Genomic DNA, 250,519 nt, shown 5'->3' on the forward strand with positions numbered 1-250,519 from the left:
CGGAGACCAAAGACAAATCAAAGACCATCCCCATTCCCCTCCACCGGTCGGTGGGATTCTCCCCGATTTTGAAAGTTCACAGAAGCTGTGTGTTGATGGTGCGCCTGCCTGGCGGAAAGAGACGGTGCGCTCTTGCCAGTGGAGTTGGCCGGTTGGCATTTTATCGTGGAAGCAGGATGGCGTGTGATGGTAATACGACGTACAACAACGATGACTATACACACACATGATTCGGGGGTGCACATACAACGAGAGACACATTTACACACACACACATACAAACACGCAGATACGAACGTTTGAACAGGACTTTGAAGAGGAAAAGGTAACTCAACCATCACACGTTTTGGAATCTAAAAGATCTTTGAATGTTGTTGGAGCGATCCTAAACCCTAAGAGATCTTCACGAAGAATGATCCGATCTCTGTTATTTCTTCTGGAGAGGTTTTTCCCAGGTGTCCTCAACCTACTCCCACACATCACCTCCCAGCTGGAAGTTTGGATCTTCATGAACTTCGTAGCTGGGGTTTCCGAACTCCACAAGCACTGTATTCATAACTAAACTCGTAAGATCGGCTTTTTTTCAGTTCCAATAAAGCACAGAGTGCCAATTGTCTTTGAAGCACATATTCACACCACACTTACACTGCACACTGGACGCTGGCACGGGATCGGACGGTGAAGGAACTACCGTACACTCGGAAAACCTCTGGATCGGATCGCTATGTTGTAGTGTTTTGGTTTGGGTTCGTTCGGAGGTATGTTTTTTTAAGTTGTTGTGGTTGTTCGGGCTGCGGGCCCCTAGTCTGCACTGGGGAACGTGTCTTTGCAAAATGGTATCGAACGCTACCAGCGCCACTGTATTTTATAACATTCACCCGCCCCGAAGCCCTCGCAGCGGACGCGCGAATCCGCTGCAGGAGGGGAATAAAGCCACCGCACCTGGGGTGGATCAGTGGGTTGTGAGGGGAGGGGGGAGGGTATACCCCTTGATGATCGAGACGGACGGACGGCCGAACGGGGTGGGGGATGGAGAAACGACGCTTAAACCACCCTTCCACACCGAGGGGTGTGAGAGCAAATGGGGCCCAAGCGAGAGCGAGAAGTGGAGAAGAAAGAGCGTGCGAAACAGAGAGACCCGTGCGGACAAAATGTCGTGATCCCAGGGTGCAGTAAGACCAAGGGAGTAAGAATGGGGGTGAGGGTGAGGGGACGGTTTGAACTGTACGGTACCCAGCTGTGGCTTTTGTAGCAAGTGGGCGAAACACTGGGAGGAGAACGAACCGTTTCGGGAGGCAACACTCTTGGAGTTGACAGATGAAAGAAGCGGATCGCGGCGGTACCCACACAGCCCATATGCGCCGCAAAACTCCACACGCACACACACACACACACCGTGGCACTGTCGTGCCATTGGGGTGGGTGCTGCAAAAAGTTTCCCTGCGACCCTGCGCTCTTGGTGTGCTTTTTGCTTTTCTTTTCGGGTCTCGCGGGATGCACTTCTAGGGTCTCACGTTTGGAGGTTTCTGCGATCTGCGATCTCAGATGATCTGCTGGCGGGAAATCGTATCTTCACACCGCACACAACGACCTAGAGTGTCTAGAGTGTACAGAGAGAGAAGGAGGCGTGCAAAATTTCTTGCAAACCGGTTCCAGAACCTACCGATACTCCACGAGACGGCAAGATCTAGACTGGTAAATTAAAGGCCGTGCGCGTTTGCAGAGCGATCCGGTGGTGACTTTTCGCAACACCCAAGCTAAGCGAGATCGCTCATCTCGCAGAGTGCGGCTAAGCTGGGCACGAATATTCTGTACGAGATGTTCGGGAATTCAACAGCGGGCAAGTAATACGTTAGCCCCAACCAGATTTGCTAGTAAGGGTGAGAGCCTAGACAGTTCGGTGCGGGCTCGAGCCGACGACACCAATCGAACCTTCCCGAGAGCGGACGCGGGCAAGGTTCGCTAAATCTTCGGCCTCGGACAGGAAAGGAAGGATAGGAAAGGGTCGTACCCAACATATACATACTGGAGCGAAAATCTGCTCGCCGTTAGGTATGGGATGACACCTAACCGTACTAGCGCAACGAAAGTGTTTGAGCCTAACCTATTTAGGACCTCTAGAGCCTCCCAATATCCCACAAACACTCGGATCATTCGTGTCCTCCACCGAGACTGAGACACAGCCGTTCGCTTTATGTTGGGGGATATTTTTATCTCTCATTATAAGCCGATTTCGAGCCCCTCGCCACTAAGCAGCCTCGAGTGACCTCGACAGTGACATTTCAATTCTACCCCAAAATGGATCCGGCACCACCGGTCCGGCCCTTCCCCAAAACTGCCCCTATCAGAGGAGGCCCCAACTTCACAACATCCTGCTTCAATGGCTCTTCCTCACTGTGCGCCGTGTGCGCACACACCTCGACATCAGTTTACTACGCCGTCCATTAATTAGTCAAAGTCAAGCTCAAGCGCAGAGATCGGGCGAGATCTGCGAGCGCGCTAAGCCTTTTGCACCTCTTTCGGCTCCTGAGTGCAGAGTGTGTCTTTCCTCTGGCTATGGTCATGCGAAGCTCCTCTGAGATGTTCGTCTTGGGGTTCACGCTCGGAGGTGGGATTGTAATTATGTCCGGATCGGTTCAAACAAAAGCGCATGTTTTTTTTTATTGCATACAACCATCCTCCGTTGGACACTGTCCCGCGTCGGATCTTTGTTTACTTTTATCGCTTTGATGGAGGTGCTTACGATTAGTGTGGCTTTTTTTATTGATTTCCAATCAATCATGATAGCATGATGGATGGTACACGCGTTACACAGCGGGGCTGGGAAGCGCTTACGGAATTAATGCACTCACCCTTACAATGGACTGTTGTGGAGTTTGTAGTTTCGAGAAGGAAGAAAAATAATTTACAGCAAATTCCACCAGTCATTCAAGCCCCAACCGGGGTCCACCGTTTCCGTTCATCATCATTAGAAGCATTTTGCGTTTTTTCGCATCGCTGAGCATTTGATTGGGCAAAGATACGCAGGCCACCCTCCCGATTCTGCGATTCTAGACGGGCGTTACCGGACCACTACTCCATCTAGAATGGTTTCGATGGGGGCAGACAGTCTCCACGCTTCCTTCACTTTGTTCGTGCAACCTTGAGAGCGTGTCTCGACCACAATCGCACGCTCGCTTCCTCGTTCGACCGTTCCGTGGAAATCACTTTCCACGAGCCAACGAACAACGCACGCGTAAGGCGATGAGCTAACGCTAACCAGCACGCGCCAGCAAACATTTCACTTTCATTCCCAACCCCATCAAAGCCTTCGAAATGGTCGAACGCTTCCAGCGACATATGACGACGACGCCGTTAACCGTTTACAAGCCCGTGACTTCCTCCGCGCGTTTGCTTTCGCGAAAGATGTATTCATTTTTTTTTTTGTTGCGCTTCCACCGAGCGAGTTTTCCCAAAAAGGTCGTCGCACAGCGCCGGGTTCGGTATGGCCGGGCGTTGGAAAGAGGCGGTGGATAATTTCTGACGATTTTCTTTGTCGTAAAGCCCAGCACTGTCAAGCGCCTTTACCGCTTCGCTAATCTATTCGTCGATGTTTTTAGTTTGGGCTTTCATTTTTCTTCATTCATGAGCTCATGTGTTCATGAATCGGTAAGCTGGTGGCTTAATGGTCGCATTCATCCCCGCATCGCGACACTCAACTGCCTGGAACGGAAAACGATGAAAGCTTCAAATTTCGATATCGTACAGGTCCATTTGGGGAGGTTTTTTTTTGCTGCCTTTTGTTGTTTTCGGCAATTGTTTATGAAACGGTTCGATCGTTAGGCAGACCGACCGCTTGCTGGGGATGCATAACACACATGCCTTTCCAGCTTTGCCGTACGGCCTAGGACAGGGCTCTGTTTTTCTTAGCTTCCCGCACTGTGTCGAGAGAGAGAGAGAGTTTTCCTTTTCGGTTGTTAGCATTTTACACGCCCGCCATTATCTGCACAATTTATGAGCTTTCCTCCGATTGGGCTGCTCAGCCATGGTGGACATATCGGCTTTTTGGCATGGCCCCGGTGTTTTACCAGGAGTTGCTTTTCTGTGTTTTGTTTTTTTTTTTTTGTTTTTTGCTTTGCGGATGCCTTCCTCGTGGGTGTGTATGTCGCTGTAACACCGCCAGTTAGGTGAGAGGTAATCAGGAGGAGCGGCTAAACACGGTCCACACGCGATGTGGACAGGACCACGGTTGACTGACTGCACTGGTTCCGGTTGCAATTCACCAGCCGCAAAACTGGGCGACGATCGCACCAAACGAACCGTGGTGAACGCCTTTCGCTCGGGAGGCCTTCCAAACGTCTCCCCTCCGCTCGGTAAGCGGAAATGACAACGTTAACATCTTCGGGGAAGTACAGCCACAAGAGGTGAAATAAGGGGAAGAAATCAGCCAGCTAAAGGTGGTGGAATGTGAGCTAGATTTTATCTTCCATATCCTCTTTTTTTCGTTATGGTTTATACATGGAGGATAGATTACAGCGTTTAAACCGCTTCTTGCTGAACCACAGCTCATTAAAGATTTCAAACTGCTCAAGGTTTGTTTAATTCGTTTACTTTTACAAGTTCAATCTCATTCTTGAATTTCATCAGAGTCTACCGTGTCGATCACTGAGCTAGACCATTTTCAGAGATTATTTATAATAATCTTCAATAACATCCACACATATTCGAAATCCTCTTTCATAAACTTTTTTGGAACTCAAATAAATTGGTGAAGTCAGCAATCTATCCTATATTGCCTTTTTTTTGCTTTTGTGATATCTGCAAACATTCGAAGTCAACAGAAATGTTTGCTTTTACGAAATTCCTAGCGAACTTTTCCCATTCGAATTTCTAGAGAAATAATTGTTACTTTAACTAGATACTTCCAGATATTGGTTAATCGCAAACCATCCTCTCTAAGATACTCTAAGCGCTGTTATGGCACGTCCGCCAATTTCTGGAGATATCAGTCTACGTTACATTATTTTTTGGTGTTTATGAAACATCCACACATTTGAAATCAACAGAATATTCTACCCCCACATGATAAGGATTCCAAATATTTGAAGACAATAGAAGATTCTACTACTCCGGAACTCCTACCAACCTTTTTCGATATCAATTTTCAGAAAATAAAAGCTTCTTTAGCTAAACACTCTTTGGTAATCTTCAATATCATGCAGAGATACTCTATAATCTCAAACTATCTGAAATATTCTTGTGCGATTCCTCGGATGACCCCATCTTCTGGAACTCCAAAACATTCGTGAAGTCATCAGTCTATGCTGCATTTGTATACTTCTGAAACATTCACAAATATTTAAAGTCAACTAAACATTCCACTGCAATTGAGCTCCTAGGACTCTTTCAAGGTACACTGATGCTCCAACAGCTATTCGTTGACTTCCAATTATTGGAGTTATCTTCCCTCATACTCCTCTGGAACTCCAATTAACTCTGCAGCAACCATTATTGAATTGTGCCACCTCTTTTTACACCTCTCACCGACAACTTCAAAACATTCTTCATCCTATATTTCTACAACTCAATTTCTCCGGACTAGATGAAGAGTTCCATACTGAACAGTTGTTGTCCACAAATTTGGTTAGTCTATTGAAAGATATTGAAGCTGCAGTGAAGTCTACAATATCCCAAAGTCATCTATTCTTATAATAGCTTGTATTGTTGGACTTTGTTGTGTTTCTAGTAGTGTAATTCAATGTAAATCTTCTCTTTAACGTTTTTCTCTCCAACATCAACCGCTTTTCTTAGTCATCGACATACCTAACACTCAGGTCCCTGTACGTCTTTGCCTAACGCCGCCAAGAAAACACATATTATGTAAAGAGCAACAGCACTTGTGTTGACGCTGCCATCCTCCTCTGCGGGTATCACCTGGCAAAGTGCCGCAATCATCGTCCTCGTGCACACACATATCGTGCCACGCGATTACGCACGCTCCGGTTCGTCCAAACCATCGGGTGTACCACCCAGCCGCCGATCGACTTCGACTAATCGCAATGAATTTGGTTGACGTACGCATTCCGCACCTTCCCCTCGGGCCTGGGTGTTCGCGGAGGGCACCAGCGCTATTGCGCAAAAGCTTTGCGGTGGATACAAACATTGGAGCGATAGTCAAGCAAAGAGCCCCCACAAGAACCCACGAACGAGAGTATCCAAGCTGGTAGATTGGATTGTGTTTCGGCTCGTGTAATGTCACCCCCCCGTGAAATGCACCGCTGTGACTGATTTGACACCTGTCAAGCGGTGGCCACACCAGAACATGGTTCCAAAAAAATTTCGACCAAGTAAGCGAAAAAAAAAAACAAAAACAATCGTGTGTAAAATCGGGGAAGACCCTCGGAAGAAATCAGGTGGGAAACTATGCCGCCGTCTTCGTTAACCGCCTCGCAACGGCATGCGTGCGCCGGTTTCAACATCGGGCGAACCGATTTTTCCAGACCTTCAGGCTTCCCCGCGTAGGCCGCACGTACGGCCGCAAGGGTAGCCAATCTCGGTGGGGCTCGGTGGCTCACTCCGCAGGTCGGCTTAGGCCAACTCGGAACTCGTTTGATAACGCACTTTGAACCAATTTCGGCCCCGGCCGTGTAAATTGAAGCAGAAAAACGGATTGTTGCGCGCAAGCCATCGCTCATCTGGGCCCAATCCGAGGCTGTGATTTGTAATGTGATGTGTCCCAAAAAGGGGGTGAAAGAGGAGAAGGCAGGGGGGACAAAAACTACACAGTCACACAGCAGCGTGTCAGGGGTGAGGTACGCTTTGCCCCGGGGGCTAGTACACGGGCATTTGGTGCTGATGGTTTATTTGATTTGCCTTACGGGCGGGTTTCATTGCCATCTTTAGCAAACCGTCGCATCGTTGTGCCGCTCCCCCACTCACCCTCCCATATTTGTTAACACCACAAGGGTGTGCATGTGTGTGTGCATGAATTCAAGACAAGCGAAATATTGCGATCGGAACGCAGATCGCAAGCGATACGGAGCGTGCGCGGCGGGTCGTTGATAGGCCCGACCGACATCCGTGCCCAGCCTCAGCAAGCAGGCCGAGCACTTTCGATTTCGAATGGATTTGCCTGCCTGCCCCCTGCGCAACCACACACACACACATGCACGCACGCGAGACGCACTTATAACGCGGCAATGTAGAGCACGTGCACCAGGCCGCACGCAGCAATACGCAATCGGACTTTTAAAGTTGCGCAAACGTGACCCGTACGCGCGCGAGCTGCAACAAACGAAATAAAAAAAAACCCACACACACACACACACACCGTTGTCACCGTCCAACTTTCTCCACCCTCACTCCTGAAAGGTCTTTGCGCGCGCGTTTGTGTTTATGTGAATCCTTTATTGCCCCTCTGCGTTCTGCGTACCTCACGCCTGACATCCTTTCTGGCCTGCTGAAGGCCACACGACGCACGGGTCGATTGCTGCGGCTGCCCAATGCACTTTGCCAGCGGTGCATCGTCTGTTGCGCACCGATCTGGAGCGTTTCGGCGTGTTTCGGCCCCGATTTATTTTCGAAGCTGGCTGTCGTTTGTGTGACCCACACACGCCACATGGCACGCGCGATTGGAGCAAAAGGCGATCTTTCAATGTACGCGCCTAGGCCTAGAAAGGAAAGAATTTTAAAAAAAAATGAGGCCTCTCACAACCGCCGTACCGTGTGCGTATGATTACGTTGCGCATGATGCAATGCTGCATGGCTTTCTGCACTCTCTCTCTCTCTCTCTCTCTCCCTCGGCCTCACATCGAAAAAAAGCGCCCCAACATGGAGAAATGATTCGGCTGCATTGGAATGCGATTGATTGCGGACAGGCTGGTGCGAAACATTGTAGGGAAATTAGTGTTATTTTGTGCTGTTTTCTTTCTTGGTGTGCTGGTTTTGCTTGCAGTTGGATAAACAATCCTCATTTTGTGCCCCAGTCCCCGATCACGCGTGTGTGTGTGTGTGTGTGTGGTTTTGGCTCCCCGGCAGCGATAAGTGTAACAACAGCCGCACACAATGTCCGCGGGTGAAAGAGACCCCAAAAAAAAAACAAGCAGAAAGAAGTGATGGATTTTTTGCATAAGTCTCCACCTTAAACAGCTGATTATTTCCGTAATTGCACAAATCACGCCCGAACGAAAGTAGTTCATCGGCAATGGGCGAGCGAAAAACAACAAACAAACAAGCAAACCCACTTTTACCAAAAAAAAAAAGGCACACACCCACACCCTGAAGCTACCTGTTAGGGAAATACAATAAGTTTGCGCGAGCGTCCTGTTTGCGCGAGCGGGCCAGCCCTTGTTGTTAATTGCTGCCGTGAAGCCATGCAACCGATGCGTTAGACGCCTGTGGGGCCATGTGTGATGCCATCGGACACCGATGCACTCCGCCAGGTCAGTCTGGCTGCGAGGCGTTCGAATGATGTAAAACCAGCGAGAGGGTAAGAGACTGAAATGGGTACCGATAACGACAACGGGTTACCAACTCGTTACCGTCCTCCCTCCCTTGTCCAATTAGTTCCACCTGGGAGGTGTTGTTGTCTGCTAAAATGCTGTTACCCTTCCCGCTTAAATCGTTTCTTTCGCATGTTTGTTTTGTTTCGGTACCGATGATGATAGTGAAAGGAAGATCGGTTTTGTTTCTTTTTCGCGTTTTTTTTTTCATTCCTTGACGTTTCAATGTGCCGTTCCAATCGTGAAGCGATTTGCTAAATGCGCCTGGCGAGTATGCAATCAGTACGCATCGAGGGAATTGGCTTTCGAGTGGTGTGTGGTATGGTGAATGTCCTCATCAATTTCTGTTTTTTTTTTTTTGTTAAAAACTTTTTACGCTTGGATTCCACCTTTCATCCAAAATCGATTTGATTGAAAAGCTGTAAAGGCTCATATATAAATAAATATCAATAGCGATTGTGAGTATTTTTGTACAGATTTAATATTTCAAGAAAACATTTGATGAATTGGTTTAGCAGCCCTGTCATATGCACAAACATATTTTAACCTTTAAGTTGGCAACCGTATACCCGGGTATTTTTTTAAACTTTAAACTGCAATAACTTCTGATTCACTGCTTTTATTGACCTGAAATTTTCTGTAGCCCATCAACTTTTAATTTATGATTTTTTGGTGCATAAGTTGTAATTTTAAACAGCCTGTAAGTATTTTATTTTGATTTTATTTACTTTACCACGTAAGTTGGCAACCAGCATACCCGGGTATTCCATACATTTTGTATGGAGAATGACGTTTCTCTTCTTCCTCTTTTCGTATTGTGCTTATTTTCGAGCCAAATTCAAGCGATTCCAAATTTCAATTTGACCGTTATTTTTATAATAAAATGAAAAAACTTAATGAATAAATGAAATAGAAGAGAATATATGGTCGGCATTACTTGCTTACAGCATTAAAATATAGAAAGCATTGTTTACCTATGAAAATCGTAAATTTTTTGCATTAAAACGTGTGGAATACCCGGGTATGCCGGTTGCCAACTTACGTGTGTAAATCTGCTTACCAACTCTACGGTTAATGACAAAGCAGTTTACCAGACGTTAAGATAAACATTTTGTTGGGTATTAATAAAATATTTTAAATTTAACTGTGTAATATTCGCTCTATCTAGTTAATTCTAGTAATTCAATTTATCGACTGTGACAGAAAAAAATCTACTCCGGAGCAAATTAGTGATGGGTTTCATAAATCTTTTGTGGAGATTCATTCATATGAATTTTCATGGATGATTGATTCGAATCTCAAATCGAATCTACAACGATTCATGAATCTCAAAAGATACATGAATCTCCAAGGATTCATGAATCTCGAAAGATAATTAAATCTTCGAAGATTCATGAATCTAAAAGATTCACAAATCCATTCATATTCATATATCTCAAGGGATTTATGAATCTTTACAAATGTTTGATTTTCAAAATGTTGAATTTGAGAGATTCTACCTAAAAACATGCCCGTCGTGGATTCAAGCCTCGCATGGACCGTCTCCCCATATTAAAACAAACTATCCGGCTGCGTGGTACTTCCCTAGAAATCTCAAAAGCCTGTATAGACTGGCATGACCACGTAGGTTGTTACATCAAGCAGAAGAATAATGATGAGCTCTTGAATCATTGGAGATGTATGAATCCTCTGAGATTCTCTAGAGATTCGTGAATCGAGTTATATGAATCTTTTGAAATTCATGAGACTTTCGAGATTCTTATGTCTTTCGAGATTAATTAATCTTTACAATCGAGATTCAGATTCATTGAATCATTTTCAAAGATTCATTTATGTTCATGAATCTGCATCAGATTTGCCAAATAATATAAATGAATAAATAAATAATTTTAGAGGCCACCATAAAATGCAATGGGGTGCATTGTAAGGTGAGAGTATCGAACTTGAAGTTGGAATCGCCCCAGAACCAAGAAGGTGTTCGACAGCGATCCCCAGTTCGGCATAAGGCGCAGGGGAGCACAGCGAACTCGATGGCTGGACCAGGTGAAGCGAGATCTGACGGATATCGGGTGTCTGTATGGATGGGAGTCTGCAGCCAGGGACCGAGCATCCTGAAGAATTATTGTTGACCGGACCATGTCATGTCGATTTGCTCCATCGAGTAGACCAACAGGAGAGAGAGAGACAGAGAGAGAGACAGAATTATATCACAAAAATAATGTATTGGCTAAAACCTATGACGTGAAGCAAAATTATACAAAAAAAAAATGATGCAGCCTCTTTCGTTATTAAATAAGAATAAACTATTATTAGTGCCAGCCATCAGTGCCAGGCTTTAGAGAATTATTCAGTCCTACCCAGCCGGGGACGGTTCACCCACGGGAACGGATTCAGAGGATAATATCTCTGATCGCTATCCCACCAACAGATGGCGCCACTAGCTTTTTTTCTATATTTAAAATGCGCCGGTCGTTTACCATCTGCTAAACAGAGTCATTTGGGATTCCTTTTCGTCCGCGAGCTTGAATCGTTTAGATCCCATTTAAGAATCGTTTAGTGGATTTTTGGAACTTAGCAAGACTGTAATCGGTTGAAGGTAGGAAATAAATACAATGCAAGAAAAGGATAGCAATATAACGATGAATAACAAGCGGCAGCTAATGAACATTCCAATGAACCCTCGAAGCATTACTTTTGTTTTCTTTCTTTTTGTTGTGGACATTTAATTTTCCAGTCGTTTAAGCTTAATCTACCGTCCTTGAGCATTCTGTCCCAAGTGCCACAAATCCACTAAATGACCGCTAAACGGATTTTAAACCACTCAAACTCTCAACCTAAACGGAATATAGAAAGACTTCGTTTAGCAGACCGCAAACGCCTCATGCATTTTAAAAATAGCAAAAGGCTGGTGGCGCCAGCTGTTGGTGGGATCTCCAACCAATGGAACTTCCTCGCTTGGAGGAGAACTTTCTCATTTGCTCTGTACTGTTATATGGTTTCGCATCGAAGTTATGCATCGCTAGAACTATAACGGCGAAACGATTGTTTAAATACTAACCTCCAATGTAAGCCACCAGCACTGAGGCAAGTGAGATTTGAGTAATAGTCGTTTATGTTCATACTCATGTATCTGACCACACGACCATTAATGTAGTTTCTTGCTCGGAAAGTTAGAAGGCTATATACCTCATGATTAGATAAAGCTTGTCGAAACACATCGTAAGAAAAGGATAGCAATATAATGATGAGTTTTAATTAAAATATTAAAAGTATTAATAGTATTAATTAGTCTAATAGTAAATATTAGAGTATTAATACTCCATCTAATTGAGCTAACCCATGAAGCTATGGAGTTTTCGTTTTTTTTCTATGAAAATACGATTTTTCAGTCGTTTAAGCCTAATCTGTGGCGCTTGGAAGACTTGAACGTCCGTCAAAGATGTTGTTAAGTTTTGCGAGCTAACAACATTACTATGAGACCGCCGTTTTTATTTAGAATCACAACACAGTACAGTCTTTCCCCGAGTTACGCGAATAATGCGTTCCGGAGACATTCGCGTAACTCGGATTTTCGCGTAAGTCGAATATCACATGTTACAGCAAAAATATACTTTATTTATCATAATTTTTGATTGAATTTAGTTCATTTCTGTAATTTAATACTTATTTGATGCAATTGGTGTAGAAAGTTTGGTTATTTATCGGTAATTATTTTTCATTTGACAATTGATGGAGAAAATTGTACTGATTTGACATCTGAACTGTCAAAAATAAAAATTCGCGTAACTCGAATTCGCGTAACTCGAGTGTCGCGTAACTCGGGGAAAGACTGTAGAGATTAGCAAATATGTATTTTTTTATGGCATATCGAGTTTGTGCTTTTAGCAATCCTTCTATTTTAATATTTTCTTTACAACATGAATATTTGAAATAAAGTAAATAATATTTTAGAAAAAAAAATATTTTAAATGTTATCCTCTTGCACCGATTGACCATCCCTGGTGTGCGTTTGCTGCCCCATCGCGGCGAATTTAGATATCAACCATGCGTACTAAACACATCACTGACAGCTTCACGTGGGTCTAGAAACAGACATCCCCCTTTTAGGTGGTAAACATTCCAACCCACACAGTGTGCAAGCAAGAGACAGTTGCCGTATGCCACAATCGAGCGAGAAAGAGACGGAACCTTGGCACACGCGAAGCAAAATAGTGAAATACCTTCCCACCGCAGCCAGTGGACGGCACATTCAACCCTGCCGGAAGGTGTCTGGCATTTTAGTTTTCAATTAAACAGGCACACATATTGCGTAATTGTGGGTGAAAAATTGCGAGTAAAATAGAAAAAAATATTGCAACGCAAAAAAAATCACCCACAACAGCACGTTACTCCACACTCCCCCGGTGCAAGGTTGTTGAGCCCTGCCCACCGAGCCGAGCTAATCTCGCACGCGGAACTAGAAAAAGAGGAAGCGGGAAAAGACGATGCGGCCTCTCGCGGTGTGTGTTGTGTCGCGCGCGCGTACCCTAAAGTTGTGTGTTTTAAATTGCGTTTAATACGAACTTCTACGCCGTTTGGTTTTGCGGGCACCAACCAAACCCGAGTGGACAATTGATTGGTAAGCTTGTGTTTTTTTTTGTTGGTGTGTGCTGCATTTACCCGCCCACTCTACAAGTGTGTGTTTGCGTGTGTGTTTGTGTGTGGGGTTGCGCGTGTTTCGATTATGAAGTGAGACAAGATCACGTCCAAGTAAGGTGCAGCGCGCTGGGACGGGCGACGCGCCGATTCTCTCCCACGACCAGATCTCGAGATCAATCTGTGTGTGCTGATCATTAGTTTTACACAAATCCAGCTCATGTGTGTGCCCTTGTTGGTATGTGTGTGTTTGTTTGGATGAGACTTTCAGTGTGTGTGTGGGGGGTTGTTGTGTGAAAATCTCTAGCAAAGTAATTAAAATCTAGTGCTGTGCTCCCTCACAAATCGCTCCCTCCGTTTCGAGGGAAGGGGGCCGTCATCTCAATTTCCGCTCCGCTCGCCACACACCGGAGACACGCTGTGAAACGGGCGACCTTGGGGCGCTACTTTACGTCACCGTAGCGGACGGCCACACACTGCAATCAAAATGAAGCAAATCGCCCTTCTTGAACTGCCCGTTCCCATCGTAACCGTTCGGTTCCGCCGCGCGTCATCGTCTGCCCTTCCCTTGGCTCACAGGGACACAGCAAACCCACCCAAACCCCCCCGAACGGGAGGTAGGGGTTGGCGATTTCATTCTTCCCCCTTTTGGTGCATCACGATCCGTGCGAAAGGGACGGCGAGCGCGCTAGAGATGATCCGTGTGACATAATGCAATGTTTTTGCGCCCCTTTCCCTAACCTTTTGCGGTGAAGCGTCTACCAGGCAGGGGCTGCCCAACTGTTTTACACGTGGAAATGAAAAAAAATGTCTTGCAGCTGTTTCCAGTGTTTGTAAAGCGTGTATTATTTTTTTTGGTTAATCTCTGCACACACAAATAAACCTTGCTAGGTGCCTGCGAATGTTTGTGTGTGTGTGTATGTGTGTATGTCAGTGCATGTTTGTAATTGCGCGCCATTCGTACCGTTTCGAGCCTGCCTCGTGGAGCACGAAACGAAATTTAAAAGTAAAAAAGCACACACATAAACATAGAAACAACAACACAAAAAGCGAAACAACTGCCCGCGTAGAGCTGACACACTAAACGCACGAGCGCGACAATGTGACGCCGTCTTTTTTTTCATTCTGTTGTTGCTGCTGCTACGGTGGAACCACTAAAGGTCTCTGTGGTCTGCCTCACCCACGCCTGACGCCCCTCCCCCTCCCTCCCTCTCTGCCAGCCTGTTGGAAACGCGAATGCAACAAGTTCATCATATCCTGGCCGTTCGACTTGGACAAGCTCTGCCCCAGCTTGAAGTGTTTCTATATATTTTTTTCTTCTTATTTTTTATTTTTGGGTGGATGACGGAGAATATTAGCCTAAACAAACGTTTGCAATGGGATGGAAAGGGAACTCCATGCGAGACGTTTCTGAGCTTCAATGTTTTGGAATTGGAGCTCTAAACAAGGTTCGAAGTGTTTATGTCATGCCACATAAATTCTTTAGGTCGTATTGCTCTTTTTTTTGTTGTTGGGGTGTTTTGAGCTCCAATATCGTGAACTGGTTGAGGACCATATTTTCCAAATGGGAAGATTAGACCAAACAAGGTTTTAGCTTTATTCGTCTCATGTACAATTCCTTTAGTCTCACTCCACTGAATACATTCCAGAACTCCAATGTCTCGAATAGAGCATACGTTCTTCAACTCTTTGGTGCGTGGTGATCAAATTTCGTTGCTTCCGTTTCTATTTCTCTTGTTTGTGCCTTCCCTCAAACTACTAGAATCCAATTGGATCGGTATTTGATGGTTCAAGCGAACTCCAAACAACGTTTGATGATCATTCCAATGGTTTTACATTTATTTATTTTTAAAAGTATCGAGCCTCCTTCGCCTACATACTCTACTACAGCTAAGCTCTTGTATTTTGTCTAACTCAGCAACCCGTATTAGTTTACAAGCTCTAATGACAGTATTAAACGTTTTAACACTTGGACCTTGAATTCTTGGACTTAAATAATAACGGCTCTCTAGGACAAAAAAAAAACAGTCACCAAAAGTTGACGGGATGTTAAGGGCTTAATAGGGACGTAAAAAATAACATTATTCATTTGTCAATTTTTATTCGTTTGTTTTGGCTTCAAGTTTTCAAGTTTTGGCTACAGTCTTTCCCCGAGAATAATGCGTTCCAGGAACATTGGCGTAACTCGGGATTTTCGCGCAAGTCGAATATTACGGTTTTCAGCCAAAATATGAATGATAAAAGGTTTGATAATATGAAGTGTCACTCCAATTCGTGTAACTCGAGTGTCGCTGCATGCGGCAAGAAAAACAATTTCTCAATTTTCTAGCCTGTTAAGGTATTATTATGACATTTTATTACTTCTTCTATAAAGATATATAAAAATTATATATCTTTATATTAATATCGGCAGATTCGCAGGTGCTGTCATTGACGTCAAATCCCATGCTAAAACCTTGCGGCAAAATCGCACGCAGCGAAAATCTGATCGTTCCCTAACTCGGTGAAAGACTGCACTTCCTGGCGCTCCCGGGGAGGGGAACTCCAGGGGTATCCTTTGGAATTTGTTGAACTCATCTACAGTATCTTTCCGTAATCGCTCCTCTTGGATGCACTTTAGGACCTCAATTCCACCAAATCATCGGAGCACAACGTATATGCACCCAACCAACCAGTTGAATCCGGTCTGCTGGCAAGCATTGTTGCAAGATTATTCAATTTTATAAGTTACTTGGCTTCGGGTTGAACATAGTTAGCACACCCCCTCCCACCCTCCTCGCCCTGCATTCCCTTTTTTGTTTCATTCCTGTTTTTTTTTCTTCCTGCTGCTCAGTGACGTTAACCTCAAGAGCTTGTTCTACGATTTGCATTCCTCTCCGCCCCACCTCAACCTCCTTCTTCCTCTCTCTCTCTCTCTCGGAATATCACACAATAAAATACAAACTTGAGATGCCTAGGTTATTTTTGTTTATACCACAGCGTGCATGCGCCCTCCACCACACCGCGCGCTACCCTGGATCGAAGACGGTCGAACCGAGTAGGGCAGACCGGGCACAAAGTGTCCGTATACGTGTCGTGGCCGTTAGAGCACTCCCACACACACACACACACACATACACAAACAAACGGGGTAGCGCGCGCACGCAACTGACGGAACATATGCGCATGTACTTGGGGCGCTAGATTTGTTGCTTCGATTTTGCTCTCGCGCCTCTACGTGTTGCTTCTTACAGTGCTTTTCTTTTTACGTTTTGCTCTTTTTTTCTCTTTCTTTCCATCTGTCTGCCCGCAGGATGGGATTCTGCGACGTTGATCGGTACGCACACACGTACACCCACGACGACGACGACGACGACGACGGTTTCGCCTGTGTGCGGCGGTCGGGTTTCTGCTCTCCCGCCCGCACTAGACGCAGTTACGCAGCGACAGTCGGTGGTGGTGGCAGTAGTATTAGTAGTAGTAATAGCAGTAGAGCACGGCTAGCGGCTCCCTAATCTCATCGCTCGCCATCATCAACGCGGGCACACAAACCGGGCCCAGTACTACCATAGCCAGTGCGTGCGCGTGTCACGACCGACGACCACTGGCACCAGTCAGATCCACTGCAGCTACTCTTCCATCAAATCACGCAACCCACCCGGGTCCCGCTATCAGCCACGCTATCAAACACGCGTCGTGCCTGACGCCTGATCCCGGGGACGGGCGCTCCAGAAATTACCGACTCCCACCAGGCACCCACCCGACCCGCACGTTCTCTACGATGGCGTCGAGGAATATTAGCGGCACCGTCGGCAGGACTGATCGTGCCCGCTGCATCGTCTAGTGCACGTGCAAGTGTATGTGTGTGTGTGAAGGTGTGTGATGTTAGGGCAATTTTGCCTAGGCAGCTCTCTGACTCTCTAGCGCAGCATCTCAACCGCGCTCCCCCGGTGGGGGGAACACCACCCCAAAACACAGAACAGTACCACCTCCCCCCCCCCCCCCCGCCACTCCTCAACAACGCGCAATCCAACCTCGTTTTGGTCCGGAAGAGGAGCATTATCAATTAGCAACTAGTAAGAAACGAAGGAAAAGCAACAGAAAACCTGACGACGCTCTCGACACGCGCTGCCCGATCGACATGGAAGAAACAGGTGAGTGTTGCTTGGGTACGGTTTGTGATATTTTTTTTTTTTTTTTTTGGGAGGATGGGGGGAGAGCTTTGTTTTAGTTGGAATGCGTCGGAAGGGTTGGCAAATGTTTCGAGGTCCGATGGGCTTATCGAACTCACTACTGTCTTGAATTTGAGATGGTTTAGCTAAGCACATTTATTGCGTTGCTGGACTCTGAAGTGGCGATCGGTAGGCCTACGTCATCCCCGCACTCGAGCGCAAGCCGACCAAGCATGTTTAGGCACACTCGTAGCATGGAAAATTCGAAAATCCTAGAACAAGCACGTGCTGCTGTTTAATAGCATTTGTGTAATGTGATGTGCTTTTTTTGTCTGATATTATTACAACACCAGCTTAAACTTAGCAAGCGAGAGTTTAAGAGATGCATACGATTCTAGGTATATTGACGAATTGATTTCATTCGCAGGCTATTTTTTTCTATTACAACAATGCAAATTCAATTTACATAATTCTACCTATCGTCTGTTTAGCCGTAATTCTGTTTATTGAATTGTTTTCAACTAATTTAATGTTATTGATGAAAAACCTCATACGTTTAGTGTCATTTTTCTGTGTATGCCTTTTAGTTCTGGTCTGATGGGTTCTTTCAATGAGGGACGGTTTACATCGTAGTTTCACAGCCTTGTTTTAAATTTACTGTGCTTATTACATACCCATCGGGAAGCCTTTTACGATCGCAGAATCGTAAAAAATGCTTGAAAACTCAATAAAAGATCGCTGTGAAACTTTCCCCCTACGGTCGGAAAGAAAAAGAAACTAAAATTTATGGAATAGGGAATAGCCGTGATGCACAACCTGCTATTCGGAACGCGCTTTCAATCGGAAACGTTTCCGACCAGCTCAAGGCTAGCGTAAAGTCACATCGAATGCAATTACAGGGCAATCCCTCATAACGAGTTTATTCCGTTCCAGTGACTATTCCGTATGAGAAAAACTGCGTTATGCGGGAGGCTCTTTCCCCTATAGTTTGCATGAAAAGAAACATATCTAGTTCTAGTCTAGCTGATAGAAAGTGCCTCACAAAATTATACGACACCTTTCCACCTGGCAATAGTATTATTTTAAACAATTGCTTATGATCGAAGCTCTTATTGGTCAGAGCAATAAACGTAATTAAAGAAATATTCAATTCAACAGATCGATGAGAGGTATTTGTTGACCCTTTAGATTGGACTTGGGCATTAAGATTCGGTTCATTTCAATGAATGTGAACTTACTTCGTGCATTTAAGTAGATGAACTGAACGGGAAAAGCAATTCTTTCATTCATTAAAATTTATGCATCACGACAATTATTTGGCAGATCAGGACCTTTTGAATTTCGACGAGCAGAACGTTCTTTTATGAACAACTAAGTACATTATGATTTATAAATAACCGATATACGACTATTAGATGAACGCGTGTCGTTCTTTAGAATGAATTGAATCACGATTGGGACTCGGACGATTTTGGTTATTGAGGCACACCTCTAATTTAGATCTGCTCGTTATGCGAAAAACTCGTATTAAGGGATACTCGTTATGAGTGCTATTCTCATTTCTATCGAATTTCTTGTGTGCATAGGTAAATTTATGTGTACAGAACTTCATAAAACACTATTTCGATGAACTCAAAAAAGCAAAAGATCAAATCCGAAAAAAATAAATATGGGGTAAAAATAGAGGAAAAGCATTATAAGCATAGAACTGGACAACAGAACTCCCAAAGAGCATTAATATCGTTCACATGGGACGAGCGGGCGATGTAGGCCCATATTGTGTCAGCAAGATGGAGCGTGGATGCGTCCTCCATTAAGACCGGAATAACAGATTGGCAGACAAAGGCACGAGACTGTGAGTGGTCGTCGGGTACTCCGCAGAGCAGGCCAAGACCGCAAAGCGGTTGTAGCGCCCAATAAATAAGCAGGTGGAAATACAATTGCTGTTTTAATAATTAAAGAGGTTTTGGACCTCTTGGGCCTCTGTCGCCTCTGTTAAGTTGTTTAGGTAACTTAAAACTTTCTACCACAGGTGCGTCAGACTATACTGGTTCGTCAAATCTGGCCTGCGGTAACTCGGCCCTTTTTATCAAGTGGTGTCAGACTATTCTAAAATAGTCGAATCTACAACATGATTATCTTAATTGATTATTATTATTAGGTTGTATAATTTTTTTTTAAGGTTATTAGTTTTTTAAATTCTTTTTGGTTCTTGGATAGAATTTCATCAATATTAATGTTCAGATTACAGGATTCCCTTAACTTTTTGTATCCGTTGCGCTCTGTTAGTATATGTCGGACTGAGATGTGTGTTTGCAGAGTGCTGGGGATTCTTTTGAAATCCTGTGACTGTGTGTTAGTTTGCTAAGACCAATTCACAGTCTTGATATTACTTGCTGATATTTATTGTTATGAAGATCTGGCCATGGCTTGATGATTAATTTGATGGAACGTAATTTGTTAGATAATTCTTGTTGCCTTGTTTTTTGCCAAGATTGTTCAATATCGTTTTTGCATTTTTTTTTCTTGTATCCTGTCTGGATATTATATCTGTATTTTTTATCGTTTGTGCTTCTAGCATCGTTTGAAAGTTTATCAGCTCGTTCGTTTCCTGAGATTCCTATATGGCTTGGAATCCAGCATAATTCGTCATTGGACCTATTGCAGATTTCTTTTCTATTGAAATAATGTGTGGATCTTTTGTACGTCCATGTTCAAACGCTGCCAGAACGCTTACACTACCAGTAGAGATTATGTTTGAATTCTATTCAGTACAGTCCTCTTCGGCTGCTATGCTTATTGCAATGGCTTCTGCTGAGAAAATGGAGGTGTGATCAGGAAGTTTTATAGCGCATTTTGTGTTTTTCTAGTATATCCCACAACCAGCATACTTGGAATCAATCGAGCCGTCAGTGAATATTTGGTTATAATTGGAGTAGTTTTGATTAATATGGTCTATTGCGAGTTGATATGCTTGTGTAGGGATTGCTCTCGAGTGGTTTTGAATGGTCCTGCCTATTTTTGGAGAGTTTTGGTTCCATGGAGGTGGAAATAAAAGATTCATGCCACTACTATTCTTCTTTTTGGCTTGATGACCTACGAGGTCATACCAGCCTATAAGGCTTCCGAGACGCGGTCATGTCCGTTGTGTACGGAATAGGGTTTTTGAAGTATTTCTTCGTTTCGTGGCTTTTGCGGTGGTACGATCGTAAATGTTATAAGCACTTATGTTCTAGTGTTAAATTTATTACATGCATACAGCGCAAATTATTTGAAAACTGATTTATAATTACAGTCGGTGAAGCTAAATTTTTGCTCTAACTCACCTATTTTTGTCTCCAAGGCACCAATTTTTGACAGTGTGCATCTTTTTTTTGTCTGTAAGGCAACAGTTTTTGACTGCAAATCAATTGTTTTCACCTGATGTCTGAAACTGTCTGTTCCCAAAGTATTCAGTAAAACTCTTATACCAATCATGCAAGTTTTAATGTAGTGAAAAAAAATGTCGTTATTTGACAAGTGTAAACAACGTTTTGAGAATGTATTGAATGTCATTAGTTTTTCCACTAACAAACACAATCAAATTAGCAATACGGCCTTTTTGTACGGCCGTTCCTCCTGAATAAAAAAAAAAGCAAAAACAAAATATTATTAAATCGGTAATCGGCACGTTTTTTTGTAGTCTTGGCATAAATCTGCTAAAATACCTTGTATATTTATCATGATTCCTACGAGTGTCAAGCATTGTTCACTTACTTACAGACAAAAATAAGTGCGTTGAGTGAAAAACTGTTGCGCACTGTTAAAAGTTGATCCCTTAAGCCCGCGTTGAAAGCCCCAGTGAAAATGAACGTGAAATTTTGAGTTTTTCTGCTATATTTTAATCAATTTTTACCAGCATATGGCTTATTGTACACCAAAAGAAAGGATATTCAATTCCCCAACTATCTAGACTTTACAAAAATTTTAGTTAATAAATTAAATGCATTTCCCAGCAAGGCCCCAGTGATTCCCAGCATTGTTCACGGTGAAAAAAATAGTGGTTAGCGGGGAATTACAAGGAAATTTATCCATATATTCATAGTAATAGTATGGTTGTTCATAGTAAACCATATATTCCAGTAAATCATAACATTAATTTTGTTACTAATGCAATAACCACAGCAAATTGTACCGAATCTGACAATTATGCAATCGAAGATGACAATTGTGACAATTAAATTGGACAGAGTAGCTTCGAGGTGTATTAAAAAGATCCATAGGTGGTATTCTTAATCCACCTTGGATACCTTACACCATCTGACGTGTTATCAAGTGGTAGACAGTGGAGTCTAAAAAGACGATTGTTTTAAACAAGCGGAAAGTTGTTTATTGGACCTGCAAACTCTGTAACACGGACCTATCTGTTACAAGATATTAAGATTTAAAGTCAGTAATCCCTGGTTTCACCATGCGATTCATCTTGAAGAAGATGGCATAATACAGAACACGACACGTACCATCTCTTCATTCACTTCAAAGCCGCATGTGATAGCATAGCCAGGGTAAAACTCAACGACGCTATGAGCTCTTTTGGAATCCCGGCCAAATTGATAAGGCTATTTAGAATGACTATGACTTTCCAGGCGAAGGTGGATGGAAAACTCTCAGGGCTCAGGGTGGAGACTACGGGAACCATCTTTCATAGGTCAACCCAGATCCTGGCATACGCCGATGAAATTGACATCATTGGTCTGTGGCTCTCCTATGTAGCAGAAACCTACCAAGGGATCGAGCAGGCGGCAGAGAGCCTCGGATTGTAGATAAACAAGACAAAGACCAAACTGAGGGTGGCAACATCAGCGGACCTACCAATAAATAATCAGAACCTACGTAGGCGTGACGTACAGACAGGAACTTTTAAAGATGTCCCAGAATTCACCTATCTTGGCACAAAGGTCAGCAACGACAATAGCATAGTAGCTGAGTTGCGGGCAAGGATGCTGGCTGCCAAGCGGTCATTCTACAGCCTGAGAAATGAGTTCACTTCAAAGAACCTGTCGCGACGGACGAAGCTGGGACTATATAGTACCTATATAGTACCGGTACTCACATACACCTCTGAGACACGGGCACTGTCCAAATCTGACGAAACTCTCTTTGTTGCGTTCGAGAGGAAGATGCTCAGAAAGATACTTTGCCCCGTATGTGTGGAAGGACAATGGAGGAGCCGTTATAACAGCGAGCTATATGAGATGTACGGCGACCTCACTGTGGTGCAGCGTATCAAGCTCGCCAGGCTCCGGTGGGCTGGCCATGTTGTACGCATGGAAACGGACGACCCAGCCCTTTAAGTCTTTTTAGACCGTCAACAAGGACAGAGGAGGAGTGGTAGACCCAAATTGAGATTGGCAAGATGACGTGGAGGTGTCAAAGTCAGTAATCCCTGACTATCAGCATATTGATATTGAGGCATTGGCACTCAAGATGTTAATAATTGTTTGGGGAAGTTAGAACATTCATCATTACCTTACGCATTTATTTTACTATCTGCTTTTCTCGTGATGAAATGTGTAAGATATGTTTATTTCTTTGTTGTAATTAAAGCTACGGGAATTATTTGGGGACTGATGGAATATTCGGTACATTGTTTGTTTTGGGCAAAATGTTGGATGTCCCGCCTTGATCTGTAATCTTGCAAGGCCATGTAATGTTGTTCTTTGATGAATATTTGGTTTGATTATGAAGGGGAACTTTAAGTCCAGCCCTTTAGCTCCCATGAATTTATCTAACAGAGAAATGATACAGTTTGGTGGCTTTGCGCCTTCACCTTTGCTGCCAACTCCCGGTGTCAATGACGTCCCCTGCACTCTAGAGGGTCAAGTGCATCCATTTCGAAATCGGCCTAATTAAATCGTAACCTCCCCAACACCGGAGATCATATGACCGTACCGGTAGTCCGTGCGGCACCTCCAACCTCGATTTAATTGCCTGTCAGTAATTAGACTAAATTAGAGGTGTCTCATTGGTAGCCGTTCGGCAAGCAAGACGACCACAACAAGCGCAACGACAAACAAACATTACTCAAATACACGGCAAAGGGACATTATCATGGGGAGCTTTGATACATTACGAAGCACCTGTTTGTTCGGTTTATATCTAATGCTAATTACTTTCCACACACACGCACATACACTCCCCGGCTAGGCGTTCCGGAACTATCGCGGTGCATTTTCTCCCGATAAGATGTCCACTTTTGATTATGTATCTCGTGCTAAATGGGCAAGATAACGAGCCGGCCCGGGCTTGTAAACTGAGCCAAGCGCACTCACGAGAAGCGCCACAGTGTTCTGCGGGCCGTTTGTGCGATAGAAAGGTTCGTTTCTTGGAGCGTGATTCTCGTGAACCTCTGTGGTTTTTTTTCGGGTAAGCTCTTTGCAAAATAAAAACATCCGGTTTTGCCTGTGTCGGCAGGTGTCAGAAGGCACACCTCTCCCCGGGCCATTATCCTTCGATCTAACCTCCGCCAAGGCCCACCAGACCTGGGCCTGCGCTGATCTTTCCGCAGTGTGCACTGTACCGTCGCGTGGCCATAATGAGCCCCCTCTCGGCGCACATCGCTTATCGGCAACAGCATAAGAACAAGTCTTGATTGGGTGTTGGTCAGTGGGTCGATCTGTGCGCCATTGCATTGAGAGGCTTGAGAGTGTTTGATCGTTCGAAAGCAAATTGCACCCACAGGCGGTGGCGCATTCTAGCCGTGGCTTGCGCAACCGTTTACTACCCTTGCGGATGGCCGCGTGCGAGTGTGTGTTGGTGTGTGTCATTTGTTGGCGGTTAGACAGGAAGCGAAGTTGCAAGATAAAGGGAGCCGTCTTTGCACCTTTTTGCTGCGGTCAGTGGCTACGTTATCTACTTCCTTGCTCCCACACACACAAATACGTAGACACGGACACACCATTACCTTGAGACGGAGACGACGGTTTCTTCATCCTGCCGCTGCTCAGCATTGATACGGCTGTCTCACTTGCGCGCCCAGTAAAGTGGTAATAATTGCGAATTACCTCGCCCCACCAGACACACCAGACAACGCACGGAGATCAGTGGTTCGATGTTTCTTCGCCACGGGACACACAGACGCTCACAGACTCTCTCCCTGCAAACAGTTTGAAGTACAGCTTGGAAGCATTAGTGCTGAATGTCCGTAGAAGACCGAAACCGACGAGTACAATATTCAGATGTCCACTTTTACTAACGCTCTTCTCTCTCTCTCTCGCTCTTTCCTCCCACACAGAAACTCATGCAGTGGCAGCGGGCGTCAAGCACAGCGGCAGCATGTCCAACCTGAGCGACATATCGGGCAACACGGCGGTACCGGCCGGTGCGCATGCCGGGCCCGGCCGCCCCCGCATGGACATTGCGGCCGTGATTGACTGCGAGAAGAGCGCGTGCCTGAGCCACCGGAAGGCGGCCCTCGAGGAGGTGCAGCAGGCGTGCGCCGCGGTCGGTGCGAACCTGCAGCTGCTGCCGTTCGATGTGCTCGACTACCACAACGAGAACAACAACAAGCTCGAGTACTTCTACAACGCGGACGTGGTCGTGGTCGACCTGAGCGTCCAGACGCAGCAGAGCACGCTGTGCTACCTGCTCGGCGTGCGCGAAAGCTTCAAGATGAAGGAAAACATCGTCATCTACAACGACACGCAGACGGAGGCGACGCTGCGCATGAAGATCTCGTGCGGCAACTATCAGTTCCTCTCGTACCGGCTGCACGAGAATGGTGGCGCGATCGTCACCAGCCCGCTCAAGCTGGAGGAGACGGCAGGGACGGTGGCCGCCGCGTCCCAGCTCGCCCAGCAGCCGACGACGCTGGCGGTGGCCCTGCGCCGCCTCTTCCAGGACGTCGAGATCCAGTCGAAGACGCACCTGCGCGAAAAGTTCCTCGCCGATCTGCGCAGCCTGCGCGACCAGCACGCGGGCAACGTGGAGGAGCTGCAGCGCATGCTGCGCAACCTGCGCAAGCGGCTGGACGATCCGCAGGTCCTGTCCAAAGACATCCTGCAGACGTACATGCTCGCGCTGCGCGACGTGCAGGATTACGACGCGATGGTGCAGCTGGTGGACGATCTGCAAACGATACCGAACAAGCAGAGCTACATCAACACCGGCCACATGCACTACCTGTACGCGTTTGCGCTGAACCGGCGCAACCACGAGGGTGACCGGGAGCGGGCGCTGCGCACCTGCACCAAGGCGCTGGAGAAGAAGGAGAACCACTTCCCGGACATGCTGTGCCTGTACGGGCGCATCTACAAGGACATCTTCGTCGAGTCGAACCACACCGACCGGGAGAGCCTGAAGAACGCGATCATCTGGTACCGGAAGTCGTTCGAGGTGCAGCCGAACGAGTTCGCCGGCATCAATCTCGCCACGCTGCTCGTGATCGACGGGAAGGACTTTACCGACAGCGAGCTGCAGCACATCGGCATGAAGCTGAACAATCTGATCGGGAAGAAGGGTTCGCTCGCGCAGATCAAGGACTACTGGAACGTGGCGACGTACTTCGAGATCTCGGTGCTGGCAGAGAACTACGCGAAAGCGATCCAGGCGGCGGAGTGCATGTTCAAGCTGCGGCCGCCGAAATGGTACCTGAAGTCGACCATCGGCAACATCACGCTGATCGATCGGGCCCGTAAGCGCACGGAGGAGCCGGCGGGCATCAGCATCGAGCAGCAGATCTTCCAGTTCTGGATGGAGTTTTTCCTCGAGGCGACGGCGCGCGAACCGTCCAGCATGGTGCGCTTCCCGATACTGATCCTCGAGCCGCAGAAGATCTACATGCCGAGCTACGTGTCGATCCACATGGACGCGGAGCAGAAGTCGATCGACATCAGCAACGTTTGCCAGCAGCACGCGAAGGGCACCTGCCTGAAGCTGCACGATTTCAACTTTCTCGCGAGCCAAATCAAATCGGTCAGCCTGTACAAGCGGGACGAGCGGTGCGCCTACCTGTACGTACACCACAACTCGGACGACTTCCAGATGTTCTTCCCGTCGGTCCAGTGCCGGCAGACGTTCTACGACCTGATCCTGCAGATGACCGCCGACCAGGGCTCGGGCTTTATCGATCTGTCCGCGGCCGAGACGACGGCGGACGAGCTGAAGTACGAGTACGACCTGGACGACGAGGGCCAGCGCATCCTGCTCGGCAAGGGCACGTACGGCGCGGTGTACGCGGCCCGCGACCTCACCACGCAGGTCAAGATTGCGGTGAAGGAGGTGTACGAGCGCAACACGCACGACGTCCAGCCGCTGCACGAGGAGATCAAGCTGCACTCGCAGCTGCGCCACCGGAACATCGTCCAGTACTGGGGCTCCAAGTCGGAGAACCAGTACTTCAAAATTTTCATGGAACAGGTGCCGGGCGGCTCGCTGTCCGCCCTGCTCAGCTCCAAGTGGGGCCCGCTCAAGGACAGCGAGACGACGATCGCGTTCTACTCGCGCCAAATACTGGAGGGGCTCAAGTACCTGCACGACCAGAAGATCGTGCACCGCGACATCAAGGGCGGCAACGTGCTGGTCAACACGTACAGCGGCGTGGTGAAGATATCCGACTTCGGCACGTCCAAGCGGCTGGCCGGCATCAACCCGGCGACGGAAACGTTCACCGGCACGCTCCAGTACATGGCGCCGGAGGTGATCGACCAAGGCGTGCGGGGGTACGGCCCGGCCGCCGACATCTGGTCGTTCGGGTGCACCGTGGTCGAGATGGCCACCGGCAAGCCGCCATTCGTCGAGCTCGGCTGCCCGCAGGCGGCCATGTTTAAGGTCGGCTTCTACAAGACGCACCCGACCATCCCGGAGGAGCTGTCCAGCATGGCGAAAAACTTCATCCTGCGCTGCTTCGAGGTGAACGTGGACAAACGGGCGACCGCCACCGAGCTGCTGGAGGATCCGTTCCTCTGCGAGTGAGTGACCAGTGGCATAGAGGGGGGGTTTTCTATTAATATTATTATTTGAAATAACGTCACTGATGTGCTTTTCCCCAACAGGAAACACAAAAAGATGCGCCCCTCGTTCAGCAGCAGCAGCACGATCAGCGGACTGCCCCATCCGGGCGCTAGCGAGTTCTCCCGCAGCGTCAGCATGCCCGCCGACCGGCACAACTCGAAAACGCTCACCACGCAGGAAAGCTCGGCCAGCTGCAACACACCCACCTTCAGCTCCGAAACCGAGTAAGTGACGCAGACATTCGTTTTTTTTTCTCTCTCTTTACCCTCCCAGCAAGCTTGCTCCCCTTTTGCTTGTAGTAGTGTAGCGCTCCTTGCTTTCGTCTTTCTTTCTAAATTAGTTGTTTCATCTTGTTTTTTTTCTGTTGTATCACTTTGCTTTCTGTTATTTACTATTCCATATTCTCTAGTTTTCCCATCGCTTTAAATTATTTGATTACTCTTTACTATGCCATTTCCCCCTTGGTTGGTTCATTTAGAAATGGGACACTTTGGCAATTTGTGGCGAATAAGAACATGAATTAAGATTTGTATAAGAAAGAATGCCTTAAGAAACGAATTTTGCCATCTATTAGGTCTCATGATGGTCCAATCATGTTTTGGCCTGATCTAGCAAGCTGCTATTACAGCAAAGACGTGCTGCAATGGAACAACGATACAGGGATTTCCAGGGGTTCTCATAGTTGTGGGACACTTTCTCGATTCTTTCTTATAGGAAGTGAACTTGATGTGTTGGGAATTGGACTCTATGGCACCCTCTTTGGACAGGCTTCTTGGAATTTGCTATTGGATTTGTCCAAAAAGGATGCTATCGAGTCCAATTCCTGTTACATTAAGCTCATTTCACTTCAGAAAGAGTCAATAAAGTGTCCCACTGCTATGAGAACTCCTGGAAAACCCTGTAATGGTGTGAAATTCATATCAGAAAACCTGAATGAATCCACCCACAGATTGCCCAAAGTTTCGCCAAACAGAGCGATATTGGGCAATAATGAAACAATTATTAGATAAAAAGGGAGCAGTAACTAAGGACGTCATACAAATGTAGAATTGGTGGAATTTACTGGCCAGATCTGTGACTGAAGCAGCAGTGCGCCGGTTGATAGACAGTATCAAAATAAAAGTTAGGGAATTTAAAAAAAAAGGCAAAGTATATATTTCATATATATATTTTTTTAAATTTATTGCAACAAAAGCTATCATCAGTGCTGCTAAATGTCACGAGCAGCACGAGATATTCGAAAACGAAAGCAATGAACATATCCGTGGTAGCTTGATGCTCATTGCTGATACTCAATGAAAGTGTGTCATGACATGGCCAAACATTGTTTCAGCTACCAACACTTGGAACGAACGCTTGGACTGGAACGAAGCTCAAATCAGTTGACGTACACAACTAAGATGATCAGGGGTGAGACTCAAACAGTCAGAGGACCAATCACATGCTTAGTGACATTTTGTTTAGCACCCAACTCTTGATTACTCACTTGGTCACGATATTTTGTGTCGGTGATAATCACGGCATTCTTGGAATATACTTGGCGTGTGGTTCCAAGCAGTAAAATAAGCACCAGAGCGTGAAACGATGCTCATTTTGTTTCTTGGAACCACTCGCTTGCACCGCATATCTCCCATGACTATCGGGATGTTCACCGACTGGACATGCCGCGACAAAGTGCAGCTCATGACGCTGACATTTTTTTTTCATCCGGAATTTGTCATGACACAGTAAAAAAAAAAAGTCATGACATAGTGACTGACCAAGCGTTGGTCGCTAAAATGTCACGAAGCATTCATTAATCATACCAATAGTGTTGATTATCACCTCTGTTTATCACAATTGAGTACGTGAAACTGACATGGGTGTTTTTTTCAGGTTTTTTATGACAGTGACAGTGACATTTTGCAACACTGCCTATGATTCATCCAAACCAACATTTTTCAGTTGGATCAATGCAAAGTGACCCATTTCTAAATGATATAAGCCTCAACTCACACCCGTTTGTGTGTTTGTATTTTACCTTTTTGTTCGTCCTTAATAATCTGTGCTTTTCTTGTTTTTTTTTCTTTCTCTTTTTTTTCTTTCATTCTCACGCGGCCTGTACACGTGTTTTTTTGTCTTCTTCTTCTTCGTGCTGTACTCTTATCAAAAAATGTTTATTTACAAATTATACATTTACCACGCGATACTACTTTCGTGTTGATGTTGTTCCATGTTTAATTGGTTTAATTTTTGCTCATGCACACAACAACTACACATACAACAACAATTTCATTGTTTTCTTTGTTTTGCCTAAACATCGTTCCCTTTTCGTACAAATATTTACCGTTTCATGTATGTGTGTTTTTCCGCGTGTTTGGTATTTGCCTTTTGCTATTATTTTTCTCCCACCTTTTTGTATTTGTCGCTTGCTCAAAATTCATCCTACGGGGTTTAAAAAAACGCGTTCAATATCGAACATGGCCTTCCGCCTGGTCGCATAACAAAAAAAAAAATAAACAAATTTGTCGATAACGTGTTTCGAAAACGTGTTCTCGCGCGTGTTATCGGGCTCTCCCATGCGGGTGCACTTTGTCAGAGCGTCATCGATACCGCCGCTGAACGCTACGATCGGCGTCCAGACGGCAAGCCGGTCGGTGACCGAGCGGAAAAACAAACATTCGTTCCAGCTGACGCCGATCAAGATGCCCAAGCACGGCATCAGCAGCATCGGGTAAGTCGAGGAGGAGGGGGGGCGGGAGTGGCGAGATCCCGGACCGCACGCGGACAAAGTTGGACTGACTAGTGGACATTTATTCGGTAGCTGTGTGGGACGTCGTGGGCACTCATAAGCTAATCGTGTGGTTCGCCGTTTGCATTTGCAGAAATCTCGCGGAAACGCCCTCACTGGAGATGGATTCCGCCGAACAGACGTCGACCGTGTTTCAGCTCAATCGGCGCAGCTCCTCCGGAGGTTTGCTGTCACCGGAGGTGAGAGGCATTTTCCTCCTTTAGTTTGCTTTTTTTTTGTGAATTTTGTTTAAAAAAATATATATATATATTAATTCCTAATTCACCAGATTGATATTACGACGTCGACCGCGAGCAAGCTGCCGCTGGCGGGCGACGCGAACGAGAGCGACGGCTTCTACCTGCTGAAGAAGGACTCGCAGCGGCGCCAAACGCTCGACAAGGTGCTGTGCCACGACGTCACCAAGATCTGCGAGCTGTGGCTGACCAAGATCGAGCCGGACGCGAACCAGGAGCTAGCGATCACGCGCGACCACCTCGTGATGCTGCTGAACGGGCTGCGCAAGTACATTGCGGAGCAACGCACCGACACGCTCGAGCAGGCGATCGCGCAGCTGAAGGAGCAGCCGAACTTCAACGACATCGCGATCGTGCAGCTGCATCTCGCGCTGTACGCGTTCCAGAACACGGTCATCACGGTGCTGCGCTCGCACAACATCAAGCCGCATTGGATGTTCGCGCTGGAGAATCTGGTGAAGAGTGCGGTGCACGCGGGCATCACCATCCTGTCGCCGAAGCTCGGCGCCAACCTGGCCGGCAACGCACCGAACGACGACGAGTACGACGAGGAAAGCAACGAGCTGGGCGGACAGGCGGGCCCAGCGCCGCCGGCCGCCCGTGCGCCGCTGGTGAACGGGCGGTTTGCGCCAGCAGCGGCACAGGACGAGCGGGACGGCTCGGCGTACGACTGCGAGTACGATATGTACGATCTCATGGCGGAGGGCGGGGGCGCCGGCGACGAGGACCCAATGGACGAGCTGGACGATCCGCTCACCGGCACGTCCAGCGGGCACGGTACGCTGCGGGGCATGAAGCCGCGGGCCCGCAGCCACGGCACGGACGTCGGGCCGGGCACGCCGCTGCAGAAGAAAACGCGCTGGAAAACGTGGCGCGAACAGGTCGAGGCACTGAGGGCGGAAAATCAAAGACTGAAGGAGTACCTGCTGGAATCTCAACAATCCTACCACGGTGCGTTCCGCGCGGTGCTGCAGAGCGGGGCGTTCGCCCGCTGCCTTACCGACCAGCTGGTCGCACTGATGGAGCGCTGCCTGCACGAGCACGGCACCGGCCCCGAGCTTGGCGATGGGGAGGAGACGTTCGGGGATGGTGCTGCTGCTGCTGGTGGTGGTGGTAGGGTACGGCGTACGGCGCAACCCTGGAACCGGATGCCACCGGTCGGGCAGACGGCGACGGATCGACCGACACAGTGCGCATCGGACCGGGTCGTTGCAACGGAGGATGGCCAGAACGTGGAGGAGGCAGATGAGGACGAGGAGATGGGTGATCTGCGGCTGGCAGAGTGGCTGCAGGCGCAGGGCATCAAGCGCCCGGAGTGCCAGCGGCGGATACTGCGCGAGGGCTTCCTGTGCGACGACTTCCTCTACGATCTGGAGCGGGACGATCTGCGCCGGTTGGGACTGAAGTAAGTAACGGCAGGCTTAATCGATTTGTTTAGTCAACTGGAAAACAAAAATAGATTAAACTGAGCCTGAGTTCTCAGAGTTGTGGGACACCTCCTTGACTCTTTCTTATGGGACTCTATGCCACCCTTTTTGTACAGGCTCGCTGAAAATTCGTGTTGGATTTGTCCAACAAGGATGCTATAGAGTCCAATTCCCAATAACATTAAGTTAATTTCTTGCAAGAAAGAGTCAATAAAGTGTCCCACAGCTATGAGAACTCCTGAAAAACTCTGTAAATGAACGTAAAATTTAACCGCTAATCAATCCGTGGTTTTAAAATTATGCGATTTTTGAGCCCTTTGACACTTAGTATTAAGTAATCGTATTGAACATTCACTAGCTTCACATTGACGATGGAGTTGAGATTACATTTAGTTCTGTTGTATGACTCGGGAGCCCTCATCATATGAGAAATAGTCAATTTCGAGGAGCAGAATATAAATTAGGAACATATTCCAAGCAGGCAGTTCGTTGCTTGTCGTGTCGATAGTGCCTTTAAACTTGTTTGAACGTGTGATATAATCCATAATATGTATGTCTTCCCATTTGCTAATGCAAGTCTTTGCTCGCCTTCCCATTGCAGGATCGGGGAAGAGCTACGAATCTGGAACGCGCTCAAGCGTCACCGCCGACTGCATCCACCAAAGCGACCGTCCGCCGACTGCGATTCGGTCCACAACATCAACAACAACTGCTTGAATGACCATCATACCGCCGGCCTCGATACGCGATAGACAAACGCGCGCACCGAATTTGCCTTTTGCACACACCCACACACACCTCCCTCCAACCGACGTGTGTGCAGCTCCGGCAGGAGCAAACTCAAGTGTCAAGTGTCCTTGAAAGTCGATCCACTCGGTCGCAGAGCAGGAGAGACCACTCCTCTTTACACCATGCAAACAACCTGTGATGCAAAACACGCTGCTCGAAACAATCACGCGATCGAACGCTGCTCCTAGCCAGCAGCAACAGCAGCAGCAGACGAATCCGTCGTGCCGAGTCGCAGCCATATCGATTTGGAAGCCATCGAAAGCCAACCGAAGCTTACAAAACAATCATAACACATTTATTAGAGAATAATCAGTCACAGCAAAGCAACCACTCAGTGGCGGTCCGTTTCGGGGGCCAATAAAACGCGCGCACAAAGAAGAAGAAGACGAAAACACACACACAACTATCTCCCCTAGAAGCATTAATGCCAATAGCGCGCGGGGTTCTAGGGACATTGCGCATAAGGAATATCCGCCTGGTGTGTGTATTTGTATGTGTGTTGCAAAACACATTTTTCCCCTCCCCACAATGTTCTTTTCCCGCTTGGTGTGATAGTTCCGCACACGTGCGTATGTTGATTAAAGTAAAAAAAAAAAAACACAAAGAAGAAATTGCTGATATTGTAAGTAACATTGATTCGATAAATAAAGGCACGAAAAAAATCTGAAAATCGTTGTGTGATATAAGCGCATTCGGGGCAAGGAAAAAAGTCGTCACGTGCTTCTTTTTTTGAAAGGCAATATATTGTACTTTATTGTTTTGGTCAGAAAAAAAAATTAACAAGAAACAACATCGATAAAGCAAAAACCCCCATTTTGTCCAGATTTGTTTGAAAGTAGTCGAGAGAAAAGCATGTGGGGGAGTAGTAATACTTATTCTGGCGTAAGATCAAAATAGATTAGATATTTTTTCTAAAACTCACACACGCACATTACTTAGTTAGTGGTGTTAGTATAGTGTATAAATTGTGCCATGTTGGCGGTGTGTTCTTGATTTTTTGGAAATGTTCTACGCGCCGAAAGAAGCCTACCCAAAATTTGTTTTGAACTTTGTCCCTGGTCCTCTCCATACACCTTTCTTGTGTTTTCTCTTGTGCATTAATACTTGCGACATCCGCGGGGGTATTATTTATGTTATCGTGATCTTATAAAATGCCCAGAGCAAGAGCCAAACGCTTCTCTTTTCAATAAATAAGTTAATAATTTAAGTTGATGTTGTGTGATGCGATTGCTTGCTTACTCCCCATTGACGGACAAAAACAAAAACAAAGAAAAACGTACCGAAGGCTTGAGGGACAAATAGCATATTTGTAAATACAATACAGTTAGAATTTTAGTGTGCAGCATGAGCCGTGATAAAAGAAAAAAATGTCACGCCTTTCAGCAAGCGACGAACTGCTCGCGGCGGAAAAGCTAGCTCTCCGGGGCAACTCCTCTTTTCATTGTTTGTTTGTTTGTTTGTTGCTATGTTTTTCCTCCCCCGTCTGCTCCGTCTACTGCACCTTCGTCGTGGCCCTACTTGCCGAGCAGGATCTTCCTGGTGGCGCCAAAGTTGAGCCCGGCCTGGGTAGCGCCCTTGTTCGATCCGGCCTGCAGCCCGATCAGGCCCTCGCCGGCCCGCAGCTGCTCCTCGGTGAACTCGCGCCGATTCTCCTCGGCCGGCCGGGGTCCCAGGTACGGGCCGCGGAACTCCGGATGCTTGTAGCACTGGCGATGGAACGAAAAGAAGAAGAAGAAGAAGAAGAAAAAGCAGAGCGTCATTCTAGTGTCTATACTAAGCGACGGTAAACACTTACCGCTCGGCCCACGGCAAAGATGGTCGTCGTGACGAGGGCAACGTTTTTGCGATCCCACAGATCGGTCGTCTGGAAGAGGTCGACGTCGGCCACGCCGTACTTGATGCACGCCTTCTGGAACCTGCGAAGCAGCAGTAGACAGTTTTAGGGACATGATTGTTTTGTTGATGGACTTAAATTAGTATGTCTACTGGTACATTTTTGCAAAGACCTTGAAAGTGGTTGCAATAGACAGCTAAGCCTGTCCGGAAGTGCAGGCGCAAGATGATTGGATTTAATGAAAGATTCATAAAAAGAAATGATCGAAGCAATTCAGTTCAAACACATTCATTTTGCACCTGCACAAACGTTCCGTAAATTGCGCTTTCAATAATAGTATACCATGAATCAACGGACACAATGTGACACCTCCATCAGTCGATCTTCAACCGTGATGGCCAAAAAAGTGAAGCCCGTTCCGGCATCTACAGCATCCTGGAGCTATTAGACAACAATCAGAGCATCGAAAGAAAACCTGATTCGGAATGACCGATGACCCTGAGCGACTTCAGGCTCCAAAGTAAGCTGAAAATGAAAACCTACTGACAAGTACCTGTGCAATATGAACAAACATATCAGGGAGCAGAAATCGCGTCCACTGGCTACGCAGTGTCAGGCAATGTCCGACATCGCCCAGTTGCGTCCTATGGCTTTTTTTTCTGGACCAACATGATGCAAAACCTATACTCGAACAATTTTGTCGCGAAAGTGAAAAGGAATTGCTAAAAATTTAAGTCAGATGTTCAAAACATGCCTGCACGTATGTCTTCATCCGACATGAATTTCGAATAACTGATGACAGGCAGCTCGTAAGGTCCTAGGTTTATTTTTGGACGTAAGTTTAAATAATTACCTTTAGAAGGATGTTAATGGAAATAAATTATCGCGCATAGTTTTTATTTTCTTCTACAGGCAAACGAAAAAAGTCATTTGTTTAATACAAACGTTAATCCCCCTTAATGTATGCTATGTAATTTTTTGCAGAATTAGTTTGATGGCGATAATTAAATCATTCGATTACAACCTAAAGTGAAAAAAACGAAAGCAAATACAAAATATTGATTCCATCAATGCCCTTCCCCCTCCTAAATCCGACCAAGACTTCACTAGCGCCACCTAAACGATGTAAAATCGATGTAAATCGTACTGCAAACGCAGCAAAAACCCGTTTTGTTTGCCTTTTTTGTTGCACACAGCAACCCCGGGAGGATCTCGCACACGTTCTCGCCACAATCATCGGTGAGAGCAATCGATAAGCAATGGAACGGGAGCGCATGCACGCTTGTCGGGGGCTGCACATCTCTCAGCGCAAGGATTGGCGGCGATAACGGGGCGATCTCGGACACCGGTACACCCCTTGGGGAAGGGGGAGGGGTTGACATAAACACGGTACACACACATAAGGGAACCTGGGGCAAAATGGTTAGGTGGGGCGAAATGGTCACCTGCATTATTGGCAAATGAACACGTATACAATAACTTCTAATGATTGAAAAACATCAAATACAATTTTTAAATCTCACCATCAACCTAAGATCAACCCGAGAGCAACCATCAACCTCACCTTTCATAACCTAAGATTCCAAAATAAGTGCATAAAATAGCAAATGAACAAAACACTTAAATACTAAACTTAAATATCTACTCTTACAATTCTGCCAAGATGCAAGTGCTTAAACCAAGCCTAAAGTCCAATGTTGTGGTCCATTTTGCCCCTTTGTATTGGTTTGTTTTGACATTTCGTGTAAGATCATTTTGCCCCAAGGACTGTGTAGGAACGAAGTCAAGTGATATAGAACGATTGGACAAGTAGCCAAAAGTTCGTTACAGGCAGTTTTACATTTAAGAGCCCTTTCGATTCAAATTTGAATTTTGATAAAAATGATAAATAGGTCTGATAAATCACAGGAAAATTGTAAATTTGTTTTTGAATGTTTCACCAAATGTATTAATGTCTCTTTTAATAATAACGCTTTAAGAATTTGATTAGCTTCCCAAGGCTTTCTGCTGTCAAATGGCATCCAAGATGACCAAACCGATTTTGGATAATATTTGACCTCGTTCCTACACTGTCCTTGATTTTGCCCTATAGCAAGACCATTTTACCCCGCACAATACATTTTCCCGACGTATGACGTTGACTTTTAATATTCATATTAAACAAATTGGGCCGGTCTGGTGGTACAGTCATCAACCCGTACGACGTAACAACATGCCCGTCGGGTTCAAGTCCCGAATAGACCGCGCCCCCATACGTAGGACTGACTATCCTGCTATGGTAACAATAAGGCCCGTGGCAACGCTCATCGGATGCGATTTTATCGGACGAGATTTATATGGGTTTTGACAGATAACGTCGGACGTGCGATTTCGTCGTCCGACGTTATCTGTCAAATCCCATATAAATCGCGTCCGATAAAATCGCATCCGATGAGCGATGCCACCGCCCTAAGTCACTGAAAGCCAAGCTCACTTCACTAGTGGGTACTGGCAGGCCTTGACCGACAGCGGTTGTTGTGCCAAAGAAGAAGAAGAAGAAGATTAAACAAATATATTTGTATTCTACGTATATGTTTCTGATTGTTTTTCATGAATAAAACGTTGAAATATCAATTGCCGTCAAAATAGCAGTGTAAAGTGGTTATCCAATAAGATACAGACCAAAATCCTTAACTGGTCCATTTTGCCCCGCTTTCCCTACACACAAACACACGCACACCGAACAGCATCTTCTTGGTAGCGCGTGCGAGCAAACTCCTGAAAAGCGCATGCTTCATCGAAGAAATACTAACAACTAATTATTCGTAATAATTAACGAACAAATTAGGAACAAAAAACATGAAATCATGGACACATTAAATATGGAAAAGATGGCTTTTTTGCTATCAGCAATTTGCTATGTTTATGGGACAACAATAACTAAAGAAATCTCGTTAGGGAAGGCGGGGAAAAATGGACATGTTAAGCAGTTTAATGAATATGCATTCCAATTTTCTAGGAAACACAATTTGCTTACATGTATCTATGCATCTACGATTTGTATAAGGATACAAATTACCACATGGTCTTACGAACCCGAACCTGAACATGTTGAAAAACACCACGTGATACGCCAAAACACTAGGGAAATATGGACCAAAGCAACGGCGCTTAGGCAATGGTCAAACTTGTGTGCACGCGTCTTGAAATATTTTCTCTTTCTATCTTTCGATTGGCTGTTGAGGAAAGCCCTTCAAGTTAAAAAAAAAAATATTTCTAAAATCAAAACACCTTTTACACGTTTCAATCGACGAAAATGGAACTTATGAAGCTGTGTCCGTTAGTTATATTGTGAGGGCAAATACAACACCATAACCTCATCCAATCGCCACTTGTCAAAAGAGGCCCATTTTGTCCCATACGAAGCATTTTTTGTTTTGTTATAATAACAAAAATACACGTTGAAATGTTCTGCTTTACTCAGACAAATTGTTTAAAATTGCATATCTTAAAAAAAACGAAAAATGCAAAAAAAAACGGGATAAACACTTACATGATGTTCTTAAAACACTCGAACGAGTTCATTTTGAGTTATGAAATCTTTCCTGTGAAAAGGGTGCTTGAATAAAGGGTACCCTTTTTGCCCCGCTTTCCCGCTTTCTTTCCAGTTGCCCAAACGCGCAGTGGCGCTGCCTCGAATGCGACTAGCGCGAACAGCGGCCACCTCTCGCGCAGCATGCGCTCCTGGTACGGATGCTACTCAGCGCGACCTGTTTCAATTTCAACACCGAGGGGCGCACTTTCAAAAATAGTCGCATTTGACGTTGCGAACGGGCGAGCACCGCAAACTGGCAGGGTCCGGCCGGCTGCAGGAAGCGATTTCACTAAACCGAGCGTGTCTTTAAGTGCACGACTTTCCGCAACCCCAGTGCGCACTCGTGCAAAGGCGGTGTGAAAAGCTCACATTTGTAGCAAGTCGTGTAGGAAAACTGCAACCGGTTGGCATCGGTGGTGTTGTTACCGTCGCCTAACCAGAACGACGATGCTGCCGGACAGAGAGTGCTCGAGCGCGAACGCGCAAAGCGGCCGGGTAGAGCAGTCGCACTGCCGGCGTGCCTGCGCGCCCGGTACAAGTGGTACCTTATTCGGCTGAATTGTTGCAATCCGGACCCGGGTCGAGCGTCGAAACGGTTCCTGCACTGCCGGCCGGTACGCTTCCGGGTCGCATGCGGCCCGGGTCAAAATGGTACTCGTTTCGACCGGATTTCTCGAAACGCTCGCGCTGGTTGTTCCCGTGCGCTAAAGGGCCCGCACACCCCGGCACACACGGAGAGCACACAACTCGCGTGTGTGCTGCTGCCGAACCGGCCCGGGATCACCTCGCACTGCAGCAGCAGTAAGGAAAGTGTGTATTGTGGGCAACACCCGTCCACGTCGAGCGCTTTTTGGCGCACTGCCGACGCGCGTAGCAAGTTGTAGTTTTACCACGGTTTTTGCCAGGGCCGCAGCAGCGCCAGCAGTCAGCAACGGTTGGTCTAAACACACGCGCGCCCGGTTCGTCCAACGCAGACCGACGGTTCGCGCCCACGGCCAAACAACGACGCTGCTGTGTTTGTACCAAAAACCGGTTCTGTTGCGACACGTTTGAACAAGTTGTAGCACGCAATCGCTGAATTCTACCAAGAGCGCATGGGCGGCAGCGGGCTGCCCCAATAGGGGCGGAGCTACGGTGAAGCAAAGGCGACGGCAAACTGCTGGTACCAGGCGCACAGCGTACAGTGCGTGACAAAAAAAACGGCGGCGGATATGTACGAATATTTAAAAACTATAACTAACCTAAAGACTTTGGATGTGGAATTTTTTGGTGCGAGAAATCGTTCAAAATTCAATGCAACCTCAAGAAGATTTTGCGAGAAGAGATTTTTACCATTCTTGAGCCTAATTGTATAAAATTTAAAATAATATTTTTTTAAATTTAGGTTAGAAACTGAAATTAAAGCCTATCAGTGAAAAAATATGCCTCATCCGGGTTATATTTGAAAATTAATAGAACTGTCAATTGGGTATGGCAAAGATATAAAATAGACTAAAATGGCTATAAAAATAAACGAGCATGTACACAAAACAAATAATAACGATAATATTAAAACCTTTCTCAGATAGGTCATCTGATACATCTAGGCTTGATTGTTTCTAGCAATTAGCAAATCACCAACCGTCTGCGGTAAAAAAAACAATGGTTGTCGATTATCATACATGCGTACTGTTTAGCAAAAAAAGTCTATTGCAACCAAATTAACCAATTCATCCTTATCTGAGAAAGGAAATTAAAAAAGGATCACACATTCCACAGCAATTTGCAAACTTCATTTTGACGTGCCCGCACGTTCTTCCTTGGGGGTGTAACCGATACACCAACGTTACGACCAGACGTAATGTCAACGTTACGACCAGAATGCATCAATTTTCTTCTCACCGTAGAACGTTAAGCCAATGGTATATAAACTATATTTGTAGATACGAATAAATATTTACAATTTTCAAGCGAACCAGTGCAGTCGAACCTCACGTTTTTATTTTAGCTTAACACATCCTTTGACACATGTTCGTGGAAGTTCCAGTGGAATTTGTTCTCATTATATCATTTAATTTTTTGTGCCAAACGAGATACAACTCTTTCAGATTAATTCAATGCTTTCTAGACGAAATATTTATACTTCAGCAAAATATATTAACCATGAATGAGCAAATATGCGATTGTTTACATTTTGTTCAGACCAGTGCTGCAAAATGTCATGAGTATCACGAGATTTTCACCAACGAAAACAATGAACATATCCGTGGTAGCTTGATGCTCATTGCTGATAGTCAATAAAAGTGCGCCATGACATGCTGAACACGACATCTGAATTCTTGAGTCCAACGCGATACTCTGACTGACAAACTTAGCTTAATGCCGGTGCAAGCATTATCATGATTTTTTTCTGGCTGTGAACAGTGCTGCCAAATGCAACTTTTTCAATCATCAACACTCATGACTGAAACGAAGCTCATATAAGATCACGTACACAACTGAGATGATCAGTGACTATACTCAAACAGTTGGAAAATCAATCACATGCTTGGTGACATTTAGTTTAGCACCCAACTTTTGATCACTCACTTGGTCACGACATTGTTGTCGGCGATAATCGCGACATTCTTGGAATATACTTGGCGCGTAGGCTCTAGCAACAAAATGAGCATGCTTTCTCCCTCTATCTGTTTTGATTATCTGTCGGGTCAAACAGAGCGAGAAAACATGCTCATTTTGTTTCTTGGAACCACTCGCACGCACCGCATATCTCCCGTGACCATTGCGATGATCACCGACTGAAAATGTCGCGACTAAGTGATTGACCAAGAGTTGGTTGCACACAATGTCACCAAGCATGTGATGGTCGCACCAACTGTTTGAGGCTCGCCTCTGATCTTCGCAGTAGAGCTCGTGACGCTGACATGATTTTTATTTCAGCCGTAATTTGTCATGACTATGTAAGTGACATTTTGCAAAATTGATCACAGCAAAAAAAGTCGTGATATAGTGACTGACCAAGCGATGGTCGCAAACATGTCATGAGCATGTATTGGTCACACCAATCGTTCTGAGTATCACCTCTGATTGTCACAATTGAGTACGTGACGCTGATATGGATTTTGTTTCAGTCAGATTTTTTTATGACATTGATAGTGACATTTTGCAGCACTGGTTCAGACTGTAACAATATAGGCTGATATCTGAGTTTGGCGCGTGGTTTACTATGGAGCGTTGAGATAATTTGAGCCCCAACTGACAAACTCAATATACAAAATAAAACTACTTTCACAAAAGCTCCCATTTGAGAAGATAATCTGGAAATACGATAAATTTTTCCCTGCGTCTACAACTCTGTCACGCACTGTACCAGGCAACCCCGAGCCAGCCGTCCGCGGCGAGAGCAGCTCCCGCATCGCATGCTGCCCGCGTACAAATGCGCACCATGTCGGCTATTTCCTGTTTCCAGAGCCGGTTTGTTGTTGTTGTTTTTTCGCACATGCGCTCCCGCCTCCTCCTTTCTTTGCATCGTTCGATGTAAAAACCGACCAGTTTCGCCGAACGCAGCCCGCCGCCACCTGTCAAACGCTCTTTTCAGCGGAAACGGATCGGCGGTGTTCTTCAAATATTCCCGCCATCGACGACGCCGCTGCTGGGCGAAGCGACAGCCTCCGCTCGGCATGCGCTCCCGGCACAAATGTTACCGCGATTCAACCGGATCCATGTAGCAAAATCACCCGCGGGTACCCAGATTTTACCGATTGGTGCAAAATGACAGCTGACAAGCGCGAGTCTGCGTGGTCACGCTGGGTTTGTTTTGTGTGACTTTTTTCCAACTGTCTACAGTAGGAAAGCACCGCATATAGGGAAACTCTACTCACTGATTAATGTTGTCCATCATCTTGTAGTCGCCCCCGGTGGTGTTGATTTTCGGCACAATGCCCGGCGACAGCCGGTTCATCAGCCGGCAGAGCAGGATGCCATCCCGCAGGCAGTCCTCGTAGACGTGGCCGGCCGGAAACTTTTCCCCGATCACCGTTTCGATCCAGTGCTGCGCTTCGCGCTCCTGGTCGCGATCCCGCTTGCCGGCGACCTGGGAAGGAAATATGCAGCAAATTCAAAAATTAGCGTGTGTCCGTTGGGAGGGCGCAGTAATTGGGAATTTGAAATGTCGGGTAAGAATAGAAAAATATAAATAATGAACAATATTTGTGCTATGGAAATATCAAGGATCGCAAATATGTTTGAGTAAGATTTGTTTCAAAGTAATCGGTGCTGTTGGCAACCAAATTAAGTAAACAATAATTGATTTAAAAGGGCATTCATTTTTGATGTTGTTTGTCGACAGCAGACAATTCGCAAAAAATATTATTTCTATAAATAAAACATGCATCAAACTTCAAACGTGGGAAATGAATAAAACTAATGCTATCTACTGTAGTGCTGACGTATAATAATAGTAGCAAATTTATGGAAAATTAATAACCCCATCTAAGTGCAATAATTCCCAATTAATTCCCTGCGCGCTACCTTCTCGCACGCCTGTTACCCGGGTTCCAAATGTACTCAGCTCAGGTTCGTGCCATGGAGACACGACGACGGCCATCACCGGTATTCTCGGTAAGCGCCGTTTACATTGTCCGAGAAACAACAGTGATATTTTTTTTTAAATAATATAATAATTTTATACAATTTTACACCAAATTTCTACTGCCATGGATACAAACAATGCGCAAACAATGTTTTTATTTATTTACATTTTGTTGCAAAATGCATGTTTTTGTTTCTCAAAAGCCTGCCATCCCTGCCACTTCCTTAGTAGACCTGCTTGGAAGTGGGCCGAACATCGGTGCGCGCATGCGACCCTGGTTAAAATGCATCCAGCGTGATTGGCAATTGTTTGACTACACGCGGAACCGGTTCGTAGTTCGTAGAAATGTGTTGCGGTTTGCGGTTCACATCGAGATTCGTTGCTGGACCACCCGCTTCCCAATTTGCGCATTTACACACCAAAATGAATACAAAAAAAATTAATTCATTTCTGTTTTTATTTTAGCACAAAAATGCGCACAGTTTTGCGAAATAAAAAGAAATGCACGATAAATGCTGTGCCGCTTCATTTTCGTAGATCCGGGCCTTTAGCCGTTTCCCGTGTGGCACGTTTACACGTTTGGCCGAGCGGCTGTTGGGGTGAACATTGCACGACTTCCAACAGCCCAATCGTGCGATTGAGAGATTAATTGCGAGAAAGGAACTAACTAATATTCAAATTGCTGCAAATTGAAAATTGATTCCACCACAAATTACAGCAAGAACCCTCATGAGCTACCGGCAGAGGCGTGCACTGTTTACACCACCGGCCGGCCAGCAGCGCCACTCGGGATTTATACCAGTGCTAGCTCTTCGTTTGCATGCCGTCCCGGTACAGCTGGTGGCGGCTTGGGACTGACACGCAGCTTTAGCAGTTTGACACTAGGGTCCCCCGGCGGCCGTCGACGATCGTTTTCAAAATTTGTGTGCGCCAAAATAAATCGTTAGCTTCGAATAATGTTCCGTTCTGTTGCGAGAAGAGGCATTTTTCTCCATTTTCTTTAACGAGCAGTAACTGTGTTTTTTTTTGCTTCTGGAGAGCGGCAACCATGCGTGGTTTTTCCCGCACACGCTCTTGTGATGAGTTCAGCGGCCGCCCCCGGGTAGTGACCGGGGTTCGCTGGACCGCGGGGTTTTCGCGCTCATTTTCGTTAATTTCGCCCAAACGAACCGGGGTGGGAATGGGGCAGTGCAAAGTGTTTTCTATTAAATATGGGTTCCATTTGAATCCTTCCCAAAACTACAAAAAAACACACACACACACACACAAATACACCGTGTTGTGATCACTTTTGTAGTACGCCTTGAGTGTGTGTGTGTGCTTGTGTGAGTGGGAGTGGAAGAAAAATAGCACGTAAATAAATAATAATACAAAGCAGCTCGCTAGTACTACGCCCGAACACGTTCCATGTTCACGGTTCGTTATTTTAAGATCCATCACGGGCGGTGGTGTACGGTTCCAATCGTTTCCCAACCAGGCAACGCCCGTGCGGTTGGACAGCATAATGGGAGGCCGGGGGCAGAGGGTGGTCGATGGGTTCCGTTTTGTTCTTCACATCCCACGCGCAACTTTCACCGCACACCCCCAGCCGGAGGTTATGCCCTTACGGCTTACAACCCACCTCAATCCCCCCCAGCAATACAGCACTAATCCTCTGAAGGCTAACGATCTTCCGACGGTTAACCGTTGCGTCTTTCGTGGCAGAAGGGAAATTAAGGTGACAGGCGTGGGACGCTCGGTTCAATCGATTTTATTTTCACGTCATCGTGCGTGGACGGCTTATTTGTAAAACTGTGCCTCATTTTTACGCTACTTGTCTGGGGCAAGAATACTCCTACGTAACCTAACGCGCGAAGACCTCTCTGGGAAAACCTATATAAATAAAAATCAAATTATAGTTAACTATTTTCAAAAGAAAAACTTTCGACCGATACGACGTTCACCATTCTAAATATCCTTTTAAATATAATTGCTATGAGCTGAACACATGGGTGTTTCTGCAAGGCAGAAGTATCTAGTTGGGAAACCATTCTAAACTTCCTTGCATGAACCTGCACATCCATGCCGTAGAACAGAGGTCTCCAAACTGTTCAGTTCGCGGGTCGTACTGATATACAAATAATTTTGTTGAGGGCCATTTTGACACTACCTTTAGAATGAATGAAAATTCAAATCTCATTCTGATGAGAAAATACTAACTGAACTATATCAAATTTCTACATTTTTATTTTATAGTATCTTGATTTTGTCTTACAAAAGTAAAACATAAGTGTTACTCTATTTTCTAGCCTTTACAAAGTCATCGTGGGCCGCATTACAGGCTCTTGAGGACCGCATGCGGCCCGCGGGTCCTAGTTGTATTAAAGACCCCAGGTGGTGGAAAAGGGCCTCTATATGTGAGGGACCTTACGTAATTTTAAAACAGTTAACCATTGGTTTCCGCACACAAAACATTGACAATTCTTGGTTATTAAGTACATTTTTGAATGTTTATTGATGTAGGAATTGAAAAATGAGTCATATTGACGAAAGAGGTATTGACTTTTTTAGTCTGATACTCTAACTAACTTATTTTTAGATTTCTTCTTCCTGTTTAATCGCCCACGCGCCTCATAGCTATTGAAGAATTCATGTGAAACAAAGTTAAATAAAAAATCTAAATTGTTATCCTTAAACAAGACGAAAACACAATGAATTGTACAAGAAAAAACTCTTGAATTATCATGCAATATTTGAGCTCTATCTATGGATTAATGTTAAATAAGAACTCAAAAAGCCCGAGATATGTTTGCTAAGTAATTTAACTGAAGAAATGTTATAGAGAAAATAGATGAACAAGTAGATGAACACCACCTGATATCTTTAATTCACCTTGCACGGGCCGTAGTTTGAAGAACCATGCAGTAGACTACAAGGACGGTTCGTAGAATCAATGTTATGAAGGGGTGTATCTGCTCAACATCTGCAATCTAACTCAATTTTAGTTGGTGGGACTAACATTTCTGCCAACTAGAAGAAGTTTTACTATAGCCATTAAGAACATTAGCACTAGAAAATCTCTGGAACAATGTATATAAAAAATAAAATTCAATGTTTTAAATCGCAACGCTTGCGAAAAGACACCCCCCTTGGACAACGCAATGCTTCACAATGCTCCAAAAATTGTTTACTTATGCCAGTGTTGTTTTGCTGTTCTGCTTGCGCTCGAACAGCGTTACAGCGGGCGTAACATTGCTTCAAATTAATCAAAATTTCTAGGACATACCGAAACCTCACGGTCCCCGCGCCAAGGGGACCTAGAGGAACCAGATTGATGCATTGATGTCACACCTCAGCATCCGTTAGAAGCATGCATGGGAAACTGCTAGCATTGGCAAATGAACAGCCAACGGATATAAACAAATATGCAAGCTGGGAAATTAACTTGTTGCAACATCTCCGTCCCTGTCCTGAGTGGATAGGGGGCATGTTGCCGCCAATTCTGGATGATGTCATTGAGGATAATATCGTGCACACACACGAGCGTGACAGATAGTTCCGATTAGCGCCGAGATGGACCACCACCACACAGGATCTCGTGCGTGTGTGCTGACGATTAAATTTAGTATACGATCGCGGTTCATCATCATCATCCACATGCGGCCGGGTGGCAGCTCCAATAAGGTCAATCGTGCAGGTCCAGGCGTGTTGACGTCACTCGCTGAGTGATCGTTGGGAAAATCCGCTATCCATTTCCTTCCGTCTGCTTTAGTTGATTTTTTTTTTGTTGGTTTTGGAGATGTTTGGCAGTGTTCAGATTTTTACGAGCTCAGAACACATCAATGTCAGATCAATTTTTACGGGTTGTTGTTTTTTTTGTTTTGAAGATTCAAATGCAAAGTGATCACGAGCGATCAAGTTGTTCCTTCAACACCAAGGGATTACAAAATATGAACTCATGTGAGCTCGTACGGAAAATCAAAATCCCTAAAACCAGTGCCGAACATCAGAAGTGTCATAAATTTGTGAAAAATTGTTTATATGGTTGGCTTTTGACTTTTGAAAATTTTTGGGCCTTTTTTCCCATTCCATCCAGTTTCCACGCACACCGCGAACGCATTCTCCGCAAGGCACTGCAATGGTTTCCAATTCCATCCACTCTACTGCTTTTCCCCACATCCGATCTCTGGGCCCCTTTCCGCTTTCCAGGTGGGTGTTGTTTTTCCGTTTTGGAATTATGGATGGTAGAAACAACTGTCCGCCGGGGAGATCGCGGTCCATGCCCGCTTACCACCGAGGAAAACCACCTTGCGCAAGCGCGGCCGCGCGCGACGCATCCATGCTTTGCGAGAATAATCCGCGCGCGATCTCTTGCGATCTTGCTGTTTGCTGTTTTTTTATTGTTGTTTTCCCCCTCCCATTTACTATACCGTATCTTCGCCCGTCCGTGTTCGAGTACTTCCAATACGCCACTCCCCAACGAAACCTCACAACCGTGAAGCCCGCACGATGGTGAATGTGTGTGTCTGTGGGGAAGATGGGGTGCGAGGATGCGCACAACAACATACTCGAACTGGCCTAAATGATCGTTTGGGCATGAGTCGCGCGCGACGAGGGTCCGGGTGTGTAAAAACACATCCCGAAACGACACGCGCCCTGGATCACACGCTCTCAACCTTCCCCACGGGGCCCACCCCGTCGACCCGGGCGCCGAAAATTCTGCCAGCCCGACACAAAATTCGCCCACCCTCGGACGATCCGGCACAGTCTAGCGCAAGTCGGCGTACGGCAAACATCTTGTTCGGACTAATTCGGTGCACAGTTTTCCACGAGTTTTTCGGCACGACTGTCTCTGTGTGTGCTTGTGTTAGTTTGCGCGTGTGTTGTTGGTAGTGCTTTGTTCGAGCAAAGCGCGATTTGTTTGCGTAGTCCGGTGTGTTTTCCGGTACCTAACATCTTTAGTTGTTTACCTGCGAGCAATCAACCGTATCAATCAAATCTTCAAAAATGGCGGTACGTGCACTGGGCGGTGTTTTGGAAGATATTGGGTGAAGATTTGAGATCCTCTCGCGGTTTTGTGATCTGTGGAAAAGATCATTGCTTTCTTCAACCACCTCCTAGAACCTCATGCCGAACCCCTTAACACCCAATTCTCCAAAACTCTATGCCCTAGTCAACGCATTTTGTGAAGTCTTCTCGGGATATCTAATTTTCTTGGAAGGAACAACATCAGAGAACGGTTGTCATGTGGTTTTCTGCAGATAGATGTATGTCTAAACAGACGACTAGTTTTTTGTAGATTTTTTTCTTCGCTTTTCAAGCGTAAGTTTTTCCGATGCCAAATCCCCTTCTCCAACGGCCAACAACTTTGAATGCCAATAGCTTGGTGCGCATGCGAATTTGCAATCCAAGTTTCAGCTAATGGCTTCTGTCGAAACAAATGCATTGGACAGGTTTGGCCCCACTCGTCCCACGCTTGCGGGAGGGATGTCACGTTTCCCTTTGCTGTCCCCATCAGGTAGTATCGGTCAATGGTCCGAGAAGGAATAAAATTAGCCGACCGAGGCTGTTTTTTTTTCGTTTTCAGCCCCGACGGAAGTCGTAGGCGTTCATTTGGTGTCCGCGCGTTGTTGCGCCTTTTGCAACAGCCGCTCGAGCAGGATTTTAATAACAATACGATGACGTCAGTGCGACCAGGCAAAGCGTACGCTGGCGATTTGCCGTTGGAAATCAAAGTACCGTTGCGAGGATATCAAAATGGCGCTGGTTGTTGTAGATGCCAGCGGTAATGCGTACCACTTTTAGAAATGATTTTTCACCCCCAAGAGCAACGTGGAAGGGGGGAGGGCAAAGCTTTCTCCAAACGCTCCAGGTCCGGAAAGAGCGATTTGCGACGAACCGCCATCACATGGATGCGGGCGAATTCTGAGGAAATCTCTCCGTTCCGTCCGGTAGTGCAAACACATCCGTTCCGCGAACGGTTGTGCGGTTCTATTTTTGGAAACCCGGCACATCCATAAACTCTCCGTGTGATGGAGAATAACATTGCCATCAAGCTGTTGGAAAATTCCCATTCACCGATCGGAGGGTGGGCATACAAAAAAAAACACACAGACACACACTGCACTGCGGTTGGAAATTTGCGAATGGATTCGCGTGTTTATAGCATTCTGGGTTTTATGACCTTTTTTCGTCTGCTTTCTGTGCTCCTCCCGTACTTCACAGCCCCGCAACAAGGAACAGGAAGCCGAGGTGCTGCAATGGATCAGCGACGTGCTCGGTGAGAAGCTGCCGCCCGGCCCGTACGAGGACGTCCTCAAGGACGGTGTCGTGCTGTGCAAGTTGATCAACAAGATGGCCCCCGGCTCGGTGAAGAAGATCCAGGAGCGTGGCACCAACTTCCAGCTGATGGAGAACATCCAGCGCTTCCAGGCGGCGATCAAGAAGTACGGCGTGCCGGAGGAGGAAATCTTCCAGACGGCGGATCTGTTCGAGCGGCGCAACATCCCGCAAGTGACGCTCTGCCTGTACTCGCTGGGACGAATCGTAAGTGTGCTTGTTGGTAACGTTCTGCAGGCGTTTCCCAGTTTGTACTGATCCTTCGCCTCCGCCCCAACAGACCCAGAAGCACCCAGAATACAACGGACCTACCCTTGGGCCGAAGATGGCGGACAAGAACGAGCGCAACTTCAGCGAGGAGCAGCTGCGTGCCCATCACGGCGAGCTGAACCTGCAGATGGGCTTCAACAAGGGTGCCTCCCAGGCCGGCCAGGGCTCGTTCGGCAACACCCGCCACATGTAAAGGCTGCCGCCCAGTTTCCAGGGCACGGTCCTTTATTGCCTATCTATTAGCTGTATTCCCGCGGGAAGTGTGTTTGGTGTTTTCTTTATGTACAAAAACAACTCGAACCAAAACAACAACAATACCCTCATCGTACTCTTCTATTTCCATCACTCATCGCTTCAAAGAGAGTCCATTTTTTTTTAAATATCGTTTTGCTCATCGGGCAATCTCCGACCCAACCACATCTTCGGAGGATCCGTCATCGTTTGTGCATCATTGGCTATTTTTAGGAGTTTACAGAAAACCGACAACCCTCACCATCACCCATACATACGTACGCCCTCGCCCTTCGCCCGTCGGTGTGTTGTTCCCGATTGCGGTGCGACCCCAGCCTACGACACCTACGCGGCCTACGCGAGAGCACCACAGAAACCTTCATCGCTAAGGACGCGGCCGCGGCGAGGATGTCTATCGCGGTCTTGGAGGGCGAATCCATTATTTATTCTTTACGAAAAACAAACGATCCCGCGGTCATATTTCATCGCGCCACTCACGCCCAACACTTCACTTCACTCCCGACGAAGCGGGCCATGCGAGAATGCATCGGTAGCCAGCTGAACGTGACTGATCGGCTGACGTTGACAGTACGTTGAAGATTCGTGGGAGATATTCGGTGAAGGGTTTGGGCGCGCGTGTGTTGTAAATGTGTTTTATCTTGTGCGCTTTCTTTTTTACGGTAAAGCATCTCGTACGTTCCCTTGCTTGCTGGTAGCTCTATTTTGCATTCGTATTATAAATGGACGTACGGACTATAAACAAATAAATTATACTCTGTGACAACTAAGTCGCCGGTCTTGTTTCGCGTTCTATCACTCCTCCGACATGATTCCGGCAGAGCTCAAATAGGAAGAAATCTTTTCAGCATCGGCAATAACATTGAGCAGTCTCAGGGTCCGGTTGCATCACCAGATGGTGGTTGAAGTTACCAGCATCATTAGTACTCCCACCTCCACGACCTGTGTTAACTGTACGCATCCGACGTAGATGGGTGTTGCCGCTGAACTCTTTACAAACTACCGTCACTTAATTATCAGTTATCAGTCCTAGCAGATAGTTAAACTCCCTTCTCGCGCCGCACTATTATCACCTGTCGTTCGCCAACCCGTGTGCCTGCATTGGAATTGCGCGAACTCATGACCTCCTCCCTTATGGAGGGGCAGAGTAGTTGCTTCCGCCAGCTCTCGGCTCTCCTCTGACCGCTCTCCTTTGCTAATCGTGGGTTCAGTTTTCTGATTGGAAAAAAGTACTAATTGCAACTTGTGCGTGTGAGTGTGTGTCCATGCATGTGTGTACTTGACAATATAAAGCCTGATTACCGAACTGCCCGGTGGGAGCAGGGTGGAGTATTACGCACGTCGGAGTACAACGTATCAAGCGGTAGAAATCTCTAGAAACCGATTCCGATTGGTGGAGCCAGCACTGGTGGAGCCAGCCGGGGTAAGGTCACTCCAAACAAACAGATCTATAAATCCGGACGACCGAAACGATCATCGTGATGAGATATGTGTACAGCTGCCGATGTGTGATGTGCCGTATACTAGGCCGGGTGGTCCTACGGTTGCCCCGCTCTCCATGTCAAGGTTGAGCGTGCGGCCTTTCGGAAAGATAAACATAGCACGAACACATCCCGGGGTCCCGAATTTCTTCACCACCGTTGGCCAAGGTTGCTCGCCAAGGTTCGGGTTCGTACCGTGTCTGAGCCAGCTGCTTCGAATGCTTCATATTTTAATCGATAGCGGGTTAGCGCGTTGCGCTCCAATAAACGCGAGAATTATTATGGTGCGCGCGCTTCTTCAACCTGAATGGTGTGCCAATTAGCGCACCATGAAGCAGTATGGATACCTTTTAAAGGGCTCCATAGATCGAATTATCTATCATTTTGGGTGTTGGTTAATCGATTATAAAAAAGCCCATACGCTTTATAAGATTTAATTATTACAAAAGTTATAATAATAAACATCTATCTATTTACGGGATAGATAGGATAGTATTTTAGCCGGTCTCGTAGTACAGTCGTCAACTCGTACGACTTAACAACATGCTCGTCATGGGTTCAATCCCCAAATAGACCGCGCCGCCATACGTAGGATTGGCTATCCTGCTATGGGGGGGGGGGGGGGGGAGGGGGGGAAACAATTAGTTACTGAAAGCCAAGCCCACAAGTGGGTACAGACAGGCCTTGACCGACATCGGTTGTTGAGCCAAAGAAAAATAAGAGATTTACAGGATGCGAGAGTGTGTTTAAAAATAATTTTCAAATAGGTTTAGCATCTAGGAAAGTAGTTCTAGCTGTTTAATATCCTCATAATGATCCTCAAAATGGCTCTAGAAACTAAACACACAAATTTTAATCAAAGCTCCTCGCATTTCCTCGGCTTAACCACACATGTGATGTTCATGCACAGGAATATTTCCCGAATGCGGTGTATATTATACTAATTTATTCTTAAAAATGTGATCAAATCGAATAAAAGTCTTAATTAATCTTAAATCTTAAAATCTTGTTATACGTTTAACATTTCATGTTTTCGATGAGTAATTAGAGTCGATTAGACTTGTCACATGATTGTGGGTTTCTGCAATGTGACAGCCGTTCACCACAACCTTAGGAAATCAGTTGGACCTGAGGTATACGGAAATTGCATGCAGAACGTCTATTATCATGACAGGTGGTTCTAATTGTCGGATCAAGAGGAGGATCTCTAACCGTCTCACAAAATAAACGCAGAGAAGATGTACCAATACCAAAAACTATGTCCAATGTTAATCGATACTAGTTCTCATTAAAAATTTCTTCAATGATAACGCTACGTATGTCTTTATCTAACCTTTTTCTTGGGAAATTTATCTATATTTGTTTAAATATCTTTACACTTATCAACCTTTGAAATTAAAAATAGCTCAACTAAGTATTTAAACATTTACAACTTCTAAGAGTGTATCAAATTTCAGTACTCAGTGCGATGAAGTTGGTTTCTTGTACCAGATGATATTTGACCATACCTGAAATGTCTAGGTGATTTATGTTTAATTTTCAGCATAAAACCCCATTATCGAGAAATTTTGTAATAGTTTTAAATGAAACATTCCCACGATAAAAAAAATCATATCTTCTCGTTATAGTATGTTTGATTGTACGTAAGACAGAGTAAGAATGCTTAACTTTGACTATTTTCCACAAAGTCAACAGCATGTTTGATGACTATGAAAATAACACATACATTTACGTGCTCTGGGATAGTTTTAGTTCATTGTTGTTGCAAGCGTAATCTTGCTGAGTCAGGTTGGCAAATTTTTGGTGGGAATTTGGATAGAATCTGGAAATGAACTCGAGAATGAATTGTGTTAAGATGAACTTCGGTAAGGATTGAAAGCTGTGAAATGATTTAGTTATAATTTAAGCAATACGGCAAAGCCCTGAATAAAAAAAAAAGAACTAGTTATAATAAGAGCTATCGAAACAATTGTTGTACATTCAAGATCAATAGTGATAAAAACATATGTTTGCAATTAAAAGCAAAAAAGCACTTGATTTTTTTTTTTCAAACCGCCTTATTGATACAGTTTTTTCGATTTTCCAAGAATATTTTGTGATGTATTTCCTTGTTCATTGGTGCATATTTCTTGTAGCGACCGTATTGATCTATTCTTAGATCAGTGTTTCTACGAAGATAGATAGATTAAAAAGAAGATGTTTAACTCTAAGGTTATCCAAAAGACATACGGATGATTACCAATTATTTTGAAATATTCTAAATTAATGTCCCTTGCATGCCCGCATTGCTTCAAGTTTCCATAGAACCAATTCTGAGACTAAAAGAAACAACATAAAATAGCCTTAGAGCAGCCAACACACAGCATCGGTTCTCAGCAGAACGAACCACTTGAACACACTGACCAACCCCACTTGTCACGCACTATTGATCGCCCCGTTAGCGATCTAATCCCCGCCAGGCAGCCGATGCCTGGCAACCCCTCGTGGCACGAAGTGCACCTAACCCTGGCGGCGACAGTAACAACAGCAACATGCTCCCCAACATTGTCATAAGATGCGAACATCATGTGTTGCATAATTGTTTCGCGCATCACTACGAGTAATAACCTTCGCCGGTACGGTGCTACTCACCATGATCAGCAGTAGCCGAGCGGTTTGCCCGCTTTCCGCTGGCGCACCCCCTCGGTGGTGCATGATGAAATCAAAATTTAGCAAATCCCTGCCCCTTTGTGCCCCCCTTCTTCACTCCAACCAGTAGGCGGGTAGCAACGGAAATTGGAAACTTCTTGCAAGCCCACCTCCCGACTCCCTTCGGCCATCAATGACATCTCTATGCTGGTTGGAAGTTTGGCACCGGTACGAAAGCCGTTGACCTTTCGGGCCGGCATGCCGTCCGAGTCATACGATCCGGATGCCGAATGTGCAATCGATGGCTGCTGACCCCAAACACCGAGCACTCCGGGGAGAAGCAGGAAAAAAAACGCGGCCAATTAAACGCGGCAGGCATGATGATATGCGGATTAGCACCCCCGCCCTCTACCTCGGGACGGAGCGAGCTTGGGAGATCTGGGTGGGATATTTCACAAACATTGACACGGTTAAGATTACGCGCAAAACGCGACATCATCGTAGCATCCAACTTCCAGCAGCAGCGGTAAACGGTTCTAACGGATCGGAGTGGAGTGGCAACCGCTACCGTTGGTAACTAACCACACATGAGGCACAGCTCAGGTCGGACCGTCACCGCAAACACCAGCGCGAAGGGAAGGGATGGATTTCTAATGACGGGCAGGTTGTTCTGACCAGCCTGCCCGGGCGGTGGGATGGCGCGGGAAGGTGTGTGTTTATATGTGGAGACTTGCATGAGCAGTGCCGTTCGGGCCTGATTGCAGTGTTTCCACGCTCACACCGGATCGCTCACCCCAAGGTATATATATATGTGCACGCTTCTATAAATCGTGCCTCCAATGGTGCTGGGCTTTCAGACGTCGCTAGTGCCCGCGGTTTAGGTTGCTGCTCTAAGCTGTATCTAAGAAGACGTGCCTTCAGTGCAGTAGAACGATTCTGTGTGCGGTACACGACAGTGCACGTGCAGTGTCTTTAGGCTACAAAGTGAAACAGTGACTTCCTCGTAAGTGTTTTTACAAGAAATTTGTGATTTTTGCATTAAGTTCTAGTACGGTTACATGAGCTTTTGTATGTCTGTGTGTGTATGTGAGTTGCCCTATAATAAACGGGCATTGCGTCTTTGCAGCACCAACTACAACCCTCTCAACTCTCAACCGTGTGTGGAACCTACCCTGTATCAGAGATATTCTTCATCCCGAATTCGTCCTCAACCAACACACCGATGTCTGCTGCGTGCTGGAATGTCTGGAGCACCGTCCCGCAGTTGGTGCGCCTGTTCTGGGTGGTCAGCCTGCTCGCGCTCTCTCTACCAGCCGCCTCGGCCAGCTTCGAAACGAAACGTACTCATCGCTTGGTACCAAACCATCCGGCATTGCCATTTCTAACCGCGAACCATTGTTTTTTTTTTTGTATTTCTTCTTCCTACGGCACCGATCCACAGCGGAGTTCATCAAGACATGCCGGTTCGATCAGCCAGACTTTGTCGACTGTTCCACCGAGTCCGTCCAGGGACTGTTTGACAAGCTCGTTACCGGTAAATGATTTTGATCTAGCATTATGCCTACAACCAGTGTTTGTACTTGCATGGGAGTGTGTGTGTGTGTGTGTGAGACAGTGTAATTAAATTAATTTCCCTCCACGAGTCGGAGCTGGACAGCGCGCGTAACGCGGCAAACCAGTACTGAGAAATAGGGCCAGCGATTCTTTTCTCGACCTTCGAGCGCTATTTTCCCGCGGCCGAGATCGCGGCTCTATACGTGCGGCTCACTGCATTTGCGATGCGATTCAGTGCACACACAATGGAGGGGGTGGTGATGGTGAGACACGTTTTCCTTTGCTCCGGCAGGGCCTTGAACCAAAACTTTTGCCACTTTTAGCCGATCGTAGGAATTTCGCAAGCATCCATTTGCCGAACACCACCTGCAACCGATCCCGTTCGCTCGGGTCGTGTTCGACAACAGCAAACCCACCCACCCGCTTACGCTCCCTCTTTTAATTTAAATTTAAATCTCACCACATGCGCGCAAAGGGTCAGATATGTTTTTTTTTCCAAAAGCCAAACACAAAAACCAACTACCCACACACGGGAATTGCATTGCGTGGCGTGAAACCGGTTGGCTTGCTGCCCAGCACGAAAATCGAAAGACCGAATTTTCCTGTTCCACGGGCGTTGGAAGATAAAGTTTGACAGCACGTTAACTTATCGTCCGGTTAGCGTGACGGGCCGTAAAGCCGTTTCTGTGGAGTTCGCGAAAAACTGGTCGCGCCTGCAAGACGCCGCCATGATCGAGCGCCAAAATAGTGCAAAACGGCTGTCCACCTGCGTTCGGAGCGTTGGCAGCCGTAATGGAGGTCAATGCAAAGGTGCACCCCACTTGGCCGGCTTGTTGAACGGTAGGGGTAAACGGTGCGCGTGACACGGTGACCACAACATACCGCACATGTACCGTATGCAGTGAAACTTGTGGTCCATGTTTGGGACTGTCGAACGAGCCCAAGAACCTCGGCCACTGACCCTATTCACAGTAACTACTTTAAGAAGCAAAAAGGCAATACGCTCAGGCCACACTAATCGCTCTAAACGCTTCTAACTCGCGCTAGGCATCGAAGGGCTCGAGCATGTCGGCACGATCGACCCGATGAAGATCAGCAAAATAAGGATCCTGCAAGGTGATGGACCGGTCAGTGTCAACGCGTCACTTTCCAAGGTGGTGGTCACCGGTTTCGCCAGCACCAAAGTCCTCCGCAATGTGTAAGATAGGCGATCACTGGCCTGATTTGCAATCCGTTTGTGCCAATGCTAACGAATCCCCTCCATTCTTGAGCACAGCGTCAGCAGTAAGAACTTTGGCTGGGAAACGCACATCCGTCTGCCGAAGATGCGGCTCGAGGGCAACTATCACATGCAGGGCCGCATACTGGTGATACCGCTGAACGGGCACGGCAAGTGCTGGTTTGAGCCGAGTAAGTACAGGGTACCAACGAACTTCACCAATGTGGCGAACACGCTCAATGTAAACATTTACTTTTTCCTCCTTTTCTTCAGGCGGCATGGACATCATTATGCGCACCAGCACCGACCTGTACCAGAAGAATGGGCACGTGTTCTACAACGTGACCGGCACGAAGGTGGACTACACCATCTCCGGCCTGCGCCTGCACATGGGCAACCTGTTCGAGGGCGTGAAGGTGCTGGAGGACAGCACCAACCAGTACCTGAACGACAACTGGCGCCCGGTTTCGGAAGCGCTCAAGCCGATCATCGCGAAAACGATCGAGGACATCCTGCTGGCGATCATGCAGAACATCTTCCACCAGCTGCCGGCCGACTACTTTGTGGCGGATCTGCCGCGGAGCGGCGGCTCGTAGGGGATCGGACGCGGCCCGGTTGCTACCGCCTGTACATACAGCAATGGTGACACAGAAAATTGTACTTGTAGGCTTTTAGGGGCAGGATTGAACAAAATAGTTGTATTAAATGTTAGCTAAACGCGACCGTACGCCATCGTTTCGCTGGGTTTTGATCTTCATTCCGATAACTACAGCACAAGAAACAAAGAAGGTACGTCAAAGAAGGTTGATTAGTCAACACTTGAATCGATACAGTTTAATGGAGCTGATTTCTTTCAACCACATATTGTCGTTGGTCTGCTTAGAGAAAGATAAGTATATTGCACTATTATGTTAACTACGAAGCTATCGTAGTAATCTAATTTCGGTACCTTTCTTATTGGAAATCTGCTTGCTTCTGCTACCAAGAAAGAATTGTTCATGGAATGGAAGGAATAATTGACAAATGAGAAGCCATACAATCAGATAACATTTGGTACCAATATAGCTACTAATTGGCAACTAATATTCCCTTTGAAATCCTAGACTTTTTCAGTCCAGTCACTCGACTTGTTTTTATATAATTACGCCGCTAGACTTGTAATTAATGAATGTGCACACGGTAACAAAACCTTATCAATTTTTCTTTTAACTCGCAGTTGCAACAGTTGAAAATGCTTTCAAACGGTTTAAGGAGTCTCAAAGCATCGCCAGTTGCAACAGTTGAAGATGTTTTCAAAAGATTTAAGGAGCCCTCAAAGCATCGCCAGAAAGAAGAATGGAAGTTGTATTCTAATGGATCACAAAATGAACTCTATTGGATCACACCAACAAAACATGAATAACACACAGATTCCTAGTCACAAATTGATTTTGTCCGCAGCCGCAGAAAATGAAAACAAAAAAGGATTAAAATTATTGTATATTTTTGCTGAGAACTTTACCCGCAAACTGATGAAAGGGTAAGCCATTTGCGGTAGTACCCAACACACCGGTTTTCATAACAAATCAAACTATGATAAAGAACATAGTTTGGAGAGGTACGTTATGCCTTTTTAACCATGATTATAATGAACTTGAGTAAAGTTCAGCAAAAAGTAACAGCACTACAGTCGAGTTGTGTCAAAATGATACAGCAATATTGAAGAAGATTTCAAGGGCAAGAATATGAACCCACATAACTATCTAGAATTCTCGAAGCTAGAACGAAATTTGGTTTAGTCCAATGTAGATTTCGTCTACAAGAACAATTCCACTGTAAAAGTGTGAAATGGTTGTTTATTGCGAAAGAAATACATAAAATAGATCTGAGAATGTCGTCACAGAACAACTTCTTCAACATAATCTGTTTTTTTTTTTCAATTTACATGAAGAGATGTTTTATAGAACATTTCGTTCCATTTCAAATTCCTGTCATGCTATTACCATTTCCGAGCCTTTTATTTCTGTAGATGGATAACAAATTCCGGAATTATACCTATTTTGTACTGAACGCTTTAGCGTAAAGAAAGCTTCTTAAAACGATACATCGGTTGTGGGAAAGCTGACGGCATAACCAAATCAAAAACAAAAACTCGTTCATACTTCAACATTTTGATTTGTTTCATATGCTTTATTGAAACAACATTAACATAATTTGCGTTTCTTGCTTAGATCATTTGTATACTTATACTTATAAAATTGGAAGTTGTATATTGAGTGTTGTGTGACTGGATTCTGAATGAACAGGACTTGTGCACAATTATTCGGTACTTCTCCTCGAGGTAATAGTGTTATATTAAACAAATTACTCATTTATCTGAGCGATACTCAGAATAAACAAATCTCTTAACATTTGTTATTTGGTATTTGGTATTTGTTCAGTATTTAGATTTGTTGAAGGGGTACTCTATATTAGGTGGCTCCACTTTATTTTAGGACTGATTAACATGCTGTTCAAGAAACCGTTATAAATCTACCTCATTGATATATTATCTTAAGTGAGACAGAGCAGCCAGGCCAATTGCCAATTATCTTTATAGTGATATTTGAATAAATAAAAATCATAATAATGAAATTTGCTCAATTTGCTTAGCGTGCGGAAAGTTCTCCCAGAATGTTTATACTGTACTAGCAGGTCGCTTGAATCGTACCGTGCAGTGAATAGCGAAAAAAAAATTGGTTCGACACAATTTTTGAAATTTATGAAATATTATTAATGAAATTTGTGTCGAACCATTTTTTTTTTCGCTATTCACTGCACGGTACGATTCAAGCGACCTGCTAGTACAGTATAAACATTCTGGGAGAACTTTCCGCACGCTAAGCAAATTGAGTGACTAATCCGATTTTTCAAACAACCAAGCGCTCGAAAGATTTCACGTTTGAAACGGCCGAAACCGTTTACGTCGACACGGGATGGATTCAAATGTTTATAATTGTTTCGTTACCTCATTTTTCACTTGTTGAATGGAATGATTTTAGACTGATTTGTAACAAATCAAAACTCTGTTCAGTTTGTTGCGTACGAGTGTTTGCCATTTGCTCGCCACTAACGGAACCGAAGCTCGTCCCATTTAAACGCTTCTTCTCTGCCCGTAACGCTTCTTCGGTACGCATGCGATTCGATCGAAGCACCGATGCGATTGAGATCGATGCACGGGCATGTCGGATCTAGAGTTTTTCAGGTTGAATTTCAGGTTCCAGGAGAAATTGCTTCTTACTTCATATCCGCACCAGCGCATGCATTATCGATCGTGCAATCATTGCTATCATGCACCGCGGTGCATCACCGTGACCCATCGATCGAGTCTCCTCCCATCCCCCCCCCCCTCCCCCCCCCCCCCCCCCACTATCTGCATGCGAATTGCCATCAAAGTGCCATCATTTTCGCATTTCCCTTCAGCAGCAGGCCCGCAAAACGGTATCGTTGTAATTATTCAGCGCAGATTGCACGATTGCTCTCGGCATTCAGTCGGTGGAAACGCCACCCAACCGAAACGACGCACCGGGGTTGGTACGGAGGGCGACAGGCAGGCAGGCAGGCAGAGAAATGATGTTTAGAGTGAAATTTATTTCTCACATCCGTTCCAAGGCAATGCGCTGCACGGTACGGGGTGCCGATTTTATGCGAAGCATATGTGCGCCGCGTACTACCTGTACGACGCGCCCTCGCCAAGCCGGTTAACGATCGAGCACATAACCATTTCTCACTCACGTAAGAAATATCCGGTAGACTTACAAGTACCCAGCATCCTTTCTCGATCATAAAAGCGAGTAACTGGGGTTACAGTTCTAAAAATAACATCAATAGTTTCAACTCCCCCCCCCCTCAACGCCCAACACCTACAACACGACCGTGAGAAGGCAACCCTATTCGGGCGGGCGAGAGTAAACCAAAAATTTCACACCCATCAGCACCCCCGTTCCCCCGGTTGGAAAATGCTGGAAATCTTGGTTTGTCTGCGGTTAAATTTAGAACGGGCAAACAAGCGAGCACGCTTCCCTTTCGAAAGCACGCACGCGAATTCAGTGCGCGCCAAGCTTGTGTGGGTGAGGACGAAGAAATTGGTTATCATTTGAAACCCATGCTCCATACGTTCGCACACCATCCAAGTCGAGCGTGTCACGGTGAATGGTTAGATTGTGAATAATTCATTCCGTCTCTTCCCGTGCGTGCATCTTAATTAGCAAACGCTCGTCTTTTTTTTGCGCGGGCGCGTAAGTGTGCCTGCCGTGGGCAGCGACCGTTTGATGCGAGTTTGAACTGTTCTGGTGTGAACGAGGAATGGGAATGAGGGAACGATGCACGATGCCGCTCGTTACGCATCTGTAAGCTGCTCCTGTTTTGTCATTGTAAATGGAAAAAAGAAATAATAGCACGAACGGCACGAATAATGACAGTAGCGGTACCACAGAGATGAGCGGAACGTGCATGAAATAAATTGATCATAGTGCCTGCAGGAAGTTTGGCTGGCTGGTGCCAACGTTTTGAAAAGTGCAAACAAAATATAAATGCATCTGAAATTGTGGTGTGTAAATTCTAATCTCACGCATGTTGCCTGCATTTCCTGCCAACGCAACAAGCTCAAGATGAAGTTTACACTGGAAGAAGAATAAACAGGGTAACTGTACCAGTTTTCGGCAGGTTACCATTTTTATTAAATATTCGTAAAAATACAAACGTTGAATTTGCTCCTATTTTCGGCAGTTTGTTCCTATTTTCGGCAGGCTGTGTTTCTATTTTCGGCAACGCGAATTCGGGTAAGAAATTGTGTTTATTAATGAAAATAGGAAGAAAATAATGTTTATAACAGCTAAACGCTGTTACTATCCTAAGATTGGTGTTAAAAAGCACTTAAATTATCAATTTTATGTTGCCCATTTGGCTATCGTGCTGCCCGTTTTGACAGCCTTTTTGATTTGACTACAAACAAAGCAGCCATTAAAGAAAAGTGACAGTTTGACGGTTATAGCTTACAGCGCCGTATAGCTTACATCGTATTCGATAGAAGAAATGTCGTAGTAAATTACGACATACGCATTGTAGTATTCTGAACAAGTTTTAAAGGAGTATTCAGCCAAATCCAAGGTATGTTGTTGCTACGAGTTTCATCAGGAACCCACAACATTGAACTGTCAAAAATGAACATTTACTGTGCACCTATTTTCGGCAGCATTTAAAGTGAAAAATAACTGGTTTGACGTAATTTTAAAATTCCGAACATGTAAGAATAAATCAACCAAGCATAACATTAATGTACACCACACTTTCATTGTTTTACTGTTCTAGTTCTCTTCATCACAAAACATACCGAAGTATTGACTGACAGCAAATCTGCCGAAAATTTTTGAGCTGGGTACAATTTATTTGATATTTTGAAAAATAACCAAGGAAATGGTGTGAAATTTCGTATATGAATAGCAAATGAGTGTACTTTCACTACAAAATTGTGTTTTGTGACATTTTTTTCTCGTTTTTAGTTACACTGCCGAAAATAGGTACACTGCCGAACACTGGTACAGTTACCCTAGGATCAAATTATGAACCTATGTGCATTTCTGCCGAACTAGTCAATAAGATTTGATTCAAACAATTGGTTCGGTGCTGAACCTGGTTCTCTTGTAACATTCGTTCAAGCGACTGATGGATTAGCTCAGCGCGTAAGCCGACCGGTTGACACATCACTAATACAGCGTTCAGTTCCCAAACATACACATCGTAATGCCGCGCGCGCTTGGGCGAATACGTACATGTCTCTGCTCAATTAAGATATCTATTGCCATCTGATAGAAGAGCATTTTAAATAAAAATGCGTTATTTAAACCCGGCAAACACCTATTTCCTTTGCGCCAGTGTAACGCAAATCAAAAGCTCATTCGCTTGTGTTCCTTTTTTCCATTACATTGCTTGGAGCGTGCTTGCATGTATGCTTGTGTACACAGCAACTTTTCTTCCCTTTTCTCACTGAATGACTCATACGTGTTGCTACCGAACCTCTATCCTATCTCCTCCCACCTTCCGCTTAATGAATGAATGCAATCCTTCCAGCAGCCACTTTAAAACGAACCCAATGCTTTAATTATGATGTGCGCACGGATGATACTTTGCAACAAAAGAAGTATGTATGAATATGCACAACACCATCTTAAGTGCACCGTGACACACTCAACCACACATAAGGGTATGGAGGAAGCTTTCCCATTTGTCGCCCTCCATTGCACCGTTGCGTCTGTGCGCTTTTGCTTTTCTTATGCTTCCCCCATTATATGCAGATCCCCGTCATCTTATTCGATGATGCGCAAACAGGGATGCATTCGCGAGTGTGTGTGTGTGTGTGTGTGTGTGTGTGTGTGTGTGTGTGTGTGTGTTTGTAAGCCGGAAAACTAGCGAAAGGTGTGAGCTGCGATGATTGCCCCGAGGGCGCGTTTTACTTTTTGCCGAGTGAGTTTGCCGATAGTTTTTCACGTGTTAAAAATACACACACACACACATGAGGCTAGGGGAGTGGGGGGGGGGAAGCAAGATATTCACACTCTTCATTTTGTTGCAGGTAAAGGCTCTGGGCTGGGGAAGAGTGGCAGAAAAGACGGATGTAATTGTTTTCAAAACAATCAGTGCATCCCAACTGAGAGCGATTTCCCAATGCGTTTCGTGTACGACCGAGTGGAAACCCCCCTCTAGAGGGTTGGCAGTGGCCTAGGGGAGGGTAGGGGAAGGGCCCACGGCACAGCACGAAATCGTGCGGAACTGCGGGTGCGCTTTGCATAGGGCCGCGGGCATGCGAGCGAACCGGCGGGCAGTAAGCCGTAGTAAGACCATCTCCAGCCCGGGGTAGGTGTGAAAAACGATGTGAAATGAGATGCGTTGCGGGATGAGATGGAAAGGTCCGTTAGTTAAATGGCTATCAACTATTCTTTTCCCTCGCGTTTTCCCTCGCTTTGCCGTTTTGGCTGGTGCGTCTCTTTCATCGAGCCGTATCTCGCATCCGATTTTCATCACGGGCGTGCAATAATTCATCAAAAAATTTGCCGACGCACGAAAGGTGGGGATCACGGCTTGGGAAACTGTTTGCATCGTTTAAATTTAGCAACCACGGCCAACAAGGGGATCGTTTGAAGGGGATGGGGAGGGTAGTTGGGAGCGCTAAAACATGTGCTTTGGCACTGCGGCATGACTCACGGCGGTGCGTCGATTTTTCCAAACCGCACCGGACTGAGCCGGATGGGTAAACGGCTGGCGGTTGGGCCGCAGCCATCATTCCACAAGCTCATCAGTTTTGCCACCGGCCATACGACCAGTGACGGCGACTAGGACACGGGCGGGACCGGTGGTTTTGAGGGGACGCATAAACAAAGCGGCTTGGCCAAAAGGGATCGGAGACGCTTGCGATGCTGATGAGTCAGCTCGGGGCGTGCTTGGAATGGCACAAGGCCAGAACGAGAGCGCGCGCGCGCGCGCAATCATTCGCACAGACACGTGGAGGAATGTGCGGGAGTGTTGACGTGGCCGAAGGTAACCAAATCGTTCAATTTTTAGGTCGAGCGAGCGTCCTAAGTATCCATTTCCCGACACGGTGGGGGGAGGTTTACCTTTCCGTGTATAAACCGAGACCTAAACTATTAATTACAGCTGACCCGAACTCGCTACGCGGGGATATTTTTAGCTTCCCAAGACCTTCACTACCTGTCCTAGGGGTTAAAATAGCAGACTCCTTAAACCGTTCGCATTGTCCAGCGTTTGGAGGTGTAAATGCTTCGGCGCCCCTCAATGTTAAACCAATTTAGCTCCCCCAGTCCACCGCTGACTAAAGCTGACTGCACTGTCACCTGCCTAACGGGTGACCAAATATGGTGAAACTAGCATCGGAGGGCGGAGTTTTAATCAGCACGCGTTCGATTGGACCAGTTTCGCTAGTGCACCTACCTGCCACAGTGGACGTCCAGGCATGATGGTGATTAGGCTGGTCGGTAGTAGTGTGAGTCTGCCGCAAAAGGGTGCGATGTGATTCTGCGTAACGCTTCAGACTCGGTGGCTGAGCTGTTTGCCGCACGGGTTGATTGATGGAGCAGCAGCGGCGCGCTACCTGGTTGGAGCTGGAGCTGGGAATTTGTGCCGCACGTGGTCGGCGTCTTCACACGATCACACAAATGCTTTGCTCGCTTTCACAGGCAACACTCTGGATAGGCACTACGACACTGTTGTGAGGGATGAAAATTGGGGAAGGTAAAGGGTAAGCAGGTGCGACGCGGTTTGATTTTTTTTTTTGGTTTAAGCCAGATCGCCTTAAAAGGACTGGATCTGATTCTGATGCGTGCGTGACGCGATCTCGTACACTGTCCTTTCTGGATGTCTCTACGCACGGATCACGCACACCTGTAACGTCAAAATCACTGTACACACAACAGCGCAACTACGGACACACTCTTGCAAAAAAAATCTTATTGGAGCATTCACACAAACAGCGAAGATAAACAAAATGGTAGAAATTAGTACACCGTGGGTAGTGACGCCACTGGAGCACGCAGAGTAAAATACAAACAAAACTTCGGGAAATAAACAACAACAACAACAACCAAATGCGAATTACTACGGGCAGTGATTGCAGGCAGCGGCAAATACTGAGACTACTGAGTGTGTTTGTTGTTTACGGCCGGCGTGGTTTTGCGAACTGCTCAAGGCAACGGCTGAGAACTGAATACGCGCAAACGGTGGAACGCGTGCCGTGTTATATATATAGACAATCAGGCCGGCGCGCGGGGAACCATCCGAAGATCCGAAGCATCTGCCTGCAATCGCACCCGGAACGCACTCCACCGTCCACACCCCACCCATGCGTAGTTTATGGGTCATCTACGCTTCAACACGCCGCGGAGCAGGAGAGGATGGACGCGCTAACTATCCACTACCCGGCGGGATTTCACTAGGCAGCACCACACTCTCCTCAGCTGACGCTGGCTGCTTCCAGGCTGCACTAGCACGGTCTCGCACTCACTCTCGCACTTTTGGAGCACTTTGCGCAAGTAGCTGATAATGGGTATGCATCAGCAGCAGCAGCAACAGCAGCAGCAAGAGATTTTGAATTTGGATTCGATCCGGCCTGGGGCTATGCATAAACCTGTATGGTTCCGGCCGGGTAGGCGCGGAAGGGCGAGTGATGATAAAACGGATTGCACCGAAGGCATCCAATTCCTGCACGTATCTGGCTGAAGCGCTTGCAACATGATCCACGCATCGTACGCGGTTTGGTATTTATTAGTTTGTTGTTTTGTTTTTTTGCTTCCTCTCTCGCAATGTTAGCGTGGAGAAGCTCGCCACTCCGGGAGACTACGGGGTTGCACACTGAGATGGGATAGTACATATGGAGAGGTGCCAGAGGGGCAGTACAGAAATCAGAACGTTCGTTGCGGACACCTTTGTCATGCTAGGTCGGCTGGAATAAATGCTCCACAGCCCCCAGGAGCATTGGGACATAAGCTGTACAGCTAAAGCCGTTTGGAACAGACATCTTGGAGTCTCAGCCACTGGGCTCTTCTGTGATCTAGGAAGCTCGCGGGAAGGCATGGTGCAGCGCGCTAATTGATTGCACACTTCAATGTCCTCCAACTTCTTACATTTGCGTGCTGGCTCAAGCGTTGTGGAATGAGAGTGTGGATTAGTAATATGTTTTTATGCACAACGGCCAATTTACCAACGAAAGCCTCTTGAGCAGCTAATCTGTTGTTGAAGGGGTAAAAAAACAATGCTCCCAAATTGAAAACTGATTGCAATTTTTATTCAACTCATACGAACAAAGTTATTACTGCACTATTGAAGGTACTCCTCTGCATGTTGGAATGCGCATCCGATTAATGGTGCAATGAACAGACTTAGCTACGAACAAAAAAAATCAAACCAGACAGAAAACAATACAATAAACTCCAATTGTAATGCTAAAATGCCATACTCAACATAAGCTCATAAGCTGGTTGATCAACTTATCAACATTGCGATTGCGGCTCCGATATCACGATCATTGAGAAATTAAGAAAGTAAAACTGCTGCCGCTGCTGCTGCTGCTGCTGCTGCTCCGCACGAACGGCCATCAATTTCATACGCACGATATCGCTATCAATCAACGGTGGCGCGTGAACAGCGTGTGCGTTACACGCGAGCGAGCGAGAAAAAGAGAGCGAGCAGGAGAGAAAAAAAATGCACCACTCGACGATAGCGTTAATCGATGGTTTATAAAAATGAATAACGCACAAATCAAACCCGCTGGTGCATATCAGAAGTTCAATGTTATGCGTGTTGGGCGATAAAAAGGGGCATTTTGCTTTTGCCGGAGGCTTTACAGTGCCGGTCCAGTGCTGCTGGTTGTTGAGTACAATTTGTTCCTGGTCGTGCTTTTCTTGGGCACACTTACGGTCACAGCACATCGTGCTGAAAATATTAGTTTGTCAACCGTATATCTGGGTTTTTGGCTGAAGAGATGCAGCTCAGCAACGTGTTCGTCTTGCTAATGCTCTGTGAGTCAGAGACGACGCATTCGCCTGTTTGAAGTATCGATTGTGCAATCAAGCGCTTTTTTAGAAAACAAAATACTACTTTTCAGCTCCGACACTCAATTTAACAGCTCGATGTTCTAATATATACTTCTAGCTTTCTGCATCATTTTTAATGCACATCGATCAATACTGATTGTAAACCATTCAGGGAAGTGAAACTGCTCTTAAATCTATTCAGATACTGGGACTTTTTCTGAGCCCATAGCGGTATTGGAACTTAGCTTGAACACATTCCAGTCCTGGATTTCAATTCCAACCCGTACCGTTACTAGAACTGGCTCGGAATCCATATTGGCCCTGGAACTAACCCTAAGACTATATTGGTCCTGGAAATGATTCAGCACCAGTATCGCTCCAGTAACTGATCCTGAACGCTTACTGATCTGAGAGCTGATCCTGAACCTATTTTTATCCCTGATCTAATCCCCAACCCACACTGACCCTAGAACTGATCGGGAACTTGAATCCATACCTTTCACTACGGGAACTGATACGTCCTCCTGTATCTTTATCGATCCTGCGATTGATCTCAAATCCATGCTGTCTTGGAACTAATGCAGTAACCATACCCTTCCTGGAAGTAATTCCTAACTCATACTTGCCCTAGAAATGGTATAGAACACATACCCATTATTGGAACTCATCCTGTCCGGAAAACGCTACCTTTTATTATTCCGAACAAATTAAAGTAGGGGAAAGCGGGGCAAAATGGGCATGTTAAGCAGTTTACTGAATATTCCTTTGAATATGCCACAAAACACAATTTTTCTTTCATTATTGTATGCCTCCACCATTTATCTATGGATTAAAATTGCCACATAGAATGAAAACAACTTAAAAACAATAAAATAATGTAAAATAAAAGTTGATGTTTTACGAGAAGCTATTTTGACACACGGGGTAAAATGGGCATAGCCCTGGGGCAAAATGGGCATATGTAAACAAACTGTGAAACGTCAAAACACTGGGGCAATATGGGCCACAACAACTGCGCTTAGGTAATGGTCTATGCTTTTGCGTACGTTTCGTGAAATGTATTTTTCGTTCTTTCTTTTGATTTGCTGGTCAGAAAAGCCCTTAAAATTCTTCCAAAAATATGTTATCAAAATTATAACAGTTTTTACACGTTTAAATCTACAAAATCGAATGTTTTGAAGCTGTGCCTGTTATCATTATTGAGGCGACAAATACAACACCATAGCCTCACCAAGCGCCGTATGTCAAAAGCATCTGCCCATTTTGCCCCAAGAGTAACTGCCCATTTTGCCCCACGTGTAGCATTTTTGTATTTTTTGTTATATTAGTAAAAATACGAATTCAATCGCCTTGATTGCTTCAGACAAATTGTAAAGAAATATCATATCTTTAAAAATATATCATTAAAAACTTCAACGCATCCCTGTGACACACGTTTAAGCTTATTTTCGAAGTGGCAAAAATTACATCAATATGCTGCTAAACCTTATTTTGCATTTTTCTTAGTTATTTGTTATGTAAGGGTTATGAAACTTACATGGTGTTCATAGAACACTCTAATGAATACATTTTGAGCATTGGAAAGTATCTTTGTAGTCAAATAATGCTTAAATAGAGGGTGCCCATTTTGCCCCACATGCCCATTTTGCCCCGCTTTCCCCTAGTTGTATTTGTCGCATACATCGGAGGCGCGGAAGATTTGACAGCCCAACTTTTCTACAACTGTTATAAACAAGGCGCGAATTTCGCGGTACCGTGACGATCTCGATTCGTCTATTTCCAGCCAAATGGATCACGAATCCATGCCATACCAGGATCTGATACTATACAGTCTGCTCCCGAGTTATGCGGTTTGTGCATTCCCGAGGAATCTGCGTAAGGGAACGGTCAGATGATACGATTGATATGATTTTAGACATTTGACATCTGAAATAAAATTGCATGCGGCGATGCAGCAATATAAAATGAGATTTGTATAGACCAAATGATCATAGATTTGCCGCATCGCCGCATGCGGCAGATTCACAAGTGCTGTCATTAACGTCAAATCCTATACAAAAGCTTACGGCAAAATGCGGCGAGGTTCTGACCGTTCCCTAACTCGAATATCAGCGTATGTCGAATTTCGCGTTTTTCATCTAAAATTAATTTGATTACTAGGTATTTTTGATGAAATTAGGTACTTTTAAGCATTTTATTATTTATTTGATACGATTTGTACATAAAATACTCATATTTCTGGCTTTTAAACGGATTAATTTGTTTTAAATTAAAATGCAATTTATACTGCATTGGACAAATCTTCAAGCAAATAGTTCTGATTTGACATTTGATCAGTCAAATTTAGAAAACCGCGTATCTTTGAATCCGCATAAGTCGAGAACCGCGTAACTCGGGAACAGACTGTACCTACTATAAGGGCGGTGGCAACGCTTTTTCGCATGCGATTTTATCGGACGGCCTGTCAAATTTTTATATGGGATTTGACAGATAACGTCGGACGACGAAATCGCACGTTCGACGTTATCTGTCAAATCCCATATAAATCGCGTCCGATAAAATCGCATCCGATGAGCGTTGCCACCGCCTTAAGGGCGGTCCGATAAAATCGCATGCGAAAAAGCGTTGCCACCGCTCTAATCCAGAGACTGATTCCAACGCCATACTCGCCATGAACCATTAACACCGCCATGAACCATTAACACCAGTTTTTCGACAAATTGGCCGTAAACATTCAGTGTAAAAATGCAGCAATCAAAGAAAGTATGAGTATCCAGATTATCGTGCATTACCCCATAACTATAATTTGTTTACGCTGCTAGTTTTATGTTAAATTTTGATTATTTATATGATGATGCGATACGATTTATTTTATTTTGTTTAATTAAATTTTGAATAAAGAAAACTTCTCAGCGGCTGTCATTTGATTGGCCGTTATTTCAATGTGTTTTAAATTGCAACGACCTTTTCAAACGAATTGTTACAAAATTTTCAGTTGTTGTCAAATAGTGAAACATTTCGACACTGCATTGTGAACGTTGACACTGAAATGTTTCCCATAGCACACGCACACACGCAACCATACATGCAAACACCATTTGACAGCACTTGAGCGCGTACAAAAATTCATCTTACCCAAACGGTCGGACGTTTCGAGCTGTGTACACAAAAGGCGGCACGGTTTTTTTGAGCCGAGAAAGTAGAACCGCTCTGTAATATTTACGTGTGAAAGCCCCGTCTGCAGCACAGCAAGTCAAAATGGCTACATCACAGGATCACTGCATTACGCTGCAAGGTTCCGCGGCCATCATCCACGAGTATCTGAGTAAGTTGCGTTAAGCCGGCGGATTTCGGCGCAGAATGTGAATGATCATCTGCCATATTTTTCCCTTCTCCCCCCTCACACACTCCGAGCAGAGTATAGCTCGCACTCGATCATCTTTCAGCGGGGCATCTATCCGGCCAGCGACTTCCAGCCGATAGATTACAACGGTGTGCCGATGATGGTTTCGCGCGACCCGCGCATCAAAGAGTACATCGACTTGATCATGGAGCAGGTCCACGGTAAGTCATCGTCGCTTTGTTTTGTTTGCTGTCGCTGGTTGCTCATTCCTACCTCCCCCCCCGTAATGGGATCGTTTGCAGATTTGATCATGAAGCGGATGATTACCAAGGTGACGATGTGCATCGTGACGGTGGAGAGCAAGGAGGTGGTGGAGCGCTGGGACTTTAACATCCAGCCGACGTACGACGGGGAGCAGGGCGAGGAGCCGGCCGTACCGAAGGAACTGAAGAAGATCCAGTCGGAGATACGGGACGTGATGCGGCAGATCGTGGCCACGATCAGCTTTCTGCCCTGTCTCGACCAACGCTGCACCTTCGACATCATGCTGCACACGGTCGGCGAGGTGTTCGAGGCCAACCCGACCATGATCAAGCAGTTCCGTGAGGAAGATATGGCCAGCATCGAGATCGAGGGTGCGCAAACGATCGCGCTGAAGCAGTTCAGCACCGGGCTGCAGACGGTTGACACGAAGGTGGTGTACCGGGTGACCGATCCCTAGTGGACAGGCGACCAACCGACCTTTGGCCTTTGTTTTATTACCAGTTTAAGTATTTTTTTAATCTTTTTTGCATGCATAAATATTGACATAAAGTGGCTGTGATGGGTGGGAGACAGCGAGCATTTGTTAATAAGACGATGATATCGAGCTGAAAACGGAAGGGCTTTCTTTCATTCCATTGGTTAGTTCTTAGTGATTGGCAATGTGCGTGTTGACGGTGGAACTCGGGCTAGTTCACGCGGAAAGAAAAAGTCTTCAGTGTCCTAAGTCCCAACCGAAAACGGGTTCATAGGATAAGATTCCATTCTGCCCGAAAAGAGGTATTACAACAAATTGTGTATTATACTTTCCGCTAGCATTCTCGGTTCGTAGTAATCTATGCAGCGAAAGTGGCACAATTGATACCACAACTTTTCGGATGTGGCAGAGTGACCCGGATGAGACCTTAAGCAAATCCTAGGAAAGGCCAAGACGTTCAAAAGAAAATCGTGACGTTCTCCGTTAAGGTACTGAATTAAATCTCACGTTTATTCAACAAAATCGGTTCTTATATATAGTGGAACCCCTCATAACGAGTTAAATCCGTTCCAATGACTCACTTGTTATGCAAAAAGCTCGTTCTGTGGGATGATGATGATGGTGAGTCCCACCTCTTGCCCCGACAATGGATTGAGGGGAACGAATTTATCACTAGGATATTACATTTACAATACAATACAATACGGCCTGTTTGGACCGTTCCTCATACTTCTGTTCTGAATCTTCTGAAGTCGCGATAATTTAGTTTCAGAAGCCAGAAATCAATGTACGACCTTTTTTTATTTCAGGCTTTGCATCTAATAGTATATTGGAAATAATCAACATTTTGGATTTACTCTTATTCAATTTTAATTTCTTGTACATCAGGCATCTACTGAAGAGGGAGTCTCTTTTTCCATAGAATTCGTATGAAAAGTGAAATAATTGGTTCCAGGTCAAGAAAAGTGCAGATATATAGGGATTAAATACATCACAACCATACGGAACACCTCCAAGTAGCAACAGTAATCCATTGACCAGTTCTTAGTATCGTCAAAATATTGTTAAAAAGGAAATTATGTAGCAATTAAGCTGAAGACACTACCTCACTTACTCCACCTGTCGATAAGCACAGCAAAAATGTCAGCTCGTAGTTATCAGTTATCTAGACGTAGAGTGAACGCGCCCACGGCCCGCTCCGAATTTTTTTTTTAAATTTTTGAATAACTTCGTGAGCACTGTATGACTTTTGAACTAGCAAGTGGGAGTTTATGTGTCACCTCCCCTACACTTTTCCTCCACACTCCTTCACACCTAGCTGCCTCTTTTGGAAATAGTTTGATTTTTAACGCTTCTTACTATTGAATCTCTCGAAACTCGTTATGCGTAAAATAATCGTTATAAGGGGTACTCGTTATGAGAGGTTCCGATATTTGATGGCGAGAAACTTGTGAAAATATTGTGCCTTTTTTCGGAACTCTATCTACTTCAGAGAAAATTCGGTCATTTTTGTGCTTTATCAATTTGGCATCGAGAACACTTCGAGAATTTTTACATAATTGCACAGGCTCCTACGGTATCAAAGTTTACCTTCCACCGGAAGAGCAACAACGCAAATGATGTAGTGTGAATTTTGTGATATTTTTGCGTGAATGTGAACTGCTGAAGTAAAATTGTATTTTTCCTCCCATTGTTTGTCATAAATCGTTGCAACGATGATGTGTTGCTTGGGCGAATAATCAAAACTAAATATCTTATTTTCCAACGACTAAATTCCCTCGCCAAACCCAATCTCCATCTCTAGCGGAAATTAAAGAAACGCGTACACCAGCTTAGAATTACACCTTCCAAAAACCTCACGCGAGGCAAGCCTTTATTGCCTGATTGTAAGCAACGTCGCTACACGTTTCGCCCTCCTCATCCCTAATCGTGCGGTCCGCGCCGTGCTGCAGCAGCAGCTGCAGGCACTCCACATTGCCACAGCTGGACGCGTAATGCAGCGCGGTCTGGCCGTCCGCCCCGCGCAGATTGATATCGATCCCGTCGACGGCCAGCAGACGGGTCAGAATCTCTACGTTCCCCCGGTCCGCCGCCCAGTGTATGGCAGCCATGCCTTCGTCGTCCAGCCCGTTCACTAGCGCCGCCGGCTCGCCACTGTCCCCGAGCATGGCCCGCACACCGTCCAGGTCGTTCGCCTTGATCCTGTCGACCAGCGACCGGGCCGTCCCGTCATCCGGCAGGCTGCACTCCGACAGTCGCTTCGGCCGCGACACCGACACCCAGGCCGGTTCCGGTGCGCCGGGCGAGCCGTGGCGTTCGCACCAGCTCGGCGCCAGCTCGTCCAGCAGCCGCACGTACTGCTGCCTGGCGTCGGCCGGATCGAGCTGCCGCACCTTGTCCCAAGCGTACCACTTGGCCCGTGCCGTCATGCTGTAGATCGCCGGCTTCGGCGTGTTGCACGGCCCAACCGTCGCCTGCTTGTACAGACCGTAGAACTGTAGCAGCTGCTCCTGCTTGAACTGGTCCGTGCTGTGCTCGATGTATTTGGTCGCCCGGGCAAAGCTCTCCTCCAGCGGGCTGGCGGTCGTCTCCTCCAGCTCGTCACTCATGTCCGCCATCGCGAGCAAGTGGGCCGCCTCCCTTACCACATATCCTACAAAATGCTACCTAGCCCACTACCGCCGCCACTACTACTACTGCTACTATCTACTACTACCGCGTCCGCCCCCCTAGTCCGTTTGCTGGAAGAAGATGGGCGTGTTGTCGAGCACGTGCTTCTGGTTGCGCTCCAGGTTCTCGATCGACGCCCGCTTCTGGAACGACACGAACCCGTACCCCTTGGACAGGCCCGTCTTCCGGTCGAACACTACCTGGGCCCAGGAAACCTTGCCGAACTGGCTGAAGTAGTTGCGCAACTCCCGGTGCCCCACGGTCCAGGCGACGTTGCCGACGAAGATTTTCAGCGAGCGGGCAGCACTACCGGCCCCAGACATAACGCCGGAAGAAATGCCTGCCGGAAGAAGGGAAAAGGGCCGAACGTTATAGCAACGTGTCCTTTGCGGTATCGCACAGAGAAAAAAAAGTGGCGCTAATATTTATATACCGACGTAAAGAAGGTACGACTGGAGGAAAATGCTGCCTGGTGGGGAACAAAAAAAAAGTATGCACACACGTTGGGCAATATCTCACTTTGATCGTGTGTTTTTTTACTGCTCTGCGAGAATGCGAGCCGTGTATATGTGTGTGTGTGCGTAGAGAAATTGTCAACTGTATGACAGCCGAAACAACAATTGCGTTTAGGCGCACGAGTTTGTGGACTGTAAATATTGTTTTTGTTAAAAATGAAATGTTTTTATTCCAATCAAATGGTCATCAGACATGTCGTCAAAAAAATGCAAAATGATTACATTTTTTGTACAATTGACCAACAACACAACATTCTAGAGGGGTGTAACCACCTCAATGCTGACGTTACAGGGGTTGCACACGTCTATTCCCAAATAGACAGAGCTCTTACTTAATAATAGCTGATTTGGGGCTGTTTAACGAAAAATCGTTCCCATGTCGTACTTTGTGTGGGTGATGAAGAGATACACGGTACTTTGCAGAACACTATGAGACTTGTTTGTTTAAACAAGCACTTGGTACTCACTGGAACCTTACAGCCGTTTATACATTTATAATATGATGTGTATATGGTTCACGATGGAAACTTGAAGGATTGTTATAAGAAGGTGGTACCGAACTTGATGGAACTTCATATCTTTTTAAAGCATGGCATCGGTACAAAGTGGCTCTTGTTAAATATATATCTATAAGCCTTCTAACTTTCCAGACAAATCTATGTATGATTGGTCGTGTGGTCACACGGGTATCAACACCATTGACCATTACTCTCACTTGCTTCAGTTTTCATAAGAGTTTAGTATTTTAACAATCGTATCGCCACTCTAGTTCTAGCGATGCATAACTTCAATGCAAATCCATACAACAGTACAGAATGAATGAGAACGCTCTCCAAGCGAGGAAGCTCCACTGGTGGTTGGGTATCCCACCAACAGATGGTGCCACCAGCTTTTTGCTATTTTTAGAATGCATGAGTCGTTTGCCGTCTGCTAAACGAAGTCTTTCTATATTCCGTTTAGGTAGAGAACTTGAGTCGTTTAGAAGGCGTTTAGTGGTCGTTTAGTGGATTTGTAGCAGTTGGGACGCGCATATCCGTCCGGCTTACCCAACACACACTTCTTCTCCGGCAACTCTAGGAGCGTTTCTACATACACCGAGACTGCAGCTGAGAGATGGCTGTGAGAGAATTGACAACCGGTTTCTCACGCTGGTGTGTGTAGAAGCTCTGAAAAGCGCCGAGATGAGACTTTTAAAATGATGTTAAAAAAAACCATTTTAATCGCTAAAATGAAGTCAAAAAAGTTTCTTTTACTTTTTAATAATATATCTACGATTATTAGACAGCAAAAATGCAAACTATAATTGATCGATCGCTATAAACTGCCAATTCAATCTTTTCTCAGCTCCATCGTTCTTTGCATGCCGAGGAGAATTCTCTCACCGAAAATGCTGTCAGTCGCTGTCAAAGCATGCTGTCAGTTATTTTCTCAGCTGCATTCTCGGTGTATGTAGAAACGCTCTAGAACGAACAACAATCAGCCGTACCGGCGAATTCGTTCGACGAGAAACATTCGTCGCTCATGAGTGGACAGGATTGTACCACTAGGTGGGCCAGTACAAAATCTATACGGTTTTCTGATTTTTGATCTAGAGGGCTATGAAATGAGTGAAAATGAGCGTCGCGGCGAACGTTCCCAGGAACGAACGAGTTCGCCGGTATGGCTGAATAATTTTCGCGTCTCTCCCGATCTCACCGTTCCGCGGCTTAAAAGAAAAAGGAATAAATCGAACTCTACCAAAACGTAGTTCGCAAAGCGTGTTGCGTATCCTTCTTTAAAAAATTAGGGACCACATTTGTGGCGCCCCTAAAAGTGGATTTGTTGCACTTGGAAATCTGGATTGAGTTTGACAGTTCTTTTTGATGTGTCGAAAATCATGTGTAAAAACTTATGTTTTATATTGAAGCAAATTCAACATTTGAAAGTGGTTGAAAAACATCTTGGAGGCGGTGAATAATTATGTGCACATTCGCAAGTGACTTGGCAAATCCTGTAACGAAGTCCAAATTTCTCTCCATAACCCTGTAAATAGCTCAATCGTACCAGTGGAACATTCAATTGCATAAAACTATCATTTTTATTAAAATAAATAAACTGGTAGGACCTTAAAATATGTCTAAAATCAAAAATAAACTTACATAAAACGTTTTATTATTGTCTGCGCTTGTCTTCGCAGCAAATGGTCGAGTGTTGCAGCGAGTACTATATACACGCGCTCCTGCGTTAAGCTGCCATGCGCAATAGCGATGTGCAGGTGTGCGTGTGTCTGTGTGTGTATGCGAATCTGTGTATCGAGTGTGTGTCTACGGCTTTTCCATTAGTTTCGCAGGATCGGCGTCCGTTTGTGTAGGCACTGTGAAGATGTTCAGGTTTGTGCAGCATTTGTTGTGAATCGCTTTTACATGACTTTTCCTATTTTGTGACCCGCTCGCCGCGCTTGCGATTGTGACATTTTATTAATTGAAGTGGATGGGTATTCCTGTTTCCTCGTCCGATTCTAGGTAAGCGTGTCCCCCCGGCTACACGCAACTTCGAAGAGCCCCCCTTCTCCCCCGTAGTGCGTCGACAGATCAACACACACATTCGCACACACGTTCAGTCTCAAGAGCACACAAAGCACACACACAACAATCAAAAAGCATAACACGCCAGTCTGCCCGGAGATGAGAAACAATGTCAAGCGCCGGAGGGCGAGCAGCGGCGGCGGCGGCCTCACCACTCAAACACTGCTCGACTTTGATTTGGGCGAATCGTCGTCGGATTCGGACTTCCGGATCGAGGACCATGATGAGAGCGACGACTGTTCGCTCGGCTCGAAGGACGACGGCGACGACGACGGGGACGATGACGACGACGATGAGGATGAGGATGACGACGACGACGATGAGAGCGGCGACGACAGCGGTGACGACAGTGAGGATAATGGGGAGGCCGGCGCCGGCAGCAATCCACTGTTGCAGCTGCTGCACGGCGCCCAGAACGGTGGCGGCAACGAGGAGGAGGAGGACGAGAGCACGACCGAGGGCGGCGGCGGGCAGGCGAAGGGGCGACCCCCGGTCCCGGCAGCGAAGCAGACGAGCGAGCGGGACGCCGCGCTGCAGAAGCTACTGATGAAGTCGATCTGCTGCGCGTGCCTGGGCGACCGGAGCGACGACCAGAACGAGATCGTCGAGTGCGACGGGTGCGGCGTGACAGTGCACGAGGGCTGCTACGGGGTGAGCGAGTGCACGAGCGTGACCAGCACGATCTCCTCCTGCTCGACCGAGCCGTGGTTCTGCGACGCGTGCAAGGCGGGCGTGGAAAACCCGGACTGCGAGCTGTGCCCGAACAAGGGCGGCATCTTCAAGGAGACGGACGTCGGCCGGTGGGTGCACCTGGTGTGCGCGCTGTACGTGCCGGGCGTCGCGTTCGGCGAGGTCGATCAGCTGTCGTCGGTGACGCTGTTCGAGATGCCGTACAACAAGTGGGGCGCGAAGACGTGCTGCCTGTGCGAGGACGCGCAGCTCGCCCGGACCGGCGTCTGCATCGGGTGCGACGCGGGCATGTGCAAGACGTACTTCCACGTGACCTGCGCCCAGTACTACGGGCTGCTGTCCGAGGCGCACTCGGAGGAGGCGGACCAGGCCGACCCGTTCTACGCGCACTGCAAGATCCACTCGGACAAGTCGCTGATCAAGCACCGGAAGCGCAACTACAACACGATCCGGATGCGGGCGGTCCAGCGGCAGGTAGAGGAGGAGGGCCGCCGGCAGCAGAAACCGACCGCCGAGCAGGTGCGGATCGAGCGCAAGCTGACCAAGCACCGGCGCCGGTACGTCGCGAACAAGGAGACGAAGAACCCGCCCTGGGTGCCGACGCAGAAGATGCCCCGGCTGCTCATCACCAGTGCGACCGCGTGCAAGAAGCTGCTCTACAAGGCGGAGCTGATGGGGCTGGACCGGGCGGCGATCGAGTTTCAGGAGGCGCAGGTGGCCTCGCTGGCGGACGTGCGCAAGAAGTGGCACATACCGCCCGCGTTCAGCGTCGAGTTCATCGGCTACTACCTGGACCGGGCGCTCCGGCTCGAGGACATGAAGAAAAACCTGCAGGAGCAGATGGCGCTCAACCAGCGGCTGCTCGGGAAGCAGCAGCACCTGCGCAACCGGTACGACCAGGCGGTGGCCCAGAGCCAGGCCGCGCAGAAGGCGAACGATGCGGTGCGGGCCAGCATCGCCCGGCTGTACGAGCATATTGGCGCACTCTGCCCAAGCAAAGCGCTCGTGCCGGTGGAGCAGATTGGTAAACCGCCGGCGCCGGTGCCAGCAGCGATGACAGCACCACCGCCACCACCACCACCTCCACCAATAGCACAACCAGCACAACCACCAGCGCCTCCTCCTGAAGCAGCAACAGCAGCAGCATCGGCACCACCGGCACCACCGCCGCCGTACGTGAAGCCGCACCAAAGCGTGGTGATCAATACGGGGCCGCTCGGGGCGACGCCGCCCGCCCGCACCATGTCCGTGCCGACGGCGGCCGCCCTCAAGATGGGGGTCGGTTTCCCGCTCCAGAATCTCATGGTGCCTGGCAAGCGGGACGACACCGGGCGCATACTCAGCACGCAGTGCAAGCAGAACAGCGAGGAGCTGCTGAACGAGTGCGGCATCTGCAAGCGGTGCCACGATCAGCACCTGCTCGCCAAGTGCGACACCTGCCACCTGCATTACCATCTCGGCTGTCTCAATCCGCCCCTGACGCGCCATCCGAAAAAGTCCAAGCTGTACGGCTGGCAGTGCTCGGAGTGTGACCAGTCGGACGACTCCAACCCGGAAAGCATCATCATACCGAAGGCGCCGCGCAAGTCGCGCACCCGCTACTCGAAGGACGGCACGATCGTGCCGTACGACTACGCCTTCCCGCCCGACACCCAGCCGCAGGCGGTCGAGGCGGTGGGGCGCCGTGCGAGCCGGGCCGGGCCGGTGGCCGTCGAGGTGAAGGATGAGCCGGTGGCGGAAAGTACAAACGAGGCGGTCGATCCGTTGCCGGTCAAGACGCCCGGCAAGCGGGGCCGGAAGAAAAAGTCACTCGAGGGCGTTGCGGTTGGCGAGACGACGACGGCGGCGGCGGCGGCGGCAATTACTGCGGCGACAAACCTGGCCACCGCTGTACAGTCCAAAGAGGTGAAGCAGCAGAAGAAGAAGAGCGATCCCAAGCTTCCGGATGGAAAGGACGCAGCGGACGAGGAGCTAGGGGAGGAAGAGGAGGAGGAGGCGCGACAAAGTGACGAGCACAGCGGTAAGCACTCGCTGCTCAACACGACCCCCTCCGAGCTGGACACGTCGGACGAGCAGCGAGCGTCGGAAGGCGGGAGCAGCAAGATGGCGAAGGTAGAGTCAACCACGCACCATCACCACCACCATCACCACCAGCACCACCATCCGGGGCCACCGCATGCTCCGACGGCCGGCTCGTCCGAGGCAACGGCGGCGCACACAAACGCCCAACTGCCCGCCCCGGAAGGTTCCTCGGAAGCACTAGCAGCAGACGGTGGTGGCGATGGTGGTAGAGAGCCACCGGGAGCGATGGGAGGACTGCCGGCGTCGGTGGAGGACGGTGCCGCCACCAGTACGCACCACAAGCACAGCAAGCGGCGAAAGGAAAAGCACCGGAACCGGTCGCCGAACGCGGACCGCCCCATCTCGAAGGACCACAAGCGCAAGCGGAAGCGAAAGAACCACGACTACGAAACGGTCGACCAGACCGAGCTCGTCGAATATCCGCTGCCGGAGTACGGTGACAGTCGGCCGAGGATTAAAATTAAGGTACGCAAACTTAACTAGTAGTGGAAGCTTGGTATCAGAACCTACCCGAACCTGATTCCGTGTTCGGAATCAATTCGGAACCGATTCCGATGCTCCAAATCAAATTCGATTCCGATTCCGAAGCCGATTCCAATCCCGGAACCGATTCCAGAGCCGATTCCGTTTCAACTCCGGATTCGGGTCCGGAAATATCTACGGAATCTGCTCCGGATTCAATTCCGGAATCGGCTCCGAATTCAACTCCGGTAACGGCTCCGGGGTCCACTCCGGAATCGGATCCGGAATCGGTGTCGTCTCCGGAATCGGAGTCGTCCTGGAAATCGCAATTTGATTCCGCTGGAAACGGAATCAGAATTGACTCCAGAATTGGAATTAGGTCAGGATCCCTCAGTTCTTCAGTTCTTGAATTGAAATAAGAAGTTTCAGAAGCGAATTCAGTCTGGGAAATCTCCAAGAAAATTGATCGTTTACATTGGTGGCTATCAATACCTAGCATCATCGGACCCAAACGCCTATTCTTATGGAGATGCCTAAACTGACTACGATTTCGAAGCCGATTCCGATTTCGGAGCCAATTCTGATTCTGGAGTCGATTTTGATTCCGGAACCGATTCCAATTCCGGTACCGATTCCAATTCCGGAACTGTTTCAGAGCCGATTCCGGATCCGATTCCGAAATCGATCAACCTACTATCCTGAATCGATTCCATAAAACTTCGGAGTTAGCCGATTCCGAAGAAAACTTGTTCCCATCATTGCACCAACCTCGCGACTTACACTGGCAGTGTGCGTTTGGCCAACGTTTTATTATGTTTTTCGTTTTTGCTTCAGATCAAATCCGTGCTGGACGGTTCCAACACGCACACGACGCAGATATACTACGTGCGAACGGAACCGCAGGAGGAAGAACCGGCCGAGCCACAGCTTACGTCCGGTGCCGCCGACAGCTCATCGCAAGCGGTAAGACACGCATTTAATTAAGGTCGCTACCTAGACCTTGCGAAAAGTGAATGTGATTTTTTTTGTTATATAAAATATAGCTAAATATTCATCAGAATATGGTTTGTCGTACACCAAAACAAAAGAAATTCACCAAAACCGTACACCAAAACATATAGAAATAATACATTAAATGCGTTTCCTTCTGATTGCCCGCTGAGCATTATTTTTACACCGTGAACAAACAGGGGAATCACAAGGCAATGCATTTAATTTATTAATTTCATATATTTTATAGCCTAAATACTGGGGGAATGGAGTATTCTTTCTTTTGGCGTACGATAAGCCATAATTTGATTAATTAATTAATTTATTTATTTAATATTTAGTATGTTTAGTATTAATCTCTCTAAGGCGAATATCCAAGGGACCGTCAGCTTAAACGGAAAAGCATGGCATCCTTTGACTAACATTTTTGTGAACTCTAACCCAAAAAATCATCTTAGAGAATTTTGGACGGAAAATCACATATGCAGCTTGAAGGATATTCCCCTTAGAGAGACATTCATCTTGAAGAATCAAAAAATGTATGAAATCTGGCGGGACCGTCAAAATGTTTATCTTAAAGAAACAATTCATCTTGAAGAGACTACAACTTAGAGAGATTTAGAGAGATTAAGGAGACGTAGATTGGAACATACGAAACTCATGCAGCTTTTAATCTTGACAGAAGGCGACTCCCATCATGTTTATCGGTTCTGACTGACCGATAATGTGATGCGCGTATTATTTGATTTTGCCTGAAAGTTCTGAACGGAGCAAAGATATTTACAGCACAGAGTATGTTGGGCGCATTGGGACGTACGTCACCATGTCTCCATGGGAGGAGCCTTACGGCATAACGCGTTGCTTTCCTTTGAATAGCCTCAATACGCTGAATCCAACACGGAGCTGTAGGACACCAAACAATACTAGCGTATTCTAAACCTGACCGCACTATTCAACAAAAAATCCTTATAATGCTGGTTGGGTCACGAAATTCCCTAGCTACCCCGATAACAGTCCCTTTGCCATATGAACAAAAGAACTGCCTGAGAAGCTGGGAGTTTTGTCGAGCAGTATTCCTATATAATTTACACAATCGGTACGTTGCAGCACGTCATTGTTGATTTTATAGTTGAATTGTCCTGCCATTTGTCAACTGATAGTGAGAGTATGGTTCGATCACACCAGGAACTAAACACGTTCAGAACTTGCATACAAAGGTAGAACGTCATGAAATATAGCAAAAAACCCCAAAATTTTACGTTCACTTTCGCTTCTTCTTGTTCACCAGGACCCGATGGTATTTTCTCCATTATCTTAAAAAAATGCAATCCCATCTTTGCACCTCTTCTGCAACGCCTCGATGTAAGAGCCTTTGACGCAATATACACTGATTTCAAAGCGGGTTTTGACAGTCTGTCTCACAGTTTGTTAATAGCAAAATTGGAAAAATTGGGATTTGGCAACCCATTATCATCCTGGTTGAGTTAACGATAGAATTTCGTTTCGTTGGCCTGTCGGCCGCTCCACAGGGCAGTGGACTTAGCTATTTATTTTATGTATAAATGAATGTACTAATATTTTACCACATAATGGACAACTATTATTTGCTGACGATTTACAAAATATTTCTACCTGTGTCCTCACCAGCTGACTGCGAATCGCTACAATTTTACTTAAATCAATTTTCTACTTGGTACTCGTCTAATGGCTTGATGCTTTGTCACCCTAAATGTTGTGCCGTTTCTTTTGGTCGTCCGTCTAATCGTATTCTGTGTGATTACTGTTTAAAAGGTACCAAATTGGCTAAAGAATCCTCTAATAAAAGACCTGGCAGTTTGGCTTGACGATTGTCGCTCATTTTAAACCCAGATAGATCATGTAGTCTGCAAAGCGAATAAGCATTTGGGTCTCAGTTCTCGGATGGGCTCCGAGATTCGTGACCTGCTTTGTCTGAAGGCATTGTACTGTTGCTGGGTTCGCTCCATTCTGGATTATGCTAGTGCTGTATCGACTCTAGATGGAGGTACTGCTATGCAGCGATTAGAGAAGGGTCAGTGGAAATTTACGCGTATTGCAATCCGTAGATATCTTCTCGGTTTTAATACTACTGTGCCCTCCTATCCTCTCCGCTGCCGAATGCTGGGATTGATTGATATTAAAATCGCATGCGCAGTCTTACTTCATCGCCGGCGTCCTCTCTTCCGATATTAATGATCCCCCGCTCCTCAGTTCCATTCCATTGTACGCCTCATCCCGTCGTCTCCGTGACACACCTCCCATATACATCCCGATCGATCGGTTTCGATCGGTTTTTGGCCAGAATAATCCCTTCTTAAGAGCCCGCGCTTCATGTAATCGAGTCCACGAGTTGCTTGACTATCACGTTCCTTTGTCCCGCTTCTGGTCTAATCTTTCCGAAGCCTCCTCCCTATCTGCTTTCTCCCATCCTTATTTTTTTCTTCTTGCTTCCCTAGCTATGAATTATTATATATTGTATAACCAAGGGTGGCAGAAAATACAAATTTTCAAATATACAAATAAACGGACTGTATTCCGGGCTTTAGGACAAACGCATTACTCGCCTCCGGAATGCTTTCAAAAGCAAACACACCATAAAAATAGGAAGAAACCGGTTTTTTCAAAGCCATTATTTCGCTTCTTTTCCACCCCATCCATCCAAAGGGTCCGCTGATGAGCCATCCACTGCTGCCGCAGTTGCAACCGGCGGCCCAATTTAACGGCAGCACGGAGCAAACCATCACCATCACGCAGGGCCGGGCCCGGGTGAAGCGGGACGTCGGCAGCCGGCACAACGCGTCCAGCACCACCTCGATCGGTTCGTCCGTGGGCAGCAGCGGCAGCGACGAATGCATCTGCGACGTCTGCCAGGGTGTAGGCACGTCCGCCAACATTGTGCAGTAAGTATAGTTGGCACCGGCGATCAACAAGAGCGCTAAAAAAAGTATTAAAACTCTCTCTCTCTCCTCTTTCTTCTTCAGGTGTGATGAGTGTCAGAAAAGCTATCACTTCGGCTGCCTGGAACCACCGCTGAAGAAGACGCCCAAACGGCGCGGCTACTCCTGGCACTGTGCCGATTGCGACCCAACGGTAAGGCTCGGAGCGTTAACGGCTCCATCCCGGTCGCTAATTGCTAATTGGCTCCCTGTTTGTTTCCATTCCGGTTCTAGGATGTGGAAAACTGAACGCCGCGCGTCGCCGCAGCTATAGTCTCGAGGCAGCTTGCACATTATCTATTCGGCGAGAGGGGCATGCCTGCGGCCTGGACTGCAAGGACGGTTTCTATTTTACGGGTCGTTTTAAACATGCCATCCATTGGTTCACTTCTTCGCATTAAGCCATTAACCGTCGGAAACGTAGCGTAGCGCGTTCTTTTTTTCTATTTCTTTTATTTTGTACGTGGCATACACAGCTGCTCACAGCATTGGAAGGAAACCCCTCCATTTTTACTTCTTCTTTTGATTAACCATGATCTCATTGAAAGTATGATGAACAACACGCTTAGACGCTTCAAACAAAACAAAAAAAGCATGCTCGTTAATTTGTTGCGCGGTGAAATCGAATTGCAGCGAAACTTTGGCAAAAAAAAAATTAATTCAAACGAACGCAGAAACACACATCGATGCGTTGAATGGTACGATGCAATTCCCCTAATGGAAGCACGGCTGGCCTAGATTGCGTGACAAACCACATCACGTCCCCTTATTTGCAGTATGGAATTTGATTTAAGAAGAATTGTAATATTAAAGCGTCTCATTGCCGAAATAAATGTCAGTCAGTTAAACTCAAAGTCAGTCACCATCTTTTCACACAGCGAGAGAAATGTTGTGGTTGTTGTTGCCCACTGCAACGGTGTTATTCGGTGTTAATGAAACCGCCTTTGCCTCCCTTTGCTTTACGAGCTAGAATCGGTTGGAAGCAATTCGTTCACACTGTTTTCTTCTCAAAACCACACTAACAGCACGTGCCCCTCCTGCGTCTATTTTGAGATTTATTATCGACCCGCATTAGGTGGTAATTATAACGCGCGCCCTCCCCCATTTTCTCAACTCTTGGTCTCTCTCGCTCTCTCACCATTTCCCTCTAGCGACTGGATGGAAATATTTTGTCACACGTTTTTGTGTAAATCGAGTGTTCCCGGTGGCGGCAGGTGGGAGGCCAACACACTAGCGCACACACACACACATTTCACAGTAAGGGTAACGATCCGGAACGTCACGGTGCCAGCACCGTGTCCTCGAGACGGAAAGAAATGAACACACAGCTGGCGGTTGCACGATTTGCACACGTATCAACCGCTGGGTGACACCCACATACGACGACGGGACGGGTGGTGGGGATTTAAATACCCCACGCAATTAAAACTGCACCAGGCAAGGGTGAAGGACAAGCGAAGGGCATGCGATTACTATTAATATTTTCCTTCACTTCCTACATTCCAGGCAATTGGTGTCCAGCTCGACTAGTCCAGCAGAAAAAGGGTTCACGGTGGAACAGAAAGCAGAACCTGTCACTATCATGTCTCGGAACCCTCCTCCTCAGCTGCGTCATAAATTATGGCCGCACCGTGCAAGAGCGACTCGCTGCAGGTCGGACAATTTCGGCACGTATGTGAGCAACGTTGCCCCCCGCTTTTTCCTACCATTGACCATCTGTGTCCCATACACCGCGCGGGGGCATTTTCCGAACCGAACCACCCACACTCACATCCACGCTACGTTCAAATAGGGGCGAGGAGTGGGGGGTTTGAGTGGATTTCCGCGCGCGAAACTGCGGCGCACGCTTACCTGATAGTGTCGTGTGCACGTGCGCTTTGTGTTTGTTTTTGCGCTGTGGCAGGCCCTATGCCGGCCCCCAAGTGGTCACAGACCAGTTGCAGTCAGATCTCCGTGCGAAGTGGGTTAAGATTTCAGTGCGAAGAAAGTTCGTCCCGAGCGCGTGGCTACCGAGGAATTATTTGCACCAGCGTGCTTGCCACTAACCCGTTCTACGCCAACTGTTTTAGCTTTCCACGAAAAGTATTAACAAAATGGTGCGTGTTTTTTTATTTGTTGGTGGTAAAGTTGTGTGAAGGACAGTAGGAGTTTGGATCTGTGAAATCGTTCTTTGAACCCATTCAAATTCAAATCAAAAGACCTCTGATCGGAACTGTATTCCTTTTTTTTATTTCAATACAACAATCAATTTTTGAGCTGTGTTTCAATCAAACCGTACCATCATGCAACAGTTCTGTGTTGTTATAGTTGCCTAACTTCCCCAAAGTCTAGTGTTTTTATTTCCGTTATTGTGTCTCCAATCATGCAAGAGTTTCTATCAATACTTACATTGTTCCTATATTTCATGTAACCATAGATTGTTGGTTTCAAAATTTGAAAACTTCGTGTAACTAACGTCCCAAAATGCAAACAACATATTTTGAATCATTCAATTTGTTTAAAAACTAATGATGCGTCGAAGATTTAAAATAACAATGAAGACCTTTTTTGGGAATATTTCTGATGTTTTATATTGTTGCACTAGACACTTAAGGAGTATTTTGAATCTTTTTTTTCAATGCCATATAGCAGTATAGGCTTAAGTGTGGCTTAAGGAACTAAAGATCCTGATGAATATGGAAATATAACTGGAATTGGTGGACATGCAACACATACATCGATGCCGGAAGTTGGTCAGTAGTGATTCAAAACTCTGAAGTCTAATAGTTTTGGAGTTCCCGGCAATCTCAGTACACGATGTCCTCGACTTTGAATGCCAAGATCAGGGACCAAGATCTTTTAAAAGTACGCCTTCTTATTGGCATGCCGGCCTATACAGGCTTTTAAGACTTATAGAGTATCTCACGACGAACATGTTGCTAAGTCGTGCGAGTTGACGAGTGTAGCACAGGACTGCAACTATTCGTTAAATCAAGCAACTATTGCATATCCTACACATCCAAATGCATCTTCACACTGAACTCTTTTCAAAGCACCCCGATAAGGTATCTAAACATCCCTGTAAGTTTCTAAACCTTCCCCTATCTTCCTCTCTTTCCCGCTCTCGTCACTCGTATCCAGGCCGCTGTCTGTTTCGGTTGCAAGGAGGAGATCAAGGACAAGATGCTGGAAGCGCTGGACAAGAGCTGGCACCCGGAGCACTTCGCCTGCAAGGAGTGCAAGAAGCGCATCGCGGAAAACAAGTTCCACGAAAGCGAGGGCCTCCCGGTGTGCTCCAAGTGCTTCGAGTCGAAGGTGCAGGCGATCTGTGCCGCCTGCCGCAAGCTGGTGACCGAGGTACGCATACACGTCTAAGGTTTTTTTTTATCTGGACGGAGACGATCGTCCGGTGGCGTCATCGCGTCCCTGGAGGTTGCACACCGTGCGCTACTGTATCGAATCTAATAGGAAGCACAGTTGCACACGGTTACAATTTCCGACATCTCCCCTCTCTCTCTCTGGGACCATTTACCAAGAATCAGGGGCGGAAGGGGACGGAGGTTTATTTTTTGGAGATCATTCTCGGAGTAGCTATATTTAGCGCACCACAGAGCGTCAGAGGAGTCAAAGGTAAACAAAGATCACACGCGCCTGACCTAGGCGCGGGGCAAATCGGAAATAGACCCTGGAATGGTTCAGGGCGGGGCAGGAATAATAACCATTTTTGTGGCAATGCATGTGCCATCGCAATGGCATGTGGATGGATTCTAACAGTTGGAATCGATTAAGAAAACACGCGCACGACCTCCCCTGCTTTGCAGCTGACGCATCTTTACTAGCAAACCGCACAAGACGTTCTCTGCTCTGGAAATAGGTTCATTCTGACAATGTTTTCTTTTGCCTTCCGTACCGTATCGTTCCCCCCGGCCATCTTGACCAAGTCCAGAAGGTGGTAAAGGCAATGGGCAAGACATGGCATCTGGAGCACTTCATCTGCGGCGGACCCTGCAAGCAGCAGCTGTCCGGCAAGACGTTCTTCGAGCGCAACGGCAAGCCGTACTGCACCGCCGACTACGAGCGGCTGTACGCACCGAAATGTGGCGGCTGCAAGAAACCGATCGCCGAGAAGGCACTGTCCGCGCTGGAGAGCAAATGGCACAAGGAGTGCTTCAAGTGCAAGGTAAGTTGTCCAATCATATGTACCACGCCGTCCCTCAACATCCTACCGGACAGCGGGGAATGCGAGTGTTTCGGGTTTCAGGCACCGGACCGTTTTGCGGCCGACCTGTTCGGTTGGCTGTGCGTTATTAAATTCTATTCATAGCTTCCGTGCAAGATTTATCTCACATGATGCTTTATAAATAGGACACCACCAATTTGGGAGTGAGTGTGGAAGCGAATGTCGGCCGCGCTTCTCCAATAGCGCTGCTAACGAGCGTCCCAAGAGCTATGCCACGCGTTCCGCGTCTTCCAAACATTAATCTCGACCGTTCCATCTTCCCACTCTCGCTTGCCTCGTTCCAGCTCTGCAAGGAACCGATCGGAGCGGATGCCAAATTCCGGGCCGACAAGGAGAAGCAACCGATCTGCGAAAAGTGTGGCGTGTGAAGATACCCCGTGCAGCGCCCCCGCTCGCGACCAAAACCACCCGGGAGCGTCCATCTGTTTTGCAGTTGACTTGAGAGCTTCAGGCCTGCTTGTTCGATGTTAAATGTTTAATGTATCGCGTGTACCCCGTTCGTTTGTTTGGGAGATGACTTCCAGCCGCGCCTAGATGCGCATATTGATGGCGCAGGAGGTTTAGGTTTAGAAGTTGGCTAAGTATTGGTGAAGTGCTCCCTGTTTGCTGTATGAGTGAGATTGCTAGTATTTTGTATCGTCCTACCAACAACCTACCCTTTCCCAGTCCATGTACATACGGAAACTAACTCCCATTAAAATTCACTCGCCATGGCACATTGAGATCCTGAGTACGTTCTGAAGTTCAAACACCATTTATCACACACACATACAAACACAACACTTGTTTTTTGCTATTAAATAAATAGATAATTTATTGTTGCATCTTGCAGACAGAACATTGTACCATTTGTTTGACATTGTTTTCCGTTTCTTTCTCCCGTTGTTGGTTCGACGTACGCTCGATTTTCCAACTATTTCCCACCTCTACTATGTCCTGCTCCCTTCCTCCCTCCCTGCTCTCCTCCTCCTCCGCAGGTGAAGGGCGGCTGTTTGCAGGTCTCTTCCTTCCCGCGTGGTTTTGAATATGTTGTGTGCAGCTAAAAACGACAAACGGGCAAGAAGCCTAAATAGATAAAACTACCGGGAAGCAGGGATGGAAGACCACAGTCTGGAGTGTTTGTTTAGCTACTGCTTTCTGTTTACTGTTTCTTCTTGGGAGTTAGGAAATCCGCTCTCCATTTCCGCTCTTCTTTCCGCTCTTTCTATCACACAAACCGATAAACGGGTCTTAGCCGAAAATGTTATTCACTAAGCTGTTGAAGCCGCTGCTCAGCGTCGACAGGATGCCCTCGTCGGAGCCGGAACCTTGGGCCGAGCCCGGCGGTAGCTGCTGCTGCGGGCGGTACTGGGTCGAGGCCGCAGCCGGTCGATAGTGCTGTGACCCATCGTTGCGCTGTGCGTGTGTGCGTTTTGTGCAATGGGAAGGGAAGATACTGGGATGTATTACTAGGATCGAGAGCATGTGTATATGATGCGAGGAGCAACGAACAACAATACTCCCATTAGTTCTATAAAAAAAAACAAACAAACAAACCAAAAACCCTCTCCGAAGTGTTGAACAGTTTATGGGAAGTAGAGAAAGTGCGGTTAGGTCATCCCGGAACACCTCCATAGATACATATACGCCATATTCCTCTTATCGTAACCGTATGTACATGTTCACGCTTCACGACACGACGAGCTGTCCCGACACGATCACTCGCCACGTTGGCTGAAGAACCGTTGAGCAGCTTTGCAAACTTCAACAGGAACGAACGAGTGTGGTTTTAGTGTCGCAGATTTAACCAGTAAGTGGAAAGTGAAGAAAACACCAGACGTTAAATTCATTAAAGGATGAAAAAAAAAACAAGAAAGATAAAAGTATTGCACAAGCCTTCACACTTATCCCCAATCGGTGAGGGGTTTAAGTAGCCACCGCCTTCCGTCAGAGCACGCGTGCCCATTAGCAGTTAGCCTGATCTGGACTGGCCGCCATCTTGAACCGTCGTTTGACTGCCTTTTGCGTAACTGCCTCCATACGACTAACTTAGATTAGATTGGCGGAGGATGGTAAGCGGAGGAAACTTCTATTCTATGTACAAAACAAATCGCTTCGCGTGCTGCGCTCAGGAGGTAAAAATGAGCCGATCCTGGTTTGCCGCATTCGGTCGGGCAGGCTCACGGTTGGCAATGGGTGTGGTTGGCGTTAGCGGCCGGTCGTAAGACGCACCGGGCAGCTGACTGGCGCTGTATTCCGCGGCTTCCTTTACGGTGGAAGAGAAAGAGCCAGTAGTAGTGCCAGCGGTAGTAGTAGTGGTACCAACAGTAGGGCTAATGTTAGTAGTGGTAGGTGAAGCGGTGGTAGCAGTGTTAGTAGTAGTAGCAGTAGGGATAATAGTAGTGGTGGCGGTGGTCATCGCCACCTTAGTACGCGCATTATTCATTCGAGGTCGTTTGTTAGTGTTGGCAGCGCGTTGCTTGGCAAGGGCAAGGTGCACTGTACGCTGTTACAGGTAAGATAGAGGTTAGGTTATGGTTAGTGATGGGGGTCCATTTTGTACACGATGTTAGCGTTAGATTTTTGTTATGTAAGCCAATCTGCCAACTATGAGTTACTCTTACGCAAGCCATTTTGCGACTCTTACGCGAGTCACTCTTAACCGTCTTCATAAGTACACATCGAAAACAACATGATCCACGAGTAAGCCATAGCAGGCAGATTAGCCGGACGATCTTCGCAAATATGCCCTGCCCGAATGAACTGATATGCTGCTTGAGGCACACGCTGCGCATGCCTCTCTACGACTCCCACAGGAAGCTACTCGATATACGCACCTTGGCCGGCTGTAGCGTCACGTTCAGCAGCGTCGGATGCTGCTCGACGATCATGAAGTCCACATCCTTCGGCACGAACCCGTCCGCGTACACCTCCAGCTTGTAGACGCCGGGCAGCAGGATGCGCCAGAACTCGCCGTACTTGGTGGTGGTGAAGCCGATGTCGCGCCCCTTAATCTTGAGCTGCGCCCGCTCGACCGGATTGCCGGTCGGGTCCATGATGAAGCCCTGGACACCCCGGTGCGCCTCCGCCAGGAACTTGATCATCGACATCTGGTTGTCGTCCCAGTACTTGCGCAGCTCGTACGCGGGCGGAAACTTGCAGCAGGACACCTCGAGCGTCACCTCCATGCAGCCGTGCCAGACGTAGTTGAAGTCCTGCATGCCGCCGGTCAGCGGGTACCAGGCGGCCCCGTTCGTGATGCCGTTCTCGAACGAGGGTGACGCAGTTTTGCAGGCGACACCGCGCGACATCTTACCGTGGTTGTTCGCGTATATTAGCGACAGATGCTTGAACACGTCGTCGTCCGGTGTCAACGACGGTTGCGACAGGTAGCTGTGGAAGACTGAGCTTAACGGGAGTCATGTAGATGAAAGAGGCAGAGAGGAAAATTAGAATATTTGCTGTTTTTGCTGTGTATGTGTGTGAAAGGTAAGATTATAGAGACGGCTAAAGTAACCTCAAACAAATCCCCTGTCCCATCATCTACGAGTATTATCTCACCGGCACAGGTTGACGATGACCGACAGATTTCTGATGTTAGTAGTTGGTTAGTATGTGCCGAAGATATCCAAAAGATTTGGCAAAAAAATGAAACGTATTTGTTAGCATATTAGCATATTAAGTAAGATCAAGGTTTACACAGGCTGGTGACCCGATGGAAAGATTCAAAAGACTCAGCAAGGATACCTACTAGCATTCGGCGTGTTGTCGTACGGGTAGCTCACCACCAGTGCGCCACCGTGCAGCGACCCGCTCAGCACGAACTGTATCTTCGAGATCCAGTCCTTGACCGCTTCCGTTTCCGGCTGGGACCGCTTGTTGTTCTGCTTGAAGTAGTCCGGGAAGTTGCGGTTCAGATCGAAGCCGCGCGAATTGTACCGCCCCTGGCCACCGTCGCAGGTGCCCTCCTTCGATGCCGCGTACCCGTCCGGGTTGAGCGAGGGCAGTATGTGGATGCGCGTGTTGTCCAGCAGCCACTTGATGTACGGATCGGACCCGTAGCTCGACACCAGATACTGGATCAGATGCAGGAGCAGCTCCCGTCCGACCGCCTCGTTGCCGTGGATGTTGCCAATGTACTTGACGTCCGGCTTGCCGAGCATGTGCTCGTACGGGGAGGCCGACACGACCAGCACCCACAGGTCCCGGCCCTGGGCCGATTTGCCGATCGAGTACAGGGCGGTCAGGTTCGGGTAGCGCGCGGTCGTCGCCCGCAGGTAGCGCGTCATCTCCTCATGGTTGTGGTACACGAAGTCGAGCGCACCGACGTCCGGGCGGTAGGCGCGCGGGTCCTGCGCGACCGACAGGTTGTCGAACGTGTACAGGCCACCGTCGCCGGCACCACGGTCGAACGCGAACAGGGCCGGATCGGTGCTCGGCTCAAAGTTGCGCTGCTCGGGCTGGACGTCGGCGATGGCAGGCACGGCGTGGCACCACACCGCCATCAGCAGTACTGCCAGACCTGCAGGCTGCATTCTGACGCGCGCGGGTAAAACGATCGCAACGTTACAAAGCTAATTTGCTGTTGTTATTGGCCGATTGATCGAGCATGAAATTGGAAAGCAAAACAAAAATGATGATTAAACTTTGGCCGAAATAGCTACCAAAAATGATTTGCAGAGTGTGGAGGTTGTTTATGGGAATTGGAAATGCCGTTAACTCCATCACACAGCTCTAAACTGAACACTACGACAAATCCAAAATTCATATCATTTCGATATCAAAAGCATCCAATAGTTTATAAAATTTTTGTTTAAAGCTGCCAGATCAAAAATACAAACATTTGTACCAAATCTTATTGTTTTACGGGGATAAGAGGGCTTCCACGAATTACGTAACAATCCAGTATGATTATAACTTCCCGACTGATATCTTCCAGCATGATTGTATGGTAACATTGGGGAAAACGCTACTTTTATATTTTTGAGGTACGTAACATATGGATGTCTGCTTCCGAGTTGCGTGGTTTGTGCGTTCTCGAGAAATCCGCGAAACTCGAATATCAGCGTAAGTCGAATTTCGCGGTTTTCGACCAAAATACAATTGAGAACCCGGTAATTTTAATTTAATTTAGTACTTTTATATACTTTATCACACATTTGATACGATTCGTGCCGAACATTCTGATAATTTTGGCTTTAAAGTGGATTAAATTTATTAACAAAAATTCAAGTTATACTGCATTGGACAGTTCTTGAAGTAAATTATATTGATTTGACGTTTGATCTGTCAAATTAAGAAAACCGCGTATCTCCGAATCAACGTAAGTCGAGAACAACGTAACTCGGGAACAGACTGTACCGTAGGGTTTGTATGATGAAAAAGGCAGTCGAAATCGCATCAGCTTTTGGATAAATTATCAAGCAAACCCATGGCAATAAAAAAAGATCGTCTCCGGAATTCCCATATAGTAAAAGGATGAAGAATTAACCAAGGTCCGAGAGCACTGGGAAAGATCGAGAAGGTCAATGGTAAACAAGAAACCCGTTTGTTTTTGCATAAAATTGAGGCTATTGACAAAAACTGAGTCCATTACGAAAACCCAAAACATTGAGCTGCGTATTGGACATGCCTCATCAACGACAGCCAATCCGAATGGCGCCGAGATTATGCTGCAATGTACTAAGCGGTGCTAACACTTAACGATCGTAGCGAAGTCGTTTACTGACGATATTTAGGTGCGTTTGAGCCGAGCATTATGAATAGCAGCAAGGGAAGGGAACAGTTGATGTTAAAAGGTATGAATAAGTAATGATTCAAAAGCGACAAACGTTGACTTCACAAAAAAGGGTCATCAAACATTTTTATGCTCCTAATAATAATTGACGCCCACTTTTTTCCGTGAAACTCACAATTGGAGTAACCACCGAGGGCACAAGTTTGGGGTAGGATTCAAATCACACCCAAAGCACACAAGCGCTAGAAAATACGTTACGGTAGAGCAAACCGATTGATATGCCTGACATGGTGCTGGGCGCCCAGCAGGTTCGCTACCGTGCGCGTGTTGGCGAGTGAGAAAAGCGAAGAGAAAGAAAAAGGAAATTGCGTACTCCAGTGTAATAACAGAGTGTCTGATCAGCAAAAGGCATTGGCAACAGCTCAGACAAAACCGTCCGTACAGTTTCGTCCCCATTTTAGCGGCCACTGGCCACTGCCGCTAAAGGATAAAGGAGGACGCCTTGAGCAGCCGTGGCACGCACTGCGGCAAGATTACTGTTACCTGAAGAGTGGTGAACCCGTTCAAGCAACCTCATCAACTATACCCACAACAACACACAGACAAACGACAAACTTCTCCCTTGTCCCGCAACCGCCCCAGACACTCCCGGGGAAAGGAAGATGGCGGCTAAAGATTGCAGCCCGGGTAACGGTTTGCACCTTCCTTCCTTTATCTTTCTACCAGAACCAAACCGCCTTTCCTCCAGCCGACGAGGGTGCGATCAGAAGACAAGATCAAAGAAGCAAACAAGAAACGCATTCCCATTCCACCATCCTCTCCCCGCCTCTCGTCGCTTTCCATTCAACCTTTCCCAATGAACCGTCCAGTGTGAGGGTAGAAGCGGCGAAGTTGAGTTGGAAGTTGAAGGAGGAAGTTTAGCCACTGTGTGTATAACTGTTGTTTGCTGAAGGCACACCACTGGTTTTTCTTCTTCTGCCTCCATTTGTTGTGGTGTTGTTCTTGTTGTTGCCTTTCGTTCCATCGAACTCAACGCGGGGGGTTTGGGGTGGGCGCAAAGGGCACCACCCCTGGGGTGGCAATTTGGCACGCATTTCATTCAACCAGAAAATCCCACCATACCGATGGGGCCCTGTGAATCACACCACGTAGTAAACAGGTCGCGGCCAGACCAGACCAGTGTGTTTTGTTTGTGTGCCAGTATGCTTTGTTTCAGCTGAAAGTACCCAATGCTTAGCGTTGTTGGAATGTATCTATACCAGGGACGAGCAACCTTGCGAACGCCATGAGGGATATTGAATAATCTTGGTATAGTTCACACTACGACCTGATACAATTTTTTATGCATTTGTTTAGCATTAGAAAGCGTCTGGATGTATGTTAGGCTCCACAAACCACAGAAGAATTTCTTTACACGACAAACTGGATCCAGCTTCAGAGTTCCTCAACGCGTGACATCAAACCCTGTCCAAGTTTGAAGAAATGCTCCTAGCGATAATCACGAGGGTTGAAGAAGTAGTCAAATCCCAATCGTTACAATTACTGCTACTTAGGGCTACTACTTGCGTCCATTACTTGTAATTGGCTTATTCTGTACTGTGGTTTGCTCGAAGGACCATTCATCTTGTATGATTACGTTGTATAATGTATTAGGGAATCGGACTGTCTTCTATATGGACTTAAAAGATGCCTCACTATTGTGCAGTATAGGTCCAGACTATCCAGCCCATCGAGTTCGTTCAAAATACCAACTTGGCCCGTGGTCAGATGTCTAGTTACCTACAAGGCTACATCTTACCAGGTATGTTTGGAATAGTTAAGATTTCAAAACTGTCTCTAACACTGGAACTGACTCATAACTGACAATAAGCTTCATCAAGTAGAATCCACCAGCGAAGTTCACAGCCATGTTCCCATAACATTCATAACAGACATTAAACACCTGTCTTGAAGAATACGATTACGAATGCGTGATAGAGCCAGCCACTTTCTTGGACCACTCTAATCTAGTAACTCAAAATTACCCTACAACCGCGGAAGAACACAAGAAGCTCCCCTGTACCTAGCCTACTGAACTTCCGGAGTTGAATTTCCAGTATGGACTACAAACCTGTCACAACCCAAACTAATAGAATAGGATGATAGGATCCAACCAGTAATAGAGGGCACAAAGCAGAATATCGCCAAAAAGGAATCGTACCAAGCATGCACATGCTAGGCCCCACAGGTTGCTCATCCCTGCATTCCACACTTTGAGAATGGGAACGATGGGTAGGGAGGATGTTACCGGTTTCTCCCTTCGAGAACTGGCACGTTTGAACACGGTTGAACCCTGGCACGACTTTCTGGCACATGTGTGTGCGTATGTTTGTGTGTTTATGTTGATTGAAGAAGTATCATCTGGCTTCGTGTCGCAACGCGGCCTGGGGTGGTTTGGGGCTTTTGTGGGTTTTTTCGCCTTTGAAACACGTTACGCGGGAACCAGTTTCGTTGCTACCAAGATCATCCAACGCCTCGGACACCGCACCGATGGCAACCTGTTTGCTTTCTTTCGCTACGAAGGAATTGCCTCAGAATTTGTCTGAAATGTCTCCACGGCATCCGCTAAGGTCTCGGTTAAGGTCGGCGCAGTGGTCGGTGTACCTTCGCGGTAAAGGTCGCGTTAAGTAAAGGTCAGGGGGAACGGTTTGTGTACAGTGGCACAACGAAGCGTCAAGGGCGAGAAACCACTGCCGACCGTTGGGCCACTGGGCCACTTTAGCATCTGGGTCCCGCGGAATTCAAATTGGCGCGAATGTCTGGTGGGGTGACCAGAAGAGAAATTGCACCATCAACTTTCCATTGCGCCTTTTTGTATGTTTGCCTATGTGTTTTGTCAGTTAAAGTCCAGTGATGCTGTCGGGAAGTTTAACGGCCAATCACACATACACACACACACACACACACACACACACACACACACACAAACATTGGCCAAAGGTGGGGTGGAGGTCTACCGCACAATCAGTGCCCGTGTCTGATAAGCGCTTTTTTCAAAACGCACTTGTGGATTGTGAGCACGCAGCATCGCGCACCGGAACCACTAGATTTGCAACAAAACCAACGAACCAACCAACAAAAAAAAATCATCACAAAAACGGCAACCTTCCACTGGTGTCTGGGGCCTGGGGCCGTTTACATTAGCAATTCTCACCGGGGAGACCTAGATACACTTTCACATTGTATCTGGTAAGCGGTGGGATGGGATGGGTGAAGGTGGAGTCCATAATGGGGTGTTTTGGGTTTTTTGTGGTGGGCTTGGGAAAACTCACGCTTAAAGGCCTGGGGTGGGGGGCTCTCACACACACGCTCACTTTTCACGCGCGAGATTTTTATGGTTTTTTGTTGCTTAGTTTAGATACTCTGTTCTCCACATGCACACACACACACACACATGCAATCACTGCACTCCGCAAGAGACACTGCGAGGCTTTGCGTCCACTCGGGCGAACCGATCGTACCACACTGAACGCTTGATTATGTATTTTTATATGTTTATAACCTACGCTCAGGGAAAGAGAGGGGACGGGAGAGGGGGGGAGGGGGTTGGTTCTTCGTTTTTGCTCAGCCACCAACCCTCCTTCTGATTCTTCCCGCTTACTGCCGCACCCTTTCACTCGCTCACTTTCCAGGGCTCTGTCCACATTTCTTCGCGGGCTGGTTACGGAAAAGCGCGCGTATCCAACTCCAGCAGAAGGGCGCCACAAAGCCACAAAGGGCCACAGGGAAGGCGGTGGCGTGTGTCTTGATGACGACACTACGAAACCGGATCAGCCGCGTACGATAGCCTCCCGCGGGAGACCGGAGAGCAATTCAGAAACTTGGCCGAGTAGAGATGGGAAGCTTTGGGAGGCCGGAGGGAGAAAAAAAGTAACGTGTAGCTTGTAACCGTAGATGCCGTCGGAGCGGTACGACGTGGAGATACAACTGTTCGTGGTGCCTTTCGGTACAATATCGTCTGAACACAAAAATACTGTGAAGCCAGGATAAGAGAGACTTCTGTATGTGAAAACACTCGATTAGGTAGGATTTTAATCCGGATATGAAGATTGAAGATTAAATCTAATCATCACAACAAAGCCAACCATTTTATTTTAGGTATCTTCAACAAAAATATCAATTTACATCGTAGACAAATTATTTAGTAGTAGTAGTAGTAGTAGAAGTATTTTTAGTAGTTTTACAAGCCTTTTTAGATTTTCGTTTAAGTGTGGCTTAACATTTTACTCAGAAAAAATTACGTGGATGTAGTTATGTGGGTTCTGAGCCTTGATTAGAAGGCGAAACGCACTCCACTAGATTTCTTCTTCTTCTTTGGCTCAACAACCAATGTCGGTCATGGCCTGCCTGTACCCACTTGTGGGCTTGGCTTTCAGTGACTAATTGATTCCCCCCCATAGTAGGATAGTCAGTCCTACCTATGGCGGTGCGGTCTATTTGGGGATTGAACCCATGACGGGCATGCTGTTAAGTCGTACGAGTTGACGACTGTACTACGAGACCGGCTCCACTAGACACAAATATGTTAACATTTTGAGTTCTTTGTTCCATTTGTAGTGAAACATCGTGTTTTGTGTCTACAACTGCTAAGAAAATTTCTCATTAACCCATTTATCTACACAACAGTATCATGAGCAAAAGGAATCATATGTAATATTTTTATTCGCTCATATAAGCAGAAGTGTGCAGGATGTGTACAAAGAATAATCTGTATCGGCTGCCCCGTTGGAGAAGTGGCGTATTATTATGAAAATAAGCGGAAAATACCGGAGTATATTCTCGTTAACGAATGAACGATATGTTGAAATATTTAATATAACAAAAGAGTTGACTGTTCATAATGTTGTAGCGTTTTTTTTTTTCATCCAGTAATCAATTATTATACGTCTCATATCAATTCTATGGTAAGGAACATTCCGCAAAACAAGTTTTTCATATGACGAGAGAGCCACTGGAATGGATTAAATTCGTTATGCAAGAATACACTGTACATTCAATGTCCGTTAGCATGTGATGTTTGTGTTTTAGAAGCTGCTGTTAGCTTTCGTCAAAAGCCAGATACAAATGTGGTGTATTTCAGGCTAATTCTATTCTTACCATCAAGTTGTCTCGACATCCACTTTAAACTTGTTAAGGAAACAAGGGTTTACATTGCAATTGAAGTACTTCGCTTCAAAAAGTAGTTTCGTCACATAATATGCAACTAATAGCTTTTCATGAATAAAATCTATTACAGTAGGTGACGGCTAACTGAGAGGTAAACAAGCTCCAGTTAACGAACAATGTTCGCTAACAGGAGTGACGTTTCTATGGATTGATTGTTTTGATTGGCGTTGACTGGAATAAACATACCAAACTTGTTTTTATTTATGTTGCTATGGAGTATAGTAATTCGTGTAATAACATAAATTAATAGCAAACGTAGGCAAGAGACCCTAAATTTGTTTGAAAAATGCACATTTGCGACAAATTTCTCTTCATGAGATTCCGGATGTTTCATGTTTTGACGTTTAAGTGTTCGTTAACTGAGAATCACTCCAGTTAGTGAACCTCCAGTTAAAAAGCACTCCAGTTAAAACACATCCAGTTAGCGGTCACCTACTGTAATTGGTGCAATCATCTACGTTTCTTGTCGAGTCGAAAATCGTTTGAAGACAGTTGTTCTTGACTTCAATCAGGCAATGAATCGTTTTAGACCAGTTTTAGAAGACCAACAAAAAAAATGGTATAGAAATAAAAAAAATGGGGTTTTGTCTATCTCCTGCTAGGTAATATCTTATCGGTTTAACTTACGATACAATGTTGTGAGCGTATTTGTGCAATTGTCTGTGTGCAATTTGTGCAGTTTTGACTGCCCGTCTCGATAGATTTACTCCACTATACTTTCTCTACTCAACTCGAATCGTGTTTACTATTTGAAAAATCATGATAGAGCACTTTGCTAGCCCTTTGAATCCTGTTTCAATATGGTTTTAATATGTTATTAATTAAATTCCTTTTTGAGTAATTATATTCCATATGCTATCATATTATTACGAACTTTTCTCAAGCACAAAAAAAACGTAAAAGAAAATTGGCTTCGCTGCCTTGGGTGCGACTAATCACGGATTTGCCAAATAGAGAGCAACTACTAGTGGTGTGGCTAATCAAACCTCCCGAAAGCAAAGCGAATGTCCGAAAGAGTCGGCACAGCAAAGAATGTGCAAAAACATCCCGTAGGTCCAACGAACCTACTGAAGGTTTAAATAATAGTTTCAAACGAGTTTAATTGGTCCATAGAAGAATCCAGTTGGTTGAGCAAAGCATAACAGACATTAAAGGGTTTGCCAAGTTACTTTGGAAAGTAAACCTTTTTTTGTCGCCGCGTGCAAGAAGTTATTCCACATCATTCTGATATTTCATTTTCATCATTATAATTTTTAATTTTTTTAGCATGATTTTCAACACTTCACCTGTTAACGGATGATGAGATCCGGCTTCAAAGCCCAGTGAAAAAACGATGGCAACAGATCGTTGTAGTGTTGAAAATCTTGCTGTAGATCCAGGGTTTCCCAAGTCACTTTCAAATGTAATCATAATTATTTACAACCTCCAAGATGTTTTTCAACAGCTGTCAAATGGTGCATTTGTTTAAAAATAAAATTTGAGTTTTTACACATGATTTTCAACACATAACAAGGAACTGTCAAACTCCATTCAGCTTGAGGCGTGTTGAAAATCATGCTGAAGAAATTAAAAATTATGATGATGGAAATGATACATCAGATTGATGTGGATAAACATTTAGCAAGCGGTGAAGAACAACGTTTACATTTGAAACTGACTTGGAAACCCCTGTAAAAAGGTTCCGTAGGTGCAAAAACAACAGGTACAACAGGTTCAGCGAAGGGGGAGACCGTGGATAACGTGACTTGCAGATGCAACGAGCTCCTGCAGTTGGGGTCGGATTCGTCCATTCTTTACTGTACTCGTGCCATCTCCGACACGTGGATTGATTGCCATAGACCCGAGCCCCCGTCTTCGTGTCGATCCCGTTGACCGTTCCCAGCTACTTTAGACCAGTTACAGCAAAACACATGCACATCTCTACAGCCCAAACTCACCCACTCCGTGCCCCTTCCGAAGGCTCGTAGGTGGGGGTGGTGGGGTGAGGGGGGGGGGGGGGGGGGGTGAAGAATGCTTCGGATTACACTGGTGGCGCGCGATCTTTTAATTGACGGGGAGGTTTTTCTTTCTCTTTTTCCCTTGTGGCGTTGCGTTCCGGTGTTAGGGTGGAGTGAAAGTTCGACCCCGACTGAAAGCTATCTCATGAAGGTAAGGCGAGGGACTAAGGGAGGAAGGAGGCATTGGAGGAAGCAGAAGGGCAGATGATTTCTTGGAAAGGATGCTGCTCCCGGAGATTCTGTCCAACACTCCGGTTGCGCTGGGCAGATGGGAATTAAAATTAATTCGCGACGATGTCTACTTTTAGAGGTCACGGGAACCATTAGGTATCTCTCACTTACCTGTCCCGATGGCGATGGTTTTTCGAAGGGGATTTTTTTAAGTATTTGGGAAATTGTCCAAGCACGTTCACCAGATACGTTTTAACAGCAACCAAGGAAACACTTTGCACACTGCGAAACACTGCACCTTAGTTCTGCACACCGAAAGGCACTGGGAGAGGAAGACAAACCTAAACAGCTGGTTTCCTAAATATATGCAGAGTTCATTTTGTTTTCTGTGGATTTGAGTAGGCCTCTAGAATGCTGCTGGAAGTGTCCTGTGCGGGGTGTGGGCATGGCACCACCGTTTGATAATTCACTCGTGCCACTGCACAAGGGCTTTACTTTATGCTGCAACCGTTCTTAAAACGAGACGAATCTTACACAACGTCCGATAAGGGGGCAACCTCAGTAGCCCACCAGCATCATACCACAGCTGGAGCGCTGCTCTTGAAGTGTTTTCAAGAACTCCAACAAATTCTACTACGACTGTGTGCGTGTTTGTATGTGGGTATTAGTCGTTGTGGCATGATTGTGTGTGTGTGTGTGTGTGTGTGTGTGTGTGTGTGTGTGGTCAGAAGTGTCAAATGCTGAAGTTTGGGGAAATAAATAAACTTTCGGCGAAAAAAATAAATAAAAATGACAGGAAGTAAGCGCGCATGCAGGCCGTGGGTGTGAGGATTTGTTATCAATCCTGGCGCGCTACGTTTCTCTCACTCTCCTGGATGCCTGCTGTCTGCATCTAACAGCACGCGCTTTCTCCCCTTCTCTCTCGCTGTCGCTGTCGCTCTCGGTCTCATCTGCGGAGGACGAAATTATTGATTCTAGTCGAAAACCGTGTGCCGAACCAAACGGGACCGCTTGAAATGCAACGCCCGCATAGTTTTAAGCTAATTCTAATGAACCGCAGTAAGTACAGCCGTCCTGGCCTGTGTGTGTGTGTGTGTGTGTGTGTGTGATTGTGTTTAGTGGAAAAAAGCGGTCTAAAATTCCTTTCCCCCATGCTCTCCAGCGGTCTACTCGCTCCTGCTGCTGGCGTTCTCGCAGATCGTCCACACCACCAGCGCCCATCTGCGGGAGCTGTGCGAAAAGCGGGACATCTTCTTCGAGCCGTACCGGTGCCAGCTAGTCGACCTAGACCTGCTGGACGACCCCGTCCTCTACCTGCTGTACGACGTCAACCCGAGCGAGGGGTTCAACCTGCGCCGGGACGTGTACATCCGACTGGCGGTATTTGTCCAGTTTCTCCGGACGCAGCGCGGCTACCGGCGCACCCGGCTGGTGCTGCCGCCCTGGTCCAGCCTGGTGCACTGGCGCAGCGGCAACATCGACCAGCAGCAGCTGCTGTGGGGCAACTTTTTCGACCTGCCCAGCATGCGCCTGTACACGGACGTGCTCGATATGGACGAGTTTTTCGCCGAGTACGGGCGGCTGCACGGCCCTGGCGCGACCACCGTTGTGCTGGACGAGGTGTACAAGCTGAAGCACTTCGAGCAGATGTTCGAGAACGGCGTGTTCGTGGACAAGTTCGAGGAGCACGTCTGCCCGAAAGGCCACGACGGCGCGCTGTCGTACTTCGGGTACGGCAACTTCACGGCGGACGCGTTCACCTGCCTGCACTTCCAGGGCAGCGCGATGCTGCTGCACCGGCTGCTCGAGCGGTACCGGCCGGGGCGCCCGCGCGCCACCCGCTACGTGCACGTGCTGAACGCGGAAATCGTGCTGCACGATCTGTGGGGCAACGTGGACTACTGGGAGGCGCGGCGTTCGATGCGGTTCGCGCCGCCGCTGGTCGACGTGGCGACCCGGTTCCGGGCCGAGTACCTCAACTCGTCGGACCGGGCTGATCGGACGGTGCGCCCCGCCCGCTGGACGGACGAGCGGAGCCGGCCGCGGAAGGCGCGCGGCGGCGAGTACCTGTGCGCACACCTCCGCCGGGCCGACTTCCTGTACGGGCGGGACAAAACGACGCCCACGGTCCAATCGGCCGCACTGCAGATCCGGGCCAAGCTGCTCGAGCTCGGCTTGAAGACGGTCTTCGTCGCGTCCGATTGCACGCGGATGGAGTTTTACAACCTCAAGAACTACCTGAAGCGCTTCCGGGTGGTGCGGTTCGTGCCGGAAAGCTACGAGCAGCGGGCCGAGCTGAAGGACGGCGGCGTCGCGATCGTCGACCAGATCGTGTGCTCCCACGCCCGCTACTTCATCGGCACGTACGAGTCGACGTTCACCTACCGGATCTACGAGGAGCGGGAAATCATCGGCTTCCCGAAGGATCTGACCTTCAACACGTTCTGCAAGAGCGAGAAAGACATGAACTGCGAGAAGAACACGGTCTGGCCGATCGTGTACCATTAAGGCGGGGGAAGGAAAGGGAGGCTTCTAGTCTGGGCTCGAATAAAGCGATGAGCGAGGTGATTTGTAACAACACTTCGTCCTTTTTGTTGATGCAAAAGCCACAATTCAATACGCACAAGAGGGCTACAAAGATGTAACAAGATCTTTATTCTGATTAATATCGTAGTTAGGAAAAAAATTTATTTAGGTAAAGACCCCTTGCACTTTCCTTAAACCTGATTACCCTTTACAAGCCCGACAGGTGTGCAAAAACGGTGAGGTAGCACACACACACATACACACTGTTTGCCTTGGTTTTTGTTATGATGTGTTTGCATTGCTCACTACTACTTAGTGCTGTAAAATGTCATGACCATCACGTGACGATCACCACCGAAAACAATGAACATATCCGTGGCAGCTTGATGCTCATTACTGACACTCAATGAAAGTGCGTCATGACATGCCGAACACGATATGCGAGTGCTTGAGTCAAGCCCGATACTCTGACTGAAATACTGAGCTTAATGCCGTCACAAGCATAATCAAGACTTTTTTTTAAGGCAGTGAACAGTGCTGCCTAATGCCACCGTTTCAGTCACCAACACTCATGACTGAAACGAAGTTCAAGTCAGCTCACGTACACAACTGTAATGATCAGCGGTGATTTTTTGGAACACTCAACTATTGGTCACTCACTTGGTCATGACATTTTCTCTCAATGATAATCACGACATTCTTGGAATATACTTGGTGTGTGGTCCTAAGCAACAAAATAATCCTTCTTTCTCGCTATGTCGCGTCAAACAGAACGAGAAAACATGCTCATTTTATATCTTGGAACCACTGGCACACTCCGCATATCTCCCATGACTGTCGTGATGATCACCGACAGAAAATGTCACGACCAAGGGCTGGTAGCACACAATGTCACCAAGCATGTGATGGTCACACCTGTTTGAGTCTCACCTCTGATCATCACGGTAGAGCTCATGACGCTGACATTATTTTGTTTCACCCAGAATTTGTCATGTATGACAGTGAAATCTTGCAGAACTGCTCACAGTAAAAAAAAGTCATGACATAGTGACTGCCCAAGCGGTGGTCGCAAAAATGTCACGAAATATCACGCATTGATCACACCAATCGTTTTGAGTATCACCTCTGATTATCACAAATGACTACGTAACGCTGACATGGATTTTGTTTCAGTCAAATTTGTTTTTATGACATTCAGACAGTGTCATTTTGCAGTACTGCTACTACTAAATACAGGAGTTGCGGAAATCAAAGTAAACTTCAGCAAAAAGCGCACGACAGCGGAGGAAGATGCGGCACTGCCAGCGTTTTAGCACACCCACCCCACCCGCCTGGTAGGAACAAAAGGGGTGGAGTAGGGGGGGGTAGGGGCGGCTAGAGTTCGCTGGAGAAAAAGATCCGGCTGCGGGCCGGGCCCGGGCCCGGCGACGGTCAGAAGTCTCCCACCGGCTGTGACGCGTTATACTCGTTGTACCGATCCAGGCTGAGCTCCTCCATCGCTGTTTCGCCCTCAGTCAGGAAGTGCGCCTCGACGTGCGCCTGAAAGTCGTCAAACGCCGTATCGGGCCCGTACAGCGCGCCGCACATCGGGCAGGTCCGCTTCATCCCGCCCGCCCGCATCTTCTCCTGCAGCAGCAGGCTCATGCCGACCTTGCCGAACATTAGCGCGGACGGACTGGCCTCGTCCCTAGCGGGCTGGGTGGGCACTTTCGCCTTCCGGGGCGGCAGCTCACACTCCACCACCTCCACCATCACGTCCTTCATCAGCTTTTCCGCTTCCGTGTGGGTACGGCTGTTTAGCTCTGCATGGGAGAAAAGGTTGTCAGAAAAAAGGAAAGGCAATTTGTGGTAAGCGCAAAGCTTAATCTACTCATCCACACACTACTACCTTGCGCAAACTGTTGATATAGGTCACGCATGAGCATTTGCTGGCGGGCGAGCTCGCGCTTAATGTCCAGCAGTCCGTCGGTGCAGCGGCTCAGGTCCGGGTTGGCCTCGAGGGCGGCCCGCAGCAGCTCCCCGTCGTCGTCCAGGCCGGCGTCCACGCCCGAGCTCTCCAGAAAGCCGCACGTGTTGAGCAGCGAAATGTCCTCCAGATTGAGCGGCTCCTCGTCGGTGGAGCCGTCTCGGTGGGCCCGCTCCCGCAGCTTCGGATTCGGCGCGTGCTTGGTGAACGTGCGCGAGCGGATCAGATTCTGGGAAGGTTGCGTGGTTGATGTCCGCTGGTGCTGCTGCTGCTGCTGCTGCAGGGGCTGATTGACCGTGACTGTGAGTGTGGTGGAGGGACCGACGGTCACTTCGCCGAGATCCTTCACGATCAGCGAGAGCCGACGCCAGAGCTGCCGGTTCTCCGTGTCGACCATCGCGATCTGTTCCGCCAGCTGCATCTTTTGGTGCGTCAGCTCGGCCACACTTTCGCGCAGCTGGCGCAGCTCGGTCTGGTTGGCCGGCCGGCTACTGTCGAGCTGCAGCTGCTCCGTCACGGTTGCTCTGGTTTGCAGCGACCGGAGCGAATCGTTCTCCTCCTCCAGCAGGGCAATTCGGCGCTGGAACGTTTGACACCGCTCCTTCAGTGTTTGCAGGGCCGCCTGGAGGGCCTGCTGGGAGGTCGGCGCGTTCGGCTCCGCTGTGCTCATGGCTTGCTAGCTCCGCTGCTGGTCTAATTCGACATTCGACCAGCTTGGGTGACCTTCTGGTTGAATGGTGGCTGGGTGCGTTGAATGTGTTGGATGTTTTCGTGATTCTGTTCGTGCGTCAGAAAGCAATAAGGACGGACGAATGGAGAAGATTGCAAAGGCCAGGTACGATTAAACCATGCAGGCACTGTGGGTGAGGTGACGATTTCCAATAAAGACACACTTGGAATTAGTTGCCACCGATGGTGGATTTTCTTTTGTTTTCGCACTGATTTGTTCCTGCAAACACTTTCACCCAGGGCGAGAATAGAGCACAACAAAACCTTTCCCACAGTCAGCTGCCGTGACGTTTGCAAACGTCAAACAGTATCTTTGTTTACATAGGGGTTATATGTGTAAATTGTGTTTTCTTTTTTGTACAAAATCGTACAAACTTACTGAACTTATTGTTGAAAATAAAATAAAAAACATTTTTTTATTCTAGAGGTATCATTTGATATATTTTATTTATAAACACGAAAAGGTAAATGTGAGGACAGACCCTTTACGTTACATTGGAGAAGCGTTACATGCCTTATAATATTCCCAAGCAACAGTGTTATTGTAGCTTAGTCGTGCACGCAACCAATTCGTTTAGATTGTTAGTATAAAAAAAGCTGTAACACTGCTTCTAGGCGACCAACTTTAGTCGACCAACCGCGACAAATTTTCTACAAGCTCTTTGTGCTAATTAAACATCACGACTTTAAAACAAAATCAAGAGCATTGTCGCCGGTTTGTGAAATTTTCACAGAAATGCAGCGCTCGCGTATCGCGATGAAACAATCGAAGTTAGCCATACTTTCGTTTCAAGTGCCACAGATTAAGCTTAAACGACTGGAAAATCGAATATCCATAGAAAAAACACGAAAGCTCCACAGCTTCATTGGTTTGATCAATAGATGGCGTATTAAAACTGATTATTATATTGCTATCCTTTTCTTGCAATGTGTTTCGACAAGTTTCATCTTATCATGACCTATATATCCTTCTAACTTTCTGATCAAAAGTCTATATAAATGGTCGTGTGGTTAGATACCTGGGTATCAATACCAACGACCATTACTCAAATCTCACTTGCTTCAGTGCTGGTGGTTTCCATTGGAGTTTAGTATTTAAACAATCGTATCGCCGTTCTAGTTCTAGCGATGCATAACTTAAATGCGAAACCATACAACAGTACAGAGGAAATGAGAAAGTTCTCCTCCAAGCGATGAAGCTCAACTGGTTGGGGTATCCCACCAACAGATAGCGCCATCAGCTGTTTTGCTATTTTTAGAATGCATGAGTCGTTTTCCGTCTGCTAAACGAAGTCTTTCTATATTCTGTTTAGGTAGAGTGCTTGAGTCTTTTAGAGGCCGTTTAGTGGTCGTTTAGTGGATTTGTGGCACTTGGGTTGGGAGTTCAAGTTCGCTGTGCTCCACTGCGCCTTATGCCGAACTGGGGATCGCTGTCGAACACCTTTCAACTGTTAAAATACTCTTTTTGATTTGCCCATCCACGACGATTAAATCAGGCGTTCAACAATAATGCTGCTTGGGTTGAGAGAGCGGTACTTGTTCCGACGCAATGCGTTGCGATTTTGCCAAAATGTATGGGATTTGACAGACGCATGCGTTACGACGCACGACTCAGCGTCAAAGTAGAAAAATTTCTATTTCGACGCACGTCGTGATGCGTCTGTCAAAATGGTTTAACCATATCGAGTGAAAATCGATATTTTTTCACGTTAAATTGTTTCGAGCGCAATTGGACGTGTAATTGGACTACTAAATAATTTTATTAACAAAACAAAATTAATGTAGAGAAAGTAATTTCGTAATTGTTGCAAAACAGATGTGTGTGGGTCAGTATGCAATATGCAATAAAAAAGCGAAAACATGCTTTGCACTGTTTTGAGCAGAACTGGAAATGATTTTACAGTTGTAATTTAACATTATAATCACTTCAGAACCTATAAATAAGAGGCATTATTGCTGTTTGTTGATGTTTTTCTTTGTAAAATGTGTTGACATATCCATGCAGAACGCAGCGAACAGATACCAGCGTGCGTCACGCAATGCGTTGCGATACGCTGCGTCGAAACAAGTACCAAGCCCTGAGATAAACAGGCGTTACGCGTAACGCTAACGTAGCGTAGCAGGCTGAACCTACCCGCGAAAAAACATGTTCAATCATTGTCACACTAATCCATCCAGTGGGTGACTTTTTTTCACCGGGCCAACCATGCGACCGTGCAGCTGTCAACGGGCTAACGGAAAAAGGTAAACAAATCGGGCTCGTATTCTAAACAGTGCGGTCGGCACGGTTGTGCATGGTTTAGTAGCGGAATCCTTTCGGAATCGGAACGCGGCACAACTCCACCCGGCTCCCCGGTTCGGCGGCACCATGTCTCGGCTAATCAATCGACTGGCAAACACGCTGCGGACGCTCGAAAGCTACCTTTTCGGTGGCAATGGATTTCCGCCAGGTATGCGCATCGCCCCGTTTCGCACGCCCGTCCTTTACGTAACCCCAACCGCCGGGTTGTTTTCTTCCCGTTTGCAGGCGCCCTAGCACTGGTGCACGTTCACGACGGCTCACCACAGCCAGCCGCACCACGGGCAGCACCGTTCTCGCTGCGCGACCTGCTCGGCGATGGCATGCTGTGGGCGGTGCCGAAGCATCGCCGCACGGTCGAGAAGCGCCTCAAGCGCAAGTACGGTTCGCCCGAGTACAAGCTGAAGATACTGACGCCAAAGGTGCACCTGCGGACGTGCGCGACCTGCGGCAGCGACCAGGAAGTGGGCGTCCTGTGCCGTAAGTGGAACCATTCTCCATTTCCATTCCATTCAATTTGCAAGGTAACCGGCCCTCCTCTAACGTTTGCTTCCACTTCGCTCTCCATCGCAGCCACGTGCTACAAGAAGGTGCGCGCGGAAACGGAGCTGATGCAGGAGAAAATACAGTCCGAGCTCGGGCTCGAACCGGTCGACCGGGATGTGGTGGTGCTGTACGATCGCGAGCGGGACGAGCAGCCGGCCGAGTTTTGGCAGGGCAAGCGGATCGTCGAAATGGAGAAGCCGCGCCCGTCCTGGTTTAGCAAAAATTTGCTCCAGAAGTCGACGCAGCAGCAGTCCGAACCGGACGAGCTGAAACCGGGCCATGAAAAGCTGGGCTGAACTGAACGGGCCCCGGGCCAACCCTTGTGTTTAGCGGATTAAGGTTTTTGAATTAGCATTTGTTTGTTTTCGTTCTGGAAAAGAAAAAAACGAAACCTAGCCTAAACGAATAAAAGAACAGAATATGTTTCATTTCCCGGCATGAGGACCTGTTGTGTGGGGTTTGTTGAGCTACTTCGTATGCCGGTTTTGACAAATCGTTATCGGGGCAGCTGTCAAAGTGTGTGCGGTGGATTTTCGCAAAGGGGGTTGCTTTCATAACACAAGCGAAGGGTGCATTGTTTCGCATACCCACACAAATATAATGGTTGTAGGTGCCGGCCAGAACAGCCGTGGCCGTGAGTTGTTGATTTGAAAAGAAAAGGTAAAAGGTACGCAAAGGTACAGCAAATATACGCAAACGGCACGCAATCAGTTTTTTTGTTTACATCTCTTACAGCGCAGCAGCAGCATGTTCGCCGGCTACAGTTGCGCCCGTTCGGCACGGTGGACACTGCGAGCGTTGCTGCCGGTGGAGCTGCTCCCCTCGGCCCGGTCCCTGCACCGAACCGCACCGCAGCGACACGAAAACGCCAACGAGGCGGCGACGGCGCAGCCGGCCTGCGTCACATTCTTCGGCCACTGGCCGGCAGCGGAACGGGCGACCTTTCTCGCCGATATGCGCGTGCTGGAGCGGTTCGTCGACGAGCCGGAGGAGCAGTCCCTGCTGGCCGAGATCGAACCGTACCTGAAGCGGCTGCGCTACGAGTTCGACCACTGGGACGACGCGATCCACGGGTACCGGGAGACGGAGCGCAAACACTGGTACCCGGCGAACCGGGCCATCCTCGACCGGGTGGTGGCCGTTGCCTTCGACGGTGCCGCCATGCCGTACGTGCACGTGCTCGATCTGGCGGAGGAGGGCGTCATCAAGCCACACGTCGACAGTGTGCGGGTAGGAAGTGGGACAGTGGGGAAGGGGCATTTGGACTAGTGATGATAAAGTGAAAGATGAAGATTTCGTCGGAATCGATTCCGGCAAGCGCCGAAGTTTTCTGGTATCAATTCCGGATAGTAGGTTCGGAATCAGTTTCCGGAACCGATTCAAGAATCGGAGTCGGCTCCGGAATCGGTTCCGAAATCGAAATCGGCTCGGGAATCAGAATTGGCTCCGGAATTGGAATCGGAGTCGACTACGGAATTGGCTCCGTAATTGGAATCGGTTCCGGCATCGAAATCAGCTCGGGAATCGGATTTTGGCTCCAGAATCGGTACGGGGTCCGGAATCAGAATCGGATTCGGAATCGGTATCGGGTCCGGAATCAGAATCGGTTTCGGAATCGGAATTGGAATCGATTCCAGCATCGGAATCGATTTCAGCATCTGAAATGGCTCCGGACTTGATTCCGAACACGGAATCGGCTCCGGAATTGATTCCGAACACGGAATCGGAATCGGGTAGGTCCGATTCCGAGCGCCCACCACTGGACCATTCCAACCAGTAATCAAATTCCGTCCTTCCTTTTCACCCCCCACCAGTACTGTGGCAACACGATCGCCGGCATCAGTCTGTTGTCTGACTCGGTCATGCGGCTGGTGCGCACCAACGACGAGGAGCAAACGAACGCAGAGTATAGGCAAATTTTCTCCCAGGAGCGGCACAACAAGTACTGGGCCGACATACTGCTGCCCCGCCGCTCGCTTTACGTGATGAGGTAAGAATGGACAAAAAGTAAACGGTGGTTTGTTATGGATGTGTTTCCTTTGCCGTTGCAGACACACCGCCCGGTATAAGTTTACGCACGAGATTCTGCCCCGCAAGGAGTCGCTGTTTCGCGATGCGCTGATCCACAAGACGCGACGAATATCGATCATCTGTCGGAACGATCCGTAAGCCCCGCGGGTCGAATGTGTCGAATCCTAGCGTGCACCACGGTCGTGTGGTGTGGTGTTGTACATTCAAATTCAATTTTCAGTTCGTGAAGCGCGCTTAAGTTTGGTTTAATAGCGATTGAACTTGCTTAGTAGTTAGGTGCGACCTGTATATTATGTAGGAAAAATATAGAAAATTTAAAATCACACGAGCAGACTTTGTAGAACGTTCCGATGATGTATGGATATCACTTGAAAACGTGGCAAATGAGTCAATTTTATAAAGAACATTCCGAGTCGATATTAGGCATACAGGCCTATTCTGTTCATCCAATCGAGATGTCTCGAAGTCGAGTTCAATGGCGAGTTTTAACCATGAAGGCTCCTACGTGTTCTTTAGATTCCAGAGTAGATTCAAGCCAGTCGTTTTCGATATCAAAAACCTTGCGCGAAATGGATCGAAACCGATGTTTTGGCAGTTTTGAAGTATACAGGGTTTCCCACGATTTATTGGTCAGTTCCCATGAATTTTTGGTTGGTTCCCATCAATTTTTGGTGGGTTCCCATAGATTTTTGGTTCTTTTCCATAATTTATTGGTATTTTCCGATTGGATATCAATACAATTGGAACAAAAACTTCTGGGAAACGGCCAAAAAATCGTGGGAACGCACCAAAAAAATATGGGAATACACCAAAAATTTATGGGATCCAACCAATAAATCGTGGGAAACCCTGTAATATTCCAGTTCCTTACTATGAAAAATTAAGTACTGTTGTATGTTAGAGATAATTATCGAAAATTATTCAAACGCCATTAAAATGAAATGTAATGGACCAAAAGGCACAAAAAGGGATAGTTCATTGAAATTACATTCGAATTCTGTTCACGTATTTTGAATGCATCTCCTGACGATGCCACGCCTACTGCGATTTCGGATGCCTGTCTCGATGGATTTTGCCTAACAAAAAAGAATAGGCATTAGAGTAAGACATAGAAGAGAGAAGACATAAGAATAGAGTAAGACATTTTCAACGGCATTTCTCAGATCGTTTCAGAAATTTCTCATATTACAGAACTTTTAACTCATTTCAACCAATTTTGGCAACATTCCGTAAAAGGTGTATATTTGTAAGCAGTTTGTGCAGTTTGTGCTTTGTGTCTGTACTAGTGGTGAGAGCTCGGAATCGGACCTACCCGATTCCGATTCCGTGTTCGAAATCAATTCCGGAGCTGATTTCGGAATCGGAATCGACATGGGAATCGCAATTTACTCCGGAAACGGAATGAAAATTGACTACAGTAATGGAATTAGCTATGGAATGAGAATCAGTTCTTGAATTGATATCTGAAGTTTCAAAAGCGAAATCAGTCCAAGAATCTCCATGAAAATTGATCGTTAAATTTTATCGGATTCTTTACTTGATCGTTACCTAACAGGTTGGCTGATAAGTCCCCGGTCTGACACATAGATGACGCCGCTAGTATTAAATGCATATTATTTTTACATAGTACCAACCTTCAAATGATTCGTGTCAAAATTGGACGTCTGTATGTCAATTAGTTTGTGAGACAGAGCGTCTTTTGTCAAGCAACTTTTGTTATTGTGAAAAAAATGGAAAAAAAGGAATTTCGTGTTTTGATAAAATACTGTTTTCTGAAGGGAAAAAATACAGTGGAAGCAAAAACTTGGCTTGATAATGAGTTTCCGGACTCTGCCCCAGGGAAATCAACAATAATTGATTGGTATGCAAAATTCAAGCGTGGTGAAATGAGCACGGAGGACGGTGAACGCAGTGGACGCCCGAAAGAGGTAGTTACCGACGAAAACATCAAAAAAATCCACAAAATGATTTTGAATGACCGTAAAATGAAGTTGATCGAGATAGCAGAGGCCTTAAAGATATCAAAAGAACGTGTTGGTCATATCATTCATCAATATTTGGATATGCGGAAGCTCTGTGCAAAATGGGTGTCGCGCGAGCTCACATTTGACCAAAAACACCAACGTGTTGATGATTCTGAGCGGTGTTTGCAGCTGTTAACTCGTAATACACCCGAGTTTTTGCGTCGATATGTGACAATGGGTGAAACATGGCTCCATCACTACACTCCTGAGTCCAATCGACAGTCGGCTCAGTGGACAGCGACCGGTGAACCGGCTCCGAAGCGTGGAAAGACTCAAAAGTCCGCTGGCAAAGTAATGGCCTCTGTTTTTTGGGATGCGCATGGAATAATTTTTATCGATTATCTTGAGAAGGGAAAAACCATCAACAGTGACCATTATATGGCGTTATTGGAGCGTTTGAAGGTCGAAATCGCGGCAAAACGGCCCCATATGAAGAAGAAAAAAGTGTTGTTCCACCAAGACAACGCACCGTGCCACAAGTCATTGAGAACGATGGCAAAAATTCATGAATTGGGCTTCGAATTGCTTCCCCACCCACCGTATTCTCCAGATCTGGCCCCCAGCGACTTTTTCTTGTTCTCAGATCTCAAAAGGATGCTCGCAGGGAAAAAAATTGGCTGCTATGAAGAGGTGGTCGCCGAAACTGAGGCCTATTTTGAGGCAAAACCGAAGGAGTACTACCAAAATGGTATCAAAAAATTGGAAGGTCGTTATAATCGTTGTATCGCTCTTGAAGGGAACTATGTTGAATAATAAAAACGAATTTTTACAAAAAATGTGTTTTCTTTGTTAGACCGGGGACTTGTCAGCCAACCTGTTAGCATCATTGGACCCAAGCGCCTATTCTAATGGAGATGCCAAAACCGACTCTGATTTGAAGCTGATTCTGTATTCGGGGCCGACTCCGATACTGGAGTCGATTCTGGAATCAATTCCGGAGCCGATTCTGGAATCAATTCAGGAGCCGATTCCGGTGCCAATTACGATTCCAGAGCCTACTTCGGAATTGATTACGGAAGCTGCATCCGGACCTACTATCCGGAATCGATTCCAGAACACTTCATTTTTCCCATCACTAGTCTGTACGTCTCCTGCAACAATCCTCTTTGTTGTATGGCTACAGCTTAGCTTTGCTAGCCGTGTCCTGGGCAAATTTGTTCACTAACTTATGCGCCTGGTCGTAGTATGGATTGGTCGATTCGCGGACTCGTGCCATCCACTGGGTTAGGTTTGGGCGGCCCTCGCACGGATCATAGCCAGCCATTCCTTGAAAAAAAATATAGAAAATAAGAAATAAAATTACAAAAGAAAAAAACAGGAAATTCTTTATCGCTCGGTTCTTACTCGGCTGCTCGATTTCGCAGGCCGCAAGCAGATCGGCCACGGTAATTTCGTCCCCCGCGATGAACCGGGCGCCCGACCCGAGATACTCGCGCTCGATAAAGTCCAGCGTGCCCTCCATCTGCCCCCGGTACTTTTCCGCCTGCTTCGGGTCGACCTTGGTGCCGAACATGCGCGGCCGCAGCCAGACGTACTGGAAGTAGATCGCGCAGGTCGCGCGCGTATTGTGGTGCTGCCACTCGAGGTACTCGTCCACCAGGGCCTGGCGGCGCGAGTCGGCCGGATACCAGTGGTCCGGCACCTGGTACTCCCGGCACAGGTACCGGAAGATGGCCACACTTTCCGCCAGCTTGATCTGGCTGTCCGTAATGCAGGGCACCTTTTGGAAGCGATTGATCGCCTTAAACTCCTCGGTCAGATGCTCTCCTTGGGTGGGTTTGGGAAAAGAAAACAAGGGAAAAGGTAAGCAATTGAATGTGCCAGTGTGTCACACCCGACATTGGCGCTGTGCCCAGCCATACCTTTGCCCAGATTGATCAAACACTTTTCGTAGGGCAGTTTGGTTTTCTCCAGAAAAATCCAAAGCGCCCTCGAAGGCTGCGACATTAGGTCGTAGTAGTATTTTAGATTTTTCGACATGTTTGTGTTCTGCTGACGACGGCGACGACAGCGACAGCTCAAAGTCAAAACACAGACTGGCCCTTATGTTGGCTCGTACAAGAAATACAAACTCATTGATCAAAGTTCATCTACCTAGCGGGCGCAGGGATAGGTGGTGGGGGTTTATTTACGTGTGTATAAGTGTTATCGCACAGCATGCAGCAATAATTTGCGAGATAAACCCGCCGCCGAGAAAAACACTGCCGGGAGGTGTGGATTCTTGCATACACGCACATGCCGTTTTAGTATAAAACTAGGACTAGGAAAGAAGGTATTCTACAAAAAAGTGGTACTAATCCTCACATTGGAAAGCATGGTTGTACTTGCCCTCTTGTAAGATAGGTATTTCAGTTTTTAACTTTTTTTTAATATTATCGAAGACACATGGGAAATGAAACGCTTTTACCAACTAATCCCCAATTAAAACCATCAACCCATTCAATTCTGTACAACCGTTTCGGGATTAGTGATGGGAATAATGAAGTTTTCGTCGGAATCGATTTGGGCTAGCTCCGAAGTATTCTGGAATCGATTCCGGATAGTAGGTTCGGATTATTTTTCCGGAATAGATTCCGGAATTGGTTCTGCAATCGGCTCCGGAATCGGAATTGGCCCCGGAATCGTAATCGGCTCCGGAATCCGAATCGGTTCCGGAATTGGTTCCGGAATCGGATCCGGATATGGTTCTGGAATCGGCTCCGGAATCGGAATCGGCTACGGTATCAGAATTGGTTTCGGAATTGGAATTGGCTCCGGTATCGGAATCGGCTCCGGTGGTTGGTTGGTGCCAGAATCAAAATTGGCTCGTGAATCAGAATTGGCTCCGAAATCAGAATCGGTTTCGAAATCGGAATCAGTTTCGGCATCTCCATTAGAATTTGCGTTTGGGTCCAATGATGCTACGTATTGATAGCCGCAAAGAATCAAAACTTTTTTGTAAACGATCAATTCTCATGGAGATTCCCGGACTGATTTCGCTTCTGAAACTTCCTATTTCAATTCAAGAACTGATTCCCTTTCCTGAACCAATTCCATTTCTGGAGTCAATTCTGAATCCGTTATCGGAGCAAATCGCGATTCCTAGATCGATTCCGATTGGGGAGTAGAATCTGATTCAGGAATCGGCTCCGGATTCAACTCTGGAATCGGCTCCGGAATTGATTTCGTACACGGAATCGGAATCGGGTAGGTCCAACTCCGAGCTCCCACCACTATTCGGGATGTATGTTCTAAACTAGAGCCACAAGCATAATGTTCATTAAAAAGCGATTTTAATGGCGGCTTAATATCTTTCGATCACGATTCCCCAACAATAAATAACTAAGCCTACATACCTCCCTCCCTCCCCCCCTCCCCCCGTAACCGTTACTCCAAGATGCTTTCCTCCATCTGGACACCCGTCGGCAGCGTGACCGCCAGCAAACTGAACTGGGGCTTGCTTGCGAGAAAATCACGATCCTCATCGTACCGGGTCTGGGTCCTGCGCTTGAGCCGGAACGTGTCCGCAGAACCGTCACTGTCCGCCGACTCGTCGTCCGTTTCACCGTTCGCGAAGGCTTTTCTCATGCTCTCCTCCAGTTCGGGCGGGCCCATCTCATCGGCCTCGGGCAGCACGATGCCCTTCCGCTTCATAGCCGCCCGTTCGCGCTCCCTAAACGACTGCTCGACCGGTACGAGCCGTTCGCGCAGCTGGCGCAGTATCGGCTGAAACTGCTTGCGCATCAGCCGCTTCGCGACCAGCTCGTCCTCCGCCTGCAGCTGATCCAGCGTTGTGCCGGCCGCGCCTTCGTTCAACTCTTCGTCCCCCTCCGCACCGGTGTTGACGAAAAATTCATCCTGCCAGTCGAGCGCTGAGTTTGGCGCCAAGGCAAGCGGTTCGCCGAGCGTGTCCGGAAGGGGCAACGCGTCCAGCTCCTCCTCGTCCAACGCACCAGTCGCCTGCTCCTCGGGCGCGTTGTTGAGCAGCTTTTTGGCCGTAATTAGCAACCGTTCGCATTCGTCGGTGCGGGTGAGAAGGTAGGATTGCATCGTGGCCAGCTGGGAGGCAGCCTCCTCGAGCTGCTGCCGATCGGATGTCGAGGTGGTGCTGGCGACCGACTGCACTGCCTTGTCCAACGCCAGCATGTGGTTCACGTTCGCCGCCAGCTTGACCGTCAGCTCGAGCGATTGGTGCTTCAGTGCCGCCAGCTCCTTGGCGGTCGGTTCCTTTGCCTTGCCCAGCTGCCGGAAGCAATCAGCTTGCGATACACTGTTTAGCCTGAGCTGTCGCGTAAGATCCTCCGCTCGGCGTGTAAGGCAGCCGGTGAGACGATTGCATTCCGGGCGTATTTCCGCCACCGCCGTACCGCTCGCCATTGCCAGCGACAGTCGCAACAGGCAGTGTGACTGCATGTACAAAAAAATATTGTACAATTGCTAAAAAAGGAAAAAGGTAATTGGCAACCATGTGCCTATTAGCAACGTTTGCTCTCAAACAATCTCACAGTAAATCTGCACTACCTTAGCATTGCTATGATTGGTGGCCGTTTGCTTAAATATTTCACAGTCTTCAAACGACTCCAGTGGGTCATACGCATCGCCGTACTCTTCCCGCAGCTCGGTTCGCTCTTCCAACACTTTCACGCTGTCGTACAGCTCGTAGATCGCTTTGGTGCAACTTTCCATGCACGCCTCCAGCAGTTCATTTTCGGTGGTACTGCAACAAAAAAAAAAAGCGAAAAAATGGGATTTTCCTTTAAATTTTCCTTTTCATTCTTCTACTGCCCTGCTTAGAGGATGCTTACCCGCGCCTTACCGAGTTGATCCGTTCGTTGCCGTAGATTACCTCGTTTATGAATATAAGCATTCGCTTTGCGGCCGTATCATACTGTTCGATCGCCCGTAGCAGGTTGGTAATCGTGCCGAGGTCACGATAGTAATGCAGCTTCTCGTACGCCACTGCACCGAGCAGCAGGACGGTGCCGCTCACAACGGAGGCTGCCACAATCGGCCTTACATGGGAACGGGCGTATCTGTAAACAAAACACAGCTCATTGTCCGTCCGTCCGTCCGTGGCTAGGGCTTTGCATTGATTCAATAATTACCGCGTGGAAGCCGCTACGGCCGCAATGCATCCCGCACAAACCGCTTTGAAGGGCACTCGGATGGTGGTGGTGGTGGTGGTGGTGCTCCGGTCGGCATTCGGGGCAAGGCGAAAGCACACCTCGGCCACCTCCAGATGATCCACCAGCAGCCGCTTCGAGGTGAGAATCTCCAGTATGCATCTCGTTTCGTTGCCGGACCGTTTGGGAAGCCAGTTCATTGCCGTGGAAAGGACGAGAAAAACGCTCCAAAATTAGTATCCGCTACCAGGTATGCCGGCAGTTTGGGTTTGTTTACATCGGTGTTATGCAAACACTCCGAGTGACCAGAAATACCAATTTATCTGCATTCCTATCAATTTTTTATTTGCCCACCGATTCAGGTTAGAACCTCGCCGTTAGAAATGAGTTTTCTCAATTTTCTAGCTTTTCAAGGTATTATTATGATATTTTGTTATTTCTTTTTAAAGATAATCATTATTTGATATGATTTTAGACATTTGACATCTGAAATAAAATCGCATGCTGCGATGCGGCAATATCAAATGATTTTGATTTTGCCGCATCGCCGCATGCGGCAGATTTGCAAGTGCTGTCAATAACGTCAAATCCCATACCAAAGCTTGCGGCAAAATCGCATGCGGTGAGGTTCTGACCGTTCCCTCACAGATGAGCGCCCTCAAACTAACGATTCTTAATTTTTCCTACCGAAAATCACAGATTTTTTTTTTTTTAAATTCTGAACAAGAAATCATAAAACCATTTCTGCAATCATTTTAGGCATTAAGGCCCGTGTCTGTGCTCCATCGGATGCGATTTTATCGGAAGGCCTGTCAAAATTTTATATGGAATTTGACAGATAACGTCGGACGTGCGATTTCGTCGTACGACGGAATCAAAAAATTTTGATTTCGTCGGACGCCGCATCCGATTTTATCGGTCAAACTAAATGTGTGGTGTTTTGTAGGAACAATCTCAACTTAATTTTTCATAATCGTTATATTATTAAAATCATCCAAATAATCGCAATATTATACGAAAAAGCGTTTGACACCACGTGCGATAAAATCGCATGCGATGGAGCACGGACACGGGCCTAAGGGATTCAACAGATAAAATCGATGTTATTTTTTATTATAATTGTATTGGAATGGGCAATGGGCGTGAAATGGAATGGGCAATTTTGAGTTTTTCTTTTTTTTATATTTCGTTAAATATTAATTAGAATATATATTTCATATATGACTTATCGTACAGCATAGGAAAAGATATTCAATGAAAAATGTTAAAATAAACATGTATAATGAAATATAGCAAAAAAAGAAACAAAATTTCAATGGATCTTTTTGACTCGAGCTGTAACCCAGGCATTAGAACTTAATCTTATTCGTCTCCTTGAAATACTTAAATGATGCACTTTTCTGTGATGTGATGAACCTTCGTTTTGCATACAACCATTTTCACACCTATTCCCCCAACCCCCCTGCATTTAACGCTTCTTTTAAAATTAGTATCAAATTTGTAAACCTACCGAAAACTACCGAAAAATGTTAAAGCTCCTACCGAAAATTACCGATTCAATTTTGGTGATCCTTCCGATAACCGCCAAAATCATCTGGCTACACTGCCTGAGTTGTGACAGAGTTGTGTCAACGTGACAAATGGTTGTGTGCTGCCATAAAATCGTACAGTACTGTAGCATCAATGTGCACTGTAAATAAAGCAAAGTTTTTTTTTGTGAATCTAATTGAACAAAATAAAGAACGCTATTTCTTTCGGAGAGAAATCAGTACGAGAAATAAAGACCAAATTCATTCGTTTCACACGAGATTGTGTTGATGTGTGCACCACAAACATTGCTTCACATTTATGGGGCCGATTTAAACTGACCGTTGCGCACAATTGCTTAGCTCCGTTTCAAATCCATTTAAAAATTTTAAATCTATTTTTTACGATAGTTGAGGTATAGTAATTACCAAACATACCAGCAAACTACATTGGCAAGAGAATATGAAAAATGTTTAATTTTGCACAAAGAAGCAAATGAAAAACAAACGCAACTCCATTTTATAGCACAGCCCGCTGTCATAACACACTGACAGCTCCGCTTGATGGATCCACTCTTGTGGAGCCATCTCGACAGCAGAAGCAACAGCAGCAGTAGCAGCAGACAGCAAGCGAAGAAAAATAATAAAGCGAACTGGCTGTGTAGGTCGTGTCTGGCAATAAGGAAGCTTCCAAAACTGCCAAGGGTGAGAAAAAGCGAGACAGATACAGGGGGCGCGCGCGTTGCAGCACACACTTCCGAGGACACATAACACACACGCAGAGAGAGAGAGGTGCAACAGAGGTGATCTTTGTAGGGCTGTAGTGTTTTTTTTTGGTTGCTGTTGTTGTTGGTGTTGTGGTTTGTTGTTGCCTTTCTCCCAGCGCCGCGTTACAAAATCTGTCGCCGTCCGCGAGTTTGGGTGTCGAGTCTGGCGTTGCTCTGCCCCGTGTTGTTTACCCCGCAGCCGCAGCCCCCAACAAAACGGTGCAGTGTGCAGTGCGTGCGTGCCAGTGTGTGTGTGTGTGTGCTCTTGTGTCTGTGCGTGCAGCGGAGAGGTTGTGCGGCCTGTGATCCAGCAATTTAACCTCGTTTTATGCGCATCGAGTGAAACAACATAAAAAAGCGGTCCGTCTGGCTTGCTGGCTCACCAAGCGATGCCATTGGTGTCTGGTGGGCGGTGGGCGGAAGCTGGTGGGAAGCAACGCGAAGCTTGAAACGCGACTCCGCGACTGCACCGGACGCCCTGGACGCCCCGCTACCGATCATCTCGGCGTAATGCTGCTGCAGCTGCTGCTCGCGACAGGATTAGAAACGCATTAGAACCCCTCCCTCCACCCGAAGAGGAGTCTTCCAGGAGAGGGAAGGAAGGTCCGAGTGGTGGCACTTTGGAAGCAAAGGGGCAGCCCAACAGTGCACCCGTGACGAAGGATGCAGCAATAATCTAACACACAGTATTTTTGCGCGTGTACCAAGCTGCACAAAACACTTCCATCGACACAAACGTTGACACACACACACACACACGCACACAAACACACACCCAGAAGTACGCAGCAGGTGTAATTTAGAAAAAAAAGCAAAGGGGAAGCAGGGAAACCAGCGGTACCACCGGAGGGCTTTCGTCGCGGCATCAAAAACAAAACAACAAAATGCGCCGTTTAATGCACTTTTTGTTTTACTTCTCCCGTAAGTATGCCTGCCTTCGATTTTGTACACCACCGACGGTTCACAGTATTACTAATGCTTTCCTTTTTCCGTCTTTCCTCGGGCGCCACCATTTGCAGTGCTGATCGTAATAAAAGGTTCGCTCAGCCGGGCCCGGTTGGCCGAGAGCAGCGTGAAGTGCGTCTCGTACCAGTGCAAGGACGGCGAGTGCAAGGAGGGCATCGATGTGTGCGAGGAGGCCGAGCCCGACCGGCCCGTGGGCTGCTTCGTCGTCTGGACGACGAACAACGTTACCAGTAAGTTTTGCGCAAGACTTAACGCCACGCGTGGGACAGCGTGCGCCCTACCCAACCATTCGGTGGCTTAGCTGTGAGGTTTCGTACCGTTTGGTCAGCAGAAAAGCATGTAGAAAGCACCCGGAGGAGCTTGATCTCGGTGATGCTACGTTTGTTTTAGTACATACATCAATTTGTACATTGAACGCACACGAAATAGCTAAAGGATTAGCGTGAAACGGCGTGGCCCTACGCTAAACTACACTAAATGCGAGGGGCTATATGGGCAGTGCTCGATTCTCATATTCAGGCTCAGTCTACTCTTGCAACTGCATTCAGTCTCCACATCGAGATTAGTGTTGCTAGGGAAATCAGATTACAACTAAACTATCTCGCTTCTGATTGCGTATTTCGAGCATTCCATAGAAATGTGCCAAGTAGACGATTTGAAAGCGTCTACGTCCAGAGATGTCAAACTGATGGCCCGCGAGGTCTTTTGGTTTGGCCCGCGACCGCTTGTTGGCTGAGCCAACACTAATATGTAGAAGCATTTCTGCTTCTACAGTGCATGTCAGTCAATTCCGGACTCCTGAAATATGAAGAGATCTTGTCGGTTTTTTCCTACCTTCTCTCTATGCATGTATGCATAAAATAAGATAAAAAAGTGCAAAAACTGTTGTAGTCATAGAAGGAAAATCAAACATTGTTATTTTAATGAAACTGAGCTTCCAATTCTGCGCAATAGCCTTTCCGATGATTAAATTTGTTGAGCAACAAATATTTGATGAACAATTACTTACAAAAAAAAAAACTCACGGTTTAGTTTCAACCTCATGCAAAATCTTGAATGTCTTGCTCATATTTATGTAGTTTAGGGAACATTACTTTTTTTTTAATTGTTAAGCCATCAAACAAGGCATTTGACGACCAATTAAGCAATTTGTTTGCTTCCGTCTAAATTTTGTTGAGCGTATTCTAAAGTCATCTGCGAAAGCTGGTCTGATTCGATCCGACGCCTACTGCAACTTCAGCTGCCCGTCTCGATTAATTTTCCCTACCAGATCTCTAAAACAACAAGCATATTTCAAAGCGCAGTCGAGTGACATTTCTCAACTCGTCTCGAATTGAGTAAAAGAATCCCTCTAACAGGCCACTAAAACACATCGCTCCGAAAATTGACCACCCAAGAAAAAAAAACATTACAAACAGAAACAAATACGATAAAGCAGCCGGATAAGAATTTAACAACTCACAAACAGTCCTTTTCAAACCAGCATCAAACTTAGTATCCCATCCATCAATGACAACAACAAAAATGAAGACGCAAAAGTATTACGACAACAAAAGAATCTAGAATCGGAGTATATGTAGAACTAAACCCTATAGAAAAAAGAACTATAGCAAGGAAAATTAAACACCCTGTATCCATCTGCACCACGGAAATGTACGCCATTGACGCCAGCGTTACAAACAGCAATCAGTAAAAACCAAAAAAGACCAAAAAAGAGAAGTAAAGGTGACCCTAGTCGTGTAGAGATACACGGGTATGAAATAGCCGACAAACTAGCCAAGGAGGGAACAAAACATCAGTCTGTGATAGAGAACAAAATTAGAGTAAGTGATGCCCTATAGATACTTCAACAAAAAGCCCAAACCGAAGTTAATCATTGGTACACAGAAATGAGCCAAACAAAAGGGGAAAAAATCGGCATAGCTGATTCTAAATGTGGTTTAAAAAAAAACAGTGGCACCACAAACTAAAAATCCCACCAGGAAGTATATAAAAATGTTGAACCGACTAATCGCTGGGCACCATTATAGTAATTTCTGGCTACATAAAATGAAGATAATGGACTGACACCTGGGGCACACAGAGTTTTTACCTGCCAGAAAGATTCCGCAGAAAGAAGAAAACAAACAGAAACAAACGAACCAAAGTTCATCAGATCATAGAAAGGAAAGGAGATAAAACTCTAATGATAGTTATCAAACTATAAAAGAAAATATAATCTCTTTCTAAAACGATAAATCAAGCCAGCCTAACAACAAGAAAACCAACACGAAATAGTAAACAGCACAAACTCAACACAAACAAACAAAAAAGCTAATACAAACAGGTTTTGTAAAATGAAAAGCATCAAAACAACTACAAATGGACAAATCAGCATTAACTAAAAATAGGGACATACGGCCTAAGTTGCCGGTCCTAAACCAATTGAGGTTGGAAGGGCCACATTCCAAGAACGGAATAGTAAGGAGAAGGCCTTGGAAACTGGTTTCCCCTACCGAACCGTGATATAGCCTCTCACATCAAAGAAGAAGAAGAGTAAAAGAATAGAATATGCCTCACTGCAATCAAATCATTTTGCATAGCTGTTATCTTCTAGAAAAAGAGATACCTTCCACTAAAACAGCAAAAATTATGTTCATTATTTACCTTTAAGCTGTTTTAATCTATTGCCAAAATAATGAGAGATTGCCATAAAAAATTAGAAGCAAAAAAGAGAAACAACACCATGAATTGAGACAGCTGTGGGACAAATTGTGATCATATAGAGTTTGTTAAATTGGTAGAATTTCATACAAATGAACCTAAAGATGATTATCATTTGAAGTTCGTGGCAGTTTTGCACAAAAAACAAGGTCAAAGAGAACGCTTAGTTTTATCTTTCTTGCACCTTAAAGATATCGAAATTCTAAATCTAAAGTTGCCATATATTCAACCCACACAATTTACAGTCAGAGGGAAAGAGTGGAATTTTTGCCAGCTTCTCCAAACGCTTGGATAAGGTAGAAGTGCTTAGGGGTGTATCGAAAGGTTCCTTCTTCAAAGAAGACTCCTGTATACGAGGCCGTTCGTTTTGAGTACTCTTTGCTCTTCCAAATGCAACCGCCGCAACCAAATAATCCCCGCGTTTCGTACCCTTTCCAGACGAGGTAAACGTAACGCTGAAAGGATGCTTCACGAACCCGACCGAATGCAACAACACCGAGTGCATCGACACGACGACGTATGCGAAGAAAAACCTCAACTACTGTTGCTGCCGGGGCAGCATGTGCAACCGGGAGCACAAGTGGATCCCGGAGGCGACCAAAGCACCCGAGATGATGCACACGGTCGACCACGCGTCGAGCTTCTGGCTGATCTTTATCATCGGGGTCGGGTCCTCGCTTGTCGCGATGGTTGCCATCACGGTCGTGTACGTGACGCACAAGAAGCAGGCAATGTTTAACGAAATACCAACGGTGTGTGCCTGTTTTCCTGCTGCGTCTTCTTGCGATCACGTGATCAAATGTTGATTTATTTTTTTTTTGTTTCTCCAGGTCGAGCCCGATATTTCCAACTCGTCCACCAACATATCGCACCGTCCGATCGATCTGAAGGACATTAAGGCGCGCGGCCGGTTCGGTGTGGTGTGGAGGGCGCAGCTCGGCAACCAGGAGGTGGCCGTGAAGATCTTCCCCATGCAGGAGCGCCAATCGTGGATCACGGAGCAGGACATTTTCAAGGTAGGAGGAGCGGGCAGATGATGCACCGCGCTAACCGCAACACAATGCTAACGGTGTACGATAATCCCACTGTAGCTGCCCCGGATGAACCATCCCAACATACTGGAGTTTATCGGGTGCGAGAAGCGAAGCGATATTGCCAGCACCGACTTCTGGCTGATCACGGCGTACTGCGAGAACGGCTCGCTGTGCGACTTCCTCAAGGCGCACACGGTCAGCTGGACCGAGCTGTGCAAGATCGCGACAACGATGGCGCGCGGCCTGACGCACCTGCACGAGGAGATCCAGAGCAGCCGCACCGACGGGCTGAAGCCGTCGATCGCCCACCGCGACTTCAAGAGCAAGAACGTCCTGCTGAAGGCGGACCTGACCGCCTGCATCGCCGACTTTGGGCTAGCGCTTGTCTTTACGCCCGGTAAGCTAACCGCAACACCGCAACACCGGCAGGCGCGAAAGCCGTCCACTAACTTGGTCCCATTCTCTCCCCCTTTGCACGCACAGGAAAGTCTTGCGGTGATACGCACGGGCAGGTCGGTACGCGCCGCTACATGGCACCGGAGGTGCTGGAGGGTGCGATCAACTTCACGCGCGACGCCTTCCTGCGCATCGACGTGTACGCGTGCGGGCTGGTGCTGTGGGAGCTGGTGTCCCGCTGCACCGTGCACGGCGGCCCGGTCGACGAGTACCGGCTACCGTTCGAGGCGGAGCTCGGTCCCCATCCGACGCTGGAAGAGATGCAGGACAATGTGGTGACGAAAAAGTTGCGCCCGCGCATCTTCGACCCGTGGCGCCATCATCCGGTAGGAGCTTCGACCCCCGCAAGTGTGGTGTTTCATTTCATAATTGTGTGTTTTTGTTACTTTTTTTTCGTTTCATTCGCGCTACTCACGCCAACTCACGCAGGGACTGGTTGCAATCTGCGAAACGATGGAAGACTGCTGGGATCACGATGCCGAGGCGCGGCTATCGTCTTCCTGTGTGCTCGAGCGGCTGTCCCAGTACGCCCGGTTTCCCACCCGGCAGTACTTCGTCGCCACCAACACCACGAACGAGCTGCCGGCCAAACTGGCAACCGAAAGCCTTTAACACGAGGCGTGCGCCCGCGGCTGGCATACGAGCGCGATCGAAATTGCGCCCAAAAAACTATAATAAGCGATAAAGAGAGGCGCGCGTTGTATTACACATTTATCAACTCTTCAGCTGCTACGTGGTGGACTGTGTGGGGGCGCCTGTAAGTGAATGCTTTGAGACAAATATGCACACACCCACACACAAACACACAAACACACAGCGACTAAAGAGAATTTCTGAGAGTATAGGGACAGAGGACGATTGTTTTTTTAGCCTTAATGATGTATGTGTGTGTGTGCGTGTGTGTGTGTGTAGCGGTACATTTGATGTGAACAGTGAGGGGAGGGAAATGATGACGACCACGTGTGCACCGCATGATAGCGCATATCAGATTATGTTAATGTCTACCTTAAAAATGCAACCTTTTATAAACACACATACACACGCATACACCCATACATCCAAACGACGTAATAATGGTGGTACAATTGTAGCAAACGGATATTTAAGCGAAGCTTCCTGACAGTTCTTGTATTTTTTTTTACAAACATTAAAAGTATAACCATCCTAGCATACGCGGGAGGAAAATCTTTCGCCGTTTGCAAAATCTGTTTTTTTGTTTTGTTTTTAGCCCTCCCCGCTTGAAGGCGTGATCCAGAGCACATCTTTTCAACAAGTACCTCTGTGTTTGCCACAGCACACAGCTTTTCTGCTGCAAGTCACGCCATTACGCTCATTATGTTAACAAACTATTAACAACACTGTAACAATACTTTTTTGGGGTGGTTTTAGTCTAAACTGGCTAAAACACGTGTTAGGGAGAGGCAGCAGAGAAGAGAAAAGAAACCCGACTGGTGGCCAATTGGCTGCTAATGCACGTGTCTTTGTGTTTGTCTGGTACGTTTAGTACTAAACGCGCACCCTTTTGAAACACACGATGTGTGTATATGTGTATGATTTGTATGATTTTGTTTAGTGCTTATGGATAGATCCCCTCCCACATCCCCTCATTTTTTATTTTGGTTCACTTCTGAGCTTTAATCCACCGATAACACATTGATTCGATTGTCAAAACAAGTTCAAACTATTATTATTATTACTACTACTATTACTACTACTACTACTACTACTACTGCTACTATTATATTATTATTTTATAAGAGAACCAGCTCGTTAGGAGGGCCCCCATCACAACACTAGCTAGCGGACTGGGGAGGAAACATGTGATGGGGACGGTAGGGAACGGGAGAGGGGTAACGCCCGGATGGTGTACCCTGCTGCAGTTGTCGAACAAGAAATTAACGTCCACACGAAAGTGAGTCGCGCGAGTGAGGTTTAGCGGTAAGACTGTGCAGGCATGCTAGGAGAGCGGCAGGCGCCATAATAAAGTTTGTCCCTTGGGGAGGGAGAGGAGGGTGTTGTATCGTGTGAGGATTTTTTTTCATCTTTTTTCTGTGTTTGTTTTTGGTTTGGTACGAATGTGTGTTTCTTTTATAATTTGTTTTACAACGAGCTTTTGAGCAAGTTCAGTAATTTTATATGTAAACTTTTTTTTCTTGGTACAAATCTGTTTCTTTCATTTGCCAACATCAACCCCAGAAATGATTGTTACATTCATGACTTTTTGTTTTTTGTTTATTTTTTTTTTTAATCATAAGGTCTCGGAGAGGTCTCTTTTAAATCTCTTGCCTAGCGAACTGAAAACACAGCACTGAACAAGACTAAGAAAAAAGAAGGATAAAATCTGAAACATTGTAAACTGCCCGATTTTGTAATAATACAAAATATATAATGTATTGCAAATACAGAACAGCGAGTTTTTTTTCTTTCTTAATAATTTGTGCAAGCAACGAAAATGAACGCTGGAAAGCAGCATGTATCAGGTGACGGTAGGCGAAGTCTACGAAGGTACTAAAGCTGGAAAATCTGTAACGATGCTAGATCAAATACTAGAAAACACGGACTGGACGGGCTACTGAACGGAATTTAATGGTTGTTTGTTTTTTAATGGTTTGCTTTTAAACTGACTAACACTTGAGTGAACTAGTGGTAGGAGCTTGGAATCGGACCTATCCGAATCTGATTCCGTGTTCGGAATCAATTCCGGAGCTGATTCCGATGCTGGAATCAGAATTGGAATCGACCTGGGAATCGCAATTTGCTCCGGAAAGGGAATCAGAATTGACACCAGTATTGGAATTAGGTCAGGAATGGGAATCAGCTCTTGAATTGAAATAGGAAGTTTCAGAAGCGAAATCTGTCTCCATGGGATCTCCATGAGAATGGATCGTTTACAAATAAATTTGGATTCTTTGCGGCCTTTAATACATCATTAGACGCAAACTTATATTCTTATGGAGCTGCCGAAACTGACTCCGATTTCGAATCAGATTCTGATTTCTGAACCTATTAGGATTCCAGAGCCGATTTCGATTCAGGACCCAATTTGAAATCCAATTCTGATTTCGAAGCCGAAACTGATTCTTATTGCGGATCGATTTCTATTCCGGAGCCGATTTCGATTCCGGACCCGTTTCCGATAATGAAACCAATTCTGATTCCGGAGCCAATTCCTGAGTCGATTCCTGAGCCGATTTCGGAGCCGATTCCGGAGCCGATTCCGAAGCCAATTCCGAAGCCGATTCCGGAGCCGATTCCGAAGCCAATTCCGAAGCCGATTCCGGATCCAATTCCGAAACCGATTGCGGAAACGCTTCCGAACGTACTATCTGGGATCGATACCAAAAAACTTTGGAGCTATCCGGAAACGATTCCAACGAAAACTTCATTTTTCCCTTCAATAGAGTGAACGTGTTATGTGAAGGGTCATGAGCATGATCATTAGTTCGAGGAGTTTCTCATGGCTATATATTTCGTATATATGGTGTACAAGTGTGTTGTAGGCAGGGGTCTGAGGCAAGGTGACGGATTCTCCTGTCTGCTTTTTAAAATTGCCCTGGAAGGTGTCATTCGAAGCGCGGGGCTAGACAACGACATCTGTGGCACGATTCTCTTAGGGGTTTCTACGATTTCTGGGCTTCGCGTATGATTTCGACATCATCAGCAGAATAACAGCGAAACTGTGTGAGGCGTACACCCGCCTCAAACGCGAAGCAGCAAGAATTGGATTGAGAATCAGTGTGACGAAGACGAAGTACCTGCTTGCCGGAGACTCAGATCATCTGTGAAGCAGTGTATTAGTTGACGGCGACAATCTCGAGGTTCTGCTAGAAGATAGAAGTGTTATGCTATCTTGGAAGGTCGATACTTTGGACAACGGCACCAGGAATCGAGCATACTATGGCCTTCACTGTCTGCTGAGATCCAGCACGAAATCTGAAATATTTCGCACATTTATTTGCCGGGTGGTCCTCTATGGACACCAGTCTTGGACTATTCGAACGGAGGATGCAAACACTCTGAGCGTGTTTGAGCGACGCAGCATCCGGGCCATCTTTGGTGGTGTGTTCGAGCATGTACAGCGAACCGAGCATCCTGACGGTGACAAAGGCTGGCAGGATACAATGGCTGGGACATGTTATGAGGATGCCGGACTCATGCCCCACCAAGATGGTGTTTGACAGCGATCCGCAGTTCAGCATAAGGCGCAGGGGAGCACATCGAACTCGATGGCTGGATCAGCTGAAGCAATCGGGTAGATCGGGTGTCTACATGGGTGGGAGGATGGAAGAGAGAGAGAGAGAGAGAGAGAGAGAGAGAGAGAGAGAGAGAGAGAGAGAGAGAGAGAGAGAGAGAGAGTATTGTAGGTTTGGTTTGGCAATTAATTAATTGAAATCTTTAATAATCTTTAATAGAAATAGTGAACAGCAAATATCTTCCCAATTATTAGTATTATAATGCCATTATTCCGCTTTTCAGGTGCGTATATACCCTTTTTAGCAGCACGTTTGCGGCTCTGGAACCAATTACTTTACTTTTCGTACAAATTACATGGAAAAGAGACTCCCGTATTACGAGTTTGTTTGTATCCAGAGTAATCCGTTCCAGCGACTCAATCTCGCGTTGCGTAGTGTTGCCACCAGTTCTTTTTATTCAAATGTTTGCTAGACAGCAGGTGTGGAAAATAAAATACGTGTCCACATTTCGTTCACATTTTTAAAGTGTTTTTATTTGACTAATCATATAGATTTTACAACAGGCTGAGCGCGCGCGCGGACATTTTCGTGTGCACAAGTATCGTTTTTTTTTGCTATCGACAAAGATAAATGCGCCCTAAATTCCACGTGTTTTTTTCCTTCTTCTTCTGCTTCTTGCTGTTGTATTTCTGCTTCATCTTTACCTAGATATAATAATAATAATTATAATAATATTAATTAAAAAACATAAATATTATACTTAAAAATTTTGACTAGCTATAGACAAATAAGTGGTATGAGTGTGATTATGCTCTTACTTAGTTAAATGTAGTTGTGTGTGTGTGTTTTTTTGTTTGTTGTTTGTATTGTTGTGCCCCGTCGTTTATTGCACACTGCACACAATCTGCACTATTCCCCCGCTCTACCGCTCCCCTTCGATTGTTTCCACCCCTCTTTGATTTATTGTATGTGTTGTTGTATGTTTTTTTTCTTCCTCTCTTCGCTTTTCTTCACTTTAAATATATCTAAGTAATGTGCTCACAACACACGCTAGTGACTGGTTTTAGTTTTTATATGTTCAGCCCGGGGACACACACAAGCGAACTTCGCACACACCTAATAAAGACAGCAGAAATCGAATTGGAATTTGTCGCCCGTTAAACCCGAAAAATTACGCGCACGTACGATTTTAATTCACAATCCCTTTCATCTATTGGTTGGTTTTACAATGGCTATGGGGGTATGGGGCAGCGCATGTCACGTTGTACATGTGTGTTGATCGTTTTCGAAATTTTGTTTCCTTGCATCCTCTCTTTAGTTTGATTAATACCCAGTTTAGTTATTAGAGCTGCCTGTGTGTGGTTATCACAAAACGTAATAAAAGCATCTGTGCGATGGCGGGGGTAGAATTAGCAGGGAGCTTTACCGATCAGCTGCACATAAAATTGTACAACGCTGTATGTGTGTGTGTGTAATTTTGTTTAAATAAGCGCTTAACCGTTTCGGAACTCTGCATTGTATACTGATTGTGGTTTTGTTTTTTTTCCTTCTGCTTCTGTTCGACAGGATCACGTTTTTCCTAATGCTCCGTTGACTTTTTTTTCTATCGCCATCGCCGCACATACAAAAAAAAAGAAGAAAACAGGAAAAGGAGTACCACACCTTGCGCGCAATGCATATCTGTTAGTATGGGTGTTGTTAAAAGCAACTCGTGCAAACGCCCTTTAGCATACTTAGCATACTATTTTCACAATCTAACGAACGGTGTATGTGTCTATGTATCTGTGTGTGTGTGTGTATATGCCGATGTGTGGTGTTTTCTATTACTATACACACGCACTACACACGATGCGTGTGTCCTTAATCCGATGCACTAGCCTCACACGATGGAGTTTTTTTTTCTTCTTCCTTTTTTTGTTTTTTTTTTAAATGATTTAATTCTACATTACGGCAGGGTACAAGGAACAGAGGGAAGAGTGGCGAATGGGGATGGGAGGGGAGCTTTATATAATTTACCTACAAACTAATAATGTTTCCCGGTTCGTTGGATAGTAAAACAAAAAAAAACATCAACAAAAAAATAAACAAAACCAAAATACCGTACGCCTCTAGAAGCCTACTAAACGCGCGCCCATTATTACACAATCATCTTTTTCCGCCTCTCGGCTTCCACCAACACTCACTATTAACGTTAAATGGGGGATTTTGTTTACGATTAATTATGGCTTTGATTCTTTCCTTCATCATTTCTTTTCATTTTTTCTTGTATATGTGTGTGTGTGTGTGTGTATTTGTGTCTTTGTGTATGTGTGTTGAAATCGAAAAGAAGAAAAAACGGGATATAGGTTCTTTGAATGTTGGTACAAAACTACAGTTGAGATGTTAGTTGCGATGCTTGTAAACGCTCGCAATCTAAAAAACCAGGCAGAAAAGTGGTTAAATAAAATCAGAACAAAAAAAAAGAAGAAAACACGGTGAATGGGAAATGCATTGTAAACTAAATAAAAAAACTACATCCTACGTTTGTATATTGAACGAAAAAAGGAACGATGATGATGTTTGGATGAGAGGAATGAACAAAAACAAAACAAAACAAAATAGACTAAAAAACAATGGGAAGGAAAAAGAAATCACAGCAAATGTAAGCCACTAGTCAATAGTCTCATGTATGTGTGTATGTGTGTATATATTGTGTATGCGCGCGTGTGTGTGTGTATGTGCGTGTAGAATCTGTTGCTTACTAATTATTAATGATAACAGGAACAATATAGGTGTGCATGCAGTTTGGATGCAGTTGTATGAGACGCGTGATCCTTGCGTTGAATTATTTTGCAGCTGCTGTGGTTTGCTTTCAAACTAATTAGAGCGTACTGTTGCGTATTATGATAATGTTTATACTTCTCGCCGACGACTCTCTTCTCTCGATTTTGCTTACGCTTTAGCTCTCCTTTGCCCTATCATTACACTATCGATAAGATGAGTTTTGGTTGTTTTTGGAAAGTGACATACGTTCAAAAGATTTAAAACAAATCATTCTGAGATCCTCGTTTAGCGCGTACATATGCTCCCCTTCCCGCCCTATCCTTTTCATATTGGCCTTCGCTCTTCTCTCTCCTCATATTCACATTCTTTTACTACTATTACTACTACTATTACACTACTACAACACAAACACACACACACACACACACACATTACTGTGCGACGGATGGAGGGGTTGTAAAACACCGTCAAAGCACCCCACCGCAGTGGGGTGGAACCATCCCGTGCGCGTTATATGGATCGGGGCGCGGTAAATTGATTTAATTTAATTTAATAGCTTCCCTTTCAGCGAACGCGACTGCCCCATCCTCTTATCGACAACTCTCATCTTCAGTGCGGTCGAATGCCGATACTAGTAGCGCTACTACACACTTCACATCCTTCTCTCGCTCTCTCCGGCTGTCTCTCTAACTCTCTTTCCTTCCTTCACTATTATCTCGCTAGAGTCGTCCAATCATCAACAATATAATCGCGTAAATAAACTTCATACGCTAAAGCATACGTGAAGTAAAGGAAGTAAAGCAGCACAATCGCGTATAAGGAAACGGTGCGGGTAGTAAATTTAAAAAAATAAAAATATACATAAAAAAAGAAATAAATGTGTTTGGTTAGAAACCGATTGGAGAGGGGGGGGGGGGGGGCATGTCACAGATTATTGTTATTGCACACTGCATGTTACGTGTTACGTGTTTAGGCTTAAATCAAAATATAAAGAAGCAGAAACTCCCACTCCACAACTCCAAAAGAGGAGTAGCGAGAAGCAGCCGGGATGGAAGGGAAAAATGGGGGCAAAAGGGGACCCCCAAAATAACGCAAGACAAGCAAGGTTGTACAATTAATAAATATTATCCTTTGTTAAAATAAATAGTGCTTTAAAGTTAGTGAAATGACAATATACACAAAAAGCGAAGTTTTGTTTTCAACAAACGCACGGCCCCTACTGATGATGTGTTGACTCCGTTTTCGCTAAAGCCTACTAAAAGGCCAGCTATCCTTCCCTCACGCTTTGAAGAAATTGGTATTCGGTTTGGTGGTATTGGCGCGCGCTTCCCTACCAAGACGGACACGATTCCGCACGCTCACAGGTTAGCAAGCAACAAGCAATGCTAATTCATGACTAAAATGATTTAAAATGGGATCAAACACCACACACACACACACATATACACATCCACATACATCCACACACCACTGACTAAACCACTGATAACTAAAATTGGTTTGATTAATTTCAGTACGTGCCTACTTTCCTCCCCGCAATACCTTGCTCTAGCAGTACTTTTCCTAATTTCCTTTCGCTTGAGGGAAATTTATGCTGCTGCTGCTGGTCAGCCTTTTTTTTTTTTGTCGCCCTCCCCCTAACGGGGTCGGGAAGCAGCTTTAGGATTAAATTTGTTTAAAAGCCTTTCTTGAATCGCGATCGCGCGAGGGGAAGGAACATAGCAAACGCAAAATTAAATAATAGTATGCTAACTCACGCTGCAAAACAAACTTAACCGCTCCTCCATGTGTGTTGTATACAATTATTGATAATTTATGCTAACGTATTTTTTTTTTTGTTTTCGATTACCCTCCAGCTTGCTTTATATGTTTTTTTTCGTTTTAATTTGAAATCGAGTGGATATTCCAGTGTGTGTGTGTGTGTGTGTGTGTGTGTGTGTGTGTGTGTGTGTGTGTGTGTGTGTGTGTGTGTGTGTGTGTGTGTGTGTGTGTGTGTGTGTGTGTGTGTGTGTGTGTGTGTGTGTGCGTGTGTGTGTGTGCGTGTGTGTGTGTGTGTGCGTGTGTGTGTGTGCGTGTGTGTGTGTGTATCTGTGTGTGTGCGCGCGCGTGTCTATGTGGTTTGCCCTTTGGGACGCGCAGTCGTCTTATCGTCTGACTTGCTTTGAAGATAACACAATGACGGTGTGCGGGATTATTTTTAGGGAGGAAACAGGGCCACAGCAAGACTGCAAGCTGCGCAGTGGGAGGGAAAGCGGCGTGGTGCGTTATGGTTGCCGCCTTCCGTCCGCAGAAACGAAACGGTGGTTAAAAACTAGTCGAACAGGTACCCTTTCTCTAGCCAGTCAATACTTGCGCAGCAGTAAATTCTTAAGTATCGGCTACGTCTCTTCGGCGAACAGCTGGCCGGCCGTGACCGACGCCGAGAGGACTGCGCTTTTGACGGTGGGGCCGGTCCCGCCACCGCCACCGGTCAGCAGCTTGGCCTCGCTGCCATTGGCGACGGCCGCGGACGAGGCCGACACGACTAGTGCGATCGTGCCAACGTTCCCATTGCCGACCAGTTCGCCGTTGACGGTCGCGGCGGTACCGCTGCCCTTCAGCGAGATGCCACCGAGCACGGTGGTGGTGTTGTTGCTGCCGGCCGGCATCGTTGCCGTCGTAACCACCGTCGGTGGTGGGGGCGGCGGCGCCGGTTGCGGCTGGTTGCCGCCACCCTCCTGGCCGCAGAGGCTGGCCGCGATCAGCTTCGGCGAGGTGGCCGGTGTCAGGATGCCGAGATTGTCGTACTTAATGCTTACCGGCGATACGCCTGCCGACGTGATGGTGGTGGGCGACACGGGAAACCCGACCGCCGGCGGGGACGCACCGCTTACCACCGGCAGCGCGTTGGGGCTGTTGCCGACCGTGACGGTGGTGCCGGTGCTGCCGGCAACCGCGCTCCCCGTGCCGGTACCATTCGCGGCCAGCACGAGCGCCCGCGGCACCTTGTGGGTGGTCACCTGCGTGATCGTAAGCGTGGATGGACTAGTGGTGCACGTCGCGCTGGTGTTGGTGGTGGTTGCGTTTGTACCGATTTGACTAGATGCGATGGCGGCGGCGGCCGCTGTCACAATACTGCTACCGCTGCTGGGGAGGGTGGCGTTCGGGCCGGCCGCGCTCTGGCCGCCGTTCGTCAGCGAGGGAGATTTGATCGGCGGTGAGATCAGCGCGGCCGGCGAGGAAAGGCCACCGCCGCCGCCGGCCGGCGAAGCGAGCGGCACGGTGGTGACCGGCACGCTCGGCCCATCGATCGGGGAGCCACCGTTCTGGCCGCCGGCCGCGTGCACCACTACGTTGTGGTTCTTCAGCCGCTGGGCCGTCTTGTAGCTCTTGCCGCAGTAGCATTTGAACGCTTTGCGGACCCGGCTGCGGCGCGAGAGAGAGGGAAAGAAAATTAATGCCAAAAAGGAAGGTTTGAATGGAGACAAAGCAAGGCACAGATCCGCTACATACTTTCCGTCCTTTTTGTGCCCGTTCTTCGAATGGTACTTGATGCCGTTCACGTTTTTGTAGCGCTTCTTGCAACCTGGCACCGGGCAGGCGAACGGTTTCTCGTTCGTCGAGTTGATACCGCTGCCGCCGCCGGATGCCGAATGGCGCCTGTTGCGGATCGAAACAATTACAATCGACGGGTTAGTGAGAGAGCGAGAGAGAGGGAAAGCTGTACAGTAGCAGCAGCAACACTTACCTGCTGCCATAGCGCATGATAAACTCGGAGCTGAACTCCTCCGTCGTCCACGAGTCGTTGCTGTCCTCCGACTCGGACACCATCATCTCGTCGTCATCCATTTCGCTTCCTGCAAACGAAACACCAAGAGACAGTGCATGAGAACATTTGATCTATACGGTGCGAAGCGAGGAGATGCTGCTAAATCATGGATTTGGGATTGAAGATACGCAATACGCAATACCTGAAGTGTGCACGTGCGTTACGCTTTCTTGATAGGGAAGCGCTGCGCTTACGATTAGTTTGTTTCTGTTTTTTTCGAATTGCTGTGTTATGTGCGTTTTCTATTTGCATCGCGTTCATGATCATTGATTCAATTCAGTATTGTTTAAAGAAAGATAATTAAAAGTAGACAACGAAGGATAATATTGTGCAGCAGCGTTTCAAAAAGGCTTAAATTCTGATATGCTTCATCTTTCGAGTTGGTTCGTTTCTTCTTTTTCTGGCTGAAAGAGATAAAATGCAAATTGAAATGATACGATACGTAGAAAATAGAAACAGTCTTGCAAAATGTCATCAGCTTCACGAGATGTTTACCACCGAAAACAATGCACAAATCCGTGGTTGCTTGATGCTCATTGCTGATACTCAATGAAAGTGCGTCATGACATGCCGAACGCGACATGCGAGTGCTTGAGTTCAACGCGATACTCTGACTGAAAAACTGAGGTGAATGCCAGCGCAAGTATAATCATGATTTTGCTCAATCATGATCATGAGTGCTGTCAAATACCACTGTTTCAGTGATCGACACTCATGAAATGAAGTTCAAGTCACTGTGATGATCAGAAGTGAGACTCAGTGCACAGTACAAAACTGTGATGATCAGAAGTGAGACTCAAACAGTTGGTGGACCAATCACATGATTGGTGACATTTTTTGAAGCACCCAACTCTTGGTCACTCACTTGATCATAACTTTTTCTACCTTGCTAATCAGTGGCGCATACTTGGCGAGTGGTCCCAAACAACAAAATGAGCGTGCTGTCTCGCTCTGTGTGCTTTGATGGTCTGTTGGGTAGAATGATAAAGCATTTGAGTAAAAAAGCATGCTTATTTTGTTTCTTGGAACCACTCGCACGCATCGCATATCTTCCCATGACTATCGTGATGAACACCGACAGAAAATGTTGCGACTAAGTGACTGACCAAAAGTTGGTTGCACACAATGTCACCAAGCAGGTGATGGTCGCACCAACTGTTAGAGGCGAGACATCACAGTAGAGCTCGTGACGCTGACATTATTTTGTTTCAGTCAGAATTTGTCATGACTATATCAATGACATTTTGCAAAATTGATCACAGTTAAAAAAAAATCATGAGTTAGTGACAGACCAAGCGATGGTCGGAAAAAAAATATCACGAAGCATGAATTGGTCACACCAATCAATTTGAGTATCACCTCTGGTTATCACGTGAAACTGACATGGATTTTGTTTTAGTCAGAAGTTTTTATGACATTGATACAGTGACATGTTGCAGCACTGATTAGAATGTTCTCGCGAATTGAAAACCCAAGATAACAACTTTAATCCACTCCACCAGTGCCTTACTCGTTATGCGGGAATCTTTTTTTCCATAAAATTTGTATGAACAGTGAAATAATTGGTTCCAGGACTATAAATGTACCGGCATACAACAAAATTTCTTCATACTACTAATGTTTGGGAAGATATTAGTATTTTTTTGTTTCTTTATCATTATTTTTAATCAAATTTCTTGAAAAATTTATCGATTCTATCAGTATTTTTCTGAATGTTTGGTCCAAAATGGACAGATTCCATTGCTTTGTTCACGTGATTTATGTGTAAAGCCAAAGTTCCGTCAGCATAATGCTTGTGGAAGTAAGAGGAAACATTCTAAATTCACCCCTTGCATTCCTCTCCAATAATAATGATAAACCAACAATAATGTTCAGCTGTTAGAATTTTCCTGCTAGATATATTCGTTTTCAAGAGGCAGCAATTGGCAGCTTATGCCGTAATCAAATCTTAACATCGAAACGCAGGACACGCTTATCAATGTACCACAAATTATACGTCATTTCTCCTCCTGGCAATAGTTTAATATTAAAGAATTCTTCGTTCGATACATTGCCTGAGCGCTAATCAAAATTAATGAAATGCTTAAACCGATTGTGAGCATGATTTCACCTCGGTAGCACAAAATGTACCGAATGATATTGCACAAATTCACGGCCAGGCCGTAATACTAAATCAAATAAATAAATAAATAAATATTGCACAAATAAAATTGCTCGCTGTGTAAGATTTTTGGCGATAAGAGAGGTAGATGTGTACAGCATTTAGATTTGCTCGGTATGCGAAAAACACGCTTAGTACCCAATAGGCAGCAATATGGATGATTGTTACCCGTGAAAAATAATTTAAAAAAAGAAGGAAATAAAAAATAAACGGCCAATTGAAACGGTTTGCTTAAATCATCAAACGTTCTCACTATCGTTCCAGCTGCAAGGGCAGAGCTGCACGGGCAAAAGAGTCATTGAAATGCGCAGAAAACATAAACAAACACGCTGGATGTGTTATTCTTCTTCTATTTTGCGAGAGGAAATGTATCCTCCTATGTCGATTAAACGTTTGTATGATACAGCATATTCAGCGGCTTACTCTCCCTCTTTTAGACTTCGACTGTCTACAGCCATACGATGTGTTTATCTCTTGCTTGCTTAGTCTAGCAGCCGACTTTGCCAATATGTTTTATGCTACGAAACTAGTGTTGGGTAAATCTGAATCAAATTCATGAATCTGAATGAATCTGAATCTCGATAGGAAAGATTCGTGAATTTCGAGAGATTCATTAATCACAAAACACTCGTTTTCGCAATTTCGAGAGATTCATTAATCACAAAAGATTAATGAACCTCGATAGATTCACGAATCCCGAAAAATTCACGAATCTAAAGGATTCATAAATCTCCAAAGATTCTTATGTATATTCTTCTTACCGTAACAAGCTACGTGATCATTGCAGCCTATACAGGCTTTCTAGACTTCCTAGCAATTAGGACGTAGCCGGATAGTTTTGTTTTGTTACGGAGAGACGGTCCACGCGAGGCTTGAACCCACGACAGGCATGTTTGTCATGTCGTGCGTGTTAACCACGTTACCATGTGATTGCACAAATTCAATAATTTGAAAATCATACATGTCTTAAGACTCATGAATCCTTCAAAATTCGCGAAACCTTGGAGAGTTGTGAATCTTTAGAGATTCATGAATACTTGATGATTCAAGAATCTTTAAAGATTCGAAATATCTTTAAAGGTTCATAAATCTTTAGATATTCAATTCCTGATTCGAATCACCCATCGCTGAAGATTCATATGAATGAATCTGTACGAAAGATTCATGAAACCCAACACTATACGAAACTACGCTTAGAAGCTTAGTCATGTTTATGTATTCTTTAATATAAACACATTCGCAAACAGGACCGCTTTTTAGGGCCCAAAATCGGCAACAAAACAAATCTTATTCATTCGCCGTGTTTTGGTTGGTTTGCTTTGTTCATAACACGTGTGGGGCAATTTTGCGCCTTTTTTTCGCGACATTAAAATGAAATACAACCCACACACGGTAATCGGAGAAGCTGACACAAGCCCTTGGCATCGGCACCGTACCCATTCGGCTGCGTTAAAATGGGCATTAATTTTTGAAGCACTTGCCCCAACTGTCGCCATGTGACAGCAAGGTGGGTGAAGGGTCGTTACGTTATTAATGCTAATGCTACATCCTTCCCCCCACCGAAAGATAAGCTTTTCTAAACGATAATCCTACCTTTAAGCACATTCTAACTCCCAAGCCCAACCCCCCTCCCCCCCCTCCCCACCCCTCGAAGGCCCTTGGTGCAGTAGCGGAGCCGGTTACGTAACCGCTTGCCTGCTGCCCGATGTACTGACCTGTTGGCGTTATGCTGCGGTTCGCCGCCGATATGCTGTAGCTGTGATGTTTGATGGCAATCTTGCGCTTGAGATCGGTTGTGCCAACCGTTTGCTGGTTGAGGTGGGCCGGCTTGCCCGGCTCCAGCCCGCCGGTCCCGGCTGCTACGGCGCCACCGAGCCCGTTCTGCTGCTGCTGGTCGGCGATACCGTTCGGCGTGGCACCGCCCCCACCATTGGCCGGTGCGCTGCTGCCGCTCGTGCCATTCGTGCCAACGGCACCGAGATGGTTTGTGGCCGCGATGCCGTGCAGGTTGGCGGCGGCGCCGGCGTTTGTGCCGGCGGTGCCGTGATGGTCCGACGCCGCACTTTTTTGGTTGATCGAGGACGGTGGTGGCAGCGGCTGCTGGCCCGAACCGGACAGCCGCAGCCCATTGCCCCCGGCAACGGCGGCCGGTTGCGCCTTGTCCGGGCTGTTGGTCGAGGTGGCGGCAGCGGCAGCGGCCATCGGCGACGCCACACCGCCGCCATCCCGGCGGCTCTCGTCGGTGACGAAGCGCAGCACGTAGCTGAGCGGCAGACAGGTGGGCTGCGTCTTTTCCGTCACATCCGGCGCCTGTGAGTCATCTGCAAAAAAAAAAACGTCAAAAAAACAACAACGTCAAAGAAAGGTTTCGATTAAGATATGTACGTGCACGTGTGAGTATGTAAAGAAGAGAGATGAATGGGTCGGCGGGGAGAGTGCGGGCCGAGGCAACAATATTGTGAGCGTTTCCGGTCCGGTCGCCCGCGAGACTGCTCAAAAACAAAAGCAATTGCATCATTCACAACCCAAATGTTGACCGGCCACTCCCAAAACCAACCCACCCGCCTACCCACTTTTCTAATCGCTGCGAACGACCGCTTGCACAACACGGTTCGCGATGCACCACTGCACCACCGCCACTCTCTTTCACTTCTTCTTCTTCTTCTTCTTCCCCCTCTCTTACCTATATGGGTGTTCTCGATGTGGTGTATTAAATCGCGCAAGCTGGGAAAAATCCGCTCACAACCGTTGAACTTGCATATATTAATTAGAAACACAGCCATATTATGAACGTGCAACGGTGTCGGCAGCCAGGTGAGCAGGAAGGAGCAGAATGGGAAGGAGGGGGGGGGGATCAGACCTCTGTAGGGAAGGGGGAAGGGTCGGGTGTGTGTTTTTCTTTTCTTTTGTTTTTTTGTTTTTGTTTTGCTTTTTTTTTGGTTCGAGGAAGGTGTCACGCGCTCGGCCCGCTGCAGCAGCACCCAGAGCTCGGTCGGCCCCTTCTAAACACTGGCAAGCCCAAAATCCAAGATGGTGGGTAACTGAAGAAGATACGACACTGCGCGCTGTATGTGGTGGCTCCGGTCGCCGTCGCGCTGTGTCTATCTCGCTCTCGCACCTCGCTCCGCTCCGCTCGTATCGCGGGCGCGCTGCTCGGTTCGCGCACGTCTATCCCACCGAGGAGATGGAGCGGCGGAGGGGGAGGGTGGCAAGAGCAGGGGAGCGCGCACGCACGGGGGGTGGGGGTGGGGGGGCACTGTTTGTGTGTATGTCTCTGTCACTCGTTCGCGTCGTGTGGCCTACTGCCTTCCTGTGTGGCCTGCTGCGTTCCGGCTCCGGCTGCAGCGCTGATCTGTTTATAAAAAGAAATTATGCAATCGGTCAAGATTATCTGAACGCGCTACTCCCAACATCTTTGTGTGTGTATGTGTGTATGTGTATGTGTGTGTGTGTCTCGTGAGTGTTTTTTGGGGGTGGTGAGGGGTTGTAATCCTTCCACCCCGCAGCTGTGTGCTGTAACTGCTGTTACGAACGTAATCACACACACACGCAAACACACACATACGCTTGAGGAGACACAGTAGCAATCACACAATCACACAATCACACACACACACAATTATGGCCATCGATAAAATAGGGAAGCTGCGGCTAATTGGCCTTGCCCGGATGCAAGGAAAACACACAAACGTTCAATCCCCAGGCGAAGGAACCGGGGCCCACCGAGCACAACACCACCCACACACACACACATACATACATACACAAGCACACGAACCGAAGCAGGGGCAGCCGCAGCAGTGGCCGTAAACTCTGCATTACCTCTCCTATGTGTACCTAGCATACACACATACACATCCCCATGCACACATACACGCTCACACACACACACACACTCCTTGGGCCTCCACCGGGGCCCACCACACACACACAAGTCCACACGGCCGAGAATGCTCACTGAACACGGGGAAGGGGTGGGTGGCGCCTTACCCTTTGCCGAAGGCGGTGGGTGGGCAGGGCTGCAATTTTCACATACTTCAGGCGCTCGTCTCCATTTCGCCAACCCGTTTCGGAGCAAAACAACACCACCGAAAGACACACACGGGCTACTTCCGTCCGCAGTGGCGTGATTATTCTGAATCAAGCTCCTTCTCCGTGCACACGCACCCACACACACACACATACACACACTGGCTCTTGCACACGCGCGTGCACACAAACAAACACCCACACACATACACACGCGCATCTACGCTAAACACTGCACCGCACTGTACGATACGTGCGGGATGGAAAGGTTTCGTTGCGGGCGCGTTTACACCCGTCGGGTTGTGTGCTTGATGTGTGTTTTTTTACCGTTGTGCTGCGCAGAATTGCGATCTGTTTTACTGTTGTGGCAATTTTTAACACCTAGCCTTTGGTTTGCATGATTTCAGTCAGTGGCGTGGTAGAATTGTTTGTGCAATCGTGACGATAATGTGGCGAGCCGTGCCTCTGTATGTACAGCCAGTGTGCACCGTGCAGAGACGGGAATCTGTCACATTTGATTTGTCAGTTGGGCTGTCAAGCTGGGAAAGGAAATTACAAAAAAGAAAGAAAAAATAATGCCCGATTGCGGCAATTGTTGTTCTTTTCGAAAATTATCTCTGATTTTCGTTATAGGTTTAAAATATCCAGGAAAAATAAGAAGCATTGCTGCATTTAAATTGACGCTTTAAATTTGACCGACAAACTGTGATGCTTTAAAATGACGGTTTCGTTTTGTTCGTTGTAAACTCTGGCACATATTATTTACAAACTCAATATTTTCTTTTAAGTTTAGGACAAACTTATTTGATTGCAGATTTTTTAAAAATATAAATTAGGTGATGCTCGATTAAGGAGGGAGCAATTTTCGCTGTAAACTTCACATTTATTAATCAAGTAAAGTTTATTTTTGTTGGATCTTAGGTTCACACATTATAATCATAAACATTATCAAATCATAACTATTGCCGGAATATCAGAATATATGTTTATTAGTATTTTTCTTTTAAGTTCATGAATACATTTGCTTTGCGAGATTTATCGTAACGTCAGCTTTTCACCGCTGTGGAGGATTATGCCAGGAGGCAGTTGGATTTTGATTTTAAAAGGACGGTATAAGGCCTACATCCTTTTGGTTACGCTAAATTAACCTAACCTAACATTAAGCTAACTTGTCTACTTTACACTATTAGAGTAAGAGAAAAAAGAAGAAGAAATTAAAAAGAAAAGAAAGAAAGAAAGAGAAAGAAAAGAAAGAAAGAAGGATAAAGAAAAGAAAAAAAGCGCAAGCAATTCAAAAAGTGCCCTTAGAAGGGGAGAACCTGATTTCATTAGGGGATACAGTTTTTTAAGTAGGACATTGAGTTCACGGGTGTGGTATATCAGCTTGTTGTACATGGTTAGACCCAGATACTTACCTCTTATCAACCAAAGGATTGTTGTTCTTCCCACAGTCAGTTGGTGGCCAAAAGGGTTTAGTAGTTGATACCTTAGCCGATGTGAGACAATCATAGCTTGGGTCTTCGCGTGGTTGATGCGGATTTTACATTCAGCAGCATATCCCTGTACTATGGCCCAAGCATCGTTGAGCGCCGCGTCTGAGTTCTGCTGGTGTTCTACCCTTCGTAGCGATCACCGCGTTGTCTGCGAACATAAAACAAGTGGGCACCGCTAGAAAGAGCAGAAAGGACTGCCGTGAACCAGCAGATACAGAAGTGGACCCAAGACGCTGCCCTAGGGTACGCCCGCCGGAACATGCTGCACATCCGAAATATATGGGCCGATGACAACACGGAAGGTGCGCTGCTGCAGGTAGTTCTTGATTAGCTTGACCAAGAATAACGGGAGCTTGAACTGATGCAGTTTATGGACAAGCCCATCATGCCACACATTATCAAATGGTTTTTCTACGTCAAGATCATAACTCTTAGTCGATCATAGTTCACATTGTAGCATTCTGGACTATAAAAGCAGATAATGCAAAAAAAATAGCCTGAATAAACCTCTCAAATAAAACACACCGTAGACTGGTATTTCAATGCACAACAATTGGCGACGAGGATATTGAACTTTAGAAGCAAGCAGGATGCCCCAAGAAGGCCAGAACATTAAAATATCCATTCTGAGGGATCTGCAAAAGCTCTCTGGAACTACAGCATCGGGAACCAATAATACGGAACAATGCGTGGCCATGAACATGATCGAATTTACCTTCGATCCAGAAAACGGAGGAACGCGTCGAAAATGTTTTAGACCGTACGAGAAGATTTGTTTGAATCGGATGTAAAGGATCTCGAAGATGTCGCTAAGGTTTGGCTTTTGCTGAGGAAGTTGGATGCTCAAGCACACAACAAGTACACCAACTACATCTTCCCACAACTTCCGAAGGAGCTAACATGCAAGAAAACTGTGGAAACAAGAATTAACATTTTCGGATCGCAGAGTTCACTATTCAGCAGACGATACTGTTGTCTTATTCAGCTAGGCAATACCGAAGCAGATGATATTATAAGTTACGCGGCGCAAGTGAACCGAGCTTGTGAGCATTCCAAGTCCCACAACATGAAGACTGATCATTTCAAGTATTTGATATTTATTTGTGGATTAACAGGTCAAACCTACGCAGACATACGAGCCAGGCTACTCTCACGCATAGATACCCTAACTGCAGCTGCACCCGTTACGCTGCACAATTTGGTTGACGAATACCAAAGACTCGTCTATTTGAAAGCCGATACCTCCATCATTGAGAAACAGCCAAGCAAACGGAACATCATCATCACGAAAAGTATCGACAGCGGTATCAAGGGTCACAATACCATCCGATCAATCTCGCAGACCACGCTGGCAGTGCGGCCAAATGCACTTTGTTCGAGATTGCCAATACTCAACACACCCGAATGGATGTTATTTTAGCTATCAGGAATGTTTCTCGAAACGAAAAACCATCGAAGGAGAAGATGACAAATACGAAGTTATTAACACAACAACTCATCATCAAGTGAACAAGGAAAATTGCATTCCAGAGGTGTCTACATTGTGAATCACATCACTCAACACTAAAAAAGCAAGCGAAAATGTATTCCTATCAATTTAACTAACATCAAATATCAATTTGAAAAGGCCGAAAGAAGAGTTTGTGATTGCCGTACTCAGCATAGAACAGAATTGTTCGAACTAAGAAGAGCATCTATCCGATACTATAAAAAAGGTTTAAAAAATTTGAAGATACCCTAAATATCTTCCCTCAAGTATTTCGAACAACACCATCTGGCCATTTGGACGAAAAAGCTCATGCAGAAGGTATGCTGTAAAGCCCGTTTCGAACTGTTTCGTCGCTTCTCAGCCCAAGCAAGCAAGAAATGGAATAAATCTCGCATGAATAGTACGCTCAAAGCTGTGTTTTTTTTTTTAATTAAATGTGTACTGGTCAACATTAAAGTGGTTATATGGACCTTCGTTTTAACATCTTCTGTGTTGGATATAGGAAATGTTACAATTTTCAAATTTTCTTTCGAACGAGTGGAAACGAACACCACAGTGAACTTCGAGGCCGAGACCAATGTGAGCGGGTTTCCTTGTAAAATGACAATCTAGCAATCTGGTGGAACGAGGAAATTATAAAAGGATTAGATTACCACAAGAAAGGCAACATTAGAAAGCCAAAAATGAACGCAGCATGTTAAAATAAATGTACAACATTTTCCGTTTGGTTGTTTGATACCGACACCCATCATTCATATCACGTTCTTGTGTATTACATGTATTACTCTACTTGAAACAACAGTCCGCCAAATACTTAAAATTTCGAGCTATAATAATCTTGTGTGTTTGTTTATTTCCTCCCCTCAACACGTGTTTGTCTCGCCCATCAAGCGACCGCACGCACCGGGACAGGCCGGCGGATAGGGGCCAAGGGTTGATCGTTCCTTACGCACCTCGCTCGACTGGTACGGCACACTGTTTCCCGAGCCTGAGGTGAGTTGTTGTTGTAATCGCACTTGCACAACAAATTCGGAAAACTCCAATCTCCACCACCACCAATCTCTCTCCTTTAGATAACGCCACCTTTAGGTAAATGGTGGTGGTGAGGAGATCGGTTCGGGCTTTTCGCTTACCCGTGTTACTTGTTCCATGAGTAACGCTTTTAGATAACATTATTCGAATCATTTTTTTTTGTTTTTTTCTCTCCATTTAATTTCTTATTTCAATTTTACCTTGTCTCTCTCTTTCTCTCTCTCTCTCTCTTTCATTCTCTTTCTTTTTTCTTCCTTTGTATGCACATTGTGTAGACATAGATTTTGTTTTTCTTCTTGTTTTACTGATTAGCGAAACACATTTTGTGTAGAAGCATCTTTTACTGTGTTTTACAGAAAGTACATGCACACTAAAAAAATATTTATATGCAACAACTGTGTGACTTTTCTTGCTCCCCCCCCCCCCTCCTCCTCCTTTCTACGTTTTCTCCCTATATTTCTGTTCAACGTTAAATTACATTTTCACTGTGGTCGAGTGTTCTTTACAATGATCCCTTTTACTAACACCCCTATGATGATACCCTTCCACCACCCACTGCTAATAATCGCATTTCTCTCTCTCTCTCTCTCTCTCTCTCTCTCTCTCTCTCTCTCTCTCTCTCTCTCTCTCTCTCTCTCTCTCTCTCTCTCTCTCTATCTCTACTCTTTAGCTCGTTTTATGTGTCGCCGCATAAAAGGCCAAGCAGATCCTGTCCCTGGCCGCGCGTGCCCTGTGCTTTTGCTACATGCATTACCATGGTAAGATAGAAATAGTTGCAATAAAAAAAAACGAACAAATCACATCATTTGTGCCGACCACACACACCAGCGAATATCTGTTTTCATCCCTCATCCCTCCACCAGAAGTACACGGTGCATGTGCGTGTGTGTACGTACAGCAGCTGCCTAATGGAACGGACATTACTGGAAACATTGAGACATGTTTTTGGAATTACGCTAAGGCAGAGCCTCCTATCGAAATGGTTTAAACTAAAAAAAAACTCGCGGCTAATTGCGACACAACCCCGACCTGCACTAACCAACAGGGCGCCCCTCCCTTTTTGCTCTGGCGGTTCACCCTTTCCCGGTTAACCGGGTAAGTACAACTCTCTGGCTTTTGTTTTAGCTTGCTGTCCGAAGATGAAGAGGATCATAAAAAATGTTCCGAAAATCCGGTTTAAATCATTTAAAAACAATAAATAAACGCCAAGAACAGAGTGCAATAAAAGAAACAGAAAAAAAACACACACACGAACGGCAAGCATAAATATGTTTAAAATAATTAAGCATGATAGCAACAGCAACGTAAAGTGGTTGTGGCTCACGCGCCAAGCAAAACTCTCATTGCACCGTAACCACGTTTCTCATCTTTTTTATAGCTGCAAGGCGGTGTTGTGTGTGTGTGTGTGTGTTTTTTGTTGTTGTTGTTGTATAAACCCCCCCCCCCCCCTAATGTGTACAAATGTACAATCATATATTTTGCTATACTTCTCGGTTAATCGAGTACCACCCACACAAACACGGTCACGCCAAGATGCTTGTTAGAGAAACAAAACGAAAACGAAAACAAAACAAAAGTTGGAACAAAACAAACAAAACACACTTGCACACAAACGTGCATTAAGATTACTGGGCAGAGCGTTAAGACAAATAGATAAAATATGTTGCTACCCTGCGCGTTGCGAAAACATTAACCCATCTGGGCGCAAAATGAGGGTGAAGCAACAAAAGAACAGAAAAAACACACTCTGCACATCCTTAAAATACGCAGTTAGCGATTGCCACACAAAATATATGGGCCATTTGGGGGTTTGACGAAACAGGAATAAGAGAAACATAGTAATACGCGCTAAAACACTTACTACTAGGGTCCTGTGCTTCTTCATCTTCTGTGGCTCTGCAAGCCTGGAACTGGTGGTGTAAGTGACCCTGGTCTGCCCTTTCCGTCGCATTGAATCTCCCTCCCTCTTTACCTCCTCACTTTCCTCTGCTCGTCTATTGCACACAGCTTGCTTTGCACAGTGCCTCTGGGGCGGGTGGTAGTGGTGATGGTGGTGAATGTGTGTTGTATATATATATATATATATATATATATATATATATATATATATATATATATATATATATATATATATATATATATATATATATATATATATATATATATATATATATATATATATATATATATATATATATATATATATATATATATATATATATATATATGTGTGTGTGTATAAGAATAAATCCCTCGGAAGGGAATTGAAGATGAAGTTACGTGGAATATACCACCTCTGAGCCTGTTGTGTCCCTTTGAAGAAAGGACGGATGCGGACTCCACCACTATCGCCTACGCGGTGCATGTTGACAGGGTTGGGCAGGTGGTAGCGCATTAGCAGCTAAGCTTCAGAACCCAAACATGTCGCAGATCGAATGCTGATCGTAGCGCAACCGTTCGCCAATCGACATGTTGTTGTTGTTGTGGTAAGGCCGTTCGGTCTCGGTTGCTCCCTGACTACTACTGCTGCCGCTGCCGTCGCACGGGTCGTCTGGTTTGTGCCCCGCCGCCTCGGTACTGCTTCTACTACCACCACTACTACTACCTTGCCTGTCCTGTCCCTCCCCTTCGACCCATTGCTGCCGGGAGCGGTGGCGTATTGACGACCCGTGCGCGCTCACCTCGTGCCCGCCGGCATGGTGGTAGTGTGAGGCTTCCTCCCTCCGCTCAACTACTGTACTGGGGCTACCACCACTGCTGCTGCTGCTGCTGTTATTATTACTACTGCTACTACTGCTGCTGCTGGCACTGGCGCCCGCAGCAAGCTCTTGGTCCGGCTCGTGCTGGTGATTTCTTACTAGCTGTTGTGGATGATTCTGCTGCTGCTGCTGCTGCTGCTGTGGTTGGTGATGATGATGATGCGGATAATATTGCGGCTGCTGCTGTTCCATCTGGCTGCTGACTTTCATGCGGTTGGCAAGCATATCGTCAATCAGTGCGTCGGGCTGCAACGGCTGACATTTGGCGGGCAGGGACCGTCACTCGCTCTTCGCCTTGTCGGCCTCGGCCGCATCACCTTGGCTCTCGGGGGCGGTGGCGCCGGTGCTGCTGCTGCTGGTCGATCCGGACGTTGCTGCTTCTGTCCGTGCCGGTTCGTCCGCCGATTTCGCGGCGGTGGCAGCAGCGGCTGCCCGCTTCCGCACGTCCGAACCGTCGGTCGGTGTGTCCTCGTCCTCGTCCGAGTAGTTGGTCGGCTTCTCGCCCGGCTTCAGCAGCCGCCCAACGAGATAGTACTTTTCTGCAACACACAATCACGCAAACAAAAATACAATACAAGACAAGGTTATTGTAGAGTTTGGTTTACCGAATACAATTTGAGCATGGCGGCGGCGGCGGTACTTACCCTTGAACTGCATCTCCCACTCGCGCATCGATTCCATCTCGTGCGAGTTGAGATCGCTCAGGTCGTCATACTCGTCGCTGACCGAGCTGGTGATTTGGAATGTGGCCAGCCCGCGGGATGCATCCCGCCCGCCGAACGCTGCGTACGTACCACCTGCGTGAAAATGGAGAGATTGCGGGGTTATTTTATATGTTCTTTTTAACGTTTGCTTTCCACACTACTGCATCGTACTCCGAACTGAATCCAGTTTCCAGCTGCGTGTTTATTGATTGGTTGTAAGTGTGGCGCCAGGCTACGACTACGCCCCTGCATCGAAGCTCTTTCTCGCTGCACCGCGAGCGTAAAGTTAATTCGATGCATACATTTAATGTCTCCTCCAATTTCCGTTTTATGTGTGATATGTGATCAACAAAACAGAAATGCATACACACACACACACACACACAATTCGCATGCGGTCGAGAAGACGGCGAGGATGAAGAATTGTTTTCTGTTCTTCCTTCAGGTGTACTTTTCTTTTCCCCTCCAATGCAAAAATCAATCCGGAGCCAAAGGGGGTGCACATTTGGGGACACCCGCCAGTCAAATTGAATCTTTCCTCGGTACGAAATTGGTCGACCAGGCGGGCCAGGAGGGCTAGCGCAAAACCACGTCACGATTGCGCGTGCTGCGAGCATGACGGAGCAAAAACCGAGCACCAGTGAAACCGAAAACTCCGGTCCCGAAATTGAAAATTACGCCCGACTGCCGACCGACACCGTGTGCGTGCACTGGCGGGGCATTTAGATCGAATAAAATCTTATCATTGTTTTTGCCTATCGCCATTGGACCGCCGACTGTCTGAATGTCTGAGTGCGATCGTCGCCATTCGAAGGCACGCAAATGCTTTTAAGTTGCCAATGTCACGGCCATCATCATCATCGTTCGTTGGGAGGTCGGACTTCAATGATCTTGCACTATGACCCCACCCCTACAAGGTTTTTTTTTTGTTTTGTCAACGAAGACAGGGGTTCTTTGGTTCAAAAGCAAACTGGAACAAGACCCTCACACTCTACGGTTTGTTGAAAGAAAAAAAAAAAAAAAAGAGTAGAGGTGATATCTGTGCTCGCTCAAACACTTCATCTTGTTGTCTCGATAAACCGACCGGCATGATAAGTCGGCCGACAATCAGTGACTTCGCTTTTAGATAACAGCTCCCAACAAGACGTTAGAATATTGCACCAGCCAGTGGGTTCGTTTTCTCCGGTTTTATGTATGTGTGTGTGTAAGTGTTGTTGCGATTATTTCCCCCCGCTTTTTGCACGCTTTTCTAGGCACAAAACAGTTTTGTGCTAAAATTAATAAACAAAATAAGTATTGGCAAATGTTAGCTGAGCCTGTGTGTGCGTGTGTGAAGCGAATCGGTGCCACACTTGCATAACCAATCGTCGACACGCAAGGTTCTTCTGACCACACTACCGCACACCCCTTCGTACAGCGTGTCTTGGTGGTACACATCATCCCGCAGGGTTTTCTTTGCTGATAATAAAAAATATTGCCCCGGCCATCCCTCACCACACCATCCCTGCTGGAAGTGGTTGGGGCTGCGGTGGTGCAGGTGTTTCTCAGACCGGTGATGTAAAGTTGGTGGGCCCGATGTGGCGGGTGAGTTGACAAAACGGACAAACTTCTGTCGCTCCTCCGGTGGCTGTTGTGTAGTGGTGGTGTCGAATGCCTTGAGTTGCGATATAATGCGCATTACAATGCATTTTTTTGATTTACACTGTTGCGGTGGTTTATATGCGATTGTCATTCTTGTCCTGGGATGCAAATTGATTATTAATACCAGAATTTTGGAAAGAATTAATTGGATGAAGGAGAATACAACGCTGAACTGAAGAGGAATATCAACGATCACACACGGCCAGCGACTGTCGATCATTGAGCCTCGCCACTGTCCTCGTCAATGGTTTAAAAGTACTTTACGAGTTGAATAGTCCACCTGGTATGTTTCGTATGACGCAGGGACTTTAAAAACGAATCGTAATTATGTTTCACACAATGAACATTGGAGCCTCATGATTCCTTGGTTGCAATTTGGAGCCTTCAGATCCCTTGTTTCAATTGCTAGCATCAAATTATTATCAAATCTCGAATCCAACCACACACACAACAGTTAATAATTGCAATTACATATGTGAGCACTAGTGTAGTGTGGGGTTTCATTAATCTTTCGTTGATTCTTACGAATCTTCAGGATTGAATGATCTCGAATCGAATCTCCAACGATTCATGAATTTCTAAAGATTCGTAAATCTCTCAATCATGATTCTCTCTCTCCAAGGATTCATGAATTTCGTAAGATTAATGAATCTTCCAAGATTCATGTATCTCCAGGGATTTATGAATCTTTAGAGATGTATGTTTTTCAAAATATTGAATTTGCCCAATCCCACCTAAAACTTGCCCGTTGTGGGTTGAAGCCTCGCATGGACCGTGTCACCGTAGCAAAACAAACTATCCGGCTGCGTGGTACTTTCCAAGAAGTCTCGAAAGCATGCATAAACTGGCATTGTAAATAGTTACGCCAAGAAGAATAATTATAAAAAGCTCATGCTTTTTGATTTTCTAGACATTTATGAATCCCTAGAGGTTCGTTAATCTTTCGTGATATAAGAATCTTTTGAGATTTATGAATCATTTGAGATTTAAGAATCTTTGAAGATTCATTAATTTTTGAGATACATGTATCTTTCCAACTGGGATTAAAATTCATGGAATCATTACAAAGATTAGATCAGATTCATGAATCTGAATCAGGTTTACCCAACACTACAATAGTGTTGAATTTTATGAATCCTTCATTGAGATTCATTCATATGCATCTTCAGGGATGAGTGATCCGAATCTCGAACCGAATCTCCAAAGATTAATGTATTTCTAAAGATTCGTGAATCTCCAAAGATTCATGATTCTCTCTCTCCCAGGATTCATGAATCTTTCAAGATTGATGTATCCATTAAGCTTTATGAATCTCCAGGGAAGTGTTAGAGATGTATAAGTTAAAAAAATGAATTTACTCTACCCCATATAGTGGCACAGAGGTTAATTCGCATTACTTAACAACATGCTAGTTGTGGGTTCAAACCTTGCATGAACCGTTTCCCCGAAGCAAAACAAACTATCCGGCTGTGTTGTACATGCCAAGAAGTCTAGAAAGCCTGTGCAGGGCTGGCATGACCACGTAGGTTGTTACGCCCAGCAGAAGAATAATTAGAACCTCAAGCTCTATTAATCTTTCCAATAGAGATTCTCAGATGCATTGAATCATTTCAAAGATTAATTCTAATTCGTGAATCTGAGTCATATTTTTTCAACACTATTCAAGCACGACTTCTGCTAATCCCTCTGCTACTAATCCTTGTGTCCAACAAACCAACAATAGCAACAACAAAAAGCTCTCCTTGATGTTAACCAACATGAACACCGAAGAAGCATTTCGAAAAAAAAAGAAACGCGACCTTGGCTGTGGCTCACGTTAGCCCTCTACTCCCTCCCTTTGCTGTCCTTCGTTTGCACGGACCTTCTATAAAAAAAAAGAAGACCCAACACATTCTGCTCCAACATTCATGAGCTGCCGAACACACCGAGTGTCGTCGCGACGGGCGCGCGCAAATGCGATGCAAATGTGGCACCGGTGCCGACTCGGAAATCGGACCCTCCACACCCCCCCCCCCCGCTCCCTGTCCCTGCCCCTGCTGCTGCTCACTTACCTGGCCCGTAGAAAGCCTTGCCCTTCGTCACGTCGTACACGTTGCCGTTGACGGCGGTCAGCACCCGGCCGTCCGGCTGGGTGCCGTCGTACTGCTTCAGCTCGGCCAGCGTAAAGTCGCGCCGGAGCCGGGGCAGCTCGGGCGGCGGCGGCGGCAGCGTGGCCGGCGGCTGGCGTGTCTTGCTGATCTTGTACAGCAGAAACGAGATGATGCAGACCAGGGCGAGGTTCACCGGGCTGCTGACGATCTCGTACACAATGTCGGACAGCAGAGACCCGCCCACCGTCGCTCCCTCGCCTCCGTCCTGCTGCTGCTGCTGCTCGTCCTGCATGGTGGTGTCGGGGCGGCGGCTGTGGCGAAGCAACAGTTACTGCGGTTACTGCCGGCTGGTGGGTTGATCGGAATGCGTTGCGGGGGAAGCTGGCTGCTGCTGGTGGCCACCGCTCTCGGGCTGCAGGCACAGATAAGAGGGAGAGAGAGAGAGAGTGACAGAGATAGAGCGATGTTGATTGGTGTGTTTCGGCGTTCGGTGGGGCTGGGTGGCCTTAAGGGGTCAACTGGAAATTTTCACTCGAGCTCTCGCGACCGTCTACTGGACCGTACTGACTCGCGGTGGCTGTTTAGACGGACCGCGCACCGGTTGGGCGATTGTGGCGATTCACGCACCACTGAACACTCAACACACATACATACACACTCACACACACTTGAGCAATTGTGTGGCGATTTGATAGCGACCCAAAAGGGCACTCGAAGCCGCGCAACTGTCCGCGGGCGCGTGTGTTTGTGTGGTTCGGTGCGTACGCAAGCGGGCGCGCAAGCGAGACAGGGACAGTGTGACGGTTGCATGCGTTTTGAGTGTCGTTGTCCTTTTCCGTTTGTGCCGCTGCGCTCTCGCTCACTCACACACGCCCGCAAAAGCGTGCCGCCCCGTTTTGATGCCCGAGCTTGTGCCGTTACGTCAAAACGCGAAAACTCGAAGCGGCGCAAGGAAATGACACATCGCGAGACGCAAATAAAAGGGTGTGAAGGTGTGGAGAGGGGAGGGGGGGGGGGGGGGGAGGGGAGAGGAACAAATTCAACAACGCAACAGACACAACAACAACACCGTTGCGTTCCCTTGTGCGGAAATATTGCTGCTGCAGGAGAAAATCGCCACAGCGTGCCGCGATGCAACCGGCGGCCGTTTGCGCCCAGGGGAACGAAGGGAGCAATAAAAAAAAGACGGGCCAACTCTCCGGGCACGGAATCCGAGCTGCACTCCCGGAATGTGCCCCGTATGCTGGTTTTTGTTGATGGTGTTTGTCTTTTTTTGATTCTCTCTACACCGCCGTACAGGCAGAGAGAGACACACGCGCGCAAGCAGTGTGTGTGCCGGAAGTGTTTTCGAGTGCTGCCTTCCTTACCCCGTACACCGTATTTTAGTGCATATGTATATATGTATGTGTGTATGATTGTATGTGGCTGTACGTGGTACGTAATATGTTTTCTGGCTCACTCTTTCGCTTCCTGCTTGGCTGAGCCCACGAGCCCCTTCCTTGCGGGAGGGTATCTTCCGGGGTCGGGATAAAACAGTGTAAAAGCTGTTGCCGCTGCTAGTTCCTGCTGGAAAATTACGCGTCAGATTCGCGTACGCACTGCACCCGCTTCTACAACACACGCACACACACACACACACCACACCTATCAACTTTGGGGAATGACACACGCGGATCGTAGTATACACACGCACACGCCTTGCTGGTAGCACGGACGGGAAGCAATTGTTGGCCGCTCGCTGTGCAGTCTGTACACACGACTCGTTGCGCCTCGCTGCCGTAAGCGTATACAAACGCACACACACTCACACAACTTGCGACTCGCCACGGTGGTCGCTCTGTTCGGTCGCCCGGAAACCGACGTTAGGCGATTGTTTCGATCGAAGTGCGCGAAGATCGAGTTTGGCAGGAGTAGCAATTGCGGTGGATATATTTCAAACTATTTCCGACGAATATTTTGTGGTCCAATAGAAGCAGTGTGACCCAAAATAGCTATTTCATCATGAGCTTAGTGAAAGATCGGCCTGTCTCGCTGTGCAAGTTTGCACAGCGGGAATCGAATTCACCATCGAAAGCTCTAAAGCTTTCCCAGTAAAGCTAGTCCACGATTGCCCACCAGATGGCAGTGCAGCGCGGGGAGAACAGTTTCAACTTAAGCCCGGGTTACAGCTCGAGTTAAATTGAACGTGAAATTTGGTGTTTTTTGCTATAGGGAATGTCTGAGCCAAATGAGCACCCTTAATTTAACACTTTGAGTGCCAGACTATTTTTGTTAGTGTTTCCCTGGGTGCTCAATCACTTTTTGTTTACATCTTTGATGACTATCATATATGATAGCCATAATCCTCAGGGAAGTGTTACTGATAAAACAAACTAAAAGATGATGAAAATAATGATTTCTAATACAGTGTTGGTTGATTTCACGTTGTATTTTCATTCTTTTACTTTGTTTTGAACATTGAATCGGGAAAACAACAGTTTAAAGTTTTATCTAGATTTGTTTTCAACAAGATGCTTCGTTGAAAAGCGATCACGTAAACAACGTATGTTGACATTTAGATTATATTTTAACTAATATCTGCGGTACGTAGACGGTTTGAAAACTCATATTGTAACTAAAATATATGAGGCTGCACTATAATGATCGAAGTAACTGGTATTTTGCATTAATATTCTCGATTTTCGACCATTTCTGGGTAAAAATTATTATTTTCAATATTATTAAATATTATATTAATTATTAAATCAATAATTATTAACCCAATGAATTATTCTATAAAAAGAGTCCCAGAATTCACCTATCTCGGGTGCCGGTACTCACATACACTTCTGAGACATGGACACTATCCAAATTTGACGAAACCCTCTTAGCCGCGTTCGAGACAAAGATGCTCAGAAGGATCCTTGGCCGCGTATGTGTGGAAGAACAATGGACCGTTATAACGACGAGCTATATGAGATGAACGGCAACCTCACTGCTCCGATCCGACTCCGACTATTGTTAGTTCGATTCCAACTCCGGCAAAATGGAACCACTAGATCCGCCCGGAGTCGGAGTCGTTTGGAGTCGTCCGAAGTCGACCGGAGTCGTCCGGAGTCGACGACTCCGAACGACTCCGAACGACTCCGACTCCGAACAACTCCGGACGACTCCGGACGACTCCGAACGACTCCGAACGACTCCGACTCCGGGCGACTCCGAGCGACTCCGGACGACTCCGAATGACTCCAAGCGACTCCGAACGACTCCGAACGACTCCGGACGACTCCGACTCCGAGCGACTCCGGACGACTCCGAACGACTCCGACGACTCCGAACGACTCCGAACGACTCCGGACGACTCCGACTCCGGGCGACTCTGGACGACTCCAGACGACTCTGAACGACTCCGAACGACTCCGGATGACTCCGAATGACTCCGACTCCGGGCGACTCCGGGCGACTCCGTACGACTCCGGACGATTCCGAACGACTCCGCATATTGCAGCGTGGACCTACCTTCCGGAGTCGATTCCGAATTTATCGGAGTCGGATCGGAGTCGACTCCGGATTTTTGCCAACTTTACCCATCACTACTCCGGTGGGGTGGCCATATTGTACGCATGGAAACGGACGACCCAGCCCGTACAGTCTTTTTGGCCGTTCACAAGTACAGGCATGGTAGGTTCAAACTGAGGTGGCAAGATGGCGTGGAGGAGTCCGCCATTAAGGCCGGGATAAGGGATCGGAACACTGGCGTACTCGAGCACTGATCGGATGACGCTTCAATAAAAAGCTTTCAGATACATAGGGTCCTTGAGCTCTTAAGCATTCGGAGTACAGTGTCCATGTTTCAGAGGCGTGTTTAGGTAATGGTACTAATAAGGTACGATATAGTCCCAGCAAATTTGAGGCACGTAAATTTCTTATTCCCTAATTTATTATCATGTCATGTCCCGAAAAGACCGTGCCCCCATATGTAGGACTGAGTATCCTGCTATGGTAACAATAAGTCACTGAAAGCCAAGCTCACTTCACCAAGTAGGTACAGGTAGGCCTTGGCCGACAGGGGTTGTTGTGCCAAAGAAGAAGAAGAAGAATTTATTGTATTCGCTGGGTTCTGTACAATAGCTTACATCGGATAATAGTTATATTAATGCCGCGAAGGGATCGTGAATTAGTGATGGGTTCTCGTAATTTCGATTACGACTAAATCAAATCCGCCGTTACGCCCATAGCCATTGGGAGCCATCCGCATCTTCGGTGTCGTCACCATGAGCTGTCTGTAGCCGTGTGGAGCAGCTACTCAACAGTTCTCGACGGTTCCGAGCTAGTAATGTTACACGTAGCTTCTGAAGTTGATTTAGATATTGCAATTTATTAGCGATTCTAGTTTTGGTTTTTGGTCGAATTTACACATCACTTCCGCATAGCTGAAATATCAGAATAATAGCTGAAATATGGTTTTAATCATAAAATGAAATAAATATTAGGTTTAAAACGTAACGGAGTTGTTCGGAAACGTTTGGAGCCGTTTTGAATCGACTGGAGCCGTTTTGAATAGTCTGGAGCCGTCCGCATTCGTACGGAGTTTTCCGGAGTCGCCCGGAGTCACTCGGAGTCGAGTCCTCCGGAGTCGCTGTTGTCAACTCCTGCCGACTCAGAACGACTCGATGCGACGCTGGACGACTAAGAATGACTCCGAACGACTCCGAATCCGGGCAGAACTAGTGGTTCCCATATAACCGGAGTCAGAAGCTGGAGTTGGATCGGAATCGTGGGTGCGCTCCAGAGCGCACATCACAAGTTCACACTGCCTCTAATCACCGCATTACCGATGAGAGCGCGACAGGCGGAAGATGACTCTCGAGTGCGCGCGCGCGATAGAGAGTGTTAGGCGAGCTGCACCTTTGCTGGACGTTAAAAGAGGAGAGACAGCGCCCGGCCACAGTTGGAGTGAGCGTGAGAAGGTGAAAACAAAACTCGGAGATTGCGAGCGAACCACCCCAGTGCGGGCTTTCCTGTGTGTACGTTTGCTCGCGTGTATGTGTGCGCGCAGCTGTGCATGTGCGAGTGTTATTAGACCGTTAGTTTTTCGTCTTTCCCTTCGCTGCGAACGCTCAATTTGCTGCGAATTGATTTCATTGAAGGTCCAGCTCGAAACCAGGCACGGTGTTGGGCGGTTAACGTGCTCCCGTGCGTGAGAGGGCGTTTTGTTGTCGTCCCGCGACGGTTGACCGTTTTCGAAGATAGCCGAACGGCAGGTACTGTGGAGAGCGTGAAGCAAAAAAAAAGGTTATTACTGCTCGAGTGGAATTTAAATAGTTGCTGTTGTGCCCTAATCGTGTCGCGATCTAATCAGCACGGTTTTTTTTTATTGTCGTTGTTGTATCACCACTGGTTCGTTCGTGTTAGATTCGTTAGGTTCGAGCGTGTGTCTGTGTGTACTTGTGTATAGTTGCGGCAGTGGAAGTGAATGATTAGCCGTGGACGAAAATTGTCTCATCTCTACTTCCGTGCGTGCGCAATCAAACCGTGTGGGACGAGACCCCAAGCCACGGGGTCACTGTTTGCTGCTGATTTTGTAGCCCAAGGTGACGCTGGGATGCATCCAAAGTGAAGGGTGCTCGATGCACCTGCCGCTCGCTACGTCATTCGGTCGACACCGGTAACAGTCATCCGATAGCCCGCCCGTCATCTCCGGACACAAACATTTCAAGGTGTTAGAGCGATGTACACGATGTCCCTCACCCGCCCCCAAGCATTGCAATCAACCCCTAACCCCGCGACGCCTGCCAAGTGCAGCAGAGTACGATGAGCAATACACGCTACAACGACGGGGGTTGCACTGCGTGCACACTCACAGGGATTATGGTTTAGCACTGGAAGCAGTGACGCTGCTGTGAGCAACCCATTCGGGAAGCAGGAATAGGCCCTAAGGTACCATATGCGAAAGTTGCTAGAGCAGGCAATTTGAGGTTGTTCCATTAGGGAGCACTTGGGAGGATTATTCGTATCTTGCTGCCCATGCTAGCCAATTTTTGGAATTTGCAGAGCAGCAATTGAACATCTTTGGAGCATTAATGACCATCAAAGGCAGCATCTTCATGAAGGGGCTATTTCTTCAGCTTGGCTTGCTGTAGCTTTCAAAGCAGGTTGTTTGGGCATTGTGTGGCAAGCGAGCCGTATCTTCCGTATGCGAATATGGAAGGAACATGAAGAATGCAAAGAAATTCAATGCTAGGAGTTGAACCTTTCGGGAAGAGGAGCAATTTGAAAATATTCCGCCGACACAGAGGCGTATCAGGTGAAGACGGGATGATCTTCGACGTGAGCTCGGGACTTATTGCACCTGTTTCTGTACTCCAATCAAACTCGCACTTCAAAATCCTGCCCGCCCCACTGGAGCCAGCTGGGGGGCGAGGAATTTGAGCTCCCACGATTTTGTTCTTTTTTTTTCTTTTTGCTTTGTTTTTTTTTTTTGAGGGGATACAGAGGAGGAACGGAGGAATATTTTGGCGTTCCGCTTTTTCTTACTCTTGCTTCGGGCGCCCAAACCGACCCGGCTGGAGCGTACGTGTTTGGAAAACACGTGCAAACAAAGGCGAAAATCAATGCTCCCGAAAGCCGTTTCTATCTTCCTTCTGCCTTTCTGTGCTTATCGTGGATGGGCTCGATGGGGGGAAGAGAGTGGGCGGCATCGGTGCCCGGGGTGCGGCTCTCTGGCGCATAGAAATCGTTTCTATTAAGGGGGAGGGGGGGGGGGGGTGAACCCGTTTTTGTTGAAGCAACTGATCGACGAAGGGAAGTACGGCGCGGAGCGTGTTTGTGTGTAGAGGAAGCCAAAATGTAAAATAATAGAAAAAGCACACGCACACACACAAACACATGCACACGCACAATACATGGGAAGCTATATTTATCAGCCCCAAACATGGTGTGTGTGTGTGTGGTAGTAAACGGGCGGGAATCTATTGGTTCGCCGACCGCCGAGAGGGGCGGGCCGCCATGCTGGGAAGCCCTCCCGAATATGAAAAAACGGGGTAACACAATACGCGCAACAGGTTGGAGTTCCAAATCGAACCGATTGGGTTGTACAATGGCCCTCCACCCCTCTGCCAGGTATGTTGGTATCAAAAGAAAATCAAGAGAGAAAAAAAACACACACACACAACACAAGGTTTGGTCAGGTGGCAAAAAAACAAAAAAAAAAAAACAAGCCAAGGCAAAACGGGAACCCGCACGACCCGTTAGCGGAAAAGTGTGCGGCCCGTGCCGGCCTGTTCCGGAGCCGTTGGGCTTGGACACCGTCTTTAAAGGGGCCACCGCTCCCTGCAAGCGGGTTTGGAATTTGGAACGGTTTTGGGTATGCGTTCAAAATAATGCGTCCCTCGCTAGTGCGTTGAGGGGTTTTTTTTCTAGGTCGCCTTGTTTTATTGGGACAAGGTACGCCGAAACCAAGATAGTTTTGTTTTAAATATTGTTTTCGCGTTCACTAGCAAATCGAATTTCTTTGAGTTGCCTCAATGGTATGCGACAAATACTGTCATCTAGCTATTTTTATTTTCCTTTTTCTAAGACTCTGAACAAAACCGACAAAGCACTAACACACATAGGGCCTGACTGACTCGCCAATGATTCATCTAGGTGAACAACGGCAACGGTGGATGCTGGCAACAATGGGCACGAAAGGGTGCGCCGGCAGATCACGCCCCCGTTAGGTAACACGGCATGGGGAAAGTCAAGGGTGGTCAAGGGCTTCCAGTTCCGGTTTCTGTACAAGATAGCTCTCGCTATTGTCAGCGCGGCCATGGTGCGATACTGCGTTACTGCCGCAAGTGTCACAAGAACGTGAGACACACGGGCGTCTTCCATCCCTAATCAGGAACACGGCGTGGGGCTAGGGGAAGTGTCTGTCGCAGTAAAAAAAAACTATCATCTTGCGGGAGCCAGCCGGTGATAATAATGGCTGGCACGAGCTGTCCGCCGACCGGTTAGGTGTTACGCCATTGTCATTAGCGGTTCGCTTGATTACGGACGATTTCGTTCGCTTTGTTCGACCTCCAAACATCAATTCCGGTCCCACCAATCGATAGCATGCACAGCCCCGGTATCGCACGGTTCCGATTTGCTGTTTCCTTTTCCCTTTGGTTGTTGTTTTTTTTATTTTTGTTTTTGCAAATGTAAATTAAAACACGACACTTTCCGTTGGGCTCGATGGTACGTGTTCCACCCACAGCACAATACAGCCATTAACAAAAAATGGCTGGAAAAGCACTCAACGACTGATATGCAAGCACTGCACGACAAGGAGGAGGGTGGCACAGCGTAAAGGGTTTGGGGTTAGGTAGGGAAGGATGGAGGTTTTACGGTATGGGTGGGAAATGGAAGCAAAACCTGAGCTAAAAGTAGAGGAAATAAATTTTCCTCAAATGCATGTTCCCCCCCCCCCCCCTTTCTTCACTCCCCTACCTACCTTCGGGTGAGCAGCAAACGTTTTTGCTTCTTCTGCCACCGGTTCGAAGCCGCGGCCAATCACCATCATCATCACCACCGCCAACATCACCGGGCGGTTAACGATGGGCGGCCAGCTGACGGATCATTCTTCGTGTAGTTTTCTTGCTTTCCCAAGCCGTTTGTCCCCCCCCCCCCCACCCAATGAACCTTTCACCCTCTCATTCTATCCCATTAGCAACCGCTTAAGGTGGATTGTATCGGGCGGGATGTGTGTGTATTTTGTTGTTGTCTTTCTTTCTTTCTTTCTCCACTGAATGTGTGCGCTGGGTTTATTGCCTTTCTTCCTGTGGTGTATTTTGTTCCTTCACCCGTGGGGGTGGGAGGTGTTTTTTTTTTAAGAAAAACTTTTCCCACTGTTGGCTTTGGTGCCAACAGGGTATTTTGCTTTCGCCCGATGAACCCCATGAAATCCATACCGGCACACATTATTAAGCTGTCAAGCAAACTAAGTGTGAGACAAAAACATTAATCAGATAATGGCATCACTTTCATTGGCATCATAATTAGTCAAGCCATGTCATACTTCTATCGAATCGTACGTCTGCTGCTAGCTGGTAGCTTGTTTGCCAGAGCGCACTATGGTTCGTCTTAAACGCTCTGCGATCGGTTCGGCTTCGTGTTGCAGTGGTAACGCGGTCGGCCTCCTGCACCGCACGTCGTGGGTGCAAATCTCGGTCATATCGCGTTTAAAAACAGCTGCCGCCGCCTTGTTTTCCTGATCCTCAATTTAGTAGCAGGGAAGAGCGTTTAGAAAATAAGGAACATTATTATCTCCTCTATTTTTGAGAGCACTGAAGCGAATGGCGCAAGGGGATGCACTTTAAATCCACCGAAAAAAAAAGGAATTGGACCAAGAATAGATATGGGGCCAGTATGTTGTGTGTTGAGGTTGGCGGGGGGGAATGGGGAAGTAAGACACGCACGCAGGCTGGAACAAAAATAGCGAAAATAGGCGGCAAAAGGTCTCTTTTAAAAGCCGGTCTTTAAAAGAGGATCATCCAACATGAGAGATCGCTGCTGCTGCCCTTCCACCATCTCCCTCTGCAGCGCAGCTCTGCCCAGTGCCGATGCTTGATGAAGCTGATTTAATTGTCCGTGTACCCATTTCCCCACATGCCGAACCGCAGCACTCCAGGGTTCGTCATCAAGCACGTTATAGCAAAATGGTATATATTTAGGTGCCCCGGCGATATATTGTTTTCATGGTGGCGTGGAGGACCGTTCCACTTCTAGCCCGATGATGGAGGTACCTTGCACAACGCTCCACAAGAGGTTTGGATCGGATTGGGTTTTTTTTTTGTTTCTCCCAGGGAAACTTTTTGGATGATGGATTCACGAGATAAACTTTGCTTGTGTGTGAGTGTGTGTAGTTTTTTGTTCATTCATCTTTTAATTTCCATGGGGTGAAAGTGGAGAAATGAATCGATTGTGAAAATTAAAAACCGTTCAGCAACACACATTTATGTTGCGATTGATGGTGATTGTTTGCTACTCCACTGCCTTCACTTCCTTTACTTCCTGTTGTTGTTGCTGCCTTTTTTTTTGGGAATGTTGTAATGATTTCTCTCGATCGGAATAAACTGACACGGTTCCAACGCCAACTCGAAACGATACGAAGCCCTTCGGCCCTTAAGGTTGAATGGAGTTGATGCGTTTTCCCTGCTGCAGACCAACTGCGTCAATAAATAATCGAACGTACGAAAGTGAATTGAATTAGTTCGGTTCCGGTGCGAGAAAAACAAACCAGCCTACGAAAGGGCAAAGTGAAATTCAATTATAGCGAATCATGTTTAAGAAGTAGTCCATTTTTTGTTTTGCTCCATCTAGAAACGATCAACAGTTTTCAAATCAAACCGAAGGAGGCTCTAAAATGTATCAAGTTCTTTAAAATCTTAAAGTGCACTTCTTCATGTGGATGGATGTTTAGAACCTTCATTCTAAAGTCTAGCCATACATTGGTGTGTCATGCTCTCTCAAGCTGTAAGCGAAGAAATTTCTTGTGTTCTAGCTTTTTCAACTCATCGTGGCAGGTTCTAAAGTGCATTGACTTTACAACTGCAAGTTTCATTTTCTGGATGTCGGAAGGATGTTTTGAAATGTCTATAGGTCAATAACTATCTTCTTCATGTCGAACGGCTTTTATTACCGACATTGGACATGTCAGGCACAATCTCTCAGACACTTGCACCATAGATGTCTGCTATTCCGAGAATAAACCAGAACTTGGTTCGCTTGGTCAGATGTACGCTTCAAGTGCAAAAGTTGCTGGTGTAGTTCGAATATCTACGCGTAAGCTGGGAGACATCATATTCTCAAGATTCTTTCAAATGTGCCAGTAGAAAGCAATTCTATTGGACAGGTGCCTAGGTTCATAGACTTTCAGGTTGTTGGAATCCTGGTATCGATGCTTTTGTACGTCTCTGTTGAGAATGGGGAAGATAAGGCTACAGGCAATACATTTCATAGCGACAGCTCTCAGATATGCTTTGAAGGTACTGGAAACAGTACCTCAGAAGTAACTTCCTCATGTCCGCAATCATCGCAGGCTCCTGGAGTAGAGCGAATTTCCAATAGTGCTAATCCAATGTCTACAATCTCTAGTAACATGTGTACGGCAAGCGCACTTAACGTTCAAGATTGCTTCAAAACCAAAGATATGCAAACTATCCAACACGCACGCCACGGTGAACTTTTTCTCCCCCTCGTCTACTGCTGGTGCCGTTTGGACGCGTGCAAGGCTCGTTGTTTGTAAATATTTTCCAGCTCCCACACAGCAAACCGCTCGGTCTCACCCAGCCCGCTAGCAACCACGGTTCATCAAACTCCCTACCGTACCGAGGATATCGCAAGGCGCCGAGGGCCCGAAAAAAAGGGATAATGCCACCGTTGTTGTGCGTTGACGTTCGGCTGTGTAAGGGTGTGCGTGATGGGCGGTGGAAAATTGCGCACGCGCTAGGGCTAGCAATACGAGCGAGCAACACACAAACCCCACAGGATGTGTGGTGCCGTTCGCATCCGTCTTTGCCGTCATCGCTCTCGCGAGCTGCTCTTGCGCGCGCTCTCGTATCCGTTGCTTTTGTGCAGCTTGTAAAAAGGGAGTGTTATCGCGGGTGTGCGTGTTTGTGTACGTGTTTTCCCTCTGCAAGAGCGGCGAGGGCTTTACCTACCAGCAACCAACCTAACCAGCGGCAGGATAATTGTCACTCAGAGCGAACCGAGCGAGCAGTGTACGTGCAGTGTGAGAGCAGTGCTTGCCTTGCTAATGTTTTCTTTCCTCTCCCACTGATGCAGTTTTCAAACCCACCAGGATTTCCACCACCCAAGCGAAACGTGGCCGTGAGTGAAAAAGGAAAACGGTAGCCAGCAGCAGCAGCAGCAGTAACAACAACAAAACCACATAAGTCGGTCACGAAAAACTCTGTTGTGCTTCAAAGGTTTGGGATTTTATTTGTGTGGCCTAATGCCTCCCTGGGACGCGCCTAGGTGGTGCAGTGTGAATGTGCGCGTGTGACCAGTGCGTGGTGCGAACGCTAGTGATGATTTAGACGCGCCATCGAACCGCCCTGCAGAGTCGCCCAGTGCAGTGACGCGAATGGGACGGCGAGTCCAGCGCGCCACCAACGCCGCGCCCCGGTTGCGAACGTCCCGGGCCCCTTTCGAGCCGATTCCGCCCTGCCGGAATTGCGGTACGAGCGCCTCGCCCCGGACGAAACCACTTCAACCAAACAAACTCAAACGACAGCGTGCAGAAACGGCCATCAAGCAGCAGTAGCAGCTGCAGCACCAGTAGAAGACCTGGGACAATCAACGGGACAGTGGGATCGCGTTGGGACGGGTTGGTCCGAAACAGAAAAGCAACACGTACGCGCCTAGTCTGCGTGTCCCCCAGTGCAGAACGGTGTGTGTGTGTGTGGGAGTGTAAGAAAGAGAGAGAGGTAGAGGAGGGCGGGGGTAAAGTAAAGGAAACCAGACACCAGAGGCTCTCAACACCACGTCCACGGAATACGGAAGCGAACGACGGACAGCGCAATGGCAGGTAAGTTTGTGTGTGACGTGACGGGTGGATGAGTAACGGGATGGGGATGTCCATACCTGGGCACGGTGCTTACGGGGTGGAGGGTGGGTGTGCTTTCCAGACATTCCAGGGGAGTGGTACATCCGGAGCTTGACCGCTGGCTTGAGCTATGAATACGAGCTCTTCCGTCAGGTTCAAGCATGTTTGGGAAGATGCTCCAGGAAGTCTAGCCAACTCCCCGGAAGTTCTACCGTTCCCTAGAGCCATTCGTTTTGTTTTGCATTCATGGCCAAATGTTTACAGGTTTCGCTGACGATGGCACACATTTCCGTAAGAGGGTTACTCCAACGATAGTAACAACTTCAAGAAGGGGAGCTGGATGTGTGTAAATAGGGACAGTACTAGTGTTGGGTAAATCTGATTCAGATATGTGAAACTGAATGAATCTTTGAAATGATACAATGAATCCAAATCTCGGTTGGAAAGATTCATGAATATAGAAAAATCTTGAATCTAAAAGATTCTAGAGTTTGGAAAGATTCATGAATCTAAAAAATTCTAGAATCTCGAAAGATTCATCAATGTCGAAAGATTCATGACTCTCAAATGTTTCATATATCTCGAAAGATTCATAGAGCTTGAGCATCTTCTTATTCTACTTCTTGGCGTAACAACCTACGTGGTCAGGTCAGCCTGTACAGACATTCGAAACTTCTTGATCGCATTCGAGAAATTGGTTCTTGCAGCCGGTTAGTCTGTTTTGATACGAGGAGACGGTCTACTCCAGACATAAACCGTAGATGGGCATGTCGTTCGAGATAACCACACCTACCATAGGATCGCGCAAATTCAATATTTTGATAATTATACATGTAATCTACACGGATTCATGAATCTTTAGAGATTCGTTTCGATATGAGTGAATCTCAACGAACACTAGACAGTACACTCCCCACCTGTTGTCAGGCTGGTGCAGTGCTTTGGGAGTATGAGGAAGACTGTCGGAGGTAGGCTGAAGTGTGCGGTCCATGCTGTAATATGTTGCGGTCGGACGCTACTAAACCTCAGTAGCTACTGCAGTCTGCTTTGTTGTCTTTGTTTTTTTGTTGTTGTTTTGCTGAGAAAAAAAAGGTTAAACCAGGTCCCTCACCATCCATCTCCTGTCCCGTGTGTCTTCAACTCCAAAAAGGTCTAGATTTACGCGGTCGGGCATCGGTCGTGACGTTCGCCGTGTCGTACCAAACACTAATAGGGCTTTAGGTTTCCCGCTGGTCCCGCTCGCCCACCACTAGCGAACCTTGGAATATGGCGGGGATCGAATTCAAACGGGTGTCTGACATTATAAAACAAACAGTGTGACTTGAAGCGATCCCTCCATTCCGCCCGATCCGCTCGGGGTAACTGATCTCGTACCCCCGGCCGCAACTTCGAAATATATTTAGATACATATATTTATTTTGCCATTTCCAGAGCGTGATTACATCGGGTTCGCCACGCTGGCGGAGCAGGTGCACCGCAAATCGGTGAAGCGTGGCTTCGAGTTCACGCTGATGGTGTGCGGCGAAACCGGCCTCGGCAAGTCGACGCTCATCAACACGCTCTTCCTGACCGAGCTGTACGCCCAGCGGTCGGTGCCGCCGGTCGAGCAGCGGATCGAGAAGACGACCCGCATCGAGAAGAAGACGCTCGACATCGAGGAGCGGGGGGTGAAGCTGCGGCTGACGATCGTCGACACGCCCGGCTTCGGCGACGCGGTCAACTGCGAGGACAGCTGGCGCGTCTGCACGCAGTACATCGACGAGCAGTTCCGCCAGTACTTTACCGACGAGAGCGGGCTGAACCGGCGCAACATACAGGACAACCGGGTGCACTGCCTGCTGTACTTCGTGCCACCGTACGGGCACAGGTAGGGTGTTGATTGGGGCGGTCACAGCGAAATTTTGCCTAATGCGCCCTTACCCCGACTGCGTTACAGCTTGCGCCAGCTCGACATCGATCTGCTGCGGCGGATGCACAAGAAGGTGAACATCATACTGGTGATCGGGAAGGCGGACACGCTCACGCCGAAGGAGGTGAAGGCGCTGAAGGGCCGCATCCTGGACGACATCGAGACGCACGGCATCCAGATCTACCGCTTCCCGGACTGCGACTCGGACGAGGACGAGGAGTTCAAGCAGCAGGACCGCGACCTGAAGGCCAGCCTGCCGTTCGCGGTCGTCGGCAGCAACCAGGTGATGGAGGTGGCCGGCCGCAAGATCCGGTGCCGCCAGTACCCCTGGGGCGTGGTGGATGGTAAGCAAGCAGAGCAATGCAGCGGCAGCTCACCCACATTGGCTATGGCTACAGTGGCAATGGTTTCGTTTTTTTTTTTTTTTCAGTGGAAAACCCCGAACACAGCGACGTGGTGAAGCTGCGCACGATGCTCATCTCGACGCACATGCAGGACCTGAAGGATACGACGCGCGACGTACACTACGAAAACTATCGCGCCCAGTGCATCTCGCAGATCTCGCAGCACGCGCTGCGCGAGCGCAACAAGCTGAAGCGCGAATCGACCGCCTCGAACCACGAGTTCTCCGACACGGACCGGTTGCTGCTGCAGAAGGATGAGGAGGTAGGGCGTAGATCCGCGTGTGTGTGTGTGTGTGGGTGCTGATAGACAGATTTTCAATCCGAATTTTCCTCCCGTTCTAGATCCGCCGCATGCAAGACATGCTGGCGCAGATGCAGGAAAAGCTAAACTCTACCAGCGTCAACGATTCGGTCATCGATGTTTAGTGCGTGGCAGCAGTGGACGTGGATGCGCTGCCGGACTAGATTGCAAATCCCCACTCATCCACCACCCATTAATACCCGCCGGTCTCTTGGTTCACGTGGCATTTTCCCTCGCCAAAGTAAAAAAAAACCACAACCTCCATACGCAACGACCAAAAAAAAAAACGCCAGCAGACAGGAAGATCTTTTTTGTTTTTTTTTTTCCTGGGAGGGAAAAAGGGCCACGTGTTCGTGTTCCAACCGACAAACGGAGACGTTAGAAACGTTGCGATAGAGAAAAAGAAAGAGAGATAGAATGAGAGGAATAAAAGTGTGTAGACTCGTAGACTTCCGCCTAGTGGCCGGGAAAAGCGCTCCGCCATTCGTAGGATCCGCTCTCGTAGCAAGCGTGTAGCAGCGTTACAGCACACCACAAGTAATACAAATTTAGTCGATTTAACTGGGTAAAAGTATTCGAAGCAAAAACGTTAACATTCGTACCCGCAGTGACAGGCGTGCTGGACCGGAGTTGATCATTATTTAGTTGTACCGGGTTTCGGGTGGTTCGCACTGTTGCGCTGGGAAGTTTCCTGGGCTTCGCTCAACGACAAAGAAGCAGGGTTGCGACTACTACGAAAACTATTCATTCCCTTACGAAAAAAAAAACGCGTTGCAACCTTGGTCCGGCTTACGCGTGAAGCAAATTCGACCAAAGAGAGGAACCACGTGGCCAGGACACAGGACCATCAAGCACCACGTGTGTGCCCGATATAGTAAACTTTGTTGGATTGCTTGCTTCACCACACCACCGCCGTTCCGTTTTTGGGTCAGTTTGGAAGTCCAGCCTCCAGTCCAGTGGGCATGCGACCGCCCACATTGTAAGGGAAGGGCATTTGAGCGCTTGTGTGTGTGTGTGTGGGGGGCGTTCTTCTCAGAGCGTTATTTTTCCCTTTTTTGTTTGTTTGTTTGTTTTGTAATGTAATTGTAGGCTTAGATATTTGTATACACGACGGTAGAGTTAATGCAATTATTTATATGGAAATCGGTAGGCGCGGAAGAGTGGACAACTAGGTCCGGGTGTTGCGTACGGTAAGAGGCTCCCGCCCCCTGACCCACCTCAGTGTAAGGGCCCGGAAAGCGTTTGCAATCAACCAAAATCCAAATGTAAGACAACTCAGTTACCACCACCAAAAGGGGAAGAAAGAAACACAATTAGTGTGTATGCATGTGTGTGTGTTAGTGGGTTCGAAGAACCTCACCGGACAAAACAAAGAAGAAGAAAAATAGAAACAGAAAAGCGCCGCGCGAGACGATTCAGCAGGGCAGTTGAGGTAAAGGTCGCGCCGTAAAGCAATCAAAAGTCAAAGAAAGAAGAAAAAATGTCACGCGCGCGCCGCCGTTCACGCAAAACTGTTACGGATATTATAGGTTTCGTGCTTTTTTTTCCTGTTTTCCTTTCGGTTCGTTTCAATTTTTAACACGTGTGTACCACCCACAGTATTTCAAGGAAGGGCGCGCGCGCGCTCATAGACAGGAGCAGTTCGAATGTAGTCGACAAATTTTCAAAGATACGCTAATTTGTAACCAGTGAACGGGGGTGGGAGATGGGGCACGGGCGCACAGCACGTGCTGTCTGCTGGGCCCAAGTTTTGCTCTCTAAGCTGCCGTGTGTGTAGTTTTTGAAGGAACGGCCGGAAACAAAACCCGTAGATTCTCTCTACCAGCAAGCTAAGAAATAAAACACATTCAATACATACACCAGGGCTGCGTTTGGCTGGTGGCGAAAGAAAAAGGCGTTTCGGGGTTAGCGAAAAGAGAAAGTTACTACACCAACGTTGCCGCGATGCCCCTCGCAGACCGCTGGTATATGGTGGAATGAGCCATCAGCACTGCAGCCGAGCTAACGATTGGCCGCTTACGACGTAGAGAGAAAAAGGAATGCTTCGACGAAGAGTGCAGACGAGCACTGTCCGAGAAGAATGCAGCGCGCGCCCGCATGCTACGGCATGAAACCCGCCAGAACGTGGTGAACTACAGACTAGTGATGGATGAAGCTGGCAAAAATTTGGAATCGATTCCAATCTGATTCCGATAATTTCGGAACCGACTCCTGAAGGTAGGTCCGCCCAGCATCATCCAGAGTCGGTTCAGAAGTCATCCAGAATCGCTCGGGTTCGTCCGACGTCGTACGTAGTTGCCCGGAATCGGAGTTGTTCAGAGTCATCCGAAGTCGGCCTGTATACGGACTAACAATAGTCGGAGTTGGAATGGAGTCGAGAATGCGCATCATTACTTCCAGGCCAAGCAGCGCCGTTTTGAAGAGTCAGACGAACAGTTGTTGGAGAACCCGCTTGTTTTACAGGAAGGAGGCACGGAGCGGGTTTGCTCCTAAAACCGCAATGTGCCGGGATGCGGAAGGAAGTCTCTTGACAGACGAGTAAGTGATCGAAAGGTGGAAGTGCTACTTTGAAGGACACCTGAATGGAGCAGAGGCAGGAGAGCCTGGCGCAAGTGCCAGAACAAGGCAACCACGGTGAGAGGTGTCGATCTTGATGTCGGAATCTTTCAAATCTCACAGGGGTCTGTGGCAAGGTGACGGACTATCCTTTCTACTATTCAAAATCGCTCTGGAAGGTGTCATTCGACGCACGGGGCTAGACAACGACATCCGTGGTACGATCCTCAACCGGTCTCTCCAATTTATTGGCCTCGCGGATGACATCGACATCATCGGCAGGACAACAGCGACGGTGTGTGGGGCGTACACCCGACTCAAACTCGAAGGAGCAAGAATTGAATTGAGAATCAATGCGACGAAGACGAAGTACCTGATTGCCGGAGACTCAGATCATCTATGAAGCAGTGTATTAGTTGACGGCGACAACCTTGAGGTAGTAAAGGAGTTCTGCTATCTCAGAACGGTCGTTACTTCGGACAACGACATCAGCAGCGAAATCCGGAAGCGCATTGTGCAGAGGAATCGTGCATACTATGGGCTTCACCGTCTACGGAGATTCAGAAGACTTCGAAATTAGTGTTGGGAAAAATAAAGTTTTTGTCGGAATTGATTCCGGTTAGCTCCGAAGTTTTCTGAAATCGATTCCAGATAGTAAGTCCGGAATCAGTTTCTGGAATCGGAGTCAGTTTCGGCATCTCCATAAGAATAGGTGTTTGGGTCCAATGATGCTACGTATTGATAGCTGCAAAGAATCAAAATTTTCCTTGTAAACGATCAATTCTCGTGGAGATTCCTTAATTGATTACACTTCTGAAACTTCTTATTTAAATTCAATAACTGATTCCCATTCCGGAGCTAATTCCAATTTTGGAGTCAATTCTGATTCCGTTTCTAGAGCATATTGTAATCCCCTGGACTATTCCGATTCTGGAGCCGATTTCGAAATCGGAGTCGGATTCGGAGTCGACTCGAGAATCGGCTCCGAAATCGGAATCGATTACAGCATCGGAAGCAGGTAGGTCCTATTCCGAGCTCCCACCACTATTCGAAATCGCACGAAATGTTAGATATATTGCCTCTATGGCGATGATCCTCTATGGAGACGAATCTTGGACCATTCGGATGAGTGACGCATCCGGACCATCTTTGGCGGTGTGTTTGAGCATGGAGCGTGGAGGAGAGGGATGAACCACGAGCTTGCTGAGCTGTACTGCGCGAACTGGGCATCCTGATGAAGGCTGGCAGGATACGATGGCTGGGGTATGTTATGAGGATGCCGAATTCATGCCTCACTAAGAAGGTTACAGCGTGCCTCAGTTCGGCACGAGGTGCAGGAGAGCACATCGAACTCGTTGGTTCCATCAGCTGAAGCAAGACATGTCGGAGATGCATGGGAGGCTGAAGCCAGGGACCGCTCATCGTGGAGAGTGATCTTGAGCAGGTCAACTAGAGAGAGAGAGAGAGAGACTACACTAAGGCGGTTGGCTTTTAGCGTTCTCTGCCTGCTTGGTCCGGGGTTGCTCATTTATTGCGCCGATCGCGTACATGTTACAGGGAAAAGCAATACCACACATAATACCGTTGAAATATACCCTTCGATGCCCGCTAGTCACAATTTGCCAGGATGCGCAATTTGCAAGCGCGTTGCTATTTTTGTCTTCCTTTTGTTGCTGCAATAAATTATCATTTTGTCGCCTTCCCGGTCCCGGAAGCGTTTGCCTATCGATGATGACTATGAAAGCTTCCCCAATAGACGTGTGCACGCGCTTTCTTCCTTTCTACAAGCTCTATCCCTCTTTTCAAACACAAACACACACACACTGACTATGCACTTATGTAGCTCCAATTTATCTTACTCTGACGCACTTGATTTGATGCATAATTAGCTATTCTGTTTGCGTATTGTTTTTTTTTCGCGCAGCTCATTCTACACAAAACACGTTCCGTACCACGAAAATAAAACCTTTCCCTTTTCCTTGCTTTGCGTGCGCACCATTACACCCCTTTTTGGCGTATCTTAACCATAATCCCTATCTTTCTTATCCTCGCTAACATTCGCGCTTAATACACAATTCTTCAATTTTAGGATAAGTGCTCGCGCGCGCGCCCGTCTGTGTGTGTAGCTACCCTTTTCCCCTATTTTTTATCATTAGGATAATGCTTACATCACAATATAAAACAAATCAAAATTACACATACACACAAAACACATACAAACGTACCTACACGTACACATTGATAAATCAGTTACACAATTTTGGGAGTTGATTTGTTGGGACAAAGAGTTTTAGTTGGAGTACGATCGTCTTCGGTTCGGGTTGCTCCCCCTTTTTACAAACAATTTTAACAACATTAATAATTTACCACGCTTCGAGACACGATGATGGCCTTTTTCCGTTTTCTTCCGCGTGTGGTTTGTAACCCTATTGCTGCCTTGGCCGGTGTAAAAAAAAACATAAAAAAACAAACCCAAAAACTGTCTTCAGGGAGATGGGCCTTATGGTTTGCTCGCCCAGTGGCAAGTAAGACTCCTGCCTTGCCAAATGGCTAAGCGCTTTTCGTTTGGTTTGTATGTTTTTATGTAGCTGTGTCTAACTCTTCTAACTACTCTCCCAGTCGCCCGTACAGCCGCACACTGCCTACTGTGTCGCTGTTTTTTTGTGTGTTCCTCCATACCGATCCTCTCTTCCCGAGCTCCTTTCCCGGATCAAGAAGATCGGTGTGCGATGTAATTTGCGACAGTGTTGTTGTTGTTGTTGTTGTTGTTTCTTCTTCCTTGTCCTCCCTAATTACTTTAATAGGAATATTCATCTCAGTTGCGGTCTTACGTCTAACTTATTTCCTTTGTATGTGTGTGTATGTGTGTGTGTGTATTTCCCTCCTCTCGCTTGCTTGATTTACTCTTTGGCTAGATTATTTAAGCTATCGGCTAAATTATACGCGCTTTCGCACACACCCAGACGACACATCGGGCAAGAATTTAGTATGTATGCGTGTGTGTGTGTGCCGATTTAGTCGATCTTGGCCTTAAAGTAGCGCTTGAAGATCACTGGCACGAGCGCGACGACGGAAAAGGCGGCCAGCATCGCGATCGAGCCCCAGCTGAACGCGTCGCTCGAGCTGGTCATCTTGTACAGCGTCTTGCCCGCCTGGATCGCGATGAACGAGGGCGGCGCAACGCCGAGGAAGGTGCCGAGCGCGAACGGGTAGAGCGGAACGCCGATGACCGGCGCGACTAGGTTGATGAACCAGTTCGGCAGGAACGGCGTCATGCGCAGGAACAGCATGTAGCTGAGCAGATCGTCCCGGTGCCGGTCGACCTGCTTCGCCCAGTGGTGGGCCCGCTCGGGAAAGTAGTATTTGACCAGCCGGCGGCCCACCAGCTGCGAGAGCAGGTAGCACAGCGTGGCGCCCAGCGCGGAACAGAAGCAGACGAGCGTGAGGGCGACCGGGAAGCTGTACAGGAAGCCGCTCAGTATCGAGAGGAACAGCGAGCCGGGAATGGCAAACGTTTGCAGACTGCGTAGGCATAGGAAGCGAGCGTGAGAGAGAGAGATAGAGAGAGAGAGAGAGATAGAGAAAGAAATAGAGATTAGAATTTAAAATGCAATAAAAGTAGACAAACAGCCACAGAAGCCAGGCGCAGACAAGCGTGTGCATCGTAAAGCGCAACTTGCGGTGGAAGGTGCAAAGGGTTGCCGGCATACTTACAATATGTACACCAGTATGATGCCGAACATCACCTCCAGATTGTACAGGTCTTTGTAGCGGTCGAGCACCCGGCCGAGCTGCTTTGCGTCCTCGATATCGAACGGCACCTTCAGATATTGCTTTTCCGACCTGCGAACGAGGGGAAAAGGGGCGCACGTGGTTAGCACAGGGGGTGGGGAAACCCGGGAAGGAGGGAGGGACACTTACTCTTCCAGCTGGGGAAACATCGCGTACACGTACACCATCGCGAACAGGCTGGTGAAAAAGATGGCCGCGAGAATGAAGAGCGATTGCCTGGCGGACCGATCCTCGTCCGCCGGCGGCGATGATGCCTTGCTGTGCTGCTGGGGCTGGGGCGGCCCACCGTTGGCCGCCTTGGCGGACCCGTTCATCGTGGCGGACGGGCGCTGCTGCACCAGCTTCTGCTCGTGATGGTGGTGGTGGTGGTTGTTGTTGTTGCTGCTGCCGTACAGTGCCGTCCCGTTCGCATCCGGTGCCATCGCTGCCCCTCGGTATCGACCTTTTCGGATGTCGTCCCTCTGTTTGCTTTGTTTTTCCTCTACTGACGCGACCAGTGGAGCATCTGCTGAACCGTCGCTGTCTGGCTGCGTATCTGCGCCGAACGCGGCTCGCGCTTGATGATGGATGAATAAAGCCCGTCCGGCTGGTGCACGACACTATCACACCCAAGCGCAGATACGGTACGGTCCAATCGTACGATATGTGTGCAGCAGCAACCGCAGCCGCGTGTGTGTGTGCCGATGATTAATATATACCTACAAAGAGAGAACGTGAGTAGAAGGGTAGGACACATGTAGGACGCGGGCGTGCGTGTGAGATGACGATGGCGAGAAATGAATGTACATCTACCGGAAGCTAACACTAACAATGTCACACAACCGTAACAGAAAGTGTCAGTCCGACGTGTGTATGGTAGCGAGCCGAGCAGCGCCTACCGCAATGCGACACGTGGTTTGGCCGGCTGAATAAATAGAAAATAGGAACGATTCTGGGGAGGGTTGTCAAGCCGTACATTTGGGGGAGGTTTTCTATTCACGCTATTTATACATCGCGAGCGAATTTTAATTTGAATTCCTATGCGCCTTGGTACACAACGCAACTAGAGGCGCACCTTCCCGGCGCGGTGTCTTTCTCACGGTGTCTAAATAAATCAATTAGAAATTGACATACATATAAACACAGGAAGCAGATAAGTAACCCTCGTCTGTTTCGTTATCAACCGTAAAATAGGTCATAAAGGCAAGCCGCATCTCGCTCAACCTCGCCATGCATGGATGAGCGACTTGCTCAAGAATATTTATGCAGGGTTTGCCAGGTGTGTGTTACAGTACATTAAAAAAGCAGATTTGTGTGTGTGTGTGTGTGTGTGTGTGTGTGTGTGTGTGTGTGTGTGTGTGTGTGTGTGTGTGTGTGTGTTTGTGTGTGTGTGTGTGTGTGTGTGTGTGTGTGTGTGTGTGTGTGTGTGTGTGTGTGTGTGTGTGTGTGTGTGTGTGTGTGTGTGTGTGTGTGTGTGTGTGTGTGTGCAAGCGAACGAGATCCGAATGAAACATTTTAAAGCCATTTTCCTTTTTTCTAAAAAATGCACGGAAAAAACCCCGAACTCATCGACTCCGAATCCGGATCAGTCCGGATCATTTCGGATGATTCCAGAAGCGTCTGGATGAGTTCGAACTAGAGATGTAAGATCATATCCGGATTCAGCCTCAGCTTCTGATGCACGAACAACAGCTAATACACAGTAGTGGTGGGAGCTCGGAATCAGACCTACCCGATTCCGTTTCCGTGCTCGGAATCAATTCCGAAGCCGATTCCGATGCTGATATCGACTCCCATTCCGGAGTCTACTCCGGAGTCGATTCCGGAGCCAATTCAAGGGCCGATTCTAGAGTTGACTCCAGAGCCGATTCTGGAGCGAAGGATCGGAATCAGCTCCGAAATCAGAATCGACCTAAGAATCGCAATTTGCTCCGATAATGGAATTAGGATTGCCTCCAGAAATAGATTTTTCTCCGGAATGAGATTCAGTTCTCGAATTGAAACACGATGTTTCAAAAGCGAAATCAGTCCGGCAATCTCCATAATAATGGATTTGCGTTTACAAATAAATTTTGATTATTGCGGCTTTAAATACGTTGTATAATTGAACCCAAACGCCTATTCGTATGGAGGTGTCGAAACCGGTTCCGTTTTGAAGCCGATTCTGATTTCGGAACCAATTTGGATTCCGAAAGATAGTGGCGAATATTTGACATAAAAAAGAAAGATAAATTTGACATGCAATTCTGTTCCGCAATTCCGAGCGTGCTGTTACATTAGCCAAGCGGGTTTTGTTGTCAAATTTGGCCAAGGACAGATGAATTCCAGAATTATTCTTGTAATGTAATAGGGCCTTAATGGACAGTCATTTTGGGAAGCAGCAATTGCAACCCCAACCTTAACTACTCGCCTGGACTCTAAAGGACTCGTTCGGACTCATCCAGACTAGTCTACAGACTTATGTGGTCTAGTGTTGGGTTTCATGAATCATTCGTTGAGATTCATATGAATCTTCAGTGATGAGTGATTCGAATCTCCAGGCGAATCTTTACAGATTAATGAATCTCAAAATATTCTTGAATCTCCAAGGATTCATAAATCTCTAAAAAAACATGAATCTTGAACGATTCATGTATCTTTAGAGATTCATTAGTCTATAAGATTAATAAATCCATAAAAATTCATAGATTTTTAAGGATTCGTGAATCTTTAGAGATTAATGATTTTTAAAAATTTTGAATTTGCGCAATCCCAACTACAACATGCCCATTGTGGGTTCAAGCCTCCCATGGATCGTCTCTCCGTAGCAAAACAAACTATCCGGCTGTGTGGTACTTGCCAAGAAGTCTCGAAAGCCTGTATAGGCTGGCATGACCACGTAGATTGTTACGCCAAGAAGAAGAATAATAAAACTCAAGCTCTATGATTTTTTAGAGATACATGAATCCCTTGAGATTCATGAATCTTTCGAGATAAATGAGATTTCGAGATTCATTAATCTTTCCAATCGAGATTCAGATTTATTGAATCATTACAAAGATTCATTCGGACATATGAATCTGAATCAGATTTACTATGATTTACAGATATTTACAGATTTAACACTAAACCAGACCCATCCGGACTGATTCGAAATGATTCGAACTGATCCGGACCGATCTAGACACCTTCGGAGTCGAGTCCAGCTATGATCCGGAATCGAATTTGGATATTTTGCGCACCGGAGTCGAGTTGATCCACGACTCCACTCCGGATTAGCCATCACTACGCCCGAAGCGCAGAGGTTTGGCACAATTCAAACGAGGGGAGAACGTGTCCGTGAACGGTTCAAGGGAATTCCCCCCCACAGCAGTGAACATTTTTTTTCTGTACTCTTTTTACAATTCCAGTTCGTGCTTTCGCGTTGCCATTTTACCCAAAGGCGTACAGTTTGCGCAAAAAAAAAAAACGCAGTTGCGCGGCCAGAATAGGGTAGGGATTGTAGCAGACGTTGCCGACGAGGCAAACGAAAAAGAACCGGAGGCAGTAGAACGGAATTGGAATGTAATGAAAGTGAAACTCCCTTTCGCCCGCGCAAACCAACCAAAGCAACATCACCACACGGCTTTTCCTTTTGGGCGGGTGGTGGATGTTTTGTTTTGTTTCGTTTTTGTTGTTGTTGCAATCGCATGCTTCTTTCCGCGTGTTTCTTATTGCGCGTTTGCGAGCCGCGCTCGTTCTGTAGCCAGCTGATGGGTGGATTATGCCCCCGCCGATCGGCGCATGCTGATCATACGATTCTTTGCGTGTGTGTGTGTGTGTGTGTGTGTGTGAACCGATGGAAATGGAAGGGGCATTGGGTGCTGAGTTTGTTTTGTCTCGCCGTGGGGTTTCCTTTGAGCTCAGCATGTGACTTCCTTATCATCCACGCCATCCCCATAGTGTCACCGGAACGGCTCATGTCGGGTGCGTGCAGAGGGGGGGGGGGGGGGGGGACGATGAAAACAGAATCCATCCCTACAGCTCCCTCCCCGCCACCCTTTCACAACAAAGACGTATCGCCTGATGTTTTGCTGCCTTGTTATCCACCGTTGCGCAGGCTTATTTTTATCTCGCTTTCGCACTCGCCAGCGCCCCACCGCTGATGCGTGGTGGTCCGACCTTGTGTCGTAATTATCCCCCCACTTCCCACTACTAACACTACACTACTACAGCACTACTACGCGCGCGCCCGTTACTGTTTAACTCGAGTGTTGTTTTTTTTTACTCTTCTCTCTGCTGTTGCTGTATGGCGTGTTGTTTAATCGCGCCGTTGTGGGCTGAGGGTGACGAAGGTGGGCTGACTGTTACGTACTCCCAAATGGCTCAAGGCTCTTCGCAGCACCGTTTCTCGCACGAAACGAGTTTGCCGCAGCAGCGGTCGCTTCGCCGCCGAAGACAATGGCAAACCACACCACACTGGAAGGTGGTGGAACATTTTGTCTTTTTTTTTTGTTTGTACGTGCTCGCGCGCTCTTCGGAGCCGTTGTCCTTGCACGGTCCAAATAAAGCCACCCGCTGCTCGCCCGCAAGGGAAATGGCGTGCACCTCTTCCTTCCGGTTTTGCATAGAAAACCCTTTTCCAGGGGCAACAGACACACACACGCACAGACGGACACGTTTTCGGCAGGGATCGATAGCGATAGTTGGCTGCAAATGGACATTGTTGTGTAAAATCGTCATACCTTACCGATTGCCCTTCGGCTACTATCGTTGACGTGCTTGGCGCTGGTTGTGTTGGCCGTGCAACTCTCCTTCCCGAGCTGCTGCTGCCGCTGTTTGCAAGCGCGTTGTTGGTCACGCGTTCCGGAATGGGGCAAGACACGACACGATTTTTCGGCTTGTTTGGTACGCTGCGCTGCCCTGCCGAGAAGGGATGATGCGTGTGCGCGCGCGTACGTTTCGCTGTTGATAGTTGGCTGCCGCGCCAGGCAGAAAGAAAGGATAAACTGCAACGCACCGCCAGCGAACTGCCACCACCACTTGCGGGCTGATTGGAGAGAGCGACTGTTTTACGCCACCGCGGTGATGATAAAGGGAACGATAAACGTTCTTTTCTACCCTCCGCAAACACACACAACACACAACACACGGAGAAAATTTTAAGCAAAGGCGGGGTGTAGAAAATATAAAGAAATTGCGGGGAAACAAAATGCACCAAAGGAACGGCAGACGACCCGACCGAGCGATGGCACACGAATGAAGCCGTGGCCAGATGCGGCCACCGCACGACACTGACGGCGGTTTGACAGCTGCTCGCCAGCTGCTCGACTGCTCGAAGGGGTTTAAATTTAAAAGACCTTTGGTTGGCCCTTCGAGCCGTTGAATGATGTTGATTCTAGCGAATTGTTGTTAATTCGGTTTATTACACTTTTATTTTTATTTTATCTCCTGACGGAGGAGTGTGAGATGATCGAAAGGTGGCAGTACTACTTCGAAGGACATCTGCATGGAGCAGACGCAGGAGAGAATAGCGCAAGTGGCAGAACAAGGCAACTACGACAGCATTGGTGCAGACGACGAGGTGCTCATCTCATCTCATTTCTGGATGAGATTGACAACGCCATCAAGCAGTTTAAGAACTTATCTGCTAGAAGTTATCTTAAGATGAGTTTAAGTTTGCTGGCAGCGATGGGCTGGCGGCCGAGCTCTTCAAGATGGGGTCGAAGAAGTTTACCGTCGAAATTCATCAGCTTATCGTGAAAACCTGGGAGCAGGAGGAGGAGGAGCGAAAGCTGCGTGTCATTCATCCAGTCTACAAAAGGGGCGACAGGTTGCAATTCTCGAATTTTCGAGCCATCACAGTCTTCAATGCCGTCTACAAGATACTGTCCCAGATCCTGTTTTGCAGACTTGTGACCCTTGCTACAAATTTCGTCGGCAGCTACTAAGATTGGTTTGTTGTAAGCAAATCCATTACTGACCAAATTTCTACTCAGCGACAGATCCTCCAGAAATGACGAGAGTACTAGATCCCCTACGCACCACCTGTTCATCGACTTTTAGGCGGCCTACGACACCATAGACCGGAATGAACTATGGAACATCATGCAGCCGCACCACTTCCCAGAAAAGTTGATCAGGATGTTACAGGCCACCATGAATGCAGTGCCAGATGAGAGTATCGAACTTGTCTCGGAACCGTTCGAATCTCACAGGGGCCTGAGGCAAGGTGACGGACTCTTTAGTCTTCTCTTCAACATTGCCCTGGAAGGTGTCATTCGAGGCGTGGGGCTAGACAACGACATTCGTGGTACCCTCCTCTACCGGTCTCTCCAATTTCTTGGCTTCGCGGATGACATCGACATCATCGGCAGGACAACAGCGAAAGCGTGAGGCGTAAACCTTCTGGTATTTCGGCCTGGTCGTTACTTCGGACAACAACATCTGCAGCGAAATCCGGAGACGCATTGTGCAAGAGAATCGTGCATAATATGGGCTTCACCGACTGCTGAGATCCAGAAGACTTCGAGCTCGCACGAAATCTGAGATATATCGCACATTGATTCGCCCAGTGGTCCTCTATGGACACGAGTCTTAGACCATTCGAGCTTAGGATGCAAATACTCTGAGCGTGTTTGAGCGACGCATTCTCCGGTCCATCTTTGGCAGTGTGTTCGAGCATGTACGGCGAACATCCTGACGGTGGCGAAGGCTGACGGTATACAATGGCTGGGGCATATTGGACTACTGCCAGGAAATGGAGTCCGGTTTATCATTTTTTAAGTTGCCATTTTACAGGAAAAAAAATATTACAGGCAACCGGCTACCAGGGTAGCCAAATCGATTTTGATTGCTTATTTCTCTAATTTTGAGAATTTGATTGACTTGCAATTTTGAATGTGTGCGTAAACCACAGCCATCTTTCTCCGAAAATTTTCGTAGAATTTTTTGAGTATAATAAACCTGTTTCGAAGACAGCTTTGTGTCTAACAACATTCATCTCAACGCTGTATCCCATGCACTCATTAACACACCTATCAATGCCGGCTGTCCTACATGTCCCGTCGTCACTGATTCTATGGTTTTAAAAGCAATCGACCGCCTGCTCTCTGGAAGGTATCGTGGCTAACACCTATGCATAAAAAGGGATGCAAAAACGAAGCAAACAAGTTTTGCGGGATTACACCCTTAAGTGCATACGCCAAAGTTTTTGAGCTTTTTAATTATGGATCTCTCTTAGCATCGGCCTGCAACTAAATCAGCATTAATCAACACGGCCTTGTACCTAAAAGATCCACTACAACAAACCTAGACCAATTTGTGAGCACTTGCCATAGATCCATTGATAACGGCTTAAAGGTGGACACCATCTTTACGGATATTAAGACGGCCTTTGACTGTGTTTCCCACAGTATCCTTCTTGCTAAGCTTGACAGACTCGGTTTGACACCGTCCCTGGTATTGTGGTTTAAATCTTATCTCGCCGATCGATGCTACGCGGTCAGACTTGGTCAACATCTGTCCAGACATTTCCGTGCTTCTTCCGGTGTACCACAGGGCAGTAACCAGGGCCTCCTACTGTTCCTGCTTTACATTAACGACGTGACCTCGGTACTGACCGACTCCAACTGCCTTTTATACGCAGATGTACGGCGAACATCCTGACGGTGGCGAAGGCTGACGGTATACAATGGCTGGGGCATATTGGACTACTGCCAGGAAATGGAGTCCGGTTTATCATTTTTTAAGTTGCCATTTTACAGGAAAAAAAATATTACAGGCAACCGGCTACCCGGGTAGCCAAATCGATTTTGATTGCTTATTTCTCTAATTTTGAGAATTTGATTGACTTGCAATTTTGAATGTGTGCGTAAACCACAGCCATCTTTCTCCGAAAATTTTCGTAGAATTTTTTGAGTATAATAAACCTGTTTCGAAGACAGCTTTGTGTCTAACAACATTCATCTCAACGCTGTATCCCATGCACTCATTAACACACCTATCAATGCCGGCTGTCCTACATGTCCCGTCGTCACTGATTCTATGGTTTTAAAAGCAATCGACCGCCTGCTCTCTGGAAGGTTCGTGGCTAACACCTATGCATAAAAAGGGATGCAAAAACGAAGCAAACAAGTTTTGCGGGATTACACCCTTAAGTGCATACGCCAAAGTTTTTGAGCTTTTTAATTATGGATCTCTCTTAGCATCGGCCTGCAACTAAATCAGCATTAATCAACACGGCCTTGTACCTGTAGCGACCAGAGCGCCATCTGGTGCGCACACCTAGAACTACCGACAGAAAATGTTTAACGGGCTAGTTAGGCAGGGACTGCACACAAAGCTAGAGCAGGACAAACAGTGGTAGCATGCTGCACCGCAGCTATAAAAACGGTGGCTTGCTCCATACACGCTCTCTCTCGTCCTAAACGTTTCCACATCGACACGCGCATATCCGTCCGGCTTACCCAACACTTCTTCTCCGGCAACTCTCGAACGAACAACACTAATTTTCGCGTCTCTCCCGAACCCACCGTTCCGCGGCTTAAAAGAAAAAAATAAATCGAATTCTACCTAAACGTAGTTCGCCAAGCGTGTTGCGTATCTTTTAAAAAAATAGGGACCACTTTTGTGGCGCCCCTAAAACTGGTGACCCCGACGTGATTCGCAACCCGCCGCGGCCTGCCGTCGGGATCCCCTAAAACTGGTGACCCCGACGTGATTCGCAACCCGCCGCGGCCTGCCGTCGGGATCCCCTAAAACTGGTGACCCCGACGTGATTCGCAACCCGCCGCGGCCTGCCGTCGGGATCCCCTAAAACTGGTGACCCCGACGTGATTCGCAACCCGCCGCGGCCTGCCGTCGGGATCCCCTAAAACTGGTGACCCCGACGTGATTCGCAACCCGCCGCGGATGCCGTCGGGATCCCCTAAAACTGGTGACCCCGACGTGATCCGCAACCGACGCCGCGAATTCGTACGTGAGAGTGTGTGTACTACGCATCGCAAACTTGTACCGCGTTGAACGTGTTAAAACGTGCCACCGGCATCGGAGATCGACGCAGAGAAGACAACGCGTGTGTGTGTGTGCCTTCGACCGGGAGTGCTACCAGCGTTAGAGGTACCGGCAACGCAGCTGGCCTCCTCCCCCCTTTCCCTGTAAAGTGTGCAACGAGCGCCCTTTCATCATTCACAGGACGTTGAGTGCGGGCCGACGAAAAAACGCAGCAACGCCGTGTTAGTGCGCCCGTAGCTACACGGAGCGTTCCTGCATTCAGCGAACAAAAGAACCCCCCGCACACACGCGCGCCGCCTCGAAGCGAGACAAGCGCACACACACCATCATCGGCGCAGCAGAAATTTTCCATCGAGCTTTCGACGGCTGACGCAATCGACGCAATTCCTGGAAGCGGATCGACGACAATCTCCGCTGGTGGTCTCCTCGACGCCGATCACCGCATCGCAAGCTGTTTCTACACCTCGTGCTACTGGGAATTTTTCGTTTGTGTGTGCTTCCATCTACGGGTGCGATCAAGAAGGAAGACACCAACGTCGAGTTGCGCACGCAAATTATCCAGCCGTAGCAGTAGTGACACCTCGCCGCCATCACGATTTTTTCGCTCGAAGGCGAACCCGCTTGGATCCAGCCGACAAGAAGAACGACGCCGCCATTTTTTGTGCACCATTTCATCGCAAGTGAGAAGACGCCATTTGCTGCTCGCGAAAAAGGACGACGCACACCATCATGCGAACCGACGCACTTCATCGTTCTCATCTCTACCCGTGTATGAACGGGGAGACAACCAGGAGTGTTCGCGTCATCATCACCGCTTAACACCATAGACGAGAGAGCCGCTGCCGCCATCATCGTGTTCGCGTGGATCTACCCGACCGGGAGGGCCGCTGACAGCAGGCCCCGCGAAGACGCCACTACGCACGCCGTCACCACGACATCGATCATACGTCATCATCATCGTGCTATTAAGGTAAGATCCACCCTTTTACGACTAACTGCGAACATTCTGCAGCGATAAAAAATGATGTGCTACCCCTACGTCAACGGGAAAACCGCCGCCGACCGCCGACCATGCGGTACCTCGCAACCGACCGATAACCGACCTCGCATCCGGACCGCCGAAGACGACTACCTTCCAGTCCGCGCTAGGCACCCAAGCTTTCTATTAGCTTTCGAACAACCTACCGACCACCACCTATTCGGTCAGGAGGCGTTAACTGCCGGTCTCTTTGCTCGTGCCACCATGGACCGCAACGAGGCAGTACGCAATCGACTTCCTCACCACGAACCATCGAAATCTCTCGACGATTAGTATCAACGGAAAATGATCGCCTTGCCACGTTGCTTCGTCGCTACCGATGCCGACACCTAAGCGATTAATCGAATCGATACCGAATCTGCCGCACAGCGGCCCGACCGAAAACGCTACACGCTACGTATGCCGACCTCGAAGCAGAATCCCCACATCAACCGCTACTCGAACCCTAAAGCGAGATCCTTCGCCCAACCGATGACACTACGATTCGTTTGGCAGGACCGTAAGGGGGAACAGGATTCTTCTGCTTTCCTGCTCATCCACTTGCCCAGACATCATCGGGTACTTTTCCGCTCAGCCAGGGTAACCGCTACCGACGAGCACCAATCTGCTTACCTGCTGACCCGAACGATATCAAACCGAAACGTATCGACACTTGTTTCAACGTTCCTACAGGACATCGTCTGGCACTTTGACCGATTGGAATAGTTGCTCGCCCATAGCAACATATCATTCGACCGTCGCTGCAACAAACGTATCACGCTTCATACCAAGCACTTACACAAATTTTCGAAGTCGTTTCAGATCTTTGTAACGGACAGCTACGCTAATCTCCGTCAACCGCCTGAAACCAACCCAAACAACGAACGACCACGACCATATCGGCCTCGTGACACCGTCACACGATCGCCCGCCGATGACCGGACGCGCACATAACTCCGATGTCCCAACTGCCATCGCCCGAACAACCGTTGACGAGCCGGCAAAACACGACTTCGATGTCTCCGCCGTCGACACCGACCTGAACGCCGAAAGCCCGAAAGTGCACTTAATCGATTTCGCATGCACCGTCGCTACCTGCAGCTACGTCGACCGCCAGCAGCATCGACTGCCAGCTGCACCAACCGCCAGCTGCACCCCACCACCACCTATCCTACGACATATGGAATCGATCGTATCGACCGGTGTTACCAGGGCTCAACGGAAACTCGCTTTCCTCTACGATACCAGTAACACCGCTCTAGGAGGGGAATCCTGTAGCGACCAGAGCGCCATCTGGTGCGCACACCTAGAACTACCGACAGAAAATGTTTAACGGGCTAGTTAGGCAGGGACTGCACACAAAGCTAGAGCAGGACAAACAGTGGTAGCATGCTGCACCGCAGCTATAAAAACGGTGGCTTGCTCCATACACGCTCTCTCTCGTCCTAAACGTTTCCACATCGACACGCGCATATCCGTCCGGCTTACCCAACACTTCTTCTCCGGCAACTCTCGAACGAACAACACTAATTTTCGCGTCTCTCCCGAACCCACCGTTCCGCGGCTTAAAAGAAAAAAATAAATCGAATTCTACCTAAACGTAGTTCGCCAAGCGTGTTGCGTATCTTTTAAAAAAATAGGGACCACTTTTGTGGCGCCCCTAAATACCTAAAAGATCCACTACAACAAACCTAGACCAATTTGTGAGCACTTGCCATAGATCCATTGATAACGGCTTAAAGGTGGACACCATCTTTACGGATATTAAGACGGCCTTTGACTGTGTTTCCCACAGTATCCTTCTTGCTAAGCTTGACAGACTCGGTTTGACACCGTCCCTGGTATTGTGGTTTAAATCTTATCTCGCCGATCGATGCTACGCGGTCAGACTTGGTCAACATCTGTCCAGACATTTCCGTGCTTCTTCCGGTGTACCACAGGGCAGTAACCAGGGCCTCCTACTGTTCCTGCTTTACATTAACGACGTGACCTCGGTACTGACCGACTCCAACTGCCTTTTATACGCAGATGATACACAAATCTACCGTGAGATCCGGAATCCCGAAGACCATCAGCGTCTTCAAGCACCCTTAATTGAGTTCGACTTCTGGTGCAAGCGGAACGCTTTAACTGTCAGCATCGAGAAGTGTGCTGCTTTCACATTCAGTAGATCGCGTACGCCTGCTCATTACACCTATATGCTAAAGTACAAAGTCTTGAAAGAGTGTTTTGTGCCAAAGACCTCGGCGTCTATCTAGACCAGGGGTCTCCAAACTACGGCCCGCAAGAGTCTTTAATGAGGCCCGCGATGACTGGGTAAAGGTTAAATTAAATAGCTTTCTTTTCTAACTAATTTATGAAAAAAAAATTTGTTTTACTTCTGAAAGACGAAAATCAAGATTCAATAAAATAAAGCTGCAGAAATTTGATATATTTTGTTAGTATTTTCTTATTAAAACGAGATTTGAACTTTCACTCATTCTAGAGGTAGCGGCAAAATGGCCCTCAACAACGTTGATTGTGAAGCAATGCGGCCTGCAAACTGAAAAGTTTGGAGACCCCTGATCTAGACGCTAGACTCTCCTTCGATGCACAGCTCGAGGACGTTGTAGGCAGGGGCAGTCGTATGCTAGGACTAATTGGTAACATGACGCGTGTTCTCCGCGACCCACTGTGCTCTTGTTCGACCGTTGCTGGAATACGCAGGCAGTATGTGGAGGCCTTCATCTACTCAGGCTATGGCATGGCTAGCGTCAATTCAGCGCAGGGCAACACGCCTTGCCCTTCGCGACTGGCACCGACGGTTCGACTATGATACAAGATGCCTGCTGCTGGGGCTCCCTTAGCTCGCAGATCGTATTCAGCATGCCAGGTTGGCATTCATCCCGGGCTTCTTAACGGAAGTATTGGTTGTCCTGTGCTGCTCTCGTGGGTTCAGCTATATGTGCCAGCCAGATCACTTCGTGTCCGCTCAATGCTGACTATTGCGACACCCCGGACTTCTTTTGGTGCCTGCGACCCCATGATCTATTAGCTACATTTACGAGCCCGGTACCACAGTCATGGAATTATCAACCCGTATCCGTACAACAAATCACTAACTTGCGTGTCCTGTATTTATAAGTATATGTATGCGTAGAAGAGCAGTTTCGAGTGGGCTATGCAGTCCCTTGACAATACAACAAACATTAAACATAACGAACGTCCATGTAGTTATGGTACCATCTGCTGCGTTCCTCCTAAGAGTATTAAAAATGCAAGAGTCTATACATTTGGCAATGTATGTGCCTTTTTGTTTACTGTATATTTTGTTTATAAGCTACCGTATGCGATAGTCGTGATTATTAACCCCCGTTGACAGCAGTCTACATGGAATGTAGAATATTAAATCGAAAACACGGATCGGCTTCTTTATTGTTGCCTGTTTTCATTTACGCACAGCACGAACCACTCGTCGTCGGCACAACGCATCGATCGGGAGATTGATTGGAGATGACTTTAAAATGTTCCACCAAGGGGGGCGCGAAAGGGAACTTATATCGAACGGTAGGCTGATTTTTGGCTTACAATTTATAACAAAATATCGATTGATCCGTTCTAAGCGTCCACAGGGAGGATGGGAAGAGGAGGGGATAGTAGAGTAGGGGAATGGTTTAAAATTGATTTTTCTTTCGCTTTTCGACGCGCTTCTGGTGATGCAGATCCTGCACGTACTTGAAGTAGGTGAACAGCTCGTCAAACTTGATGTTGCACTGGCTTTCATTGGTAGACTTGGAGCTGCTGTGTGGTGCGAAGGAAAAGGCAAAGGAGTACAGTCGTGAGTAAAGTGGCGCATTTCATTTATATTGCTTAATAAAACAACTACTTACATCTTGTTCGGTTGGCTCCAGTAGTTAGGCACACACTTCAACCGATTGTTCAGCAGATGGAACGCTTCGGTCTGGGGCAGCAGCATCAGTATACCGTACAGTGCACGTGAGAGATGCTGTGCGTCGGCATTATCGTTCGAGTGCGATATCAACGCGAGCCGTAATGCTACAGGCGGGAGAGATGGAAAGATGAAAACTGCATTACTATACAAAAGAAATGACACGAACAGCGGGATTTACTGAAAGAGCCTTACATGCAAAGATCGGAGATTCAATCAGCTGCACCATCTTGTCGATTTCCACCAGAAAGTCGACCGTTATTTCGATATCGGCACTAGAAGTAGAAAGAGATGGTGCATTACAGGCGTTGTTGGCGATCGTATTGATAGGGACTTACAATAGCGTGACTATCTCGGACACGTGCTGGTAGCATTGCGCTAGCAGGCAGAGCGAAAGCGTCGAGACGGGACAATGCGCCCAACATTTGTAAAGGCACTCGAACAGTGAGGCAGATTTCTGTAGAAACAAAAAGAAAAAGAAAAAGAAATGTATAAGCACTCTCCTTCCACCAGGCCGGCACCAAATCGAGACGCCTCACCTCGTTCCGTATGTCATGCAGCATGTTGCGCAGATCGAACAGGTCCGAGGTCGTCAGCAGGATCATGTTGAGCGTCCGCACCATGGTGGAGGCAATCTTCAGGTTGATGCGCTCCTCGAGCAAAATCTCCGCGAACGTCCGGTAGATGTACTCCGCGTTCAGCAGCCGGCACAGCTGCCGTATGATGAGCGTGCCCCGCTTCTCCAGGAACGTGTTGTTCTCGCTGAACAGGTTGAGCAGCTCGACCAGAAACTGCCTGTACTGCGTCTGGTCGAAGTCGTTCCCCTTGACCGTGGCCGAGTTGACGATCTCCGCCAGCACAACGATCGCCTGCAGCACCACCTCGTCCGAGCTGTCCGACAGGCAGTCGCGCAGCAGCACCGGGAACAGCTTGTTCGCGTGCTCCGACATCTCGTCGTGCACCTCGGTGAACAGATGGTGCACCCACTTGAGCACCGCTATCTTGGTCGGCACCGGGCTGTGCACCAGATACTGGCGCAGCACCTCCATCACCGAGTTGAGGTCGAGGTAGCTGAGATTCTTCTGCTTGTCCTCGCCGCTCGAGATCAGCTCGAGCAGGTGCAGGTTGACCGCGTTCGCGCAGTCCTTGATGTTCTTCTTCGCGTCGCTCTCGAACGCCAGGCAGGGCAGGATGGCGGTGAAGATGCCGCTCGCGAAACACAGTATCTCGCCCCCGGACAGCTGCACGAACTCCTTGATCCAGGTGATGGCGTAAAACTGGATCAGCGGATTGCTCGACTGGGCCTGCACGATCAGCACGTTCGTCATCGTCGGGATGTCGGCCGCGCTCGGGTCCAGCTTGATGATCTTCAGGAACTGGGCGAGCAGCGACTCGCACATGCGCTGGATTTCCGGCAGCGGATCCTCCAGTATCTGGAATAGGCCGTGCAGTATCTCCGGCAGAAAGACGACCATGTTGATCTCCGGCACCGCGTTCAGCACCGAGATCCACGAGATGATGAACTGGCGCGCGAACGAACTCTTCACCATGATGCGCTCCCGCACCAGCGGTATGAACGCGTCCAGGTCGAACGTCTGCGAGGACTCGATCACAATATCCTTCAGCAGCCGGTCCAGTATCTCGCTGCCGTTCTTGATCGTCTGGTCCGGATCGGTCACCAACCGGCTGAGCGCGTTAAAGACGCTCGGGAAGAAGGGCAGCACGGCGCCGCGCGCCACCTTCACCACGTTGTAGAGCGACTCGCTCGCGAAAAAGCGCACCCGGTTGTCGTTGTCGATCAGGCAGTTCATGATCGGGTTGACGATGTCCTCGATGAACTTTTCCGTGTCCTTGCCGAGCGCGATGCTGGTGGCGGCCAGCGCGATCAGCCCGCCCTTCTTCTTGTTCGCGTCGTTCGACCGCACAAAGTCCCGGCTCAGCACGTCGATGATGCGTTTGATCTGCGTCATGTTCTTTTTCATCTTGAAATCGGTCACCATCCTGCAACAGGACAGAGCTAGAGTTAGTGGTCGGGCGAAACAAAAAAGAAATTTCCCACCGCTGCACTTTACTTACTTTTCGATCTCGAGGGCGGCCACCTTGCGCTTGTCGTACGTTTTGTCGCTGAGCGCCTTAACGCACGCCTCGCTGATCGGTGCAAAGGCATTTTCCATCTTGTCCTCTGCCTCCAGAAAGTGACTAATCGAACGGCTCTTATCTGCTGCGGTGCTGGTGCGAATATGGGGCGGTTTGTTTATGCCTTCCCTCCCACCCAATGCAACGCACAACAGACCACTGACGCAGCAGCGAATGACGGCACTGACAGCGGCTTTGTTTACATCCACTGTGAATGTGAATTTGAGCGAACGCTCATTGTAGGTGTAGAAACGTACAGGGTGGTTCGAGAAGCAAAACGTTTCAGTCTAACCGTTCAAATAGACATAGAGCGATAACGAAGCGCTCATAATTTCACTCCGCGTAGATCAAAGTAGCTCTTTTGGCCCAGTCAATGTACATGCTTTTTGTTTAAAAACATAAAAAATGACTTAAAATGTGTTCCAATCTATTTTTTTGCGTTTGGCATTAATTTGGCTCGTCAAAAAAACTTGATAATTCGATTGTTGCGGATGAAGCAGCGATTTTGTTCAAAAAAATAAGTTATTGCGTAATTACGTAATTAATGGATGACGCCAAAGTACCATATAGGCTCAGACACTCGATGAAGGCCAGTTCTACAACGAATTCGGAACTTGTGGTGAGAGCTCGGAATCGAACCTACCCGATATCGATTTCGATGCTGGAATTGGATCCGGAGTTCGGTGCCGATTTCGATTCCGAGGACTGGTGCCGATTCCGAAGTCGATTCCGGATCCGATTCCGATGTCGATCCCGGATCCGATTCCGGAGATGATTGCGGACTCCGGAATCGGAATCAACTAGAAAATCGCAATTTGCTCCGGTGACGGAATCAGGATTTAGTCCAGAGAATCAGTTCTATAATTGAAATAAGAAGTTTCAAAAATGAAATCAGTTCGGGAATCTCGATGAGAACGGATCGTTTACAAGTAAATTTTATTTCTTTGCGGCTATCAATACGTAGCTTCATTGGACCCAAACGCCTATTCTTTATGGATATGCCTAAACCGACTCCGATTTAGGAGCCAATTCAGATTCGCGAACCAATTCCAGAGCAAATTTCGGAGTCGATTCTGGAACTAATTCCGGTGCCTACTATCCAGAAAACTTCAGAGCTAGCCGGAATCGATTCCGACAAAAAAGAAAAACATTTTCCCATCACAATTCGGAACCGAATTCAACATCAGAATAAATTTGGCTCTGCAACAAGGCAACGACTACAAGGGTAGCAGTACATTCGGTTTGCTTCCTACGCTTTCGGTTAGTGTGGTATTTTCAATTCAATGGCAGAATCTCCTTCAAACACTGAAATAAAGCATAAATTGTAGCCCTAGATTTGTTCAATATAATCTATTATGGTTACTGATGGCAACGCACCGGTACCTAGTTTTGAATTAACCTATACAAAAATTAATCACCCTTTTGCGTACAGATATTACGGCCCATAACGCGTCAAACTTTGGCTGTTAGTCGTCCCGGGAATAGACTCGGGAACCAGTACGACTTCTCCTCCCCTTGCGTATCGATCCATGCCATCCCTTCGCCGAGCATTTTCTCCACCGCCTGTTCTGCACGCGCCTGCGTCCATCTGGAAAGAAGAATTAGGCAGTGTGTTAAAAAACAAACCAAAAGGCCACGACAGCTACCTCTTGTTTATTCCAACATCTTACCCAAGATCGCTCATGAGCGAGGCGACCGTCACGAACCCTTGCCCCTGGTTCGAGGCCGCACTCAGCACCGTCGTCTCCTGCAGGCTGAGCTCGCCCGGGATGGACTGCACCATGTGCCGGTTCTTCCCGACCGAGTACACGGTGAAGCCGTTGCCGAATATTTTCAGCTTCTTCGTCGCCATCAGTATGTCCTCGGTCGTGATTTCCTGGTGAGTTTGGCTCTTGCCGCGGGCCGCCACCAGTCGATTGCGTAGCTCGTCCAGATCCATCAGACCACCTGTGCGGGAGGCAATGAAACACGGTATTTAAAATGTGCATCGCGCCATTGCCCGCGCACACTATTTGCCTTACCTGTTATGTGGTTGTGGGCCAAACAAACCTCCACTACCTGCACGCTCAGCTCGTAGAAGAAATCGCCCATCCCGAGCACGCTCCAGAAGCCTTTGGCCGACGCGAGCGGATCCACCCCGATTGCGGCACACATCTCCTGGAACTGGCGCCGGAACTGGGGGTTCTTCTTGATCTCGCTCCGGTGCTTGGACGCGAACTCTTCCAGGTTCTCCTTCAGCGCTTCCATCTGCTTCACCATCTGCTCGAACTGGGACTCCTGCAGCTCGGTACCCTTGTCCTTGTACTTCTCCGCCTCGAGGCGCTGCTTCTGGATCGCACCAACTCCGGCCCGTCGTCGCATTTTTTGCACACTTCTTTGCACCAAATATTACAAAATTTCGGTCACTACGGTCGGCAGCGCACGGTTTGTTTAGGAAGCCAGCGGCAAGCAAACGGGCTGTCAGCAGCTGATTTTGACAACTTGCGTTTACGTTTGACAGTAGCCAGTGCGAACTGGATGTAAACAATGGTCAAAGAGAAGCGTTTTCAAGCACAAACATATCGAGATAATTCAAATTATTAACCAAAAAAAAGTGTTCATTACTTAGGGGTAAATATTTGTATGAGTGAAATACAACTCAGTGAAGCAAATCGCGAACTAGACAGGTCGGTCGCTTCGTTTCAGTTTCGTGTTGGCAGCGTTAGACATACAAAATCAACAGTAGTATGCATAAATATATGATAGCTTTGCAAAAATATTTTTTTTTTACAGAAAATTTAAATCAGCATGAGAATTGTGTTTACTCATTAACTAAATAAGTCTTGCATTTGTATGTTTAAAAACTATAAAAAAAAAAATGTCTTTTCATACTTCCTTTTATAGATAAACCAAGGACTATGCTAGATACTTTTTGCTTCGAATTACGGACACTAAAGGTATTTTTGGTGAGTGATATTTTCTTACTAATTCAAATTGAATTGATCTTACCTCTGCTTAATACAATTACAGTGAACCCTCTCTTATTTGAGAGGCGACGGGACTGTCGAATAAGGCACTGGTCTAATCTTGTTGCGCGCAACATTGTTGCTAACAAAATGTATGGATTTTGACAGCTAGCGCAACTTTGTTGCATGCCAAATTCAATCCAATTTGATTTTTGTCTGGCAACATTTTCTATTTACCTTGGTCATGGTAATCGGGTGTATGAAATGACACAGCAGCAGTGTGCGTTTTGTTGACATCCACTAAATTTGGATTTTAAGCATTTATAATAAATTTTTTGATGTATATTTTGTTTTTTCAACACTTTATTCAACAAGTGAATGATAAAAAATAAACTCTGAGCTGTTAATAGGCAATTTTTTGACGCGTATAGCAATGCAGCCATAGAAATGAAATCATTCGAACGCGCTACCGAGGAAACGCAGAGATGCTCATGTTGGATATCTCTGTGGAACCTGTAAGGCCTTATTAGACGGAGGAAAATACTGTCATTTCTCGATGTGCATTTATCTGTCAAACTAAGACGCGCGTCGTGTATTTGCGGCCTAACACTTATAACAGCACATAACAAATAAACATAATCGACACAAACAATAAAAACTTAAAAGGTACAAGTACGGGACGCGTACCAGCTGCGCCGAGCTCCCTTGTTGAGAGCTCCTTTTTGATAGGATGTTCTAGTGATGGGAGAAATGAAGTTTACATTGGAATCGATTCCGGTTAGCTCCGAAGTTTTCTGGAATCGATTCCAGATAGTAGGTCCGGAAACAGTTTCCGGTATTGGCTTTGGAATCGGCTCCGAAATTGGTATTGGATTGGACTCCAGAATCGGAATCGGCTCTGAAATCAAAATCGGCCTCGGAATAGGAATTGGTTCCGAAATCAGAATCGGCTTCGACTTCGGAGTCGGTATTGGCATCTCCGTGTGAAAAGACGTTTGGGTCCAATAATGCCACGTATTAATAGCCGCGAAGGATCAAAATTTACTTGTAAACCATTCATTCATTTCCGGACTGATTTTGTTTCTGAATCTTCTTATTTGAATTAAAGAAGGGATTCTCATTCCGGAACAATTTCTAATTCTGATTATGATTCCGTCACCGGAGCAAATTGTGATTTGTCGAGTCCGATTCCGGAGCCGATTCTGGGCCGATTCCGAAATTTATTCCGAATACAGAATCGGAATCGGGTAGGGTCCTCCTGGCGATGTACTCCTGGATCGACAGGACGACGTATTTAAAACAATACAGTTTAGGCGCTGTTTTTCTCTTGTAATCGTAGATGCATCGAACCAAAGTACTGCTGCACAAGCATTTTTAATTTTAATTCCGGACAGAATTAAATTAGTCTTTTTGTACAAATTTCTGTGCAATATGATAAAACACTGATGTTTTTACTGTTTGATAACTACCTCTACCTCTATGGATTTCGATGTACTTCATGTAATGCAATAGACAAGATTAATAGGAATACTCGAAGAAATTACATTGGTGTTGGTTTGAACCGAAACTGGTAAGAATTCCTCAGGTGATGAACTTAACGACAGAAAATATTTAGTTTTCGTGACATCAGGGCCTACTAAGGGAGTGACACATTTTTAATTGATTCTAGTACACCATGGCAATAGTGTAAATTAAAAAATCGGCACAGCAAAGGCATGATTAGATATAAAGAAATAAAAAAAAAAACCTCCTGATGAATTTTCGGAGTCCGAAGTTGTACGTAATTTGAATCAACACCACTTTTCTGGGTCCCATGGTTCATCGACGTTTCCCCTTTTCAAATATGGATTCCATCAACCATTCCATCAACCATCAACCATAAAAGCCTACAGGATGTGATGACTGGGGCATGTAAAGAGGATATTGGATTATTACAACGCCAAGAATCTTCTTCTTTTTCTTCTTATTGGTGTAATGACTTATTTGGTCATAGCCCTAAAGGGATTTTTATTGATTTATTTATTTATTTATTTATTTATACAAACTCCAAAGGACCGCTGAGTCTAATCGGATAACTTACTATAGTTAAAGTACAAATAACATAATACATGACACGCACACATTACACATAAGGCAAGTGCAACCTTGCTTTAAACACAGTTGTAGACATACACTAATCGAACATTTCTAACTCTTCAAGGGACATACGTTACATAGGTAGGAGTTAGCACGTTGTCTGTTCGGTAGCCAATAAAACGATTCAAATAAAATAATTTAAATTAATTCAACAATTAAGATGATCTTAGCTAATGCTCTAACTGTCAAACATATTGTTGTGTAAAGCACCATGGGATATCATTTATTAAATTATAATTAAAATTAAACTACAATCGCATGAAATTGTGCACCAATACCATGAACGCTGGGAACCAACACTCAATATCTCTCTCTCCCTCCTATTGTTTGCTCGCACAATCCCTTCACGCCATCAGGTATGTTATGCTGCACAATGCACAGCGTTCTTTTCCCGCCCCACGGTTTGCCGAATGCTGCACCCCGATTGGTTGCTATAAAACTCGAAACATAATTGCTCTGCTGGGTGGCTTCACCACCCTGCACCGTATAATGTTGCTATACTGCAAAGGGGCGTACCCGGCAAGCAGCATAAACTCACGTACCGTTATGCTAGCGAATGCAATCGACTGAGAGGTAACGCGGGGGCCTGCCTATGCTTTAAAATCAGTTTCCAAGCTGTAATCTGTTCATAGCAAACCCTTTCCACGTGCTTGCGATACAAATAAAACGGAAAACGAGTTCGCCTTGCCCAGTGTATTGTGGTAGTAAAGGAATTGTTTTCACTGGAACCGGGCGTACAGCAGTTTGCCCAAGGATTGTCGAACTGATGCAACATAAATTTAGATTGTTTATATTTTCTTACGAGCTGCGTGCGTGCGAATGCGGCGAAAAGTTCGAACCCCGTTCGATGCTACCCGGGTTTGTCACGTTTTCTAGGGAAGGGCTTTCTAGCCAAGGGCTATAAAAACGTGAGTAAAATCACGTGAAGCTTGTTTGGATGGGCGATGATATTGTACAACACTGTTAGCATAGGACACTGCCAGCATGAAATGCAAATGGCTAGACAGTTTTAGGTATTACAACTGTATATAGGCGCTTTTGTAGTATTTTAATTGGGATTTTTGTAACATTGTTAGGCAGTTTGTGTGTAGGAGATAATAACTCCCATGGTAGTCTTAAAAGAAATAAATTCCAAATATGTAAAACAAAAGTCGCGCGAGTGAGGCACTCGTTTGCGAGCGTAAAGATATCTTTTAATGTAATACAAATCACTAATAAAGCCGGAAACTAGTTTGGAGCATGCACCTTATCTAGGAGTAATCAGTAGATCGTGGGCGCACAACGAGATAAATGGAAGCAGAACTCATTGCGGCAAGTAAAATATTAAAATTTATTAACCTATTTCAATATCAGTTAAAAAGCATGCCCGCAGCATTTTTGTCCGCTCTACGATTGTCACACCTACATAGATGTTAAAGATTAAGTGCCTGCGCTTAGCATACGGCAATGACTCCATGACATCCATCCATCTCTCCCAGGTTGGTTGTGGTGTAAGGGACTGCACACAAAACATAAAACGGTGCCATAATCGAACGTGTGGTTGAATTATTTACATCGCCTAATAGAAATACCGCACGTTCCTGCACCGTTGCTTCCATCTGCCGGTAGGCCAAACCACTTCGGGCCAATCCTTGCGACCCGCCGCACTCCATCACGATCTCGCTGCATTGTCCCGCACACGTACAGGACGTGGCGACCGGAATAGGCGACTGTCTCACGTACTGGGCCGGTGCTAGGTAGGGAACCAACTCGGATTAAAGATTGCGTCCTATCGGTTCGCTCGTACACACGCAGCAATAGGGCTCGCACCTTTGCCCAGCGCTGGCCGTGTTGCTGATTCCTTGCATAATGAGACACTCGACGGAAGAGTATCCGGACGGCAATGGAGCATCGCACGCTGGAAAAGGTAACGGCAGCAGTTTGTATGCGGGACCAGTGCAGCATCATGTGAAGGTGAACCAGTGAAAAATAAACCACCGAACGCCAGAGTTGGCAAGAAAATAGGCTAAAAAAGGAAATAAACCGCCAAGCGTAACATACAATGACAAATATCTTTATCCTTCTCGTGGACTAACACTGATTATACCAAGATTTCGGCTAATACTCCGTTTGGGAAAACGATAGAATCGCCATTAATAACTACGAAATATTGATTGTTTGATGAAATACAGTGATTTTTTTAGTAAACTAATTTGTAGTCTAACTTGTTGCCCCACTTTACTCTCATTATACCAGGAATCGGTAATCTCTTCAAGAAAAGGGCTAGATTGGCCGAATTCTTCAGAAAACGGATTACGTTAAGGGTTTCACTTATTTAGATACGATTGAACTATGTTCAGAAAGGCATCAGAATTTCAGTTGACCGTCAAATGTTTACTTATTGTTGAACAATTCAAATTCAAAAGCACCTTAACATTATTACCTTGAGCTCGAAAACGGTGTAATAATTTTTTATTTATAGCCTTGGAAGCTCATACACAGAAAACATAATCAACATAGGTCTAATCAGGTAGATTTCTGAACACTCACCCACTAAACTATGTCCCTGATTCGCTGATAACGGTGCAACGTAGCTATATTTTGAACTGAAATGGCAAACAGTTGTAGTAGTCGTTAAGAAGTGAAGTGCTAAAGTGGTTTATATTGGATATATTGGATGGATATTGAAATCTGAGGTCTGATAAACGCATTTTCTTTACGTCATAACCAAATTGTTAATATTGTACAATTTGAAAAACAAAAAAAAATAGTTCATGGTATGTTGATTTACTGGTTCTCATGTAAGGTAAGTCGACATTAAGTTTTAACGATAATAGACATCCTGGGAACTATAAAATAAGGAAGAATTATAATTTAATTTTGTATCTTGAGAACATTTTAAGATGGTTTAATGTCAAATATACATGTTTAAAATCTGTCAGGAGCTGTTTAGTAGTTAATATTTACTTTTTTCATCTAGAAAGTACATATTGCATTTCTCCACAGACGTGTTAACTATTCAATCTATTTTAGAGTGCTGTCAGTACATGCAAACATTGGTAACAACTTATTTCACGCTGCTCATTTAATTTCCATGCATGTAATCAATTTTAACAATTCGTTTTTTGCTCTGTATAAGTCCAACTGTTGTAGATCCATGCAAATGAATTAGCAAAATATCGTCGCGGACAGGATGAATTTAGTTCGCGGGAGTAACCGAACCCTGAGCCAACACGATTGTGTTGAGCGCGTTACGTCAGCAAGGACCAAGACGGATTCCCCATAGCGAGAGTGGCATCGCCGAATCTCATTATACAAAACAATTCCAGTTAAAAAATGGAAATTAAAGACAAGGTGACAGAATTATGATCGTTGCTGTATATATAGTTATGAGTATGGAACCACTGCTTTTATTCAAAATGATTATTGCGTGCATGTCGCTTTGATGCTGATACCGATCTGACGCGACGGGATCGGCTCCTATCGTATCGGCATGGGTGCGAGGCTGTTGTAGTGATATCGCACCTGTATTTGTGTTCCACGCATATAACTACATATTTTTAAATTTTCAAAATAATTAACCTTTCCGTGTACGGCACGTGCCAAGTTTTGCTGACTTCATGACCTTCTTGCAATTGTGCACATTGTGTGTGGTGGTTTTTCTTTTACGCCCTCTCCCCTCCCTTCCTTATCCTGCACTAATGACTTTGAACTTCCCTGTCATATCCCGCACTGCTCGTCAAAAACCTGCTGCGTTTTCACAAATGTACCTCTCGCACCGACGGGATACGATTTAACGAGTGCTCCCGGCAGGAGGCTGGGAAGCTGAGCGATTTTGGAACTGAACCAGGATGCCGATTGACTTTTTGGTTGTGTGAACGTGTGGGAACTGGCTCCGGTTGAAATGTTTGAGAAAAGCTATAAAAGGCACGGTTTGACGGTCCCTTCTGGGGGAATTTTAACGTGTCCGTTGCCCGGTAGCAGAATATACTCATTATTTTAGTGTTTTTGCGAAGTTTTTTCTGAAGACACGTGTCACTCGGCAGGGGAATTGTTTAGTCTGGGGATATTTGGCTTGTTATTTAAAACGGCACGATTAAGCGCAATTGCATCAGAAACTGTTTAATCGGAACACGGAAAAAGAAGGTCGATGCAAAAATCGTTCAACTCCAGCTATACTTAGACTCGTTTTGCAATACAAAACAACTACCAAAATAGACACGCTCTCTTATAATAGCGTATATCAACTGTCTGTATAAGGTAAGACAATCTCATTTTGATTGCTAAAACAATAAATAAATAAACATAAAGGTCATTCGTACTTGTATCAGGATCGCATGCCTAGTATTTCCATAGATCTCGTCATTTTCCATAGATTTCGGCTGTCTTTTACGCAAAGTTGGCAAATAAACTATAAATGGCTGTAGTCAGTGGAAGGATTCCATGGTACTATGGTTGTTGCAAAAGTATGTACCAATTGGTATCTTTTATAGTCTTTGTGACAATTAACGAGGTAATAATGTTTTATTTATTTTATTTGGAACCGGTCTGGTGGTACAGTCGTCAACTAGTACCACTTAACAACATGCGCGTCATGGGTTCAAGCCCCGAATGGACCGTGCCTTCGTACGTAGGTAGGACTGACTATCCTGCTATGGTAACAATAAGTCACTGAAAGCCAAGCTCACCTCACTAGTGCGTACAGAGGCAGGCCTTGACCGACAATGGTTGTTGTGCCAAAGAAGAAGAAGAAGGTAGTCCAAAAAGTTGTACAGGTTATTATAATAATCATTAACCTCGTTAAACCGTTGATCGGTAAACTCATGATCATTTTAATTTTAAGATGTGTGTATATAAATTGTGTACTGTACAAAAAATCTATATTTTATAAATGCTCCCAAATAAAATTGTTGCATTTAAACCGATAGTAGAAGAAAGAGAAAAATATAAAAAGTTAATAAATGAACAAACAACAAACAAATAAATAAATAAACAAATCTGAAATAGAATAGGAAAGGATCATTATGACAATTTATGGTATGACGTGCTTCAACAGCTAACGGATAAAGACAACGGAGACAGCGGGAAGACACATATAAACAAATAGAGGCAAGCAAATTGGGAGCATCGATAGCGGATGTGAGTAGCCCGCCAATAAAACAAACTAGAATTAGATGGCGCCGATGACTTAAGGTTTGTATGGACTACCTAATGTTATTCAATTTAGTTAGATTAGTTGATCGCTCTAAAAATGCTTTAATTTAATCCCAATTTCACATTTTTTTTTCTATACGCCTGTCCATTAAAAAATCTTGTTACGACGTCTGGCATAAAATTTCCCAAATGTTATGAAATTATGAATATGTTTTAATTCTTTAATAATACCACATTTTTCTCACCTGGACTTAGATCCTACACTGTAAACAGGTGCAACTCTCCGGTATGGCGTGAGATACGGAAGTCGAGGAAAAACAAGGACTAGGATAGCATGCGTCAAGGAGTAACGCTTGTTTTGGACCTTCCCGCACGAAACCGTCGCTGTGGTAGTGTATTGTACATACCTTTTTTGTTTTGGATGAGTATTCAAGATATCGTAATAAGTGTTTTTGTCTGGCAGAAGGTGACTGTGCTAATGTTCTCCACACAGGCTCATGTGTTTTTTTATATTTAAAATGTGAAGCTCAAATTCTTTCTTAAATCTCCGACGGTCCAGCTCCAGCGTGTGCAAAAATGCAAACTCAACGTAATTGTATGCACAGCAGGACCAACACAGCCAAACATACACATGAAAAAAAAAAACAACACTTCAAGAGGAACGTGTCAGCCAGCGACAGTGGCACTGATCTCCTACCGTGTGCCGTGAGCTCGTACGCAATTATCTTCTGCTTCCAATTAAAACAAACAAGCTTCCGCAGTCCTCCAGCACCGTACACAGCACCGGCAGGAAAAGGGGCCAGGATGCAGTTCCGGGTGTGAGTATATGCTTCTTCCCTTACTAGCTAATGTTTCAGTCTGCATTTCTCATCCTCTTCCACAAGCACAGCAACGCGGTTGGGGAAGGAAGGTGCGGACGCTCACCCACAAGCCGTCGCTGTCATCGTCCTCATCATCCACATCGTCGTGCGTCTCCTCGATTGCTGGCGGATGGGGGAAGATTTTCCGCTCCGTTACCAGAAATTTCCCCCTGTTTTCGTTGAAGAACGCCGGTAGAACAATAGCGTGCGGAAACAGCGATTTAACCCTCACCAGCTCGTCCGACGGTGGAGGACAAATCGGGAGCAGCAATAATAATAATCACACCGATGACAACTACCTAACGCAAACAACTCGCCGAGCTACCACGCGGGTTGCGTGATAGGCGCTGGTAGGTGCAGTAGTTTTGGAGGAGATTATTGGGCTTTAAAACAATAATATCCCGGAGAGGCGTGCACTGCTTAAGGGTGCTAGGGGTACACGTGAGAACTTCCGAACAGTGGACTGTCAATTTGTAAGGAGTAATCGAATGTGTTGATAGTTTGTTTATTTGTTTGGAAGTGTTTTTTTGAATTATTTTGCATTGTGCTGGGGCGTTGCTGAGTGTATGTAGATTTATGTTGAAGATTGAATCTTAAAAGAAACATAACGCAATGTTTTGTTGAAGTGCAATCAACAGATTGTTTTTTTTTTTAATTATTATTTAAAATAATTTATGTCTGATTCTGTACCCACGTCGTAGTTAACATGTTTGTTATGAGAATGATAGGCCATCAAGTTATTAGTTCATCAGTAGGTCACAAATCTGGTACCCTAATGAGTACTAGAAAAAATAGTAAAATAATTCAAATGTTGTCAGTTATCTAACGGGTTAGTTGTATCTAGTACCATGTCATGCGAACCAAGTGCTAAATCCCAGCTAAGTTAGCAGCTCATTTTGTCGGAATCCATTCATTGAGATCTTCCAGCCTTATTACATTCAAATCTTGATCAACTACTTCTTGATACGATATGATCGCTATAGTTTGATAAATTCCAGGTATCCAATGTAACAAAGCAAGATCTTTTTTTAATCAGACCGTTGGAAACATACTACACACATAGAGAGACCGGCATATTATAGTGCGCACTTTAAGAGGCGAATGAGGTCAACTGGCTCAAAGTCTCTGTAATAATTGAAAAATAATAATAATAATAATAGTAATAATAAATAAAATAGCGCAACGTTAGAAGTTGGGTTATTTTACTATTTTTTTTACATATTTCAACAACCATTTATTTTTATTCCAGTTTTATTCCATGACCATCCTTTGAAAGGTAATTATTTTAGCATACTTGCAAACATAAATCTACGACAGGCAGCTTTGTCAAATAAAGAATTTTCATCATGTCGGACAAAAACAGGCGTGTAGGTCCACCTTCGATTTTCCATCAATTTCTTTATATCTCCTTTATATTCATATTATCCTTATTTCCTGTTTTAATCGATTCCAATCAAGGTTGCACAACAAAATTGATGAAATAGAGCTTCTGCATAGTATTCTATCACATAAAAAATATGATGGGATACAGTTGGGTGATGTTGGACCAGTTCGTGGACTAGGGTCCTAGGGCTAGGACATATCGAAATCCCTGCGAAATTCACCTAAAATTCATGTTTGGCGTCATTGTTCGCCGCTGCGAAGCGAAAACTTCTTGAATCGTTACTTAAGAGGTTTTAATCGCCGGATAAGCTCCTTATCGTACCTGTAAAAAAAACGAATAGCTATTGTTTGAATGAACGCCACGTGGTGTTTACAGAAGTCGAACGACCAACTCTGAGTTTTATAACAACAAAAAATGTTATCTTACGAAGGTTTAAGTGGCGAAAGAACTCCGCAGGAGCCAAAGCCTCATAGGACGAAGTTGGTGAAAATAAGAACACTTAGTAAAAAAGGATGCATCGGATATTTATTAAATAGTATTGAGAATACATTTGCCTTACTTTTAAATTTAACTTCGAAACCAGCATTTGCTTAAATTACCAACTTTATGCAATAAATAGAGAAAGTTGTAAATTTCCTAAGGAAAAATTTCATTCAACTTTCTCATTCAACGTCAATATGTTATTTAACCACTATTATTATTTGTATAGACCTAAAGACGCGCCTTAATTTTCGTGCAGATGCTATTGATTCTCGAATCATGAACCATTCATTTAGACTGTATTTCTAGCAGAATACGTACTATGTTCAACGATGTTAATGAAATTTCGGCACTCAAGCGACTTGTTTGCCATTTCTCTACTTGTTCACGTGCACCCAACGATCGGAAATTGTAACAATGTTTTATGTTAGTCCTTAATTTTCTTATCAATAAGGTATATTACGCCTATTGGACAAATAAAGCTTTTTACTCGAACTCAAACTTGTTTGGTTAATTTTTTGAGTTACTTACGATAATTTCTTGTTTCTGAAAAAGAAACGGGACGGATTGGTAATGCTCATAGATACGACGGTACATAAATCCCGTCCCGTTAAATACGGTACGTCTGGTCAGTCTATCAAATCAATAAGACTCCAATTTTGAATATTTTTTATCACTATACCCTTTCATAAAGTATTATGGTTTATTGCAATCATAAAATAAGCGTCTGCCACAACACATTTCGTGGAATAGCACTTTGTTGTTACCATTATTTATCAGAAAAATAACTGTTTTAAAAGAATCAAAATAATTTGCTTAAAACATCTGTTTCCAACACAAACTTGAAAGATTTAGGTAAAACGCAAAAATTGTCCAAACTTAGCGCAGTGAAAATCGTTACCATCAGACACAAAAACACACCCAGCAAAACTGCTTCCCATTTCTCACGCACGCCTGCTTCCGCTCGGGTTCCTTCGTTCGTTCTGCTCGATTAAATCCGAGAAGCCGTTCAAATTTCACTCGAAGCTCTCGGAAAGGACCTCGAAGGAAGTCGTCCTGGGGCTGGTCCTGGCTGGTGGTGGTGGTAGGGCTGTATTTGTTTAGCAATTTGCCGCCGTGTCTTATCTCGGTCGGTTACACCGCAGAAGTGGTACGTGCACGGGTGCGTTGTTCCTGTTTGGTAGGGACCGAAACAAAATAAATCCTCAAATGCTTCGATGTTCACGAGGCTCCAGCTGACTGAGAGAGAGAGGGAGAGGAAAAACAAAAAGGGAATTGCTTCCGAATGGGGTTACAAAAAAAAAAAGCGATGTCTGGTGGAAGGGAAAGAAAAACTGAACACTAAATGCTTGCCAAGTGAGGGTGTAATCGTTTGTTTATGGATAAATTGAGGGCACGATTTTATAGCACGCTTTTATAGCACGCTCGAATAAGGGGTGGAGCTACACGTGCGCAGCAGCGTGGTTTTGCGCAGGTGCGCAGTCGAGCGGCACACGAATGGCAGACGCGAAACATGTTCTGAAAAATGGGGCAAATTATGCTTTCTCCCCATCATATCCCCCCCCCCATCAAATTGTACTTTCTCCTTCTCGCTTACTACCATCATAATCTGCCTAATAAACCATTCGGCTCCATTTGGAGAAGGATCGGGTAACGTGCTACTAAAAATTCTAAACACGAACGATTAATATCCCTTTGATTTGGATTTGATTCAATTCCACCGAGACGAGCTGTTGCATACAGATGGTCCCAGGGCCGGGATTTCCATTTTTATTTCTATTGAAACCTTGAATTACTGCTCAGTAATCCATAAATCCGAAAGGGGTGAACACTTTGTTGTACCGTGTAACGGTGCCAATGCCCGCGGGGTCCAATTTGTTGCATCTTATTCTTGGTACATCCGTTGCTCCAAATAATCATAAACATACACCCCCCTATTCTCACACACACACATACTCATACGGTAGTGGCTCGTGGCCGTGCGTGTCAAATTACCGATCGGTTCTCGAGTTCGTCATAACGTTCCGTTCATTTCCCGCCATTCCCGTGTGGCCGTGCGGGCTGCTCGCTCCATCATGCATCCGCCGGACACCAAAATCGACCACTTCGGCACGTACGAGAAGGTTATTAAAATATTTGTGCTGTTGCTATTATTTGCCACACGGAAATTGATTCAGCACACACTGCTGGTACGCTGGCAGTTGGTTACATTAAACCCGCGAAGGGCACATTAAACCCGAGAATAATCTCGGGTATCTTCCAGCACCGTGTCCTTGCGGTGCTGGAGATGAATGGAGCGAAGCGGGAAGATGTTTGCGCTTTTTGAAACAATGTGTGGCATATTGGTTTAAGCGATTGACGTACAATTATCTTTGGAAAAGAACGTACGGAGGAGTACAATTTCAACTCAAAATGCATTATTCTTCAACTGCAGGACCACGATCACTTATGGCGTTGGAAAGAATTTTTTATGGCAAATGTTACCTAGATGTCCTATGTTACTTATTTCCTTCTTAAAGGAGTTAGGCTTGAAACAGTAGATGAAATGATCAAATCTTAGGTCTTAGTTAGCATTTGAGGATTGAGAATTACAGGGTTTCCCACGATTTATTGGATGGTTCCCATTAATTTTTGAATGGTTTTCATATTTTTTGGTGCGTTCTCACGATTTTTTGGCCGTTTCCCAGATTTTTTTGGTCCAATTGTATTGATATCCAATCCAATATCCAATACCAATAAATTATGGGAACGAATCGAAAATCTATGGGTTACGATAAATAAATCGTGAGACGAGCCCACAAAATTATGGGAACTGACCAATACATCGTGGGAAACCCTGTATGGGGATCCTTGTTAATCAAACTTTAGAGCACTCTTAATGTGGTGGGAATAATTTAAAAACAACTATAAGATTAACTTACTCACATTGAACCGTCGCTAATGCACTCTTTACGATCGTCGGCAGCGCTTGGGCCCAACTTCGGTACAGACCATAAAAACGTATAGCAACGACTGCTCGCGTTATGAAACGCAATGAGGGAGCCGACTGGGCGCAACCTTGGAAACCTTGGAAAACTTCCATGGAAAACTCCCTCCGCTCTCAGGGCATTATTTCACACGCCCAATTCGCTTCGTCCTGCTCGGCCGGTCGCTGGTTCGTCTGCTCTCGCTCTGCTCCACGCTCGAATCACGTCCTTTGCATCGTGCTATGCTGGCTTTGTTGTTGCCACACCAGCATCCCTCTCTATTTGTTCGCACTGCTTGCTTTCGCCTCCCAACATGCCCACAACGTTGCCAGTACGCGCGAAAGAGAGTGGCATAGTTTATGCGGCACGCACGGTTGCGCCGGTTTCACACTGGCAATCCGGAAGTGGCATTGATCCTGGCGGCTGTGTGGCGGTGTGTATGTGTGTGTTTAGCGAACTGCCAAGCAGCGAAAAACTGAACCGTTCCCAGACTCCGGTCACACACAGTCGGTGGACGGGTTTTTAGACGATCACGAACGTTCCGCCGGTGCGTGTTTCCGACGCTGGTAAGAAATTTTCCGACCAAAACGTGCACACACATTTCGTGCAGGCGAGGTTTGTGTCTTGCGTTAGAACTTTTAGTGATTTTGTGGTTGCGGCTATTGATGCAATTTTGCTAGTTAAACACAAGTGTAGAGTGTGTGAAGTGTTTTTTTTATATCTAATGTTGTGTTCCGAATGAAACGCCTCACGGTGAGCGTGATCTTGATCTTGTGACGAGAAGTGATGCCACAAAGGCGACGGTTTGGTGCAGTAGAAATGGCTTAAATAGACAACCGCATCAACGAGAACAGGAGCCACGATCAACCACGGTTTGTCGGCGGGTCAACTAAATCGAGTGCACGATCTGTTGAGGAGGCGACTATCGGACTCATTCGGTCAAGGACTTTAGAGGTAAAACGAGAAAAATAGCACACATTAAATTTTCAAGCTAAATATGTTGAAAATTTAACGAAGCTTCATCTTCGGCGAGTGAAAAGGGCAATTAATGGGTTGAAGTGAATATTTCCCTTAAAAAATCCAGTCACGATTATGACATATTATGGCATATTTGGAGCATTAATAAACAATGAAATAGACATAAAACAATTCAATTGAAAAGCTAATCTTTGCTGGAGGACAAACCTCGAGAGGACAATCGAACCACCTCCGATCAACACATGACCCACCGAATTTACCATACGACCAAATGGATGCTCCTTAAAGTTTATTCCAGCAGCTTCCAGTTTCAATGCAATCAATGCAATTAGCAGATAGCAAGCCTAATTCTTAATAATTTAACCACACTTAAGTTATAAAGCTTTGGAAATAAATTCAACTTTTTTTCAAAGCCTAATAAAAGACTTGCAAAATAAGGTGTAGGGATTGTGGGGAAAAAATTGCACGATGTGCAGTTTACTAAGCTTTTCTATTTAAAAAAAATTACTTCTGTTCACGTCACGGACCACAGGTTGGAGATCACTGCCACATCGGGCCTGGAATATATCTTGACTGAAACTGCTCCAAAAACCATACCGGTCAATGCCAAGGATTCCGAACCCTTTCCAGAACTTACACTGAATCCCTAATGGTCCTGGAACTGATCTTGACCCCGTGCAGATCCTGTTACATATACCTACGAGTACTGGAACTGATATCAAAACCATACTTCTTCCTTATATAATACGGGACCTGAATAGATTCTCCATCTGTCTCAGATGTCTCAGAAAAGAAGGTCATTTGTTTCAGTTACATTTTGTTGAAAAGTTGCCGCGACATTTTCATGTATCTGGACCTACAGTAGCGGCCACCTAAAGTAGGACACAGATATTCTGATGTTGAGACTTCCTGGGCAGTTCCTCGGACCACTTACTGGAAAACTTTCCTCACACGTCGTTGATGACATTATTTAGCTATGTTTGAGCCAAAGCCCCAAACCCCAAAGACTCCAAAGCGTTTAACTATGGAATTCTGACTGTAACTTGTATCGTTCTTCCCTTACTTAAACTTGTATCGTGCGTCCCTTATCGTACTCGAAACACTTAAAACCAAGTCGGTGTTGTGTTTTCCATAACTAAAGCGGTTGCCATTGTATAAAAGTAAACTAAGCAAAAAGCATCCAAACTATCGGAAAGTAACACTGATCAGCCTTTACTATAATTTTATTATAAAGATAGTTTAACTTTGAATGTCTGGCTATCGAAACAAACGAATCAGATATCACTCTGTATGGTTCTCTCATTGCAACTTTCAACTCTTTCAGCAATTAGTGATTGAAACCCTAAGACTCCAAATAAAATTCTAATAATAGTGAGGAAATCAGCAATCGAATAAACACTTCGTTTGAGATCAATAAATTAACTACTATGTTTATGAGCCCATGCCCGTTTATGTTTAGCATGTTGTTGCTTGTTTGATTTGAACCAAAGCATAACGTTCAATTGCTCTTGTTTATTACTTCGCCAAGTGTTTCATATTACGGGGCGAAAAGCAATAACAACTGAGCCGGCTACAAGCTCGCTGGCTATCAAAAAACAGTGTTGCGTTGGTGCTTTGTTCACTGGCAAACAGAGATCCCAGAGATCATAAAAATAAGTTGCTTCAAACTTTGTTTCCTTTCGCTTGAACAAAAAAAATAATAACCCCGTGTCAAATAACTTATCGAATGCGAAGCGACCGAGTACGTGACAAAAGAAGGGGTTTGCCGATGGTTTGTTGCCGTCGCACAGTGGAGCTGCTTTTGTGCCCAACGCAAGCCCGCAGGCATTGTGCTTCTACACAAATGTGTGCCTGTAGCTTTCTTCGATTCATGAACATCGGTCCGATTAGATCATCGTAAGAGAATCGCTGTATAGTATGGAAATACAATTTCTAACACGCCTAATTATTCTACCCGCCCTCAAACATGTTCCGAGTCCATGAATGCTCCTGATGTGTTAGTGAGTGTGCCGGGGAGGTCAACCGGAACGGGTGCTGCACCCGCTCGGGCCCGGGCAGCATCCTCTGGCAGCATCGGGGACAAACAACCCGAATTCCGGTCGATGTCCTTTCGGGCCAGAGCCAGAAGCCAAGGCATAGGCCCGTGCCGCCAGCCGTAATTTGACCCGCCCGGGTGTCGGATGGCCAGCTCGCGCGGTTTTGTGCATGGCTCAGCTGCTGGCACTGTCAAACAACCGAAAACAAAGGCAATTTGTGTTGCGCAGAACATAGAACGGCGGGCGACCGGTTTCCGTTGCAGCGCGGGACGTTTTGCTACTGAAGCTGAAATGTGTCATACAGACGGATTGGTGGAGCTGCAAGCTGCGTTTACATTTGTGGAGCTGGAGGAAGTTGATTGTTTTGTGAAAATCTACAGAGAAGCACGCTCGAGTCGTAAAAGACTATCGACCGTAGCGAAGCCTCCAGAGCAGCTAGCAGAACCTCCCCAGGACATGTATCCATTTTCTTGGGACGTCGACTTCCAACATCGACATTGCGAGATACCGTGCCACGGACGGAAGAAAGTTCTCCAGCAACTTTGAAATCATTCTGCTGGGTGAATCTTCCCTAGCGGCGAAGGTTACGAAGAGGTACGCGTTGTGAGGCACGGATGTTTACATTATGTATTTCAAACCATATTTTGTGACTTGATTCATCTATACGCTAAAGACGTTCTCTGAGACACAGACCGTGCTTAATCGGGTTTAATTTGGGATATAATTTGGCGTGCGATTTCTTTGGAACACAATTTAGGGTCCGCTCCATAATTCAACTGCACATTAGTGACGGTATGCCACCGCACATGCACTCCTTAACGCCTCCACAGAACTCTAGTTTTGTGTACATAAATCTCACGCTAAACTGTTTCCTGCTCTCGCTTCCCCGCATCTGTTGGCCTGCAAAGATACTTAATTTCGCAAAAAAAAAAAAACACAACACTGCAACAACGCCGCAAGCCGTACCGGGCGATAATAGAGGTTGGATTTTTACGACCACTTAAAAATCGAACGCTAACAACCCGCCCAGGTACACCCAGGAGGTGAAGGTGAGAGTTTTACTCATCTTTCAGTTTCCCGTACACTCAGAAAGGTGGTGCAGTGACGTGTGTGGTTTAATTTTATCAACTCGACAAAACTGTTGTGTGCATCTTCTAATGCGGTCCTGCACCACCATTCCTGTGTTCCAGCAGTTAATGAAAACAGCTTTAAACTTTGCTCAGGAAAAAGGGGTTCCGGGGTCTTGCGCATTGTCTTGCGACGGTGCGGTTTTGAGCAAGGCTATATCTGCTGGCGTACCTCGACGAAAAGGAAGCCCGCATGGCAGGGCGTTTGGAATTGGAGATGCCCAAAAAAACAAAACAAAAAAAAACAGTGGGCTCATTGTGTGATCTTCTCACCTTGTCGTGATTTGCATGTCATCGATTGTGTGGGAAAATACGATCACCGAATGTCTGATCGGGTACGCATTTGACCCGCATCCCATCCCGCGCGCTGCCAAACAAAACGAGCAAGAATGTGTACCATTTACCCGATATCATGATTCTGCCGGATACGCGTCCCGTCACAGCTATCGGCACATTGGGCAAGTTAAAAAAAATATTTCCCTTTTTGTCGCAATTTTACGCACTAACAGCACAACTGGCGGCACGACCCATAACATAAAAAAACAGAAAAAAACTAAATAAATTGTGTGTGTGTGAGTGTTCCGTCGGCGCCCTTCGAAAAACAAAGCTCAGTAAGCGCCGTGCACCAGCGGCGGAGGACGCAAGTTCCCGTGGCCCCGGTTGAGCCCACGGTTTGTTTATCGTCGCCGAGTTGAGGCCCCCAGACCCAAAACATTTCCCCCCTTTTTTGCATACTCTTCCCCGGTTGCCCCTCTGCCTCGTGTCGGACAGGGGCTTTTTCCAAGCAGTGGGGGGTGTGTGTGTGTGTTTGTGTGTGGTAATGACACTGAACGGGGAGTGATTCGTTTGAAGGCAAATTACAAAGGTAAACATATGCTCCAGTAGGCACACGTGCATTGGGAAAAGAAAGAGAGAGGAGGGATGGTAAGAAGAGATGTACTCCAAGGAAAGGTTCTTGAAGCTGACCGTCGTCTGCGATGGGAAAAGAGCGTTAATTCGAGCAATTACGGGCAGTTGGAGAAGTTGAAGCGAAGAATTCTGGAACTTTTCATGGAACATACAGTCTCCAATGGTTGTCTTTATCAAAGATCGCAGCAACCTCTGCGGGAAATGTAGACAATACACCAGATTTGTAAGTGTGACACACTCGTAACCTGATCACCACGGCACACTTGTCTAAGGCTGGAAATAGACGAATCGAGATCGTCGCGGTACCGCGAAAATCGCTTATGACTTGAGCTGTCAATTCTGTTATAAAATCTGACAGATAGGCGAGATAATCGCGGTTCGTGTATGGAACCATCCGAGGTCTGGTGACGATTGAATGTGCCAAGAAGAAATAATGTTTATCAATTTTCGAATCAAATTGGTTATTTCACATAGTTTATGCAAAATAAAATGCAAAACTCTTTTCCCTACACGTTTTTTCAAACGAATTCACCAGAAAAAGTGAAAACAATCGGTTCGCGCTACCGCGAAAATCGCAGGAATACCGAAGTTGGGTATCTCTGCGAAACAGCAGGCGCGATCGGAGGCGCGGAAGATTTGACAGCCCAACTGTTCTACAACTTATAAACAAGGCGCGAATTTCGCGGTACCGCGACGATCTCGGTTCGTCTAATATGGCAAAAACACACACACATACGCATACACAAACAGCGCGAAGGAACTAGCGCCTAGCGGAACCGTGTGGCCGTAGGTAAAACATTCTACCATAACTTCACCGATACTAGATGGAGGTGAAAGGGGAATAGGGTGGGGAGTTTTTGCAACAGAAGAAACTGTACGTGGTGTAGCCCTACGAAGGCAACGATTCGTCACAGTGTACGAGCTACATCGCTAGTGTCCCAACGTGCTCGCGAATAGACCAGAGCTCTACGGGCACCCTTTGCGGTGTGACACTTGCGCGCGCTTTGTTGCCGTTTGGCGCAAGTGGGTTCTTCGCAGTGCTGGCAACGCTGGCGGCACACCATCGCGCAACGGGCAGTGCAAAATAGCCGATCAGTACCGTGTTGTCGCGAATCTTCCCATTTTGCCGTTAGCAGTGATAGAGTGTGAAGGGTTTGCTACGAGCTTTGCAGTGCCTAAAGATGCCTAAAAGTGAGTGTTCCGTGAAATTGTAGGAAATTGTTCGGTCGGGTATTCGGCTGTGTGTGGCTTTTTGTTGTTGATTTGTTTGTGAACAAAATGGTTAAGAATTTGGTGGTGAACAAATGGTTGAGATGTTATTGTTTATATTTAACCACAAAGTGGCGAGCAAGATGTTGACAAGTACATAATAGCGGAAAAGTGTCCATTGATTAATGTGCCCACAAAATAGGCACATATTTGTAGCGGGAATTATCTTGACATGCTTGTACGTAGAAGGTCCGCGGCTTCTTAACGCTCCTACGCCCTGGCCATTTCAAAACGGTTCCTCTCTCTCGCACGCGCGCTAATATCGCGGCAGCTGTTTTCCTTTCCTTACCCTGCTTAATGCGACATAAGCCATAAATTATGTTGCTAATTTTATGGCTCTATTTCGAACTGTGAGTGTGAGGGCGAACTTGTGAGGCCTGGACGGTTTAGTGATGCACTATTGCAAAGTAATTGTTGCGCATGAACCATCAGGGGGAGGAGAAAAAAGTCTAGACACTGTTGAACACGGCATACTTGCACACTGAGCTCATGGTTGCGCTTTGTTCTCTGCGGGTTTTACTCTCTGCCCTGTCCTGCTGCTAGTTTTACGCAAAATCGGGAACACATGTTACGCCTAGAGCATTAGAGAGAGAACCACTTCGTCCATTCGTCTGCTGATCAAATGATATCAACTTTCAACTGTTTTTATTTTGTTGTTGTTTCACTACGAACGCCTTCCAACGAACGCGCCAGGTCCAACGACACGGTCCGCGATGAAGGAGAAGAGCAAAAATGCCGCCCGGTCCAGGCGGGAAAAGGAGAACGCCGAGTTCCTGGAGCTGGCGAAGCTGCTGCCACTGCCGAGCGCGATCACGTCACAGCTGGACAAGGCGTCGATCATACGGCTGACGACGTCGTACCTGAAGATGCGCGCCGTATTCCCGGAAGGTAGGTTATCGGGTGGGTGGGTGCTTGACTCTAGTGCTAGTGTGGTGTAGTGATGGCAATATCCGCTCATTAGTGTGAGTTAGCTCAGAAATGATGAGTAGGAATGGTGAGTTAAATCTTTGTACAAATTAGCGTGTCATTTAGTGATGGAAAAAAGTTTACCTCGGAATCGATTCCGACTAGCACCAAAGTTTTCTGGAATCTGTCCGGAATCGAATCGAATTGGCTGCAGAATCGACTTCGGAATCAGAATTAGCTCCGGAATGGGAATTGACTCCGGAATTGGCTCCAAAAGTAAATATTGGCATTTCTATGAGAATAGGTGTTTAGGTCCTATGCTGCTACGATTGTATTGATAGCCTCAAATAATCCAAATTTAATAGTAAACGACTCATTCTCATGGAGATCTCGCTTCTGAACCTTTAGAACTGATTCCGGACCCAATTCAGATTCCGATTCTGGAAATGATTCCAGGACTGATTCCGATTCCAGCTCCGGAATTGATTCCGAACACGGTGATTCGAAATTTTATAGGTCCGATTCCGAGCTCGCGCCACTAGTGTCATTCATAGTGAAATTTTTTTATTTATTTATACTCTCGCACAGTGAGTTCATTCTAAGATGATTTTTAACGCTCTGAATGCTAGACCACTTTTGTTTACCTGGGCCATAATGGGCCTAGGCATTTTATGTTTACATTCTTAATGGTTATGATATATGATAGCTATTACCCCCAGGGAAGTGTTTGAATTGAATGAAAACAATGCATATTAATACTCGATTGGTTATTGCCTTGTTTATTACTCGTTTTATATTTTGTTTAGATAATCAATATCGAGAATACGACAGTTTTATGTCGTGTATGTATTTTACTTTAGTAAGATGATTCATTGATGAAATAAAAATAGTGATCAAGTAAACAACGTAGTGGATAACTTGTGGATATTTAAGTAATATTTGCTATCTATTAGTTAGTTTGAAATTGCACAGTAGAGCTGTAGTCACAATATATTTTCGATTATTTCCAATGTTATTTTCGATTTAAATCTTCGATTTTTGATAGTTTATGAGTATCATGAATTATTCAATAAAGGCACTTATAAAAAGGGCATATATGATAGCCATGCTAGTAAAATTGTTAACAAATCAAGAATAGGGGATTGCCATGTTATGAGATGGTAAACGAAGCGGTCCCGTGGTACAGTTGTAAACTCGCACGACTTAACAACATGCCCGTCGTTTGTTCAAACCTCATATGCTGACAAAATCCGTCTGCGAGATATTGAATAAATCTCGAAGTACAGGCTGGCATGTCCACGAAGGACGTTACATCAAGAAGAAGAAGAAGAAGAATAAGAATAAGAAGAAGAAGAAGAAGAAGAAGAAGAATAAGAAGAAGAAGAATAAAAATAAAAATAAGAAGAAGAAGAGATGGCGTTAACGTTAATTTTACCATACACAATCGATCGGACCACAGGGTTCCTTAGAACAGCACATCATTAGTGTGGTGTGGGTTGGGTAGGTATTTACAAAGAGGTTTTTTAAAGAGCTTTTGGCTACAATGTCTTGCTTAGCAGGCCTGCGACTAGTAGCCGTGCCAAATGAAAATTTATTTATGCCAGATGTCATCAGTTCCTCTATTTTAAGGCTGACTATACAATTATTAGTACAGTACCTTATTTTATTGTGTATAACGACACTCTTGATTTAACATTCAACAGTTTTTTCATAACGTAAAATTATTGTTCTAATTAATGATTAACCATACAAATAATAAAATAGCTCCATTTCGTATTCATTGCTGTTTTCAAACAAAATATGAATTATAGCATCAGTTTTGCCCTTAAAGAGTGTCATTATACACGCCGAAATACGGTACATGGGAAATCAAGGTTACAAACATTATTATTTGTCTATGATATTTATCATAGAATTGTGTCTGAAAGATGTAATGATGCCTAATGACGATCACCACTCGCTTCATTGAATATTATCTGAATGATATTGTCCTTTGGTTGTTTGCTTCTATCTTGGAATGTATAATCTTCTGGTGCTTTAACAAAACGATACAACTATACTCTCTAAGCAGACGGGAAGATGGCCAGATATTTTTATTAAATACCTCCACCATTATAGGACGATAATGCTATCAGAATTAGTGATGAAAAATGTGTTGGAGCTTTCCGGAATCGCTCGGAGTCGTCCGGAGTCTCCTGGAGTCGTTTGAAGTCGTTCGGAGTCGGAGTCATCCGGAACCGGAGTTCTCCGGAATTAGTCTGGTTCTTTGGAAATAAATGCCTGTATACGAAGTGCACGCGCAAAGTAAAAGACAAAAAAAAAACGACAACTCTGATCGACCCCGGATGATTCCGACGCCGGACAATTCCGGACGACTCTGACAACTCCGACGACTCCGAACCAGACGACTACAACTCCGACCCAGACGACTACGACTCCGGGCGGAACTAGTGGTTCCCATTTTGCCAGAGTCGGAATAGAACTAACAATAGTCGGAGTTGGATTGGAGTCGTTGGTGCGCTTCATGGTACAATTGATACTGATAACAGTGTCTAGGAGGTTTTACCAACATTGGAATACCGAATTTCGCCCCAAAACTTATCCAAGTTTGCTAGATAGCTAGCACCCTGCCGTAAAACTGTTACCATTTTTTTTACCAACTCCAAACTCTCCGGCTTCCCAACAAACCACAGGTCTCGGCGATGCGTGGGGCACTCAGCACATCCCGAACAATCCGCGCGATCTCGCAATCAAGGAGCTCGGATCGCACCTGCTGCAAACACTGGACGGGTTCATCTTTGTCGTCGCACCGGACGGCAAGATCATGTACATTTCCGAGACGGCCTCGGTCCATCTCGGGCTCAGCCAGGTCGAGCTGACCGGCAACTCGATCTACGAGTACATCCACAACTACGACCAGGACGAGATGACGTCCGTGCTGTCGCTACAGCCGAACATGTACGTCGGGCCGCCGGCCGGTGGCAACGGTACGGAACCGTCCCCCGGTACCGGTCCGCTCCTCGCCTCGACACCCTCGCACTCCTCGCTAGCAGCGGATGCGGGCGGACCGACGGGCACCACCGATTCACCCATCTCGCCGTTTGCCAGCCTGCTGCACCACCAACACCACCATCACCATCCGGGCGGTGGCGAATCACCCCCGCAAAGTCTCACTTCGTCCGGTGGCTCGATCGGTACCACGCTCGGCGGACCGCTCGGTCAGTCGCCCAACGATATGCAAGCGGGAATGCACCACCACCAGCAGCAGCAGCAGCAGCAGCATATGGGCGGCAACGGTGGACATTCGCCGCTCGGAGCGGTGTACGGGAGTGGTCCGGGCGGGTACGGCGGTATGCCGCAGCCGCCGCACCACCACCACAATCACCATCACGGCCACTATCACCATCATCACCATCACAGCTACGGTCAGCACCAGACGATCGAGATCGAGCGGACGTTCTTCCTCCGGATGAAGTGTGTGCTGGCGAAGCGAAACGCAGGCCTCACGACCAGCGGCTACAAGGTCAGTGCTGAATCCGGTGACGCAATCTAGCGTTCAGAATCGGACGAAAAAATCCAATGTCCCACACTCCGCAGGTAATACACTGTTCCGGCTATCTGAAGGCCCGCATCTACCCAGGGGACGCGACGTACGGCGAAGGGCACAGCTGCATCCAGAACCTGGGCCTGGTTGCGGTCGGCCACTCGCTACCCCCGTCCGCCATCACCGAGATCAAGCTCTACCAGAACATGTTTATGTTTCGCGCCAGCATGGATCTGAAGCTGATTTTCCTGGACGCCAAGTAAGTTTGCACTGTCCCCGTTACACCGGGAGGAGCTTTGAGGGAAATTGTAATCGGGCACTTTTATGACGTACCAGTGCCGCTCAACTTCTCCCTCACTCGCCAACGACTCATCGCGTAACGCACCCTAGCGGGACGAGTTTGTTTGCCAAGCAGCGGAAATCCCTGCAACGTGTCGAATCTCGTTTCTCACTTGCAGCATTACTCCTACCACTCGCTTATTGCCACTTATTGTTGGAATACCAAAAAAAAAAAAAACAAAACAAAACAGGCAACCACTTTGCACTTGTTTTACTAGAGCCTCCGTCAGCACACTCGTTATTGGAGGGGGAACTACATCAAGGGATTCTTTTCTCGCTCTCTAAAAAAAATCAATCAATAAACACGATACATAGGGTGCGGCGTCCTCCTCTTGTGGTGCCTAGAGTAGTGACGGTAATTGCTGAATCTTGGCCGTTCGCCTTTTCTTTCTCTCCACAGAGTGGCCCAGCTGACGGGCTACGAGCCGCAGGATTTGATCGAGAAAACGCTCTACCAGTACGTCCACGCAGCGGACATACTACACATGCGCTACTCCCATCAAGTGTGTAAGTGTGCGGCGGAGTGTCCTAACGGCCGTAATAGGACGTAATCGATACGTCGGCAGGCTTTCAGTCTCACTATAGCTAACCGAATTTGTTTTGTGGCTTTCTTTTTTATGTTTTTAACTTCTTTTGGGTGCGCACTTCCAACACAGTGATGTACAAGGGCCAAGTGACGACCAAGTACTATCGCTTTCTGACGAAGGGCGGTGGCTGGGCGTGGGTGCAATCGTACGCCACGGTCGTGCACAACACGCGCTCCTCCCGTCCGCACTGCATCGTCAGCGTGAACTATGTGCTGAGGTGAGTGGATGTTTCGATTTTATATTTTTCCCCAATACTTGGAGTGTGATTTGAATGTTTTAATATTGCTCTGCTTTATCCCCGCAGCGACCAGGAGGCGCAGGATCTGCTGCTGAATGAGGTGCAGCAGCCGCAGCACAGTGCGCCCACCCAGCACCAACCGTCGCCGAGCGTCAAGCCGGAAGCTGGTGGTGGTGGGGGCGGCGGTGTTGCCGCCAGCAACAAGGAGCGTAGTCTGAGCGAACCGGCTACGGCGCTGGCCGCCACTATGACGCCCGTTTCCGGGCTAGCGTCTGGTGTGCCCGCCCACATGTCCCCGATCGGTGGTACCGTGGTGGTGGGCGGCAACAATGGAACGGCGCGGCGCGGTGCCTCAGTGCAGCCACCGCATCAGGCCAGCATGTCGTATGGGTTGCTAGGGAAGGAACTGCAGCACCAGGACCATCTACAGCAGCAGCAGCAGCAGCAGCAGCAACATCAGCACAACACCTTCCTTCAGCTCGCCAACCTGGACGATGATGCAAGTCTCGGACCGATACCGGGTGCCCCGTCCGCCTGTCTGGTGACGCATCCCGGGTCCACGGGTCTGCCCCCGTCCACCGGGCAGGACGAGTACGAGCTGCAGATGCAGTACGGGTCCGGCACGACCCACCAGCAGGAGCCGAACACGGGCAGCACCGGGTACTGCATGAACGCGGCCCCAACCGGCGGCCTGCTGGAGGGCCACGGAGCTGGTCCACATCCGGGGACGGACGGGAGCGACGCGTTTCTGGAGCCGTACTACGACCAGTTCTACGGAGGGTACGACTCCCGGCAGGATCCCATCTCGATGCGACCGTATTCGGCCAGCTCGAACAGCTGCAGCAGCTCGGAGGCGGAGGGTGTGCTCGGACATCAGCAGCAGCATCATCAGCAACATCATCACCAGCAGCAGCAGCAACATCACCAGCAGCATCCGCTCCAGCAGCAGCCTCCGCCGCCCAGCTACGGCAGCATGAGCATGGCTGGGGCTGGCGTGTTGCGGCAGCACGTCACCACCGGCGACCTCGGAAACACTTACGGTGACCACCATCAGCTCGACTTTGTACCGAGCAATGGCCATCAGCAGCAGCAGCATCACCACCACCAACTCCAACAGCTCGACCAGCACACAGGTCACACGAACGGTGGCAACTCCAGCTTTTTGTACGACGCGTCGCCGGCAACGATGGACGGCAGCACCAGCTCGGCCTCCCCGTTCGATGGCATCGCGCAACCGTTCGAGCTGCACCATCTCCCGACCACCCACGGGCACTTCCGGCAGCAGCAACATGCCGACCTGCAGCAGCAGCTCGGCGAGTCGCCGCTGGTATCGTCGACGTCTTCGTCGTCGTCGTCCGCCCTGCTCGGTGGGTCGCCCGCACGCCGTCCAGCGCCCGATCGCGACGAGTCGGTCGTCAGCGGGGCGGAACCGGGCGCCTCCAAGCAGCCGAAGCTGGCCAACCACCACCAGCATCAGCACCAGCTGGCGAACGGCACAGTCAGCAGCAACGGGACGACCACCGGGAGTGCCAATGCGCTGCAGGCGACAAACGGTGCTGCCAGCAGTAACCACCTGAGGGGCGCTGGTAATGGCAGTATCATTATCAGCACCACCGACACCAACCAGGGCGCCGATACGAATGGCGTCGTCACGGTCAGCATTAATCTGAACCATCTGCACAGCAGCACCGGCGGCGTTAGCAGTAGCAGTGGCAGCACCAGCGGAGGTCCATCATCTATCAGCAACAGCCATCTACTTAGCACCAGCGCTAATGATCATAATGGTGCCATTAACAACAACAACAATAACAACAACAACAACACTAACAGTAATAATAATAATCTGCACAGTTTGGAGAAGAAGGGCGGCCCGGTGCCTAACCGCAACTCGCAGCCGGTGCGAAGTCAGCCGCCGCACTACACTGCCGACTCGCACTACGATCTGCCGCACTACACGAGCGTCATCGTCGAGTCGACGGCGAACGGGTCGACGGCCGCGCCCAACAATGGCGCGAACAGTGTCACCGGCAAGCTCTCGTCCAACGAGTACATCTCGCAGCAGCAGCCGTGCACGTAAGCAAGGCCATTGACAGAGAAGGGATTATTGTAATAATAAGCCAATACAGCCACCACACAAACCGATCAAAGCGCGCGGTACAATTCCATTTTCCCGAGGCCACTTTAATCAAATTATAAGTCGGTTGGGCGAAACCGAAAAAAAAAAAGAACAGGAGATTACTACCGCTAAGGGTAATTTATGCGCGTGTGCTACTAACCTTTTTGGCGTGTATATTTGCTGTCGGTTTTTTCGGCACATTGAAAGTAGGGCCCTACTCCTTCGTAGAGCAGCTATAACTAAGGCACATATGGTGCCTTTTTATTGCCACTCGCAGCTTCATATTGCGTGGCTAGAACTTTTATCCCCCCGGTTCTGTCAGTGCGATAGGCAAGTGTTTCGATTAGGATATTGAGCGTTGCACATCAGGGGCTAGTGTTGGGTAAAGCTGAATTCAAGATTCATGGATCTCAATGAATCTGTGAAATCAGGTTGTTTAACCACTTTTACTATCTCTTTGATTTCGACTCCTCTCTCAACTCTTTCCGTAACCGTATTTTTTCTTCTAATTATCTTTAATTATTCTTCTAAGTTTCATTAAGTTTTGATAGTCTCTACGCTCTACCTATGTTTTTTTCTTTAATTTTTTTTTTTTGCTAGGTCAAGACTAGTTTAGTTAGGCTTAGTTTTTCATGAATTATTTTGTTTATTTGTTAGGGTTTATTTAGTTTTAAGTCTGCTTTATTTAGCCTTGATGGCGGATATGGAATTCATAAATGAAATGAAATGAAATGAAATGAAATGATTCAATGCATCTGAAGCTCTGCTTGTTAAGATTCCTGATTCTCGAAAGATTGATAGAGATTGAGTTATCCTGTTGCTCTTCTTCTTGGCGTAACAACCTACGTGGTGAGACCAGCGTACACAAGCATGCAAGACTTCAAGAACCAAGATGTCACGCAGCCGGATAGTCTGGTTTGCAACGGCGAGACCGACTGAAACCCGTGAATTTGTACCTTGGGATAGCGCAAATTCAATATTTTTGAAATTTTGTGCATGTCTAGAGATTCATCAATCCCTGCAGATTTATAAACATTAATGGATTTATGAATCTTATGGTTTCATGAATCCTTGGAGATCCTTCCATCTTTAGAGAATCATGCATCCTTGAAGACTCTTGAATCTTTAGATTTTTTTTGAATCTATGGAGGTTCGAATGATTCATGAAACCCAACACTAACCAGGGCACCAACCGCATTCCCTCAGCGCAGCTAATTAATCGAGATCACACACTCCCTCTGCCGAAGCCAAAAACACATCGTGGGAACATGGAGTAGGACATCGTGGAGCTGCTGCTGTTCGTTACTTTACTATTTAACTTTATTTATTGTATGTCTTCTTTCACATTTCCTCCAGTTTTTCATTCATTTTCCCATCCACCGGGTTTGTAATGCGTGTGTAACAGGGGATGGAGGAGAGGGGAGGAGAGGTAAAAGGGGTGTCTGTTGTCTTTTTTCATAAGTTGACGCTCTCTCACACACTCTCTTCCCAGGGATTATTTTTCCTATGTCCGTGGGTTTTTATGTTTCGGAGACGTGTGTGTGTGTGTTTGTGTATATGTGTGTGTCCGTTACGATTCCAAAGGAAAGTTTTTTGGAAGTTTGAGCAGAATTTGTGGCGTAACACACATATACCCACATGCACACACACGCATCGCGAACAGGATTAGTGAACATCACAGTTAATCAATTCAATACAATCAATGATACTTGTGAGGAGAGAGAATGGGAGGGAGTGGATGAGGAAGGGGTAGGCTACTTTCATGTTAAACATTACACATGTTACTTTAAGAACTATTATTAGTATTACTTATGCACTCTACCAATGGCTCCTAACATCGTTATTAAGTGAGGCGTGATTTCTTCCACTCCTGCCGCACCACCAGAGGTTTTTTTTTGTATGTGAGGGTGTTGTCTAGATTTTGTTTCTGTTTTATTATTATGATTACTTCTGTTTTCTGGTAACTTGTGGTAAGTTGTGTGCTGTGTGCATGTACGCCCCCATCTTCAATTCTTTCGTCCGTGCTACTGGAAGATGATAAAATGCGCCAATCTATTCATGTCTCGTGGATATTGTTCTGCTTTTTTTGGGCTTTTTCGACCAGTTGTCAAACCAGTCGGACGCCAGAAAGGAGTTCCATGAGCCTTAGAATATCATCAACCGAAGGAAATGCTGCTGTATCTATATTAGTATACTTCTAGCTAAACCATATTGGGATGTTTGTGAAATCATTTCATATTTCCTTTGTTTTTTTTTTTGCAAAAGTGTATGTGGTATATAAAAAAGAAAACCCGGTCGCTCTATTCTTCTAATAATTGAATAATCTCCTCGTTTCCTACACAGCAATTTCGGCTCGGTGTGTGCGCGTGTGTGTGTTAGTGGTGATTTACGAATATCCAATGATTTATAGGCCGCGAAAAATCATTCAGAGTTTCTGGATCGCTGTGCAAATCCCAATGTCTAATTAAGGCTATTGTGCTCGTTCACGCGTTTGTTGTTCTTTGGGGGCGCTGAAACAGCGTTAAACGAAGTTTCTACAACATCCAATGGAACAACTTCCAACTTCTAATCCAATGTGCGAGGAAGACTTGGAAGAGATTAATCTCCGCTTAACAAAACTGAGAGAAAGACTGAGATACATGAGAGTGCGGGAGACGTCGTGGTACACTATTTTCAATGTTTCTGTTCCTGTGTTGCCTCTCGTCCATAACTCACACACACACATTGATTATCAGGTTTCATATTTCTTCCAATCTCGAACTTCAATAACTTAATACAAACATTACACCGATAAAACAAGCGCTAGTGTGCAGACTCCCAGTTCAAGATTGGCCTCCCTATCTTTTTAGCGTATTTATACACACACACACACACACACACACACACACACTCACATTGAAGCATCATTTAAAGTTGGGTTTTGCCGTGGTTTGCACATTATGAGTAGTTCCTTCCCGTCATCCCATCCCGGATTGGTAATCGATCGACCCCCGGTCTCGCTGCCTTCACTCCGTGACTGTTTCGCTGCACGTGGCAGCAGCGAAGAAAGTTCACAACAGCTACAAGATCAGCTTCAGTTAACGTGCGTTTCTTAGAAAAATAACAACGGCACACACAAACTAACCCTATCCGACACACACACACACTTTGCCAATCCGTTCCAATAAGTAGTAGTTTATGCGGCTCAAGAGTTGTCTACTAGTACACGTGTGCTTTTATTTTTGTGTTTTTAGTCCTTTATTTTCTTCGCTTTCCCATTTCTACTATGATTGATTTGGCAACAATTTGGTGAGGAGGGGGGGGGGAGTGGAGAATGCTACAAAGAGATACCCATAGTGCAGAGCACACCGGTCACGTGTGGCGTGAAAGGGGAAGGAAGGGCTTGCTTATCTAGAATTATCGCGCCAATAAGCATTTATATATTTATTTTTTTTCAATTTCATAAAGCTTTTATATGTATATTTGCCGTGTGCTTTCTGACTTTCTTCCGCTTTGCTTTGCATGTTTGCAGCTCCGTCCCGCCCGTTCTCCCCAGTAATTGATCGTTGTGCACTTTGCGTTTTTTTTTTGTTTCTTCTTCATATAAACCGTATTATTGTTTGAAGTTTTCTTTTTTGTACAAACCAAAAACCGGAAGCTACATCGTGGGAGAGGAGACATTATAATCGTTCTAAGTTTGTAGAAACACGTTCCAAACAAAATTTAAACAAGTTTAAATAAGAAAGCGAATGACGTGTCATATCTAGCGACGTTGACAAACGCAAAACCATGTATAAGAAGAAAAAACAAAGAAACATAGTTAAAATTAAGGCATATCTTCATAAGAAAAGAAAGAGAAAGAGCGAGTGAGAGCGGTCCTTAGAAGAAAAAAAAACGACCACAGTAGGTACGTGTACGAAGAACCTGCGCAATGTTAATGTTGAATGATGAAAACAAGCAATAAAATAAATCAATGTACAGACATGAAGTGTGGTTTTGTATAATTGTATTCTTTTTTTGCGAGAAAAGCAAAATGAAGAAAAAAATCAATACATTCTCTTGTGTATATAAACAACAAAAAAAAAACAAAAACGTTCGGATGTTAAACTGTGCGGGTATGTGGGATGGCATCCGAAGGAAAACACTTACAGCGAGGGGGAGGGAGGGGTAAAGCTAAATGCAAATTAATTGTAACCTTTTTTTCATTCCCTCTTCCAGTCACAGTACGTGCTTTCCCCACGGCAACGCCAGTGTGTGTGTGTGTGTAATGAGTTAAACATAAAACTAAAAATGCCTTCCTATCAGCCCTCCCCCAGCAAACTGTATTGTTCTACACACAGGCACACACACAGACACACGGGCGCAAACTGCAATTAAGCAAGTAATCAGCTGCAACGAATCGTTAGGTTAGGTTTGTTTTTTTTTTTTCAAGATATAAATTATATTCTTCGCTTACGTGCTAGTGAAATGAACGTTCAACAGTGATTATAATTGTTTTGTTGACACACACAGTGATGCCACTGATTTTACCACTATCGCTCGTCGGTTGCAAGGAAGGGAGGGAGATGGATGAAAGAGGGAAAGAAAGGAAGGGAGGGGGGGCTCGTAGCACCGACCAAATGTATATGTTGCCGGGGGAAGGGGGGGGGGGGGAGAGGAATACACTATGTAATATGTAATAAGTATTTAGGAATATAACACGAAATCGATCGGCTCTTCTCTCTTTTTTGCTGCTGCAAACGAAACGGGGGGAGGGGGGGGCAGGTAAAGCCGTCCACCTTCTTCCCGCCGCCATGCTGGAGACGCCGAAACCGAACTCAGGCACGCACGCTCCTCTCGCTTACCCTATCCTACCCCTGCTCCCTGCTAGCGCACCGTCCTACGCTTCGCTATCATCCGCTTCTATATGGATTTTTTTTTCAATCGACGTTTTGCTTCACACTAAATACTTTCGCGCCTTACAATTGCTCGGTCGCGTAACATAACCCTTTTCTAAAAAAAAAAAAGAAGTAAGTCCAAGTCCAACACAAACCAGGAGCAGTCACGATCATCACACACCATCGCTCGCCTGTTTGCCACCCCTGTGTCCGATTGGTGGAAGAATGTAAAACTACACACAGTCTCATTGGGGCGAAACAGCAAAACAAAAAAATCAAACAACTAGCCTAGGATGCGTTTCTTTTCCCCTTGTTCTCTTCCCATTTTTTTCTTCCTTCAGTGTCCCCGTTTTTTTCTTCCTCGGCACTACTGTAACCGTGTGTCTTCTCGTTCTCAAATCAGCCTTTCGTTTTCGCATCAGTTATTTTTTTGTTTGTTGTTGTTGTATGCCATGAACTAGGTTCCAATATAAATAAGGTAGCAAATTACACTCGGAAGCGTTAGCAAGATAAAGAGATAGAGAGAGAAAGAGAGAGTTATTTGGGGGGGCGTAATTAAAAAAAAAAACAATCAAATAAACAAAAAAGCAAATCTAAACTGCAAATACTGCATACACTGCAAACAACAACCAGCATTCTTCTCCCTTCCCCTACCCCATCCCACGGAACAGGCCGAATAATGGATTCGTTCTATGATTTCGTTTTTTTCTTCTTCTTCTTTTTTAAAGCGTTCATACACAGTAAATACAAGCGTACTGCGCGGTTCAGCTTTCATCATCTTGATTACGATGTTTTAACTTTTCTGTAAAAAAAAACCCTAAACTTCTCTTCCAATAATATGTTGCAAATAAGTTCAAACAAACAAATAAAAAAAAAACAAAAAACAAATACAAAAAATGTAAACAATTCTATACGCGCGTGATGAAGCCTACCGAACTAGTGTACACAATAAACGCTATCCGTTACGTATGTGAGGAGCAACAAAACCGGTAGTAGGAAATTGTGGGAAAATTCAGCGGGGCGAGGAAAAACATAATCCTGACTACAATCCTATCAAAGTGTTTGCGTGCTTAGGTATAAATCGTATAGCAGTAGAATGTAATAATGAACGCGTAATTGCCCCGGTATGGTCGATCGCAGCCGGCGAGAGTAGACTTGCTCTCTAAAACACGGCTCGGAATCATAAACCCTATCATCAAGCCTATATAAAGTGATGACAACACAGCGTCCCTTCCGTCCCTGCCTTCCTGACCCCTGCCCACCCTGCTTAGTGCGTGAAAAACGGGAAAACGACTGCACTTCGCTACTGAAACGCGTTCCTATCGCGTTGCTTCCTCCGCGGTACAACCTCCGGTGGCGTACCTCACTATTTGGCTGTACGACAATCTCATGATCCGGACAGATTATGATGGGCAACGAGGAGGTTCGTGCTTCCCTCCCTCCCCTCTCCCCCCTCCTCTCCCCCGGTCGAACATGCGTAATTGAAACGTAATTTTGGCACGTCGCGTGATTCAACGTCCCATTTGCCAGTTCGCGAACGGGTTAGTAAACCATCCCTCCACTCCGCCCTAAAGCTGTGCTTTGATCGCTCCGTTGGCCGGATGATTGTGGGTATGGTAAGCACCTCAAACTGCTGCTACTAATGTGTGTGTGTGTTGACTACAATCTGACTACGACCACCGGAAATAGTGCACTCCGCTACGATTGCCCTAACTGTGTGTTTTGTTCGGCTGGTTTTTGGTTGCAGGAGGAGAATAAAAACTATATCTGCCAGTGGCTATTATTTCGCTTACAATAAGCACATCAAGCCCGAGTGCCTTTTGCCTGCGTAACGATAATAAGTTCATCCAAAATAAATAGAAAGCAAGCGCGGCCCGGTTGCTGCAAGCGGCCGGGGTACCCTTCTTTTGCTCTAAGTAGTAAACCGTCACGCAAAAGCAAAAGCAGTCGGGTGGCGAGGGGGAGGGGGGGCACTCTTCTTTAGCAAATGGTTACACATGACATACAACAGACTGTGTGTGTATATATATAATAATAAGCTTTAAATAAATGCTCACGATCACTGCAGTGGGTGGCGCCTTTTTGCTGTTGACTGTCGGCGCGGGGAGCCGGCAATGCTTCCGGCGCGTGTTTAAGTAGGAAACGTCAGACAGTGGGGAGAGGGGGTAGGGGGGGGAGGGGAAGTCAGGTAGTATGAAGCAGGAAGGGAACGTTAGAGGAGCGCTACTTCCATAAATGCGATTAATGCTTTACCTTTGTATTACTTTTTCTTCCCTTCGTTTTTCTTTTCTTTTTTTTTTGTTGTTGCTAATTTAACTTTCCAGGCGGATGACAGGCAGATGATGCCACACGTTGTCAATTTTGGAATGCAAGACAAGCATCCGCGCGCGTCTGTGAATACTAGTGCGAAATACTTCTATCGGATTTGTCTGACCGCGTCACCTACCAGTAATGTTTATAGTATATATATATATCTCTCTAAATATATATATGCACACAAATGTTTCGTTTCGGGTTTCCCAGCGTGTTTCGGTTTAATTTCCACCCCGTCCCTTCACTGCGCTACCGACCGCTCGCTACTGTCTGCCCACGTTTGGTTACCCGGAGGCGCTAAGGGGGCGGGGTGAAGAATGGGCCGAACCAGCCGGTCTCACACGCCTACAGGCTGTTGGTGGATTCGGTCGCGACGCGGGGCAGCTGCCCGAGCGCTGTCGTATCCGGCGGCGACAGCCCCGACCGACCGGTTGCGTTCAGCCCGGGCCCGCCACCCTGGCCCTGGTGCTGCTGGATAAAGTTTGGCATTAGGTTACCGGCATTAGTCGCCGTCCGCTGCTGGCCCGGTCCCGGATGACTGTTAGCACCGTACTCGTAGCCGCCTCCGCCGCCGCCACCACCACCACCGAGCGGTAGCATCGTGCTGCACGTGGAGTCGTCCCGCCGCTCGCCAGTATCGTTCAGGGCGGCCGCACTGACCTGATGCTGGTTGGTGAAATCTTGCGGCTCCATCGTTAACCGCGAGCTGAGCAGGTTGTAGTAGGTTTTGTATCGCTTCAGCTGTGCGGGCAACAAGCAAACCGTGTGAGCCAAATTGCAAATGTGAGTGCGGTTGCGTGCGCCTCATACTCATACTCACCTCATACTGCAGATACACCTCCTTTTCCTTGTAGTTCTGCAGGGCCAGCCCCTTCGGTGGCGCGGTTGACATCTTGTGCTCCTCGAGCATGGTCATTATCTTGTTAATTTGTCGCTCGTGCGATGACAATTGATCGCGCTGTAATTGAAGAACGGAAAGTTAGATCCAGCACCAACTTCAATATTCTCGCAAAACTGTCCGATACGGTTGACACACTTTCTCGAGAGTCAATGCATTGTGCGGGAAACAAAATAATAAAAAAGCAGTGATGGGAAAAATAAAGTTTTCCTCGGAATCGATTCCGGATAGTAGGTACGGATTCAGTTTCCGGAATCGATTCCGGATTTGGCTCCGGATCGGCTCCGGAATCGGAATGGGCTCCGGAATCAGCTCTGGAATCATGATCGGTTCAGGAATCAGATTTGGCTCCAAAATCAGAATTGGCTCCAAAATCAACATCGGCTTCGGAATCGGAGTCAGTTTCGATATCTCCATAAGAATGTGCGTTTGGATACAATGATGCTACGTATTGATAGCCGCAAAGAATCCAAACTTACTTGTAAACGATTAATTCTCATGGATACTCTCGGACTGATTTCACTTCTGAAACATCTTATTTCAATTGAAGAACTAATTCTCATTCCTGTGCTAATTCCAAGCCTGGAGCAAATTCTGATTCCGTTTTCGGAAGAATTTGTGATTCCCAGGTCGATTCCGATTTTGGAGTCGATTCTGATTTCGAAGCCGATTATGTTTTCGAATCCTATTCCGATTCCGGAATCGATTCAGAATTCAACTCCGGAATCGGCTCCGGGATCGGAATCGGCTCTGGAATTGGTGCCGGAATTGGATCCGCAATCAGAATCGGGGTCGGAATCGGAATCGGTTCCAAAATCAGTTTCGGAATCGGAATCGGCTTCAGAATCGGAATCGGCTCCGGATTCAGAATTGGTTTCCGAAACGGGTCCGGAATCAAAATCGGCTCTGGAATCCTAATCGCCTCCGAAATCGATGCTGGCTTCGAAATCTGAATTAGTTTTAGCATCTCCATAAGAATAGACGTTTGGGTCCAATGATGTATTAAAGACCGTAAAGAATCCAAATTTACTTGTAAACGATCCCGATCTCATCGAGATTCCCGAACTGATTTCGCTTCTGAAACTTTTTATTTCAATTAAAGAACTGATTCTCATTTCGGAACTAATTCCAATTCTGAAGTGAATTCTCATTCTGTTACCGGAACAAATTGCGATTTGTAAGTCGATTCCGATTCTGGAGCCGATTCTGATTCCGGAGCCGATTATGATTCCGGAACCTATTCTGATTCCGGAATCGATTCCGAACTCAACTCCGGAATCGGCTTCAAAATCGGCTCCGGAATCGGCGCCGCAATCGAAATCGATTCCAGCATCGGGATCGGCCCCGGAATTGACTCCTAATACGGAATCGGAACCGGGTATGTCCGATTCCGAGCTTCCACCACTAAAGCAAAAGGAAACCTACCAACAGCAGGCGACTGTGGGTGCACGGTAGCAACGGTCGCTGAAATCTCTTCTGGCTGCCGACACCGCCCTCGAGCGGCGGGGCAGAAAACGAGGCGCACACAAAGTTGATCGTGTCGATCCACGACTGCAGCTCCTTCGAGTCGCTCGTCTGGAACAGAAACTCCGACTGGTCGGCCGTCTGCAGCCGGAACACGTGCTGCTTCTTGGTGTAGTCGCTCGCGCGCGTCGCCAGCGCATGGTGGATGCGGATCGCGTTGTGCACGTTGTCCGACATCTGGTTCTTCCGGAAGCCGTGCTCGTCCTTGTGCAGGTACAGCACCAGGTCACGCAACGTGCAGAAGAACATCTTCCACGACCGCCGGCCGAACGGTGCTGCAAGCGAACAAACAAACCCGCAGCATGCTGCATCAATCAATAACGGGGTGCGTTCGGGTGGTCCGGGCGGTGTCGGCCCGGTCCCCGTCCCGACCTAGCTGGTAGCCCTGCGCCCACACACTTACTCTTCTTGTAGTTCGTGTCGTAGCAGCACTTGCGCATCACGTAGCCCTTCTTGTACTCGACCGCCGCAAACATGGGCGGCGCCTCGAGGAACGGGTTCGGCCCGACCGGTGGCCCCTGCAGGCTGCCACCGGTCGGTCCACCGTCCCCACCGCCGCCACCGTTGCCGCCGAGGCTGCCGCCGAGCCCGTTGCCATTGCCACCGTTGCCGTTGCCGTCGCCGTTGCGGTTGCCCGACTTTGGATCCGTTTCGTCGTCGCTGGAGAAACCGCGGCACGAGAACGAGCGATAAACAGAGAGTGTGTTAGAGAGGGAGAAAGAGAGAAAGAGTGATAAAGATAAAGTCGAAGGGCAGGGGAAGGGGTATCGAAAAAGAAGTGCAAAGATAACACATACAGTGCCCACTCGAGTTGCTTCTCCTTGATGGAATAGTAGAGCTGCTTCAGCACATTCTTGGGGAAGTTTTCGCCGTCGTTCAGGTCGCTCAGATTGTCAATAAACTCGGCGCACGTCATCTTGGAGCCAATGTTCTGTCCGTGCAGGTCCGTATTTAGCAGCATAATAGCACAGGTCAACGTATGCACAGCATCTAAGCGAAGGGTGTAGAAAGATACATTAATTTAAGCACGTACGTAATTTTTTGTTTCGATTGACTGTTTTCTTGTGCTTGAGCTGCGTTTAGGAAATAGTTCTTAGCATAGTGTTACTCAATACAGTTGAACTCCAAATAACGAGTTAAAAGCGTTTTAGTAACTTGCTCGTTTTACGAAAAAGCTGTTATGCAGGAAAATTTTTCAATATAGCGGAACTTGGGGCAAGTGTGCCACCTTAAGCGTTTCAAGTTATAACTCACTAAAACGTGTTTTTCAAAAGCCGATTTAAATCTCATAACCATTTTACATCTATTTCCTCACTTATAAATGAGTTTCGCTTGAAAAAAGTGCAAACAAAACAGTTTTTGAAGCGTTTTAAAAAGGGTCCAAAAAGACGTTGTTTTTTGGGCTATGGGGCAAGAGTGCCACTCGTATGGGGCAAGACGGCCACCTGGTTAAAATAACCGTATTTCTTAGATAATTGGAAATTATTACGTTTGTACCACTAGTGTATGTATTCCTACATGTATTTAGTCAACAATGAACCCTTTTTGACCACCAACTGTACCACAATATGGTTTTTTTACTGTTCTGTTTTTCTGGCGTGGAATCCGCTCACAATAGCGCACCATTCCGCAGCACGCTACAACAATGTTTACATTTTTGACAGCTCGCGCCTATGAAAGATGGTGGCACACTTGCCCCAAACAGAGATGGCACACTTGCCCCAAAAGTTGTAACTTTTTTGAAATTGAATTTTTCAGTGACAAAAAGAAAGTTTTTTTCAACTAACCCCACAAAAAAATTCACGTTTCCTCAGCTATACGGTGGTTTAAAAATTTTCTCGGTTGATTGTTCGCATGATTTTTGAGAGCTTATTTGGTTGGATTAAAAAATTATAATATTCTGCTCAATTTTTTAAACTCAATATAAATCAGTTCAAAACAATGGGAAATATCGATTGGTCTATATGAAATTCGGCTCAGTATACCTAGTCATTTGAAAGGAACCAACTGTATACACAATTGATCATTAAACTAAAGTTTTTAAGGAAAAATGCTTGGTGGCACTCTTGCCCCGTATGGCACACTTGCCCCAAATTCCGCTAATTTTTATTACAAGTGAAATAATTGGTTCTAACCAAGTAAATTTGTAGTTCAATAGTTTCTTGTCATTATTATTTTCCCATTTTCATGAAAAAAAGGTCGAGTATTTATTTTAATATTTCCAAAATTTTGAAAATTCCATTGTTTTGTGCACATGATTCGCTTGTAGATCCACAGTTTCGGCCGAATAATGCTTACGGAAATAAAAGGAAATAAATTCAAATCACTTACAAATTCATTCAATCACAGCACAAACCAAATAAGAATTTCAAACGATCTTTGATCGGTTTGTGTTTGGGAAGAGCTTGTTGTTTAAGCCCAGCTCCAGTGAAATTGAACGTGCATTTTTGGCGTTTTCTGCTATATTACATTAAATATTAATCACAATATGGCTTCTTATAGTACATCTTCTTCTTCTATTTGACGAGTGAGGATGTATCCTGCTTTATTGTTAAATCGTTTGTCTGAAACAGTATATTTAGAGGCTTACTCTCTCTCTCTTTCATAGACTTCGCCTGTCAAGAGTCAAATGTCTAGTAAAACGGATGTTTCTGGCTTATCGTACATCAACAGAAAGGAAATTTAATTCCCCAACTATTTAGCCTGCAAATAAAATGTATTTCATTGCACATCCCCGCTTTGTTCACCGTGAATAAATAATGTTCACCGGGGAATCAAAAGGATTCTTTCTATTCATCATGTTACCATGTTTTATACTCTAAATAGTTGGGGAATTGCATTTCATTTTCTGTTGGTGTACGACAATCCATATTCTTATGCAAGCATGCTCTAAAATCGGTCTAACCCAGCAGCAGTAAAAAGTCCTTAAACACTCCGGATCATCAAATTCATCGTGTACACGAGACACTATACCGAAAGTTTGCCTAGCCTTTCTAATAGTAGTATTGATATGTTCTTTAAATACTAATGATTCATCCATCCATACGACAAGATCTTTCACTACATGCACTCGTTGAACAGGAATATCACTGAAAGTGTAGGCGGTTGCAATCCTGTTACAAGGGCGACCAAAAGTGATAACGCAGCATTTATCAATACAGCGTTCTACCCCGCTTGACGTACACCAGGATGAAAAATTATTAAGATGATCTTGAAGAGTGGCAGCATCGTTAGACTGGATATAGGTAAGTAGATCTTTATCTCCTCTGCGTAGAGAAGATAACCGTCAGATGGAAGAATACTAATACAATCATTTACAAATGATACAAAAAGGAGTGGACTACCACTACCTTGAGGCACCCCAGAAGGGTTCGTAAAAGCATTTGAAAAATGTGCTCCAAAAATGTGCTGAAAAATGTGACCTTCAAAGATTGACTCGATGAAAAGGACGTTATCCAGGATAGAACCGAACCACTGAGCCTAGTACCGGATGTTGAGCTGGGTAGAGAAACCCAGAGTTATGGTTGCTATACGGTTTTCGTTGATAATCATTTCCCCATTTTTGTTTTATAATCCATTGACACTCATAAATGGTCAGAAGTCGAGAATATAAATCGAAAATACACATGTTCTCACTTTCCTCTGTTATCCGGTTGCTATGGATCGCAGTTAGGCTTGGGCAATTCGGTTCATTTCCATGAAAGTGAACGTACTAGTTCCTGCATTCAGATGAACTGAACATGAATCGCGATTCATTCGCTCAATTCAATTTAAGAAAATATGGTGAATTGTTTTATGTTGCAAGAAGAACACAATTAGTGTATTGCATCTTGAAAATTATTAGGCAGACCAGGACTATTCTTATTACGATTGGTAGGACGATCTTTTCGTGAACGTCCTGGTATTACGGTTCATGTTCATATTTGTATGGCGGGAATGAACGACCTAGCGTACTAGGACATTCTTTATTTCGACGGATAGGTAGTTTTTTTCGTGAATGTCCTGGTCATACGATTCTCGTACATATTTGTATGGGGAAAATGAACGACCTGGCGTATTAGGACGTTCTTCATTTCGACGGGTAGGACGTTCACATGAATTACATTTATAATTTATAAAGAATCGATGAATGTTGATTAGGTGAACGTAGGTCGTTCGTTCTTTAGGATGAATTGAATGAATCGTACAGTTCTGGTACTTGAGTCACAACTCTAATCGCAATCCATGATAATGGATCGCAATTCCCTACGTCTGAATCGTTTTCAGATACGTTTGGATCGTTTTCAACTACGTTTGGATCGCTCTCAGCTACCTTTGGATTTTGCGGTAGCTCGCGCAAATTTCATTGCAACGCAACGTTTATTCAGTGACCGCGCGACGCATTAAGCTTATGAAAAGAAAATCAAGTAACTAAGGCATTCATTTCCAAAGTCCAATAGCAATTTTAACGTTTTATTCTTTATGTATTTACATATACTATGTGAAGCTTACTTCACCATTTATACATTTTTGAATGTTTGACAACATGTGGCGGACGAATCCCTCACAGTCATCTCTGGAAATTAAAGATGATCCGTTGCTAATTGCATCCTTTAAGTCATCTTCATTCAATGGCTTCGATCGTTTAACTAAGCTTTTCCACTTACTAAACCTATTCTCTATTGTATTAAAAAATGGAGAATATAGCGGCAAAAGCATCAATTTATGGCCGATGTCTTCAATAACGCTTTTTACATCGCGATTACGATGAAACGGCATATTGTCCATCACCATGACACATCTTTTCAGCTCTTCTTTGAGCTTCCTTGTATTTGGGGTAGCTGTAACAGTATCACTAGCTGTCACAGTGTCTCTATTTTTTCAATTACACTATGAACTGTGTATTGCTTCATATTCAACATATTTGCTATTTCTTTCATGTTGGTTCCATTCAGACCAACAGACATTCATTAACCGTTCGCGGTCTTCCTTAGAAGTAAGCTTGTTTTTGCGAGTTTCCATATTGCTATAAGCAAAAGATACAGTTAAAGATAGAAAAATAACGAATTCTAATTCACTATTCGAAAGATTACGAATGTAGATCAAACTTTTTCGAATTCTTAAGATTCTTACAACGATGCTTTCGGGAGGAACCTTACTAATTGAAAATTGGGGCAAATATTAAATTTATACTTGAAGAACGTTTGTTACGTAAGGAATACCACTACGGGGAACGCCTAGCGGTCACTATGTGCTGCAATGAAATTAGCGCGAGCTACCGTAAAATCCAAAGGTAGCTGAGAGCGATCCAAAGGTAGCTGAGAACGAACCAAACGTAGCTGAAAACGATTCAGACGTAGTTGATTGCGATCCATCCTCATGGATTGCGATCTATAGCAACTGGATAACGATTCAGAGGAAGGTGAGAACAGGTGTAATAATTATTTCGTGAATGTTTTGTGCCAACATATTGTGTAGTTATATTATGCATTTCTAAACCATTCAATAAATAGCAAATATTACTTTTAATATCCACTAAACATTCAACCTAGCCGGTCTCATGGTACAGTCGTCAACTCGTACGATTTAACAACATGCTCGTCATGGTTTCAAACCCCAAATAGACCGTGCCGCGCCATACGTAGGACTGACTATTCTGCTATGGGAAGTACTCCAAAAAAGTCACTGAAAGCCAACCCCACAAGTGGGTGCAGCCAGGCCTTGACCGACAACGGTTGTTGAGCCAAAAAGAAGAAGAAAAAGAAGAAATATTCAACCTACGTTAAGTTCGGTATTTCCATTTAATTAATGATACATTTTGTTGAAATCAAGTTATTAAGTTTAAAATTTTAGTACTTGATCAATTTAAATAGTAAATTTGATACAATCGAAACATAAAACGAGGAAACAACAAGAAAACGTTCCAAAAAGGGATTAACATGCATTATGTTCACCATTCAAGAATGTAAATAAAAAGTGCTTGACCTCCTGGAAAATATAAGCAAAAAATGGATTGGCACTCAAAGTGTTGAGCGATACTTGAACATAGGATCATTTTTAGCGAGCGTTCGCAATAAGGGCTACTAATTTCTTCGCTGCATTGCAAAACGGAATGGAAAAATGTGCTCTCACTCTCTCTCTCACCTTGGGAATTGAACGAGCGTGGATTGCAGTCCAGGTATCGCTTGGAGAAGTGTACCAGCACACGCTCCCGCTCCTGCGTTTCGCCGGTCAGTGAAAACTGCTTCAGAAACAGGCGCAGCGCCTTGTCCAGCGTGAGACACTCGAAGAAAAAGAACTTTAGATACTCCTCGGCGACGGCGCGGCTGAAATCGTTGCTGGAAAACCAAAGAGAAACGAAAACAAAAAAAAAACAAAGAACATTAAATTTGACTTCATCAAGGAATGGGGACGGCAAGCGGAACGTACTTTTTGCAGAGATGTCGCGAAACGTCGCTTTTCTTGAAGCCCTCCAGGTAGTAGAGCCGCTTGGCCAGCCGCTCGGCCGACGGTAGATCGACCGCCTTCGGCGAGTAGTGGAACGAGTGCAGCGAGTCAACGTCGCTACCATCGTCGGACACGGGCGGGGATGATTCGCGCGTCACGCTGCCCCCGTACGCGAGCATGCCGTCGCCCGCGTGGCCCGCCGGCACCAGCCCACTGTTGGGGCCCGGCATCTGCAGCATCATGCCGTCGCAGTCCATCGCGTCGAAGCTGTCCAGCTCGGACCGTTCCGCCTCCTTGAGCAGCGCGAGACAGCGGGCCCCGTCGTAGTCTTCCTCCGCGTCGGTCAGGTGGCGCCCGCAGTCGGCAGCACCGCCCAGCTCGCCCGACTTCACCTGAATCACCAGCTTGTGGTCGCGGTCCGAGTGGCTCAGCGGCAGGTCGCACCGGTGCGTGTTCTCCGAGATGAGGATGGTCGAGTCGGAGTCGCTCGGATCGCTGATCGCCATCGCCATCAGGTCCTTGGTGCTGAGCAGATCGTGCTCGTCCTGGTAGTCGGGGCTGGAGATGTTCGAGACCGCCTCCGAGACGCTGTGATCGCGGCCGCCGCCTCCACCGTACCCGGGCTGCTGCTGCTGGCCAACACCGGAGGAGTGCTGCTGCTGATGGTGATGGTGCTGCTGCTGCTGCTGCTGCTGTTGCTGGTTGTTGTGGTGGTGGTGGTGCTGTGAGTGATGCTGATGGTGCGAGTGCTGCTGCTGCTGGTGGTAGTGATTGCCTCCCGGCAGATTGTTAGCGATCGAGGAACTGTTCGTTCCGCCCGCATGCCCGTTGTGCGAGTGCTCGCGCGACCCGCCAGAGGAAGACATGACCGAGCTCGAGACGGAGGTAGGTGAAGCCGGACTATCGCTGGCCGAGCGCTGGGGCGACGAGCTGACCGAGCTGGAGTAGGACTGGGGCGAGACCACGCTGGCAGCACCACCCGGTTCGCTGGCGTGACCGGTCGCGCCCTCGGTCCCGCCACCGCCCCCGGCTGCCGTCGTCTTTGGAGCTGGCTGCGCGTTGTACGACCAGAGAAACCGTTCGCGTTCCGATATCTGTCCCGCGGAAGAAGCGGAAGAAAATTGAAAGAAATAAGATTATTTTCACAGAACATCCAATTGGCAATGAAAAATGACTCCTTTCGAGGTCCTCGAATCCATTTTATTCACTCCTCCTTTCTACCCTGCATCTTCTTCTTGTTTTGGCTCAACAACCGTTGTCGGTCAGGTCTGCATGTATCTCTTGTGGGCTTGGCTTTCAATGGCTTTTGGATTACCCCCCATAGCAGAATATTCAGTCCTACGTATAGCGCGCGGCACGGTCTAGTTGGGGCTTGAACCCATGACGGGCATGTTGTTAAGTTGTACGTAATTCCTACTCTGCATAGTTAACCATATATCTCCTCTTCAAAATGGGGTTCCTCCCCAAACGTTCCACGTCCACCAATCTTATGTGTATCGTCTCATTCGCTCTTTAAAACATGGTGTCTGGTCGTCAAACCGATACTATTTATATGGATTTTAAAGCAGCTCTCGATAGCTTGCCTTTTGACCTGCTAAACTGTGGCTAAACTCGATCGTCTTGGCGTCGGAGGTAGATTACTAGCATGGTTTAAATCCTATTTAACTGGAAGAAAGTATAGCGTCAGGATACAGACTGATTTGTCCGATTCCTTTGATGGTTGTACCGAGGTATCTCAAGGAAGTGTTCTAAGTCCCCTCCTCTTCATTCTCTTCCTAAATCAGCGATGTCAAACTCATTAGATCCCGCGGAACCAAAATGCAACTGAAAATAGTAACACGGGCCGCAGCCTAGTTTTTACATGATATATAATATGATATGATATGATGTTATGAAACAAAATCAGATCATTAGCCGCTCTTTTCATTCTGAGACGATAGTTACGTTACAAAAATTTAATCTTCGATGTAAAAAAAGGTTAAAAAATAGCTGTAGCAGATTATTTTCATTTGGTCATAGGCCTCTAGCGAATTCTTACTTTTGATGCTGTCTAAAGTCCATAAATTACAACAGGTCGTTTAGTCCAGTTCAGATCTTTACAGAGGAGTGGAAGATGTCATACAAGTCCTTAGTATCCGTTATTCCCTTCCTGCCAATCTCCATAGAAATATTTATTCATTATGGCGACCAAAATCAGAGTCATAAGCCCATCTGTAGTTTATCTAACCACATTGGTCTTGGATGCCTGATGGAAGCCTGATAGAGATCGTTTGTAACATTCTATCAAAAGTAACACGTGTTTGTGCTTGCGTTTTTAATTCCTGTTGACTGGGTGATTTTGTTAGTCTTTTTCATACAAGTTTTTCCAATTTTTTTTTATATAGAAATTGCTTAACTGGTCGCCAAGTGCCTTGATTGGCTTTACAATAAAAAAGTAATGTTCCCTAAACTACATACATATGAGTAAGACATTCACGATTTTGTATGAGGTTGAAACTAAACCGTGAGTTATTTCTTTTAAGAATTGGTCATAAAATATTTGTTTTGCTAGCAAATTTAACCAGCGGAAAGGGTATAACATAATTTTAATTGATTTTTTAAACCATTTTATTAAAATTGTGCGGAATTGAAAGCTCAGTTTTGTCAAAATAACCATGTATGATTTTCCTTCTATGACTACAACAGTTTTTGTAATTCTTATCTTTTTTATGTATACATGCATACAGAGAAAGCAGGGGGAAAAACCGACAAGGTTTTATGATGATGCATGATCTGACAGTTCATAGAGATACCTACGAAGTTGAAAATCTCTTCATATTTCAGGAGTCCGGAATTGACTGACATGTACTGGAGAAGCAGAAATGCTTCTACAAACAATATTTGGCTCAAGCGGTCGCGGGCCACATTTGGCTCGCGGGCCATCAGTTTGACATCTCTGTCCTAAATGATTGTGTCCCCTCCCTCCCCTAAATGAACCCTCCCTCCTGATTGTTTTTTGTTATATGCAGATGACGTCAAAATCTTGTTCCCTGTATCCTCATTTTCCGATTGTTGTGTTGTCCAAAATGCCCTTGACACGTTTTCTGCATGGTGCCGTTGTAACGGTCTTCAATTCTGCCCCGATAAATGTTGTGTTATTTCTTTTGGCAGATCTAACAAGATCGTCCAAAATTACACGAGACGCTGTCTTTCAATGTTCATATTGAACGCGTCCTTAAAAAAGCAAACAAATCGCTGGATCTAATTGTTAGATTGTCGTTTGAGATCAGGGATCCATCTTGTCTTAAGGCTCTGTTCTGCTGCTGGGTTTGGTGCACCCTTGACTATGCCGCCGTTGTCTGGACTGACTGGACTGATAATCTAGACTGAAAAATGCAGGCTAGTTTTGTGTGTGATTTTGTATGGAGTGTTTACATGATTTCAGTTTCCAACTGTCAAAGTCCATACAAAAAGCTGACTAGAATCGTGAAGGGCCCCTATGTTTGTTAATCCCATGAGGAAGACAATAGTAAGTTATAATAAATAAATAAATAAAACAAAATTTGCGCAGAACAACACCTACCGCGTACTCCTGCGAATCGTGGCGCGTGTCGAGCAGCGTGTTGAGCGAGCTGTTCACGTCCTCGTCGATGTCGATCGAAACCACCGCCCCGATGCCGCCGTCCCGCTGCGTCTGCTGCAGATGATCCTCCGAGCGGCTAGTGCGGAAGCCGGCCGCGTCACACTTGCGTACCATGCCGCTGGCCGGGCCCGACCCGGAGCTCATGTTCGTGTTGGCCGTCAGCTCGCCGCTGCTCATGTCGCCCGTGCCGCCACTGCCACCACCACCACCACAGCCACCGTTCGAGGAGTGTTCGGTCACCGAGCCGGCCCCGTACCGGAACACCTGCTGACCACCTCCTCCTCCTACGCCCCCGCCTCCTCCTGCTGCGCCCCCATACTCCGGGCTCGTCGGTAGCGAGTTGATGCCCATCTCGTTGTTATTGCGATACTGCTCACCACCGCCCGACGACAGCAGATGATGATGGTGATGATGGTGATGATGATACTCGCTGCCCCCACCGGGACCACCGCCACCACCACCACCACCGCCTCCACCGCCACCCCCCACACTGTACGTGGTGGGGGACGTTGGCACCGAGTAGCTAATCTCGCTCGGATCGCCCCGCGAGCGCGACCCCGCCCCTGTATGGCGCTGCCGGGCGGCGGCCTCACTGTTCGTCCGCGTGCCCCCACCACCACCACCACCGCCGCCGCCGGCCGAACTATCACAGTCTTTCGCCCATGCAACGCCCTCCCGACCGGCGGCCGCATCATCGCCTGCTGTCGTCGCGTTGCCGCTGTATGCGTTTTGGTTTCCACTCGCACCACCGTCAGTGCCGCCCTCACCGTTGCTGCGGTTCGCCGGCTTGCCCGGTTCCGGCAGATTGTTGTTACCGTTCGAGCCGTGGTTGGCGTTCAGCTTACCGCCATTATTGTCGCTGGCCGCTGCCGCCGCCGTCGCATCCGTTGGCGAGAGGGGGGAGGCGGGCGAGGGCGGCTGCGTCGGGTCGTTGTTTGCGTTGTCCTCCATCAGGCAGCTGCTGTTGCTGTTCTCGTCCGACCGGCTGGTGGACGAGGAAAGCGTATCGTAGTTGACCAGCGGTGCGTTCTTGCGCTTGCCGCCGACGCCACCAAATCGCTGATTGGTCGGCGAGTCCCGGACGCTTTCCGGTGGCTGAAAGTAGCAGAACGAAAATCACACACTCGATTCCAAACTAGTGTCTAGGGACTAGGGTCAATCTGATTCAGATTCATGAATGATTCAATGAATCTGAATATCGATTGGAAAGATTCATGAATCTCAAAATATTTCTAAATCTCCAAAAGTGCATGAATCTCAAAAGATTCTTATATCTCGAAAGATTAATGAATCTCAAGGATCAAGAATTCATACAGATGCATCAATCCCTGGATATATATGAATTTTAATGGATTTATGAAACTTTTAGATTCAAGAATCTTGAAAGATTTATGATTTTTTCGCGATTCATGAATCCTCGAAGATTCATGAATAATTAGAGATTCATGAATCTTTGAAGATTCGTGAATCTTTGAAGATATACGAATCTTTAGATATTCATGTTTCTTTGAAGATTCGTGAATCTTCAGAGATACATGAATCTTTGAAAATTCGACTCGAGATTCGAATCACTCATCACTGAAGATTCATATGAATGAATCCAAGGAAAGATTCATGAAACCTAACACTATCCAAAACTGCACACGAATCGGGCGTACCTCCTTAATGACCGCGGTCGTCGTCGTTGTCGTCGTGGTGTCGTAGTAGCGCGACTCGAACTGGGACTCGCCGGTCATGACGAACCGCTGGTGCTTGAGGAGATCCGACCGGGCCGTCGGTATCTGGGAGGCGCGCGGCGGCTTCCGCCCCCGCGACGGCGACTGCGGGGCGCTCCAGTTGCTGTGCGCGATCGCCTGCGGTATGCGGGACGGCCGGCACGCCGACTCGGACTGACACTCGCGCACCGCGTACGGGTTGCCGTTGCCGGGCGTCCGGGCGGCATTCGGCGAGTTTAGGTTCGGCTCCGAGTCGAGCGACAGCAGCTTGGAGCGTTTCGGCTGCGCCAGGCGCGACGCCGGCAGCGACGGCGAGGAACCGTTCGTGTTGTCGCTCCGCACCTTGTACGATTGCGACTCGATCGAGTCGTCGCTCAGCACGAGCTGCTGCTCCTCGTGCTGGTACTGCTCGCGCAGGTATTTCTTTATCCACGGATCTGGAAAGCGTGCGGGGGGAAAGAAAAGGTTACTGAAGTTACAAAAGAAATCTTCTTTCACTGCACCTACCTCGCTTCATGCGCAGCGTGATCGGTTCCGTAGCAAGTCCTAAACATTTTAATACTGAAAATGAAACGTCAAAAAAAGAAGAAATTGTGTTGGAGTTAGAGAAGTAGCGCGTTATGGTGAATTTGGAGATAAGCCCAAATCTCTTACCATCACGTGGGGAATATTGTTGCGCATCCGTGTCATTTATTTTTAAGAAAACATCGCCGACCTCCACCTACAGGGATAGGAAGATGAAAAGAAAATAATATTAAAATAAGAGCTAGACAAACTATCCTACAAGATATTCGTTGCCTTCAAAGAAACCAGATGTAATCGAATAAAAGCAAATGATTAAATCAACAAAAAAGTCCCATAAAACCGAATTAAATCTCATTATAATTATTTGAGTTTCTGCGATATTTCATTAAATATTAATCAGAATATAGCTTATCGTACACTAAAAGAAAGGACCCAAATACTTCGACTATAAAACTCTTCTTCTTTCTTCTTTGGCTCAACAACCGATGTCGGTCAAGGCCTGCCTTGTACCCACTTGTGGGCTTGGCTTTCAGTGACTAATTGATTCCCCCCCATAGCAGGATAGTCAGTCCTACGTATGGCGGCGCGATCTATTTGGGGATTGAACCCATGACGGGCATGTTGTTAAGTCGTACGAGTTGACGACTGTACTACGAGACCGGCAAGCATAAAAAACTATACTATAACTATACTCGACTATAAAACATGTTGAATTCAAAACTAAAATGCATTTCCTTATGATCCCTCACTTTGTTCACGGTGAAAAAGGAAATACATTTAATTAATTTTATGTCAATATGTTTTACGGTCTTAAATAGTTGGGGAATCGAATATCCTATCTGTTGGTGTACAATAAGCCATATTCTGTCAAAAAAAAAGAAATACATCAATAAAAAAAAACAAATTTTACGTTCACTTTCACGCAAGGTCTAAAAATGTTCACAGTGTGCTTGCAATATTCCACTACCGATTTGCAACATTCCCTTAACCGCTTGAGCTTTTCCATTGAATGCCTCAAAACCCTGTAAGACTATCGTTCTTGAAATCAGAACTCTAATGGGAAATTGATCGAGAACAATGATTTGATGGTTTGAAATAAATTTGAAATAAGTTCTTCTGAAGTGCAAACCAAAATTCGATTGTACCACAGCTGAAAAATTCTATTACATTCGATTAATTAACACAGATGATCCTCACTGTTTAGCGTAAGAATAAGTAGTGGATTCGCATTCAATAGTTGGGTTATTTGAAACACTTTTAAGATGATTGATTAAAGAATATTGAACGATTTAATTTGGAAAAATTTGCGTCACTAGGTTTAATTAATCGAAAAAACTAAGCTTAATTAATCCCTTTATAACAGCCATGCTCATAAAACACAACTACCAACAGTGTCCACAAGTGAGTATCCTCACTGTTGCTCGGTTTTCTATCTGTCTGACAGTCCAACCAATGTTAGAATTAAGGTCGAATAGGAAAGTCCTTCCGTAAATTAATAAATGATCCAACTAGTAATAAAAACAAACGGTGTAATTAACATTTAAAATTAAGAAAAAGTATTTGAAAACTATCACCGATAGTCGACCGATTTGAGGTCTATTTGAATTTCAACTACCATTCTGGACTGATTTTCTCTACACTACTGTATTAACTTGAAAAACAAAAATGTAAGCTTCAAAGAGTAATCGAACCAAACATTGTTTTTCACCGCGTGCAAGAAGTTACTCCACATCACTCTGATATTTCATTATACAGGGTTTCCCGAGTCAATTTCCAATGTCTAAAGCATTTTTCATTCCTTGCGAGATGTTTTTCAACAGCTGTCAAATGTTGTATTTGCATCACAATAATGTGTCAGTTCTTCCACACGATTTTCAACACATCTCAAGCTGGATTGAGTTTGACAATACTTCATGATGTGCTGAAAATCATGTGTAAGAACTGATCTTTGGCCCAAATGACCCAAATACACCATTTGACAGGTGTTGAAAAACATCTTGGAGATGGTGAATAATAATGTGCACATTCGAATGTGATTTGGAAAACCCTGTAATAACTTTTAATTTCTTCAGCATGATTTCCACACTTCACCTGTCACGGGTGATGCCTAGCATACTGAAGAAATTAAAAATTATGATGATGGAAATGAAATCGATATGATTTCATGAAATCGATATGTTTCAAATCGATATGGAATAACATTTTGCACGCGGTAAATAACAATGTTTACATTCGAAACTGACTTGGTAAACCCTACAATCCTACAGCCGTATCTTTAAATTTGTTGCTATCTAGAGCGGATCAAAATCGTCTTGAGTCAGTCAGTTCCGGTAACAAAAATCTAATAACAAACGCTCTTTAAGCATGTGTTTGGCGTAAAGAATCGGTCCGGGTCCGGCCCTCTGACACCCGCAGCTGCGCAAGCAGCGCATCAACCTCACCTTTCCGCAGAGGGCGGCGGGCGAATCTTGCCGAATCTCGACGATCACGTGATCGAGCAGGTCGGTCGCGCGCACCACAAAGCCGAGCCGCGTGTCCTCCTGCTTGCGCCGCAGCACCACGGTAAACTCTTCCGGGCCCTGGGCCGGGGGCGTCTGCTGCTGGTGCAGCTGATGGTGCAGCACCCGTTCCGGCGAGGTCGACTTAATCATCTCGTACACGCGGCTCTTCACCTGCGGATCTGGGCGGGGAGGATGCAACATAAATAGAGAGAGAGAGAAAGAGAGAGAGATGGAGAGTGAGTGCAAAGAAAAAAGAAGACAAAGCGCCGCGTAAGTAGCGTAACTACTAGCGCAGGCAATGGAATGGTCCCGCGTACCTTTTCGGAGCTGCAGCGTCATCGGGTTCGGTGAAACCCGCACACATTTCACCACTAGAAATAGACGACGGCAACGGCAACACGTTACACACAAAAAAACGAGCAAAAGAAAATGAGAGAGAGAGAAAAACACATGTGGTTGATGAGTCAGATGGCGATCAGAGCGGTTACGGAGGAACGGATTCGGCATGGGTGGGTCGCTGTGGGTCGCGTGAAAACATGCGGGAAAACAGGGTTGTGGAAAATTGGAAAAGGGATGCCCCCTGAAGGGGTAAGGGTGTGCTCGCAGGGAGAAAGCTGGTGGACGGGGGAATGCAGGGCGGTAGTAGATAGGTGGTGGTGGTATGTGTCGTTTGGTAGGTGTATGTGTGCAAGCTAAAACAAAAAAAAATACCATCTTTGGTTGCCAATCCAGTAACATCCACGCCGTTTATCTTCATCACGATATCACCGATTTCGACCTACAAAAACAGATTGAAACAATATCATTAGCGACGGACAGTGTGAGTGTGCGGCCTGCAAGAGTATTAGTCTTTTTTTTCCTTTTTTTTTGTGAGTGTTTCCCTGTATGGTGCGGCCATACTTGGGCAGGGTGGTTGTGGTGATGGTGCAGTTAAGCAGACCGTACCGAGTGCCCGACCGCGGATGCACCCTCCGCTTACCTTGGCACACATGTCGGCCGGCGTGTTTTCGATGATCTTGTAAATCACATGCTCGCCGATGTCGATCTGGCGCAGCAGAAAGCCGAACGTCGTCCCATCCTTGCTCATCCGCAGCACGGCCGTCACTTCCTCAGCCATAATGGCCGGCCGGGGGATACGGTCATCCGTATCCGGGACGCACACTGCACACTGCACACGCACACACGCACACCGAGCCGGGTCCGGTATGTCCCTCGCCGGAGGTGTGGCGGATGCGTTTAAAGGTTGCTTGCGGTGTGCGGTGTGACGGCGCCACCAGATGATGGCGGGTACGCGGGGCACCGATGCGTGTACTCGCACACACACACACGCGCGCGCGCGTCCAGCTGTTTTTTCCCCCCTTCTTCTTGTTATCGCCCAATTTTCGGGCGTGTTTTAGGGCGGGGGGTTGCGATTTTTCTTTCGCTGGTTGCGTTTCGCTACTGCTGCTGCTACTAGCGGACCCGTGCTGCTTTCATACGGTACTTCGGGCTGTAGTGGGGAGGGATGTTCCCGGTCAGTGTACCCTTCGCTGCCACTCCCCGCTGCTGCTGCTGCTCCTTTTGCGGGACAGCGAAAAGTTCATCCGGCTGATTGCGTTTCGCGAGGCGCGCGAAGTAGTTTTTTTTCGTTTTTTTGGGGGGAAAACGGTGCGTTGATGATTGTGAGTAGTTTCTGTTGCTGCTTTTGAGGGGCAAACCGAGTTTGCCGAGTTGATTGTTGCTGAGTTTTGTTGCTGAGGCAGCGCTGATGGGTGATGATGATGATGATGAAGACACACACTGACACACAGAAACACACACGCGCGCGCGGGTTAGAACGTGTCGCCGTACCGCGCGGGGCGGCGGCGGCGACGGCGGTGCGGTTTTATTTTATTTAATTTCCGATTTGCCCCCGCGCGCTCGCCCTGGCGGGCGCAATTGTTGCAAACTGTACCTAGTGAATGAGGCAGCGGTGCTGGCGCTGCAGGAAGGCGGGGGAAATGGGAAGTATCGGTGTTCGATGGATACGGGCGATGGACGGTGGGCGAGGCCCGCCGCCGCTAACCTTTCTGCTGCCTTCTTTTCTTGTTCGCGGACAGGTGCTGGACCGTCCGGGAATTGGTCGGGAGTGACGCTCTCGCGACCAGAAAGAGCGCACCTCCTCTTCGCCACTGCGAGTGTCTCTATTTGTGTGTGTATTCTTTTCCCCCTTTTCTTCCTTGTTTGATTGATGGCCAACCGTGTGGGTGTTTGTACCGCCGCCGCCGCTGCTTCTTCTGTTTCTTTTGCGTCCTCTCCAGCCAGTGACCGTTTCGTTTGCCCCGGTTTGCACAACGATTTTGGGCTTTTCGATCCCAAACCGTGGGACAGACTGACCGACCACCTGGCCAAATGCACTACCGTGTTGTTGTTGTTGTTGCTGGTGGTGGTTGTGGTGGTGCGTCACCACCAAAAAAAAGCTCCGTACTGACCCAGCGGCAGCGGTCGGTTGTCGGTTTGTTGCCCTGCTGTTGATGCTGCTGCTGCTTCACGCGAGGGAAAGTTCACGCACTTTTCACGCACACGGAACGCGCGTACATACACACGCACGCACACACATACACACACGCACCAGACCCGTTTTGCCAGGTCAGGTCAGTACACCGCGCGCGCACACACACCGCACCCAAAATCCCGATCGCACCAAAAACACCCGTTAGCCCGAACACGCACACACACTGCACACAGCGCCACGCACAGGCACGCACGATTCGACAGAACACACACACACACACAAACACGCACACAGCCAGCGGGACACGCACGCAAAGGCAGGCACGCGATTGTCCGAGCAACTACGCACACCTTTCCCCGGACGCAATCACGCACTTCCCTCGCTCACCCACTCACTCTCTCGCTCTCTCTTTCGCACCCTTGGCGCGGGTGTGTGCGTGTAATATTTTCACTATTTTCAACTTTCTCCCTGGTGCGGCTGGTTGTGTTTCCTCGCTGCTGGCTGCGCTGCCATAGCTGGCTGCTGCTGTCACTGCCCTGTTCCCAGCGGTGTGACTGTGTGCGTTCCCGTGCGCAGTCTTGCCCTCTCGCTCGTTCGCTCAGTTCGCTGGAGAACTTCGTTTTTTTTTCCTGTAACTTCGCCGATTGCGGCTACGTGTGTGTATGTGTACGTGTGTGTTATTTGTCCGCGGCTATGAAGCGGTGGACACATGAAGCTGTCAGCAATGACAGCACTGCTTGACATTTCGAAACCCAGGCGGACCAATTTGAAAACGTGACAGCCGAAACCGTTGGAGGGACGCATTTTGGATGTTGAAACGCACCGGTCGAATACAACCGTTGTGCGAGTTTGTTTTTTAATTGTTTCTCTATCCAAGATTCCATGAATTTTTAGAGATGTGCGATTGAATTTCCTCGATTCCATACAGGGACAGTGGTTATCTCGCACGACTTAACAACATGCTCGTTGTGGGTTCAAATCTTGCATGAACTGTCTCCCCGTAGCAAAGCAAACTATATCCAGCTGTGTTGGATATAGTGTACACGCCAAGAAGTCCAGAAAGACTGTGTAGGCTGGCATGACCATTTAAGATGTTTCACGTAGAAGAAGAATATTAAGAAGCTTGAGCTCTATGAATCCTTGGATATTTATGAATCCAATGAAGGGGCCACTATAATGACGAGCTATACGAGCTGTACGGCGACCATACTGTCGTACAGCGTATCAAGCTCGCCAGGCTCCGGTGAGCTAGCCATGTTGTACGCATGGAAACGGACGACCCAGCCCGTAATGTTTTTTTAGACCGTCCACAAGGACAGAGGAGGCGTGGTAGGCACAAATTTAGGTGGCAAGCTGGCGTGAAGGCTTCCGCTGCGGATGTAGCGTCGAATAAGTAAGTAAGAAAGAGATTCGTAAAGCTTTCGAGATATATGAAAGGTATGAGATTCATGAATCTTTCGAGATTCATTAGTCTTTCGAGATTCATCAATTTTTCGAGATACATGAATCTTTTGATATTGGAGAACCTATGAGATCCGTGAATCTTTAGAGATTCATGAATTTCCAACAGATTCATCGAATCATTTCAAAGATTAAGTCACATTCATGAGTCTGAATCAGATTATCCCAACACTAATCCATAGAGGACCACCGGGCGAATCAATGTGCGATATATCTCACATTTCGTTCGGTCTCGAAGTCTTCTGGATCTCAGCGTTGGCCATAGTATGCACAATCCTCCTGCTCAATGCGTCTCCGGATTTCGCTGCTGATGTCATTGTCCGAAGTAACGACCATCGCAAGATAACAGAACTCCTATACCTTTTTTATTGTGTTATTATTTCCAACACATATCTAGTTCTATAGACACATACAGTGAAATCTATTTATGATGAATCTTCAAGGGACCGTTAGCTTAGAGAGATGTTTATGTTAGAGAAAACCTGCTTTGAATTAAAGTGCTATGAAGTATCCAAAAAATCACAAGAAAAACCGATCGACAGTTAACATAATTTCTGCTGCCAATTCGAAAATTCACATTAGGGAGATATTAATATTGAAGAGACATAGCATGTATGGAATATAACGAGACCGTAAAAATGTATGTATTGCATGCTTAGATCATGCTTATCTCGGGAAAAGACTGTAACCAGTGGCGGATTTAGGGTGTTGGGGGCCCTAAGCGTTAAAAGGAGCGGAGGCCCCCCGGTTGGTGTCGAGCCGTGGGGAGGGGGGGTTGCATATTGTTGCATTAGGTT

General features: G+C 46.6%; 25 protein-coding genes and 3 long non-coding RNA genes across 72 annotated transcripts in view; 13 read left to right on the top strand and 15 right to left on the bottom strand.

Annotated features, from left to right (window-relative positions):
• Positions 1-850, bottom strand: part of LOC5666781 (uncharacterized) — a 12,174-nt gene extending 11,324 nt beyond the window's left edge. The window contains exon 1 of the mRNA XM_061651175.1: positions 646-850. The gene's annotated coding sequence lies outside the window, so the exon portion shown is untranslated. The remainder of the gene's footprint in view (positions 1-645) is intronic.
• Positions 851-12,585: 11,735 nt separating this feature from the next.
• Positions 12,586-33,169, top strand: LOC1272336 (mitogen-activated protein kinase kinase kinase 15). 3 transcript variants are annotated; one of them, XM_061642152.1, is made up of 8 exons: positions 12,586-13,098; positions 16,408-17,248; positions 24,540-27,213; positions 27,298-27,480; positions 29,835-29,969; positions 30,121-30,226; positions 30,316-31,688; positions 32,312-33,169. In XM_061642152.1, the coding sequence occupies exons 2-8, from the start codon at positions 17,236-17,238 to the stop codon at positions 32,460-32,462; spliced, it is 4,635 nt and encodes a 1,544-aa protein (XP_061498136.1). In that variant the 5' UTR covers positions 12,586-13,098; positions 16,408-17,235; the 3' UTR covers positions 32,463-33,169. The 3 variants fall into 3 exon arrangements, with proteins under 3 accessions (XP_061498136.1, XP_061498138.1, XP_061498125.1); XM_061642141.1 differs by having other exon boundaries at positions 12,696-13,353; XM_061642154.1 differs by lacking the exon at positions 29,835-29,969 and having other exon boundaries at positions 12,614-13,098.
• A 50-nt stretch (positions 33,170-33,219) lies between these two features.
• LOC1272337 (muscle-specific protein 20) lies at positions 33,220-64,957 on the bottom strand. Of its 8 annotated transcripts, none has more exons than XM_003437042.2 (5): positions 64,823-64,957; positions 64,159-64,430; positions 41,768-41,979; positions 34,295-34,415; positions 33,220-34,205 (listed from the first exon to the last, which is right to left on the bottom strand). In XM_003437042.2, the coding sequence occupies exons 2-5, from the start codon at positions 64,180-64,182 to the stop codon at positions 34,014-34,016; spliced, it is 549 nt and encodes a 182-aa protein (XP_003437090.1). In that variant the 5' UTR covers positions 64,183-64,430; positions 64,823-64,957; the 3' UTR covers positions 33,220-34,013. The 8 variants fall into 8 exon arrangements, with proteins under 8 accessions (XP_003437090.1, XP_061498155.1, XP_061498169.1 ...); XM_061642171.1 differs by having other exon boundaries at positions 64,826-64,956; XM_061642185.1 differs by having other exon boundaries at positions 64,159-64,672; positions 64,823-64,956.
• Positions 47,096-50,084, top strand: LOC1272338 (myophilin). Its single transcript, XM_311284.6, has 3 exons — positions 47,096-47,469; positions 48,682-49,002; positions 49,076-50,084. The coding sequence occupies exons 1-3, from the start codon at positions 47,464-47,466 to the stop codon at positions 49,256-49,258; spliced, it is 510 nt and encodes a 169-aa protein (XP_311284.5). The 5' UTR covers positions 47,096-47,463; the 3' UTR covers positions 49,259-50,084.
• On the top strand, positions 54,237-56,923 carry LOC1272339 (protein takeout). Of its 3 annotated transcripts, none has more exons than XM_061656375.1 (6): positions 54,237-54,491; positions 54,550-54,763; positions 54,865-54,957; positions 56,025-56,175; positions 56,254-56,387; positions 56,470-56,923. In XM_061656375.1, the coding sequence occupies exons 2-6, from the start codon at positions 54,646-54,648 to the stop codon at positions 56,790-56,792; spliced, it is 819 nt and encodes a 272-aa protein (XP_061512359.1). In that variant the 5' UTR covers positions 54,237-54,491; positions 54,550-54,645; the 3' UTR covers positions 56,793-56,923. The 3 variants fall into 3 exon arrangements, with proteins under 3 accessions (XP_061512359.1, XP_061512352.1, XP_311285.2); XM_061656368.1 differs by having other exon boundaries at positions 54,237-54,426; positions 54,515-54,763; XM_311285.5 differs by having other exon boundaries at positions 54,237-54,426.
• Positions 64,958-69,847: 4,890 nt separating the features above from the next.
• LOC1272340 (mitotic spindle assembly checkpoint protein MAD2A) lies at positions 69,848-70,974 on the top strand. Its single transcript, XM_311286.6, has 3 exons — positions 69,848-70,080; positions 70,173-70,319; positions 70,401-70,974. Exons 1-3 carry the CDS (start codon positions 70,014-70,016, stop codon positions 70,817-70,819), a joined length of 633 nt encoding a protein of 210 aa, XP_311286.5. The 5' UTR covers positions 69,848-70,013; the 3' UTR covers positions 70,820-70,974.
• A 1,701-nt stretch (positions 70,975-72,675) lies between these two features.
• Positions 72,676-74,166, bottom strand: LOC11175641 (acyl-CoA-binding domain-containing protein 6). 2 transcript variants are annotated; one of them, XM_003437043.2, is made up of 2 exons: positions 73,941-74,166; positions 72,676-73,847 (listed from the first exon to the last, which is right to left on the bottom strand). In XM_003437043.2, exon 2 carries the CDS (start codon positions 73,453-73,455, stop codon positions 72,694-72,696), a length of 762 nt encoding a protein of 253 aa, XP_003437091.2. In that variant the 5' UTR covers positions 73,456-73,847; positions 73,941-74,166; the 3' UTR covers positions 72,676-72,693. The 2 variants fall into 2 exon arrangements, with proteins under 2 accessions (XP_003437091.2, XP_061503171.1); XM_061647187.1 differs by having other exon boundaries at positions 73,945-74,105.
• Positions 74,167-76,240: 2,074 nt separating this feature from the next.
• Positions 76,241-84,618, top strand: LOC1272343 (PHD finger protein 14). Its single transcript, XM_311289.6, has 6 exons — positions 76,241-76,391; positions 76,524-79,823; positions 80,655-80,783; positions 83,493-83,728; positions 83,810-83,918; positions 83,999-84,618. Exons 2-6 carry the CDS (start codon positions 76,686-76,688, stop codon positions 84,011-84,013), a joined length of 3,627 nt encoding a protein of 1,208 aa, XP_311289.6. The 5' UTR covers positions 76,241-76,391; positions 76,524-76,685; the 3' UTR covers positions 84,014-84,618.
• A 1,012-nt stretch (positions 84,619-85,630) lies between these two features.
• Positions 85,631-88,828, top strand: LOC1272345 (leupaxin). Its single transcript, XM_311291.6, has 4 exons — positions 85,631-85,860; positions 86,885-87,100; positions 87,690-87,923; positions 88,268-88,828. Exons 1-4 carry the CDS (start codon positions 85,858-85,860, stop codon positions 88,349-88,351), a joined length of 537 nt encoding a protein of 178 aa, XP_311291.4. The 5' UTR covers positions 85,631-85,857; the 3' UTR covers positions 88,352-88,828.
• Positions 88,770-101,708, bottom strand: LOC1272346 (carboxypeptidase M). 7 transcript variants are annotated; one of them, XM_061660819.1, is made up of 5 exons: positions 101,244-101,708; positions 91,714-92,544; positions 91,524-91,553; positions 90,800-91,365; positions 88,770-89,378 (listed from the first exon to the last, which is right to left on the bottom strand). In XM_061660819.1, exons 2-5 carry the CDS (start codon positions 92,495-92,497, stop codon positions 89,214-89,216), a joined length of 1,545 nt encoding a protein of 514 aa, XP_061516803.1. In that variant the 5' UTR covers positions 92,498-92,544; positions 101,244-101,708; the 3' UTR covers positions 88,770-89,213. The 7 variants fall into 7 exon arrangements, with proteins under 7 accessions (XP_061516803.1, XP_061516798.1, XP_061516810.1 ...); XM_061660814.1 differs by lacking the exon at positions 101,244-101,708 and adding an exon at positions 97,011-97,494; XM_061660826.1 differs by lacking the exon at positions 101,244-101,708 and adding an exon at positions 97,011-97,494 and having other exon boundaries at positions 88,770-90,228.
• Positions 100,937-109,576, top strand: LOC1272349 (large ribosomal subunit protein bL32m). 3 transcript variants are annotated; one of them, XM_061660930.1, is made up of 4 exons: positions 100,937-101,052; positions 108,514-108,743; positions 108,821-109,072; positions 109,166-109,576. In XM_061660930.1, the coding sequence occupies exons 2-4, from the start codon at positions 108,662-108,664 to the stop codon at positions 109,432-109,434; spliced, it is 603 nt and encodes a 200-aa protein (XP_061516914.1). In that variant the 5' UTR covers positions 100,937-101,052; positions 108,514-108,661; the 3' UTR covers positions 109,435-109,576. The 3 variants fall into 3 exon arrangements, with proteins under 3 accessions (XP_061516914.1, XP_061516902.1, XP_311295.5); XM_311295.6 differs by lacking the exon at positions 100,937-101,052 and having other exon boundaries at positions 108,513-108,743; XM_061660918.1 differs by lacking the exon at positions 100,937-101,052 and having other exon boundaries at positions 108,511-108,743; positions 108,821-109,576.
• On the top strand, positions 101,790-103,677 carry LOC1272347 (GDP-fucose protein O-fucosyltransferase 2). The gene is made up of 2 exons (XM_311293.6): positions 101,790-102,131; positions 102,235-103,677. The coding sequence occupies exons 1-2, from the start codon at positions 102,089-102,091 to the stop codon at positions 103,578-103,580; spliced, it is 1,389 nt and encodes a 462-aa protein (XP_311293.6). The 5' UTR covers positions 101,790-102,088; the 3' UTR covers positions 103,581-103,677.
• Positions 103,705-106,593, bottom strand: LOC1272348 (protein spindle-F). Its single transcript, XM_311294.6, has 2 exons — positions 105,487-106,593; positions 103,705-105,400 (listed from the first exon to the last, which is right to left on the bottom strand). The coding sequence occupies exons 1-2, from the start codon at positions 106,232-106,234 to the stop codon at positions 105,030-105,032; spliced, it is 1,119 nt and encodes a 372-aa protein (XP_311294.6). The 5' UTR covers positions 106,235-106,593; the 3' UTR covers positions 103,705-105,029.
• Positions 109,577-109,595: 19 nt separating the features above from the next.
• Positions 109,596-111,494, top strand: LOC1272350 (alpha-ketoglutarate-dependent dioxygenase alkB homolog 7, mitochondrial). 4 transcript variants are annotated; one of them, XM_003437045.2, is made up of 4 exons: positions 109,596-109,798; positions 109,874-110,368; positions 110,953-111,128; positions 111,190-111,494. In XM_003437045.2, the coding sequence occupies exons 2-4, from the start codon at positions 109,886-109,888 to the stop codon at positions 111,305-111,307; spliced, it is 777 nt and encodes a 258-aa protein (XP_003437093.1). In that variant the 5' UTR covers positions 109,596-109,798; positions 109,874-109,885; the 3' UTR covers positions 111,308-111,494. The 4 variants fall into 4 exon arrangements, with proteins under 4 accessions (XP_003437093.1, XP_311296.3, XP_003437094.1 ...); XM_311296.5 differs by having other exon boundaries at positions 109,639-109,805; XM_003437046.2 differs by having other exon boundaries at positions 109,639-109,805; positions 109,879-110,368.
• Positions 111,495-112,380: 886 nt separating this feature from the next.
• On the bottom strand, positions 112,381-115,629 carry LOC1272353 (glutathione S-transferase theta-1). The gene is made up of 3 exons (XM_311299.5): positions 115,056-115,629; positions 114,538-114,960; positions 112,381-114,459 (listed from the first exon to the last, which is right to left on the bottom strand). The coding sequence occupies exons 1-3, from the start codon at positions 115,171-115,173 to the stop codon at positions 114,311-114,313; spliced, it is 690 nt and encodes a 229-aa protein (XP_311299.1). The 5' UTR covers positions 115,174-115,629; the 3' UTR covers positions 112,381-114,310.
• Positions 115,630-116,448: 819 nt separating this feature from the next.
• LOC3289747 (uncharacterized) lies at positions 116,449-118,653 on the bottom strand. The gene is made up of 4 exons (XM_061660956.1): positions 118,278-118,653; positions 117,978-118,205; positions 117,694-117,889; positions 116,449-117,609 (listed from the first exon to the last, which is right to left on the bottom strand). Exons 1-4 carry the CDS (start codon positions 118,493-118,495, stop codon positions 116,560-116,562), a joined length of 1,692 nt encoding a protein of 563 aa, XP_061516940.1. The 5' UTR covers positions 118,496-118,653; the 3' UTR covers positions 116,449-116,559.
• A 1,699-nt stretch (positions 118,654-120,352) lies between these two features.
• LOC1272354 (activin receptor type-2A) lies at positions 120,353-128,154 on the top strand. The gene is made up of 7 exons (XM_311300.4): positions 120,353-121,509; positions 121,608-121,784; positions 124,696-125,009; positions 125,088-125,273; positions 125,349-125,688; positions 125,775-126,073; positions 126,177-128,154. The coding sequence occupies exons 1-7, from the start codon at positions 121,473-121,475 to the stop codon at positions 126,357-126,359; spliced, it is 1,536 nt and encodes a 511-aa protein (XP_311300.5). The 5' UTR covers positions 120,353-121,472; the 3' UTR covers positions 126,360-128,154.
• LOC133393910 (uncharacterized) lies at positions 126,649-130,147 on the bottom strand. The gene is made up of 2 exons (XR_009766474.1): positions 129,503-130,147; positions 126,649-129,376 (listed from the first exon to the last, which is right to left on the bottom strand). It is a non-coding gene; the product is annotated as an uncharacterized LOC133393910 (long non-coding RNA).
• Positions 130,148-130,446: 299 nt separating this feature from the next.
• LOC3289748 (uncharacterized) lies at positions 130,447-143,212 on the bottom strand. Of its 11 annotated transcripts, none has more exons than XM_559415.4 (6): positions 142,663-143,212; positions 141,356-142,024; positions 140,388-140,993; positions 136,431-136,539; positions 136,196-136,342; positions 130,447-136,108 (listed from the first exon to the last, which is right to left on the bottom strand). In XM_559415.4, the coding sequence occupies exons 2-6, from the start codon at positions 141,453-141,455 to the stop codon at positions 135,082-135,084; spliced, it is 1,989 nt and encodes a 662-aa protein (XP_559415.4). In that variant the 5' UTR covers positions 141,456-142,024; positions 142,663-143,212; the 3' UTR covers positions 130,447-135,081. The 11 variants fall into 11 exon arrangements, with proteins under 11 accessions (XP_559415.4, XP_061516990.1, XP_061517039.1 ...); XM_061661006.1 differs by having other exon boundaries at positions 142,495-143,195; XM_061661055.1 differs by having other exon boundaries at positions 143,029-143,178.
• Positions 143,213-149,664: 6,452 nt separating this feature from the next.
• LOC1272357 (membrane-associated progesterone receptor component 1) lies at positions 149,665-155,694 on the bottom strand. Its single transcript, XM_311303.5, has 4 exons — positions 155,369-155,694; positions 153,871-154,321; positions 150,119-150,271; positions 149,665-150,013 (listed from the first exon to the last, which is right to left on the bottom strand). Exons 2-4 carry the CDS (start codon positions 154,199-154,201, stop codon positions 149,754-149,756), a joined length of 744 nt encoding a protein of 247 aa, XP_311303.4. The 5' UTR covers positions 154,202-154,321; positions 155,369-155,694; the 3' UTR covers positions 149,665-149,753.
• A 3,044-nt stretch (positions 155,695-158,738) lies between these two features.
• On the top strand, positions 158,739-170,928 carry LOC1272359 (septin-2). 6 transcript variants are annotated; one of them, XM_061661112.1, is made up of 6 exons: positions 158,739-158,858; positions 165,697-166,441; positions 167,891-168,326; positions 168,396-168,712; positions 168,799-169,034; positions 169,115-170,928. In XM_061661112.1, exons 2-6 carry the CDS (start codon positions 166,435-166,437, stop codon positions 169,196-169,198), a joined length of 1,080 nt encoding a protein of 359 aa, XP_061517096.1. In that variant the 5' UTR covers positions 158,739-158,858; positions 165,697-166,434; the 3' UTR covers positions 169,199-170,928. The 6 variants fall into 6 exon arrangements, with proteins under 6 accessions (XP_061517096.1, XP_061517089.1, XP_061517069.1 ...); XM_061661105.1 differs by having other exon boundaries at positions 158,838-159,183; XM_061661085.1 differs by lacking the exon at positions 158,739-158,858 and adding an exon at positions 158,994-159,152.
• A 2,185-nt stretch (positions 170,929-173,113) lies between these two features.
• LOC1272360 (transmembrane protein 41 homolog) lies at positions 173,114-180,655 on the bottom strand. 3 transcript variants are annotated; one of them, XM_003437047.2, is made up of 4 exons: positions 180,104-180,655; positions 175,551-176,119; positions 175,344-175,472; positions 173,114-175,151 (listed from the first exon to the last, which is right to left on the bottom strand). In XM_003437047.2, the coding sequence occupies exons 2-4, from the start codon at positions 175,841-175,843 to the stop codon at positions 174,644-174,646; spliced, it is 930 nt and encodes a 309-aa protein (XP_003437095.2). In that variant the 5' UTR covers positions 175,844-176,119; positions 180,104-180,655; the 3' UTR covers positions 173,114-174,643. The 3 variants fall into 3 exon arrangements, with proteins under 3 accessions (XP_003437095.2, XP_311307.5, XP_061517124.1); XM_311307.5 differs by having other exon boundaries at positions 180,109-180,649; XM_061661140.1 differs by lacking the exon at positions 180,104-180,655 and adding an exon at positions 176,349-176,695.
• An 8,003-nt stretch (positions 180,656-188,658) lies between these two features.
• Positions 188,659-191,666, bottom strand: LOC1272362 (protein VAC14 homolog). 2 transcript variants are annotated; one of them, XM_311309.6, is made up of 6 exons: positions 191,396-191,666; positions 189,859-191,320; positions 189,658-189,776; positions 189,515-189,594; positions 189,261-189,426; positions 188,659-189,171 (listed from the first exon to the last, which is right to left on the bottom strand). In XM_311309.6, exons 1-6 carry the CDS (start codon positions 191,491-191,493, stop codon positions 189,045-189,047), a joined length of 2,052 nt encoding a protein of 683 aa, XP_311309.5. In that variant the 5' UTR covers positions 191,494-191,666; the 3' UTR covers positions 188,659-189,044. The 2 variants fall into 2 exon arrangements, with proteins under 2 accessions (XP_311309.5, XP_061517199.1); XM_061661215.1 differs by having other exon boundaries at positions 188,659-189,168; positions 191,396-191,655.
• Positions 191,667-192,790: 1,124 nt separating this feature from the next.
• On the bottom strand, positions 192,791-193,965 carry LOC1272363 (vacuolar-sorting protein SNF8). Its single transcript, XM_311310.2, has 3 exons — positions 193,477-193,965; positions 193,126-193,402; positions 192,791-193,043 (listed from the first exon to the last, which is right to left on the bottom strand). The coding sequence occupies exons 1-3, from the start codon at positions 193,814-193,816 to the stop codon at positions 192,908-192,910; spliced, it is 753 nt and encodes a 250-aa protein (XP_311310.1). The 5' UTR covers positions 193,817-193,965; the 3' UTR covers positions 192,791-192,907.
• Positions 193,966-194,039: 74 nt separating this feature from the next.
• LOC3289749 (uncharacterized) lies at positions 194,040-203,717 on the top strand. 2 transcript variants are annotated; one of them, XR_009766520.1, is made up of 3 exons: positions 194,040-194,400; positions 201,572-202,487; positions 202,559-203,717. It is a non-coding gene; the product is annotated as an uncharacterized LOC3289749 (long non-coding RNA). The 2 variants fall into 2 exon arrangements; XR_009766519.1 differs by lacking the exon at positions 194,040-194,400 and having other exon boundaries at positions 195,656-202,487.
• Positions 203,718-205,057: 1,340 nt separating this feature from the next.
• Positions 205,058-207,856, bottom strand: LOC133393947 (uncharacterized). The gene is made up of 2 exons (XR_009766522.1): positions 207,319-207,856; positions 205,058-205,632 (listed from the first exon to the last, which is right to left on the bottom strand). It is a non-coding gene; the product is annotated as an uncharacterized LOC133393947 (long non-coding RNA).
• Positions 207,857-207,874: 18 nt separating this feature from the next.
• On the top strand, positions 207,875-226,890 carry LOC1272364 (protein single-minded). Of its 2 annotated transcripts, none has more exons than XM_061661203.1 (7): positions 207,875-208,313; positions 214,372-214,566; positions 217,278-218,107; positions 218,182-218,387; positions 218,868-218,974; positions 219,124-219,271; positions 219,359-226,890. In XM_061661203.1, exons 2-7 carry the CDS (start codon positions 214,392-214,394, stop codon positions 221,367-221,369), a joined length of 3,477 nt encoding a protein of 1,158 aa, XP_061517187.1. In that variant the 5' UTR covers positions 207,875-208,313; positions 214,372-214,391; the 3' UTR covers positions 221,370-226,890. The 2 variants fall into 2 exon arrangements, with proteins under 2 accessions (XP_061517187.1, XP_061517178.1); XM_061661194.1 differs by lacking the exon at positions 207,875-208,313 and adding an exon at positions 213,295-213,600.
• Positions 226,384-248,951, bottom strand: LOC1272365 (PH and SEC7 domain-containing protein). 2 transcript variants are annotated; one of them, XM_061661160.1, is made up of 15 exons: positions 246,768-248,951; positions 246,500-246,566; positions 246,106-246,159; positions 245,729-245,967; positions 243,417-243,483; positions 243,270-243,323; positions 242,706-243,199; positions 240,988-242,142; positions 237,408-238,519; positions 237,123-237,316; positions 231,797-231,989; positions 231,403-231,659; positions 230,901-231,274; positions 229,398-229,535; positions 226,384-229,318 (listed from the first exon to the last, which is right to left on the bottom strand). In XM_061661160.1, the coding sequence occupies exons 1-15, from the start codon at positions 246,903-246,905 to the stop codon at positions 228,923-228,925; spliced, it is 4,932 nt and encodes a 1,643-aa protein (XP_061517144.1). In that variant the 5' UTR covers positions 246,906-248,951; the 3' UTR covers positions 226,384-228,922. The 2 variants fall into 2 exon arrangements, with proteins under 2 accessions (XP_061517144.1, XP_061517136.1); XM_061661152.1 differs by having other exon boundaries at positions 230,901-231,304.
• Between the last annotated feature and the right edge of the window lie 1,568 nt (positions 248,952-250,519).

The sequence above is a fragment of the Anopheles gambiae genome, chromosome X (genome assembly GCF_943734735.2).
Source record: "Anopheles gambiae chromosome X, idAnoGambNW_F1_1, whole genome shotgun sequence".
NCBI lineage: Eukaryota > Metazoa > Arthropoda > Insecta > Diptera > Culicidae > Anopheles > Anopheles gambiae.

Excerpts from the sequence above, each read along its gene's own strand:
- LOC1272336 (XM_061642152.1), top strand. Across the intron at positions 27,214-27,297 it reads GAGGATCCGTTCCTCTGCGA|GAAACACAAAAAGATGCGCC; the intron begins GTGAGTGACCAG and ends TTTCCCCAACAG. Across the intron at positions 30,227-30,315 it reads GAGGTTTGCTGTCACCGGAG|ATTGATATTACGACGTCGAC; the intron begins GTGAGAGGCATT and ends CTAATTCACCAG.
- LOC1272338 (XM_311284.6), top strand. Across the intron at positions 49,003-49,075 it reads TGTACTCGCTGGGACGAATC|ACCCAGAAGCACCCAGAATA; the intron begins GTAAGTGTGCTT and ends CCGCCCCAACAG.
- LOC1272339 (XM_061656375.1), top strand. The coding sequence starts at position 54,646 with ATGTCTGCTGCGTGCTGGAATGTCTGGAGCACCGTCCCGCAGTTGGTG. Across the intron at positions 54,764-54,864 it reads GGCCAGCTTCGAAACGAAAC|CGGAGTTCATCAAGACATGC; the intron begins GTACTCATCGCT and ends ACCGATCCACAG. Across the intron at positions 56,176-56,253 it reads ACCAAAGTCCTCCGCAATGT|CGTCAGCAGTAAGAACTTTG; the intron begins GTAAGATAGGCG and ends TCTTGAGCACAG.
- LOC1272337 (XM_003437042.2), bottom strand. The coding sequence starts at position 64,182 with ATGCCTGGACGTCCACTGTGGCAG. Across the intron at positions 34,416-41,767 it reads ATGATGGACAACATTAATCA|GTTCCAGAAGGCGTGCATCA; the intron begins GTGAGTAGAGTT and ends GCTGCTTCGCAG. Across the intron at positions 34,206-34,294 it reads TCTTTGCCGTGGGCCGAGCG|TGCTACAAGCATCCGGAGTT; the intron begins GTAAGTGTTTAC and ends TTCCATCGCCAG.
- LOC1272340 (XM_311286.6), top strand. The coding sequence starts at position 70,014 with ATGGCTACATCACAGGATCACTGCATTACGCTGCAAGGTTCCGCGGCC. Across the intron at positions 70,081-70,172 it reads CATCATCCACGAGTATCTGA|AGTATAGCTCGCACTCGATC; the intron begins GTAAGTTGCGTT and ends CACTCCGAGCAG. Across the intron at positions 70,320-70,400 it reads GATCATGGAGCAGGTCCACG|ATTTGATCATGAAGCGGATG; the intron begins GTAAGTCATCGT and ends GATCGTTTGCAG.
- LOC11175641 (XM_003437043.2), bottom strand. The coding sequence starts at position 73,455 with ATGGCGGACATGAGTGACGAGCTGGAGGAGACGACCGCCAGCCCGCTG.
- LOC1272343 (XM_311289.6), top strand. The coding sequence starts at position 76,686 with ATGAGAAACAATGTCAAGCGCCGGAGGGCGAGCAGCGGCGGCGGCGGC. Across the intron at positions 79,824-80,654 it reads GGCCGAGGATTAAAATTAAG|ATCAAATCCGTGCTGGACGG; the intron begins GTACGCAAACTT and ends TTTTTGCTTCAG. Across the intron at positions 80,784-83,492 it reads CCGACAGCTCATCGCAAGCG|GGTCCGCTGATGAGCCATCC; the intron begins GTAAGACACGCA and ends ATCCATCCAAAG.
- LOC1272345 (XM_311291.6), top strand. Across the intron at positions 87,101-87,689 it reads GCCGCAAGCTGGTGACCGAG|AAGGTGGTAAAGGCAATGGG; the intron begins GTACGCATACAC and ends GACCAAGTCCAG. Across the intron at positions 87,924-88,267 it reads AGGAGTGCTTCAAGTGCAAG|CTCTGCAAGGAACCGATCGG; the intron begins GTAAGTTGTCCA and ends GCCTCGTTCCAG.
- LOC1272346 (XM_061660819.1), bottom strand. The coding sequence starts at position 92,497 with ATGCAGCCTGCAGGTCTGGCAGTACTGCTGATGGCGGTGTGGTGCCAC. Across the intron at positions 91,554-91,713 it reads CGACAACACGCCGAATGCTA|AAATCTGTCGGTCATCGTCA; the intron begins GTAGGTATCCTT and ends TACTAACATCAG. Across the intron at positions 91,366-91,523 it reads GTCATCGTCAACCTGTGCCG|TCTTCCACAGCTACCTGTCG; the intron begins GTGAGATAATAC and ends CGTTAAGCTCAG.
- LOC1272347 (XM_311293.6), top strand. The coding sequence starts at position 102,089 with ATGCAACGCCCGCATAGTTTTAAGCTAATTCTAATGAACCGCA. Across the intron at positions 102,132-102,234 it reads GCTAATTCTAATGAACCGCA|CGGTCTACTCGCTCCTGCTG; the intron begins GTAAGTACAGCC and ends CATGCTCTCCAG.
- LOC1272348 (XM_311294.6), bottom strand. The coding sequence starts at position 106,234 with ATGAGCACAGCGGAGCCGAACGCGCCGACCTCCCAGCAGGCCCTCCAG. Across the intron at positions 105,401-105,486 it reads ATATCAACAGTTTGCGCAAG|AGCTAAACAGCCGTACCCAC; the intron begins GTAGTAGTGTGT and ends TCTCCCATGCAG.
- LOC1272349 (XM_061660918.1), top strand. The coding sequence starts at position 108,662 with ATGTCTCGGCTAATCAATCGACTGGCAAACACGCTGCGGACGCTCGAA. Across the intron at positions 108,744-108,820 it reads TGGCAATGGATTTCCGCCAG|GCGCCCTAGCACTGGTGCAC; the intron begins GTATGCGCATCG and ends TCCCGTTTGCAG.
- LOC1272350 (XM_003437045.2), top strand. The coding sequence starts at position 109,886 with ATGTTCGCCGGCTACAGTTGCGCCCGTTCGGCACGGTGGACACTGCGA. Across the intron at positions 110,369-110,952 it reads CACACGTCGACAGTGTGCGG|TACTGTGGCAACACGATCGC; the intron begins GTAGGAAGTGGG and ends ACCCCCCACCAG. Across the intron at positions 111,129-111,189 it reads CGCTCGCTTTACGTGATGAG|ACACACCGCCCGGTATAAGT; the intron begins GTAAGAATGGAC and ends TTGCCGTTGCAG.
- LOC1272353 (XM_311299.5), bottom strand. The coding sequence starts at position 115,173 with ATGTCGAAAAATCTAAAATACTACTACGACCTAATGTCGCAGCCTTCG. Across the intron at positions 114,961-115,055 it reads TTTGATCAATCTGGGCAAAG|GAGAGCATCTGACCGAGGAG; the intron begins GTATGGCTGGGC and ends AACCCACCCAAG. Across the intron at positions 114,460-114,537 it reads CTGCGAAATCGAGCAGCCGA|GAATGGCTGGCTATGATCCG; the intron begins GTAAGAACCGAG and ends TTTTTTTTCAAG.
- LOC3289747 (XM_061660956.1), bottom strand. The coding sequence starts at position 118,495 with ATGAACTGGCTTCCCAAACGGTCCGGCAACGAAACGAGATGCATACTG. Across the intron at positions 118,206-118,277 it reads GCCGTAGCGGCTTCCACGCG|ATACGCCCGTTCCCATGTAA; the intron begins GTAATTATTGAA and ends TTTTGTTTACAG. Across the intron at positions 117,890-117,977 it reads ATCAACTCGGTAAGGCGCGG|TACCACCGAAAATGAACTGC; the intron begins GTAAGCATCCTC and ends TTTTTGTTGCAG.
- LOC1272354 (XM_311300.4), top strand. The coding sequence starts at position 121,473 with ATGCGCCGTTTAATGCACTTTTTGTTTTACTTCTCCC. Across the intron at positions 125,274-125,348 it reads CGGAGCAGGACATTTTCAAG|CTGCCCCGGATGAACCATCC; the intron begins GTAGGAGGAGCG and ends ATCCCACTGTAG. Across the intron at positions 126,074-126,176 it reads ACCCGTGGCGCCATCATCCG|GGACTGGTTGCAATCTGCGA; the intron begins GTAGGAGCTTCG and ends CAACTCACGCAG.
- LOC3289748 (XM_061660993.1), bottom strand. The coding sequence starts at position 141,190 with ATGATGCAATTGCTTTTGTTTTTGAGCAGTCTCGCGGGCGACCGGACC. Across the intron at positions 136,343-136,430 it reads ATCATGCGCTATGGCAGCAG|GCGCCATTCGGCATCCGGCG; the intron begins GTAAGTGTTGCT and ends GATCCGCAACAG. Across the intron at positions 136,109-136,195 it reads GGGCACAAAAAGGACGGAAA|CCGGGTCCGCAAAGCGTTCA; the intron begins GTATGTAGCGGA and ends CTCGCGCCGCAG.
- LOC1272357 (XM_311303.5), bottom strand. The coding sequence starts at position 154,201 with ATGCAGGACGAGCAGCAGCAGCAGCAGGACGGAGGCGAGGGAGCGACG. Across the intron at positions 150,272-153,870 it reads CAAGGCTTTCTACGGGCCAG|GTGGTACGTACGCAGCGTTC; the intron begins GTAAGTGAGCAG and ends ATTTTCACGCAG. Across the intron at positions 150,014-150,118 it reads GTGGGAGATGCAGTTCAAGG|AAAAGTACTATCTCGTTGGG; the intron begins GTAAGTACCGCC and ends TGTGTGTTGCAG.
- LOC1272359 (XM_061661112.1), top strand. Across the intron at positions 168,713-168,798 it reads CCCCTGGGGCGTGGTGGATG|TGGAAAACCCCGAACACAGC; the intron begins GTAAGCAAGCAG and ends TTTTTTTTTCAG. Across the intron at positions 169,035-169,114 it reads TGCTGCAGAAGGATGAGGAG|ATCCGCCGCATGCAAGACAT; the intron begins GTAGGGCGTAGA and ends CTCCCGTTCTAG.
- LOC1272360 (XM_003437047.2), bottom strand. The coding sequence starts at position 175,843 with ATGGCACCGGATGCGAACGGGACGGCACTGTACGGCAGCAGCAACAAC. Across the intron at positions 175,473-175,550 it reads ATGTTTCCCCAGCTGGAAGA|GTCGGAAAAGCAATATCTGA; the intron begins GTAAGTGTCCCT and ends CCTCGTTCGCAG. Across the intron at positions 175,152-175,343 it reads ATCATACTGGTGTACATATT|TCTGCAAACGTTTGCCATTC; the intron begins GTAAGTATGCCG and ends ATGCCTACGCAG.
- LOC1272362 (XM_311309.6), bottom strand. The coding sequence starts at position 191,493 with ATGGAAAATGCCTTTGCACCGATCAGCGAGGCGTGCGTTAAGGCGCTC. Across the intron at positions 189,595-189,657 it reads TCCGAGATAGTCACGCTATT|TGCCGATATCGAAATAACGG; the intron begins GTAAGTCCCTAT and ends TTCTACTTCTAG. Across the intron at positions 189,172-189,260 it reads TGGAGCCAACCGAACAAGAT|CAGCTCCAAGTCTACCAATG; the intron begins GTAAGTAGTTGT and ends CGCACCACACAG.
- LOC1272363 (XM_311310.2), bottom strand. The coding sequence starts at position 193,816 with ATGCGACGACGGGCCGGAGTTGGTGCGATCCAGAAGCAGCGCCTCGAG. Across the intron at positions 193,403-193,476 it reads GGCCCACAACCACATAACAG|GTGGTCTGATGGATCTGGAC; the intron begins GTAAGGCAAATA and ends CCTCCCGCACAG. Across the intron at positions 193,044-193,125 it reads TCGCTCATGAGCGATCTTGG|ATGGACGCAGGCGCGTGCAG; the intron begins GTAAGATGTTGG and ends TCTTCTTTCCAG.
- LOC1272364 (XM_061661194.1), top strand. Across the intron at positions 218,108-218,181 it reads TCACGACCAGCGGCTACAAG|GTAATACACTGTTCCGGCTA; the intron begins GTCAGTGCTGAA and ends CACACTCCGCAG. Across the intron at positions 219,272-219,358 it reads AGCGTGAACTATGTGCTGAG|CGACCAGGAGGCGCAGGATC; the intron begins GTGAGTGGATGT and ends TTATCCCCGCAG.
- LOC1272365 (XM_061661152.1), bottom strand. The coding sequence starts at position 246,905 with ATGGCTGAGGAAGTGACGGCCGTGCTGCGGATGAGCAAGGATGGGACG. Across the intron at positions 242,143-242,705 it reads CGACCGCGGTCATTAAGGAG|CCACCGGAAAGCGTCCGGGA; the intron begins GTACGCCCGATT and ends TGCTACTTTCAG. Across the intron at positions 231,305-231,402 it reads CGACACGAACTACAAGAAGA|CATGCTGCGGGTTTGTTTGT; the intron begins GTAAGTGTGTGG and ends TGATTGATGCAG.